The 251,328-nt window shown below is 37.7% G+C and overlaps 9 protein-coding genes, 3 long non-coding RNA genes and 1 other non-coding gene across 15 annotated transcripts; 6 read left to right on the plus strand and 7 right to left on the minus strand.

The window, feature by feature from the left end:
- Positions 1-86,570: 86,570 nt before the first annotated feature.
- Positions 86,571-89,130, minus strand: LOC107823807 (myb-related protein 306-like). The gene is made up of 4 exons (XM_016650517.2): positions 88,882-89,130; positions 88,486-88,757; positions 88,261-88,390; positions 86,571-87,422 (listed from the first exon to the last, which is right to left on the minus strand). The coding sequence occupies exons 2-4, from the start codon at positions 88,616-88,618 to the stop codon at positions 86,768-86,770; spliced, it is 918 nt and encodes a 305-aa protein (XP_016506003.1). The 5' UTR covers positions 88,619-88,757; positions 88,882-89,130; the 3' UTR covers positions 86,571-86,767.
- Positions 89,131-112,478: 23,348 nt separating this feature from the next.
- LOC107768945 (uncharacterized) lies at positions 112,479-117,630 on the plus strand. Of its 2 annotated transcripts, XM_075250471.1 has the most exons (7): positions 112,479-112,713; positions 112,798-113,092; positions 113,193-114,361; positions 115,923-115,985; positions 116,079-116,348; positions 116,893-117,134; positions 117,321-117,630. In XM_075250471.1, the coding sequence occupies exons 2-7, from the start codon at positions 112,974-112,976 to the stop codon at positions 117,573-117,575; spliced, it is 2,118 nt and encodes a 705-aa protein (XP_075106572.1). In that variant the 5' UTR covers positions 112,479-112,713; positions 112,798-112,973; the 3' UTR covers positions 117,576-117,630. The 2 variants fall into 2 exon arrangements, with proteins under 2 accessions (XP_075106572.1, XP_016443610.1); XM_016588124.2 differs by having other exon boundaries at positions 115,923-116,348.
- A 1,431-nt stretch (positions 117,631-119,061) lies between these two features.
- LOC107768920 (uncharacterized) lies at positions 119,062-122,852 on the minus strand. The gene is made up of 7 exons (XM_075250472.1): positions 122,676-122,852; positions 122,231-122,348; positions 121,914-122,075; positions 121,448-121,503; positions 120,054-120,141; positions 119,625-119,725; positions 119,062-119,466 (listed from the first exon to the last, which is right to left on the minus strand). The coding sequence occupies exons 1-6, from the start codon at positions 122,802-122,804 to the stop codon at positions 119,631-119,633; spliced, it is 648 nt and encodes a 215-aa protein (XP_075106573.1). The 5' UTR covers positions 122,805-122,852; the 3' UTR covers positions 119,062-119,466; positions 119,625-119,630.
- A 2,826-nt stretch (positions 122,853-125,678) lies between these two features.
- LOC107768952 (large ribosomal subunit protein eL34-like) lies at positions 125,679-128,254 on the plus strand. Its single transcript, XM_016588133.2, has 4 exons — positions 125,679-125,836; positions 126,149-126,228; positions 127,713-127,822; positions 127,922-128,254. The coding sequence occupies exons 1-4, from the start codon at positions 125,758-125,760 to the stop codon at positions 128,013-128,015; spliced, it is 363 nt and encodes a 120-aa protein (XP_016443619.1). The 5' UTR covers positions 125,679-125,757; the 3' UTR covers positions 128,016-128,254.
- Positions 128,255-129,141: 887 nt separating this feature from the next.
- TRNAL-CAA (transfer RNA leucine (anticodon CAA)) lies at positions 129,142-129,225 on the plus strand. Its single transcript has one exon. It is a non-coding gene; the product is annotated as a tRNA-Leu (tRNA).
- Positions 129,226-129,375: 150 nt separating this feature from the next.
- Positions 129,376-132,206, minus strand: LOC107768929 (putative NAC domain-containing protein 94). The gene is made up of 3 exons (XM_016588103.2): positions 131,756-132,206; positions 130,924-131,228; positions 129,376-130,828 (listed from the first exon to the last, which is right to left on the minus strand). Exons 1-3 carry the CDS (start codon positions 131,934-131,936, stop codon positions 130,163-130,165), a joined length of 1,152 nt encoding a protein of 383 aa, XP_016443589.1. The 5' UTR covers positions 131,937-132,206; the 3' UTR covers positions 129,376-130,162.
- Positions 132,207-137,821: 5,615 nt separating this feature from the next.
- On the minus strand, positions 137,822-138,912 carry LOC107768937 (non-specific lipid-transfer protein A-like). The gene is made up of 2 exons (XM_016588113.2): positions 138,539-138,912; positions 137,822-138,000 (listed from the first exon to the last, which is right to left on the minus strand). The coding sequence occupies exons 1-2, from the start codon at positions 138,865-138,867 to the stop codon at positions 137,991-137,993; spliced, it is 339 nt and encodes a 112-aa protein (XP_016443599.1). The 5' UTR covers positions 138,868-138,912; the 3' UTR covers positions 137,822-137,990.
- A 1,403-nt stretch (positions 138,913-140,315) lies between these two features.
- Positions 140,316-144,935, minus strand: LOC107768960 (cullin-3A-like). 2 transcript variants are annotated; one of them, XM_016588144.2, is made up of 2 exons: positions 144,367-144,935; positions 140,316-142,506 (listed from the first exon to the last, which is right to left on the minus strand). In XM_016588144.2, exons 1-2 carry the CDS (start codon positions 144,525-144,527, stop codon positions 140,466-140,468), a joined length of 2,202 nt encoding a protein of 733 aa, XP_016443630.1. In that variant the 5' UTR covers positions 144,528-144,935; the 3' UTR covers positions 140,316-140,465. The 2 variants fall into 2 exon arrangements, with proteins under 2 accessions (XP_016443630.1, XP_075106574.1); XM_075250473.1 differs by having other exon boundaries at positions 140,316-142,522; positions 144,367-144,895.
- A 13,442-nt stretch (positions 144,936-158,377) lies between these two features.
- Positions 158,378-182,464, plus strand: LOC142179588 (uncharacterized). The gene is made up of 2 exons (XR_012708137.1): positions 158,378-158,987; positions 180,707-182,464. It is a non-coding gene; the product is annotated as an uncharacterized LOC142179588 (long non-coding RNA).
- A 9,573-nt stretch (positions 182,465-192,037) lies between these two features.
- Positions 192,038-192,927, plus strand: LOC107800767 (uncharacterized). Its single transcript, XR_001651484.2, has 2 exons — positions 192,038-192,414; positions 192,580-192,927. It is a non-coding gene; the product is annotated as an uncharacterized LOC107800767 (long non-coding RNA).
- Positions 192,928-193,072: 145 nt separating this feature from the next.
- Positions 193,073-194,997, minus strand: LOC107800766 (tubulin alpha chain-like). Its single transcript, XM_016623993.2, has 4 exons — positions 194,811-194,997; positions 194,441-194,675; positions 193,980-194,350; positions 193,073-193,895 (listed from the first exon to the last, which is right to left on the minus strand). The coding sequence occupies exons 1-4, from the start codon at positions 194,901-194,903 to the stop codon at positions 193,242-193,244; spliced, it is 1,353 nt and encodes a 450-aa protein (XP_016479479.1). The 5' UTR covers positions 194,904-194,997; the 3' UTR covers positions 193,073-193,241.
- A 19,490-nt stretch (positions 194,998-214,487) lies between these two features.
- On the plus strand, positions 214,488-223,950 carry LOC107800765 (ABC transporter B family member 19-like). The gene is made up of 10 exons (XM_075250474.1): positions 214,488-214,997; positions 215,097-215,151; positions 215,586-215,761; positions 216,211-216,411; positions 217,189-217,448; positions 217,548-217,864; positions 217,953-218,176; positions 219,515-220,334; positions 220,431-220,672; positions 222,480-223,950. The coding sequence occupies exons 1-10, from the start codon at positions 214,752-214,754 to the stop codon at positions 223,686-223,688; spliced, it is 3,750 nt and encodes a 1,249-aa protein (XP_075106575.1). The 5' UTR covers positions 214,488-214,751; the 3' UTR covers positions 223,689-223,950.
- Positions 223,951-232,517: 8,567 nt separating this feature from the next.
- On the minus strand, positions 232,518-235,029 carry LOC142175443 (uncharacterized). Its single transcript, XR_012704492.1, has 2 exons — positions 234,199-235,029; positions 232,518-232,613 (listed from the first exon to the last, which is right to left on the minus strand). It is a non-coding gene; the product is annotated as an uncharacterized LOC142175443 (long non-coding RNA).
- Positions 235,030-251,328: the final 16,299 nt, after the last annotated feature.

Below are 251,328 nucleotides of genomic sequence, written 5' to 3' on the forward strand. Positions count from 1 at the left end.
TTGGTCAGACACAATTAATTTCAGATCGCGAAGCTAAGAATAAGGATTACACATGGGATGAAAGAAATATAAATGATCTTCTTAAGATTATAAGTTGTATCTCTCATCAATCGGTGAGGAAGTAGGTTTACACATTTTTCTAGAGGCCATTTCTTCTGTCTCCCTCCTTTTCGAAGAGAGCTTTTCATTCTCTTTAGAGAGGTAGGAGGAGCAGCCCTCCCAGTTGAAAGCTTTCCTTGGCTATATATAATCAACACACCTTTGCCCTTTGCTTGACTTGACATCCTCTTTCCACCAATGTGTCTTGGTTATGATTTTAGGCACCACTCTTACCGACTCGTCGGGTGTCAGAGAAGAGGAATGGAGTGGGATATATTGACTTTCATTGCCCGGTTAATTAGACAGGGCGTCGGTCAACTCGGTCGTGACGGTCAGATTTTGACCAATACAATTAGTCCCTCCGTCTGTCGGGGTCGTCTTATGTCGGGCTCGGCAGATGGATCATGATCGTTACGAATTCGATAGAAATCTGACTTATGACTCTCCGTTCCTTGTCACATTTTGTGGGTTTTTGGTGGAGTGGCGACATTATGTTGATCCCCATGGACCATTGCGGCGGTTTAGGAACCGAAATGTCATTTGGTACTGAAACGTTGCTTTGCGGTTATCACCATTATGACACACGTTTCTGGGATACTGAAACGTTTCGTTCCCTATTAGATTCAATTGGCGGCTCTTGGGTTTCGTGCTCGGGGGGATTTATGTCCCATATAAATAGAGGAAGCTTGTCATGCGATTGACACACTTCTTCATCTTTCACTTGGAAGAATCCTACTGATATATTTTCTTCTCGGTACCTCAAATTTCTACGTGCCCCCTTGTTCACTGAAAACTTTCATCTCTTCTTTCTGTTATTTCTTTGGCGTATTTTTTGACAAGAATGGCTGGTGATTCTTCTCGTGACAATCTCCCTACTATTGCTCCGGTACCGGAAAGTGCTGCTCAGATTACTGGAGGGGCAGATGTGGTGGAGGATGAGGGGGTCCCATCAGTGATTGAGATTACCCCGTCCTGGGAGAGAGCCGACTGACTTCACTACTCCCGCCGAGGTCGAACCGGAACCTGTTCACTCTGTTCTAAGGGAGAGGGATATTGCAGAATTGAAAGAAAAGTGGGGGATCCCCGGTTATGTCGATATGCCCCCGGCAGTGGGAAAAGGCATAGTTCACTTTGACCACCCCGGGTATTGTGTGTTCTATGCCTACCCCTTTATTATAGGGTACACATTTCCTCTTCCCCTGTTGGTGGTGGATTTTTGCCGTTTCTACGAAGTGTGCCCCGCTCAACTTTCGCCATATTTATACAAGGTATTCCTTATGTTGCTCAAGTATGCTGAACTCGCGGTCGCGGGGTCACTTTGGACCATATGCTCAGCATTTTTTCTCCTCAACTTATTCGCGGTTCGATGATTCACATGCATCCTCGGGGGTCGAGGGGGCTGGTGGTGAAGATGGACGGCAGGACCAACCACCATTTCTACGAGAATTACTTTTATGTGCGGACTGAGCATATCGTGGTGGACCCAACGGGATTTCCTGATAAATGGAACTTTGCACGTAAGTTTGTATTTTTAGTCGTCGAAGTGCTCGACCATTTTCTATGGGTACTAAATTTTATCACGTCTTTGCAGCTGAGAGATTGCTCCCTCCGCTCGTCGAAGGTATCCATGAATGGGTGGAGGCTATACTTCCCCATACGGTGGGGATTCACACCTGGTTGACCTTTCATGAGAGGTTCGGACGTAGGCCCCTTACAGGTAGGAGGACGTCTTTGTTTACTGTTCTTTCCCTTTTTATTTAGCTTCTCATGCGTCGTTTGTCGTTGTCAGGGAGAGTGCGGAGAGCAAGGGCCCCTCCATTAGTTTTTCGTTAGCCGGCCACGTCTGCACACCCTATTACAGTACCCATTACTCGACCTTCGTCGAGGGCTGCTTCAGTTGAGTCTGCGGCCTACTCCGGTGAGGGCCATTTCTCAGGATGAGATTCCGACCGATGTCGCTGGCCCAACGGGTGAGTCACCATCTACTGGAGAAGAGGAGGGGCCGTCAAAAATATAGAGGATGGAGTTTGAGACGGCGGCCCCAATAGCAATTTATCTGGATGACTCTCCCCCGACGGGCTCTGGAGAGAGCATTGTTGTGGCTCCCCCTGTAGGGACGGAACAGACCGTTATTGTCGATATTCGTGATCGATAGTCAGAGACTCATGCCGCTGCATTGGCTCAATCAGAGATCCCTGCCGTTGTTGGTGTCCAACAACCTGTCGTGATGGAGAATCAGACTTATGGGGCCGCCGTGATAATTTTAGACGTGCCCTCATCTTCTGCAGTGGGTCATGCTCCACCTTCAACAACAGAAAGGGGAAAAGGCGTGGTGGTTGACGACTATGAATCTGAGTCAGAACTGGACACCGATGATATTAGGATATTTGAGGAGGGCCTTACTCATTCGGTGGTTAATGCGGGGGGCTCGGCCCGTATTCTTCAGATCCCTTCCGGCATCAATCTCTTGGGGGAAGGGTAGGTTTTGGTACCGCAATTTAGCCTGTTATGCTCCCAGGCCGAGAATGAGTCCCTCCAATCTATTCTTGATGCTGATTTGATGGACGAGGTGGCCGCCATGGGCTTAAGGGTACGTTGCATTTTACTTTCGCTTTCTTTTTTCGCCCTTCTCAGAAGTACTAGCCTAACCTCGTCTTTACGTTTTCCAGACATATATGGTAGAAGTGGAAAGCATTAATAGGGCCAACACCCGGGCTAAAATTTTCTTGAAGATGCTGGAAAAGTATCGTCGCTATCGTGATAGATGTCGCGAGATGCATCAGCAGCTGAGGACGGATCCCCGTAATCGGGCTCTTGGTGAGGAGTTGGAAAGAAGGTACCAGGAATTGATGCAAACTATCCGCAACAAGAGCGCACTCGAGGAGCAACTTCGAATTAAGGACGAGGAGCTCGAGTTGGGTAAGTGGGTCGCCGTAGAATGTGAGCATCTACAGGGTAGGTTGAGGTCGATGAAGTCGGAGATGGATCAGAACTTGGTCAAGGTCGAGGCGATGAGTGTGGAGTGGATGAGAAAATTGACTACACTGGAAAGCAAAGTCGCTGGGTTGCAGAGCATTGAGAGTGCCTGGTCCGAGGCTTCGATGAGGGCAACGTCCCTGGAGAACACCATTCGCGTCCTCCAATCCGAACAGGAGTCGGAGAGAGCGACGGCTACCCTCAGGGAAGCGAGGCTCGAGGAGCGTATCGGCATGATTGATCAAGAAGTATCGATTCTCGGAGACCGGGTCGTGGCTTTGGAGGCAGAAAATGGGCGATTGTTGATTCAGGTTGAGTCCTCCTCCGCTGTCGTCCTCCGCCGTATGAACGTGCTCTGGGTTTATGCCGAAACTCAACGGGACATATATAAGAGTTTGTGGGAGGCGGGTACCATGGTTGAGGCTATTTATGAAGAAGCCCGAGCGAAAGCACAGGAGGCTCACATCAACTGTGGATATGACGCAGCGACAACCGAAGCTAATGGGGATGTGGATGATGGTAATGGAGAGCCTCTTGGAGATGGTGATGATGATGGTGCTGGTGATGGCGGTGATGATGTCGAAAGAAGAACATTGTCCTTGCCTGTTTTTATTTTCAATTGTTTGTCGATTGTCGTTCGTTCTTTTTTTTTGGGTTGGCTTGGGCTATATCTAAGCGGCGATAGCCCGCATTGTGATTTTGTATAAAGGAGAGATTTTCTTTTTCTTCGTTATTTATCTTGTACTTCACTTTTATTTCAACTGTTTACGGCTTTGGTGCAAGATAGACACCTGTATAGCGAGTCCCGATTTTCTTTCCTTCTAATGGTCTTTGGCCTTAGGAGTATTTCGATTGAGGTCGACATCTTCTCCTTTTGGAGAAGGCCCTTGGCCTTGAAGGGTGTTGTCGAAATAACAGCCCATCGTCGTTCGATCGAGGTCGAACCTTTCTCTTTGTTGGAGAAGGCCATTGGCCTTAAAGGGTATTGTTTCGAACTTGTCGAAATAATAACCTGTCGTCATTCGATCGAGGTCGAACCCTTCTTTGTTGGCGAAGGCCCTTGGCCTTAAAGGGTATTATTTATAACTTGTCGAAATAACAACATGTCATTATTCAATCGAGGTCGAACCTTTCTTTGTTGGTGAAGGCTCTTGGCCTTAAAGGGTGTTATTTTGATCTTGTCGAAATAACAACCCGTCGTCGTTCGATCATGGTCGAACCCTTCTTCATTGGCGATGCCCCTTGGCCTTAAAGGGTGTTATTTCAAACTTGTCGAAATAATAGCCTGTCGTCGTTCGATCGAGGTCGAACCCTTCTTTGTTGGTGAAGGCCTTTGGCCTTAAAGGGTGTTATTTCGAACTTGTCACAATAACAACCCGTCATCGTTCGATCGAGGTCGAACCCTTCTCTGATGGCAAAGGCCCTTGGCCTTAAAGGAGTTATTTCGAACTTGTCGAAATAACAGCCCATCGTCGTTCGATCGAGGTCGAACCCTTCTTTGTAGGCGAAGGCCCTTGGCCTTAAAGGGTGTTATTTCGAGCTTGTCGAAATAACAGCCCGTCGTCGTTCAATCTAGGTCGAACCCTTCTTTTTTGATGAAGGCCCTTGACCTTAAAGGGTGTTATTTCGAACTTGTCGAAATAACAGCCTATTGTCGTTCGATCTAGGTCTAACCCTTCTCTTTGCTGGCGAAGGCCCTTGGCCTTAAAGGGTGTTATTTCGAACTTGTCGAAATAACAGTCTGTCGTCGTTCGATCGAGGTCGAACCCTTCTCTTTGTTGGCGAAGGCCCTTGGCCTTAAAGGGTGTTATTTCGAACTTGTCAAAATAACAGCCCGTCGTCGTTCGATCGAGGTCGAACCCTTCTCTTTTTTGGTGAAGGCCCTTGGCCTTAAAGGGTGTTATTTCGAACTTATCGAAATAACAGCCCGTCGTCGTTCGATCGAGGTCGAACCCTTCTCTTTTTTGGCGAAGGCCCTTGGCCTTAAAGGGAGTTATTTCGAACTTGTCGAAATAATAGCCCGTCATCGTTCGATCGAGGTCGAACCCTTTTTTATTGGCGAAGGTCCTTGGCCTTAAAGGGTGTTATTCGAGCTTGTCGAAATAACAACCCATCGTCGTTCGATCGAGGTCGAACCCTTCTTTGTTGGCGAATGTCCTTGGACTTAAAGGGTGTTATTCGAGCTTGTCGAAATAACGACATGTCGTCATTTGATCGAGGTCGAACCCTTCTCTTTGCTGGCGAAGGCCCTTAGCCTTAAAGGGTGTTATTTCGAACTTTTCGAAATAACAACCTATCGTCGTTCGATCAAGGTCGAACCCTTCTTTGTTGGCGAAGGTCCTTGGCCTTAAAGGGTGTTATTTCGAACTTGTCGAAATAACAGTCAGTCGTCATTTGATCGAGGTCGAACCCTTCTCTTTGTTGGCGATAATAGCCCGTCGTCGTTCGAGTTTTTGGAGAGTCGGACATCTCCCATGGGAGTCCCAGTCCGTTTGATATTGCTTGCATCAGGAGGTGCAGTGTCGGTGAATATGAGACATTGACGTTTCTCTTAGGTTTGCGTTGTGTACACATTATAGCTTTCTTGTTTGACTCCTGCCATCCGGCCCTGAGATATCATCGGAAGGAAGTATTTCGGCTGTACTGAAGCAATTTTTTGTTCTTCAATTGAGATGTTCCTTTGTGCGTTCACCCGTGCGAGTCTTATGTTCTTGCTTGGACAAAAATTAGGTGAGCATGATATTTTCCTCGCTCTCGTCCGGTGGTCCGGTGGGGGAGAACAGGCTGGTAACACCGTTTGCCTTGTTTGGTATATCGATGGTTGATGGGGCAAGGATTTCTAAGCTTGGTAATTCTACTCGATTCTCCTTCTCCTACCGCGCTGCTCCCGTGTCTCGCGTGGGTTAGTTTTAACCTTCGCGCTTCTTTTTGTGGGTCATTGTGTTTCTTAGATTCGATCTGGGGTAAACTAGGAAATTTCACTAAGAAATCCCCACAAACTGCGCCAAATTGTTTGACTCAAAAGATTTTAAAACCTTTTTGAGCAAATCAATCAATGATAAAGGGGTAAATCTTAGTCAGACACAATTATTTCCAGATCGAGAAGCTAAGAATAAGGATTACACATAGGATGAAAGAAATATAAATGATCTTCTTAAGATTATAGGTTGTATCTCTCATCAATCGGTGAGGAAGTAGGTTTACACATTTTTCTAGAGGCCATTTCTTCTGTCTCCCTCCTTTTCGAAGAGATCTTTTCATTCTCTTTAGAGAGGTAGGAGGAGAAGCCCCCCAGTTGAAAGCTTTCCTTGGCTATATATAATCAAGGCACCTTTGCCCTTTGCTTGACTTGACATCCACTTGCCACCAATGTGTCTTGGTCATGATTTTAGGCACCACTCTTACCGACTCATCGGGTGTCAGAGAAGAGGGGAGTGGGCTCTATTGACTTTCACTGCCCGGGTAATTAGACAGGGCGTCGATCAACTCGGTTGTGACGGTCATATTTTGACCAATACAAGATTACAACTTAGAATTGCAATTCGATTTCAACTCGAATTGCAATTCGATTTCAACTCGAATTGTAATTTCTGTCGTCCTATAATTGATCCCACATTAGCGCTTCTCTTTCAACTATCGCCTTTTGACATCTATAAATACGGTATACTCTTCATTCTATTAGCATCACTTTCAGCATTTGCAAACCACTTTGAGTCTACTTTTGACGACTTGGAAGCATTGACATGAAGGTAATTTCTTCTTCTTTTCTTATGTTTTTTTTCTTTTGTCATTTTTTTCTTTTTTTTTGTAGGTCAAGCGAGAAAGATATGTTCTTGTTCAACAAGATGATCCACGCATGAAGAAGGTAATTTTGGGGTGTGAGGGGATGAGTACTCATCTTTGCCCGAATATCAGAGAGATTACTCTCAATGTGCCCTGACAATCGGAGAGATTACTCTCAATGTGCCCTGACAATCGGAGAGATTACTCTCAATGTGCCCCAACTATTGGAGAATTTACTCTCAATGTGCCCCAACTATTGGAGAGATTATTCTCAATGTGCCTCGACTATCGGAGAGATTACTCTCAATGTGGCCCGACTATCAGAGAGATTACTCTCAATAAGCCCCGACTATTGGAGAGATTACTCTCAATGTGGCCCAACTATCAGAGAGATTACTCTCAATATGCCCGACTATCAGAGAGATTACTCATATGGACTGACTATCGGAGAGATTACTCTCAATGTCCCCCGACTATCAGAGAGATTACTCTCAAATGACCCGACTATCGGAGAGATTACTCTCAAAATGATCTGACTATCGGAGAGATTACTCTCAAAATGACCCATCTATCGGAGAGATTACTCTCAAAGCGACCCAACTATCGGAGAGATTACTCTCAAAATGACCCAACTATCGAAGTGATTACTCTCAAGGCAGCCCGACTATCGGAGAGATTACTCTCAAAATGATCCGACTATCGGAGAGATTACTCTCAAAATGACCCGACTATCGGACAGATTACTCTCAAAATGACCCGACTATCGGAGAGATTACTCTCAAAATGACCCGACTATCGGAGAAGCCAACTTAAGGTACAAAGGGACTCATATGTCCACCTTAATTTTGGAAAGTTATAGTTCCTTTTAAGGACAAACCCACAAATAGGCCAACTTAAGGTGCAAAGGGACTCATATGTCCACCTTAAGATTGGAAAGTTATAGTTCTTTTTAAGGACAAACCCATGAAGATGCCGACCTAAGGTGCAAAGGGACTTATATGCACACCTTAAGATTGAAAAGTTATAAAGCTTCGACTCGAAGACTTCATGGACTTGATGACGTCGACTTGAACACTTGGAAAACTTTGAAGATTCAGCAGACTTTGCAGACTTCAACTTGAAGACCGACAAACCTGAAGATTCGGTGGACTTTGATATTTCAATATGAAAAATTTGAGGGCTCAAATACTTCCACTTGAAGACCGACGAGTTTGAGGACCTCCGCCTGAAGACTTCAGCTTGGAGACATAGAGGGCTTAGATATCTCAACTTGAAGGGTGGCAAACGTGAAGACTTCAACTTGAAGACCAGCGAGCTTGAAGATTTCAACTTGGAGACTTGCTTAAAAGTTTCAGCTTCTCTTTTGCTTTACATTGTCCGACTTTTATCTTATTCGCAAAATTTTCAGCTTTAAGCGCTTAAAATAAAAGATTCATATTTTGTCGTGGGAGAGTCTAAATAATGAACCATTTGATTTCTCGAAAATTAGACTTCAATATCTAAAATAAATCCAAAATTTAGAATCAAACACCTTCAGAATCACCGCAGATAATATTTTGAAACCAACTTTAGATTCCACCACATTGAGAATTTTAGATTTCCGCAGCCTCACCAAAAAATATCTTGGTGTAGAAATATTAAAATTGCAAATAGTTTGATTTATTGAAAACTAGACTTCAAAATCTAGAACATATTCAAAATTCTCAATCTAACAACTTCAGAATCATCCCAATATTTTAAATTCAACTTTATATTGCACCACGCTATCAATTCTGGATTTGCGCAGTCTCACCAAAAAATTCATATCTTGGTGTAGAAATATCGAAATTGCAAACTGTTTGATTTCAAGAAAACTAGACTTAAGATCTAGAACATATCCAAAATATTCTTAATCAAACAACTTTGGAATCGTCCCAGATAATATTTTGAAATCAACTTTACATTGCACCATGCTATCAATTCCAGATTTGCGCAATCTCACCAAAAAATTCATATCTTGGTGTAGGAAGGTCGAAATTATGAACCGTTTGATTTCTTAAAAACTAGACTTCAAGATATAGAACATATCTAGAATTCTCAATCAAACAACTTCAGAATCATCCTAGATAATATTTTGAAATCAACTCTATATTGCACCACGCTATCAATTCCAGATTTGTGCAGTCTCACAAAAAATTCATATCTTGGTATGGAAGCCTCGAGATCGGAAGATGTCTTACTTGACATCAATCGAAATTAAAGAGCTATATTCTCACAAATATCTTGAGTTCAAGTCTCACTGAATATGAACGTTGTGCCAAGCAATCTTTTCCTTATACTTGTGTTTCCTTTTGACGCCTTTCTTCTCTTCCCTTTTTTTTTATGTAGAGGGAGGACTTGGAGACCAACGAACTTGAAGGTTTGGCGAACCTGAAGACATAGAGAATCCCTAGACTTCAATGCAAATATTTAATATCCTCTTAAAATTGGCCTATTGAAGATATCAATTTACCATGGCGGGTTGCCCCCTTTAAATCAAATGAGATCAAAGTTCAGCAGGAGGATGGCATTTCAGCTTGATCTTACATTCCTTCATACTTCATTCGAACAACAATTGGGGCAATATGTATCTTTTGAACTTATGCGACTGAACTTAGAATGAAACTCTAAGCTGCCTACGTATCTCGGTGAAGAAGATCAAGTCATACCGTAGTTCAGACTGGGTGATTTTTTTATTTTTATTTTTATTTTTGTATGTCCTAACCTTTTCCTAGGATGCCTCTTTCGAAGTTTTAAACCTAGTTGGATCCGTTTTTTTGTAGGGGCCGTACACAGTTTAGACTCATACGGGCCAGGAGTGTAGCAACATGCAGTTTAGGCTCATGCGTCAAGGAGCGTGGCAACTTCAAGGATAATACTTCTTTAAAAACTTGCCATTGATAGGGCCGATTCTCATGCCATTTGCATCAACCAACTTGTATAACATTCAAGACTTGAAGGCGAACTCTTTTATTAAAGGCGCGAGATAATCGAGCTTGATAACATTCAAGACTTTGTTGAGCTTCCAACCTCTTCTCATCAAGAGCCTTCAACTCTGCTAATCGTAGTCGAGCATTTTCTTCATCAGTGATCCCTTCTTGAATGGTCAATCGTAACGAAGGTATTTGACGCTCAAGTGGCAAGAAGGTTTCGACTCCATAAACGAGTGAATAAGGAGTCACCTGAGTTGGTGTGCGGTGAGTCATCCTATATGCCCATAGAGATTCTTCTATAAGGTCATTCCCATCTCGTTTGGATTTGGAGACGACTTTCTTTAAAAAGTTGCATAGAGTCTTGTTGAATGCCTCAGCTAGACCATTGGCAGCGACATTGTACATTGAAGAGTTACGTTGCTTGAAGCCAAAGAGATCAAAAATCTTGTTCATCAGCCTATTATCGAATGGCTTTCCATTATCCATTATTATGCAACGAGGAATGCCAAAGCGATAAATAATGTTTACTCGGATGAAACTTGCAACATTTTCCTTCTTTACTTCCTTAAGAGCAATAACTTCAGCTTATTTTGAGAAGTAGTCAGTTGCAGCCAATATGTATAGGTGCCCACCAGAGGACTTTGGCAGTAGTCCAACAACATCCAATCCCCAAGCGTCAGATGGTTAGGATGCAACAGTCGGGTGTAACACTTCAGGAGGTTGATGAATACAATTCGCATGGAATTGACAAGCCTTGCATCTTCGAGCATAGTCCAAGCAATCTTTTACCATCGTTGGCCAATAATATCCCATCCTTTTTATATGGAAGTGGAGCTTTGGTCCATACTGGTGTGACCCACATACCCCAGAATGTGCTTCTTGCAAATCTTGGAGTGCTTCATCTTCCCCTAAGCATCGCAAGAGTACTCCCTCGAATGATCTTCTGTATAGGGTATCTTTGTAGTAAAGGAAGCGAGGTGCACGACGACAGATTTCAGTTCTTCTCCACCGATTTTTTGGAAGTATCCCATAGCACAATAGTCGATAATGGGTTGTCGCCATTCTTTTTTCTCGACTTCAGAAATAGCGACAAGTTGATTGAGTTCATTTTCTTCACCTTCAGCCTCATTTGGCGGCGGTACTACCCATTTTTAGCAGATAGTAACTTGTGCTTGATCAGGCAGGGCTAATGACGAAGCTAGGGCAGCTAACACATCAGCCTTCTTATTTTCTTTCTTTGGCACATGCTGAATAGTCACATCACCGAGCCACCCTATTAACTTTTTAGCGTAATCATAATATGGGCGTAGTTCAGGCTTCTTAACCTCATAACTACCTAAAAGTTGATTGACCACTAACTGGGAGTCACCAAAGACTTGCAATTGCAATTGCTTCATATCAACGGTCATTTCAAGCCCAAGTATTAATGCTTGATACTCAATAACATTGTTGGAACAAAGTTGTGTCAAGGTGAAAGAGTATGGCAAGACTTCACCTTGGGAAGTGACAAATACTACACCAGCACCAGCTCCTCCACGATGTGCAGCACCATCAAAGTACATCTTCTATGGAGGCTTGAACTTCAACAACCATTGCATCCTCATCAGGTAGTTCTTCAGTTAGCTCCCAGTCTATTACGCCCCACAGTATTACGTCGATGTTATGCTCTGCAGTAATATATTACGATGATGTTACACTTCGCAGTAATAAGTTACGACAATGTTGCACCCTACAATATTTTACGTTGAATTTGTCGTAAGGTAATTGACATCAGTCCAAGGAAAAGATTATTTGGATATTATAAGGATTATGCTATTTCAAACAAGTGATGAGTAAATTCGTGAAGGTGATAGAGGAAGCAAGTCAAAGAAAATAAATTTTCGTCCAAATTTAGCTTGTTGGAAAAAATATATGGCCCGAGCTAAAATACATGGTATTTATGGTTTAGTACCATACAAGGTACCCCATGGCCATGATAGTAAGGTGTATAAAGTATATTAAAAGTGGTACTATTTTAAGAAAGTGAGAATAATTCTCAATCATGCGGGAAATTGGTTAATTACCGGGTAACGGGATACTACCTAGTTAACTAATAACTAGTGGTGGATTAATTTAAAATTTTGGATAAGGATCCAAAGCATGAACATGGTGTGAGCACGTAATTTTTTCCCTATATGAATTACTCCCACAAATTCAAAACAAAATAATTTTTTTCCATTGTTTGCAATTTTGTGAAGTTTTGTGGCACTTTCCGTCAATTGTTTGCATTTGTCTATGCACGTTTATTTTATTTAATTAATGAAAAATATAAAAATATGTTGCATTTGCATTTAGGATTTAATTTTACATTTTTTGAATTAAGCAGTAAATTAGTTATTTTATAAGAACTGGAAAAATCACAAAAATAGTTATTTTTGCACTTTTAATTTTAATTGTTAAACTTTGGTAGTTTTTACTTTAATTTGATTAATTGTTGTTAATTGTTAATTAGAGTTAATTAATTTAATGTGATAGCATAATGGGATTAGGAATTTATTTAGTTTTATTTTTAAAATAAAAAAAATATTAAAATTAAATTAATTAGAAAATTGAAAAAAAAGAAAACAAAAGAGGGAAAGCCTGACTTGGGCCAAGTTCTTTCAATTTCCACAAGCCCAAACCATTTGTTCCTCCAATACCCGTCCAAATTACCCCCAAAACCGGCCCAAACCCGCTCCAACCCGGTTTGCCCCGTCCATAACCCAAACGACCCCATCCATAACCCAAACGACCCTGTTTTACTTTGGCTGAATCCCAGCCGTTGATTTACTTCAAATCCAATGGTTGGGAACTGTGGGTATTGACAGTATAAAACTGTCTGAACCCTTGCATCCCCCCCGTCTCATTTCTCTCATCTCCTTTCTTCAGAGACCGAATCTAAAACCCTAAATCGCCGCCCTCAGCTTCCACCGCTCTTAGCCAGCGATGTCGGTCCCAAATCGACCCAAAATAACACCCTACAACCCCCTTCATCCCCTCATTCCAAACCTTCACTCCATTTCCCTTGAAACTTGCTAGAAATTCTCGATTCTTAAATCTAAGGTTCGAGCCCTAGAAGCCAAAGCCAAATCTACACATGCAAGGTCATTTCTCAAGTTTTTATAAGTATTCAGGGCCGGTTTTATCACAAAATAATGTTATTCTCTTGTTCTTGACAAAGAACAAGCGATTGACATTATTTGGAGGTTTAAATCGGAAGTTTAGTCGCAAATTCAAGCCTGAGTCGGTGAGTTCTGCTTTTCCAGTTTTCTTTACCAGGCTTATTCCTTGATTTTTGCTTGGTCTGTTGTCAACGGCTTGATAATTTCTGATTTCACCTCGTTTGTTTAGCATTTAGCTTAACTTATTAGGTTTTAAGTTTTGTGAAATTGTTTAGTTGTTTTCTTATCGTTGTCATAATTTGCTCGATCTGGTTCAATTCATTTTGTTGTCCGGGTTCTGAATCAATTTCAGACTTCACTCCAAGGGTTTGGTTTAGGGTATTAGGTCAGAATTGAACCCATGTTTGGTTTAACCATTGGGCCAATGTGACCCATACCCGTTTGGTTTCAAATGGTAAATAACAGGGTCCTGGGGGATATTTTGGGAATTTAGGTTAAGGGAATCTCTGAATAATTAAATTAGGAAGCTTCTTGGAAGCTGGGGTGGGGACTTAACTGAAGTTCTGAATTTTACACTAAGGATTTCTGAGCAAAAACCAAAATTTCAAAAGGTTCTAAGTGCAAAATTGAATTATTTTAGGCAGCCCTAAATGCCTTGCCTATAAAGGCACTCTACCTTGATATTCAAGGAAAACGAGAGAGGAGAGAGGTAAAAATTCTGAAAAATACCAACGGCTAAAAATCTAAAAAAATTTGTTCCATTGATTTCTCTGCTTTGAGTTTTGAAGTTTTCAATCACTGAAATATTTTCTGATTCTCTCCGAGATTGAAATGGTTTAGATTTGGATTTATGAAAGTTTTGGGTGGAATTCTATTGGGTGGTTACTGTTCCATTAGTTTCACAAGCTGATTTCACTGCTGATTGTTGATTGTTAAGTCTGGGTTAGCTTCTGACTGCTACTGTCCAAGGCTGATTCCCCATTTTCTGTTTGTTTGGCTTTTTAGGTATTTCCTTGGCTTTTTATGTGACATATGGAGTTCAAATCTGAAAACATGTAACCAAAGTGGAAGATCTAAGAATGAATCTCACTTTTACTGAATATCAGTCTTTGTTCAAATAGAGTTTTTCCCTGTCTTTGTGATAATTTAAGCATTTTTTCATGGTTGTCCATTCCACTGTGTTGATACTCTTATGTTTCATCTTCAAAAGTATGTTTTAGGCTTCTAGTTCATCATGTAGTTCTGTAATTAAGTCGAAGGACTTTGTATTTAAACATTTGAAGGACGTGAATGCTTCAAATCAGTTAGGGCATATCATGATGGTTTGGTTTAAATTTGTTTAAGTTAATGTTTGAATTCCATGTTCATGATTAGTATGTAGCAATGTTCAATGTTCATCGCATATTTAAGTTGGTTATGTATTGAGTGTGGCATGATAATGACTAATTAGTAGGTTTGAATCCCAGGTATCTATTTCCGTAGAAACGTTTCAAAAAGATATACAACATGTCATTAGGGTCGAAATTTCAAAATCTTGCATTTACCTTATCATAATGTGCTGATTCATCGTTAGAGCTTTATTCAGGATCCATTGATTCGTTTGTGCCGGGTGTGAGGCAAAGGATTTGATCCTTGGTTCGTAGGTTTGGGGGTATATACCCACCCGTGAAATTTGGGCTTAGCTTGGGCCCATATTCTGGGTTCACTTGGAGACAGGATAATGGTCCATTTGGGCCCTATGCGGTTCTGCTTTAAGAAAATTTGCCGCTGATCTTCATGAGCCCAGATTGTTTTCAAACAATTGGCCTTTCTTTATACGCTGATCCCTTTAAATGTTAGTGTCAACACCCGCTGAAGTAAGCTTGTTTTTTTACGAATTCCCTATGCTTCTAGTTAATTAGCTAATCACTTTAGTTAATGGAAGTGCGCTATATTAGGCGACACAAATAGTTTATGCCCCTCTATGATTTAGTTTGAATTCCCTTTAAAATTGGAATTGAGTGCCATGCCAAACAAAATCTCAAGTGCATGGCCCTCGTGTAATTAATCTTGTTTTGATCCTTAGAAATCGAGGCACGCCACTTAGCAAATTTTCCATGGCCCCCGCAACGCTGCCAATGCGTAGTTGCTTTAGGCGCGTTATTTTATTAATTTACCTTCTTAAACTCGGGTGTGCATTTCATGTGACCCAAATCCAAATCTTAACAATGTTAACTAAAATGTGTCTCAGAGTGCAGGTGCATTTCATGTGGCGTGATCCAAAGATGTGTTTTAGATGACGTTGAAATCTTCCTAAAATATATTAAAGCAGTTATAAAGTTAAAAATTGAACCATAGGTTAAAACATGTATTAAAATTAGATAATAGGCCGATTATAATAGTTGAGCGACCGTGCTAGAACCACGGAACTTGGGAATGCCTAACACCTTCTCACGGGTTAACAGAATTCCTTACCCGAATTTCTGTGTTCGCGGATTGTAATACAGAGTCAATCTTTTCCTCGATTCGGGATTCTAAACCGGTGACTTGGGACACCATAAATTATCCCAAATGGCGACTCTGAATTTTTAATAAAATGATCCTGTTTCGATTGTCACTTTAAATTGGAAAAAACTCCTTTATACACCCTTTTCGGGGGTGTAGGCAAAAAAGGAGGTGTGACAGCTCTGGCGACTCTGCTGGGGATATTGAACCCAGAATCTTTGGTTCAGGTTTCAAGAATTCGAGCTTAGAATAATTGTTATAGTTGGCTTTATCCATTATCTAATTTTGTTAAATGATTTGAGCCTAATGTGCTAATTGATTGCTTTTACCGCTTGGATATTCCGTGAACTGTATATAAACTGTTGCAAAATTCCTCTTCTCTCTGAGTCTTCTAAATCATGAAGAAGTGTGCACTTCGTGTGACTTCTTTTCTGTTAGAGTCATATTCCAAATTTAGAACAAGGTTCGGACAAGTTTCAAAGCCGGTGAAGCTTCTGTATTCCTGGTACGCTGCCCCCCTCGACTCGAGCTGTCCGCTCGAGTAAGCCAGGTCTAGAACAAATAAACCCAGGTTTAAACCTAGTATAACAATACCTCATGTCGGATCCCTAGTAGGAACGTTTGTTTGCATCATGTGCATTTTAACTTTGGAAACTCAACACAGGGGTTGGGTCTGTTTAGGACAGGTGCACCCGAAACAATAAGACCATCCTGATGCATCCTACTTGCTATTTGTGCATTTATTGGCTACAGACTTGCATGCTGACCGGCTTATGAATATTGGAAAAAGTTGAGAAAAGAGAAATAGCAGTATGAGAGTTAATCGCCTGTTCTGAAAAAAACCAATGTCCAAATACTGTCGAAACTCTGCCGAATTTTTGAGAAAAAAAAGGGAAAAAAAGTTTTTGTTTTCAAAAAATAGTTTTATTTGCCAATAAAATAATAATAAAAAAGAGTATTGTTTTCAAAAATAGTTTGTTTTATTCGCCCGAACTACGCCAGTTTGATTCTCACAGGGTGTGAGATACGTAGGCAACCCCCATCGGGTCCAACTTCCTTTTTGCAAAAATAGCCCGAAAGCCCAAAAAATTTTACTTTAATTTGAAAATAATTAGGGTGATGCCATTCTTGTCAGAAATAGACGAATGTCCCTAAAAAGGGTGCCAGAAGGTTGTTTTTGCAGGAATAACCACTTTTGGTCACTTTTAAAGGTTTTGGCTGGTTAGCCAACACAGCCATAAAATCTTCGTTTTCGAAGTACTAAAAGGCCACGTTGGCAAGGCCGGATGTTTTGTGAAAATTTTGAAAAATGGTCATTTCTCTTAAGTCAAAATGAGTCATGGTTTTCTTTCAATTAAAATAGCCTTAATAAATGTGCAGGATGAGCACAAATCGAAATGAACCTTTCTCAGTCCGTGAAGAGATCCCTTTGGAGCTACATATGTGGTGGCATGATTTGGGAGGTGACAGCAGGAAAGTTGTGACAAAAACATTGGGCGATCTTATTGGGCTCTTGAAGTTTTAGCCCAGAAAAGACGTGATTGAGGCCTTGATACCATTTTGGGACCCAGCACATAATGTGTTCCACTTTGCGGATTTCGAGTTAACTCCTACACTAGAAGAGATAGCAGGCTATACCGGTTTTGAGGGGAATCTTAGAAGTCAATACCCGGTAGCACCAAGAAGAGTGACCCCTCACAAATTTTTGGACTTGTAAAGCATCAGTCGGGACCCCACTTTCTGTATCGACGTTATGGGAATCCGTGTGGCTTCGAAATGCCAGATACCGATCTTACTCACGCTGGAAATCAAGACAAATGGGAAGCTCGGAGAGTATTAGCTTTCATAGTGGCGTTCCTGGGTATTTTGGTTTGCCCGAGAAAAGACGGGAACATAGAGATGGGCTAGTAGGGATAGTCGACCTTATGATGAAAAAGGCAAATGTGACTATAGTGTCGCTGATCTTGGCAGAAATTTACCGAGCTCTCACTCTCTATCGAGAAGGAGCAAAATTCTTTGAAGGGTGCAATATGCTGTTACAAATATGGATGGAGGAACACCTTTGCCACCGTCCCGGATACTTGAATTGCGGTATGACTGTCCTCGAGTGCATTGAAAAACATGAAAAGAGAGTAGAGGGTTATGAGTTTCCAGATGGTACGGAAGCATGGCATGCTCATTTGAGATCTTTGACTGCAAATAATATCGAATGGACATTCGGTTGGCTCTCGGTCGACGAAGTAATCTATATTCCGGCTGAGGTGTGTTTTTTGCTATTGATGGGTCTTCGGAGTATCCAGCCTTATGCTCTGCACAGAGTCCTATGTCAGTTAGGTCGATACCAGACCATCCCACACAATGAAGATTTGAGTCGGCAAGTCATTGAGTTGGAGCCAAAAGCTGCCTTCCTAGAAGAAAAAGTGCGTCAGGTTTGGCATCAGTGCAGATTCTTAGGGCCTAATACTCAAGTGCGAGATCTATCCAGAGGCGCGGTAGAGCCTAATTATATTGCCTGGTATGGTAAAAGATCCCGAGTTCAACATGAGCTCTAAAGGCCCGCAAAAAAACTCCATGTCCAACAATTCACCGACAGAGCACAAGTGCAATGAGACTGGCTGACCAAAGAAAATGAGTACAAGGCTACCATAAGCAAACTGAAAAAGCAAGTCAGAGAACTTCAATTCGAGAATAGCTTGCAAGTCGCGGCGGATGAAGGAGAAAATAAAAAGCTAGCCAAAGAAAATGAGGCCCTTCGAGCCCAAATTCAGAGAATGAAAACAGCTGCAGAAAATCCAGCCCGAAGTGACAGAGATGAAAAACTCATAGCTAACCTAAGGCAGAAAGTAAATGACTATAGTTTTGATTTGAAAAACTCATAGCTAACCTAAGGCAGAAAGTAAATGACTATAGTTTTGATTTGAACAAAGTTTTGATTTGAACAAAGGCAGAAAGCGAACTAACCAAGGCTCGAAAGCAATTGGCTAAAAGCGCAGATGAACGAGCATGCCTGGTTAAGCAGTTGAAAGAAATGTTCGACGATGAGGTCACAGGGTTAAAGAAAAGGGTCATCGCCATGGAAAACAAAATGATCAAACAGGTAAAAGACTTCAAGGTTGAAAGGGAACATTGTTATACAACATTGGCACAATTAGAAATAGATTTGCAACAACTTCAGGAGCAAAATCATGCGGCTGAGCAAACTTTGGAAGCCAGGGCCCAACAGATTGGGCTTTTGTTACAAGAAAAAGGGCGCCATAAGATAGAGAATTAGAAGCATCATTGACTACATCGTTATGAAGTGCCAGATATGTGAGGATATGACTCGCACTACCTTCTTTGCAGTAGCAATGATATTTGTTAAACATATAATGAGCGACTTGGATCGACTTCAAAGGGAGCTTGCATATAGGCCCGCAGCAAGATCGAATGATGTCCCGCGGGCACCAGGAGCATTGATGTATTCATGATTTTTCCGTTTGAGTCTGTATTTCCTTTTTTGTTAGCGTTTGTCAGTCATGTTGAGTTTGTATTTTCTTTCTGCTAGAGTCCGTCAAATTGTTTTCGAGCCTGTATTTTCTTTGTTGGAGTATGATAGTCTATTTTCGGAGTCTGTATTTCATCTTTGCATCGAAATCTGTTAGTCTTTTGGAATTTGTCAGTTTTGAGTTTTGTAATGGAAGCATTTGTTTTTTTATGAAAACTGAAAATCCCATAAATATTTTATTTCGCACTTATCTCCAAGAACTACGCTTGGTCTGATTCATGCGGGGTCATGATACGTAGGCAATCTCCATAGGATTCGACCGTAACCAAATGAGAAAGAGAGAAAGAAAATAAGAGGAAAAACAAGAGAGTAAAGAAAAGAAAAAGAGTGGAAAAACAAGAAAGAAAAGAGAAAAAATAAGAAATCAAGAGAGAATAAAAAACAAAGAGAGAACAAAGGTAAGAGTGAAAGGAAGGAAAGAAAAAGAAAGAAAAAGGGGGAAGTTTGAAATTGAAAGTAAGAAAAGGTCGGGATGATGCATGCAACCAATCAAATACATAATAGAGACGGTTAACTGTTTAGGTGCATTCATGCCCAATGTGCGGTTACCAATCTGTTAAAGCCTAATCGCTAACGAGGTTGTTGGTTGATGTATTGAGTCCAGGCAGGTGGTTAGTTGATTGGCATTCTGGCAACCCACTCATACAACACCCGATCAAAAGACAGGCTGAATATGGCCAACCAAGAACCGGAGACAAGTATTGTTGACCCGTCAAAAGAGGTGGAAGAACTAGATGTTAATGCAATGAGGGCAGAGATGTATAAGTTAAAGCAGCAGATGACTGAAATGTACCAATCCTGGGCCAAGGGACATCCACCACCGGTTTATCCCGCCATCCTTGCTTATATCCCACCATCAACCCAACCTCCGGAGCCTCCCACTGTGAACGCATCTCCAGCCTTTCCCCTCTACCAACAATGCCATGGCGCCACTTCCCATACTTCTCAAGCTCCACCACCCAAACAAGTCCCATACCCTCCCCTACCAATTACACCTGTTTTTGTGGCACCTCCACCTGCTACATTACACCAATCTTCCAGTGAACCCCTATTCCAAACTCACGACAATCAGTACTATCCCCCTGAACCCACCTTCAAAGTTCCAGAACCATATTCTTGCACCCCTCATCTTGATCTCCCGGCAGAGACCGAGAAGCCACCCAAAAATCCCGAGCATGAAGAGATGATCAGAAAGGTCAAAAGCTTAGAACAGTCATTCTGAGATATGAGGGGGTTGGGAGGTCAAGTAAGTGTGGCCTATAAGGATTTATGTCTGTTCCCAGATGTTCAATTGCCAACGGGGTTCAAAGTGCCCAAGTTTTATCTGTACGATGGGCATGGTGACCCAGTAGCACACTTAAGAGGATTTTGTAGCAAGATGAGAGGAGCAGGTGGAAAAGATGAATTGCTGATGGCATATTTCAGCCAAAGTCTGAGTGGATTGGACTTAGAATGGTATACCAGACAAGATCACAACAGGTGGTACACATGGGACGATTTGGCCCAAGCCTTTGCCTGCCATTTTCAGTACAACCTCGAAATTATCCCAGACCGTCTGTCGTTGACAAAGATTAAAAAGAAGCCCGGTGAGAGCTTCAGGGAATATGGATTCCGTTGGAGAGAGCAAGCAGCGAGGGTTGACCCTCCGATGAAAGAAAGCGAGATGGTTGATTATTTCTTGCAGGCTTTGGAACCCACTTATTTTGGTCACTTGGTGTCAGCAGTAGGTAAGTCCTTTAATGAAGTTGTAAAAATGGGAGGCATGGTTGAGGAAGGACTCAAGTCCAACAAGATCATGAGTTATTCAACAATCAAGGCGACCACCCAGGGCATTCAAAACGGTACTGGAGGTGTACTCGAGAAGAAGAAGAAAGAGGATGTTGCTACAATTGAGTCGGGAGCTTGGGTTGGATCTTGGAACATTCCACGTTACTACAACCCGCCTCGACCCTACCACCAAACTTACCCCCACACTCCATATAGTCCACCATAACACTACTACCCACCGCCCGATCCCCATTTTTCCATCTATCACGTACAAACCTATACCCAACCTCCCGCTCACGCACAATGGCATGCGCCGGCTCCACAAAGTCCATACCTAGCTCCACAAAATGCCCATCCACCCCCGAAAGCCTATAGAAATCCACCTGGGACAGGTTTCCGGCCAAATCAAGCCTTTAAGAATGAGAGGTTGCAGAAACAGAAGACCTTCACTCCTTTGGGAGAATCATATGCTAGTCTATTCCATCGACTGAGACAGTTGGGTATGTTGAATCCGATCGAGGCTAAACTGCCAAATCCCCCTCCCAAAAATCTTGACCGCTCGGTGAGTTGTAAGTATTGTTCAGGGACCCCAGGTCACGACACAGAGAAGTGCTGGAAATTGAAAATAGCTATTCAAGAGCTCATTGATACTAATCAGATCGAGGTCCAAGCCCCGGAGGCACCCAACATCAACCAGAACCCATTGTCGGCCTATCATGAGACTAATATGATTGAGATAGTGCATAAGGGAGGGGAGCCTAAGAAGCCTTCACAAACCGTCATGATGATTCGGGCTAGTGAAGCCAAGCCATTTGAAAAGTCAACAAGTAAGAAGTCTGTGATCAAGTTGAACGGGGCAAATAACGAACCATCCATAGAGGTCAAGAAGGGGTCCTCAAGTGATGTTGCAGGAAAATATGAAAGAACAAAAGTGGTTTTGCCAGGAGTAACGAACAAGCCTGTGGTAATTGTGAAGGGCGCCCCTACAGATCCTGTCGTTATCAAACCGGTAACTTAATTACCCATAGTTAACAGCAAGGCAGTCCCATGGAATTATGAACAAGTGACGGTGACTTACAAGGGGAAAGATGTTAAAGAAGAAATGTGTGAGACTTATGGTTTGACTCGATTGGGGAGATGCTTCGCCCCCGAAGAATTGAGAAAAGCTAAGACCTCAAAAGATAATCCAGTGTTGGTGAAGAAAGCGGTGACTGAGGAAGAAGCAGAAGAATTTCTGAGAAAGATGAAAGTAAGGACTATTCCATTGTGGAGCAGTTAAGGAAGAAACCGGCTCAGATCTCGCTCTTGTCATTATTGATCCATTCAGACGAGCACCGTCGGGATTTGATGAAAATCTTGAATGAAGCCCACGTTCCTGACAAAATCTCAGTAAACCACTTGGAAAAGATAGCTAGCAAGATATTTGAGGTAAACAGGGTCACTTTTTCTGATGATGAGTTGCCCATGGAGGGTACCGAGCACAATAGAGCCCTCTATCTGACGGTGAAATGTGAAAATTCTGTGGTTACTCGGGTACCTGTTGACAACGGTTCCAGCGCAAATATTTGCCCTCTTTCCACTCTGAACAAGTTGAAGGTGGATGATGAAAGAATTCATAAGAACAGTATCCGCGTTCGGGGATTCGATGGTGGATGGAAAGATTCAGTCGGGGACATAGTGCTGGAGCTTACAATAGGGCCAGTTGAATTTACTATGAAATTCCAGGTACTCGATATGGATGTTTCTTACAATCTGCTGTTAGGACGACCCTGGATTCATGTTGCCAGAGCGGTCCCGTCCACTCTGCACCAAATGGTTAAGTTTGAATGGGATAGACAGGAAATTGTTGTACATGGCGAAGACAATTTGTGTGTTCCCAGTGATGCCATTGTTCCATTCGTAGATTTTGAAGACGACAAGGGGACGTGGGTTTATCATGTTTTTGACACGGTAGCGGTAGAGAAAGTTCCTGAAGGGAATCGCGTGCCAACTCCAAGGGTAGCTGCTGCATCAGTCATGGTAGCCGTTGAAATGTTGAAAGATGGTTTTGTGTCGGGCAAAGGTTTGGGTGCATCTCTGTAGGGTATCGTACAACCGGTTTCTCTTTCTAAAAAACTTGGATACATTTGGTATGGGGTTCAAGCCCACAGTCGCAGACGTGAGGAGAGCTAGAAAAATGAAACACAAAGCATGGGCCTTTCCAAATCCAGTCCCGCGTCTTTCCCGGTCATTTGTCAGGCCTGGTACCAGAAAGCGCCCAGTGACGTCGGTCCCCAGTTCGGTGGTTGATGTGGATGAAGATTTGATGGAGAGGTTCGAAAGGATATTCGCCGATGTGAACGTGTTGGAAGCTGGAGAGGGTTCTACCAAGGCGGATGTGCAATTTGTTGGGCCCAGTGCAAAGATTAACAATTGGGAAGCTACTCCTCTCCCCACCATGAGGGAGCTTCGGTAGTTTACTTTGATTTTCTTTCAATTTATTTGGATTATTCCAGGGTTGTAATTCAGATTCTATGTTCCGTCTGTTTGGATGTATAAACCCAGTTGTCTCTAATTTCAATGAAATGCAATTTCTCTTTTCCTTTCTTCCTGATAGTTTTATTTTGGCTTTTCTTTTCTTCCTTGTACAGTTCTTTTTATGCTGGCTTCAATGATATTACATGCATGCAGAATCTCCGGCCCAGTCTTAAAAGCCAATCTAATCCTGAAATAGTAATTCAAGAAATAGAGTGTGATGTTGAATCGGAATATGACGAGGATGAAGCCTTTGAAGAGATTAGTAAAGAATTAAGCCATTTTGAAGAAAAACCCAAGCCTAACCTGAGTGATACAGAAGCAATCAATTTAGAGGACCAAGATAATGCCCGGAAAACTAAAATAAGTGTCCATCTTGAACCACAACTCAGAGAGGAGATAATTAAAATACTGTTCGAGTATAAAGATGTTTTTGCATGGTCCTATGACGACATGCCAGGTCTAATCACTGGCTTGGTGGTTCACAAATTGCCCATTGATCCGGCATTCCCCCTATCAAGAAGAAGCTGAGGAAATTTAAAACTGATATGAGTGTGAAAATCAAGGAAGAGGTCACCAAACAGTTTGAGGCCAAGGTCATTCGAGTCACTCGGTATCCCACTTGGTTAGCCAATGTAGTGCCTGTGCCAAAGAAGGACGGCAAGACCAGGGTGTGTGTTGATTATCGAGACCTCAACAAGGCGAGTCCCAAGGATAACTTCCCATTGCCGAACATCCATATATTGATCGATAATTGTGCCAAACATGAGATTGGTTCTTTTGTGGATTGTTATGCGGGCTACCACCAGATCTTAATAGATGAAGAAGATGCAGAAAAGACAGCATTCATCACGCCATGGGGAACGTACTGCTATCGGGTCATGCCATTTATTTTGAAAAATGCCGGGGCAACCTACATGAGGGCAATGACGACCATATTCCACGACATGATACACAGGGAGATCGAGGTTTATGTGGATGATGTGATTGTAAAATCTAGAAAGCAGTCTAACCATGTCAGAGATCTGAGAAAGTTCTTCCAAAGGCTTCGCAGGTACAATCTCAAGCTTAATCCTGCAAAATGCGTGTTCGGTGCTCCATCTGGAAAGTTGTTGGGATTCATAGTTAGCCGTCGAGGTATTGAACTGGACCCATCAAGGATCAAGACTATTCAGGAGTTGCCACCCCCAAAGAACAAGACTGAGGTGATGAGTCTATTAGGAAGATTGAATTACATCAGCCGGTTTATTGCTCAGCTCACGACAACTTGTGAGCCTATCTTCAAATTGCTAAAGAAAAATGTTGCGGTCAAGTGGACAGATGAATGTCAGGAAGCATTTGATAAGATAAAGGGGTATTTGTCAAACCTACCTGTGTTGGTCCCACCAGAACCAGGGAGACCTTTGATTCTGTATTTGACAATCTTGGACAATTCATTTGGATGTGTGTTGGGATAGCATGACATTACCGGCAGGAAGGAGCAGGCCATTTATTATCTCAGCAAGAAGTTCACAACTTACGACGTTAAGTACACTCATCTTGAGAGAACATGTTGCGCCCTCACTTGGGTGGCACAGAAGTTGAAGCACTATTTGTCATCTTACACTACTTACCTCATCTCTCGTTTGGATCCGTTAAAGTATATCTTTCAAAAGCCTATGCCCACAGGCAGGCTAGCAAAGTGGCAAATCTTGCTCATAGAATTTGACATCATCTGTGTGACTCGAACTGCAATGAAAGCACAGGCCTTGGCAGACCATTTGGCTGAGAATCTGGTTGATAAAGATTATGAACCTTTGGAAACTTATTTCCCCGATGAATAGGTGATGCACATTGATGGGTTGGAAAAAGTTGAGAAGCCGGGATGGAAACTTTTCTTTGATGGGGCTGCAAACATGAAGGGCGTAGGGATAGGAGCGGTACTTATTTCTAAAACAGGGCAGCACTCCCCTATTACGGCCCAACTTCATTTTTACTGTACCAACAACATGGCTGAGTACGAGGCATGCATTCTGGGTTTGAGGTTAGTGGTGGATATGGGTGTCTAAGAAGTCTTGGTCTTGGGAGACTCGGACCTTCTGGTGCACCAGATTCAGGGAGAATGGGAAACACGGGATTTAAAACTCATATCGTACCAGCAATGCCTACATGATCTTTGTCAACAGTTTCAATCAATAGAGTTCAGGCATATTCCGAGGATCCACAATGAGGTCGCCGATGCGTTGGCTAATCTGGCATCAATTTTACACCATCCAGATAAGGCTTATGTAGACCCGTTGCATATTCAGGTCCGTGATCAGCATGCTTATTGTAACATGGTGGAGGAAGAGCTCGATGGGGAGCCTTGGTTTCACGACATCAACGAATACATCCGAAGGGGAGTATATCTAGTACAATCCACAGGTGATCAAAAGAGAACGATTCGTCGCTTGGCAAGTGGATTTTTCTTCAGTGGAGGAGTTTTGTACAAAAGAACTCTAGATCTTGGGTTATTAAGATGTGTAGATGCCAAACAGGCCACGACTGTCATGACTGAAGTACATTCTAGGGTTTGTGGACCGCACATGAGTAGGTATGTGCTGGCAAAGAAGATTCTCTGGACAGGTTATTATTGGCTCACTATGGAGCGAGATTGTATCAGTTTCGTGCGAAAATGTCATCAGTGCCAAGTGCATGGAGATTTGATTCATTCTCCACCATCTGAATTACATACAATGTCTGTACCATGGCGTTTTGTTGCTTGGGGAATAGATGTCATTGGACCAATCGAGCCAGCAGCATCCAACGAGCACAAGTTTATTCTGGTGGCCATCGATTATTTCACCAAGTGGGTAGAGGCTAAAACGTTCAAGGCTGTAACCAAGAAGGCGGTGGTTGATTTTGTGAATTCAAATATCATTTGCCGGTTTGGGATATCGAAGGTGATCATTACAGACAATGGGGCTAATCTCAATAGTCATCTAATAAAAGAGGTAAGTTAGCAGTTCAAGATTACACATCGCAATTCTACCCCGTACCGCCCTAAGGCGAACAGAGCAGTTGAGGCGGCCAACAAGAATATAAAGAAGATACTTCGAAAAATGGTGGAAGGTTCTAGGCAGTGGCATGAGAAGTTGTCGTTTGCATTGCTTGGTTATCGCACTACTGTGCGTACTTCAGTAGGTTCGACTCCTTATTTGTTGGTGTATGGTGTGAGTATGTGATTTTTGCCCTATATATGATTATTCCCAAAATCCCAAACAAAATAATTTTTCTTTATTTTTACAATTTTTGTGCATTTTGGTGTCATTTTCGGATAATTGTGGCATTTTATTTGCGCATGTTAATTTTTATAAAATACAAAAATATGCATTTTCGCATTTAGGTATTAGTTTTATATTTTAGTATCAATTAAGGGTTAATTTGTTTAGAACAAAACATGAAAAATCACAAAATTAGTTCACTTTTGCATTCTAATGATTTTTATTGTGAATTTGTCATGAAATAGTTTTTAAAACAATTTTAGGAATTAATTAGTCTTTATTTTGAAATAATTAGGATTTCATGTTGATGTTACATCTTTATAAAAATTAGAAAAAATTATAAAAATTTAAAAATGAGAAAAAGGAAATAAAAGAGAAAAGAAAATAAAAGTAGAAAAGTGGTCTTAATAAAGACCCAAATTTGGGCCAATTCATTGATAATTTTCAGGCCCAAACGCCCTTAGACCATTCCAACCGGATCCAGGCCCAATGCTTCAATACCCGGTCTACCCAACAAAGTCCAAACGACGTCGTTTCCTCAGCCTTTAATCACGACCGTTGGATCTCATCAATCCAACGGTCCGGATCTAACTAGGATGTTTGGTATATAAGTGTCCGAACTTCCCCCCTCACCCCCACTCGTACCGTACCCTTCTTTCTTCCTCATGAACCCTAATCCGCGCCGCCCCTAAATCCCTCGCCGGCGGTGAACGTCACTTACACCGTTCAAACCCAAACTAACATCATAGATCCCCCATGAATCCCTCTTGCCATTCCCGTTATTGGTTTCCCTCGAATGTTGCCAGAGTTCGTCGAATCTTAGTTTGAAGTTTTCCGGCCAAGTCGCAAGTTCATCCAGACCAGCCCAAAATCATACCACACAATCCCCGGACTTCCCTCAACCCAAATCCATGATTATTTTCCTTCAAATCTCTGTGAAGCGGCTCGAATTTCAGATTTAAGAATTTCTGGCCAAAACCCTAAACCAAAATCTTTATGATTTCGAACCGTAATATCCTTAACCATGTGTTCTCTTGTAAGAACACATGGTTAGGGATGTTGCGTGTCAAAAATCTAAAAGGATTCGGATGTTAGTGACTGACCGGAGTTTCTCGTGCTTCAGTGAGTTTTCCTGTTTCTTTTTACTTGCATGGTTGAAGTTTTAGTTATAGTCTTGATTTCATTAAGTGTTCTATTAATTTTACGATTTATTTTTGTGTATTAGTATAGTGCTGTCAATTTCTTTTTAGTTCTGAATTTGATGTTTGAATGGTCGATTGTGAGCTTATTGGTTAAGAGTTAGTTTAATTTCATTTAACGTTGATCAGTAGCCTAAGCTTTGCTTTGATTGATCCTGGTCTCTGGTTTTCCTAGTTTGATTGAGTTGGTGTGATTGAACAATTGGGATTGGTTAGTTCGATTAGTTAATTTCTGAGTTCTAATTAATCAGTCCTAGTTAGTTTTGGATTAATTTAGGGGATTGGTTATAACTGTTGAGAATGTGGGTAGAATCAGTAACTTTGAGAAGCTTTCAGGGGTAGTTTGGGCAGGGAAAAGGGTAATTCTGATAGGAATAGTAATTTCAAAGTAATGAAAGGGCAGTATAGGTATTGCATGGGTAGAAGAATACCCTAGGGCCTTCTAGAATAGGATTTTAGTGCACATTTCAGCACAATAGAGGTGCTTACTTGAGTAACAAGTTAGAAATAAAAGGACTAAACTGAAAATAGGGGAGGGACTAAAAAGAAAACCAAAAATCTGATTAACCCTCTTGGATCACCTATAAAAGGGGATGAAGTGCCTTGAGGAAGGGGATTTGAATTTTCAGCCCAAAAATCCCCACCAAAAGCTTTTCTCCTTGCTTTCAATTTCAGTTAGCATTTCAATTCCAATACTTAAGAAGAAACATCAAAAGATGGAAAAATCAAAAACAGTTTTACTAGGTCATCACTAGTGTTGGTGATTCTCAGTCCTTCCTTAGGTATTCTTCATTCCAGCTCGAGGTTCTATTCCTAAAAAGTGTTTGGGAGTGACTAACGACTGATTCAAGTGAGTTTGGGGCCTATTAGTTTGAACTTCAGTGGAGATTTGGGGCCAGCAGGATTTGAGAGCATCTAGACTCAACTGTGAGGGCTAGAAGTGCATTTTAAGTGTGTGTTGGACTGATCTGTTGAGTTTGCTTATATTTCTGATTTTTCAAAAGCAGTTCCTGGCCTGTTCTGTGATGATATATAGTTGAGTTTTGCTGTTGTTGCTGTTCAAAGTAGCTGACTTCTTTCCTTCTCATATTTTCTTTTATCCAGGTACACAATTGTACCCCTGATGACTGTGGGCTAAAGTGTGCAGAAATGAATTATGTGAAGAATGAATTTACTTGCAGAACTGAGTTCTGATTTAGCTAATCTCCAGATCTACGTATTCAGTGTTTGATTCATGGATATTGTTTAAGTTTTGCTTGCTTTTGTGCTAAATGGACTATATAAACTGTTATGTTTAGGATTCATGTGATTACTATGAAGTGAACACTAGTGTTAGTTGATTACATGATAGGTTGATAGTAATGTTGGCGTGAATTAATTCAGAAGTAGTTAGTCTGCTTAATGCTGTTGAGATCGTGTTTACAGCTTGGTTTTCACCTTAATGATGTCTAAGAACTCACCTGAATATCAGTGGATAGATTAGTCTGTGCATAAAACTGGAATTCAATTGACTAATATCCTTCTAATTCGAGTAGATGCGTATTGTTTCCCCTTTGTTATAATTATTGAACACTTAAAATAATTTAGAGGTAATTTCCGGGGGCGTTTGGTTGAACTAAATCAAGGCCTCGCTGGGTTCAGCGATAAGCCATCTTAGGCTATCACACGGACTGCCTTCATGAGTTTGGGCTTCCTAGGGGATTCGATCCCAGGTGTTGTTATCTGTCACCTGGGCTTCCCTTTCTCCTGCCTGACCGAATCTTTGGGCCGTTTCTGAAGCCCATCAGTGGTCCAGCTCATTGTTGAGGTTGGACTACTGAATTTTATTTAGTTTTCATGTAATTAAGTTTTCTTTCTTCTTTTAGGGACATTTGATCAATAGAAAATTGTAGTCACTCTCAAATGGGCCTTTTAATAAATGTTGAGACGAATCTCGCCAAACAAAATCTCGAATGCATGGACCTCATTTAACTAACATGTGACTCCTTAGAATTCGAGGCGTGCCATTCGGTTGAATTTCCATGGCCCTCGCAAATTTAAAAACGCGTAGTTGCTTTAGGCGCGCTATTTAATAATCTACTTTCTTAAACTCGGGTGCGCATTGATGCGACCCAAATCCAAATCTCAACGGAGTCGAAATGTGTCAACGACCACGGGTGCATTGATTGTGACGTGGTTCGAGACCCGTTTTCACGATGTTGCAATTCTCATAATAATAATAAAAGTGGTTTATAAATAAAAAGCACATAGTCTAGCATGTATCAAAATCAGATAAAATTAAATACAACAGTTAAGCGACCGTGCTAGAACCACGGAACTCGGGAATGCCTAACACCTTCTCTCGGGTTAACAGAATTCCTTACTCGGATTTCTAGTTCGCAGACTGTAACAGAGTCATAAATTTCCTCGGTTCGGGATTCAACTGGTGACTTGGGACACCATTAATCTCCCAAGTGGTGACTCTGAATAATTAATAATTAAATCCCATTCTGATTGTCCTTTAATTGGAAAAACTCCTTTACGCCCTTGCGGGGTGTAGGTGAAAAAGGAGGTGTGACAGCTCTGGCGACTCTGCTGGGGACCGAACCCAGAATCTCTGGTTCAGGGTTCAGAATTCGAGCTTAGATAAATTGTTGTATTTAATTGTATCTGATTTTCCTACATGTTTTGTGCTGAATATGCTAAATGTTACCGCTTTGATATTATCCAAACTGTATATAAACTATTCCGACACCCTTCTCTCTTCACCTCCGTGGATGTGCTTACTGGTTGAGACTCTCTATTCTGTTAGTGTCATACCTTGAAATAAGAAAGAGGCTGGACAAGTTACGAAGCCGGATGGCCTTTTGGTTCCCGGTAAGTTGCCCCCTCCTCGACTCGAGTTGCCCGCTCGGGTACACAGTCTAGAACACCGACTCAGGTTTTGAACATAGAATAACGTGACTTCATGCCGGATCCCTAGTAGGAACGCTTATTTGCATCACGTTGCATTTGACTTAGGGGACTCAACACAGGGGTTGGGTCCGTCTAGGACTAGTAACCGGAAATGAAAAGACCATCCTGATGCATCCTACTTGCTCTGTACATATATTTGTTTCGAACCTGCATGTTGATCGGTTTCTGAATCTCGGGAATGTTGGAAGATTGAAAAAAAGAAAGAGAGAAAAGAGGAAAAAAAATAGAAATATCAGTTAGGGAGTTAATTGATTATTTTAGAAATAAAAAATCAATGACCAATTACTGGCGAAACTCTGCTGAGATTTTGAGGAAAAAAAGGGGGGAAATGTTTTATTTTGTTTTACTAAAAAAAAAGCAAAGGAAAAATAGAAAAAAAAGAGTCTTTTATTTTTGGAATGTTGTTTATTGATAAAGAAAAGGATAAGAAAAGTTGTTGTTTTAGTTTGAGAAACATAAGTTGTTTCATTATTTGTTGAGAAAAAGGAAAGGAAAAAAAAGAGAGTCTTTTATTTTTAGTTTGGAAAATAGGTTGTTTTATTATTTGTTGAAAATAAAAGAAAAAAGAGAGTCTTGTTTCTAAAAATAGTTTTTATTCGCTTATGAAGTGCCAAAAATAAAAATGGAAAAAGAGTCATGTATTAAAATAGTTCGGTTAATTTGCCCGAACTACGCCGGTTTGATTCTCACAGGGTGTGGGATACGTAGGCAACCCTCATCGGGTCCAACTTTTTTCCTTTGCAAAAAATAGCCAAAACATGTCAGATTTTTTATCTTTCGTTATAACAAACTGGGTGATGCTGTTTTGTCAAAAATAGCCAAATGTTCCCAAACGGAACGCCGGAAGGCTGACCTTGCATAGAAAGCCACATTTGGTCGTGTTTTCATATTTCTTTCGACCCTCACAGCCTTAAGTTTTCGTCCTCTAGGCGTTGAAAGGCCGTGCTACAATATCGGGTCTTTTATCTTAAATAAAAACAAGTAATTTGGGGACGCTGGAAGGCTGATTTTGCAAAAACGGCCATCTTAGTCAATTTTCGATGTGTGACCGGTTGACTTCCGCGGCCTTAAAATCTTTGTTCCCGAAGTGCTGAAATGCCGCGTTTGAGAATTAAGTTCTTCATTTAAAAATATAGGGGTAATTTTGAGTCGATAATATAGATAGTTTTTTTTTGAGTCAAATAAAAGTTTTTTTTTTGCTTAAACGCTTTAATAAATGTGCAGGATGAACACGATGATAAATGAGCCCTTTTCAATAATGATCAAAATACCTTTTGAGCTGCAATTATGGTGGAATGACTTAGGCAAAGAGGGGCAAGATGAAGTGAAAAAATATTTGAAATACCTTCCGGATTTATTAAACATTCAGCCTCGGGGGGATATTATCAGGGCATTGGTCGCCTATTGGGATTCGGCACATAATGTATTCCATTTCTCAGACTTTGAGCTCACCCCGATATTGGAAGAGATAGCGGGGTACATCGGAAGTGATCAAGCTCCGTTGAGGTTCAAATACTTAATTGCTCCTAGGGCTATTACCATACACCGGTTCTTGGATTCCTTGAAAATACACCGAACAGTTCATCATCCAGATTTTGCAAAGGGTTTCTGCAGTTTCCGCTTCATATATGATAGATATGGCCAAGTGGGCGGGTTCAATAATTCAGACTTTAAGCTATGCAGTAGAAGTAACCGACAAAAATGGGAGGAACACAGACGGGTGGCTTTTATGATAGCCTTTTTGGGCCTCATAATATTCCCAAGGAAAGATGGAAATATTGATTTGAAAGTAGCAGGGGTCGTCAGTACCTTGCAAACCATGGGGAAAAGTACTTTAGCACCTATGATTGTGGCTGACATCTTCCGAGCTCTCACTGCGTGCAAAGCTGGGGGCAAATTTTTTGAGGGATGTAACTTGTTGTTACAAATGTGGATGACTGAGCATTTGTGCCCTCGCTCTCAGCTATTGAGTTATGGTTCGGTTGAGAAAACTTGTATAGGTGAATTTTACACAAGAATCAAAGGGGCTAGTCTACCTGAAGGAGTCACGGCCTGGACATCATTATTTCGGAACCTCACTGCCAGCCAGATACAGTGGGTGCTTGGATGGTTGCCTGTCGAGGAAGTCATATATATGCCAATAGCCCGGCCGCATTTTTTGTTGATGGGACTCAAAAACATTCAGCCCTATGCACCATATCGGGTTCTGAGGCAACTTGGGAGGTATCAAGTAGTACCGAGAAATGAAGATCTGAGTACCCAGGTGATCGAAATTAGTCCTGACGGTCGGTTCCCCGAGGAAGAGGTTCGCCAAATCTGGAGTGAGTGCCAACATTTGATGGCGAACACTTGTGTGTCTGATAGGGTTAAAGGGGAAGTTGCCCCAGGGTATCATGATTGGTTCAGAGGTGACGTGACATGTAGAAGACCGGCTAAACGACCTCATCTCGAAGATTTCGCCAAGTCATCCCAAGAGCAGTGGGACTGGTTAGCAAAGGAAGAAGGCTATCGAGTTGAGATTGGTAAACTGAAGTAGCAAGTTGAGAGTCTGAAATTCGAGAACAGTGTACAGGATGCCGCGGATCAAGGTGAAAAGAATAGACTGGCTCGAGAAAATGAAGCACTTAGGGCCCAAATCCGGCAATTGAAGATAACTATCGATAAGCAGCCGAGGAGCCGATCCGATGAGCAATTGATAAAAAGATTGGAAAACGAAGTCAGGGAACGGCGGGATGAATTAGAAAAATCTGAGAATATCATGGCAGAGCTTAAAGCGCAGTGGGCTACGAGAACAAAGGAGCGTCGCCAGTACTTGAATCAGTTGAAAAAGGACCATGAGAAAATTGTTGTCAATTTAAAGAGAAAAGTGGTTGCCCTTGAGGGTAAAGCGGTTAGGCAGGCTAGAGATTTTGAAATTGAAAGTGGACACTGTTACGACTTGTTGGCCCAAATGGAGGTAGAAGTGCAGTAGTTGCAAGATCAACACCTGCAGGACTCTCGAGCTTTAAAGACGTGCAGCGATCAGATAAGACGCTTGCTTATAGAAAAGAAGCAAACAAAAGACAGGATTAGAGCCATTGCTCATGCCATTTTCAGGAGATGCTGGGTTTGTGAAGACATGACCTATACTACTTTTGTCTCAGCAGTAATGATCTATGTGAAGTGAACCATGAATGAATTAGAGCAGCTTGAAAGGGATTTGGATCCTAGGCCCACGGCGAGGCCGAACGACGCCCCGCGAACACCTAAGTTTGAAGCACTAGAGTATGCATAGTCCGTGTCTGTAATTTTCTACCAAGTTGAGTCAGTCTTTCGTATGTCCGTTATCTTTCCAGGTCAAGTACGTCTGCAGTCTTAGAGTCTGTATTTTCTTTTAATTTGCGTCTGTTAGTTTCATTCCGAAAAGTGTTGAGTTTGTAATAAGTTTGTTTTAGTAATGAAAATTGAAAATTTCAAAAAAAAAAAAAATTCTTATTTCCACCCTTTATTTTTGCATTTATTTTCATGAACTACGCTTGGTCTGATTCGTGCGGGGTCACGATACGTAGGCAATCTCCATAGGATTCGACCGTAATCGTAAGGAAAAAGAAGGATAAGAAAAACCAAAGAGAGAGAGAAAGAAAGAAAAGAGCAGAAAAACAAAAAGAGAAATGAGCGGGAACACAAAAGAGAAAGAAATAAAAGAAAGAGAAGAGCACAAGAGAGGGATGAGGTGATGAAATTTGAAAGAAGGGTAAAAATAAACAAGGAACGAAGTGCCGGGATGACGCATGCAATCGAGCAAATGCATAATACAAATGATTAACTGTATAAGTGCATTCATGCCAACGTGCGGTTGTTAAATCTGTTAAAACTTAATCGCTAACAAAGTGTTTGTCTAAATGTGTGAGTTCAGGCAGGTGGTTAGTTGATTGGCAATTCTGGCAACTCACCCGTACAACACCCGGTCGAAAGATAAAGTAAAAATGACAGGGCAGGATTCAGAAATCAGCATCGTAGACCCTTCAAATGAAGTTGAGGTAACAGATGTGGGTGTTATGAAAGAAGAGATGAGGAAACTAAAAGCACAAATGGCTGAAATGCATCGGTCATGGTCTCAGGGACATCCGACACCACTATATCCCGCTAATCCATCTTACATCCCACCCCTGGCTCAGGCTCAGGAGCCTACCACTCCCCATGCATCTTCAGCTTTCCCCTATCATGCCCAGGGCTATGGTAACACTTCATATGCTCCCCCAGCTCCACCCCCCAAACAGAACCCTCCCCCACCCATGGTTCCAGTCTTTGTGGCACCTCCCCCAGCCCCATTACATAGATCGTCCAGTGAGCCGCTATTCCAAGCTCACGACACCCAATATTACCCTCCCGAACCCACTTTCAAAGCGCCTGAGCCATATACCTATTCTCCCCATTTTGAAATCCCGGGAGAGATTGAGAAACCAGTTAAGAATACAGAACAGGAGGAAGTGATTCGTAAAGTGAAAAGCCTGGAGCAATCCTTCAGGAATATGCATGGCTTAGGTAACCAAGTCAGCGTCGCATACAAAGATTTGTGCCCTTTCCCTGATGTTCAGTTGCCTGCGGGGTTTAAAATGCCGAAGTTTGACTTGTATGAGGGGAACGGTGACCCAGTAGCCCATCTGTGTGGCTTTTGTAGCAAAATGAGAGGTGTTGGGGGGAAGGATGAATTGTTGATAGCATATTTCGGTCAAAGCCTGACCGGATCTGCACTAGAATGGTACACGAGACAGGACCCCGGCCGATGGTATACATGGGATGATTTGGCACAGGCATTCATTGGCCATTTTCAATATAACCTTGAGATAGTCCCCGACCATCTATCATTGTTGAAACTGGAAAAGAAGCCTGGGGAAAGTTTTAGAGAGTTTGGTTTCCGCTGGAGGGAACAAGCAACAAGGGTTGATCCTCCGATGAGGGAGAGTGAGATGGTAGATTACTTCTTGCAAACATTGGAACCTACCTATTTTGGTCATCTAGTGACATATGTCGGAAAGTAGTTTAATGAAGTGGTAAATATGGGAGCCATGATTGAAGAAGGATTGAAATCTAACAAGATCTTGAGCTACTCGACGTTGAAAACAACCACCCAGGTCATCCAAAGCGGTACTGGTGGTGTGCTTGGAAAGAAGAAGAAGGAAGAAGTTGCTACGGTTGAAGCTAGTGCTTGGTCCAGGCCCAACAACCCTCCACTCTACTACAACCAACCCAGACCCCACCACCCAAACTACCAATATACCCCATATGGCCCACCGCAACACTACTATCCACCACCAGAACCACACTTTTCTATCCACCACGCCCAGACCTACACTCAGCCTCTGGTGCACTCGCAATGGCGTGCATCGAATCCCCAAAACACACATCCAACCCCACAAAACACCTATCCACCTCCCAGGGCAAACAGACCGGGAAACAGTTTCCGGCCAAACCAAGCTTTTAGAAGTGAGAAGGCCCCAAACAGAAAAACATTTACTCCGCTGGGAGAATCTTACACTGCTTTCTTCCATAAATTGAAACAGTTGGGAATGTTGACCCCAATTGAGTCCAAAACACCAAACCCCCTTCCCAGAAACCTGGACCATTCTGTTAGCTGCGAGTATTGCTCAGGGATTCCGGGGCATGATACTGAAAAATGTTGGAAGTTGAAAAACACGATACAAGAGCTCATTGATAATCGTCGTATTGAAGTACAGGCTCCAGAGGCCCCAAACATCAATCAAAATCCGTTACCAGCGCATTATGAAGTCAATATGATTGAACTGATACATAAGGGGACAGAGCCTAAAAAACCCTCGCAGGTGGTTATGGTGATCCGTTCTACGGAAGCCCAGGTCAAAGAAAAGACAGTGAGCGCAAGGCCAGTGGTTTAGTTAAAAGCAATAAAAGATAAGCCGGTGTTGGTAATGGGAAAAGGACCATTTGTTGCTGCAAAAAAGCCAGAGCCAGTCAAGTTAGTGGTACCAGGGTCATTATCTGCACCCGTGGTTGTTGTGAAAGGGGCCTACGTAGAACCAGTTGTCATAAAACCAGTAGTCCAGTTACCCGTGGTTGATAGCAAAGTCGTACCGTGGAAATATGACAAGGTAGTGGTGACATACAAAGGAAAGGAAATTGAGGAAGAGAGTTGTGAAGCACAGGGACTAACTCGGTCGGGACGTTGTTTTGCTCCCGAAGAGTTGAGAAAGGCTAAGGGCGCTAAAGACAGTCAAGTGCTAGTCAAAAAAGCTGTGACGGAAGAAGAGGCAGAAGAGTTTCTGAAAAAGATGAAAGTGCAAGATTATTCCATTATTGAACAACTGAGAAAAACACCGGCCCAAATCTCGTTGTTGTCGTTATTGATTCTTCTGACGAGCATTGCCGAGCTTTGATGAAGATATTGAATGAGGCTCATGTGCCCGACAAAATTTCAGTGAACCATCTGGAGACAATTGCCAACAAGATCTTCGAGGTAAACAGGGTAGCATTTTCTGATGATGAATTGCCTGTAGAAGGCACAGAACATAATAAAGCTCTCTATTTGACGGTCAAGTGGGAAGGTTCAATGGTTACTCGGGAACTGATCGATAACGGGTCGAGTGCTAATATTTGCACATTGTCCACATTGAACAAGTTGAAGATTGATGATGACAGAATCCGCAAAAATAGCATTTGTGTTCGAGGGTTCGACGGATGGGGAACAAACACAGTAGGGGATATCGTACTCGAATTGACTATTGGCCCGGTCGAGTTCACTATGTTCAGGTATTGGATGTTGCAGTGTCCTACAATCTTTTGTTGGGTCGACCATGGATCCACGCGGCCAAAGCAGTGCCCTCCACACTGCACCAAATGGTCAAATTCGAGTGGGACAGAAAAGAAATTGTGTTATATGGGGAAGATCCCACATGCGCCATGAGTGATGCCATTGTGCCCTTTTTAGAAACCGAAGATGATAAGGGACCATGGGTTTATCAGGTTTTCAACACGATCCCGATGAGCAGAGTGCCCGAGGGTAAAAGTATTCCATGTCCCAGGATGGCAGTTGCGACCGTCATGGTAGTATTAGAAATGCTGAGTAACGGGTTCGTGCCGGGGAAAGGTCTGGGGGCTGAACTTCAGGGCATTATTCAACCTGTTTCTCTGCCCAAAAATCTGGACACCTTCGGATTGGGGTTCAAACCAACAGCGGCAGATGTTAGAAGGGCCCGTAAATTGAAAAAGAAAGCTTGGGTTCTTCCCAAACCAATTCCATGCTTGTCCAGATCCTTTGTCAGGTCAGGTAGCAAGAAACAGTCATTGACAAAGGTGTCAGGTTCACTGATTGGGGCAGAGGGGAACTTGGATAAGGTGTTCGAGAGGGTATTTGCTGAAGTGAACATGGTTGAGGCCGGGGAAGGGTCAAGCGGAGCAGATATACAGTACATCAAACCACATGCTAACATCAACAATTGGGAAGCTACTCTTCTTCCAATTCGGAGGGAGTCGTGGTAGTGGGTTTTGTTTTCCTTTTATCACCTGGATTATTCCAGGGCTTGTAATCCAGTTGCTATGTTCCGTCCATTTGGATGAGTTAAAACCTTGTTATCTTTACATTCAATGAAATGCAATTTTCTTCGTTCCTAATTTTGTTTCCATTTTTCTTTTCTTTTGTACAGTTCTTTTTATGCTGATATCAATGATATGACATGCATGAGGAATCTTCGGCCCAGTTTTAAAAGCCAATCTAGCTCAGAAGTAATAATACAAAAAATCGAGTGTGATGATGGGGTGGATTGTAACAACCATGAAGCTTATGAGGAAATTAGTAAAGAATTAAGTCATTTTGAAGAAAAACCCAAACCTAACCTAAATGACACAGAAGCAGTTAATCTAGGGGACCAAGACAATGTGCGAGAAACTAAAGTAAGTGTTCATCTGGATCCACAACTCAATGAGGAGATAATTAAAGTATTGCATGAGTACAAAGATATTTTTGCATGGTCATATGATGATATGCCAGGTCTAAGCACCGATTTGGTGGTTCATAAATTACCCACTAATCCGGCACTTCTCCCTGTCAAGCAGAAGTTGAGAAAGTTCAAAACGGACATAAGTGTGAAGATCAAAAAAGAGATTACCAAGCAGTTTGAGGCAAAGGTAATTCAGGTTACACGATACCCCACTTGGTTAGCTAATGTTGTGCCGAAGAAAGATGGCAAGACCAGGGTGTGTGTTGATTATCGAGATCTTAACAAGGCAAGTCCAAAAGACAATTTCCCATTACCCAACATCCATATACTGATTGACAATTGTGCCAAACATGATATTGTCTCTTTTGTGGATTGTTACGCGGGTTATCATCAAATTCTAATGGACGAGGAAGATGCAGAAAAGACGGCATTCATCACGCCGTGAGGAACGTATTGTTATCGGGTCATGCCGTTTGGTTTGAAAAATGCTGGGGCAACTTATATGAGGGCCATGACAACCATATTCCATGATATGATACACAAAGAAATCAAGGTGTATGTGGATGATGTGATCGTGAAATCTAGACAGCAATCCGACCATGTCAGAGATTTGAGAAAGTTCTTTCAAAGGCTTCGTAGGTACAATCTTAAGCTCAATCCTGCAAAATGTGCTTTCGGGGTGCCATCTAGGAAGTTGCTGGGGTTTATAGTCAGCCGGCGGGGTATCGAATTAGACCCGTCGAAGATCAAAGCTATTCAGGAATTGCCACCTCCAAGAAACAAAACCGAGGTGATGAGTTTGTTGGGAAGATTGAACTATATCAGCATGTTCATTGCTCAGCTCACGGCAACTTGTGAGCCAATTTTCAAATTGTTGAAGAAAGAAGCCGCGGTCAAATGGACGGATGAATGTCAGGAGGCTTTTGATAAGATAAAGGGGTATTTGTCGAACCCACCCGTGTTGGTCCCGCCAGAACCAGGGAGGCCTTTGATTCTATATCTGACAGTTTTGGATAGTTCATTCGGCTGTGTACTGGGGCAGCACGATGTTACGGGCAGAAAGGAGTAGGCTATCTACTATCTCAGCAAGAAGTTCACATCTTACGAGGTTAAGTATACTCATCTGGAAAGGACATGTTGCGCCCTAACTTGGGTGGCACAAAAGTTGAAACATTATTTGTCATCTTACACTACTTACCTTATATCTCGCTTGGACCCATTGAAGTATATTTTTTCAGAAACCCATGCCCACAGGGAGGCTTGCAAAGTGGCAGATCCTGCTTACAGAGTTCGACATTATCTATGTGACACGGACTGCAATGAAAGCACAGGCACTAGCCGATCATTTGGCTGAGAACCCCGTCGATGAAGATTATGAACCTTTGAAAACTTATTTCCCCGATGAAGAGGTGATGCACATTGATGAATTGGAACAAGCTAAGAAGCCGGGATGGAAACTTTTGTTTGATGGGGCTGCAAATATGAAAGGCGTGGGAATAAGAGCGGTACTTATTTCTAAAACAGGTCAGCATTGCCCTGTTACAGCTCGACTTTGTTTCTACTGTACGAACAACATGGCAGAATATGAGGCGTGTATATTGGGATTGAGATTAGCTATAGATATGGGTGTACGGGAAGTCTTGGTCATGGGTGACTCGAACCTACTAGTACACCAGATTCAAGGAGAATGGGAAACACGAGATTTGAAGCTTATACCGTATCGGCAGTGTCTGCATGAGCTTTGTCAACGGTTTCAGGCCATAGAATTCAGGAACATTCTAAGGATTCATAATAAGGTTGCCGACGCTTTGGCTACTTTGGCGTCGATGTTGCACCATCCAGATAAGGCTTATGTTGATCCATTGCAGATTCAGGTTCGTGATCAGCATGCTTACTGTAATATGATAGAAGAGGAAATTGACGACGAGCCGTGGTTCCATGATATCAAAGAGTACATTAGGGCGGGAGTATATCCGATACAGGCCACCGGTGATCAGAAAAGAACGATTTGGCGATTGGCAAGTGGGTTTTTCTTTAGTGGAGGAGTGTTGTACAAACGAACTCCGGATCTCGGGTTGTTAAGATGCATCGACGCGAGACAGGCTACATCTATCATGACTGAGGTACATTCTAGAGTTTGTGGACCGCATATGAGTGGGTACGTTCTAGCAAAAAAGATTCTCCGAGCAGGTTATTATTGGCTCACCATGGAGCGGGATTGTATCAGTTTTGTGCGTAAATGTCATCAATGCCAAGTGCATGGAGATTTGATTCATTCTCCACCATCAGAACTACATACGATGTCCACGCCATGGCCTTTTGTTGCGTGGGGCATGGATGTTATTGGGCCAATTGATCCAGCAGCGTCAAATGGGCACAGGTTTATTCTGGTAGCTATAGACTACTTTACCAAATAGGTGGAAGCTAAGACGTTCAAGTCTGTGACTAAGAAAGCTGTAGTCAACTTCGTGCATTCAAATATCATCTGTCGGTTTGGGATTCCGAAGGTAATCATCACGGATAATGGGGATAATCTTAATAGTCATTTGATGAAGGAGACATGCGAGCAGTTTAAGATTACCCATAGGCATTCCACTCCATACCGTCCCAAGGCAAATGGTGCGGTTGAAGCAGCCAATAAGAATATAAAGAAAATACTCCGGAAGATGGTTGAAAGATCTAGATAGTGGCATGAGAAATTACCTTTTGCATTGTTAGGATATCGCACCACCATTCATACCTCGGTTGGGGCGACTCCTTATTCATTGGTGCATGGTACCGAGGCAGTAATACTCGCAGAGGTGGAAATCCCGTCTCTACGAATCGTTGCAGAGGCTGAAATCGACGATGATGAATGGGTGAAAAGCCGTCTTGAGCAGTTGAGTTTGATTGACAAGAAGAGATTGGCATCAGTGTGTCATGGCCAACTGTACCAACGAAGAATGGCAAGAGCATATAATAAGAAAGTGCGTCCAAGGAAATTCGAAGTCGGACAGTTAGTACTGAGGCGGATTTTGCCTCATTGGGCTGAAGCAAAAGGAAAATTTGCCCCAAACTGGCAGGGACCATTTGTAGTAACCAGAGTGTTGTCTAACGGAGCATTGTATTTGACAGATGTGGAAGGAAAATGTATAGAAATGGCCATCAATTCCGATGCGGTCAAGAGATATTATGTATGATTTCTTTAGTTCTGAATGTATCTGCTTGTATTTGGCATATCTTAAAGATTGAAATGATGAAGGCGTTTTGTGCTGCTATCCAAACACTTTTTTCCCTTGTCATCCCCTTTGAGCCTTACTTATTTTTCATACCCCTCTTTCGGAATCAATGGCATTATCAGGGAACACATGTGCCGAACATAAAAGAAAGAAGAGAAAAACAAAGGAAAAAGAAAAGGAGAGAAAAAAAAAGAAGAAGAAAAGGAAAAAAGAGAAAGGAAAAATGAAAGCGAAGGAAAAGAGAAAGAGAAGAAAAGAAAAAGAAAGAAAAGGAAAGAAAGAAAAACACAACAACAAAGTTAATTATGATACAGTGAACTACGTTTGACTTGATCCCGAAAGGGTACGTAGGCAGCCTTACTCCGAGGTTCAGTCATACCAAAATAGAAATCCAAAAATCCCCAAGCAATAAACTGGGGCAGAAGTTGTGATTGTTGTGAAAGGCGGATTCCGAAAGTTGTAATTTGAACCCATTTGAATTGTTTTGAGCCTTTTATACCTTTCTTTCTAACCCAATCCAAAAGCCTATATTACGGTCCAAAGAAAGACCTTCTGATCAATTTTTTATAAATGTCAAGTCGAGCAGGTAGAGGTAATTCGTGGTAGTGGCAACACTCTGGTTCAAGCAAGAAGAACAAAAGATAAGAATGAGAGAGTCTTATGGGTGAAAACCCTCACGGGCACCGTAAGGCGACGGGAGCTGAGAGAAAATAAAATGAGAGAGTCTTAGCGGTGAAAACCTTCACGGGCACCTCAAGGCGAAAAGGAGTTGAGAAATGGCAAACTGAGAAAGGTCTGTTGATGGAAACCGTTTTGTGGTACCGCAGGAAAACAAGGTTAAGGTTTGGGTAATTCAAACAATTGATGGAATTTCTGGGCAATGAGATATGGCAACTGAGAGTTGTTTAGTCGGATTGGTTGGTCCAATTAATCCGAAATGCATGTCATGACCATTGGTGCTAGCTGTTCCGGTCAGATAAGTTTCTTTCTTTACTTCATTTTAGTAATCATCCGGTTCTGGATTCTTCATATCCTTAACCCGTAAAACCATTGCATTTCATCCTCTTTTGGGGGATTTGTTTGTCTAAATGTTCTAATGTCAGTTATGTTCAAAAGCAAGTGGGAAAGGATTTCAAGGCTCACTACCAGCTTCCGGAATTAAAAGCACAACGTGGTCAGAACATGTCAAAAACAACATGATGTAAAATGGAATAGGGGAAGTCGCTGGAAGTTGCATCGGCAGAATATTTGGGAAATGTTATGGGAAATGTGAAGGTTCAGGCAAAAAGGGCCGGGAAGATGAGACAACAGTATGTGTACAAAAGCATTCAGGTGGTCAGAAATTGTGGAATGTGGAAGTCGGTTGGAAAATCAGGTAGTTCAGAGGATGTCAGGCAATACAAAGCAAGGCAATGGAAGGACAATGCAACAAGAATGCCATCAACTAACCACCATTTTTTTAACTAACGAAATTTTCGGTGATTGAAACAAGGGCAGAAAAATTGTTTGTCAGGAGGAATTCGCCATGAGGGAAGAACGGATATTAATCAAGTTTAATCGCAAGTGTGGCATGGTTAAAATACAAGATAATCATGAATAGCATAGGGGAATATAATTTGGTTGCAAAGTTCGCATGTTTAGGATAAATGCAAGTTGTCAGGAGTCCGCCTGGAGAACAAAGACATACTTTTCAAGTTTGAAGTCAGGAGTCCGCCTGGAGAACAGAGACATACTTTTCAAGTTTGAAGTCAGGAGTCCGCCTGGAGAACAGAGACATACTTTTCAAGTTTGAAGTCAAAAGTCCTCCTGAAGAACAGAGACATACAGGTTACATTTTAAAAGTCAGGAGTCCGCCTGGAGAATAAAGGCATTCAATTTCAAATTCAGAAATCAGGAGTCTGCCTGGAGAATAGAGACATACCATTCAAATTTTATACAATCAGGAGTCCGCCTGAAGAACAGAGGTGATACAATTCGAATTTTTGTTTTTCAATCAAATCTCTTTGTCTAATTTGAAAGTAGGAGTCCGCCTGGAGAATAGAGACATATAGTTCAAGTTTCGGAAGTCAGGAGTCTGCCTGAAGAACGGAGACATACAGGTTACATTTTAAAAGTCAGGAGTCCGCCTGAATAACAGAGACACGTATTTTGAATTTTAGCAGTCAGGAGCCTGCCTGGAAAATGGAGGTGTTAAATATTTTAAGCAGTCGAAGTCAGGAGCCTGCCTGAATAATAGAGGAGTAGTTTCAATTTTAAGTTTGGCAGTCAGGAGCTCGCCAGGATAACAGAGGAATACATTCGAGTTCGAGTTTATTTAAGTTCAGCAGTTTGGAGAGAGGGAATAACATCTCAATTCACCAGGGGAATAGCAACAGGGAATTTTGTCGAGAAAGCACAAGACAATGAGGCAACAAGGAAACACAAGACAACAAGGCAACAAGAAAGTACAAGAGCAAGTTTGAAGAATTTAGATAGGATTTTTGTAATTCATAGAGCATAGTTAGTTTAGCTTCTTTTATCTTTGACGTGGTGTAATAAGGGAGGTCAGCAAGCAGTAACAGCAGCAAGCGCAGTGAAATCACAGTTCCTGGTAGTCCCAGCTACCAGACATTCCCGATGATTCCTGTTTAGCCCAGGACAGGATATGTAGGCAACCTCTGAAGTAGGGTGCGGTCAAACTTTTCAAAAATGCTTCACACGGAATTTTCAAACGGGCAAAAATCTCTCGTATTTGCTCACTTATCTTTGCCCAAAAACATTTCATATTTTCGAGCAAAGAGGGGCAGCTGTGAGTACGTGATTTTTGCCCTATATATTATTATTCCCAAAATCCCAAACAAAATAATTTTTCTTTACTTTTACAATTTTTGTGCATTTTGGTGTCATTTTCTGATAATTGTTGCATTTTATTTGCGCATGTTAATTTTTATAAAATACAAAAATATGCATTTTTGCATTTAGGTATTAGTTTTATATTTTAGTATCAATTAAGGGTTAATTTGTTTAGAACAAAACATGAAAAATCACAAAATTAGTTCACTTTTGCATTCTAATGATTTTTATTGTGAATTTGTCATGAAATAATTTTTAAAATAATTTTAGGAATTAATTAGTCTTTATTTTGAAATAATTAGGATTTCATGTTGATGTTACATCTTTATAAAAATTAGAAAAAATTATAAAAATTTTAAAATGAGAAAAAGAAAATAAAAGAGAAAAGAAAATAAGAGTAGAAAAGTGGTCTTAATAAAGACCCGAATTTGGGCCAATTCATTGATAATTTTCAGGCCCAAACGCCCTTATACCATGCCAACCGGATCAAGGCCCAATGCTTCAATACCCGGTCTACCCAACAAAGTCCAAACGACGTCGTTTCCTCAGCCTTTAATCACGACCGTTGGATCTCATCAATCCAACGGTCCGGATCTAACTAGGATGTTTGGTATATAAGTGTCCGAACTTCCCCCCTCACCCCCACTCGTACCGTACCCTTCTTCCTCATGAACCCTAATCCACGCCGCCCCTAAATCCCTCGCCGGCGGTGAACGTCACTTACACCGTTCAAACCCAAACTAACACCATAGATCCCCCATGAATCCCTCTTGCCATTCCCGTTATTGGTTTCCCTCGAATGTTTCCAGAGTTCGTCGAATCTTAGTTTGAAGTTTTCCGGCCAAGTCGCAAGTTCATCCAGACCAGCCCAAAATCATACCACACAATCCCCGGACTTCCCTCAACCCAAATCCATGATTATTTTCCTTCAAATCTCTGTGAAGCGGCTCGAATTTCAGATCTAAGAATTTCAGGCCAAAACCCTAAACCAAAATCTTTATGATTTCGAACTGTAATATCCTTAACCATGTGTTCTCTTGTAATAACACATGGTTAGGGATGTTGCGTGTCAAAAATCTAAAAGGATTCGGACGTCAGTGACTGACCGGAGTTTCTCGTGCTTCAGTGAGTTTTCCTGTTTCTTTTTACTTGCATGGTTGAAGTTTTAGTTATAGTCTTTATTTCATTAAGTGTTCTATTAATTTTACGATTTATTTTTGTGTATTAGTATAGTTCTGTCAATTTCTTTTTAGTTCTGAATTTGATGTTTGAATGGTCGATTGTGAGCTTATTGGTTAAGAGTTAGTTTAATTTCATTTAACGTTGATCAGTAGCCTAAGCTTTGCTTTGATTGATCCTGGTCTCTGGTTTTCCTAGTTTGATTGAGTTGGTGTGATTGAACAATTGGGATTGGTTAGTTCGATTAGTTAATTTCTAAGTTCTAATTAATCAGTCCTAGTTAGTTTTGGATTAATTTAGGGGATTGGTTATAGCTGTTGAGAATGTGGGTAGAATCAGTAACTTTGAGAAGCTTTCAGGGGTAGTTTGGGCAGGGAAAAGGGTAATTCTGATAGGAATAGTAATTTCAAAGTAATGAAAGGGCAGTATAGGTATTGCATGGGTAGAAGAATACCCTAGGGCCTTCTAGAATAGGATTTTAGTGCACATTTCAGCACAATAGAGGTGCTTACTTGAGTAACAAGTTAGAAATAAAAGGACTAAACTGAAAATAGGGGAGGGACTAAAAAGAAAACCAAAAATCTGATTAACCCTCTTGGATCACCTATAAAAGGGGATGAAGTGCCTTGAGGAAGGGGATTTGAATTTTCAGCCCAAAAATCCCCACCAAAAGCTTTTCTCCTTGCTTTCAATTTCAGTTAGCATTTCAATTCCAATACTTAAGAAGAAACATCAAAAGATGGAAAAATCAAAAACAGTTTTACTAGGTCATCACTAGTGTTGGTGATTCTCAGTCCTTCCTTAGGTATTCTTCATTCCAGCTCGAGGTTCTATTCCTAAAAAGTGTTTGGGAGTGACTAACGACTGATTCAAGTGAGTTTGGGGCCTATTAGTTTGAACTTCAGTGGAGATTTGGGGCCAGCAGGATTTGAGAGCATCTAGACTCAGCTGTGAGGGCTAGAAGTGCATTTCAAGTGTGTGTTGGACTGATCTGTTGAGTTTGCTTATATTTCTGATTTTTCAAAAACAGTTCCTGGCCTGTTCTGTGATGATATATTGTTGAGTTTTGCTGCTGTTGCTGTTCAAAGTAGCTGACTTCTTTCCTTCTCATATTTTCCCTTATCCAGGTACACAATTGTACCCCTGATGACTGTGGGCTAAAGTGTGCAGATATGAATTATGTGAAGAATGAATTTACTTGCAGAACTGAGTTCTGATTTAGCTAATCTCTAGATCTACGTATTCAGTGTTTGATTCATGGATATTTTTTAAGTTTTGTTTGCTTTTGAGCTAAATGGACTATATAAACTGTTATGTTTCGGATTCATGTGATTACTATGAAGTGAACACTAGTGTTAGTTGATTACATGATAGGTTGATAGTAATGTTGGCGTGAATTAATTCAGAAGTAGTTAGTTTGCTTTATGCTATTGAGATCGTGTTTACAGCTTGGTTTTCACCTTAATGATGTCTAAGAACTCACCTGAATATCAGTGGATAGATTAGTCTGTGCATAAAACTGGAATTCAATTGACTAATATCCTTCTAATTCGAGTAGATGCGTATTGTTTCCCCTTTGTTATAATTATTGAACACTTAAAATAATTTAGAGGTAATTTCCGGGGGCGTTTGGTTGAACTAAATCAAGGCCTCGCTGGGTTCAGCGATAAGCCATCTTAGGCTATCACACGGACTGCCTTCATGAGTTTGGGCTTCCTAGGGGATTCGATCCCAGGTGCTGTTATCTGTCACCTGGGCTTCCCTTTCTCCTTCCTGACCGAATCTTTGGGCCGTTTCTGAAGCCCATCAGTGGTCCAGCTCATTGTTGAGGTTGGACTACTGAATTTTATTCAGTTTTCATGTAATTAAGTTTTCTTTCTTCTTTTAGGGACATTTGATCAATAGAAAATTGTAGTCACTCTCAAATGGGCCTTTTAATAAATGTTGAGACGAATCTCGCCAAACAAAATCTCGAATGCATGGCCCTCATTTAACTAACATGTGACTACTTAGAATTCGAGGCGTGCCATTCGGTTGAATTTCCATGGCCCTCGCAAATTTGAAAACGCGTAGTTGCTTTAGGCGCGCTATTTAATAATCTACTTTCTTAAACTCGGGTGCGCATTGTTGCGACCCAAATCCAAATCTCAACGGAGTCGAAATGTGTCAACGACCACGGGTGCATTGATTGTGACGTGGTTCGAGACCCATTTTCACGACGTTGCAATTCTCATAATAATAATAAAAGCGGTTTATAAATAAAAAGCACATAGTCTAGCATGTATCAAAATCAGATAAAATTAAATACAACAGTTAAGTGATCGTGCTAGAACCACGAAACTCGGGAATGCCTAACACCTTCTCTCGGGTTAACAGAATTCCTTACTCAGATTTCTGGTTCGCGGACTGTAACAGATCATAAATTTCCTCGGTTCGGGATTCAACTGGTGACTTGGGACACCATTAATCTCCCAAGTGGCGACTCTGAATAAATAATAATTAAATCCCGTTCCGATTGTCCTTTAATTGGAAAAACTCCTTTACGCCCTTGCGAGGTGTAGGTGAAAAAGGAGGTGTGACATATGGCATCGAAGCAGTGATACCCGCAGAAGTGGAAATTCCATCCCTTCGAATTGTCGCAGAGGCTAAGATCGATGATGATGAGTGGGTCAAAACCCGTCTGGAGCAATTAAGTTTGATCAATGAAAAGAGACTGGCAGCAGTGTGTCATGGCCAGTTGTATCAACAGAGAATGGCAAGAGCATACAATAAGAAAGTGCATCCACAGAAGTTTGAAGTGGGTCACTTAGTATTGAAACGCATTCTTCCTCATCAAGTTGAAGCAAAAGGAAAGTTCGCCCCAAATTGGCAGGGGCCATTTGTTGTAACTAGAGTGTTGTTCAATGGCGCGTTATATTTAACAGAAGTAAAAGGGAAATGTGTGGAGATGACTATCAATTCTGATGAAGTCAAGAGATACTATGTATGATTTCTTTGTTTGATTGTACTTGTTTGTATTTGGCATGTCTCAAATATTGGAATGACGAAGGCATTTTGTTCTGCTATCTAAACACTTTATCCCTTGTCACCCCTCTTGAGCCTTATTTGTTTTCTTTCATACCCCTCTTTCGGAATCAGTAGCAAAGATCAGGAACACAAACGTGAAAGATAAGTAAAGGAAAAGAAGAAAAGAAAAGAACAAAAGGGGAGAGAAGAAAAATGAAAATCAAAAAAAAGGAAAGAAAAGAAAAGGAAAAAAAGAAAGAGAAAGAAAAGAATGAAAAGAAAAAAGAAAGAAAGAAGAAAAACAACAAAAAGAGAAAAGAAAGCAAAAAAGAGAAAGAAAAGAAAGAGAAAAAGAAAATCACAACAACAAAGTAATCTCTATGACATGAACTACGTTCGACCTGATTCCTTTTAAGGATACGTAGGCAGCCTCAAGGTTCGGTCTCATCAAAATAAAAATCCAAAAGTCCCCAAAAAAGAAACTGGGGCAGAAGTTGTGGTTGTTGTAAGAAATCTGATTCTGAAAGTTGTAATTTTAAACCCATTCGAATGGTTTTGAGCCTTTTATACCCTTTCTTGCTAATCCCATCCAAAAGCCACATTACGATCCAAAGAAAGACCTTTCGATCAGTCTTCGAGAAATGCCAAGTCGAGCAGGTAGAGGTGATTCATATCAAGGGCAACCCTCTGGTCCGAATAGGGAAAAGAAACCAAAATGAGAGAGTCTTATTGGTGAAAACCCCCACATGCGTCGTAAGGCGACGGGAGCTAAGAGAAATCAAAATGAGATAGTCTTATTGGTGAAAACCCTCACGAGTACCGTAAGGCGAAAGCGAGTTGAGAGATGAACGAATGAAAGAGGTCTGATGGTGAAAACCTTTCAAAGCACCACAGGATGAACAAGGTCGGGATTTGGGTGAAGAAATCAGGTTATGGAAATTCCGGGGCAACAAAGTATGGAAATTGAAAGTTAATTGGTTGGGCGGATTGGGCCAATTAATCCAAATTGCATGTCATGATCATCGGTTCCAGCTGCTCCACTCAGATAAGTCTCTTTTTTTTCCCTTCAGATAGTCTCCCAGTTTTGGATTTTCTTATCCTTAACTCTGAAAGTCATTGCATTTCATTTCTTTCAGGCTTATTGCTCTAAGATGTGCCCAATGTCAGTTTTGTTTAAACAAACAAGAAGGAATTTCAAAGCTCACTACCAGCTTCAAGATTGCAAAGCACAGTGCGGCCAGAGCATACCAAAGATAGCATGATGTAAAGCGGGGTAAAGTGCCAGCAAGAGTCCCATCGGCAAAATGATTTGGTAATTTCATGGGAGATGTAGAGGTTCCGTTAAAGGGGTCAGAGATGTGAAATAACGGTTCAAGTATAGAACACTCGGGTCATTCAGGGTCACAGGGTTTTGAAAGTCAGTCGGAAAGTCAAGTGGTTCAAGGCCAGTTCGGGGAAGCCAGTCAAAACAAAACAATGCCGCGAAGAGACCTGCAGCAAGAGTGCCATCAACTAACTACCACATTTTAAACTGACAAAAATTTTCTTTGATTGAAACAGAGGCAGGAAATTTCGGATGTTTCGGAGAAACCCTCCATGGAAAAGGCAGTCACCAAACAGGTTTGATTTTTGATTTTCAGGACCCTCCTGGAAAATGGGACCTAGGTCAGAAATAGCATAATCTAGCATAAGTGTATCCTAAAGGAATATAAGCTGGTTTAGAAGTTTGCATGATCGAGATAGGATTCAATTAGGAGTTCTCAGGACCGTCCTGAATAATGGGGGTTAGCTTTAAGATTTCGATTAGATAACAACATTTAGCATAAATTCTGCTGTAGGGTAATGCAATTCAGCCATGAAAGTTGTCACTCTTAAGATAAAATTTGACTTTTGAGTTTCAGGACCCTCCTGTATAATGGGATGTAGCTTTAAGACCCGCTTAGATAACAAGATTTAGCGGAAGTCACACCTTTAGAAGATATAACTTAGATTTAAAATTGTTATCTAGGTAAGAGTTGTCAGGACCCCCCTGGATAATGGGACCTAGTTTTCAAATTCTTAGTAATATTTAGTAATATGATTCAGTTTAACACTCACATATGTGCCCAGTTACCAAACTGGGGTAGAAAATTTTCTTTGTTTTGTCTATTTTGTTGAAGTCAGGAGCCCGCCTGGAGAGCAGGGACATACTGTGAGGAGTTTGGAAAGGAGAGCTGAAATACATACAATGTTACAACCCATATCCACATGTGTTAGTTCATGCCATATATTAGTTAACATAAATCTAAGAAGGAATTATCTTTGAGATGATAAGAAGTCAATCCTATTGGTCTTAAGTGATACAAGAGTGTATAAGGGTGATTAACCAGTATTAGAAGTTAAACGAATCAAGGATGTTGTAACTCGAATTTTCAGGTAATCTAGCGGTGCTTAATACACTCAAGAGGTCATTTATGAAGGTATTTTAATCATATAATATCCGTATCATAAGTCTTGAAGTCAAACGAGTTATGAAACAAAAGTCGACAAAAGTTGTCGCAACTTAGGTTCATAATTTTACTTAAACATTAGGTCAAATGTTTCTAATCTTTTCTCATAATTTACAAGGAATTACGGGGTGATCTACCAACCAAATTAAAGATCTATGAGTCTAGTTTCCAACACATTAAACCGTTCATAGATACGATCTCGTAGTAGAGAGATATTCGCGTTTTCACGAGACTGCGCCAAGCACCTCTCTATGGGGCCCACTAAGTCGGTTTAAGATATTTGGACCTATATAGGATGCCTCCAACCCGTTTTAAGTCATTGCTTTTCACTATTTTCAGACTTTAGAACCCTAGGAACATCCTATCAAGGTTCTCTCAAGATTCAAGACCCAAAAAAAGGGCAAACAACACAAATCAAGTGTCAGGAATTCCGTGGCGCTAATAAGTCTCTTGTTCTTCTTGTGGTTGCTCATTTTTGTGTCGTTTCAGCTCGTGTTGGAGGTTGTTTTAAAGGGTTTATGTTCTGTAAATACTCCCTCATGTTCTTAATATCAATCCTAGGTGATTTCAAGCCTTCTAAAGTGATTCTAGTGCCGAAAAACACTAATTGATCGCTAGTTTCACTTTTTTGTTGTTGTGGCAGCATTGGAGGGATATTTCATGGAAATTTAAGGTCAAATTGGAGTTTTTCTTTCTGTATAAAGGTAAGGAACCTCTTACTCTATATGTATTTAAGATTATCCAAGTTGCGGCTAAGCCATTGAAGCTAGAACTTGTGAGATATATATCGAAAGGCTTGGTAGTAATGTTATTGTTTTGTGGACTGTTTTGCGTTGTTGTTGGGCTGCGTATTTTACTACTATATTGTGGAGTTTTGGAGGAGGAAGGGTGTGGAGAAACACCATATATATGTAGGGTTATGGGCTGATAGTTATTCGTAACATTTCCAGGTTGTTTGACACGACTACGGTGGTTGTCGTATGTATGGAGTGATTAGGCTGTGTGTGGACTATTTTGGGAGGCTCAATATGTTTATTATTGATGTTGTTTGGGCTGTTTGGTGACTGTTTTGAATGGTGTGAGGTCATATATATAGGGGAGGTGTTGTCCGTTTCATCGTAAAATAGGTTGTGGTCGATACATAATAGTTATGACGCTTAAATGATAACGATAGTATCATTTCTCTTATTATAGACTAAGGAGTTTTGACAATTGCATAGCTTGAGATTGGGGCAGTATATACAAGGTATGTGAGTCTATCCCTTTCCTTCTTTTGCACGACTCCGATTGTACATAATGTAATGAACGAGCTTCCAAAGATACTCTACTCTTAGAAGCTAGCAGTACTTACATTGTTTTCCCTCTTATGGAACGATTGATGTTAATGTTGCTTCTCTTAGTCTTATGTTATCAATGTTGTTGGTACTTCCTGATTCTTATAAGGTTCATAGTGAAGAGTTAGTCCTAATAACGTGTACAGAGGATACCGACCTTACGTCACTCCGAAAGGTTTAGGATGTGATTCCATGAGTCGAGCATGCATTATATATATGTATCTATTTTACTCTACCGAGCCACGCTATAGTTGGCCGGGTACGGCACCTATTGTGCAACCACTGATCAGTTGGGTTTTACCGAGCTCCACGTGGCCGGGTACGATTCTACCGAGCCTATTATGGCCGGGTACGATATGATGATAATGATGCCCACAGAGGCGAATGCTTTAAAGGTTTATGTATTTATACATATGTATCATGCATTTCATGTAAGTAGCCCTCAGAGGTACTAAGATGTTACAGGTTGTATATTCTCTATCCTTGCTTACATTACTGATCGTATTTATGGTTCCTTGCCTTACATACTCAGTACTTTATTCGTACTGACGTCCTTTTATTTGTGGACGCTGCATGTCGTGCTGCAGGTCCTGATAGACAGGCAGGTGCAGCTCCCCCACCACAGTAGACTGTCCAGTTCAGCGGTGATTGGCGAGATCCCTTCTCCGGACTTGCCTTGGTCTTGGTATGCAATTTTTGTTATAGACATTATGGGTATGTCGGGGCCCTGTTCCGGCTATGTTGCAACACTTATGTTCTTTTAGAGGCTCATAGACAGGTGTCGGCTCATGTATAGTTTGGTATGCCTTGTCGGCTAGTTTTTGTTGTATAGTCTTTCATAGTAGCGTGGTAGCTCATACCTTATACGTAGTTTCTTGATTGTCTGGTCATCCCCTGCTATGTATGTTCATGCCGTCATATTTTATTGCTGGTTGTCCATGATCTAGGTCTACCATTTATATTGATCTCGTCAGCCTTAAAAGATAATAATGAAGGTTAGATGAAATGTACGTTGGTGCTCGGCAAGTGTGGTCGGGTGCTAGTCATGGCCCTTCAGTTTGGGTCGTGACAAACTTGGTATCAGAGCAAGTCTGTCCTAGGGGTTGTCTATGAGCCGTGTCTAGTATAGTCTTGATTATGGATGTGTAGCGCGCCACATTTATAATCAGGAGGCTACATGACATCTAGGGTTGTTACCTTCTTCCTGAATCTAGATCGTGCGTAGAGTTGAGTCGTAAGTGTTAGTCTCTGATATTCACCTTGTTTTTTTTTCAGTGATGCCTTCGACTAGGAAGCAAACGATTAGTAGACGGCTTGATACAGCAGTGGGAGAGGGTACCAGTCAGGTGCCCCAAGTCAGAGCAGGACAAAGTGAGGCTCAAAGTGAGATGCCCTCTCATACCTTATCTACTCCATCTCCTCCAGAGGGTATTAGAAGGCACCCAGCGCCTCCAGTTCCTCCGTCTGGCACTCCAGACCAGGATTTGCAGAGTGCTTTGCAGTTATTGACTAGCTTGGTAGCTGCTCAGGCTCAGAGGCAGAATACAGGTGCTGCTGAGAAACCAGTTAGTACAAGAGTTCGTGATTTTATTAATTTAGACCCTCCAGTGTTTACCGGATCAGACCCCAAGGAGGACCCACAGACTTTTATTGACCAGGTTCATCGTACACTTCGGGTTATGCATGTTAGTGATACAGAGGCAGTAGGGTTGGCTTCTTATCGGCTACGGGATTTAGCGGTTCTCTGGTATGATAGTTGGGAGAGATCCAGGGGTCCGAACCCTCCTCCAGCTGTGTGGAAGGAATTTTCTGAGGCCTTTCTTCGTCACTACTTGCCAGTTGAGATACGACGAGCTAGAGCTGATAAGTTCTTGAACCTTAGACAAGGTAATATGAGTGTGCGAGAGTACAATATGCAGTTTGATTCTTTGGCAAGGTATGCTCCCCATATGGTGGCCGAGATGAGTGATATGGTGCATATGTTCGTGAATGGGTTGGGACCACATCTGATAAATGAGTGTACGAAAGCCTCCTTGGTGGAGGGCATGGATATTTCCCATATTCAAACTTATGCCCAGACCCTAGAGGATCGTAAGCGCCAGCAGAGGGCAGTTAGAAAGCAGGATAGGGGCCAGCATAAGAGGGCGAGATTTGCAGGGTATTCTGATGACTTCAGAGGCCCCATCAGGCCACAGTTTTCGAGGAGTTTGGCGCCACCTGTAGCTAGTGCTCCTCCACAGTTTCAGAGGCCTCGATATGATCGATCCTATTCTGGTCCAGGTTAGAGTTCGCGGGCATCTGGCTCGCAACATCACAGGGATACTAGTCAGATGAGACCCCCAACACCACATTGTGATCAGTGCGGCAAGGCCCACTTTGGACTGTGTCATCGAGGTTCTGATGCATGCTATTCGTGCGGGCAGCCTGGCCATATGATGCGGGATTGTCCTAATAGAGGAGGTGATGGTATGGCTCAGCCGACTGGATCTGTGTCTAGTTCTTCCTCATCAGTTCGACCTCCAACACGGGGTTTTCAGCAGTCGACAGGTCGTGGTAGGGGTAGAGGTGCAGTGCCGAGTTCGAGTGGTGCTCAAAATTGAACCTATGCTCTAGTAGGTCGATAGGATCTCGAGTCGTCTCTAGATGTTGTTACAGGTATTATATCTGTGTTTTCTTATGATGTATATGCGCTGATTGATCCGGGATCTACATTATCATATGTTACACCTTTTGTGGCTAATAAGTTTGGCATTGAACCTGAATTGATAAGTAAACCCCTCGCGGTATCTACTCCGATAGGAGATTCTGTGATTGCTAGAAGGGTATATAGAGGTTGCACTGTGATGATTTGTAGTCGTCAAACCTCGGCAAATTTATTTGAGTTAGAAATGGTTGATTTTGATGTGATAATGGGAATGGACTGGTTGGCCTCATGCTATGCAAATGTTGACTGTCGTACGAAGATGGTTAGGTTCCAATTTCCGGGTGAACCCGTCATTGAATGGAAAGGGAACATTGCTACACCGAAAGGTAGGTTTATTTCCTATCTTAAGGCAAGGAAAATGATCTCAAAAGGTTACATTTATCATCTCGTTCGCGTTAGGGATGCGGAGGCGAAACTGCCTACTTTACAATCAATCCCTGTGGTCAACGAATTCCCAGATGTTTTCCCAGATGAACTCCCAGGCCTTCCTCCTGAAAGGGAGATTGAGTTTAGCATTGATGTGTTGCCTGACACTCAACCGATCTCTATTCCTCCATACAGAATGGCCCCGACAGAGTTGCAAGAGTTGAAGGTGCAGTTGAAGGACTTGCTAGATAAGGGCTTTATTAGGCCTAGCACTTCACCTTGGGGTGCACCAATCCTATTCGTGCGGAAGAAAGACGGGTCGTTACGGATGTGTATCGACTATCGATAGTTGAATAAGTCTACTATAAAGAACAAGTATCCACTTCCAAGAATTGATGACCTGTTTGACCAACTCCAGGGTGCCAAGTATTTCTCCAAGATTGATTTACGTTCAGGGTATCATCAGGTAAGGGTTAGGGAGAAAGATATTCCAAAGACGGCCTTCCGGATAAGATATGGGCACTTTGAGTTCTTGGTGATGTCGTTCGGGCTAACAAATGCCCCAACAGCTTTTATGAATCTCATGAATACTATATTCAGGCCCTATCTTGATGTGTTCGTGATTGTATTCATTGATGACATTCTAGTGTATTCTCGTTCGGAGGCGGAACATGCGGGCCACTTGCGGATAGTATTACAGACGCTTTAGGATCGTAAGTTATATGCTAAGCTCTCCAAATGTGAATTCTGGCTGAACTCAGTAGCATTCCTTGGCCATGTGATATCTGATGAGGGTATTAGTGTCGACACTCAAAAGATCGATGCAGTAAAGAATTGGCCGAGACCTACAACACCATCAGAAGTCCGCAGCTTCCTAGGGCTAGCAGGATATTATAGGCGGTTTGTAGAAGGATTTTCCTCTATATCATCACCATTGACTAAGTTAACACAAAAAGCTACCAAATTCCAGTGGTCTGACACTTGTGAACGTAGTTTTCAGGAGTTGAAGAATCGATTGACATCTGCACCAGTGCTCACTCTTCCTGAAGGAACAGAAGGTTATGTGGTATATTGTGATGCCTCAGGTATAGGTTTGGGGTGTGTATTGATGCAGCGTGGGAATGTGATTGCTTATGCATCAAGACAATTGAAGAAGCATGAAAAGAATTATCCAACCCATGATTTGGAATTGACTGCAGTAATATATGCTTTGAAGATATGGCGGCACTACTTATACGGCGTCCATGTTGACATCTACACAGATCACAAGAGTTTACAATACATCTTCAAGCAGAAAGAGTTGAATTTGAGGCAGCGTAGGTGACTTGAATTATTGAAAGACTACGACGTCGAGATATTGTATCATCCCGGTAAAGCCAATGTTGTGGCAGATGCTCTCAGCCGTAAATCAATGGGAAGCTTAGTACATATTGAGGCAGGTAGATGGGGGTTGATTAAAGAGCTTCATCAGCTAGCCAATATGAGAATCAGATTGTTAGACTCTGATGATGGAGGTGTTACTGTACAGAATACATCAGAATCATTTTTGGTAGCCGAGGTAAAAGCACGACAATATGAAGATCCTATCTTAGTACGATTAAGAGAAAGCATTCAACAGTGTAAAAGTATGGCTTTTGGGATCGGAAAAGATGGGGCACTGAGATACCAGAGCCGATTGTGTGTGCCTAATGTGGCAGGGTTGCGAGAGAAGATTATGAATGAGATTCATCAATCCCGATATTCCATCCATCCCGGCTCGACAAAGATGTATCATGATGTCAAGGAGCAGTATTGGTGGGATAATATGAAGAAGTCTATTGCAGAATTTGTAGCCCAGTGTCCCAATTGTCAACAAGTAAAGATAGAACATCAGAAACCCGGTGGATTGCTTCAAAATATAGAGATTCCGACCTGGAAGTGGGAGGTGATTAATATGGACTTCATTATTGGATTACCTCGCTCTTATCATAAGTTTGACTCCATCTGGGTGATAATTGATCGACTTACAAAATGTGCCCATTTTCTGCCAGTAAAGACAACTTACACGGCTGAAGATTATGTGAAGTTGTATATCAAGGAGATTGTTAGGCTTCATGGTGTGCCTATATCTATTATATCAGACCGAGGAGCTCAATTTACGGCTAACTTTTGGAGGTCTTTCCAGAAGGGTTTAGGCACACAGGTAAATCTCAGCACTGCATTTCATCCGCAAACTGACGGACAGGCTGAACGTACCATTCAGACACTGGAAGATATGCTACGAGCATGTGTTCTAGATTTTAAGGGGAATTGGGATGATCATCTTCCACTCATAGAATTCGCCTATAACAATAGCTACCATTCCAGTATTAAAATGGCCCCATATGAGGCACTATACGGGAGGAGATGTAGATCACCAGTTGGATGGTTCGAAGTCGGTGAAACAGAATTATATGGGCCAGATTTGATTCACCAAGCTATTGAGAAGGTGAAAGTGATACAGGAGCGATTGAGGACGGCACAAAGCAAGCAAAAATCTTATTCTGATGTCCGACGTCGTGATCTAGAGTTTGAGGTTGGTGATTGGGTTTTCCTGAGGATCTCACCAATGAAGGGTATTATGCGTTTTGGGAAGAAAGGTAAGCTGAGTCCAAGGTATATCGGGCCGTATAAAATTCTTCGACGGATTGGACAGGTTGCTTATGAGTTAGAATTGCCATCCGAATTGGAATTTGTTCACCCGGTATTCCATGTATCTATGTTGAGAAAATGTATTGGAGACCCTTCTCGAGTCATCCCTATCAAAGATGTACAAGTTACAGAGGACCTATCATATGAAGAAGTGCCAGTGGCGATATTAGATCGGCAAGTCCGCAAGCTGAGAACAAAAAATGTAGCTTCCGTCAAAGTATTGTGGAAGAACAAAAATATGGAAGAAATGACATGGGAAGCAGAAGAGGAGATGAAGTCTAAATACCCTTACTTTTTCCAGAATAAAGATAACAAGGATGCTGGTGGAAGACAGAATACATTGGAAGGTGAAACGGCTCTATGAGGTAAGCAATAATTTGAGAATACTCCTCCTTAATACAAAATGGTGATATGTAGATAATGTAAATACGCATAATGCTTTGTGTAGACTTGTGAAACCATATGTTGGGATTAATTACTTGCAAGTTTTGCTAGTGACCATTTTATAGGGGAAAATTGATCGGAAATTTCCATTGGAATCCACGATGATTTAAACTCCCCATAAACCCTTACATTCGAGGACGAATGTTCCTAAGGGGGAGGGTGTTACAACCCATATCCACATGTGTTAGTTCATGCCATATATTAGTTAACATAAATCCAAGAAGGAATTATCTTTGAGATGATAAGAAGTCAATCCTATTGGTCTTAAGTGATACAAGAGTGTATAAGGGTGATTAACCAGTATTAGAAGTTAAACGAATCAAGGATGTTGTAACTCGAATTTTCAGGTAATCTAGCGGTGCTTAATACACTCAAGAGATCATTTATTAAGGTATTTTAATCATATAATATCCGTATCATAAGTCTTGAAGTCAAACGAGTTATGAAACAAAAGTCGACAAAAGTTGTCGCAACTTAGGTTCATAATTTTACTTAAACATTAGGTCAAATGTTTCTAATCTTTTCTCATAATTTACAAGGAATTACGGGGTGATCTACCAACTAAATTAAATATCTATGAGTCTAGTTTCCAACTCATTAAACCGTTTATCGATACGATCTCGTAGTAGAGAGATATTTGCGTTTTCGCGAAACTGCGCCAAGCACCTCTCTATGGGGCCCACTAAGGCGGTTTAAGATATTTGGACCTATATAGGATGCCTCCAACCCGTTTAAAGTCATTTCTTTTCACTATTTTCAGACCTTAGAACCCTAAGAACATCCTCTCAAGGTTCTCTCAAGATTCAAGACCCAAAAAAAGGTCAAACAACACAAATCAAGTGTCGGGAATTCCGTGGCGCTAGTAAGTCTCTTGTTCTTCTTGTGGTTGCTCATTTTTGTGTCGTTTCAGCTCGTGTGGGAGGTTGTTTTAAAGGGTTTATGTTATGTAAATACTCCCTCATGTTCTTAATATCAATCCTAGGTGATTTCAAGCCTTCTAAAGTGATTCTAGTGCCGAAAAACACTAATTGATCGCTAGTTTCGCTTTTTTGTTGTTGTGGCAGCATTGGAGGGATATTTCATGGAAATTTAAGGTCAAATTGGAGTTGTTCTTTCTGTATAAAGGTAAGGAACCTCTTACTCTATATGTATTTAAGATTATCCAAGTTGCGGCTAAGTCATTGAAGCTAGAACTTGTGAGATATATATCGAAAGGCTTGGTAGTAATGTTATTGTTTTGTGGACTGTTTTGCGTTGTTGTTGGGCTGCGTATTTTACTACTATCTTGTGGAGTTTTGGAGGAGGAAGGGTGTGGATAAACACCATATATATGTAGGGTTATGGGCTGATAGTTATTCGTAACATTTCCAGGTTGTTTGACACGACTACGGTGGTCGTCGTATGTATGGAGTGATTAGGCTATGTGTGGACTATTTTGGGAGGCTCAATATGTTTATTATTGATGTTGTTTGGGCTGTTTGGTGACTGTTTTGAATGGTGTGAGGTCATATATATAGGGGAGGTGTTGTCCGTTTCATCGTAAAATAGGTTGTGGTCGATACATAATAGTTATGACGCTTAAATGATAACGATAGTATCGTTTCTCTTATTGTAGACTAAGGAGTTTTGACAATTGCATAGCTTGAGATTGGGGCAGTATATACAAGGTATGTGAGGCTATCCCTTTCCTTCTTTTGCACGACTCCGATTGTACATAATGTAATGAACGAGCTTCCAAAGATACTCTACTCTTAAAAGCTAGCAGTACTTACATTGTTTTCCCTCTTATGGAACGATTGATGTTAATGTTGCTTCTCTTAGTCTTATGTTATCAATGTTGTTGGTACTTCCTGATTCTTATAAGGTTCATAGTGAAGAGTTAGTCCTAATAACGTGTACAGAGGATACCGACCTTACGTCACTCCGAAAGGTTTAGGATGTGATTCCATGAGTCGAGCATGCATTATATATATGTATCTATTTTACTCTACCGAGCCACGCTATAGTTGGCCGGGTACGGCACCTATTGTGCAACTACTGATCAGTTGGGTTTTACCGAGCTCCACGTGGCCGGGTACGATTCTACCGAGCCTATTATGGCCGGGTACGATATGATGATAATGATGCCCACAGAGGCGAATGCTTTAAAGGTTTATGTATTTATACATATGTATCATGCATTTCATGTAAGTAGCCCTCAGGAGGTACTAAGATGTTACAGGTTGTATATTCTCTATCCTTGCTTACATTACTGATCGTATTTATGGTTCCTTGCCTTACATACTCAGTACTTTATTCGTACTGACGTCCTTTTATTTGTGGACGCTGCATGTCGTGCTGCAGGTCCTGATAGACAGGTAGGTGCAGCTCCCCCACCACAGTAGACTATCCAGTTCAGCGGTGATTGGCGAGATCCCTTCTCCGGACTTGCCTTGGTCTTGGTATGCAATTTTTGTTATAGACATTATGGGTATGTCGGGGCCCTGTTCCGGCTATGTTGCAACACTTATGTTCTTTTAGAGGCTCATAGACAGGTGTCGGCTCATGTATAGTTTGGTATGCCTTGTCGGCTAGTTTTTGTTGTATAGTCTTTCATAATAGCGTGGTAGCTCATACCTTATACGTAGTTTCTTGATTGTCTGGTCATCCCCTGCTATGTATGTTCATGCCGTCATATTTTATTGCTGGTTGTCCATGATCTAGGTCTACCATTTATATTGATCTCGTCAGCCTTAAAAGATAATAATGAAGGTTAGATGAAATGTACGTTGGTGCTCGGCAAGTGTGGTTGGGTGCTAGTCATGGCCCTTCAGTTTGGGTAGTGACAATACATTTCAAGTTAGCAATCAGGAGCCCGCCTGGAGAGCAGGGACTACATTTCAAGTTAGCAATCAGGAGCCCGCCTGGAGAGCAGGGAATACATTTCAAGTTCGAAGTCAGGAACCCGCCTGGAGAACAGGGAATACATTTCAAGTTATCAATCAGGAGCCCGCCTGGAGAACAGGGAATACATTTCAAGTTAGCAATCAGGAGCCCTCCTGGAGAGCATGAAATACATTTCAAGTTCGAAGTCAGGAACCCGCCTGGAGAACAGGGAATACATTTCAAGTTAGCAATCAGGAGCCCACCTGGAGAGCAGAGAATATATTTCAAGTCAGCAGTCAGGAGCCCTCCTGGAGAGCAGGGAATACATTTCAAGTCAGCAGTCAGGAACCCGCCTGAAAAGCAGGGAATACATTCAAGTTCAGCAATCAGGAGCCCCCCTGGAGAGCAGGGAATACGTTCAAGTTCATGTAGTCGAGCGTCCACCTAGAGAAAAGAAAAATATCTCAAAGTGTAGTTGGCAGTCAAGCATCCGCCTGGAGAAGCGGAAAACATCTCAAATTATAATTCAAGGCGGCAACAAAGAGATTCCATCGGGAGAATACAAGTCAACAAGACAACAAGAACTACAAGATCAAGTTTGAAGATATAGATAGGATTTTTGTAATGCATAGATCATAGTATAGTCTAGCGTCTTGTTTTATTTGGACATGATGTAATAAAGGGGTTCAGTAAGAAGTAGCAGCAGCAACAACAATCACAGTTGTATAGTAGTCCCAGCTTCCAGACATTCCTGAACTACACTGACCTGATTCCTTTTTAGTCAAGGATATGTAGGCAACCTCGAAAGTAGGGTGCGGTCAACTCTTTCAAAAATGCTTCTCACGGAGTGTTCAAACGGGCAAAAATCGCTCGTATATGCTCACTTTATCTTTGCACGAAAACTCTTCGGGTTTCCGAGCAAAGATGGACAGCTGTGAGCACGTGATTTTTGCCCTATATGAATTACTCCCACAAATTCAAAACAAAATATATTTTTTTCATTGTTTGCAATTTTGTGAATTTTTGTGGCATTTTCCGTCAATTGTTTGCATTTGTCTGTGCACGTTTATTTTATTTAATAAATGAAAAATATAAAAATATGTTGCATTTGCATTTAGGATTTAATTTTACATTTTTTGAATTAAGCAGTAAATTAGTTATTTTATAAGAACAGGAAAAATCAGAAAAATAGTTATTTTTGCACTTTTAGTTTTAATTGTTAAACTTTGGTAGTTTTTACTTTAATTTGATTAATTATTGTTAATTTTTAATTAGAGTTAATTAATTTAATGTGATAGCATAATGGGATTAGAAATTAATTTAGGTTTATTTTTAAAATCAAAAAAAATTATTAAAATTAAATTAATTAGAAATTGAAAAAAAAAAGAAAAAAAAGAAGGGAAAGCTTGACTTGGGCCAAGTTCTTTCAATTTCCACAAGCCCAAACCATTTTTTCCTCCAATACCCGCCCAAATTACCCCCAAAACCGGCCCAACCCCGCTCCAACCCGGTTCGCCCCGTCCATAACCCAAACGACCCCATCCATAACCCAAACGACCCCGTTTTACTTTGGCTGAATCGCAGCCGTTGATTTCCTTCAAATCCAATGGTTGGGAACTGTCACGACCCAAACTGAAGGGCCATGACTAGCACCCGACCACACTTGCCGAGCACCAACGTACATTTCATCTAACCTTCATTATTATCTTTTAGGGCTGACGAGATTAATATAAATGGTAGACCTAGATCATGGACAACCAGTAATAAAATATGATGGCATGAACATACATAGAAGGGGATGACCAGACAATCAAGAAACTACATATAAGGTATGAGCTACCACGCTACTATGAAAGACTATACAACAAAAACTAGCCGACAAGGCATACCAAACTATACATGAGCCGACACCTGTCTATGAGCCTCTAAAAGAACATAAGTGTTGCAAAATAGCCGGAATAGGGCCCCGACATACCCATAATGTCTATAACAAAAATTGCATACCAAGACCAAGGCAAGTCCGGAGAAGGGATCTCGCCAATCACCGCTAAACTGGACAGTCTACTGTGGTGGGGGAGCTGCACCTGCCTATCTATCAGGACCTGCAGCACGACATGCAGCGTCCACAAATAAAAGGACGTCAGTACGAATAAAGTACTGAGTATGTAAGGCAAGGAACCATAAATACGATCAGTAATGTAAGCAAGGATAGAGAATATACAACCTGTAACATCTTAGTACCTCTGAGGGCTACTTACATGAAATGCATGATACATATGTATAAATACATAAACCTTTAAAGCATTCGCCTCTGTGGGCATCATCATCATCATATCGTACCCGGCCATAATAGGCTCGGTAAAAAAACGTACCCGGCCATCATAAGGCTCGGTAGAATCGTACCCGGCCACGTGGAGCTCGGTAAAACCCAACTGATCAGTGGTTGCACAATAGGTGCCGTACCCGGCCAACTATAGCGTGGCTCGGTAGAGTAAAATAGATACATATATATAATGCATGCTCGACTCATGGAATAACATTCTAAACCTTTCGGAGTGACGTAAGGTCGGTATCCTCTGTACACGTTATTAGGACTAACTCTTCACTATGAACCTTATAAGAATCAGGAAGTACCAACAACATTGATAACATAAGAATAAGAGAAGCAACATTAACATCAATCGTTCCATAAGAGGGAAAACAATGTAAGTACTGCTAGCTTCTAAGAGTAGAGTATCTTGGAAGCTCGTTCATTACATTATGTACAATCGGAGTCGTGCAAAAGAAGGAAAGGGATAGCCTCACATACCTTGTATATACTGCCCCAATCTCAAGCTATGCAATTGTCAAAACTCCTTAGTCTACAATAAGAGAAACGATACTATCGTTATCATTTAAGCGTCATAACTATTATGTATCGACCACAACCTATTTTACGATGAAACGGACAACACCTCCCCTATATATATGACCTCACACTATTCAAAACAGTCACCAAACAGCCCAAACAACATCAATAATAAACATATTGAGCCTCCCAAAATAGTCCACACACAGCCTAATCACTCCATACATACGACGACCAACGTAGTCGTGTCAAACAACCTGGAAATGTTACGAATAACTATCAGCCCATAACCCTACATATATATGGTGTTTCTCCACACCCTTCTTCCTCCAAAACTCCACAAGATAGTAGTAAAATACGCAGCCCAACAACAACGCAAAACAGTCCACAAAACAATAACATTACTACCAAGCCTTTCGATATATATCTCACAAGTTCTAGCTTCAATGGCTTAGCCGAAACTTGGATAATCTTAAATACATATAGATTAAGAGGTTCCTTAACTTTATACAGAAAGAACAACTCTAATTTGACCTTAAATTTCCATGAAATATCCCTCCAATGCTGCCACAACAACAAAAAGCGAAACTAGCGATCAATTAGTGTTTTTCGGCACTAGAATCACTTTAGAAGGCTTGAAATCACCTAGGATTGATATTAAGAACATGAGGGAGTATTTACAGAACATAAACCCTTTAAAACAACCTCCCACACGAGCTGGAACGACACAAAAATGAGCAACAACAAGAAGAACAAGAGACTTACTAGCGCCACGGAATTCCCGACACTTGATTTGTGTTGTTTGCCCTTTTTTTGGGTCTTTAATCTTGAGAGAACCTTGAGAGGATATTCCTAGGGTTCTAAGGTCTGAAAATAGTGAGAAGGAATGACTTAAAACGGGTTGGAGGCATCCTATATAGGTCCAAATATCTTAAACCGCCTTAGTGGGCCCCATAGAGAGGTACTTGGCGCAGTCTCGTGAAAACGCGAATATCTCTCCACTCCGAGATCGTATCGATGAACAGTTTAATGCGTTGGAAACTAGATTCATATATCTTTAATTTGGTTGGTATATCACCCCGTAATTCCTTGTAAATTATGAGAAAAGATTAGAAACATTTTACCTAATGTTTAAGTAAAATTATGAACCTAAGTTGCGACAACTTTTGTCGACTTTTGTTTCATAACTCGTTTGACTTCAAGACTTATGATACGGATATTATATGATTAAAATACCTTAATAAATGACCTCTTGAGTGTATTAAGCACGTCTAGATTACCTGAAAATATGAGTTACAACATCCTTGATTCGTTTAGCTTCTAATACTGGTTAATCACCCTTATACACTCTTGTATCACTTAAGACCAATAGGATTGACTTCTTATCATCTCAAAGATAATTCCTTCTTGGATTTATGTTAACTAATATATGGCATGAACTAACACATGTGGATATGGGTTGTAACATGAACTGTGGTTATTGACAGTATAAAACTGTCTGAACCCTTGCACCCCCCCCCCCCCATCTCATTTCTCTCGTCTCCTTTCTTCAGAGACTGAATCTAAAACCCTAAATCGCCGCCCTCAGCTTACACCGCTCTTAGCCGGCGACGCCAGTCCCAAATCGACCAAAAATAACACCCTACAACCCCCTTCATCCCCTCATTCCAAACCTTCACTCCATTTCCCTCGAAACTTGCTAGAAATTCTCGAATCTTAAATCTAAGGTTCGAGCCCTAGAAGCCAAAGCCAAGTCTACACATGCAAGGTCATTTCTCCAGTTTTTATGAGTATTCGGGGTCGGTTTTATCCCAAAATAATGTTATTCGCTTGCTATTGACAAAGAACAAGCGATTGACATTATTTGGAGGTTTAAATTGGAAGTTAAGTCGCAAGTTCAAGCCTGAGTCGGTGAGTTCTGCTTTTCCAGTTTTCTTTTCCAGGCTTATTCCTTGATTTTTTCTTGGTCTGTTGTCAATGGCTTGATAATTTCTGATTTCACCTCGTTTGTTTAGGCATTTAACTTAACTTATTAGGTTTTAAGTTTTGTGAAATTGTTTAGTTGTTTTCTTACCGTTGCCATAATTTGCTCGATCTGGTTCAATTCATTTTGTTGTCTGGGTTCTAAATCTATTTCAGACTTCACTCCAAGGGTTTGGTTTAGGGTATTAGGTCAAAATTGAACCCATGTTTGGTTTAACTATTGGGCCAATGTGACCCATACTCGTTTGGTTTCAAATGGTAAATAATAGGGTCCTGGGGGAAAATTGGGGAATTTAGGTTAAGGGAATCTCTGAATAATTGAATTAGGAAGCTTCTTGGAAGTTGTGGTGGGGACTTAACTGATGTTCTGAATTTTACACTAAGGATTTCTGAGCAAAAACTCAAATTTCAAAAGGTTCTAAGTGCAAAATTGAATTCTTTTAGGCAGCCCTAAATGTCTTACCTATAAAGGCACTCTACCTTGATATTCAAGGCATAAGAGAGAGGAGAGAGGTAAAAATTCTGAAAAATACCAACGGCTAAAAATCTAAAAAAAATTTGTTCGATTGATTTCTCTGCTTTGAGTTTTGATGTTTTCAATCACTAAAATATTTTCTGATTCTCTCCGAGATTGAAATGGTTTAGATTTGGATTTCTGAAAGTTTTGGGTTGAATTCTGTTGGGTGGTTACTGTTCCATTGGTTTCACAAGCTGATTTCACTGCTGATTGTTGATTGTTAAGTCTGGGTTAGCTTCTGACTGCTACTGTCCAAGGCTGATTCCCCATTTTCTGTTTGTTTGGATTTTCAGGTATTTCCTTGGCTTTTCAAGTAACATATGGAGTTCAAATTTGAAAACATGTAACCAAAGCGGAAGATCTAAGAATGAATCTCAGCTTTACTGAATATCAGTCTTTGTTTAAATAGAGTTTTTCCCTGTCTTTGTGATAATTTAATCTTTTTTCACGGGTTGTCCATTCCACTGTGTTGATACTCTTATGTTCATCTTCAAAAGTATGTTTTAGGCTTCTAGTTCATCATGTGGTTCTGTAATTAAGTCGAAGGACTTTGTATTTGAACATTTGAAGGATGTGAATGCTTCTGTAGGGTAGGTTTAAATCAGTTAGGGCATATCATGATGGTTTGGTTTAAATTCGTTTAAGTTAGTGTTTGAATTCCATGTTCATGATTAGTATGTAGCAATGTTCAATGTTCATCGCATATTTAAGTTGGTTATGTATTGAGTGTGGCATGATAATGACTAATTAGTAGGTTTGAATCTCAGGTATCTATTTCCTTAGAAACGTTTCAAAAGGATATGCAACATGTCATTAGGGTCGAAATTTCAAAATCTTGCATTTACCTTATCATAATGTGTTGATTCATCGTTAGAGCTTTATTCAGGCTCCATTGATACGTTTGTGCCAGGTGTGAGGCAGGGGATTCGATCCTTGGTTCGTGGATTTGGGGGTATCTACCCACCCGTGAAATTTGGGCTTAGCTTGGGCCCATATTCTGGGTTCACTTGGAGACAGGATAATGGTCCATTTGGGCCCTATGCGGTTCTGCTTTAAGCAAATTCGCCGCTGATCTTCATAAGCCCAGATTGTTTTCGAACAATTGGTCTTTCTTTATACGCTGATCCCTTTACATGTTAGTGTCAACACCCGCTGAAGTAAGCTTGTTTTTTTACGAATTCCCTATGCTTCTAGTTAATTAGCTAATCACTTTAGTTAATGGAAGTGCGTTATATTAGGCGACACAAATAGTTTATGCCCCTCTATGATTTAGTTTGAATTCCCTTTAATATTGGAATTGAGGCATGCCATGCCAAACAAAATCTCAAGTGCATGGCCCTCGTGTAATTAATCTTGTTTTGATCCTTAGAAATCGAGGTGCGCCACTTAGCAAATTTTCCATGGCCCCCGCAAAGCTGCCAATGCGTAGTTGCTTTAGGCGCGTTGATTTATTAATTTACCTTCTTAAACTCGGGTGTGCATTTCATATGACCTAAATTCAAATCTTAACAATGTTAACTAAACTGTGTCTCGGATTGCGGGTACATTTCATGTGGCGTGATCCAAAGACGTGTTTTAGATGACGTTGAAATCCTTCTAAAATAAATTAAAGCGGTTATAAAGTTAAAAATTGAACCATAGGTTAAAACATGTGTTAAAATCAGATAATATGCCGATTATAATAGTTGAACGACCGTGCTAGAACCACGAAACTCGGGAATGCCTAACACCTTCTTCCGGGTTAACAGAATTCCTTACCCCCCCTTTTCTGTGTTCGCGGACTGTAATACAGAGTCAATCTTTTCCTCGATCATGATTCATAACCGTTGACTTGGGACACCATAAATTATCCCAAGTGGTGGCTCTGAATTTTTAATAAAATAATCTCGTTTCGATTGTCACTTTAAATTGAAAAAAAAAACTCCTTTATACACCCTTTCCGGGAGTGTAGGTAAAAAAGGAGGTGTGACACATGGCAGCCCACCAGTTCAACATTGTGACTCATATGTCACTAAGCTATGTGGTAAAAACTCAATAATAGGTTTTATTTCCATATTATCAAAGGAATGACACTAACCAAGCTTAAGGCCAAAAGATTCTGAACAAAAACAAACGTACCCCTCTCAAATTCCAAGAAACCAAAACGTTATTTCTTGATATTTCGTTAATAAGCAGAACATTGAGACTTCTTCTACAAAATGTTCTCGTTGTAGGCGCTTGTGTTTGCATCTGTTCTTGCTAAAGACCAAAGGTGCTATGGTGAGGCTCAATTGTTTCAAGTACACCTGATAATTAATAAATTAGATTTCTCCTTTAATTTTTGGATATGAAATCAAGCTTCCTACTGGGTATCCTCAAAATCTTTCAAAGTGAAGAAAGATTTTGGCATTGTAGAAACGTTACTCGTCCATGAAATTCTAAGAAGCAGGGGCAAATTTCGTTCAACCAACGAAGGTTTTCCAACGGAATATTATACGGAGTTTTTCCTACTCCAGATATATTAAGGCTAATTCCTTCCTTCATTTGGCATGATCTCGTCATTACACAAGTTTGATAACGAGGCATAAAGAAAAATTCATATCCCGAAATTTACGTATATTTTGCTAGTCTTGCAAGTTGCATATATTTCCTAGTTTGTAAGTTATAATATTCTCCTTATAGGGAATTCATATTCAGTTGAGTATTTCCTTCTCCCAGTCAAGAGAGTAGAGAATTTATATATATACAGTATTAAAAGTATTTTCATTACCATCTAGCTACAATAGATGGGCAGGCCCCTATTGGGCAACCTCTGATCAGATGGTAAGTTATATACCGATCCTACTGTGGCCGAGCGCCTATGAGCGAGCCCAGTTGGTCGAGATCGAGATATAGAGCCTAGTATGGCCGAGCACCTATGAGCGAGCCTACTACAGTAGAGCAGTTATATATATATATATATACCGAGCCTTATAGGGCCGGACAACTATTTTACTTACTATATTGAGAGAGTTGAGTCAGTATCAGCAGGTAAGCATATCTTCAGATTATCTTTGACTTCTAGCTACTTGCAGTTATTATATTATCAGTTCAGTTTCAGCTTTCAGTATATTGCCTTACATACTCAGTACATTATTTCGTACTGACTTCCCTTTCCTAGGGGCGCTGCATTTCATGCGTGCAGGTCAGACAGATAGACAGGTAGGTCTCTTCAATAAGTGTTGCCCGAGTTTAGCTTGATCGGTAAGCTCCATGCCTTTCGGAGTTTTCGGGTCTAGAGCCTTATGTACATCTTGTATATATATGTATATATGTTATGAGTAGGTCGGAGAGCCGTTCCGATCATAGTATATCCATCAGTAGAGGCTTGTAAACATATCCTGTCAGTTAGTGCAATATGTTGGGCTTGCGGGCCTTGTATATATATTTGTTTTGTTTGTCAACTATAATAGTTATGACGGCCTTATCGGCCCAGTTTTATATTGACATTTAGTCAGCATTCGCAGTTATCTTGCAATATGGCCCATGACCAAAGTATGACATCATATATTTAGAATCCCTTAGTTGCAAGTTGGTACGCAAGGATAGGTGCGGCACTGGGTGCCGGTCTCGCCCCTAGGTTCAGGGCGTGGCAAAAGTGGTATCAGAGCAGTTCTGTCCTAGAGATTCCACAAGCCGTGTCTTGTAGAGTCTTGTTTATATGTGTGTCGTGCACCACACTTATAAGCGGGCATCTACAGAGCATTTAGGATTGTCATTCTTTCTTCTTACTCTAGATCGTGTGGTAGATCTCACTTATAAGAATTCAAATTCCAAAAAAAATTTCGTAATAAGACGATACCTACATCCAGAATGAAGGTTGGAAAGAGAGATAGTTGTGGATGAGCTGAGTCAGAGGAATTGGATTTTTGTATGATGCCTACGATAAGTAAATGTGAGGTCTTTAGCAGATCATGGGTGTACTGAAAGGTGTAAGCTTCCTGATAAGAACTCTTAAGGCAAGAATGTCTATCCATCTTTATGGTGAAAGACAATGAGAGATTAAGAAGATAAATACAAGTTTCAACAAGCAAACGAAGCAATATGAAGAAGGGTACGAGGCGCCCAGTTAATAAAGGTTAACAGCGTTTATAATTGAGGTAGAGGAACATAAGCTTTTGAATTATATTCAATAGTAACAGAGGTATATAAAATTGGTCGCACCCATTCCAAATATGCCCTATGGGGGTTAACAGAAGTAGTATAAGAAGATATGAGGGATTAATTATTTGAGTTAGTTGACATTTCCGAAGGATATTGCAAATCTGCTAATAGATCTCTTTATGAGATGCCCAGATGGTGCACTCTAAAATAGTACAACTAGATATGAGTACTACAAAAATAGGCACTGGAAGCCTTGAAGGGATAAATATTACCTTAGTATGGCTCCCATACCTAGTAGAACGAGAATGCTTGGCAACCCAAAGAGCCAATGGATGAAGCAAGGAGAGCTAAAAGCAAAAGAATGTCATGTTAAAGTTTTCAAAAGAAAGTGATAGGCAGAATTATTAGCAGGGAAATAAGAAAAGAGATAAGGAAGCATTATGAATAAGGTGTGATACAAGGATAACAACGGTAGGTAAAAAAAATGATGACAGTATTACAGAGTTTAAAGTCAAGTGAAGGAAAAGACAAAAGATGACAGGCCTTGAGACAATAAAAGAATATAGGTCATAAAGTCATATCCTCATTTCAAGAAATAAGTTCGCAACTCTAACGTGATTAACAGAAGGATTGCCGCAAGGCGAGTAAGGATAATTGATGTCGTGAAACGACGCCAAAGATGAAGAGGTAAAACATCTATAGGTAGATCCTCGTGGCTTCAGCTCTTAGTATACCCTTAAAGGGGGAATATGGAGTGATGTGGCATTAAGTCAGAATTAAATGGTTCTAGTGACTATGAAATGGTAAAGGAAGACTGCGATAAATGAAAGAGGAATGAGATGGCATTTATCCAAATCTTATAGATACGCTACAATTCAAGAATATTGTGCAAGCAAGACATCAAGGAGAGAAAGTAAAGGTTCATGCCCGAGTTGTTATTAATAAATAAGGAGCCAGTACGAGACGTAAGTTAAGACAAAGGAAATAACCCAAGAAAGATTATGAGGAATATTGATATGAGAATGGGCCAACGAGTAGTTAGTAATTGGTCAGGAAGATCCCAGTCATGGCTAAACAGGAGGTTACAGATGAGTAATCAGATCGTGTATGATAAACATGGTAGAACCCAATATGGAGAATTCAGCCTCGAAGAATATCATTATAATACTTGATATATATTCAAACAAGATTCGGGGTAGTTAAAGGTACCATATGAGTGTTACAGGGATAAAGAAAGTGCCACTAGGAAGGCAGTTAAAATATCAATTCAGAAGCAACCATACAAGCACAAGGGCATAGAAGTAAGCAACTACGGATGATTATAGGCAAGCAAGGACATCAAAAAGGTCCATAATAAGCTCATAGCTTTACGAGATTCAAGGGTTCTCCCTAAGTACTACTACGAAAGACTATCTGGGGAGATAAGAAAGAAGGCTTCAACCTAAGCACAATGACCTAAAGAGGAAATGGTTGTGTAACAACAATCTCGCAACAATATTGTAAGCATTCCAAAGGAAAATGGCACCTACCGTGGTTAATAAACGGGAAGTAAGAATTTAAAAGTAATATTCGAGATCATATGGGTTGTATGAAAACTCTGGCAAGTGTGGGCACTAAGATAAGCTAAGTATGGATGCAACAAGGGGGCAGAAAGGCCAGGAAAAGTGATAGTTTACGTTGAAAGAAAGCTAAAGTGGAACGAAAGAGTTATTCGATTAATGATCCAGAGTTAGTACGTTATGGATACACTCAAGATTTTGGGACATTATCCAGGCAGCATATTTGTTGACAATCATACAGCCATAAAAGACTTCGATATAAGTTTAAAAAAAAAGAATTAAGACCATGGCATAGACAAAGGATTGAATGGTTAGAGGATTGTATCATGGATATTCCATAACGCCCATAAAAGGCTAAGGTAATAACTGATACCATGAGCTACAGATCGGAAGATAGCTTAAGCCTACGTAATGGCTGATCAGAAAGAAGAGGAAACTAAAGAATTACATCACCCAAGTAAATCAGGAGTCTGATTATTGAACTTAGAAAAATTATAGAAGTTGTGCTTGAGAACATGACAGAATCAATCTTAAATATCAGATGTTCGAGATAAATAATGCAACAACCATAATCTATAATGGCCCTACAAGGAAGCTAGTTAGAAGGAGTGTCAGCCTCATGTGAAGTCAGTAAGAAGCTCCCACCGGATTGTATATGTACCAGAGGTGCGAGTATTATAATAGATCTTCAAGTTATAGACGTGAATTACACCTAGGTAGAAGGGAGGTAATAAAAGAGATAGAAGATACGATGCAAGATTTTAAGGTAAGGAAGGTAAAGGTGAACAATGTACGAGATACTCAAAGGTAGAAGAATGTGAATAGTCCATACTTCGTATAAGAAAGGGTAGTGAGAAGGTGACGAGAATAGATTAGTACTCAGAATTAGGCCCATAAAAATAAGGGAGCTAATGGCTTCTTTATGTTATAGTAAGCTCAGTATAGCCTGAATGGACTCAAAGGAGTTACTCTTCATAAATAGCATTTAGAAGAGATGAAATGATGCCCTAATAGTAGAATAAGGGTGTAATTGTGATAGATAAAGGATGACGTTTGGGCCTTCGATTGAGTAATGATTTGAAAAAAGGGATTCATGAATTGTACTGGATTAAAATACCCGTGTAAGAGAATCACCTTGGGATGATATAGAATACGGTTATTGAAGTACAGTATCGCCGCTAAGTGGATCAGGAAAATTACTTCGAATATTCCTTGATGTAACGTAAGCCCTAGTGGCCAAGTATTACATAAGAAGTTTCAAGTTATCAGTGGTATATTGTAGATTAATATTGAGGTGAATCAACAATGCATGGACAAAAGTCACAAAGTATGAGATGAGATTAGGCTGTCATTCTAAAGATGAGCATTAACAAGGAAGCATTAAAGGACATAAATTTATATATATAGAATAAGCAACGAGAGTAAGTTGAGATTTGGTAGCAAAAAAGACCTCAGCAACGATAAATTAAAGTAAGAGTTATGGCAGTAAATTCATACGGATGACTAAACGAAACTATGCGATAAGATATAGCAATATTCGTGAATTCAACAATGTACCGAGCGAAGAACTTCAGTATACTCATAGATGCCCAAAGGGGCATCCTCACGCTCTACATATGAAGCCTAGAGATTGGGCACCCTTACAAGGTCAAAATCGTACGGGCTGCATGATGAAAGGTAGCAATAATTACGAGATTGGAAGGATTCCGACTACAAGTTGTGGTGTGAGAAGGAGGCCTAGGGGGGAATGCCCTAGACTTTGGACTTATTCACAGAACAGTCGCCTAGATGGAAAGGAAAGTTCTAAAGTATTCGGAAGATATAAGTTATGAAAATAATAAGTGCATCAGTAAACATTCGAGGACGAATGTTCCAAAGGGGGGAATAATGTTACGCCCCGCAGTATTACATCGATGTTATGCTCTGCAGTAATATATTACGATGATGTTACACTTCGCACTAATAAGTTACGACAATGTTGCACCCTGCAGTATTTTACGTTGAATTTGTCGTAAGGTAATTGACATCAGTCCAAGGAAAAGATTATTTGGAGATTATAAGGATTATGCTATTTCAAACAAGTGATAAGTAAATTCGTGAAGGTGATAGGGGAAGCAAGTCAAAGAAAATAAATTTTTGTCCAAATTTAGCTTGTTGGAAAAAATATATGGCCCGAGCTAAAATACACGGTATTTATGATTTAGTGCCATACAAGATACCCCATGGCCATGATAGTAAGGTGTATAAAGTATATTAAAAGTGAGTAGTATTTTAAGAGTGAGAATAATTCTCAATCATGCGGGTAATTGATTAATTAATGAGTAACGAGATACTACCTAGTTAATTAATAACTAGTGGTGGATTAATTTAAAATTTTGGATAAGGATCCAAAGCATGAACATGGCAGCCCACCAGTTCAATATTTGTGACTCATATGTCACTAAGCTATGTGGCAAAAACTCAATAATAGATTTCATTTCCATATTATCAAAGGAATGACACTAACCAAGCTTAAGGCCAAAAGATTCTGAACAAAAAAAACGTACCCCTCTCAAATTCCAAGAAACAAAAACATTATTTCTTGCTATTTCGTTAATAAGCAGAATATTGAGACTTCTTCTACAAAATGTTCTCGTTGTATGCGCTTGTGTTTGCATCTGTTCTTGCTAAAGACCAAAGGTGTTATGGTGAGGCTCAATTGTTTCAGTTACACCTGATAATTAATAAATCAGATTTCTCCTTTAAATTTTGGATATGAAATCGAGCTTCCTGCTGGGTATCCTCAAAATCTGTCAAAGCGAAGAAAGATTTTGGCATTGTAGAAACATTACTCGTCCATGAAATTCTAAGAAGCAGGGGCAAATTTCGTTCAATCAACGAAAGTTTTCCAACGGAATATTATACAGAGTTTTCCCTACTCCAGATATGTTAAGGCTAATCCCTCCTTCATTTGGCATGATCTCGTCTTTACACAAGTTTGATAACGAGGCATAAAAAAAATTCATATCCTAGAATTTACGTATATTTTGCTAGTCTTGCAAGTTGAGTATATTTCCTAGTTTGTAAGTTATAATATTCTCCTTATAGGGAATTCATATTCAGTTGAGTATTCCCTTATCCCAGTCAAGAGAGCATAGAATTTACATATATACAGTATTAAAAGTATTTTCATTACCATCGAGCTACAATCGATGGGCAAACCCCTATTGGGCAACTTCTGATCAGATGGTAAGTTATATACCGATCCTACTGTGGTCGAGCGCCTATGAGCGAGCCCAGTTGGTCGAGATAAAGAGCCTAGTATAGACGAGCGCCTATGAGCGAGCCTACTACGGCTAAGAAGTATATATAGCACCTATGAGCGAGCCTACTACAGTAGAGCAGTTATATATATATATATATACCGAGCCTTATAGGGCCGGACAACTATTTTACTTACTATATTGAGAGAGTTGAGTCAGTATCAGCAGGTAAGCATATCTTTAGATTATCTTTGACTTCCAGCTACTTGCAGTTATTATATTATCAGTTCAGTTTCAGCTTTCAGTATATTGCCTTACATACTCAGTATATTATTTCGTACTGACATCCCTTTTCTAGGGGCGCTGCATTTCAGCGTGTAGGTTAGACAGGTAGACGAGTAGGCCTCTTCAATAAGTATTGCCCGACTTCAGCTTGATCGGTAAGCTCCACGCCTTTCGGAGTTTTCGGGTCTAGAGCCTCATGTACATATTGTATATATATGTGTATATGTTATGAGTAGGTCGGGGAGCTATTCCGATCATAGTATATCCATCAATAGAGGCTTATAGACATATCCTATCAGTTAGTGCAATATGTTGGGCTTGCAGGCCTTGTATGTATATTTGATTGGTTTGTCAACTATAATAGTTATGACGGCCTTGTCGGCCCATTTTTATATTGACATTTAGTCAGCATTCGCAGTTATCTTGCAATATGGCCCATGACCAAAGTATGACATCATATGTTCAGAATCCCTTAGTTGCAAGTTGGTACGCAAGGATAGGTGAGGCACTGGGTGCCGGTCTCGCCCCCCAGGTTCGGGGTGTGACACAGTCATCAGGTATCGTATGATCTGCCAAGAAGTCTGGAAATGCTTGTACTTTTACAGCCTTTTGAGGGAAGTACAAAATTTCGAATTGTTGAAATTAGAGGTACCATCTCGCTAGTCGATCACTAAGAACAGGTTTTGACATCACGAACTTGATGGGATTTGCCTTAAAAACAAGACGAACAATATGAGCTCTAAAGTAGTGCTTAAACTTTTGAATTGAGAAGACTAGCGTCAAACACAACTTTTCAATTGGCGAATAATTTAGTTCGTTCGGTGTCATCATCCTGCTCAAGTAGTAAAGAGAGTTTTCTTTCCCCTCACTATTTTCTTGGGCCAACAGTGCTCCAACAGACCTTTCTTGTGCCGTAATGTATAGTATCAATGGCTTTCCCGGTATAGGGGCTGCTAAAACTAGAGGCTTCATCAAGTAGGATTTAATGCTCTCAAAGGTATTACTGCACAATTGGTCCCATTTGTAAGGGACACCTTTCTTCATAAGGCGACTGAATGGTTGACACCTCCCAGCTAGGTTCGAGATGAATCTTTTAAGGTACGCTAACTTTCCTTGTAGACTTTTCAATTCATGGATATCCCGAGGCTCAGGCATTTTCAAAATGGCATCCACTTTGGCTTGATCAATTTCGATCCCTCGATGTCAGACAATGAAACCAAGGAACTTTCCAGAAGTAACTCCAAAGGTACATTTCCATGATGTATCCTAAGTTGGTACCTCCGGAGCAATTCAAATACCATCCTTAAGTCCTTCAAGTGGTCTCCCTTCTCTCTTGATTTTACCACCAAGTTGTTAACATAGCATTCGACATTCTTGTTGAGAAGATCGTCGAAAATGTTCTGCATAGCCCTTTGGTAAGTAGCATCAGCGTTCTTCAAGCCAAAAGGCATTACCTTGTAGAAATGAATACCCTTTGGGGTACGGAATGCAGTAAGTTCTTCATCTTTTGGTGCCATGCGTATTTGGTTATAGCCCGATGAACTGTCCATAAATGACATTGCCTCGTACCCAGTAGTAGCATCGATCATCAGTTCTGGAATAGGAAGCGGGAACTCATCTTTCGGACACGCATTGTTAAGATCCCTAAAGTCAACGCACACTCGAATCTGGCCATTTTTCTTCCTGACAGGGACAATACTTGAAACCCATGTTGGGTATTTAACTTTACGAATAAAGCCAGCTTCGATGAGTTTGTTAACTTCTGTTTCAATCAAGGGAACCAAGTCCGACCTAAAATGCCTTTGAGCTTTTTTAAAAGGGCGAGCACCATTTTTGACTGCAAGGTGATGGACTGCTACTTTCGGGTCCAAGCCAAGCATCTCTTTGTAACTCCAAGCGAAGACGTCCCTGAACTCCTTGAGTGACTCAATATAAGTGCTCTTTTCATCAGCTTCTAGTAAAGCACTTAGGCAAGTGGGTCTTGGCTCTTCATCGATGCCAAGGTTGACTTCTTTTAAGGCATCAACTGTCGTCTTCACTCCTTCTTCAAGTTCAGGTGGAGCATCTTTCGCATCTTCATCTTCTTGAGGGTCCCCATCATTGAAGGATATGTGATAACACGGTGAAACATGCTCCAATTCTGCATTATCCTCCATTAAAGACGGAACACCATTCTCGCCTTGTATAGTGACATGATACGAAGAACCTACACTTTCTTCATCTTCACCATGTTCCTTAGTGTAAACCATAGTATATGGCTTTACCTTTAGTACTTCTTTACATGAAACCACAAGTTTTGTTTGTCGCCTCATTCTTGAAGGAACCAAACTTTGGAAATCATTAGAGATCTTCTGGATTTTGGGTGGAGCAGGTGTTCTTATGCTTTGAAAATTTCTCTAGAACTTGTTTCCCTTCTTTAATGGACCCAATCTCTCAAATACAGAAGTTCTCACAGTTGATTTTCCAAGTCGGTCAAAGACAGAAGGCCTGATAGAAGCGGCAGATTCGTCTTCTACAGTGATGTAATTGCTACTCACCCTTCTTATTGAGATGTGCACTGGTGACGGTTTCTTGTATCCCAAACCGTCACGTGGTTGTCTCGTTGTAGCTTTTGATGGTAGATTCCCTAACTTTAATGGCTCATTAGGATTGTATCCAGCTTTTGCAAATAGCCTATAAGCGTTAGGATCAAAACCTTCATATGTTCGCTTTGTAGGGAGTGCCACATTCTGCAAACGATTTTGGGCCACAAACCCTGCAAACGACATTGAGGACGATTTTACTGCCTCAATTCGTTTGACTGGTATAGTTAAATCCTTTAGTATGTTAGCTTGGAGATTAGATGATTCACCTTTATCTTTATTCCTTTTAGGGACATATTGGAGTGCATGACTTACTTTCTTGCCATAAGATGCAATACCCCCTTTATTAGATTTATTCACGTTGGCATGTACCTCCTCAGTAACAGCTTTGGCTTTACCAATAGTCACCTTAGCTCTTTTAGTTATGGGCTCGTCATTCTTGCTTTTCATGCCACCACCAACTTTTATCTCCTTCACAATGCGGTTCTTCAAGTAGAACTTTGCATCGGCGAAGTGTGACTCAACATCGGTGAATAGCTCATCATCAGCAACTATCTTCTTCTCGACTTCACCCTCATAGTATTTCAAACATTGATGGTAGGTAGATGGAACCACTTTGTTCTCATCTATCCAAGGCCTTCCAAGCAAGACGTTGTATGAAGTCTTTGCATCGATCACATGTAGCCATGCACTTGATTGCATATCTTCAATGGTGATTTCCAGCCTGATCGTGCCTATGGATCTTTACCCCCCCCCCTTGGTTGAATCCTTGGATCATCACACGACTTTCTGAGAGTTCGTTCATGGGAATACCAAGTTCTTTCATAGTGAGAATTGGTAAAATATTCACTGAGGATCCTCCATCAACCAAAATTCGATTTACCTTTTCATCACACATATAGCCAATCAGGTACAATGGGCAGTTATAAAGAGTGTCACCTAGCAGAAGATCGTCATTTGTGAATGTGACTTTTTCCTCACAGCATTAATTTCTTGAGGAGTGGACTCGATGAGGTTTTCCAAAGATGGAGCCAACGGTAGGACATCACTCTTTTCTTCCCCTTTATCAGTATTGCAACAAGAGGCCTCAATACCCTCATAGGAAATCTTCGTGCGGAACCAACTTGGTAAGAACTCCTCCAAGGTCACTGGATGTCGTGGCTTTTGAGGGTGCACCTCCACTTTTGCTTTCTTCAAATATTTAACTAGATTCAATTTCCTTGGTCTTTTTACCATAATTTTCCTTGTTGGTTGTTCTATTTTCTTTTCGTGGGCTTTTTTTGTGGTGCCTACGATGAGTCACCAATGTCCAACCTTCATCATAATTAGGTTGATTGACTTCGGCTTTGTTGCTCTCCAGTAATTCTTCATCTTTACTTTTTTTAAAACCACATAATTCATCCGGACTGAATGAGCCAAAGGTGATAGAGACTTGGTTTACGCTTGCTTTCTCATCTTCAAGCACGATCTTCTTTTCGCGAGCCAAGTCCATTACTTTGTCCTTGAAGACAAAGCACTTCTCCAGAGGGTGGCTTACAAGTCAGTGATATTTGCAGTAATTTGGGTCATTTTGTTTCCCAGCTTCATTTGGTCGCTTCATCTCCGGAAGCTCAATAAGATTTAACTCGAGGAGTTCTTCGAAAATGGCTGGCACATCAGAATCCAGAAATTGGTACTCCTTCTCTACTTTTTGCTCACCTTCGTCGTTACCTTCACCGGTGATGTGTTGACATTCATAGATTCTTTGCTTTCAGACTTGGGTACGAACTTGCCCCACTTCCTGACTTCTTGCTTGTCATTCCCTTTGCGAGGTTCATAGATGGGCAGCCTTTCATTTCCAGCGGGGCCATGCTCAATTCTATGTCATAGGCACGAGTTGCTAGTCCTTCAAATATGACAGGCTTGATACCTTGCAAGATGTAGCGCAATACTCAATGCATGCCTTGGATGCACATATCTATTCCTGAAGCTTCACTAAGCCTGTCTTTGCAGTTGAGGCTTACATTCCTCGAACGATTGATAAAGTCGATAACTGGTTCCCCCTTTCGTTGACGAGTATTTGTAAGTTCTATTATACTCACAGTACGTCTCGTACTATAAAAGCGATTGAGGAACTCTTGCTCTAGTTGATCCCAGCTATCGATATATCCAGCCTTGAGGTCTGTGTACCAGTCAAAAGCATTTCCTTTTTAGCAAGCGGACAAACTGCTTGATGAGGTAATCTCCATAAGTCCCAGCATTGTTGTACGTCTCCACGAAGTGCGCCACATGTTGCTTTGGGTTACCTTTACCATCAAACTATTGAAACTTTGGAGGTTGATAGCTAGCAGACATCTTCAACATATCGACCCTTGCAGTGTACGGCTTTGCATACGTAAGGGAGGATTTGACAGCAACCTCATATTTGTTCTTAATGGTTCCTTCGATGAACTCCTTCAGTTGATCGATTAGAATCATCCCTTCAGATGAGACAGGGATAGCCTTAGTGGATGCTACTTGTCTTGGGGGAGAGTCACTCTCTAGAACTTTTGGGAGCTTGCCGGGTGCGTGGGTGGATTCTTCTTCAATCAAGATTCTCACCCTGTCTGTTAGCTTATCGATTCTAGCCTCTTGATTTTGCATGCATTTGGTCAAGCCAGTGATTACTTCCGTCAAGTTTGCCAACTGCTCTTCCACAGATGAAGTATTTGTCACCATAGCTTGCATGATTGTCGTGGACGACGGAGACTAGCATGGATTTTCACACAGATTGATCCTTGATCGGCTCACGCTATGTGGTGTAAGTGGGGAGGATCCATCACTTAAAGCATCATCATCTTCCTTCACAGTAGAGTGCTTAGATCCGGAGAGGTCAAGCAGAGCAAGAGTTTTCTTGATCTTTTCAGCAACATCGCTTCCTCCTTCAGGTGCGTTTGTGGAAGATCTTGCTCCTTTTGAGGATGAAGATCCGAAAACAGGGGTTGACGCGGACGGCACTTGGGGTGCTTGTTGTCCTAAAGAGCTTGCTTTGCTCCTCGTAACTGGTCTGAAGCTTCCAAAGGTAACATCGAGGATGCTTTCCACATCAGCATAGAACCTGGAGTTAGCAGCCTTGGTGGAAGTTGAACCGGAGTTGAGTTTCTTTGAAACCATTTCAATGTTCTTGGACTTTGGTGATTGAAAAGTTGAGATGAGAGGTAGAGATTGTCCCATCGGGCGTGCCAGAATTTGTAGACAATAAATTGCGTCAAGAAAATAAAATCAAGACCGTAAATATCGCAACAATCGTAGTATTTTATTTCGAATATTTGAGTGTTACAATCTCTATGAATCCTCTGATTCTACTTTTCGATAATAAATAAATTCAAGGGCCTTTGAGCTTGGTCTTGAATATGTAGTTATTGCCACGAACGATGATCTTGTTCTTGAGCTTGAGCTTGATTGCTTGGACTTGAACTTGATTTGGTCTTCGTTCTTGAGCTTGAACTTGATTTCTTGAACTTGAACTTGATTGCTTGAAGCTTGAAACTTGTAGAGAAATTTGCGGCGTTTGATCCACGAGCTCTCTCTTGCTTCTTGTTATAACTTCTGGTGTTTATTCTGAGTTATGAAGACCCATATTTATAGTTGTGGAAAGGAGGAGTTGTGATAAGAACAAACTCTTTCCGATCAATCAAATTGAAGTGTGACATGGCCGCATTTGATTGGCCAGAACATGTCATTTGCACACGTGGCGCGATTTCATTGGCCTTTCAGTGTGACTGGGCATGCCTTGTCATTTTGACACGTGGCATGGTCCTATTGGCTCTTTCGCTTGACTTGGCGTGCCACGTCATTTGACACGTGGCACCAAACTGGGCCTCTAGGAATATGGCATCTTGGGCTTAATGAAGTGGGCTCATCACTTTTAGCCCAATTAAATGGGCTAGCCCAATGAATTAAGACTTATTTATTTAATCCATATATATTGGACTTATATAATTAATTCAATTATATTAGCCCATAATATTTATTTGGACTAGTATATTTAAAATATAGTCGAAATTATTTATTAAATTTAAATTCAATAAATTTTACATGCCCTACAAATGCACATAAGGATAAAAGAGTAAAAACAAATTGAATTTTTTCTTGATTACCTAATTGGACACTTATTTTGAACCAAAAAAAAAAAATTGATCACTGAATCGCATGGAACAATTGCTAGTGAATATATAATTATTTGATTTTAGGTGGAGCGGATATGGCCTTAAGCGGGTTACATAAGCACCCACAGAAAGAATACCATAGGCTATAGAAAAAGACATGACCATTCCGATGACCAATTGATTCATTTTCATTTAATTTTTATTTTTTAAAATTAATTGTGGAAGAGAATATTCAACCTCCATTTACGACAAAACTTAAGTGCATACCAGATCCTTTTTGTTCTCTTCTGTGTATGTATAAAAGAAAGAGTTTAACTATTATCATGAGCAACAATATATAAAAAAATTATACAATAAGATCATTTATTGGATAATTATAGATTAATATAAATATTAATTTGTAATATGATAAAAATGATAACTAACATAACATACTATCATAAGTTGAAATGTTATGATAATATAATTATAATTTTACTCTGTTATATTGTTTAAACGGAAAAGGGTCATATATGCCAGTAAACTATACGAATTAGGACAAATATGCTCGTCGTTAATAGTTTGGCATAGATATGCCCAATCCGTTCAATACTTGTTCATTTATGCTCTTAGTTTAACGGAACCACTATTTTGTCTTTCTTAAATAATTAATAACCAGACCTAACTAAAATCTTCTGACCCGATCCGTTAGGACCCGACCCACCCTTATTTCAAAGATATTTTTTGATATATTATTTTTGTTTGATTGAGAAACTGTGTGATAATCATATTTATTTATTTGAGTAATTTGATTATCGAATTTTTTATACATCATTTCGGGAAGTAATCCTACTAAAAGTAGTACTATTGATATTTATTTATTATTTTAATAATATAATATTTGAATTAGTTTGTGCTTTCTTCAATCATTTTACCTTCTATTTTTATTTTTCTCAGTAGTGCTTGTTATGAAATAATATTTGTTATGAAATAATTAATTAATAAAAATGGAAAAAAAAAAAGCACCACTGTTTTAACAGTGGTATTTTCTATGAAATAATATTTGTTATGAGATAATTAATTAATAAAAATGGAAAAGAAGCATCACTGTTTTAACAATTTATTAATTATTTCATATCAAATTTGTAATGCAGAAAATAATCCAATAAACTAATAATCAATCATATAATGATCACTTATCTAAACAAAAAAATGGATCCATCAGGTTAAGTTATAGTGAACATGGAGTTATCTGTATTTGTATTGGTAAAAAATATAAATAGATTGTGGGAAAAATAAAAATAGATGGTAAAATGATTGAAGAAAGCACAAACTAATTCGAATATTATATTATTAAAATAATAAATAAATATCAATTCCTACTTTTAGTAGGATTACTTCCTGAAATGATGTTTAACAAAAAAAAATCGATTATCAAATTACTCAAATAAATAAATATGATTATCACACAATTTCTCAATCAAACAAAAATAATATATCAAAAAAATATCTTTGAAATAAGATTGGGTCGGGTCCTAACGGATCGGGTCAGTATATTTTAGTTGAGTCCGGTTATTAATTATTTAAGAAAGACAAAATAATGGTTCCATTAAACTAAGGGCATGAATGAGCAAGTATTGAACGGATTGGGCATATCTGTGCCAAACTATTAATGACGGGCATATCTGTCCTAATTTGCATAGTTCACTGTCATATATGGCCCTTTTCCGTTGTTTAAATCTAAACGAAAAGGATGTATATACTGCTTTAATTGTAAAGCCTAAAAATAAGGTGCTCATTATCTCCAACTTAAAAACCCACATGGAAGAGTTAAATGCAACATGAAGTAGGACTAGCAAAAGTCTTTTATCTAATGGAGCACATGACTCTGTTTCCTATATATATGATCTGCTCTTGACTCTTGTCCATTTCGAATAGGGCCCTACCCCATGTGACTCCATAATCTTAAAATGGTTTCTCATTTATTACTGTGACTCTCATGATTAAAAAATTAGGAGAGCAAAGAGATTACTATTAAAATTGCTCTCTCAATTGAGATTATCAATAGTGTACATGGTGTCAATGGATCGTTAAGCTTATGACTTTGGCATTGACACCCTTTATAAACCCACACTTTGATGGAAATGAACATGAAACAGCCCATACAACTTGATTTTGGTAATCATCAGAGCAAAGCTATAGCTTTATATTAATGTCGAAAATGATCATAATTACAAACTTTGACTTGGGTGGTTACTGTGTTCTCCACCAAATCCAGTAGTTGAAAATTTGCAGAATTAAGCACTTCACATGTGAGCATTTAAGGCTAAAGCATGCAAATTTCCAAAGCAATTGTTGCCCACATACATTGTTAAAGTAGGATAGCTACGCCTGAGGAGTGAACCAAATGTAGCATGTGAAGTTAATAATCATATTGAAACTTTTCTATATTTGGGAGATGGGCGATTCCAGCGTGTCACAGGGTGTATTATCAAATGGAGAGTGTCAAATTTCTCCCCTATATTTCATATTCAAATAGATCTTTCCATTATTCAATGGTTCAATATAACCATTATCAATAATCATTTTAAATGTTAAATTAATTCACTAGATGCACAAATCGTTTGTGAGTAATTTTTCCCCCTCATCAGATAACTAAGATAGAGAAATTCGTCATGATTGTTACAATATTTACGGATAGCTATTACTAGGTCACCTGCCTGATTAGGGTTTCCATCCGAATTTGTACTTGAATGGAAACATATTGAATGAAAAAGATTATTACTTTTAAGCAATTCCTGTGATGATCATAATGATGCGTAAAAAAAAATGCTGAAAGTAAAGAAATATACACGTACGACCTCTAATTTTGAATTTAAATTCAATTTATCCCGTTATTTCTTTATTTATATCATAAATATACATGTGAAATTTTAATCCAAATTTTGAACTCATTAAAGTTAAACTGATATCTGCCTCTGTCTCGTATCGGGTATTGTATCAGAAGATATGCTCGTTGACTTTGATCCTTTCTAGGTATGCTCGAAATTAGTTTCTAGAAGGTCAAAATAATTGTTTGTCCCATATCTAATTGACTTTGATCCTTTCTAAGTATGCTTGTTAGTTTCTAGAAGGTCAAAATAATTGTTTGTCACATATCTAATCCGTCCAAGCTACGAATATCTGTAAAGTTCAGATAATAAACCAAGTAGGGATTAGAGAAAAAGTAATTCTTAACGACTGGAGATAATGTTTTACGCATTATCAACATTCAGAAAGTTTATTGTGTAATATAACTCGAACTTGTTCGCCTGCTCAATATTGGAAAATAAATAACGCCAAGTAATGCTCTGAAATTGCGAGGCCCTATTCGACTTAAGGGAGTACATATTTTTCTTGTCTAGCTAAAAAAAGAAATTATATTTAATTGAATAATATATATATCAGTTTCATAATTAAACTACTCCATATATTAAACTTGACTAAATGAGAGTGTAACGAATATGACAAAAAAACAAGCTAGTCATCTTTCCTAGAATTCAACATACTAATCTTAGTATAATAAATATTTCGATTCTTAGGAAACACGAGGTTAAATGATAGACACTTATCATATTAGAAAAGAACGAAATTCCTCTAAGAATAAGCTAAATATACACTAATGTTAAAACAGTCATACCTGGCCCAAAAAAAAAAAAAAGAATGTGGATGTCACATCCATACCTAGGTAAAATTCTAGTACTTGGGGTAAGAAACAAAAACATAATGCAACAAATAGAATCCCCAAATGGAAAAGCAAAAAAATTCCTTCTAAATTAGCAAATCGTCATTTTCATCAAAAAGCCAACTCTCCAGCATTACTGACAAGGGTACTTGATCATCCACTTCTCTTTTACTAATTTCACAGTGTAATTTACCAGCCTCAAGTGTCAAACTCTGTGAAAATTGATCTGAATTTGACTGTTCAAATGAATCGAAACTGGAAAGTGACTCAAATTCCTCGGTGGTGGCATTGTTATTACTTGAGAGTTGAGTACTTGATGAAGCTTTCGATTGCTCAGAAATGTTTGTTGAATCACTTCTGGTCCATTGTTTAAGCAATTTGGCTATGTTTTCAGCACTTGATGCGTAAGTAGAAGTAGACACTTTTCCTTCTTGTTTTATGTATGAGTAACAGCCAAGATTTATAGGCTTCACATCAGTGGTCGTATATTCAGGAATTGGGCTTGACTTATCCAGTGACAGGGCATTTTGTAAAGCTTGTTTGGCTGTGTTTATATCAGTTTGAAGTGTCCTTTCCCACTGGCCTCTCGAGGTTGAGTTTGATGGTGATAAACAAGATCCATCTTTAGAGTATAAATCACTTGATTCGAGCTTTTTCAACTTTTTCTTTAAATGAGTATTCCAATAGTTTTTGACATCGTTGTCTGTTCTCTCCGGGAGATATGAAGCTATGGCAGCCCATCTGTTACAGGGACACAACAATTAGTTAGTAACATAAATTTATATATTCTTTAATTGAACTTAGTACCAAGGAAAACACGTAATTATTACTCCCTCCGGTCCAAAATAAGTAATTTTTTGATTGTTTTCACACATATTAAGAAATTAACCTTTTAATATTAATTAGCAATGAAATTGATCATATTAACCTTTACTATCTCTTCATATAAACATATGCTCCAAGTTAATTACTTCAACGGCAATGTAGGAAAAAAAAAATTAATTCTTTCTTGAAATCTGAAAAAATTACTTATTTTGGATCAGAAGAAAAAAGCCAAAAATTCACTTATTGTGGACAAGAGGGAGTATTATTTTTGAAACAATTACTCCTAAACTCTTCTAGTAACGAAGAATACATGAGCAGAAATTGGCAACATCTCATTCTGTCAATGGAACAATATTCTTACACCCCATATGTACAGTGCTTGAAATCTAAAGCATGGACAATATAAAATAGGTGTTCAATATTAGGTAAACCAAAAATCAGGATGAGTCTGTTTATGAGATAAGAATTGTGTAAGACCATATAAGAGACAGCAACACGTCTTATTAACCAATATGGGACAATCTTATATCAATCGAACATCTAAACTATAAAAAGACAACTCGGTGCACCAGGTTTCCACTATGTGCGGGGTCCAAGGAAGGACTAGACCGCACGGCTTGAACTAATGACCTCCTTTTCACCTTTTCACGTGACATCAACTTTACCCGTCCCCTAATATTTCAAACCCGGAAAAAAAAAATACTACTACAAATTAAAAAAAAATAAAAATAGGTGTAAGGGAATGAGAGTGTACTTGTTGCCTAAGAGAGCCTGAAGCTGGATAATCATTTTCTCCTCTTGATCAGTGAAACTGCCTCTCTTAATTCCCGGTCTGAGGTAATTAGTCCACCTTAGCCTGCAGCTCTTGCTACATCTGCGCAACCCTACATGAAAACAAACACTTGAGTTAATTAACTCATTACACTTTGAAATATCCAATATTACTAAACTCAGATTATGAGAAACAAAAGAAATTAACCTGTATTAGTGGGAACTGCTCTCCAATTCCCAGGACCATGTTCTTGAACATAAGAGACCAACATAATATCTTCTTCAGGAGTCCATGGTCCTTTCTTCACCCCTATTTTATCACAACAAGGTGGTCTACCCATCTCTCCCCTCTGTTTTCAACTCTTTTTGTAATATTCCTCGTCTTTTTTTATATATACGAAAATGGGTAGTCTTCTAACTTTTTCTTCTCTTCTTGGAAAAAGCAGAGACAAAGGTCTAAGGGGCTAAGGTTTGTTTGATCTGCATATATAGAAAAAAAGAAGACCTGTTAAGTGATGTGAGAGACAATACGCTGACCCGAAATTAAATTAAATAAGTATAGGAATAGTGAAAAGAGTCAAAAGGTGACAGCAAGAGCATTTACTTTTGCCATGGGAGCTGATGAGCTAAAGTCAGCGGCTTCTCTTTCTTTTTCTGCTTCCTCGAAACCGCGTGGGCATTCAATGTTCTCTATATTATTGCTTCTCGCCATTAACAATCCTAATTAAGGCTTTGTATGCTTTTTACTAGCTCTACTGCCTCATCAATTAAAGCTAACTGTGGTAACACTGATCCAAAGCTTTCATAGACTCATTGTAATTTAACAACGTTTTTTTTCCCTATTTCTAAACAAGAGTTGTTTTCAGGGAACAAGGGGTTCCTTCCTTTATATTTTGGACTCTGCTCTACCCTGAAATGAGATTAAGTAATTAAAAAAAAAAGGCACTTCAGTGGCGGAGGCAGGATCTCCACGAAGGGATTAAAAAAAAAAAATTGTACCTAGTGGGAATTAAACTCATGACCTTATGTAGATTTTGAACCTCCTTGACCATTGAACTACACTTTTGGATTGTGTTAAAGGGGTACAAAACTTAATATAAAAAGAGGTAAAAAACAGATTTTGTCTTATATATACAGTGTAATTTTTCGGCGAATGGGGTTCATCCTAAATCCGCCCCTGTATGGAGAAGGGCCATATGCCAAAGGTATAATGTAGTCAGCCTACCCTAATGCAAGCATTAGTGGCTGATTCTATGGCTCGCACCCGTAATCTATAGATCACACGAAGACAACTTTACCATTGTTCTAATGCTTCTCTTCAGATTAAGTAGAACTACTTTGTTAATATTAGCGGGCTAGTTCTGTTGGCCCTTTTTTGTTGTTGTGGCCATATTCAAGTTAGGTTGCCCACATTTGATTATTTTATCAGATATTTCCTACTTTTCACCGGCACATATCAAGTAACTTTATCGTTTAAAGTTTAGTTATATGAAAAAAATCCCTCTATTATTTTTGTCTATGTTAGAATTTGAACCTTGATCTTCAAGATTAGAACTCACTTATTGACCCCTAAACCACACTGTCGTGCGCTTTTGATTTTATTAGCACTTATGATTCGTAAAATCTAATACTGTACAACTACAAGGCCAGAGTTATAAAACTTGATTATCTCATGCATATAGCAAGCCCAATTAAATTACATAATAGAGACACAATGACATTCATATGCGTATTAATCAGCCGGCTCAGCCTCCAATTAACGAGCAACACAGACAGTGAGTACCTTTTAAAATTTAATGGAAAGGCTACCCACCATTATTTGCATTCATTCATAAGCAGGAAGTGATTTGAGTGTATATATCACGAGGCTAGTGCTTCATGGACTTGGATCTAGGCCGGGACCTGAGTAGTTGTTAAACAGTCATTTAACGAGAGGACCCCTCTACCACCTCTGTTTGTAAAAGGTGGACACTAAAATCTAAATTCGTATAAAAAGGACAGTAGAATTTGAAGGGCTACGGCTAGTGAATGACTAATTGATTTTGCAGTTTGAGATCAATACTTTTTTCTAGCTATACAATTCATATGTTTTCACGAAACCCATAACAATTCTCTCCAATCTCCATCGATTATCCTAGAACATATTTTAAAGGGAGATTTCGAACTTTGGAAACTCCTCCTCCTAAGAGACATATACACCTTGAGAATATTGTTTTGTACATATAAATAACGAAAATAGCATGGGCTAGCCGTTTTTCGACTGATTATCGAAAAATAGCTAGCATTTGCAAAGTCATTGAAAAATAGTCACTGTTTTGCTAAAACACGAAAAGTTCCAGTGTAATATGAGGGATTATAGAACTCCTACTTATAAACTTCCAACATTTTTTGTAGGAGCTCCAGCATACGAAAAGTTCCAGCATAATATGCGGGATTATGGAGCTTCTGCGTATAAACTTTCAGCATATTATGTTGGAACTCCAGCACATTACGTTGGAATCTCATATGTAAGAAATTCGAACTCCCGCATATTATGCTGGAATATTTCTGGATTTGTAAGGGTATATTTGTTCAGATTTTACTTTTACATGAAAATGTGGTTAAATTTCGATTACTTTTGAAACTATGACTATTTTTCAACTCCCTGTTGTAAATCGGCTATTTTATACACCCCCCCCCCCCCAAACCCCAAACCCAAAATAAATATACTCCAATTTAAGCCATAGCAAAGTCAGTGTCCATTCTTGGGCCGAATTAGAAATAGTCAAATAATACATGTTATTGATTCTGAAACATACCATGCTTACTTGCATTCCTTCTTTAATTAAAAATGAGAAAATGGCCATCGAGTTGAATCATATACTGGATCATGAAATAGCAAATTATTAGACATTTACAGAAATAGGTCATCCTCCATTACGTCAAAGCACTGTCAACTTCTCTACATTGGATTGATTGCAGACGCCAGAATAAAATTTCGTATCTTCTAGTCTTCTACAATAATACAACATATGAAAACAAATCGAGTTATATGTCTTAAATGCTTCTTTAGTCATCTTACGAACATGCAACCAGTGTTTTGCGATCTTCCTGCGGATTCTCAAGGAAAGTTTGGCAAGTTTAAACGCAGAGCCAAATTCAAAATATTAAATCAATGGGCGTGAATTATCATTACATTCGCAACTTATTTATGATAGGTATAAAATTAAATGAATGTGCGTCAGTCTAGTTGTGGGGAATGTGGAGTCAGCAGCAAGGTCAGGACGTAATAAGGTGTAACCAATTGGAGCTGCAACTACCATCAATCTCATATACTTATGTACCTAGTATATATTCTTGATTTTAGCAACCAGCAAGTAGCAACTATTCCTGCTCATTTATTCTTGCCTGTGTGAATATAGGTGGATTGAATATGACTAATGTTACACGTTGATTATGTGATCATCTTATTCTAAAAGGATAAGTGTTTACCCTAAAAATTTGGATAACAATTAAACTTATAATGGGGTTTTAAGGATATGTGATTTCACCTAATATCAATTGATAAATGTAAAGATAAGTGATGCAAATTGACAACAATATAAAGCAAACCAGCATTTGGACAGATCCCTCGGGCTCGGACACCCTCGAGCTAGTTATACTAGAATAGTTAAAAGCACAATAAGCTGATGAACAAGAAAGTAAGCTGAGAAATATTATATTGCTTTGATATTCGTGAATGTAAGGTGTATTGGTCAAAATCTGACCACTTCGATTAGGGCGGTCACGACCGCATTTTTGCCACCGGGTAAGAAGCCAATAGAGTCAATCCAATCCCTCTTTTAAGACATTCCACACAACAACAACCAGGAGACCTTACGACCCCAAGCACGCCAAGGTCGTGGCAAGGGTAGGAGAGTTTTTCGACTATATATACAAGTGCAAGTAAGCCCCAAAGGGGGGGATTCCGAAAAAAAGAAAAGAGATGAACAGAACTCCACCGGAAAGGGGAAGAAAAGAGGGCTTTCCGTATGAAGAAGAAGGAGTGAGCTCAATCCCTGCACCCCAAAAAGGGCAAAACAATTGTAATTCTTCTTCCCCCTCTACGGAGAGGGAAGACTGCGCTCAATTTTGAATAAGATCTTTTGGTGCTCTACTCATCTAATTTGCAATTGCGGTCATTCAATCTTTCGATCCGGTATTAATTAAGTTTGACTACGATTTACTCCTTCATCTTTGATTGATTTGCTTAAAAAGAGTTAAAAATCTTTTGAGTCAAACAATTTGGCGCCGTCTGTGGGATTTCCTAGTGAAAACTCCTAGTTTTTCCTGGATCGGAGCTAAGAAACACGAGAAGAGAGCTCAACTCACACCAGATTTGGAGGCAGCGCGCTGAGGGAAAAGAAATCAAACAGATTCGCAAGGTCCGGAACTCCCCGCTCTATCAGCTTCGAATATCTCGGACAAGGCGAAAGGTGTTGCATTCCAGTTTATCCCCTTCTCTCAAAGCCGTCGGGAAGAGGCAAGGAACATCTTATCCTCATCCCCCATACTCCGTCAAACCAGGTATACATAACCCATGCGAGTGAACGAACGCAGGGGTACCTAGACTGAGGAACTAGAAATCATTTCGGCACAGCCGAAACCCTCCCGATCGACGGCGTCTTAAAAAACGGCAAAAATCGAATAAGAAACTGTAGCACGCGTGCAACGCAAGCCTTTGCAAAATATTGACACCACGTGTCCGTGGCGTTGAACCATCTGATGCGAGCAATGCTGACCAAACTAGGACTTCTGCGAAAAGTATTCGCCTACAAAGTAAAAGCAGGATTCGACCTCGTTCGAATCACGACGGGTTGTTATTTCGACAAGTTCGGAATAACACCCTTAAGGCTAAGGGCCTTCACCATCAAAGTAAAAGCAGGATTCGACCTCGTTCGAATCACGACGGGTTATTATTTCGATAAGTTCACAATAACACCCTTAAGGCAAAAGACCTTCGCCATCAAAGTAAAAGCAGGATTTGACCTCGTTCGAATCACGACGGGTTGTTATTTCGATAAGTTCAAAATAACACCCTTAAGGCTAAGGGCCTTCGCCTTCAAAGTAAAAGCATGATTCGACCTCGTTCGAATCACGACGGGTTATTATTTCGACAAGTTTGGAATAACACCCTTAAGCCTAAGGGTCTTCGCCATCAAAGTAAAAGCAGGATTCGACCTTGTTCGAATCACGACGGGTTGTTATTTCGATAAGTTCGGAATAACACCCTTAAGGCTAAGGGCCTTCGTCATCAAAGTAAAAGCAGGATTCGACCTCGTTCGAATCACGACGGGTTGTTATTTTGACAAGTTCGGAATAACACCCTTAAGGCTAAGGGCCTTCGCCATCAAAGTAAAAGAAGGATTCGACCTCGTTCGAATCACGGCGGGTTGTTATTTCGATAAGTTCGGAATAACACCCTTAAGGACAAGGGCCTTCGCCATCAAAGTAAAAGCAGGATTCGACCTCGCTCAAATCATGAAGGGTTATTATTTCGATAAGTTTGAAATAACACCCTTAAGGCCAAGGGCCTTTGTCATCAGAAGAGAAAAGACCGGGACTCGTCAAACGAGCTCCCGTCTTGCACCAAAGCCGCATAATTAATAATGAAAATTGAGATACAGGGAAAATGACGAAGAACTCTTTATTATTGAAAGGTCATGAGTGTGGACAATCGCCGCTTACACAGACCCAGGCCAACAAATAAAAAAAATCAACAACAATGGAGCGAACAGTTACTAGCCTACCAGCGAAATGAAAATGAAAACAAAGTACAAATATTTTTCACTCGGCTTCACCACCGCCGTCATCATCACCGTCCCTACAAGTTTCATCATCATCACCATTCGTGCCCCCATTAGCTTCGGGCGTCACCGCGTTATACCCGCAGTTGATGCGAGCCTCACGAGCTTTCGCTTGCGCTTCCTCATATGCAATCTCGGTCATGGTGCCCACTTCTAACAAACTCTTATAAATGTCACGCTGAGCTTCGACATAGACCTAGAGCTCATGGGTCTGGTGGTGAACAACAGCGTGAGACGATTCAGCTTGAGCCTTCAGTCGCTCATTCTCCGCCTTTAGGGTCGCGACTCGATCTGCCAGGACCAAAGCTTCCTGATCAATCGTACCAATCCGCTCATCGAGCCTCGCCTCCATAAGGGTTGTTGTCGCCCTCTCCGATTCCTGCTCAGACTGGAGCATACGAGTGGTTTCTTCTAAATCCACCACCCTTGCCATGGCCTCAGACCAGGCTCCCTCAATATGCTCCACGCTAGCAACCTTATTCTCCAACGTGGTTAGCTTTCCTCTCCATTCCGCGCTCATCGTCTCGACCCGGACCAAGTTCTGGTCCATCTCCGACTGCATGGACCTCAACTTGCCCTGCAAATACACATATTCTACAGCGACACCCTTGCCCAATTTGAGCTCCTAATCCTTGAGGCGGAGTTGCTCCTCGAGCTCGCTCTTACTACGGATCGTCTACAACAGCTCTTGATCCCTCTTCTCCAACTCCTCGCCCAGAGCCCGGTTACGAGGGTCCGTCCTCAACCGTTCGTGCAATTCACGACACCTGTCGCGGTGACGACGATATTTCTCCAACATCTGCAAGAAGATCCTCGACCGGGTGTTGGCCCTACGGATGCTTTCCACCTCCACCATATACGTCTAAAAAAAAGAAAAGCAATTAAACTAATGCTTTCAAATAGGGAAAGTCCAAAACAAGAGTCAAAAATATATCATACCCTCAAACCCATAACGACCACCTCATCCCTCAACTCGGCATCAGGGATACTTCGCAGAGACTCGTTCTCCGCTTTCGAGCACAGCAGGCAAAATTGTGGCATCAAGTTATCCCCCTGCGCCAAAAGATTCACGTCAGAAGGAATTTTGAGAACTCGAGCTGAACCCCCGGCGTGAACCACCGAATGAGTAAGGCCCTCCTCGAACATTCTGACGTCATCAGGATCCAGGTCTGACTCGGATTCATACTCATCAATCACTACACCTTTTCCCTTTTCTTCTGCGGAAGGAGGAGTGCGACTCGCCGCAGACAAAAAGGGCACGTCTGAAGTCACTATAGCGGCACCAGAGGTCTGGTTCTCTGCTCCGGCAAAGCGCTGATCATCAGTAATATCAGGAACTTCTGGCGGAGCCGTTACCACGATTGGAGTTTCCAGGCACCGACCACCGACATTTGCTTCAACGACTCGCTCCGCCTCTATGGAAGATACTGTAATAATACCTTCCCTTGAGCCCGTCGGGGGAGACTCGTCCAGGTTAATCATTGTTGGAGGCGCCACCTCGAACTCTACCTTCCGTCTCTTCGATGGCCCATCCTCCTCCCAAGTTGAAGGTAGCCCTGGCTCTCCGCACTCTCCCTAACAGCTATAAACGAGGTATAAGAGACGAGACAAAAAATGAAAAGAACAATAAATAAGGATGCCATCTCACCTGTAGGGGCTACGTCCAAACCTTTTGTGAAAGGTCGACCAGGTGCAAACCCCCACTGTATGGGGAAGAACAGCCTCCACCCATTCGTGAATCCCTTCAAGAGGCGGCGAAGGCAACTTCTCGGTTGTAGAATAACAAGACAATTCAGTACCCGCAACGTAAAAAAAAGAGAAGAGAGAAAAATAGAAATCTAACATTCTGTTAAACAGCGACGCAGACTTACAGGCAAAAATCCATCTCTTGGGGAACCCAGTCGGGTCTGCCACAATGTGCTGGGTCCGCACGTAGAAAAAATTTTCGTAAAAACGACAATTGGTTCTATCATCCATCTTCATCACTAGACCCTTCGATCCCCGAGGACGGGCATGAATCATCGTGCCTCGAATCAATTGGGGAGCAAAAAGGCTAAGCACATGGACCAGAGTAACCTCATGAGCGGCAAGCTCCGCGTATTTGAGTAGCATGAGAAATAACTTGTATAAATAAGGAGAGAGTTGAGCAGGACACACCTCGTAGTAGCGGTAGAAATCCACCACTAACATAGGAATCAGGAGCGTGTACCCTACAATGAAGGGGTAGGTGTAGAACATACAAAAACCAGGGCGGTCGTATTGAACTCGGTAGTTCCTCCTCGCCGGCTGTATCTCGACGAAGCTAGGGATTCCCCATCGCTCCCTCAAATCCACGATCCCCCTCTCTCTTATAACGGGAGTAATGTTCTCCGGTTTCGTTCCACCGCCGATACTGAAGTCAATCGCCTCCCTCCCAGGGCGGGGTAGGATCTCATCCACCGAAGGAGTCTCCTCATCCTCCACCATGACCGATTCCCCGGTAGCCTGAACAGGGTCCTCAGTTGCAGGAGGGGCGACAGGAAAATTGTCACAGGAAGAAGCACTGGCCATTTTTAGTCAAAAGAAAAAAACTTTCCGAAAAAAGTGAAAAAACTAAAGATTGCAATAAACAAGAAAGTAAGCAAGAACTCGAGATATAAGAACTCGAGATATCAAGGGAACTTCCTTAAAATGAACACTAAAGTGTGAGAAGCAAATAACAAGGTTCACCTATTTATAAGAGACACAAATCCCCCAAGCTCGAAACCCAAGAGTCGTCATTTGAACCTGATGGGACGCGAAATGTTTCAGTTCCTCAGAAACGTGTGTCATAATGGTGGCATGCACAAAGTAATGTTTCTTTTACCTACCAGCGTTTCAATTCTGATACCATCGCGACGATACGTGAATACCGAAAAAATATTCTCACAACCACTCGAACTCATATATCGTCATTTCGATAAGTTCGAAATAATCTCTAAGGCCAAGGGCCTTCGCCAACAATAGAAATAGAAAAGTTTGACCTCGCTCGAACTCAGACGTCGTTATTTCGATAAGTTCGAAATAATCTCTAAGGCCAAGGGCCTTCGCCATCAACAGAAATAGAAAAGTTTGACCTCGCTCGAACTTAGACGTCGTCATTTCGATAAGTTCGAAATAATCTCTAAGGCCAAGGGCCTTCGCCATCAACAAAAATAGAAAAATTGACCTCGCTCGAACTCAGACGCCGTCATTTCGATAAGTTCGAAATAGCCTCTAAGGCCAAGGGCCTTCGCCATCAATATAAATAGAAAAGTTCAGCCTCGCTCGAACTCAGATGGCGTTATTTCTATACGTTCGTAGTACACGACTAAAGAACAGAACGAGGGGTTAGATTCCTCTTGACTATGTTGCATATGTGATCTGTCCGTCGGGCCCGATGAGGCATGACCCCAACGAACGGTGGGACTAACTGTATTGGTCAAAATCTGACCACTTCGATTAGGGCGGTCACGACCGCATTTTTGCCACCGGGTAAGAAGCCAATAGAGTCAATCCAATCCCTCTTTTAAGACATTCCACACAACAACAACCAGGAGACCTTACGACCCCAAGCACGCCAAGGTCGTGGCAAGGGTAAGAGGGTTTTTCGACTATATATACAAGTGCAAGTAAGCCCCAAAGGGGGGGGGGATTCCGAAAAAAAAAAGATGAACAGAACTCCTTCGGAAAAGGGAAGAAAAGAGGGCTTTCCGTATGAAGAAGAATGAGTGAGCTCAACCCCTCTACCCCGAAAAGGGCAAAACAATTGTAATTCTTCTTCCCCCTCTATGGAGAGGGAAGGCTGCGCTCAATTTTGAATAAGATCTTTTGGTGCTCTACTCATCTAATTTGCAATTGCAGTTATTCAATCTTTCGATCCGGTATTAATTAAGTTTGACTACGATTTACCCCTTCATATTTGATTGATTTGCTTAAAAAAAGTTAAAAATCTTTTGACAATGTTGAATTGTGATCCAAGAAAATCACAATTAAATCCGCCTAATTTGGTACAATGTTGAATTGTGTAACCGTCAAATTCAAAAGTTTGAAGGTAATCACAATTTTCAAGTTCATAGTAACCCGGTCACAACATAATGATATCTATTTTCTATATTTGTTGGATGGTCTTTTTTCTTTCTTCAATATGGGCTGTACAGTAGAAACGAGAAGTTAACTAGGTTCACATTCTTAATGGTTAGTGTCAATCATAATCCACGAACCCATTATTTATCTTGAAGAATTAATCCAAATAACCACCCACCTAATTTTTTAAACTGAAAATAACTAGCAGAAATATAACATATAATATGTATATAAATATATATCATCTATGTATATCGGCTAGAAAAAGTAAACAACGAATCTGGCCGGCTATTTGTGTAACAATCCTAACTTCATCCAATCCCTCACTATTCATGGGCTTTTCCCTTTGAGCCCATAATGACAATGCTGATTACCCTCCTCTAATTTATATTGCTTATTATGTTTATTGTGAAATTTGACTTTTGAATCTAATAAAATATTGAGAAACTTTTAGAAACCATTATGTTTTAGTGGTTATTAGCTAGTTGTAACTATCATTTACTATATTACTTCCTATAACTATATTTTCAGACTTTTTAGAGTGTATTCGATGTATTTAAGCTACTGTATTCATGGCGTGAAGCATGAGATTACAGCTGGACAGATTATTGTATTCGACTGTATTCGCAGCGTGAAACAGGAGATTACACCATTTTAACGGAAAGTGAATCAATTAACATAATAGACTACTAATATAACTCAACAAACTCAATTATAACACACAAATTTTGTATTTCCAGTTATAAAAAAGATTCTCAACCGAAAAACATCCTAAAAACATAGCATTCTTCATAGAAATTATATAATATATCTGAATACATAAATTATATTAATTAAAAAAACATATGAATACATTCATGGAATATAGCGAGACAGCGAATACAATAAAATATATAGAATACAGCGAGATACGTTAAAATATATTAACTGGTTCTGAGAACAAAGATTTTTCTCAGGTGTGAATAGCGATGCTATCAACAGTTAATAAAATTGGAGTGGAACTAAACGCAGAAGAGACACAAAGAAAGCTAATGCAGCAACTGTCTGCTAGAATTTTGAAACAGTTAATACCTGCCATTTACTAAGATAGATATGGGGTAGGGAATAGGAGAAATTTGAGGGGATATGAGAGAAAAAAATAATATAAAGCATATTTTATAGCTTAAGGGTAGGAGGTGACCATACATAGATATTTGGCTATAAAAAATCAAAAGGTAGCTATAGAATATAATTTTTTAAAAGGATATTTATTTAAAATAAATAAGGTCTCAACCTTTGCTATAGGATCTCCAATCAATATATATATACACGTAGAATAAAATTTCACCTAAATTTTAATTTTTTTTTAAAAATTTGATCTTTTTACCTTAGAATGTTTTAGAAGTTAGCCCATTCTCATGAGTCATGACTGTTGTGTACTAATGTTTGCCAAAATCGTGAACATTCACAAGGATTACATTCATGTACTAATTCTTTTCCTGGCCGTTTTTTGGTATAGTCTTGAGGCAAAAAAAAAAAGATTTTAAAAAATCAGTTTTGTTTGGTTTTGACAATCAGAGATCATCAATATTACAATTATTCCCTAGACGTTGATAAAATTGAGATCAAATTTACCATTAAAATTAAATAGTAACATCTACAATATTGGTGGGACAGGAGCAATACAAGGCTTTTAAAAATATTTCATACTCAAAAGGATGTGACTATCAGATCTCTTTAGGTAAAGCAATAAAAGAAACAACCAGCACGTACCACCGCCACAAGAAGAAGTTTGCGGTCTTAGTAATACCATATATGTCATTTTGATAGGTTGTTGACATCTTAACCACAATCCACGAATATGCCTCATTTATCTACAATTTTGAACCACAATTGAGCAACTCCAATATTGCCTTGGGATTTCCAAATACTCCAAACTAAATAGGAAAAAAACAGTAAAGGCCCAAATATACCTCTGTATTATCATAAAACGTTTAAATATATTCTTCGTTATATTTTAGGACTAAATATAACCTTACAGTTATACTATTGGTTCAAATATACCCCTCTTTCGATAAGTTTATTCAAGGTGGACATTTAATCCTACATGACACTGATAGTTGATAAGATAGACACCATGTGACATGCCACCTCAGTGCTCTTAACCCATTTTACCCCTCCATTCTATTTCTTTTACATCACTACAATTTTCTTCCCCTCCACCCCATTGCCACCACTACCGCCGCAGTAAAAAAAAATATTATTTTTCAAAGTTTAGTCTTTTATATATGCTTGTTTCTCCACTCATCGCTTGCGTTGGATTCAATACAATTTGAGCCTTCTTAAATTTCAGATAAAGTTCTCGAGGTCTTTTACAAACCTAGGTGCTCAAAGCATTTGCAGATGGGCTGCATTCAGTGTCATACTGTCCAAGTACTCCGATTGATCTGAGTTGACTAACTGAAAATTAATATTGTTCATGGTGGCAGTTATGGTGGCAATGGCGGAGGAGCTGAAGAAAATTTTAGTAGTGGAAAAACAAATATAGATGGAGGGCTAAAATGGGTTATGGGTGCTGAGGTGACATACTACGTGGCATCCATATTATCAAATGTCAGTAACATGCAGGATTAGATGTTCACCTTGGACAAACTTAACGAAGATGGGCATATTTGAACTAATAGTATTATGAAAGGGATATATTTGGACCCAAAGTATAACGAAGGGTATATTTAAACTTTTTCTCATAGTACATGGGTACACTTGGTCCTTTTGAGTCTGTCACAAAGTAATGCTTACTGTTTTAATAGCAGTCACAGATATTTACACAAAAAGCTAATACATGTGCCTTGCATGTTCTTTTCGTGCACGACTTAACATTTCATTATCAACTTTAATATTACTATTAACATAAAATCAAACTAAATCTTTCAGTTCGAAACAGCACAAGGGAAAACATAAGTAGTGGCCCCTTTTTTATGTAACAAAAGCCATGAAATTCGGCCCAAAAGCAAAATTAAATGTCTGAAATTATATACTGCGGTAGTGGGAACATTAATTATTAATAAGATTAAAGGCGCTGGATAATGGATATAATGATATGCAAAAAGGCGTGACCCTTTTCATTTTCCAGTTTCTACCTAATTAAGCAACCAACAAACTAGAGTCATTCTCATAGAGTTTTCGATCTTCGTCTAATTACACTAATATTATGGACCCCATTTATATTAATTGTGAAAATCTTCCTCTTCATTGTCACAATCTGAAGTGATATGTCCATTCATTCATTAGTCTCTGTATCCACGGTCCACTATATATCTAGGAACCTTTTCAGTAACCAATAGAAGTAGCTCAATGGAGGTTTAATAGTTAATTATATGGCCTTAATTAATAAGCCATTGTAAGAAAAGTTCAGCCTAGATCTGAGTCTGAGGGTGAGATCTTAAAAAGGAAAGACATATTAATCAGTGATTGAGTACATACTATAGCGAAAGGAGTTGCAGCGTTTAGAGTATTAAGCGGGAAGGTTTTAGGGTTTCTTTCACTTTTAGTCGGTGCGAGAAACTATTTGTATTTAGTAGCCGAAAAAGTGTATAAATTTACTTAATTTTTAACGACATATATGTTTAACTAAAAATCTGAGTCTTTGGTCAAAACTAAAAAGAAATTCGGGTTACTGATAATCAGGAGACGAAAATAAAATAATTTTGAGAATGATGGTAAAACAGTAAATAGTTTTGTATTTCAGTAAGATCTCAATAGTATTTCGTGTCCTTACAGATGGTGAGTTCTTCTCTTTTTATAGCTAATTCTAGGAGAAGATGTAATGCATTTGTCTTAATGAGGCAATTATGAGCAATAAATGACATTAAAAGAAACGTTACACAATCATTTCTTTTTAAATCAAATATTCTAACGTATTTGATATTCAATGTTGTATTTAGACTCTTTTACGTCATCAGATTCGTATCTTCAATTTCTTCCGATCTTTGGTCTTGGATAGGTACGAGACTCGTACCTATTTTAGTAACGGTCCGCACCTATGTTGCTTTCTTTTTCCCTTATCTGTTGTTGCTCGTGCCTCTTGGCTATTTACTGTGTTTTGACCGTTTGACCAGTCCACGTGTCATGCCACGTCACCTGCAATGTAAATTCAGTTTTTTCCCAATACAGATAGTCCCCCCACTTTCCATTTATTTATCAAGTAAATAATTGGGAAGTGGATTTTCATAAAAAGAGAATTTTTGCCGTAATTAATATTATGACAAATACTGACGCTTCAATTGTCCCTTCCATTTAATGTTTTACATACGTGTCACCTTATGATTGATTCTGCAATTCTACCCCATTTTTTCGAGACTTCTTCATTCACACTATTCACGAAATAATAGGTGCCTTTATTATAGGCTTTTCTTCATTGCACTTCTAAGTTTGACGGTTGTCATTATAAGCATTTTTAATCCTCTTTCGTTTACCTTCTTCTTCATAGATCTTCAACAAGCAATTTCTTACTTACTTGTATTTTCTCTCCCTTTTAGTACATCTTTCTTCAACAATGTCATCTCCAAACCCTAACCCTAGAAAAGTTCCAATTCTTGATCACTTCCCCAATGCCCCTACAAGACATAAGAGAGGCAGAGGAGGTAGGCTTCGGAGCTTGGGCCTAGGGTCCGTTCGTGATGGTTTATCTGGTCCTGCTTCTTCTTCTCCTAGTATCGAGAGTTCTATTCCGAAGACCCCTTCTTCTAAAGGTAAAGAAATCCTTGATTCTTCTCAAGAACCTTTAGTCGATGAAATTGTTCCCAGTGATTTGTCTTTTGGGAGTGATAGAACGTCTGTTCAAAGGCAAATTGCAAATTTAGAAAAAGCTGACACTTATCCTTCATTAGTAACCGAGCTTACAATCCCTACCATCAGAAGGGATTGTAACTGGAGAAATAGTCTACGAATGTCAATTCCTTCCTCAAATCAAAGAATTTCTTCCTTTAGAAATGGTTATTCTTTCGTTTATACTTACCCATTTACTTTGGGTTTTAATCCTCCGGTTGACCCAGTCATTATTAACTTTTGTCATTTCTTTAAAATCTGTTTGGCCCAAGTCGGTCCCCTAGTGTGGAGAGCAGTGGCTTGTCTGAGATACTTATCTGCCAAAGCCAATGTCGACTTCACCATTTCTCACCTTATTCATTTATACCATCCCAATTTAATACGCCATGGGGTTTTAACCTTAACTGCAAGAAGCAAAAAGGTTTTGGTAAACCCTGAAGATGACAGGGATCGTGGATGGTACACTCGTTACGTTGTTGTACGTACGGTGGACTTGCTTGGTGAAACAAATATTCCCTTCCCTGAGAAGTGGAATTTTGCACGTAAGTTTCCTTTTATTTATCGCACCTATTTTTGAGAATTCTGATTCTTTTTCTCACTTCGTCTCTTTTTGGTTTTTTGTAGCAACCATGGGAGATGTGGAACTTATTCCTGACTTCCGTGGTTGGGTAGATTCAATTTTGAAGATTGCTCCTAAGGATCAAAGAACTTGGAAATCGATTTCTTTTTTACATGGCTGGAAGGTGAAAACACATGGTATGTCCCGTTTTACACGTTTTTTTACATGCCAAGCACCTTTTTCTCAACGTTGATTATGTATCCTTCTTTTGATCAGGATTTGGTGTTAGAGGAATGGCAGCTGAAGTAGTTATGGCCATTCGCATGTCTGTTAATGCTGCACTTGATTTGAACAAGGCTCGAGCTTCGCTTCCCAAAAGGAAAGCTATAGGAGAAAGTTCTGAGAATGAAGAAGAGGAAGATACCTCTTTAATTGCCAGGCCAAGAGTTAGGAGACGAGTCATTAATAGTGATGAAATTGAGGATACCCCTGCTCAAACTTTGTCCACCGAGCCTGTTTTGATTCATTCTGACGAGGGCACCGTGCAAAAGATACTAATGAATTAACTCAGCGTCTTTTTGATAGTGGTTTTGAGAGTGGCGAGCTCGGCCCTGTTTTTGATGAAGCTCCTCTCTCCTCATTCGTTCCTATTTCCTCCATTCCTTTGCCAGTTTCAACTGCACCTGCTTCCGTTCCTGTATCGGTTTCTTCATCTTCTCCTTCCATCCCTTCTTTGACTCCTATGGCTCCTACTGCTGTATTTTCCTTTTTTACTACTCCTCCTTCCATGGCTCCTCCTCCCTTCGTTCAGCATACAGAGGCGGGTTCTAGCAGTAGAACCATGGTTATGAGAAGTGTTACTCTTAAAGTTCCTGCCAACCATAACGTTCTTACCAGTGACCTCCCCCCTGCGTGATTTCCATAATGTCCTTCGTGCACTTCTCTCATCATATATTCTGTTTGAGAGGGTCCGAGACACCTTGCTAGTGGTCCACCGAACATCTTTTGATAAAGATTTCCTCGATATAAACAATATCGAGCAGCTTTTTTGCGAAGCGTGTGAGCCTTTCCTTTGTCATTAGGCACGGTACCGTGCTGTAAAAAGTCAACAATTTTGTTTCTCCAATCCCATGTTAAATGATTAAAATTTACCTCGTTTTTATCAGGTTCGAGAACGGAATGAAATAAATGTATGACTGAAGCATTTATATCGTTTGCTATGTCTGCTGCAGATGCGAGATTAGCTAAAACATCTGCCTCTACATTCTCATCTCTTGGTATCTGCACTACTTTCCAAGTTTGGAATTGCTTTATTAACTCTCGTACCTTTGCGGGGTATTCTTGCATTCGCGTCTCCCTGGCTGTATAAGTCCCCAGCATTTGATTAACCACGAGTTGAGAATCACTCTTGATTATAATCTGTGTTATGTCGAGTTCTCGTGCCAATTCTAGACCTGCAATTACAGCCTCATACTCTGCTTCATTGTTAGTTATAGAGTGACATTTTATAGCTGTCTAATAGTCTCACCCGTAGGTGGTACGAGGACTATCCCTAGGCCTACCCCTTTTACATTAGATGAACCATCAGTGAATAAAACCCAAGTCCTCGGGTTTGCACCATTAAAAACTAGTAATTCTTTTTCTGCTTCTAAATGCATCCCCTGACTAAAATCAGCCACGAAATTAGCTAGTACTTGAGAGCGGTCCTGGGTTGATAAATGAATTCGTATTCACTTAGTTCTATAGCCCATTTTGCTAATCTTCCTGAAAGTTCGTGTTTATGCAAAATATTTCGAAGCGGAAAAACAGTAACTACAATAATGGGATGACATTGAAAATAAGGTCTTAATTTTCTAGATGTCATGATCAAAGCTAATGCTAACTTTTCTAGCTGTGGGTATCATGTCTCAGCATCCAATAAGGACTTACTTACATAATAAATAGGAGATTGTTTACCTTGGTCCTCACGGACTAAAACAGCACTCACCGCGACTTCAGATACAACCAGATAGATGAGAAGCTTTTCCCCCACCTTTGGTTTTGCCAATAACGGTGGTTTTGACAAATAAGCTTTCAAATTTCTAAGGGCTGGTTGACAATCTTCATTCCATTCAAAATGATCTTGCTCTTTGAGTGCAGAGAAAAACTTAAAACACTTTTCTCAGGATTTGGAAATAAATCTCCCCAAAGCTGCAATTCTTCCCGTTAATCTTTGGACTTCCTTTTTATTAGTAAGGATATCCGGGATTTGTTCTATTGCTTTGATCTGAGAAGGATTTACTTCAATACCACGGTTAGAAACAAGAAAACCCAAAAACTTACCTGATGCAACTCCAAATGCACATTTTTCTGGGTTGAGTTTCATATTAAATTTTTGCAAAATTTCAAATGTAACAGATAGATGAGAAGAGCAAATCGTCAATATATACCTCCATTGTTTTCCCTAAATGTTCTTGGAACATTTTGGTGACCAACCTTTGATAGGTTGCCCCAGCATTTTTGAGACCAAAGGATATTACTTTATAACAGTAAGTCCCCCTGTCTGTGATGAAAGAAGTTTTTTCTTCATCACCAGGATCCATTTTAATTTGATTATATCCCGAATATGCATCTAAAAAGCTTAAAAGTTCATGACCTGCGGTTGCATCAATTAGTTGGTCTATATGCGGTAAAGGAAAAGAATCTTTTGGATAGGCTTTGTTTAGATCGATATAATCCACACAAACGCGTCACTTACCATTTTTCTTAGGTACGACCACCGTGTTAGCTAGCCAATTAGGATACTTTATCTCACGGATCGATCCGATTTTTAATAATTTTTGGACCTCATCTTGAATCACCTGGTTCTTGAAAGCACCTTGCTTTCTTTTCTTTTGCTTTATTGGTGTGAAAGAAGGGTCCTCATTAAGTTTGTGAGTCATCACATCCAGTGGTATCCCTGTCATATCAGTGTGGGACCAAGCAAAGCAGTTTATGTTAGCTTTTAAAAATTCAATTATCATACCTCGCATGTCTGAGCTTAAATTGGCTCCGACATAAACCTTCCGTTTAGGCCATTGCTCAAATAATATCACTGCCTCGAGCTCTTCAATTGTTGTTTTGATGCTTTCATTTTCTTCAGGTTCCTGAATTGTATCAGGCCTCGAGTCCAAATCTGTCTTTTCTTGTTCAGCTGAAGTTTGATTTTTTGCACCTTCAACTATTTCCTGTAATTGCTATTTTTCTTTATTTACGGTGCTCGTACCTGTTACAGCGTTGACACTTCTAGCCGTCTGTTGATCCCCACGAATTTGGCCAATTCCCCATGGTGATGGGAATTTAATAACTTGATATAGAGTTGATGGGAAAACATCCATATAGTGTATCCATGGTCTCCCCATGATCATATTGTAGGCCATTTCCATATCAACTACCTGAAATTTAGTTTCTTTAACAACACCCGTAGCAAAAGTTGTTAGAATTACCTCTCCTTTTGTTACCACACTTGAATTGTCGAAGCCTGACAAGGTGTGCGCCTTGGGTATCACTTTCTCTTCAGCTTGCATTTCACGTAATACCCTTAGTAGTATAATATTTACGGAACTCCCTGGATCAATCAAAACTCGTTTTACATTAGTATCGTGTACAAGTAAAGATATTACCAGAGCTTTATTATGTGGAGTTATCACTCCTTCGATATCTGCGTCATCGAATGAAATATTTTCATTTTCTAAGACCTGTCGCACCCGTTTCCCGTGTGTAATTGTTACCTTAGAAACCTTGTTGGAGGCTGTGTAGGTAATGCCGTGAATATCTTCTCCCCCACTTATCACATTCATTGTCCTCTTTGGTGAAGGAGGCTTTGGTGGCTCTTGCCTATTTTTCATATAGGCTTGTTTTCCTTTTTCACTAAATAACTCAGTGAGGTACCCTTGCTTCAATAGATGATCCACTTCACTCTGCAAGAATCTACATTCTGAAGTTTTGTGCCCGTGATCGTTGTGAAATTCGCATCAATGATCCGGATTGCATCTATTTGGATTTGACCGCATCTCTTTTGTCCACCGTACCTTATCTCCCATGCTTCTTAAAACAGCCATGAGCTCGGAGGTAGAGACATTAAAATTATATCCATCGAATCGTGCCTTTAAACTTCTGTCATCATCTCGTGATTCTTGTCTGTTCCGATCATTCTTGAATTTCGAAGAAGAACCAGAGTCCCTGTTCCTCGATTTTTGATCATATTGCTGGCTATCTTATTTTGACCGTGGGTCTTTTCCGGCAGGTCCTATATATGGATCGTACCTATTTTTACCTGATCTTTTTTCGGTTTCTGATCTTCGGGGACCACCCCTTTCTTCATGATGAAACTTAGGTACGGTATCTTCTTGAATTCACAGCTTCGTACTATACCTGTTGTAAATATCATTCCACGTGGTTGCAGGAAATTCTCGAAGGCTTTCTTTGAGTCGTCTCGTGGCTTCAGAACTTTTGTCATTTAAATTACTTGCAAAGGCTATTGCAGCCCAGTTGTCAAGCACACGGGGTAGAGTCATTCTTTCATGCTGGAATCTATCAACAAAATTTCTAAACAACTCCGAATCCCCTTGTTTGATTTTGAAAATATCTTCCATTCTTTTTTCAACCTTTTGTGCTCCTGAATGTGCTTTAATAAAAGAATCTGCAAGCTCAGCAAAAGAATTTATAGAATTTTCAGATAAAAGAGAATACCATGTTAATGCATCCTTGGTGAGTGTTTCTCCAAATTTCTTGACCAGTACTGATTCAATTTCTTGTTTGGTCAAGTCGTTGCCTTTCACGCCTGTTGTAAAGGCAATCACGTGGTCACGTGGGTCTGTAGTACCATCATATTTCAGGATGTCAGGCATTTTGAACTTTTTCGGAATTGGAAGGGGAGCAGCACTTAGCTTCCAAGGTTGTTGTGAGTATTTGTCTATGTCTACTCCTTTTATTACAGGCGGAACTCCAGGGATTTGCTCAATACGCTCATTTTGTTCCTTAATCTGTTTCTGCAAGGTTAGTACTAAATTTTGCAAATATGAATTATTTGAATTACCTGGTCCCCCTTCCTGTGGTTCACTGGTGGTTGCTCCATTTCCAGAATTAACAAGACCAGAACGGGGATTCTCCAATGTATTATTATTAGGAGTTGGTGTGGGTGGTGCAGCAGGCAATCGACTAACTAGAGCCTGAAGAGCTTTGCCGACCTGAGCATCAATTAGCTTTTGTAAAGCTTCATTTATTCCTCCTTCAAAGTGTTCAGATTGGTCTTGTTGATCAGCACGGGATTCAGTAAGAGGAGTGCCTTCACGAGATTGACGTGGTGAATCTGGAGGGGAGGGAACCACGTCGCCTTGATTTTGATGGATTTGATTTTCATGGTTTCCCAATGTGTTATTACTGTTATTGTCGGTGTTGTTGTTTGACATAGTGATAACAACGGACAAGATATAGCTTAAAAGAAAAGATTATCAGAATCCCGATAACGGAACCAATTTGTTTAACCAAAACTCTGAGTCTTTGGTCAAAACTAAAAAGACATTCGGGTTACTGATAATCAGGAGACGAAAATAAAATAATTTTGAGAATGATGGTAAAGCAGTAAATAGTTTTGTATTTCAGTAAGATCTCAATAGTATTTCGTGTCCTTACAGATGGTGAGTTCTTCTCCTTTTATAGCTAATTCTAGGAGAAGATGTAATGCATTTGTCTTAATGAAGCAATTATGAGCAATAAATGGCATTAAAAGAAACGTTACACAATCATTTCTTTTTAAATCAAATATTCTAACGTATTTGATATTCAATGTTGTATTTAGACTCTTTTACGTCATCAGATTCGTATCTTCAACTTCTTCCGATCTTTGGTCTTGGATAGGTACGAGACTCGTACCTATTTTAGTAACGGTCCGCACCTATGTTGCTTTCTTTTTCCCTTATCTGTTGTTGCTCGTGCCTCTTGGCTATTTACTGTGTTTTGACCGTTTGACCAGTCCACGTGTCATGCCACGTCACCTGCAATGTAAATTCAGTTTTTTCCCAATACAGATAGTCCCCCCACTTTCCATTAATTATACATTTTTCGGCTATTATTTTGAAATTACATGATCATAAAAACTCATCTTAAGTCATGAATATGATGAGTGCAATATTTAGTAATCTAATACAGTTTAGTGATAATGATCATGTTTGTCGTGCGATACAAACAGGGCCGGCTCTAACAGTGTACGGGGTAAGGCAAGTGCCTCGGGGCCCCATTTTTTAGGAATAATATATATTTTATAGGTTTATAGTTTTTTTAATATATATAAAAAAAGAAAGAAAAACTTTTAGATATATTAACAAAGCAAAGCTTAAAATAGTATAAAAAAAAGGTTTTCAATTTGATTTGATTTCACAATTCTATTTTTTACTCTTCTTCCCAAGTAATCCCAACGTTTCAATTTCATTTCACTCTTCATATTCCAGATATGAGACATACCCTTCTTCCTTCCTCTTTATTCATGCTCATTTTCTTTCTACTAGATTTATTTCTTTCTCCAAGAGACCAAGACTCCAACAAGCCAACAACTAGATATTCGGAATCAAAGTCTTCAAACTTCTTGAATCAGTAATATCATTCTAACTTTCTAATATTATTTTTATTTGTTATTTATTATTTTATTAATTTTACTCCATACATATTGTTTAATTTTTTTAGAATATAAATATGTCAACAAGAAAATATGCATCCGATTATTCAAAAATTCAAAAGAAAAGAAAAGAAAAGTTGAAGAGTTAAAAAAAATTAATAAATTTAATGCCTTACTTTTTATTTTCGCCTTAGCCCCATATAATGTCGAGCCGCCCCAGATATAAAGTAGAATAACAAAAGATGCAAAAAAGTAGCTATAGATAATAGTTAAAACACTGTTAACAGTACTGGATTTAAAATGATTGTATGCTAACAAAGGTTTAAAAGGCAGCAATAAGTTCTGAATAAAATTAGATTAAAGAGGCTAATGGAAAACTAATAATGGAGATGTAGATATTAACAAGAACACGAAATTGAGGGAATTAAAGACAAATAATGTCTAAATGAACCAGATCTCAATGCTGTCACAGCAAAATTACCAAATTTTACCTTCTATCTTTTGCAGCTTTAACTGTGGTTGTTTTTATGGTTGACTGTGTTGGAGAATTTACACAAAACGCAAAACCAATATTGCCGTTTGTTGTACGTCTTAAATATGCTATTACCATCGTTAGGTACGCGCGGGCTTGGTTCACAATTAGCAATATAAAAACGTAGTTATTTCCTATAACTATATGTTGATAATTTCCACACATTTGTTCAATGAGAATGTGGTTCCCGAGTTCTATGTTTACTCCTCGACCTTTCAGTCAAAGTAGCAAAAAACCGACATCTTGTGAATTCACAAATACATAATCTTGCCAAAAAAAAAGGTCATTGAGAAATATAACTACCAGTCCAAAGGTTTGTCACTTTTCGCTTTTCAAATTTTAAAACAAAAAATTTCACTAGAACTAAAATGGGGTCAAATGGTTTTGTGGGTCTTTACAAACTCGTTTTTAGTTAAAATGAAAGATGTTTTTTAATTTTATCTTTAGTAGGAATATTCTTACAATGTAGTAGTTAGGTGATGATAACTTGCTTGAAAATAAAATCCACAAACATTAAATTAAAGTGCAGGAGTAGAGTGATATAGAGATAAAGTAGCAATACAATTATTTATGAGTTGGTTAATTTTAGCGATGATGAATTAATAGTTTGGTAAGTAGGTAAGAAGAATTTATTGGTAGGGGATAGATTACTCATTTATTTTGTTTAATTAGAGATTAGATTACGCGTAGGCCAAAGCTGCCTAAGAACTTTCACTGTCATTAATTACCTTGGTTTTATCTTTCTTCTTTTGGGAGCATGTAATTATGAATAGTACCGTTTTACCATTTGAATCAACGCGGTGTGAACAAAAGTAGAGAAACTTCCTTCTCAGCACAATTGCAGACGCAGACACGCTATAACTCAATTCCAAAACCTGGCACATAAGTCCATTCAGAATATTTGATAAAATTGAATCGTTACAAGAAAGATTGACAGAGTCTACTGCATAATATGTATACAAATTACTAGAAAACAAATTGGAAATATAAGCAAATTTAAAACGTATAGGAAAATAATATTTTATGTGCAGACTGCAAAGACCACACGCACAATTTTAAAAATGATCTAAATTTGCATATAACGTGATCTAAAACTTTTTTCACAAATTAATTATACTATACAACTACTAAATTGGCCAGTTGATCGTAAAAGTTACATGACTCAAATTTACGGAGAGATCCTCAATTTATATGGATAATTAGAAATACAACACGATATGTGTGTGTAAGACAAAATTCTTACTTGGAAAAGGTTATACAACAAATACTAATATTAGAGGCGGATCCAGAATTTTTACGTGTCGGGGGCACATTATTTTGCTCAACCAGTGCTTCCTAAAGATTTTTAGTGTTCAGGGTGCCGATTACTTTAAATTAATCAATTACAAGGTATATATATATATACAGGATTTCAGTCGAAATTTACGGGGTCCGGTGACCCTCACCCATACGCATGGGTCCGCCTTGACTAATATGCAATAACATTAGCAAATGCTAAACTTGTACACAAATGAGTATTCATGCCATTTTGAAGAGAATTCACATTAATTTACACGTAACAAGCTCTAAAATTTTAGTACTAAAAGTAATTGATTTAGTATGTAGAGATTTTCCAACATTATTATATTCGAATATGGACTTAAAGCAACAAGAGGAAAAGATTATGTGGGGTGAAATAGAATTTGCAAATATTGTGGCGTGAAATGGAATTTGCAACTTAAGTCCCTAATGCAACTGAAAAAGGAAAAAAAAAACGAGAAGATGCAAATTCTCAAATTTAACCCCAATTTACCCCTCCAACCCCCCCTCCCCCACTCTCCAAACATTCTCGTCTGCAAAGAATAAGCAGCAAGAACCGGACTTCTCAACTGATAATTCCGATTCTGTAGTCGACCTTTTATAACAAACCCAATTACTAATTAGAATTTGACCAGAGTTAGGCCAAGATGATGACTGGTTGCTATCATTCTCTCAAGTGTTCTGTGAAATTCTCCAGTTAGGTCAGGTTTCAATTTCTCGACCCAGAATGAACTTTTTCTTGCGAATTTTTCAACTTTTGACATGAGTTCGTGTATTTTTTACAGGTACTGAGTCGGTTTCTCGCTTTGCATAATTCAAACGTGCTATGATTTTTCCTTCAAACTGCTCTGAATTTCTCTGTTTTGTTCCTTCAAACTGAATTTTCCATAGTGGTGTTAAATAAATCCATGGCCAATTCCCAAACTTCTTTTCTCTCACCACCCTTTTCATTTCTCTGAATATGGATTTCTACTCTCGGATTTTCTATCAAAATCTGTTTTTGTTACTTGCTACCCTTTTGGTCTCTGTTTCCATCTATCTGTTTCCTCTGTTCAGCTTCATCCCTACATTGTTCCTCAGGTATCAAGTTTCATTCTTTTCAGTAACGTTATTTTGTTTGTGATTAAAACATCCTCCATTTATTTTTTAAAAGTTTCATTTTTTTTTTTGGGAATTACAGATTAAGAAGGGGTCACGCTCCTTTAAACGACAATTCAGATTTTTTTGACGTTCTGCCTGAAGAAGAAGACCAAAAAGAATCCGACAATGTTACGTCTGAGAAAGAATTAGAACCCAAGTTCGAAGCTTTTGAGGAAGTTGTTGAGTATGCGTATTCAGACAAGAATGACAATTTGCAGAAAACTGAGTTTTGTTTTAACTTTAAATTCCCAACCTATGAGGAATTTAGTAAGAGCAAAAATGAAACTGGTGAACTTGTCACCTCTGAGTTTGTATCTGTCAAGAATTTTAGCAGCTTAATACAAGAACCAGAAGTTGTGAACCTGAATGTTAAAGAAACAGTTTCTATTCCACATGTTCCTAGTAAAAAAGAAGGCATTCAGGAGGAAGATGAAATTAAGGAAATTGAGGGAATGAAATTCGTGGAAGGAGAATCAGATACTGTATGCAAACAATTTTTGGGTGATTCAGATTTTACTGATGACTTTCTGTTTCAATCAGAAAAAGATTCGTTGAGTACAGATTCAGATTCTGTATCAGTTGGTTTTGAGCATATGCGTTCTCTTATGAGCAGATTAGTAAATTCCTACAGTGATGGATTTTTATCAGATGATGATTTTGGAGGTGAATTTGAGCTTGATTCTTTGAATGATATTAATGCTGATTATTCAGAAGCAAAAAATCTTGAATTGTCTGAAGAAAATCTTGAACCTGAGGATTTTGAGGAGAGTGATAATGATACAATGGAGGACTCAGAATTTTTATCACAGAATGATTTTGATGAAGATTTGGACAAGGCTAAAATTGTAGAATTTGTTACAGAAGATGACAAGTTAATAATAAATGGTTCGATAAAGTCTGAAAATCTCAAGTCAAACAATGCAGCGGTTGTTGATTCAACTGGGGATGCAAACAAATTAGAGTCATTGTGGGAACATCAAGAATTGATTGAACAATTAAAGATGGAAATTAGAAAAGTCCGAGCCACGGGTCTGCCTACTATTTTGGAAGAATCTGAGTCTCCAACAATGGACGAATTACAACCATGGAAGATTGATGAAATGCTTCATCGCGAAGATTGCATGAGCGAACTTCACAAATTCTACAAGAGTTACAGAGAAAGAATGCGCAAATTTGACATTTTGACGTATCAGAAGATGTATGCAATAGGTCAGTCACAACTCTAAACTACATAATTTCTTTTTATACTAGGTCGGCGTATAAAAGCTAAACTCTTTTTTAGATAGGCTATTTTTCTGCTAAATAATCATGGAAAGTATCATTATGTTAGTCATTACCTAACGGGTGCACCAGGATTAATGTCCATGTTCACCATCATATTTCATTGTTCTGTACAAAAAAGTAATCTACTGAAAAGAATAAAGTGGTTCACCTTTAATTATTTCAAAAGTTTAATATTGGACCCACAAGATCTAGTTTTGCTGGGGCTCCTGAAATTCATAATAGTAAACATGAAAGCAATGCATTGGATTCATGATGTAAGGAACAGAGGTCGGCCCTAGTGAAAAGGCTTACACTTTCGACCTTTCTCCTATTTTATGTTTTTGTCCATGTGAAAAACAAAAGGTTAGATAATAATACACAATTTCGACATTTTTTTTAAGTTTATTCAATTTAAATTGGATAATGTTGTCATGTGAATAGGAGGATACGGATTCGAGCCCTGGAAACAACCTCTTGCAGAAATGCAAGGTAAGGTTGCGTAGAATAGACTCTTGTAGTCGGTGGCGGATGTAGAGTATAGTTACTGGGTTCCCGGGAACCCAGTAACTTTTGCAGAGACCCTATTTTTATTAAAAAATCCATTAAATATCCATAATTATTTAATTGTGAACCCAGTTATTATTGTATATTAATTTAATATTACAATAGGAACCCATAAACTTCAAATTCTGAATCCATATCTTGTGGTCTGGCCCTTCCCCGGACCCGCGCATAACGGGAACTTAGTGCACTGGGCTGCCCTTTATACAATTTGAGTAGGTCAAAATGTTGTTTAAACACACACTAGTTAAGGACCATTCACACGAAGAGGAAGATTACACAACAAGATGTCCTTATTATATACTACTGCACTTGCTAGAAGTATGTACATGTTTCTTTCTAGTGAAGCTGTGTGCACAGAATACACAAGTAAAAGAATAATTTTAAAAAGCCTATGCTGACCTTTTGTGTATGACCATATCTGGATAGTTGTACCTTTTATACTTTCATAGCTTATACACATACGTTTGTTGGCCAACGACAAACAATTTGCTTAAGATGATCTTGACTTTGAAATTTATTGGATTTGTTATTGACTGCATATGTATAGTGGCAGAGCCAGAATTTTACTTAGGGGTGTCAAATTATAAATAAATAAACACGTGAAGAAAAAGGGCAGTCAACATATAGTATATATACATAAAAATAAACTTTTGACCTAGCTAAACAGTGTAATTTTCCGGCAAAGAGATGTCAATTTTGACACCCCTTTGCATAAGGTGGCTCCGCCACTGCTTACATAGCAGATCATAGTTTTCTTCCCCAAAAATGTTCATCTAGTTGCTTCGCAAAATTCCTTGTTGTTTCTTAGAAAAGTCACGAGCTTTGAATTTGGTTCCTCACAAAGTATATGGTAGCTAATTTGCTTTAAACGCTGATAGTTTAAAAGGATCTTATAACTTAAACCTTTTAAACATTTTGTGGCTCTAATCCAAAATGTTTACAGGTTATTTGCAGAAAGATCCGCAAAAAGATCCACTGCAATTACTCTTCAACCAGAAATCTTCAGGTCCAACACTAAAATCCCTTGTCTCACAAAATATTAGGCTATTCAAACATAAAAGTCATGACGACATTGACCCAATGGTAAAGTTTATCAAAGAATTGCAGAGTGATTTGGAAGTGGTATACGTTGGACAGATGTGCCTTTCCTGGGAATTTCTGCACTGGCAATATATGAAGGCTTTAAATTTGTGGGATTCTGACCCACGTGGGATCCGAAAATACAATGAAGTTGCTGGAGATTTTCAACAGTTTCAAGTGCTCATGCAAAGATTTATAGAAAATGAGCCTTTTCAAGGGCATAGAGTTCAATATTATATCAAGGGCCGATATGATCTTCGTAATCTTCTTCAAGTTCCTGTTATAAGAGGTTAGTATCTGAAAAGACATCTCTCCTTTTTGCTCTTGTTACTTGATTGTTGGTGGATAAAATTAGATGTGGCAAATGAGCAGGTTCTTCACATTTGGGCGGGTCAAAATTGGTCAAATCAAATAATGGGTCATGATCCAATTTACCAAAAGTTTATTTGGCTCAAGACGAGTCAAAAGAAGAGTAACGAGTCATAACCCAGCTCATCCAACATGACCCGACCTCTCCTCCTTTTTATTCTTCTTTTGGAAAAGGAACGAAGTGAAAAAAAACTTAATTTTTTTAAAATTATTAGCTTTTACTTAATTCTAGGTTTCCAAACTTCATTTTGTATGTTTGGATTGTATTTGATTAGTTGAGTTACTATTTTGATCCGTTTTGACCCAATAGCTTGATGGTGGTAATTTTGGGTTCAACTTGGATAAAGTTAACAAATATGTCATAACTCAATCCCTGTAAACTTGGACGGGTTGAGAGAATTACTAAAAATGGATTAATTGACACCTCTAGATATAGTGTATTAAATTTACAAAGTGATATGCAGATGACAGAGTGAAAGATAGAAACAAGGCAAGAACAAGAGAGAAAGATGACTATTCAATTAAAAATGACATGCTAGTGGAGATACTGGAAGAATCAATACGAATATTTTGGCGCTTTGTCAGAGCTGATAAAGATTGCTATAGTGTGATGGCAAAAGCGAAAGGTCAAAAGGGAATTCATCCAGAGGTTCAAGAAGAGGACGATCTAGAGCTTTTACTGGAGATCAGAAAAAATCTTGAAAAGGTTAGTTTCTAAGTTTGTCACAGACATTTGCTTTCTCTAGTTATTATATCATATGAAAGCTTAAGATGGTAGAGATAAGAATATTTTTATTTACTTATTTATGTTAAGTCTCAAAATATCTGTTTTTATAATTGGAATCTACAATGACATGGACTGCTTAATCTCAATTTTTATGGAAAAATGCAGAAAGAGAAGAAGCTGCAGGATGTTTTGAGAAGTGGAAATTGCATATTGAGGAAGTTCAGGAAGCAAAGAGAAGAGGATTCAGATCATGTACTTTACTTTTTCTGTCAAGTAGACATGAAATTAGTGGCTAGGGTCCTGAACATGTCAAGGCTAACAAAAGATCAACTAGTCTGGTGTCACAACAAATTAAGTAGGATTAGTTTTGCACAAAGGAAAATACATGTAGAACCCTCTTTTTTGCTCTTCCCTTGTTAATATAATAGTCAAATTTTAGTATCAATTATGCCAACAAATTTCTTTGTTTATTAAATCTTTTGGCCGTGAAAGGAGGTAGCTTCATCCTCGTCTATTTATCTTTTACAGTAGGAAGTTTCCCCAACTCCAAAGAGTGAATTGCGAACTAAAGGTAACTTCTGATGAACATGAAGTGACATGTTGGGAAAGTCAGTCTCTTGCACGAAGAAACGTGCACTGAACTAACTGCATCACTTGCTGTAATATAAAGGTGAAAAGAAAAGAAAAGAAAAGAGAGAAGGAACTCGCACACTCATACATTAATATATTTTAAGGACTGAATCCGATTTCTGACAGTAAGTCCACCAATTGTACTGTGTAAACAAGTAGTAGTACAATAGTGGTTTTGTGGGGTTCTCGCATAATTAAGTAACACACCTTACAAACTTTAGCCTATTTGGCCAAGCTTTTTGTGGGCCAAAAGTGTTTTTTTCCAAAAATTGAAGTGTTTTGCCAAATTTTTAGAAAAAAAAAAAGTGTTTGTGAAGAGAAGCAAATGTAGTTTTTGAGAAGCAGCAAAAAATAGGTTCTCTTCGAAAATACTTTTTTGAGAAGCACTTTCGAGAAAAATACACCTAGAAGCAGTTTTTAAAAGCTTGGTCAAATACTAATACTTGTTTTTCAAATTAATTAGTCAAACACAAACTGCTTATCAACAAAAGCACTTTCTTGAAAAGTACTTTTGAGAAAATCACTTCTCAAAATAAGCTGATTTTAAAAGCTTGGCCAAACATGCTATTAGATTAAATGCAATCCAGCATGCACTGGCTCCTGGTTACATAAAACCATCCGTTGATTGAGTAAAATAGTGATAGATGGAATATAAGGAGTGAATCCACTGTTAAATTTATCTACTGGGATATCAAACAACGAACTCTACTCATGGTTCAATTCATTAATCATAGGTATTCTCTCCACACATATGGTTGAAAAACTGTGGGAAACAATTAGAAGAATAATACCTAATCCCGATAACCTTTCGTTCGAGCTTGAGTTGAAAGCTATCCAAATATTTAGAAGACTACGAAGTCGAATGTCATACTACGACATCCATGTGAAGCAAAGCTGCTCTTATGCAATAATGCAAATGAAATGGGTATCAATGCCAGAATAACGCAAGATGAGGGCACATACCGTACCACTTCAAATCTTTTTTCTCCCCTGTTTCATGTGCTGCTTTCTAGTTACTTTTTGAAGAAAGCACCAGGAGGATGGTTTTAGTATGACCTCCCTGCTGAAAGTTTGTTCATTTCTTTCTGCACGTCCAACTTTGTAATAAAGTTAAGAGTACAGGAAAGCTTCCAAAACAGAAAGTAGCGAATGGATTGTCATAAGATCGAATGGTAATATTTGGCATCTTAGTACAGTAAGTATGCTGCTTAGATGACATCTCAAAACGGAATTTTTAAACATTCCATCACAATAAAATTCTTTCTAGATATCAATACTTAACATAGTAAGACTTGATTCATTTAGTTAACCATAGCTCATAAGTTTCGAGTTAATTGCACAAATTAAATCCCTGCACTGTGGAAAAAGCCATACGAAATGTGCAAGAGCTGTACACCAGAGAATCTTACAGCTAAGCAGAAATACACGCTTGCGGAAAGGACAGCAGGCATGAAGAAACTTGTTCTAAAAATAGATCAGTTCAGATAATGCATCATCTCTCTGGTTCACCAATGCCACCATCTCCAGACCTTTGAGTCTGTTCCTCATCTTTCTTTTTCTCCTTTTTGTTTTTCTTATTTAGGTGGGACCCTTTTTGCATTTATTCGATTTAATCCCCTCTGGCGAAGAATGCAGGCTACTGAGCAAGGTCGGAAGGAGGCGAGGTCTCCAGACAGGGCTTCTGGTAAAGGCACATAAGAAAACATGTTATCTTACAAAAATACAACAAGAATAAGGTGTACTTGAACTTAATGTGCACTCATTACTGATTATTTTTCAGAACCCCAAAAAGAAAAGAAAACAAACACCCACGGATTAAGGAACCAAGAGAAGTATTACCTTTGGTCATTTGGTGGTGCTCTCCATCTTTTCTCGCACCTGGTCATAAGCATTAAGCAGGTCTGCCCGTTTATTTGCTACTTCTACGAGAGTTTCCAGAGCTGCAAAAGATAAAGGCACTCATGTTACCAAGATGAGGCAAAGAAGGATTGCATACATAGATAAGCCACAAAGTTAATGCCAGATTTCAGTGAGTCCTGTAGATGGTTAGAAACACCCGCTCTAGAGTTCACACAGTATATTTGGCTAGAGAAGAGAGAGACATACACCACCCTGTCTCTCACGCACACGTCATTTCTATTTAATATTCTAAACTCTCAAAAGGTTAACTTCGCCCGGGATTTTTTGGCACTCCAAGTCACTTTGATCTCCAGTAGACCTAGGTAAAAAGGTACTTCTGATGGTTCTGGAGGTATGAAAGCAATTTACCTGTCTCAAATGACAATTGGGCAGCTCGAAGCTTGGGAGAGACCAGCATCCCAAACATGGATAATGACTTGAGCCGCTCTTTTCGAGCCTAGTAAAGAAATACAATAACATTAAATTTGATGTATGCAATAATGTTCAAAGCCAAATAAATAAAAAGAGAGGTAACCAGGAAAATAGATTAGTAAGATTGATCTGAGTCCAAAAAACATCTGTAAATGGGAAAGTTAAAAGGTATTGCCAAAAAAGTATGAAATCCACTTAGGTATCTTTGATTATATATCTAAGCTGAACTCTGAAAATCCAACTTTTGCAGATTTATTAATCTTGATCTTAACCAAAAGGTTGAGAAACGTAAAACTCAAACCTTGTAGATTTGCACTTCACTTATCCAATTTTGGCTACTAGCTCGGATATCAAAACAAAGGAGAGTTGATGGACAATTTCATTAGAGTTAGTGAATGATGGTTTGAAAAGCTGATAGACAACTTGACATGTAGAAGAGAAATAGTCTCTTCAAAACATGTCACTTCAAGGGTCAAATAATAAACACAATGTTTATTGACTTGGAATCTTAATTATGGGATATTCTGTCATTTTGGAATATTGTGAACTAAGCTGAGACAAAGAATATACATTTTGCATGTCCACAAACTAAATTAGACTAGTGGTACTTGTAATTAGTAGAAGAGGCAATGTGGAACGATTGTAGGAACATAATTAAGCTGAAATCCATGTATAGAAAGCAAAAAGTAAACTAGCTATGGCTTTCATAGTGCTTGATAGAATACGGAAGAAGAAGAAGAAGATATTTCTTCATTTCAGTTTTATGAATTCACACAGAGGAAAATTGCAGGAAACTTTGAATGAAGAGAGGGGATAATACAATTGGGAAGATATGTCAGCTAAAAACAAGTTTACAAAAGTTTAAAAAATGTTTGGTTATCGATATTCATTTCCAAATCACATCACAGAAATAAAATTTGATAATCCTTATCAGAAGAAAAGAAAGGACTCAATCCAAATCACGTCACTGAATATTTTTTTTTTTCAGATGGTACTCAATATTCTGAACAGAATTATATAAATATTAAATAAACTTATCGGGCACGGAGCATTCAGATATGGTGTCAGTACCTGCAGAGTCTTTTGCATTGAAAGGTGACTCTGGCAAGCTACATTTTCAGAACTATTCATGCATTCGATCAACTAACTCAATTAGAGGTTGAATATCCTAGCTTACCCGTTTCATAGATGGGGATTTCTGTTTCTTTTTTCCTGGGAGGGGGGGGGGGGGGTAGGTACTGCATGGATTGGGAGAGTAATTGAAAAATGCACTATAAGTTCCAGAGGCAAGCATCGCCTAATAAAATCATACCACCTACTAAGCCACTTACTTGATCATCAACCGTACGTGGTGATTCAGTAGCTTCTGGCATTTCTTCCTGGACTTCTTTAAAAATGTAAAAAGAAAGAAAGTTAGAATCTTTGTTGTGATAGATGCTTAATTCAGGTAAAGGAATAGAAGATGCCTCCTTTATTCAGTTATATATTACATTATCTTTTGCTGTAAGTGTCGAAGAAGCATTCCTTAAACTGGACTTCCATGGCACTAACAAATCAGGTGCTGAAGGAACAAAGTCAGAAATATTGTCATGTAGTCTGTACTACAAACACTGAGAGAGAAACATTTCCATGCTTATACCTCAGTAAGAGTAGCTGAAAATTCAGGTCTAGTACGTATTAGAACCTAGTAGGTGCTTTACTTTATATTATGTTAACTGCCTAGTATCTGTTCTCCTTTAAACTACTTTTTAAGAAACATTATGAGTGCTAAAAGAGCCAGAAACATGCATTCTGTACCAGAATTTGAGGAACCGTCCTGCTTCAGAACCTTTGGGCTACTGGATTTCCTCTGTAATAGTTTATCCTCCTCAAATTTTGCTTCCTCAGAAGAGCTTTTTGGACTCTCAGACGATGCCCACTTACACAAACTGAAATGCAATTTCTCCAATTCAGGCCCAGCTACATATCAAAAACATTACAATACAATTACTAATTTCAATGCGGTTATGTAAACTAGCAGAAGAGAAGTTCCACTACAGAATGAACATGATACAGATAATTTTGTGTGCCGTCAAGTAAAATGCACAAATGCTGCAAAAAAGGTATGGATTTACCATCCAAATTGTTTAACTGCAACGTAGTGGCAGCAGAATGATACTTGAGGTCAAACAAAGCACTATTGATACGTGAAGCACCCATGGAATGCCTAGCACTCGCCAACTCAAACCATCCCTGCCATGTAAGCAAATGCAAAGTAAATACTATAGCAACTTTATTGGATCGACAGCTGTTATTGCACAAATTTGAATATTCTTCCACTTGCAATCAGCTTAATCAAACTTAAATATTCATTATGAGTAACATATTATATGTACACACACAAAGCATAGCTGCAAATCGATTTACACCAAATTCTGGATCCGTACTAAATTAGGGATAGAGAGGATTATAGCGGAATATATACATATCTAATCGAGCACTCGGATTTTCTCGTTTGGAGAAAAAAAAAATCAAATCACAATAGAGGGGTAAACTATAAGGAAAGGAAGAAATTGTAACCTGGCGAAGTGATGAAGAGAGAGAATTCATCAGAACTAGATAGCTGTCAGTTGAATCCATAAACTCCAAAACATTCTTATCTTTTTCGTGGACGGAGCTCTGCATTTCTGCAACTTCCACCTTCGCCATATTGAAATCGCAAATCTGTTAAGCTAGGTGTCCTTAATTTAATTCTAGTTTCATCTCAACGATGAGTTTTTGGCAAATATTGTACCTTATCTTTGAGACTAGTTTTATTTTGGTCCCTCAAATATATTCCTGAGTATATTTAGTCTTTTAAGTATGCTAAAGTGAGCAACTTTAGTCTTACTGACGCAATATTCAAAAACTAACAGTGTTACCGAACTCTAATTCATGAAGCAAATATTCTGCTCTGAAGCAAAACGTTTCCCCTCATTTTATTGGATAACACAAATTATCACTTTAATTCCTCATTTTTAGATAATGTCTTCTAAAATTTTAACCTTGAAATATCCCTTTCGATGCTAGTTTTCAATGAGAAAATGACGTTGTATAGTCGCTGTAAAAATAATAGCCGAAAAAATATATAAAATTTGCATATTCTTTTTTGTAATATATATACATTTTGTATGTTAATATACAAAAATTATACAAATTTTATATACTTTTTCGGCTACTAGATATAAATAGTTTCTGGTACGGATTAAAATGATAATACAACCTGGTTATTCATTTGCTTCAATAATATGCCTAGAATCATGGCAACTCTATTTTTTTTCAAATTTTAATTTTTCTTTTTGGAAAAATTTAAATGTATATATATATACAAAAAATATACAAATTTTATATCTTTTTTCGGTTATTATTTTACAGGCGCTATACAATGTCATTTTCTCATTGAAAACTGGCACAAAAGGAATTTTTTTTTAAGGTCAAAATTTTAGAAGACATTATATAAAAATGAGGAATTCAAGTGATAATTTGCATTCAATAAAAGGAGAGGAAACGCTTTGCTTCAGAGCAGAAGATTTGCTTCATCAATCAGAGTTAGATAATACCGTTAATTTTTTAACATATTGTGTCAGTGAGACTAAAGGTGCTTCACTTTAGCATGCTTAAGGGACTAAACATGCTCAGAGTTATATTTGAAGGACCAGAATAGACCTACCCTTAAAGATAAGGGACAATATTGGTCAAAACTCTGTCAATGTTAATACACCTCGATCCGACCCTACTGCTCAACTCGTGACAGTTGTATAAATTGACCAGCTTACCCTTTCCTAAAAAATCTTGTAAAGACAGAGATTTTTGGAACCACAAGGCAGAATGGCCTCATGGCCACTTAAAATTGTCGAGTTTTTAAAAGCTGATGCATAAACTTTCTACTTTCTCATTTGAACACTCAAACTCATTTTTCCATAACTAATAAACATATTTGACAAGAGACCATGTGCGCATGTATTACATATACACATACGTCTCCATCCAGTCAACAAATGACTAATGGATGTCTTGCACGTCAAGGGCACGAAAATCCTAACCCCACAGATTGGGGTCTCCTCTTTCATTCCATAGATCGGCCCCTCCCCTCATTTTAACCTCTCTCTGACCAAACCCTCCCCTGTTCATTCGCGATTCTCTATGTTCCTCTGTTCACGCAAACTCTACAAATTATCCGACCTAAACTATAGCTCCAAATGCTATAGACTAGTGTAATTCACAAAAAAGAAAAGAAGAAAAAAGATCCTATAAATCTATTCAAATTATAGCTTTTGTCAACATTTTCGGTGACATTTCAAATCAATCGGCTTCAAAGTACCCATTTCAGAATCAATTTCTAGGGTTTTGAAATTGTTTATTTCATGTTACAAGAATTACCAAAAATATGATACTTTCATGTACTGGCCGCTCGCTCTCTAAGTCTTCTCGCTCCAACACTCCAAAAGGACTTGTTTACGGTGGTAGATACGGGGTGAGATTAGCCGTGCTGGATGAACTTCCAAAATCGATCATAATCACTCATCCCCTTCCAAAATCGATCATAATCACTCACCTATTTTTTTTTTCGTTTATTATCTGTTAATCTTATTCTGGTCGAGCTTCGTTTGGTAGTGATGCAAAACTTAGCTTCAACTCCACAATTACAAAATATACGATTTTCCATCATTTTCACTATCTGAGAAAGAAAAATAAAATAAAACTGGAGCTTCAGATTTTAAAAAATGGAGGAAGATGGTATTTTAGAAGGAATGAATAAGAAGGCACTTAAATACAATCCATTTTGTACTGTTGGGTGTTGGGAAGGGGGATTTCACGCTCCTGTGCATCGTGTTCTTCACGTTGCTTGCTCATTAGGACCAACTGATGCCACATGGGCATGATCAATGATCAAATGTGTTTATTAGTTAGGGGAAAAATGAGTTCGAGTGTTCAAATGGAAGAATTGAAAGTTTATGTATTGACTTTTAAAATTCCATCAAGTTTAAGTGGCCAGAAAGCCATTTCGGTTAATTACAATATTGGTTAAGAATTAACAAGAAAGGGCTAAGTTGCTACCACCAAATACAAGTTTAAATTATTTTATCGAAGAGAAAAAGGATTTTATTTCTTTATATTTCTTTCTTGCAAAGATTTTGAAAAATGCAAAACTATTTTCTTTTCTACCAAACAATTTTCGTAAACAAGAAATGAGAGCAACCACATGAAGATGTGCTTAAACTTTGCTTAATTGAGTCGGTCTCGTTTACATATGAGAATCTTAGTAGTTCAACTGATTGACTATTAAATTGACTATTAAATTTTTCTTGTTGATAAGAGTTCAATTCTTCACTTTATAATTATTATTTTTTTTTTCTTCCGTGTTCCCTTTAGGCCATATCTATTTTTTTTTTTTTTTTGTTTAAGAAAAAAGGGGGTCAGCCAAATTTACGTGAACAGAGAGGCTATTTTGTAATATTCTCAAAATTAGATGGCTTTTGTAAAACATGGCCAGCTGATTTAGGGTTTGCAAACAATACATAATCCGCTATATAAATGCATATCGTCACTTCGCACTAAGTCTTTTGGTCCATTCTTATCTTACCATTGTAGAGAAGCGGAAAAACTCCATCTACTTGAAAAGATGGTTCAGAGACTTACATATCGAAAGCGGCACAGCTATGCCACCAAATCCAATCAACATAGGGTTGTCAAAACTCCTGGTATTGCTTCATACCATAATCTAGTTTGTAAAAGTTTTTTCATTTGATTTCAATTTGCCTCAACACTGTGCTTGTTGTCTGTACAAGGCAGATCCAGTATTTTAATTCAGCGTGTAGAATTGTTATAAATATAGAGTACTTGTCATGAAATTATAAACACTGTCTATGAATTTTGAGCGGAAGTGAGTAGAGCGCCTAGTACTCTATACATACATTTAACAGTGTTACTTGTTTGTTATAGAGTGGGTTGAATGTGCTCAGTGAAATGTGATAACTGATGTAGCGTGATGTTTTCTTTTTTGGGAAAACTAGGAGGAAAGCTAATTTATCAGAGCACCAAGAAGAGAGCTAGCGGCCCAAAATGTCCAGTTACTGGGAAGAGAATCCAAGGGGTTAGTTTCATTATTCCCTTTATGGTTTTATTTGTGATTCGTTTCCAAGTTCCACCATGCTGTGATCCAGGTTTCAGTTTCTCCTGTCCGTGAGAATTGTGTTAGCCATGTCCTATTTGTATCTGTCAAATTGTGAACTCAGAATGAACGGTTTCAAGCCATATTGATGCGTTAAGGGAATGATTCATAGTAATGACGTGATACTAAATAAGCAAAAGTACTTGTTATGTGGCACCCCATGCTTTGGTTCAATGGCAAAGGTAGTACACACGGAGTGTGTGGTAGGCTCACATCAGTAGTTATAATTTGAATACTTATTGGTGAACCAAATCTGTTATACACATGGTGAAATAGAGAAAGGAGGGGGGGGGGTCATACACCAAGTTTTGAAGCTTGAAACATCGATGTCGTATAATAGGGAAAAGGAAAAAACTACTTGTTCTGTGGAAGAACCAAAAACTAATTGGAATTACCCATAAGTACATTCGAAGAAAAATCCAAAAGTACTCGAGTGGGATAGCTAGCAATCCCGAAGGCTAAGCATTTAACTCTTTTCTCTGTTTCTCCTTTCAATCTTGATTAATAGACGAAGTGAAGATGCATAAACGAAGTAGAGCTGAATATCGTCTATAATTGTTTTAGAAGAATTGTCCATGGACAAGATAAGATTTACGTTTTTTCCCTGATAAAGCACATAGTTCCAAGTCTTTGGAGTTTAGTTTGCTGCATAGGCAAACGTTTCTTGCCCCCTTTCTTTACATCTACTCACTTGTCTTTAAAATTTATGACATTTAGCGAACAAAAGAGTGGTGCTTGATATCTTCTGTTACAATGATGGAAGACTGCTAGGGAGCTTATAGATTAAAAATTTCCTGTTCATAGTGGATGTACTGCTGGCCTACTCGGTGTATGGATAGTTTCTTCTTTTTTTGTGAGTTGTGACAAGAATATCTTAAGTTCTTATATATCGGATAATTTTAAAATTGTTTACATGTATCTGCATGAACAATTAATAGAAAAGGTATGAAATCATAGACAAACTAGAATTATCATGCACGAAGCTAGAAAACCTAAACAAAAAGACTTGCAATCCTAAGCAAGAAACCTAGCTAAAAAAGGAAGTTATATGTGGTGGATGCTGGACATTTTGCTGATGGAAGGGTTGAAATTAAGTGATTAGAAAACCTGTTAAATCATCTTGTTCGGTTGTCCCTCCTCCATGATTAGGTAAGTCATGTTTGTGGGATTAGTGTCCTGGTTTTACTCTACTCCATCGGGGTAGGGGTAAGGTTTGCGTACACACTACCCTTCCCAGGCTCCTCACCTGTGAGATTTTACGTTGTTGTTGTTGTCCTAATTTTACTGCAGTCCGCTTACAATTACCAAAGATAAGCTAATTTTCCCTCATCTTTTTCTGTCTTGAGGCTAAAAAAGGGCCTTTAAGCAGAAACATATTTATTGACGAATTTCTTTCTGTCGTTTAGATTCCACACCTGAGACCTACTGAATACAAGAGATCCAGATTGTCCAGGAACCGCAGGACTGTGAATCGTGCTTATGGAGGTGTGCTGTCTGGAAGTGCTGTGAGGGAGAGGTATGCCTTTTTTGTCAGTGGAAACTGCATATTTGCTTTTGAATTTACTGGGGTTTCTCTGCGCAAGTACTTAATCTGTCAATGAATTTACCTATGTAGAATCATCCGGGCTTTCTTGGTTGAAGAACAAAAAATTGTGAAAAAGGTGTTGAAGATCCAGAAGGCAAAGGAAAAGCTTGCCTCAAAGAGCTGAAGATAAAGACACTGAAGTCTCTTGCAATTCTATTATGTTTTCAGTTAACTTGGGCTGTGATGACGATTAAGATGTGTGAAAGAACATGTTGAAATGCTAGTACTCGATATCTAGTAGAATCTGAGGCTCTAGTATGGTTTTGTAGACTCACTTGTTGACATTATTGCCACCTGACTGGAGAGGTTGTTTCCTCTTTCCAGTTCAGTGATACTTTAATGCATGGTAACTTTTGAATTTAATTTAGGATTATAACTACTTTTTAAATGAAACGATGCATGCTTGAGCTCTTCAAACCCTTGGAAAGTGTAAGAGAAAATGAATGATCACTTTCAGTTACAATCAGCTGCAACCCTTAAATCTGATATTGATGAGTTTGTGAGATTTGAAACATATACTGGAGCAAACACAAGGAAGTAGAGTAGATCCAAACCCAAAGAGCAACGACCCAAGACCTGTTTGTGGTGAGTTTTGGTGTTAGAGGTACAACTTTTCCATGTTAATTGAAGCATGGGGATATCAGTCATGTTTTGTTCATGGAGTTTGTTCGGCTCATAAGTGCCGTAAGACATTCAAATCTACGATTGCTTACACTTACCTCGGTGGAGAATTAGCTGGTCCGCTAATTTTCCCTTTTTCTTTTCTCAGAATAAAAGGTAAAAAGATCCTAGCACTAAAACGTAACAAAGCCCTTGCCAATTCAAGGAGTAAATTCCTCTACCTACGAATATTGTATACTAATAAGTAATTTGAGGGGAGATGCAAAATTGGTTGTGTAAAAAATGGGATTCGAACCTCTTGTTAAGAGACCGTTTGGATGGGCTTGTTTGTAAGTGACTTTTAAGTTAAAAGTCGAATTCTAGCTTTTGGCTTATTTTTGTCATTTTAGCTTAAAAACAAGTGTTTAAAAGTATTTTTTTACTTTATCCAAACACTACAAAATGGTTTAAAATTTATTTTGGCTTAAAAGAATTTAAAATAAGTCAATCCAAACAGGTTCTAGGTCTATATGTTCTCCTTCCGAAAACAAGTCGCTAACATTATTTTGTTTTGTTTTTGTCGATTGTTTTAGACTTTTAGTTGTTTGATTTACGTTTAGAAATATTTTGGCAAACTCATCTGTATGCTTTTCAGGGTGGCCGAGTGGTCTAAGGCGCCAGACTCAAGTTCTGGTCCTCGTGAGAGGGCGTGGGTTCAAATCCCACTTCTGACATTTTCTTTTCACCTTTAACAATTTTTTTTTATTAAAAAAAAGAAAGCAATTCCTTTAGGTCAAAAGTAAGGTCTAATGAAATGGAAGAAGCAGGGAAGAAAGCAGGACGATCAGCGAAGAAACACGCCGGGGCAAATCGCTCAGGTGAAAGTGTAGTTTAAGCGTCATTAATTCAACTAATTGCTTTTCTGCATATGCCCTTAGGGATGGTGTTGCTCCCTGGACTGAACCATAAAAAGCACCTCTAAATCTTTTTAGATGCTCACATAATTAAGAAATATTATTTACATCTTGGTAATTTTAAGGATAAAGTTTGATCCAGTCTTATTATAGTTTGAAGTTGATCTAACTTGCTATTTATCCAATTTGCACGCGCCCTTTCTTAGGTAACAGCTTCTCAAATTAGTAAAAGAAAACTTCTTTTTCCTTGAGAACAAACTAGAACAGATCTTAAAAATCAATGTAGAATTCAAGTTTTAGAGAGTTCCCAAACCATCATTATGTCAACAAGTAGTACATGGTGTATGTATGCCAAAGTAGTGTTGGCCTGTTAGGTCTCAAACAGCGTCTAATCTGATAAAATTTTGAGGGAAAAAAAAAATGAAAGAGAAAAATCCAACTTGAGAAAGGAAAAACATGCAACAAAACATACTCTCAGGACCTAATAAAGACTGAGGAAACAGGAAAAAATATCCAAACATATTATGTTTAAATTCGAAGAAAGCCAAAAGAGTGAAAATACAACATAAAGCTGTACAATAACTTTTAACAGGATATCACTGTTTTTTGAGTGCTATGACTAGGTTTTCTTCTTCCATTTTTTTCTTTTGGCATCCTGTAACTGAAACAGACTAATTCGGATACTGGATGCCGAAAGAGAAAATAAAGAAGAACTAGCTGTACATAAAGCCAGGAGGTTCTCTGTTTGGGTGTAGAACTAGGAGTAGCATTTGTTTGTTGAGTCGTAAGTGGTGGATATCTCACTAGGACATGAAGGAGAATCCCAACTCAAACTAGGCTTCCATTCATCAGCCAAACTAGTTGTCAAACTGAAAGGAAATCCAATTGATCTGATGTTTTCCCATTGTGTAGTATTATCATTTGTTGAATCTTGATTACTCCTTAACCCTGTCTCATCATCTTCTATTCCTATACTTCTTTGGATCTCTTGTGGTGAACTAATTGAGAAGCTATTCATCTGTTGATTTGAACCTTCAAAATCAATAGTCTCAGAGGTCTTTATGTCATCAGTGATTAAGGAGGGGTGTGTGTTGAAAAACATGGAAACCTCAGGGGACGAAAACATGAAGTTACAAGGAACTTCAGTACTAGGACTTGAAAGAAAAGATGGTCTTGAAACCATAGTATTAAGGGTCTTATATGAAGGAACATTTGAGGCTAAGTCATTAGTACTGGATAAGTGGAGAAGTGATCCAGTTTCAGTTAAAGAAGAGAGATTCTCCGGGCTGAAATGAACAGTTGTACTTTGATTGAACACCTCTGGAGATGCTACTTCAGATAATGGATTTACCCAAGAGTAAGAAAGAGCTCTATTTGCCATTGAGTTGGTTTTCTTGAATATTCTGCAGATAGCCCACGAATCCTGCAGGAACCAAGTTGAACATAGCGATTTAAACTAAGATAACAAAATCTAAAATGGAATATAAGGAGGATAATTAAGCTGTAATATGGACCTACATTTGGTGGAAAATTTCTATCCAAGAATTTCTTGGGTTGTGCTGACTCAATATTACTTGTAGGAAGGCGAAACTCGTGCATCATCCAGTCAGTTTTTATGCCTCTAGCGGCTCTACCTCTGTAGAAGACTAAGGACTTCTTCAAACCAATGCATTTGGTGCTATCAGAGGAATATATTGGTCTATCAGTTCCAGTGGCCTTCCAAAAACCAGCTCCTGTAACTCGGTTTGGACGGGCGCTGTTTCTGTACTTACGGTCCCTTGGACAGTAAAAATACCACTCTTTTTCCCCTGTAGATGCTAGCTCTGGACAAAAACTGGGAAGTCAAAGAAATAATAGAGTCTGGTTCATAATATGCAAGAATGACATGCAAACAAAAATAGTGTGCCATCTTCTCCAAGTCTAAGATTTATATTGATTTTCTGAAAGGAAACAATCATATAGTTTAAAACATTCTTCTTTTTTTCAAAACCAGACAAATTAATGCTCCAAATATGCATAAACAGAGACCAACCCTGATGCATATTATGTGATTGCAGAAGATAGCTACTGCATGTTTAAAAAATGGTCAAGAAGTTTCCTTGGTTCTTTTTTAGTTTAACTTCTATACACCATCAGGCGACCTAAAGATAACTATAAATAACCATTCACAAAAATTGGATTAGTAGCCTGAAAATAAGGACATTTACTTCCTACAATACGTCAGTGTGCACAAGTTAATCTTTTTTTACTATTACGAAAGCAAGGACGGTTTCCCATTCGTGAAGAAATTAGAAATGGAAAAAGAACCTAAAGAGACTGGAAATTAGATGCAGAGGAATTATTTTCTTACTTGGAAGATCCCATGGATCAAATTTATATATATCCACTTGTTTGATGAGCTCAATAGGAAGTGATCTCTGCTGAATCTTTCTCTTAAGATAGAATCCAACTAACTCTTCATCTGTCGGATGAAATCGAAAACCAGGTAGCATCACTTCATCAAGCTTTTCCACATCACTTTTGTTATCCATAGTTTCTCTAGTAAAAGTGTCACTGCAAATCAAGAATATAATTCTCTAGTAAACAGGGCAAAGTTTTGATTGGGATAGCAACTTAAAGCGTAGTAACATAGTTTGAGGCCAAATTGTCCCGTAAAAACTGGAACTTAAGGACCAAAGTGAAGGCTATAGAGTTGTTTAAATCCAAATTTATGATCTCAAAGAGACTAAAGAGTTAGTGTGTATGGAGATATGTTTTTCACGCCTCCCATGATGTGCTATTGTTGGCTACCTCTTATATATTATTTTGAATTATGGCAATCAAAACAAAATGCCAAGGCAATCTTCTAATGAAATTAGTGTATAATTAATATATTAATATGTTGGAGTTTGAATAGTTTTTTGTTTAGGGTGCGGTCTGATTACTGTTTGACAACGTTTGTGTACATCCTCTGGAAGTTCCTCTATTAAAATATGACTTTTAGGTCATTGGATCTAAAAATGGCAGTTTCTATTCTCTGATGAAAGCTTCTATACTTCCATAATTTTATTCTTTCAAGTTTCAGCGACCTACGACCACGTGACCTGCCTCATTTAATATTTTGGATTCGTAGACATTCATTAAACAAAGTTTTGAAAATAATTACAGTAAATAACCACTTGCCCCCTTTCAATTAGGAACTACTCTCTCGTCACATATTAGTTGTCATGTTTCACTTTTCGAGAGTCAATTTGATTAATTTTAGAAGCTCAACTCAATATTTCAAAATTAAAATTTGAATATTCAAAAACTATACAAAAATTACAAGAAGTTGCAATTTTTCTCATGTCTTTTTTTTGCTAAATATTTTTCTCACGTCAATATAATGAAAAATATATTTTAAAATATTAGTCCATGACAATTAATTGGCACGGCGGGAGTTATAAAGTGGCTAGTTGGATACGGAAATACTCATAAACTGTTGTCTTAAGTGTTTGTCTTGTCACCTTTGTCTTTTAATTGATCCATTTATTTGGTCAAATTCTCATTACAACCGTATTCCCACTTGGTTACAAGACCATTGAATTCATGTGCAATGCGAGACATGAATAGAGTATGACGATATATTTTCCGACAAACCTGAATTTTTCTTAGCATAAGTTACAGAGAATACTACGTAATTCTTCAATAAGAAAATCTCAATGAGACTTTGGCTTAATTTACCATAAAGTATCTTACTTTTGATCAGTAAAAGAGGTTAAGATGGTAAAAAGAAAGGAGGAAATTATGTTGAAGCATCAGAAGATTGATGGATCTGGAAATTTACGTCAGTGCATTGATTTAGGTTGGAATTTGGAGAAGATTGAGCATAATGCAAGACTAGGTTAACCACATTGTTTTACCAGCATCTAAGTGGCGAGCATGTGCACCCAAATACAATGAAGCTAATTAATGGGTAAATATTGCAGTTCACCAAACATAAGCCACGAGCAGCTCACCTACTACAGTTGACTCGCTGTTTGACTGCTTCTGTAATCTTTTGATCATTTATTATTACTTTCTTTGAAATGTCGTCAAATATTTCGAATTCAATATTTATCAAAATGACTAATATTAGGACCAAAGAAAGTAATAATTATTTTGTGTAACGTAGAGTAATATAGAGGAATAACACTTTTATATGATATTACAGAAAAGAGTTCAAAATGTTCCTAAACTGTTGGAAAAAGTTTAAAAATACCCTTCATTCACCTATTGGGCTAAAAATACTCATCCATCCACCTTTTTGGTTCACTTATGCCCTTTGACCGTTAGGTCAATGATGAATTAAAAATAATTATTATTCTTTTTGTAAAACTTAAAAAAAAATGACAAAATATTTTCGTTTTGTAAACTAATTCACCAGTAATCCACTAATCTAGTAAAGTCTTCTTCTTCTTTTTTTCAGAAAACAATTCAGTTTTTACAAAAAAAAAAGTATTTTTTCCAGTTTTTTTAAAGCATTTTTTTGTAAAAACTGAAAATATTTTGTAAAAAAACAAAGAAAAAAATGTTTTTAATAAAATATTTTTGTATTTTAAAAACTGAAAAAAAATATTTTCAACAAAATATTTTCGTTTTTGAACAATATTTTTTTCATTTTATTTAAAAAAACAAAATATTTTTTCTTTAAAAAAAACTGAAAAACGAAATGCTTTAAAAAAACTGGAAAAAAAAATATTTTTCAAAAACGAAAATAATTTTTTGAAAATATTTTTTTTAATTTTTAAAAAACCAAAATATTTTATTAAAAGCATTATTTTCTTCTGTTTTTACAATTTTTTCCAGTTTTTACAAAAAAAAAATGCTTTAAAAAAACTGGATTTTTTTTTGTTGTAAAACTGAAAAAAAGACTTTACTAAATTAGTGGACTATTGGTGCATTAGTTTAAGAAAACGAAAATATTTTCAATTTTTTTTTAAAGTTTTAAAAAAAGAATAATAATTATTTTTAATTTAGCATTGACCTAATGGTCAAAGGGCATAAGTGAACCAAAAAAGTAGATTGAGGGATATTTTTAGCCCAATAGGTGAATGAAGGGTATTTGTAAACCTTTTCCAACAGTTTAGGGGCATTTTGAACCCTTTTCCGTAAAATATAAGGTGGAAATTGCTCCTTTTTTTACCCATAAGAGGTTGTAGTACGTAGTATATAAAAAGTTGGGAATTTCTTTTATTTTACTCATCTGCAATGATGAAAATGTCACATAAATCTTTCAAAGAATTACATCACATCTTCAAAATGTATGCACGCTTTGGTAAAATAATATTTACGACTGAAAATGACTTTCTCATAGTCGCATATGCAAAATGATGACGATTGTATTTTTGTGTAAGGAATCAATCATTTGTCGATATACATAAGCCTTATAACATAACATTTGTGTGGCACTTTAATTTGCTGATTTATCAAGGGGTAAGGAAAAAAGTTTAGCTTAATATAGACAATGTTTGGTGGAGCTTTTGCATTAGATTGCTAACCAAATGTCTGCTGGCTGGACAGCAGATAATTAATAAATAAGCAATCCATAGTAATTATTGCTCATTCTTCAATGCAACCCTTTCACGTTTACGGCTCTCGTTAATTTCAATTTCCAATTAAGGAATAGGTCAAAGCTCTTGTAACCAAAGCTAAAGGGCCTCTTTCTGTGTGTAATTAATTATAAACACACGTGTTTTCGTATTTTAAAATACAATTACTTTCTCCGGTACATAATAAATGACCAATTTATTTTTTTATTTTGGTCCAAAATAAGTGTCCATTTATATAATCAAGAAAGAATTCAATTTATTTTTACAAAATTACCCTGATGTACATATCCCTAAAAAAATTTCTTACTCCTCACATTAAATATTTAGTTAAGGGTAGTTTAGTCATACTAGGTATTTTTGTATAGAATTTATTATTTTTCTTAATGGGCGTGCCAAAAACAAATTGAAATAATAAAAAATTATATGTACACAACAACAAGACCAAAAAGTTTGGGAAATATTGCTTGGCCCTCGTGAAAATTTGATAACAGTGTGTCCAGTACATGCGTCGTTTATTGCAGCACTACTAAATATTCACGTAATGTGACTAGTGACATTCACATTTGACAGCTAAATAATTAATGAATAGTGATCAGTAATCTATCAAAGCTAATCGCAAGTCACGTTAAGAACGCCTGGTTTAAAGTATTTTAAGTATAGATTAGGGATGGTCAGTTTTATTTACTCTAGATTGAAATGGCCTATACCAGGACTACTTGATTGGCTTTGTTATTAAACAACGTTAACAACAGCAGAAAGAAGAGATTGAACACTGATGGGATCTTGGAGAGACAAATTATTTGGATTCTAAAGTTAGAGACAGTTTTCACGAATAAATTAGTGTTCTCTTTAATTAGACATTACTTAAATAGGAAGGCTGATTTCCAAATTGTACTTGGTTCTACACATACAGAGTATCTGTCACTATAGGAAATAAGGTTTTCCGTGATGATATTTCATAGTGACTTCTTTAATCGCCATCAAAAGTAAGTGGCGAGTCGCCAAAATAATATTATTTCCTCTAGTGTTTATATCTTTTCCACATTATTAATTTTTCAAAAATAGGAAATAAGAAGAGTAAATAAATTTGTGTTGCTATGTTCTACTGAATATATATCCAGAAAAATATTTTAGGTAAACACTCCTATATGCTTTGTTGAAGGTGATATTTGGAGATGGAACAATTACTTTTGTTGTGTGCCTTTAATTAAAACAATGTCATATGCTATACTTCAATTCTACTACTTTAGGGAGTATTAATTAGTGAAAGTTTATACTTAGAAACTTCGTATTACGAATCAATCCTACTCTGCTAGCACTAATAGGATCCTTTTTAATTTGTCGGAGAAAAATAAAAACAGCAAATGGTGATTCTGACTCCATGTCTGAATTTGTAGAGCAAAAAGAACGTAAGACATTTTGTCCCTTTTGAAGTATTCGTTGTCTTATGGTTGGATCATCGAGTAGGATTCAAGTGACAAGATATATTTTAGACCTAATAATTAACTGAATTATAGTAGCAAGTTTTGGCTTGGTCAATGGCGGCTATCTTGTCACATAATAGTACAAAATTACAGTTTCTAGAGGACCCATGTTTATTAGATTTATGGTTTGATTAGTGAAAAGAACAGAATGTAACACACAAATTATTGTAGAAAGAACCATGTCTTGATGTTAACATGAACAGCATCACCAAGATTATAACCTCTATTCACATTCATCTATACCTGAAGATATAACTAGCCGCAACATTATCATGTTGCGTCACAGGTATTTAACTTCCTTTTTGGCGTTTGCATTAGGATTTAAGTCGTTCTATGTTATTATAATACCAATGTAGTTTAATATGCGACAGCAAGGAGTACTAGTTATTAATTAATACTAATCATAGATATATATATTTGTAATTACCTTACAAATGATCTGATTATGTACATATCTTCTATGTAGTCTTTTGAAGGATTGTGATAGAATAATTAGCACTTTGAAATTAGTAGATCCCTAAACAATTGGAGTGTTTGGCCAACATGTACACCCAATATATTAATCTTTGTTTTTTTCTTTTTTTCTTTTCTCAAATGCCTAATAATCCAAACAGCCAATCATTTTCAAAAAATAAGCTATTAGTTCTTAATTGATGGTTTTTTTTTTCTTGTTAATATATTGCAATGATTGTGAGCATTGAGCTTGAGTCAATTGACAGGAACTCCAGCTCGTTACGCGATGGAAAACTTTATACACTATAGTTCAGCAAGCCTCCAAAAGAGTGCGCATGCAAAAGCGTATCTAGAATTTAAACTTTATAGGTTCGACTTTGAAATTGTAATCCAACTTAAATTTTTTAGTATTATTAATTAGTAAAATTTGTAATGCTAATATAACTGAAGACTACTCTAGTGACATAGTTTTCTAAGTACATCCTCCATGAGGCCAAAGAAGAAGAAGAGAGAAAAGATTGATCTTTGTGATGTATCCTATAGTCCAGACTATCCCCTTCTTCTCAATTAGCTTATTATATTTTATTCACTGATCCTCAATGTTTATCCAAAAATAAAATTTGGAAATAGTAATATTATTGTCTATTTCCTAGCTAGCCCAAAGGGCAAAAGAATCACTTGGATATATCTTACATGCCATTTGGAAACTTTCGGTATTAAAAATAAAACTATGTACATGTGGATCAATATGAAGGCAATCTGGACAAGAGCTTCGCTTTAGATGATAAGGTAAAAATTTGAAAATGGTAATCGTATATTTAGTAATATCGGTTAGCAATTAATTAGTAAAACAATAAAGGGGGAAATGCGAAAAGAACAATGATAATAACAGTAGTAAAACTAATCGCACGATGGGGAAAGAGTAAGAGATAACAAAGAGCATAGATCATATTTACTTTTGTAATATTAATACATGCATACACAAATAGGAGAGAAACTTTGAGTACAACTATTGCACTCATTATTTTCAACTTAAATTGCATTGATAACAGCTTCCTCTCATACTATTTCTGTTGCATAATTAGATCCTTGCATGATCTCAAGGAATGCTGCAAGAAGTTAGAAATAAAGAGAGCGTAGTCAGAAACCAGCTGAAATGGCCAAAACCAATGAAACGTAAACAATAATAGCGATAGATAAAAACTCTAGACAAAGAACAAAATTCAAAAATAGGACATAACGGAAGATATATATTTTAAGTTTTGGTCATGTTAATTAGGTTTATTTTCCATCTAATGTTTTCTTAGAGTGTTTGTCATATCTGAGATTTATATGCTCAAGAAAAGCTAGTATCTTTTATTTATTTATTCTTATTTTGTACATAATATTATACTGAGATGAGCTTGAATGAAACGAAGCGATATGGTCAGTGAGGATTCATCGAGCAGACTCCAACTCGTTTGTCGATATTGATGAGTTATTATTGTCCTTGTTGTAGTACATTGGCATTATATATTCTTTTAAATTATCAGGTGTAGTTTAATACACGTAATTACTTTACAAATGATATAATACTATCAACATATAAAATTTAAACTCATGCAATCACAAAAATATAATCATCGTATATAAACGTGAATTGCGTACCTTTTGCAGTTAGTAGTAGGAGAGATGGGGATATTGGTTGTAACACCACAGCGTGATGGTAAGTTGGTTGCAGCATCTGGTTTAAGATTAGTATAGCGAGCAGCAGCAGTCTTCATACATTCACAAGCATCTTGCCTATCTTGTTGAGTTGGAGTCATTGCAATTAGTCTTTTCACTCCATCACAACATGGCCCTGTTGGATTTCCACCTTGTGTTAAGTAAGGTACACAAGGCACTAATGTTGCATCAACTTGGCCACAATTAATGGCTTCCCCTAACTTCACCAAAGCTAGCACCATTAACAAAGTTACCACTGCAACACCCTTCATCTTTTTTTGTCTGCTTAATTCTTGTTTTTTATTTGCTTTTAACTTCAAGGTTATGATGTAGAAGTGGAAATGGAGTTGAGTATTTATAGTAGTTTGTGGGTGCTTGTGGACAAGATTATACTTGGAACATGAATAGCGTGTTGGACATAACTTTTTGCGGAAATTTGGTCTTTTAATTCCTCATTTCCTCCTTTAGGATGTCGTTTTGTTACTAAATTTAGTAAAATAATGGACACAAGTTTTTCATTCCTTTCCTCATTTTGGAACTTTGCTGGTTGAAGGAAGGAATTCAGGAAGAGAACGAGCTTTTTATTGTGAAGAACTGTTCACGTGAATACTAACTCAATTAGTAGCAGGTTTAACAGTTATTACTTAAGATTAAGAGTTTCGTAATGAATCCCGATGCCAAAATATTATTGATGTATGCCTCTTAATTCTTCTCAGAAACTCTTTGTATTATGTTTACTCGAATGTGTTTGATATGATGTAAATTTTTTTCCTGATTATATTGGTTTCTATTATTTGGTTATATATGTTAAATGTTGCACCAAAAATAAAAAAATAAAAAACTTGACTTCCGTCACTGATTGGCGTAAGTCATATTTCTCTTGCATTATTATTTACTTCAAGTTCAACCAACAATAAATATATTATTCAATCTTTAACATTCAAAACTATCACAAATATATCACTAACACGGGAAGAAATTGAACCCAGAAACTAATTCTCAAAGTAAAACATTTTACGTCATCCCAAACGCACCAAATGAAAATCTTAGCTTATATGTGAAAAGCTTGTCTCAGCCGCTTGACTTTTAACTACTACTATCACCACGTAAAGTTCTTTTCTCACACCTTAATTAAATTTATCAACCAAAGCTTCATATAATTGTTCTCCAAGATACATCAATATATTATAGTATTTGAACTATACAATAAACACCTAATGTTTGGAAGTCTTATTTTGTTCTTTGTTTTCAATAAAAGACGTATCATAAGATTATTTACGTGTTTTCCCCATCTCAACTTTTATTCTTTGAGGTTGAGGTCCAGGCCAAGTTTTATACTTTAATTTCTTCAGTAGAACAACTCAGCGAGAAGATTATTACTCCCTAGTCCCTACTGAGGTTCCCTTCTGTCTGCGTTTATCCTCTGTACAAAAAAATGCAGGATAGCTCATAAAGGGCTAAAAAATTCTGGACCTTTTTGACATAAAAAACACCATAATTAACTTCTTAACTGAGCATGTATAGCATCTATTAACATTAAACCATTTCAGTTAGCCACTATTATCTCCTAGAATCAGCCATTCATAGCAGAATAATGCATGGGACAAAGTGAAAATTTCAAATATAGATTCTGTCAAGCTTTGAAAGGCCTAGGCTCGCAGCTGGGCTATAAGGTTCAGAAGTCTCTTTGGATCTCGTATTGAAAACAAGGAGGAAAAAGTAGAAATAAAGTGGATGCATTGAACCAACAAACTGTCAATAAAGCCCATCTGGGCATCAAGTGACTTGACAAAACATTCAAACTTACATTTTCACCAGTTAAGGCCTAACAAGCCCCGATAAAATCACGGGTTCAGTGCCTGTGGTTTCTTCAAGCCAGGTAACGATATAACTTCCTGTCTGTTTTATCTCTCTCCAAGAACTCCCGCTCAATCAAAGACTCAATTCGTTTCTTTATGACAACTGGGTTTGGCAGGAAGCGAGAATTTAGCTGCTTCGTGACCTCAGCAACTATATTGTTGTGATCGAGCACCCTCCGAGATTTCATGATTCTGACTATTGCTGCCTCAATCTGTGGTTTCCGGTCCTCCTCCACTCTCTGTCTAGTCTCCTGTTTTTCAGGCTCCGACTCCTTTTGTGCAACAACAGTACCTATCTTTACCTTGTAGAACTTGCTAGAGAATTTATCATTGAAGTAAAAAGCATCATCCTCAGCAATATCCTTGCTCATTGGTTCCTTCCTCAAAACATTCTTCCCCTTAACGCATGCAAGAGATTGTAAGCACCTCTTTAAATCTGAAGCTGGTATTTCTGTAGCCTGCTCAATTTCTTTGTAACTCAACCGATCAGCATTGTTGAACAGCATAAGGATGCACATCTGGTAAGTGGAAACGTTAAGTTCATGCTTCTGTCCCTTTCCAAATGTAGCTTTCAAATCAGCAGTCCCCATATTTGTCTGCCATGACAACCTCCTACCTGTATGAGTGCCGAGATAGTATGTCTTGAACTTATCACAGACCCCCAAAATTTCAGGAGGAAGATTGCAAGTAGTGACGGACTGTGTTGGCCAGGACCCAGTAGTAAGGACCTGGACTGTGAGTGAAGGACCATCTGCGATCTCAGCACCCACAGCAGCATGAAAACCCTGCATTGTATCTTGTGAGGTCTTCATGTCAGTAAACATGCCTTCCAGTTTTGATGTGAACTGGTACCCGCATTCTGTTTTAAGCTTAACTATCAAACTTCTCTCCGCGTCATCAGATACTGTCTTGCCTGAGAGAAGTCTCTTTGCTAAGTGCTGCTTGTAGTACTTCTCAAACACATCTTTCTCCTGAAGGTAGCGGAAAAGCATCATCACTTTATCCAATACAATCTCTACATCCTCCTCAGTAACCCCTTTCAGCCCTTTCCGAAGTTTGTCATCCACAAATAAGGAAATGAACTCTGGTGATCGTGGATTCAGATTAATAAAGTACTCAAATGAGGAATTGAGGGCATTCTGGAATGTTTTGTCATTGTTAAATGCTGAACTTATGATCTTATCATGCTTATCCTTTTCATCCAAAAGCCTCTGCACAAAGTCTACAGGATCCTTTAACCTTTCTGGATCAGTGACAAGCTGCTTACCAATTTCTCTAATATGAGATGTCATGACATCTCTAATCAGTGCAAGTCCAGTTGGCACTCTACGGAACAAGTTGTACATCCTTCCTAAATCTTCATACTTGTCATCTACGATCATATTCACTAAGCCTGAGTTCTCCATATGAACCAACCTGTGCATGTGGCTTTCGATCATCTCTTTCTCCACCACATTAGTAATTTTGGATTCACTTTTTGCATCCAAATAGTGGGACACTCTTTCAATCTCTTCATTGAGACGTTTCTCAGCTTTCTTCAGATAATCCCCACAATCACAGCACTCAATGAATTGCTGAGACTCAAGCCGATAAAAATCTGCTGAGACTTCAAGGAAAGGCTTTTCAAAGTCTTCTTGGTATACTGAAGAACCTAAATCCATTAGCATTTTTATTACATTCCTCATCAAACCCCTGTTTATCACTTCACCAGTCCTCTCATGCTGAACAAGTTCAAGAAGTGTGTCCTGAAGCCTTTTCTGGATTTTGCTAGAGTGGATGATATGGTCTCTCCATAAATTCAAACCAAGCTCATGAACAGGTGTTTTATGTGTACTGGGAATGAAAGTTCTATCCATATACATTAAAATATCTCGAATCATTTGCAATGCCTTGTTATGCTCTGCCCATTTTCGATTCAGTTCTTCCAGAAACAAACCTCCCTGAGCAGCTTCAATAGATTTTGCAATTTCCTTCAAATGTGATGTCATAGTTGATACAAGTCCTGAATAGAGCTTCTCCCCAAATTTGTGTAGGACCATGTTATATGCATTTCTGCAGATGCCAGATACTAAGAACATCAAAGTAATATAGCTGGCTATGCAAAGTAAAGCTAGGTTTAGATTGAAGAAAGTAATAGGTTATACATGGTCACGTTGTTAAGCAAGAGCTTTATTAAATAAAGGTGGCGGATCTTCTCCTTTAAGAGTTATAAGAAATAAAGCTTGTCACTAGAGATCAATTATGGAAGAGAATGATTAAGGGCAGTAATTCTATAAACATCTAAACCCTCATTCCCAAGAAATGGTATGTGATGTGATATCTAGGAAATTATGTGTTCATGCCAACTGGAAAGCTTTATGGTTTATGCACCAAAACAGTTGGCAAACAAGCTAACATGTTTTAGCTTTGCCATCAACAACAATAATGACACAATCAGACTAAATCAAGTATACAATAGACATATCTACTGTATCTGTTCCTAAACCACTGGCATATTATTTTTCTTTTTATGATAAGTTCTAAGCTACCTACGCCATACCTACCTGAATAAACTGGACAGATAACACTTAGGACTTAAAGTACATGGACACATCTAACACTTTGCACTAAAAGAACATGGACAATTCTAATAGTGTGCACTTAAAAGAGAAGAATATTTCTGTATAAAATATCAGTTTATCACATTGCTATTTAGAAGTATAACTGAGAGAGAGAGGCCTTTAACAAAACTACAAAAGATATACATTCCACTTATTAAAATCTAAGTTTACGTTCAAGGGTAGAGGGGCGGGCCCATTATCCACCGAGTTTCGAAGGCTGCGGTTGGTCCAAAGGATCGGCCCCAGACGGATTTCTCGGTCATCAAAAAAAAAAAAATCTAAGTTCAAGCTTCAAGAATTGGGTTATGCTTCTTAGCTCTATCCCTCTTATGACATAAGTGTCTGTGTGAATCTACTATAGGCTGTGCATGTATCCACCTAAACGACAGAATAGTATCTCTATATCAAATTGCATTTGCTTCCCCTCATACAAATATAGTCACGCAAAATAACTACATCGATTAAACTCGAGGAAATTTCTTTTCCTCTCAACAAATAAAAGAACATCCTCATTGACCCAACCAGCCTGGCGTATCAGCTTTTATGTTGCATCAATGCCAATCTAACCTTGAGTGTATGCTAATAAAATTATGGTCAAAATTGTGACCACAAATCCTTCACTACCGTCAGCAGAGAAAGGAGCCTGATTGGGTGGAAGGAAGAAGTAATAAAGAGAAAAGCATATACCAACATTCAATAATCTAGAGTTCTGTAACAGTAAAGTTTCCCTAATTTTCAACTGACCTACAAACAGATTAAAAGGACTCCTAGCAATGAACTTGTAAAACTCTATATATTAGTACTGCCCAAGTCTTGGTGAGCAAAGTTACCTAGTATTTGAGCTGGTGGAATAGTCGAGGTACCTGGTGGAATAGTCGAGGTGCACGTAAGTTTGCCTTGACACCACCGTCATCAAAAAAGAATCTATATACTAGCTTTGATGCTATAGTTTTGAGTCCTTGACACAATTATGGGAACAAAAGTTATCCTCCATGGCCAAGCATTATTGGGTAAGGGAGGCCAGGACAAACAAGAAATAGCAAGTGAATTTGCTCAAATTGAAACTATGCAACACGACAGATAGCAGTTATATCTACAATAGCTAATCACTTTTCTAGTTTGTAACTTTGTATAATACTTAGTTGTAGTCATAACATAAGCCACGGTACAAGACACGAAGCTTCTATGTTACTTACTCCTCAAACACAGGCAATTACTTCTGCGCTAAATCAAACAGCTTAAAAAGACAGCAAATTCACAAATGAAAATCTTATGAAATAAAATAAAACGAAGGAAGAGGAAGCAAGCAAACCTATAGAGCTCTTCGAAACTAAGACCACTGGCGTTGTGATTGTAAATCTCATGAATCGCATGCTCTAGGATCTTCCATGTTTTTTCAGCATATTTCGGATCCACAACGACCCGATGCTTAAACGCCTCTATCTGGAAATTTCTCTTCTTCTGTGCACTCATTTTCTCTCTCAATTCCCTAAACTCACCCGCCGCCGACAGAATATTCTAACTTCCTAAACCCGATTAAAATCCGAAATCGAACGATCAGCTCTTTAATCACCGATCTAAAGGAATTGGGGATTTAGGGTTTCTCTGCAAATGAAATTGTAAGAATTAGGGGAAAGCAACTTAGAGATTGAGAAACTAGAAATAGAATTAAGGTTTGAAATTAACGAAGCAGATTTTGTGAATTAGAAAATTAACATCATGGATTAACAAGTAAAAATAGCGAAGCAGAAAGCCATTTTGGTTGGTTGAAACTTTGAGACTTTGAGAGTTTTCTTCTTTTATGACACTGGCACCTATCTATGTGTTTCTTATTTTTACTTTTTTTTTTTTCAATTATTCTTCCTTTACCACCTCTCGAGTCTCGCTTTTTCTCTTTTTTTTTTTTTTTATAAATAAATGGAGCCTCACTTCTATTTTATTGGGTTTTGAGCCAATATTTGTGACTTTTAAGCCCAGCAAACTGGCCTACAAAATTAACTGAAACATGTACAGTCATAATCAACGGTATAAATAAATTTTTCGACTGAGTGTTGTGGTGCGTTTCTCGACAATAATGTCCATTTGGTGATGCATTTCTTGGGAATGTTTGAGAAAATATTACTACATAATTTTTTTTGAATATATGTGCATACATCTAAAGTTTTTCCTTCACTGATTTGACAGATACCAAGATTCAGATGAAAAATATATAATTAATTTAATAATTCAAACTTAAGACATAAGAGCTTTACTGAATAGATAGAGCAAAAAATGAAATTTTTATATTCCTATATCATATAAGAAACTATATTATCCTCAATATTTAAGGTTTGATTTAATTACATTTAGTATACCTAATTATCAATTCTATATCATAAGGTGTTTTAACTCTACATTAATTGTACCTTATATCTCTCCTAAATTAATGGTACCGTATATTCCTCCATATCCCCCCCCCACCCCCCACGTTTCTTTCTCCTGAACCCACAACCTCATTCACGTATCATGATACACACACGATTCTAGCCATTATTCCCTCTGCTAAAACCAGGAAAACAAAGGTAATCATCTACCATTAACGTCCAATTCAAGGTTTTTCTTCTACAAAATCAGTCAAAATTGAAGTCAAATCTTCAATTTCGTTCATACACACATTTACCTTCAGCTTCAAAATTTCTCAATGAAGAAGAACAAAGCTTCAAAACACAACCCTAAAAAAGATATAGAATCTGATGTACCTTCTTTCGATTTGGGTGTATTATCACCACATTCACCCCAAAAGCAAGGGAAATCTGCACATGCAATTGTAGATATGAAGCATAGTGTTTCTCCGCGTCAAATCAGGGTTGAAGCTAGAACTAAACAAAAATATGATTTCGATGTTGGAGAATATTCGATGACAATCAAACAAGCGGATAGGAAACGAAAAGGGATAGTTCTACATGATGATTTTGTAGAAGATGTGTCTATCAGTAAACCTGGAAAGAAAGCTAAGGTGGATCCCAGTTCAAAAACTCCCAAAAAGAAGAAAAATTCAAAAAAAGCCCTTAGTGTTAAAACTCCAAAAAATGTTCGAAAACACTCACTGGTGAAGGTAAGAATTTTTTAATTTTTTCACTACTTATTGCACCTGTTTTAGTTGTTAAAAATCTACATAATCTGTGATTTTTTTGATTTGTAGATTTTTGTAGAAATATTGTATATAAATTGCATATGTATCTATGTTTTTAAGCACTGAAATTATGTGAGATTATTTGTCTTAATTTTGTTGTTTAATTGTAGATTTGTTGATCTATTTTAATATTGTTGTTATATTGTATAATTTTGAAATTATTTTGTAGAAACATACAAATGTATCAGTGCTTTTTAATTACTGTATTAATGTTAGATTACATTTGTTGAATTTTGCAGAATGGACATTCTTTTGCATCCCATAATGTTGATTATGGGGTGCTTAGATTCGAGACATTATGTGACACTAGCATTCCTAGCCAAATTAAAGCGCTTTTGTCTCCAAATGGTTTGAAGCTGTTCAAGAAGACATGCTTTGGTTATTTACTGTCATTTTCCAATTTATGCATGCAAAATCAAGTTATTCATCTTCTTATGAAGTATGAATTGAAATCATCTGATGCTTCCTATTTTTCAGCTGAGTTAAAAGGTGATAGGTTAAATTTTGGATTGAGAGAGTTTGCAGTAATAACTGGTCTTAGATGTCATACTGAGGTGACAGACTTTGGTTACACTCCTAGTTATGTCAGTAAGTTAATGAGTAGTTACTTTCCAAACAAAGTAAAAGTGGAGAAGACATACCTAAAACAGATAGTAACAACCAAAAGTTGGGTCAATGATGAGGATGCAGTCAAGTTATGTATTCTATATCTCATAGAATACTTCATTTGTCCTTCAGAGAGAGACCATATTGGGTTGGTAGATCATTTTAGGTTTTATTTGATTGAATCCGGTCAGTACGAGTCATTTCCATGGGGTGTTCAGTCTTACAGACAATTGATTGAATCTGTCAGGCACAGGCTAAATCCTTTCGTTCATTCTTATCTCATTCGAGGATTTCCACTAGCCATGCAAGTATGGTTGTATGAGTGTTGTTCCTCCGTCAACATTGATATAGCTACAAAGATTTCTAATTCAATCCCTCACATACTAAACTGGTCAGCTGCTAAGGGTCAGATTTGGTTAGCTGCAATTGAAGACAAAATGATCAAGCCTGAACGGATGAAGGTAAATGGTCTTTATTTATCATAATACAATGTATCTACAAAATATCTATATTTTGTATACATATTCTGCCTTAAACAAGCTAATTTTTTTTTATTATTCAGTTCACCACATAAATGAATCACCTGAAGAGCTTTCAGTGATGTATTTGCCTGATAAAGTTGAGTACACAATTGAAGAGGTTGAACATGTTTCTGAGAATCCAAAAGTTGATGCTCCTCCATTGGTACCCAAAGAATCAATTGGAAAAGAGGAAAAGGAGTCTATTCTTCATAAAATAAAAAAGTTAAAAAGAGGTGTTGAGAAGGTAACATGTAGTTCCAATAAAGCATTCTGATTTTTATATAATAGTGTATCTGTATTTTAATACATATTTTTGAAGGTAACTATGTATTTTTCTTATTATGTAGGTCGATGAAAAGCTTGAAAAATTAAGAAAAAATGTATTTGAAGAATTAGGTAGCCTTCGAGACCTAATAAAGGATTCAGTCAAGACTGTTTTGCAGGTGATAAACAATCCAAATGATCAAGTTGATTCAAAGGTAACATTTGAATCTTAATCATATTAACAAAACTATTTATGTCGCCTCTAAAATATATATCCTAACTAATATAAAATTACAGTTTGTTGGGAGTTTAACAAAAAATACTGACCAACCAAAAGACAAGAACAATCAAGCAATTTCAGTTCAATAGTGGTGAAACAGTGCAGGTCAGCCCCAGCAAAACAGGTATCTATAATATATCTCTGGTATATCTACAATTATATACAAAATATCTATGAAATATCTACAAATTATCTACAACATAACTACAATTTGAATACATTATATATACACAATAATACAATTAAATCCAGCTTGCTTACCTACGCAGCAATACAGATTTATGTAGATACTTCATATCTTCATAAGTTTTCAAGCTAATACTATCCAGTATTACTTAACATTTTTAATTAAAAATTTTTTTTAAAAAAGAGCATGTTGAATGTGCATATGGTGAAGAAAATCATCCAGCACGTGTTGATTTATATACACATTTTGAAGGGGCTGTGATGAAGAGAATACAGGTTTGAAATTGTATTCAGAGATATTTTCTTTTTGTTTCAATATTTTTACCATTCTATGAAGTTATATATACATGGTGTTTCAGAGAGGGAAGATATGTATGCACAATCTCCAATTCACGGAGTGACAGTAGCAGCTCAAACAGAACAACAGAATCCGAAAGATGACAATGTAGGTGAAGAGGCAGAGTATGTGAATGTAGGTGATTCAGAAGAATCTGGAGGTGAGAAGAAGGAGGTTATGCTTGATGATTTCGAGCTGCCTGATAACTTCTCCCAGTTGGTTAAGTTCGGCAAGCCTATACAAGATGAAACAACACCCATGCATCAAGGTAGAACAAGGTAGCCAGGAAAGCATGCCTGATCACCATTTCTCCCATTATACAGTTCTGGTGGCAGAACCTCGGTTGGACCTCAAATATTTCACCTCAAGCACCCGTTTACTAGTGTTATTGGTCAAAATGTAGACCGTGAGTTGTTGGATCAATTCCACAAGTGGTTATACAACGGTACCGACACAGGTCTAAAGAGGTTAGGTTGCACAATTTGACACTTTTAATTAGGTATTCATCTTTTACACATCAACTTCATTCAACAATTTTATTTTAATTTCTATTTGTTTATATAGGAGGAAGGCTCCGTATTCTATAAAGGACAACCAAATTAAGCCATGGTTGGATCTTGGAGTTAAAAAGGTTGACAAAAAGGAGTGGTTCTTTTCCCTTGCACACCCAGGACAAGTCCTTAATGACTCGGTAAGATTCAATGTATTTAATTTGTAGATATTTTGTAGATAAATTGTAAATATTTTTTATTCTGAATGAGTAGATGCTTTGTATTCTGATTGTAGATGTATTGTAGTTATTTGTAGTTTTGTGTAGAATATTTTGAGATAACATGTAGAATAAATGGAATCTATTTTTGCTGCAGCACATTAATGTTATAATGTATTACTTGAGAAAAAGAGGCAAGTATGGCCCCCACAACAACACCAGATTAACTACAACAGATTGTGTGTTCAAGACTAAGATTGATCAGATTTATGAAAAGTTCAAAAATTCTCCTCAAGAAAAGAAGTTTTCTGTTGTCAAACCCCAGGATGTTGTAGCAGAATATATATTGGGGTATAAAACTACTCGCAAATGTTGCATGAGATGAAGTTGATTATGTCATCATGCCCATCAACATTGTAGAAAAATTTCACTGGGTGTTGGTTGTTTTTGACATTGCAGAAAGGTGTCTTTATGCGTATGATTCCATGGTCTCTTCACACAATTACCCTATTGTTTAATCTTGTGTCAACAAGTTTTCTATTATTATCCCTTTGTATTTGTCATGCACCGGGTTTTATGGGAAGCGTAAAGACATCAACTTCAAGAATACAAAAGCATACATTGAGAAACCTATTACCGACTCTCTTAACATTCAGTGGATCGTCGGAGAGATACCACATCAAAAAGAAGGATCACTGTAACAAAAAACTTCTTTCTTTCTTTACATTTAATCTTTTTTTATCTGATGGTTTGGTAAATATTGACATTTTTTAATCTTTTGCAGCGATTGTGGTGTATTTGTTGCTGCCTTTGCAGAGTATGTTAGTATTGGAGAATTATCCATTCCTTCAGAAGACCTTTCTGATATTGACCAACACTGTAGATGTTATGGAGCACTACTTTGAGACTATGCTAGAAAGAAGCAGGAGCTTGGGGCAATTAATGATAGTGAGGTGACAGACAAATTGGCAAGGAGGAAAGGTGCACCAGCTTTGAATGAGAAAACAAGAGTCTAGAGGAAGAAGAAGTAGTTGTAATGTTTGGAATGAATCATGTATTATAATTGTGTAGTTGATGCTAGTTTATAAGATAAATGGTAGACAAGTTTTTGAACAATTTATTATGTTTTAATTGTAGCAGACTTGTGCCACAATTATAGTAGCCTTTGTTTCCTTTTTCTTATCCAATATAGTAGTACAAATGGAAACAGTTTGTTGGGTTTATATTCACTTGTTGAATATGTACAGTACTTGATCTTCATTATTTAAAGCATTTAAATCCTTTGCAACTAATCTATATTTATTCTGATCTACATTATTTTCACCATAAAACTTCTTTCTACCTGAAATTTAATCTACATATTATGTCATCCACATATATTGTAGTTTTTTTGTAGTTGTATTTGTAGATAATTTGTAGATTATTTTAGTTATTATGTTATGTTTCTTTTATATTTATTTTTTCAATGTAAACAATTCTTCATCTACAATATTTTAAGTTTTTAACTAATTTCCTGCAGATTTATAATGTATATACTCTGTAAATTCCAGATAATGTATTTTTTTGTAGTTTTATTATAGATAAACTGCAAAAACACATTAACAACTTTGTAAAAGATTCCATATATAGTAAAAAAGTAATAGATTATATATGTAGAAAATATTCATAAACAAATCACTGAATGAAAGTATTATCTCAGTATAGAAACATTCTAACTAACTACATTATGATCTTAAAAAAACAACAACGATTACACATCAAAATCTGTTATCCAGAACTAACCAACAAATTTTATGAAGTATTCTGTTAACTACATAAAATTTTATTTCATTTGGGTGCATTCTTGCAAGATCTTTTGTTATGCCCTTCTTCTCCGCAGTTGCCGCATGAAACCTTGTACTTCTTTGAATTTATTTCATCATATGTTTTGTATCTGTCTTTTTGAGGTCTTCCTGGCTGCCTTTTCCCTCCTTTAGGTGGATTTACTACTTCTTCAGTTATATGTTGTGGCACAATCCATTTGCTCTCATCAGGCAGCGGATTTACTGGTATTTCATACGTACACAAGAGGTTCGCCCTTGTGTAATAAAGAGAATAATATTCTTCAAAAGACTTATCCCTTTGTCTTAAAATAGCCAAAGCATGTTGACAAGGTAGTTCATCGAGCTGGAATTGCCCACAACTACATTTCTTGTTTTTAAGACAAACAATATAGCGCCGCACACCATCTATTACTGTATAGATGTAGTCTGTTGAAGCCCTCACCTACGAGTACATTACAAACAAAAAAACTAATCATGTATGGTTAAAATCAAGCTATATACAAAATATTTACATTATGCTGTTTATGAATTTTATTCAATAAATAATCAGATCTTACTCTAAGTTTGTGCGACAATGTTCTGTTGTCATCCAACTCTTTGTTGAATTTGTATTCAAGGTATGTGAATGTACCCTTTGCTTTCAATAATTTTTATTTCGTTCAACGTTCAAGAAGGGTTCTCATATACTCTAATAGTTCTACTATCGACAACTCTCTTGCATATTTTGTTACAACATTCAACGACTCTACAATGTTTGATGTCATAGTCCAAGTTCTGTTTACCGTAGCATGTACTCGAGACCATCTATAATATCCAATATCGTATAAGTATGCTTTAACACGGGAGTCAATCTCCTCAATTTTTGACATCCTTTCATTAAATTCATCATGTGTGTATGACCGCACCGTGGCAAAGTATAATTCACTTAACTTAAGATGTACCTTCTTGAATTTTGCCCGTATATTTGTCCAAATATACCACATGCAAGAATAATGTGGCATGCCGGGATAAACAATAGATGTTGCCTTCAAGATACTCTCATTCTAATCCGAAACAACACACATATTTGGTCTTTCACCATGCGCGAGCTTGAATTGCTCAAAAAACCACTTCCATGATGCGTCATTCTCTGAATCAACTATAGCATATGCCAATGGTAATATGGTACCTATATTATGTGGCAAGAAGCAATTAATTGACTGCAGTAAAAATGCAGAAGAAGACATATATATACAAACTACAATTATTTTACAATATATCTACAATTAATCTGCAAGTACTACAAAAAAACATACAAGCTACAATATTTTTACAAATAAAACTTCAGTACCTGCTGCATCCATTGTACTGGCTGTTAGCATTATTCCCTTGTATGCTGACTTTAAAAAGGTCCCATCAACTACTACAACTGACCTACAATATTCCAAACCACTGATTGACGTACAAATCGTAACAAATACATATAAGAAGCAGTCATCGTCTGTCTTCTTCAATTTAACTACAGACCTCGGATAAGTCTTCTCTAGAATATACAAATAACTAGGCAATTTGCTGTAGGAGTCAGCAGGATGACCTCTTAAAAACTGTAAAGCATTTTCCTTTGCTCTCTAGGCTTGCATGTAGGTTAGACTCATGCCATGTTCAGACAACATGTCAAATTGAATGTCTTTTGGGGTGTAAATTGTCTTAGGATCAGAATATTTTGAAATAATCATGCTACCAACTACCATGGTAGTAGGTTTGCGTTGTATGAATGTATTGTCCATTAAAGAGCATGTGTGCTGGTTGTCGAAATTTCTGACCTTGAACATTGCAGAATCATTTATGCTAGTTGCCTTGAAGTGCCATGTACAGTTTTCACCAACACATATCAGCCAATAGCTACAAAATAAATACATTTTAAACAATGAGTTAAAATTTAGATTAAAAAAAAACTTGTTTTAGCTTAAACAATCACATTATTCAATATAAATACAATATAACTACAATTCTGCTAAACATTATCACAAGGAAAACTGAAGAAGTAAAAAATTACAAATAAACTACAAAATTTAAAAAATAATAATATTTGACTATTCATATGTTCATACCTTCTAGCACTAGATCTTTTAACCCTGAATTGGAACTTGTGCATGACAGAATAATGCTTCATTGCAGTTGCAATTGTTTCCTTGTCTTGGTATACTTGTCCTACTTCAATAGAACTTGGTGTACTATCTGTTATTATTATACTTTCATATTCCTCTATAACCAGAGATGTTGGCATAACAAGTAACTTTAGTATTCCAGACGAACCTGCATGAAAATAAATATAAATATTGTTATTACCAGTTTGTAGAAAATTTGTAGAAAGGTTGAAATTCAGTATTTCATATTAATTTTTCAATTTTTTTGTAGTTTTAATGTAGAATAAATGTAGAAATTTTGTAGATATTACAGAAATCCATACTGATATATATATGTAGTTTATTTGTAGATAAAATGTAAATAATTTGTAGTTCATTTACAAATTACCAGAATTTCATAGAAAAATAACATCACACACCTGCAGCTGTGTTCTCATTGGTGATACTCAATTCCATATTGAAATCGCGAACAGTTATACATAGCGGATATGATCCTAAGTTTTTGTTTTCCTTTTTCGTCTCCATGTATACACGAACACCCATATCGTTCCTAATTTCCATTGGAGGACAATGCTCGTTGACAATGTATTTGATTTCTATAATTTTTTCGGATGTATCAATCATTAATTGCTGTGCTATTGTAGAAATCAATAGACTATAAGTCGCATCGTCATCGACTACAATGCCATCGACCTCGAATTCTCTAAATCTCACATAGCTATCCCAATTCCTATTCGATTGTAGCATAATTGGTATTTTCTCCATAATTGCTTTTGTTGCAGAAGAATTGTAGAAGATTTTGTCGATTTTGATTTGTGAAATCAGAGAAAATGTTGAAACAGAGTTTAGCGCAAAAAACAGAGTACTAGAATTTTGTAACGAAGTCGACGATAGTGATTACTATGCGTGATTTGCGTTGGAAGATCTGGAAAATATTTAGTTCCCTTTTTTTTAGCTCACCTAAATAAGGAATCCTACAGCTATAATGATTTCTTATTTAATGCATTGTATATATTATGTATGAATACTATTAGCATGAAGGGTAATATGCAAACTATGGACATATTTGGTAATATAGTTTCCTATATGGTATAAGAACGAAAATTTCCTGTAAAAAAATACTTGGCTTGGTTTTTTAGGTAACAACGAACGACAGGAGACAGATGGGTTGTTCCCTCTGAGACATTAGGATGAAGTGCAACTATAGCCATTTTTAAGTTCGCTATTTAAAATATATCCATAATTTATAATGTATTTAAAGATTAGCCAATTTACCAAACTTCAGGACTAAGTATCGTGAATTTGAAAATTCAGGACTTAGTGGTCTTGAATTTTAAGCTACTAATTTAAAATTCAGGACATAAGATTCGAACTTCTAGACATAATTTTCGAACTTTAGGACACGATGTTCTGAAGTATGAACTTTGAGGTTTAAACTCTAGGATATCGAGTCCTTAAATTCGAATAAAATTGGCTAATTTTTAAATATATCGTAAACTGTAGATATATTTTAAACAATGTGCTTAAAAATGGCTACCTAGTATCAATCCACGAGATATTATGGGCTAAGTTCGAACCTTATCTTGTAGTAGGTCCACACCAGTTTTTGGGCTGCTACAATCTTATGTGGCTTTATAATGAATGGACTTATCTAAAGGTAAAAATTATGCTAATCCATTTTCAGATTATTGAGAAATGTGATTAAAGAAACTGTAAGGGGCCGGGACTATAGCTATTATGTCTTGGATCTCAAAATCTTAAGAATTTTACTTTTATGTACTACTTTCCTAATTTCGGATCCTCTGTTTTTCAATTCTTGGGAGTTTCCTGAACTGTTCGTAATAATTCATTAGAGGTGAACTTGCTTTAAGCTCAAAGGTGATATTGTTTGGATGGTTGTTCAACAATTAGCATTAGAATCCTTATTACTACTTGTTTTCCTAGCTAATATGAACATTTTGTATCATTCATATTCACCTAGTTATTTCCTAGCTAATATGCACGTTTTCTACGCTAATAGGATGCGTAGAAAAAGGGATCTAGAGCCTAACTAAATCTTTTAATTTAGTTCATGAGTTGAGAAGACACTTAACACTCCCAATCCCCTTGATGGACTGAATATACTGCAACAACAACAACAACAACCCAGTAAAATTTCACAAGTGGGGTCTAGGGAGGGTAGTATGTACGCAAACTTTACCCCTACCCCGAAGGGATAGATATGTTGTTTCCGAAAGACCCTCGGCTCAAAATAATAAAAAGACAAAAGGAGAGAATATTAGATTCACCACGGAGATCATAGGGAAAAAAGAACATAAAATGCAGAATAAAAATGCAAAGCAAAAACGATGGCTATTAAATGGATCCTGCGTCGAAAATAGAAAATAGTAAGACACGACATTGCCCCTAGCTTTCTTAGACAAAATCCCACCGGACTAGGCTCACAAAGGTACAAAGTAACGCAAGACTCAACTACTTCCTAGCCTACAACCGTAATACTCGACCTCCACAACTTCCTATCAAGTGTCATGTCCTTGGAAATCTGAAGTCTCGTCATATCCTGCCTGATCCCCTCTCCTCAATACTTCTTAGGTCGCCCTCTACCCCTTCTCTTGCCTTCCACAACCAGCCGCTAAATATTTAGAGCGTAAATACTATAACACAGGATGAAGACCTAACATTCGAGAAACCAAATTAAAATTGAGATGGATATGAATTTGATACCATGTGAAGAAAATATATCTTGGGCGCAACTCAATCTAAAAGTTAGCGCATGAGCTGAAGATATCGTAAAATCATACAAAAGGACAATTAAATAGATAACAAATCTGAAAACCTTAGTTCGTAATTTATTTTATAAAGGTCTATATAAATGCTCTCCACTTGTTTTCACAATACTGGATTGGTGATTTTGGAGAGTATGTACGCAATTCTTACCCACTACAGAACTTGGTGTTAGAATCGAAATAATCAGGTGTCATGCGGAAGCTAGCAAAGCAAACTTTGAGTGACGACAAATCCAACAACAAAAGAGAAATATACCAAAAGAGGCACAAATATATAATGTGGTTCGGTCAACTGACCTGCATCCACGGCGGAGATGAGCAATTCACTATATAAAAGAGAGTATAAAATATCGAGAGAACAACCCCACGAAGAGGCAAACACAAGTGACACACACACTTATCCCGTAAAGTTCTCCCCCTAAATACGACTCTCAAACTCCATATGGCTACATTGTGGATGCTACTAAATGAGAAGGACAGATCCTCAATTTATATAACTCCAAACCGTTTCCTGCAAGAAAAGGGATTAGCCAAATATGGAAGAATTATATTTTTCTTCTAGGAAAAGAAAAACCCAATTATTGTAAATATGTTATCATTTCTTTCATGAGATAGGAAAACCGATTATGGTAAGAAAATATGGACAATTACTTAACACCTGGAACGTGTGCGATCTAACTGAGCAGTACCTAAGGCTTGACACAAGAAGGCTCAAGATCTTTCCCAATATATTCCATTGAAAGATCTTAAGCCTTCGTGTGTCAAGCCTTAAGTACTGCGCGCTAAGTTAAATCGCACACAGTCCAGGTTCTGCACTGGGTAGGAATTGCATACATACTTTCCAAAATATCCAGTATTCATTTTTAACGGTAAATAGTCTAGTGCTAGACGCAAAAGTCTTTTATCTTACCTTTTTATGAAGTTGAACTCATGTGGCAATCTCTTAACCATGATATTATTTATGGCTTGAATTATTTCCTTGTATTTTTAGGAAATCCATAGTCCCTATAGATTTAGGAAAACCCATTGTCCTAATATATGTGGGAAAGGAAAATCTATAGTCCTTGTCAAATTGGGAAACCTTTCTCATATATGTTTGGGACCTTTTGGGATCTATATTTAGGGGTTGTAGTTGGAGATTCTATAGATTGTATTGTGCTTTTCTTCTCATTCATAGTGGAAAACTCTATCTATTTTTCATCCTGAGGATAAGGCTTAGCTGAACCTCGTTAAATCCTTGTGTTGATTTTTCTTCTCTATTTGCTTTGTATATAATTGTGTACTAGTTAACTCACGATATTCCACAACAATTGATATCAGAGCAAGGTTCAGGATTCTACATATAATCTAGGGTTAATATGTCTTCATCATCTTCAACAAAGTACGAAGTAGAGAAATTTAACGGAGGTTATAGTTTCACTCTATGGAAGATTAGGATGAAATCGTCCCTGGTGTTACAAGGATTATGGAAAGCAATTGATGAGGATTTTCCTGAAGATATGAAAGAGACAAAGAAGGAAGACCTGAAGGAGAGGGTTTTGAGTGCGATCTTCATGAGCGTTATAGATAGCGTTCTTCGGGAAATTGCTGAAGAAACTTCTGCAGCAACGACATGGAAGAAGCTGGAAGATCTGTATTCTAAGAAATCACTGACAAACGGCCTCTACCTGAAAAAAAGGTTATACAATCTCCGTATGAACGAAGGTACACCTGTTAAAACTCACCTTGATGAGTTTAATTCAATTATAATGGACCTGAAGAATGTAGATATCAAAATTGAGAGTGAGGATCAGACCTTGATTGTGTTATGTTCTTTATCACAGTCTTATGATACTTTTGCTGATACACTGCTATATGGGAAAGACAACATTTCACTAGAAGATGTTAGTAATGCACTAAAATCTAAAGAGTTGAAAAAGAGCTTTCCACACAGCAGAATTGTGGGCGAGGGTCTTGTGATTAGAGGAAGAACACAACAAAAGAACTTTAACAGAAAAAAGTCTGGAACAAGGAAGCAACACTGATATGAGTGTGGGGAGCAAGGTCGCTGTAGACATGTAATTTTTGATCCGCCACGTCTTCAAGCTATATTAGCAGTTTCGCATATTTTATATATTTATTTGAGTTATTTGAATTTTTCTAGGATTCTAATATACTAATTTTATTGTTATTTAGTATTTTTAAAAAACACAAAAATAGTTTCAAGTCTATTTAATTTAAGATTAATTAGTACTTAATGTAGTAATACTATTTTTATCTATTTTTATATAATCTTGAAAAAATACCAAAAATTGTTTCACAATATAATATTATCTATTTTAATTAATTAGAGTTAGTTAGGTATTTTATAGTATAGATTTTACATTAATTATAGAAAAAAATTAAGATTTGGGTTGGAAAGGCCCAATTTCGGATAGCCCAAAACATTGAGCCCATACTCATTCCCCATTTGGCCTAACCTAATTCATATTCCCTATAAAATAATTCCTAATTCCTAAAAATTACCTAAGCGAGGACGACATATCTGCGGCTGCTCCCTTCCCTAAAAAGACCTAGTTTTCATCTTCTCCAAAAAGACCCAGTAATGACAGCACCCCATCCTTTCTAGATAAAAATTCCAGCCAAAATCCCATCTCCTAAGCAAAGAACAGAAGCCACACCCCCAACAAAAAGACCTTCTTCTTCCTCCATGAAAGTCTAGCTATGAACCCCCTGAAAATATCTCAAATTCCAGCTCCAAAATACCTTTAAACCAGTCAAAAAATGGCTCCAAAATCATTCCAAAAATGCAATAGCTGAAATCACCCAAAAACAACCCCCTAAAATCCAAAAACTCAGTGAAAACAACATCAAAGGCTACTCCATATCCGCCAAAAACCAGCTAAAGAAACCTATTTAAAAATACTTCAAAACTGCCTTCATTTTTTGAGTCGAGTTTGTCACATGATTATGCTTCGAGTCGAGGTCCTCCGATGAGTTTTTTCCGTCTAGGTTGCTGATCGAGTTTCCGGCAAGGCCTAGTTGAATCGTTGAAATACATAAGCTCAAGAACAGAGTGTTGTCTTAGGAGGAGAATGGTTGTAAAAGCTGATGCCTTTGCGATACTCTTCTAATGGCAAATATGTAAGTCTTTCTTCTTCTTATTTTTCATAATTTTCTGGCGTGTATCTTTAAAAGCTTTATTTTTTTTAAATAATTTTTGTTCTTCTTTAAAGTTTGGATCCTTTTCACTTAATTCTTGGCTAAAGTTTGTACTTGTTCCAGAAGTTCTTGTAAAGTCTTGTTAACCGTAAATGTTTCAATCTAGCTGCAAGATCTAATGTTGAACTTGGTATTTTTACAAGTCTGATTGTACTATTCTTTACCTAATTGCTCCATTTTCCTTTTCTTTCTTTTATCATTTGGTTTCCATAAATATGCAAATTGTGTGTCCAAAGAGAAATTTTTGGTGGTGGGTTTTGGACGAAAATTTTGGGGAAAATGAATTTTTTATGTTAGAAAATTTAATTCGCCAAAGTATAATTACAAAAGATAAATCACATTATCTCTACCACGTTAATCAGCCATAATTCATGGCTTCACTCTCATCTCAAATCTTAGGAATAATTGAAATATGAATATTCGTAGTTTGCTTTAGGCGCGATTAAATAAATCATCGTGACTATGAGTACGATTGTTGTGGCATGGTCACGATACGTAATCCCCAATTCGGGTGTGCATTTCATGTGACCCGATCGTAACAACTTTGAACATTAATAAAATAAACATATCACGAACCGCGAGTCCATTTCATGTAGCGTGATTTGCGGTGTGTTCCAAAACGGCAAGTGTACGACCATCGTAACTTGTTCAAGAAATAATTCCATAAATTCTAAAAGCGGTTTAAAATAATTAAATGCGGTTATAAAGTTAAAAATGCATAATAGGTTTAAAACATGTAATTTTACAGATAATTAGGCCAATTATTAATAGTTAAGAGACCATGCTAAAACCACGGAACCTAGGAAGGCCTAACACCTTCTCCCGGGTTAACAGAATTCCTTACCCAGATTTCTGTGTTCGCAAACCATAAATAAGAGTTAATTTCCTCGATTTGGGATTTTACAATAAACCGATGACTTAGGACACCATAAATATCCTAAGTGGCGAATCTGAAAATAAAATATTCTCATTTCTATTAATGTCACTTAAATTGGATAAACTCCCCTATATACCCTTTTCCGGGTATAAAAAGGAGGTGTGACAGCTCTAGCGACTTCACTAGGTATTGACAACCCAGAATCTCTGGTTCAAGGTTCAGAATTCGAGTTTAGAATAGCTGTTATGATTGACTTTTATTTGTTATCTGATTTTTACATGTTTGAGCCTAATGTGTTAAATGCCGCTTTTTAGCGCTTTGATTTTGCTTGAACTGTATATAAATTGTTACGAAACTCTTCTTCTCTCTGAGTCTTCTAAATCATCTGGGAAGTGTGCACTTCGTGTGACTTCTTTTCTGTTAGAGTCATATCCCAATTTTAGAACGAGGTTCGTACAAGTTGCAAAGCCGGTGAAGCTTATGTATTCCCGGTACGCTGCCCCCCCCCCCTCAACTTGAGATGTCCGCTCGGGTAAGCCAGGTCTAGAACAATACCCCTAGGTTTTAAACCTAGAATAACATAGCCTCATGCCGGATCCCTAGTAGGAACACTTGTTTGCATCACGTGCAATTGACTTTGGGGACTCAACACAGGGGTTGGGTCCGTCTAGGACAGGTGTACCCAAATTAAAAGACCGTCCTGATGCATCTTACGTGCTACTTGCGTATCTGTCTGTTTCAGCTTGCATGTTGACTGGCTTCTAGAATAGGGAAAGAAAATGCAAAAAAAAAGAAAAAAAAAATTAAAAAAAATCAAGAGTGAGAGGTAGGTATTTGAAATTTCTGAAACTCTCCCGAAATTCCAAAAAAAAAAGAAGAAAAAAACCAATGTTTTCAAAAGTCATATTTCCCTGTTCCGTCAAATATGGACGAACTACGCGGGTCTGATTCTCACCGGATGTGAGATACATAGGCAAACCTCATTGGTTCCGGCCCACAATTTTCAAAAAATCCAAAAATATTTTCATTTACTTCCTTTTTTAGAAAAGTCTTTCTTTAAGACCCCAATTTTTAAAAATTTAAAAATATTTTCCTTTAATTCCTTTTTAGTAATGTCTTTCTTTGAGACCCCAATTTTAAAAAAATCCAAAATATTTTCTCTAGAAGTTTTTCTTTCGAAAATTAAAAAGAAAATTCAAGATTCAAAAATATTATTTTTAGAAGTCTTTTTTTTTATTTATAATTTTAACATAAAAGTCCAAAAATTCAAAAATATTCTCTTTCTTCTTTAGAAGTTTTTCTTTCGAAATTCCCAAAAAAAGTCGAAATCAAAAAATATTTTCTTTCTTCTTTATAAGTCTTTCTTCCAGAAATTAAAAAAAAAAATTAAAATCCAAAAAAAAATAGTTTATTTACTCTATTCATGATCTTCCCGAACTATGCAAGATTTGATTCATGTTCCCCACATGATACATAGGCAACCCACATCAGGTTCGATCAAATGATTTTGAGAAAAAAAGGAAAACAGAAGGTGAAAAAAAAGGAAAAAAAGAAGGAAGAATGATAATAATAAGGACCGACTGAGCCCACTCTAACATGTCTTTTGTTTCAAATTGTGAAGAAAGTTTGAGGTGATCGGTTTGTGGTAAGCTGACAACACAAAATCCAAAGTGAAAATGACAACTGACATCGAAGCTGTTGCAAGCAGTCAGAGACTCAAGGTCAGAGGGTTCAACAATAGTCTATTGTGGTTGAGGAAAATAGAGTACTGAAACAAAAAATGACTAAATTGTGTCAAGCATGGGCCAACGGCTAAGGACCGCCCTTTTCTTCTCATGGTTTTCCAGAGTTCACACCCATCTCGACTAATGCCATTCCGGTCTCATTGTCTGATCAATCCTATCCACCTAGGTTCAGTCATTATCCCAACTGTACGACTACAACTGGAACTTCTGTTTCATGCTCTCAAAGTTTGTCATTGACAACCAATCAGACAACCTCTACTGTTATGCCCGTCTTCACCATCCCACAGCCGACGGTGGTGTAGAGGAAAACTCATAAGTCACAATTTGCTACCCAACAAGAGCAGTACCACTCGTACTTATTTAATCTTCCTGCAAACATTGAGAATCCCGCCCGAAAGATGGCACAGGAAGAAATGACCCAAAAAGTGAAAAGCTTAGAATAACAGTTGAAAAACATGCAAGGGTTGGCTGGTCAGAAGAGCATTGCCTTCAAGGATTTATGTTTGTTCCCCGATGTCCACTTGCCACCTGGTTTCAAGACTCCCAAATTTGAAAAGTACGATGGACACGGAGATCCCATAGTCCACCTGAAAAGCTATTGCAATCAGCTAAGAGCTGTGGGAAGAAATGAAGAATTACTAATAGCTTATTTTGGGGAAAGCCTTACGGGAACAACATCCGAATGGTTTTTGGATCAAGACACATCTCGTTGGTACGTCTGGGATGACATGGCACAAGCCTTCGTCAAACAGTTCCAATACAACATTGACATTGCCCCAGACCGTAATTTCTTTTCCAATTTGAAGAAGAAACCAAGTGAAAGTTTCAGGGAATATGCCATTAAATGGAGAGAGCAAGCAGCTAGAGTTAAGCCACCCATGGATGACCACGAGCTAATCACTGTCTTCCTTCAGGCACAAAAGCCAGATTACTTTCAAAACATGATGTCTGTAGTTGGCAAATCCTTCTCGGAAGTAATCAAAATGGGAGAAATGGTAGAGAATGGCCTTAAGACAGGCAGAATTATAAGTCAAGCAGCTCTCAAAGCTGCAACTCAGGCTGTCCAAATTGAATCTAGTGACACGAATGAGAAGGTTGAAGAAATCATGATGACATCAGGGTCGAGAACAGGTCCTAGGAGAACATCTCGAAGGTATGAGCAACCTCCTCAGGTTTTCCATGACTCCCCTGAGCACTATTATCCACCTCAGAACCCTCAATACTCTATTACTGCATCTTAGTATATTGCCCGACCACCAAGACACCCCAGAAGGCGAGCACTAGCATCGCAAAATCTCCACCAGCCTCCACAAAATTTTTAGGCGCCCTATAATCCACATCCAAGCCAGAGGTATAAAGGGGAACAAAGGTTGAAAGATAATTTTACACCAATAGGAGAGTCCTATGCAAGTTTATTTGAGAAGTTAAAGCATTATGACATGATTGCACTCATTCCTCCAAATCACATGGACCCACGTGCAAGAAACTTCGACCCTTCTAAAAGGTGTGAATACCATTCTAATGCTCAAAAGCACAATGTTGAAAGCTATCGGGATTTGAAAAGAGAAATAGAAAGGATGATCCAGGAAAAACTGATTGTGATCCAAGACAGTGACACCCAGAATATCGTGCAGAATCCTTTACCTGCACATGATGATGCACACTTTATGGGGATGATACCTGGTGACATGGAGTATGAGAATCCTCTCGGAAACTTGCTGACTTAAATTGGAGAAGGCCATGGTGATTCTGATGAGCAGATCTATGACTAAATGTCAAGCTTAGCAATTGAAAAGTCATTTTCTCCTCACTAGGAAGGAGTCTTGGTAGTTTGTTTTGATATTTTTTCTATTATGTGGGTTATTTCAGGGTCGTGACCCAGATTCTATTTGTTTTATTGAGTCAAACCCTTCTATCCCTCCATTCTATTTATGTTAGTTTTGTCTATCTGTTCTGTTGCTATTTTCATTCGCCGAGTTGTTTTAGGGCTATAACTCGGATTTTAGGTTGTTTCTCTTATTTTCAAACCCTTTCATCATTTACTCAATGAAATACAGTTTGTCCTTTTGTGCATTATGTTCTTAGTTTTTTTCTCGCTAGTTCTAGTGACATTACATGCATGCGGAATTTTTGTCCAGATCATAGAAAATTGATTTAGTCTTGAATTGGATAAGTAAGAAGGAGGCACTTTTGAAGATGAATAGAGACATAAAACAGTTGAAAAATAAGCATAAGCCAATTTTATATGGAACAAAAACAGTTATGCTCATGGAAGTGAAGGATCTCTACCTTTTGAATTATTGAGAAGATCGGGTTTAAGGATAATCGGACGAGTTAAAATCTGTTTAGCACTAATAGATAGAAAGTGTTTTTCAATAGAAGGTGTATTCCAGACAACGTGAAATGGATTAGTTAGTGGCAAAATACATCTTCTACATCAAGAAAAAATTTAAGAAAATTCAACCAAATTGACAAGGGTCATTCACAGCGAGGAAAGTATTGCTCATACAGCTTTATACTGAAAAGACCCAAGAAAACAGGCATGTTCATCAATGATGTGATTGCGAAAGGATATTAATTGGCGTTCTCGAGGCTGAGAGGCCCTTTTTATGTTATCCAAACACTTTATATCCTTTGTTACCCCTTTTGAGTTTGTGTTATTTTCTTTGACCACCCTCTTTTGGAATCAAGTTTAAAGTCAAGAGTCAAAAAAAAAAGTTAATGTTCCAAGAGTACAAACTGGGGTAATTCTTAGAAAGTTCAAAAACAATGAAGAAAAAAAGAACTGTCAAAGGTCCATGCTCCCAGAAAATGGAAGCTGGGGCAACTTGTTTTGAAAACAAAAAGAAAAAAGAAAGGAAAAATAAAAAGAAAAAGAAAGAAAGATGAAAAAAAGTAGTTAGGTCAGATGTTTGAACTATATTAGACCTGATTCCTTTAAAATAAAGATACGTAGGTAGCCTCACGGTTCGGTCCAACCAAATAAGAATTTAGGAGAAAAAGAAAAAAAAATAGAAAAATTCAAAAATCCCCAGTATTTGAAACTGGGGCAACGATTTTATTTTATTTTTGAAAGAGTCGATTCCAAGAGTTGTAAGTCTACAATTCCTCATTTTGAGTTTATTTTGAGCCTTCATGTCAACCCTTCAATTCAACCCTATCCAAAAATCTTCCAAATAAAGGTCTCCCGAAATTCTTTCAAGAATGCCAAGAGAAGCGTGTAATGAGCAATGGTTGTCACGCGACATAGAACACTGTCAAGTTGCTCACAAAAGAAAAAGAAAAAGAACAAGAAAACTGAGAGAGCCTTACTAGTGAAAACCTTCACGGGCACTGTAAGGCGATGGTAAGTAGAGATAAATAAATAAGAGAGACTTGTATGTGAAAATTCCTCGGGACACCACTAGTCGAAAGTGAGTCGTGAAGCTGATGCAAAGGATTGGCACGAGCAAGCCCGACTTCAAAGGTCATAAGAATGGTAAAAGGGAAGATTGGATTAGTTTGATAGATTAGGTCGTTGAGTCCAAAATGCATGTCATGATCATTAAGACTAGTAATGGAAAAAAAATAAAAAGTGAAACAAAAAAAAGGAAAAAAAAACTCTTCCTTCTATCCTTCTGACGGAGGCATTTCTTGTTAATACTTGTTTCGTTTTATCATTGTGTCCTTCAATCTGAGTCAGTTCTTGTCAAAACAAGCAAGAAAAGATTTCAAAATCTGCTACCAGCTTTTCAGTTGCACAAAGTAAATTTTGCCAGCACACTCAGTTGTTACTGTCAACATGCCTTGAGGATTCATGCAAAGGCCCCCCCAAAAGACTCTTGTCAGTCTACTTGGCGCAGGAAAAGATAACTGGTGATTTTCTCTTACAGACAAATTGCTCAAAAAGCAGGAAGTCATTCAAGATATCAGAAAAGGTCACCTAAGAAGAGATCTCCAGTTGGGATAAGGCTGATTGAGCCACAAATACAAATGGTACTGGGTGTGAAATAATTAGGGTTGATGTAGAGCAAAAATCTGTTGAAACCGACTCAAGCTGATTGAGTGGAAGCCGAGCTGCCCAAGACTCAAGGCCACAAACCGACCACCATTTTTAAAACTGACCAATTTTTCTTTGTGTGAAATAGGAACAAAGCAGTGCAAGTAAAGTGGTTCAAAAAAAAAGAAAAGAAAAAGAAAAAAGAGAAGAAAAAGAAAAGAAAAGAAGACATGACAAAGGGAAGTTTCTCAAATTTTTGACTTTATTTGTCGTGCTATATTGCATAAAATCTTGCCATTGATCTTCATATTTTTTCCTACTAGGATAAAAAGTCCTAGTATTATGGATTTTCCTCCCAATAAAAATCTTAGTCTGATGAATCTTTCTCCTAAGATAAGGAATCCTAGTCTGATGAACTGTCACGACCCAGATTTTCCACCCTCGGAAGTCGTGATGGCGCCTACTAGTGTGAGCTAGGCAAGCCGACTGTTTGAACAAATTATCTTTTTTCCCATTTTAATACTTTACAAGATATTATGGGCAATAACTTAAAGAAAACGAAATTTATATCAAGCGGAAGAAGAATAATAAAATTACTGAGTATATCCAATACAACTATTTAAATAAGACTACCCAAAACTAGAGTCACAACTTCACAGACGGTCTAAGAGTACTACAGATAAAGGTTTGAAAGAAATAAATACAACATTGTCTCTGGAAATTCATGAAAGAAACAGGAATAGTAGATAAAAGGAGACGTCAAGGCCTGTCGTCGTCTGCAGGACTACCTCGGGTCGCTTGATGAACCAGAAACAACAATCTCACTATGGTCCGAAGTCTGCTCCTGGATCTAAATACAGTGCAGAGTGTAGTATCAGCACAACCGACCCCATGTGTTGGTAAGTGTCTAGCCTAACCTCGGCGAAGTAATGACGAGGCTTAACCTCGGCGAAGTAGTGACAAGGCTAGGATCAGACTCCAAATAAACCTGTGCAATTCATATATATATACATCGAAAAAGAAATACAGAAATAACCAGTCAATGTGGGAAGGGAAGACATCAAATAAATATGAGGATCACCATAGTTCAATTGAAAATAGGAAGGGGAAATCATGCTGCGGAGTACAACAAGTATCAACAGGAAACCATCAATTAAATGTGGAGAAACTGTAACTCAGTTATCAATAAAAATCAGGAAATCAAAGACAAGTGCACGGCATCACCCTTCGTGCTTTAACACTCTCTCACCAAAACAATACACGACATTACCCTTTCGTGCTTTAACACCCTCTCACCAAAACAATACATGGCATCACCCTTCGTACTTTACACTCTTCCTCACCCAAGCATCAATCATAAGGCAAATAGGGTAAGAGAATCTATAACATCAAATAAAATCAAGTAACAACAGAAAATCCGTAAACGTAAAGGACAGCATAACTCTATTATCAGCAAGAATCAGAAAAATCAAGGACAAGTGCACGGCATCACCCTTCGTGCTTTTACTCTCGTCCTCACCATAAGAATCAATAAAAACTGCACGGCATCACCCTTCGTGCTTTTACTCTCATCCTCACCAAGAATCAATATAATCGGCACGGAATTGTACATCGTGCGGTACGGCATCACCCTTCGTGCTTTACACTCTCCCTCACAAAATCATACACGGCATCACCCTTCGTGCTTTAGCACTCTTCCTCACCCAAACAACAACCACAAACAATAGGGCAAAGGAATAAATAAAATTACAATAAGAATCCCGGCAAGAGAACAATAGTTTAACAATCAAGTCCCGGCAAGGGAACAACATCAAAGAAACATCAACATCCCGGCAAGGGAGATAACATCAAAAGCAACAATATCCCGGCAAGGGTGATAATATAATAATTCTCTTCTTTTTTTACTTTTACTTCACAACTCACTTCACAACTTGAGCCAATGCTCTAAAAGATTCGATTACCGCTTATACTTTCACGTTTCATTGTACAACTTGAGCCAATGCTCCTCAATGTTCAAATGTCACAATTACTTTCACAACATTGCCCAACAATAGAAATCATCATCAAAGCATGAATAATACAACGAAGTCATAATAATCACAATATAAGACTCACCGGCATGCTTGACACCAACATATAGATACTCCTCGCCATGCCTGTACGTCGTACTCGACAAATACCACATAGCAAATAGGACTCGACTCTTAATCTCTCAAGCTAAGGTTAGGCCAAACACTTACCTCGATGCCACGAATACAATTCAAGTCTCTACTATCGCTTTACCTCTTGATTCCACCACCAATTCGCTCGTATCTAGCCACAAGTTACTTAATTACATCAATAAATGCTAAATGAATCAATTCTAATGCATGAAAATAGGTTTTTCAAAGTTTTACCCAAAAAGTCAAAAATTGCCCCCGGGCCCACATGGTCAAACCTGAGGTTCGAACCAAAACCCGACTACCCATTCCCCCACGAACTCAAATATATAATTTATTTTGAAATCGGGCCCCAAATCGAGGTCCAAATCCCCAATTTTTGAAAACCCTAGGTTTTACCTAAAACACCCTAATTTCCCCATAAAAATCATTGATTTTGAGTTGAAATCATGTGAAAAGATGTTAAAGATTGAAGAAAAATAGTTAGAAATCACTTACAATCGATTTGGAAGAGAAGTTGCCTTTGAAAAATCGTCCTAGAGAGTTTATGTTTTGAGAAGATGTGAAAAACTGTTGAAAATGCGTCTAAGTTATGAACTTACAGTTCTCTGATGTCGCAATTGGATTGCGAACCCTTCAGAATTCTGATACCTTCGCATTTGCGAACAAAATGTTGCATTTGCGACCCAGTCTATTTTTCGGTCTTCTTCGCATTTGCGATAGACCTCTCGCAAATGCGAAGTCGCATTTGCGATACAGGAGTCGCATTTGCGACTAAGGCAGCAACTGGGTGGTCATCGCATTTGCAATGGAAAACTCGCATTTGCGAGGGAAGGATGGCCTGGGCTAGTTCGCATTTGCGACATAGCCTTCGAATTTGCGAGCCTGCAGGCCTGCAATGCAACAACTGAAATCTGCAATTCCTCAAGTCCAAAATTCACCCCGTGACCTATTCAAAACTCACTCGAGCACTCGGGGCTCCATACCAAATATGCACACCATCCTAAAAATATCATACAGACTCGCTCGTGCATTCAAATCACTAAAATAACATCAACAACTATGAATTTAGCATCAAAATCATGAAATTTCTTAAGAACTTCAAATTTTCCAATTTTCTCAAATATGATCCGATTCACGTCATCTCAAGTCCATTTATTACCAAATTTCACAGGCTTATCTTAAATCATATATAAGACCTGTACCGGGCACCGGAACAAAAATACGGGCCCGATACCATCAAGTTCTAAGCACGTATCATTTCCAAAAATTCAATAATATTCCAGAAAATAATTTTCTTCAAAAATTCATTTCTCGGGCTTGGGAGCTCGGAATTCGATTCCGGACATACTCTCAAGTCCCATATTTTCCTACGGACCCTTGGGGACTGTCAAATCACGGGTTTGGGTACGTTTACCTAAAATATTGGCCGAAGTCAAATTAATTCATTTTAAAGTCAAAATTCATCATTTTTTATAGTTTTCACATAATGGCTTTTCGGCTATGCGCCCCCACTGCGCACGCAAATTGAGGTGATACTGAAAGAGGTTTTTGAGGCCTCGAAACGCAGAATTCTCTTTTAAAACAAGTGATAACCTTTTGGGTCATCACATCCTCCACCTCTAAAACAATCGTTCGTCCTTGAACGGACAGAAGAAGGAAGTACCTGAGTCGGGAAAAAGATGGGGATAACGGCTCCGCATATCGGACTCGGACTGCCAGGTCGATGACCTAGCGGGCTGACCTCTCCACTGAACACGAACATAAGGAAAACTCTTTGTTCTCAATTGATGAACTTGTTGGTCTAGAATAGCTATCGGGTCCTCCTCATAAGACAAGTCCTTGTCCAACTGGACAGTGCTGAAATCTAACACGTAGGATGGATCGCCATGATATTTCCGAAGCATGGACACATGAAACACTGGATGCATGGCTGATAAGCTCGGCGGCAATGCAAGTCTGTAAGCCACCTCTCCCACTCGATCAAGAATCTCAAACGGGCCAATGAACCTAGGGCTAAGCTTGCCCTTCTTACCAAATCTCACCATGCCCTTCATAGGCGACACTCGAAGCAATACTCACTCACCGACCATGAATGCCAAATTTTAAACCTTACGGTCGGCATAACTCTTTTGCCTGGACTGAGCCGTACGAAGCCTATCCTGAATAATTCTGACCTTGTCCAAGGCATCCTGAACCAGATCCGTACCCAACAACCGAGCTTCCCCCGGCTCAAACCATCCAACCGGCAACCGACACTGCCTACCATACAAATCCTCATAAGGAGCTATCTGGATACTCGACTGGTATTTGTTGCTATAGGCAAACTATGCTAAAGGCAAAAACTGATCCCATGAGCCTCCAAAGTCAATGACACAAGCTTGGAGCATATCCTCCAAAATCTGAATGGTTTCGGACTGCCCGTCTGTCTGAGGATGAAATGTTGTGCTCAACTCAACCCATGTGCCCAACTCTCGCTGGACCGTTCTCCAAAAATGTGAGGTAAACTACGTACCTCACTCCGAAATGATAGACTCGGGCACACCATGAAGACGAACAATCTCCCGGATATAGATCTCAGCTAACCTCTCAGAAGAATAGGAGAATGCTACAAGAATAAAATGTCCTAACTTGGTCAGCCTGTCAAAAATAACCCACACTGCATCAAATTTCCTCTGAGTCCGTGGGAATCCAACAATGAAGTCCATAATGATACGCTCCTACTTCCACTTAGGAATCTCAATCTTTTGGAACAAACCACCAGGTCTCTGATGCTCATACTTAACCTGCTGACAATTCAAACACCGAGACACATATGCAACAATATCCTTCTTCATTCTTCTCCACTAATAATGTTGCCGCAAATCCTGATACATCTTAGTGGAGCCCGAATGAATAGAGTACCGGGAACTGTGGGCCTTCTCTAAAATCAACTCTCGAAGCTCATCTACATGAGGCACCTCCGTGCTGCACCGTGTCTCTAAGGACACACAAATAAGGATCATCATACTGTCAATCTCGGATACGCTCCAATAAACAAGAACGAGCGACTATGCAAGCTAACCCACGGCTGGGCTCAGAAACATCCAACCTCATGAACTGATTGGCCAAATCCTGAACATCCAAATCAAGCGGTCTCTCACCGACTGGAATATAAGCAAGAATGCCCATACTGGTTGACTTCCTACTCAAAGCATCGGTCACCCATTGGCCTTTCCCGGATGATATAAGATGGTGATATCATAGTCCTTTAATAGCTCCAACCACCTTCTCTGCCTCAAATTTATCTCCTTCTACTTGAACAAATACTGCAAACTCTTGTGATCCGTGAACACCTCGCATGCCATGCCATACAGATAATGCCTCTAGATCTTCAATGCGTAAACAGTGGCTGCTAACTCCAAGTCATGAACCAGATAGTTCTTCCTATGAATCTTCAACTGCTGCGAAGCATAGGCAATGACCTTGCCATCCTGCATCAACACCGCACCAAGTCCATTACGAGATGCAACGCAATAAACTGTATAAGGCCCTGAACTTGTGGGCAAAACCAACACATGTGCCGTAGTCAGAGCTGTCTTGAGCTTCTGAAAGCTCGCCTCACACTCATCCAACCATCTGAACTAGGCACCCTTCTGGGTCAACATGGTCATCGGGGCTGCGATAGATGAAAACCCCTCCACAAACCGACGATAGTAGCCTGCCAATCCCAAGAAACTTCGGATCTCTGTGGCTGATGCTGGTCTAAGCCAATTCTTGACTGCCTCAATCTTCTTCGGATCAACCTGAATAACCTCTGCTGATACAATATGACCCAGGAATGCAACTGAACTCAACCAGAATTCGCACTTCGAAAACTTAGCATACAACTGACTATCCCTCAAAGTTTGAAGACCCACTCTAAGATGTTGTTCATGCTCCTCCCGGCTGCAGGAGTAGATCAAAATATCATCAATGAAGACTATCACAAACGAATCTAAGTAAGGCCTGAACACTCGGTTCATCAAATCCATAAAAGCTGCTGGGGATTTGTCAACCCGAATGACATCACCAGGAACTCATAATGCCCGTACCGAGTGCGAAAAGCGGTCTTAGGGACATCGGATGCCCTAATCCTCAACTGATGGTAACTAGATCTCAAGTCAATCTTCGAAAATACCTTGGCACCCTAAAGCTGATCAAACAAATTATCAATCCTCGGCAATGGATAATTATTCTTAATTGTAACCTTGTTCAACTGCCGGTAATCAATACACATTCTCATCGATCCATCCTTCTTCTTAACAAACAACACCAGCGCACACCAAGGCGAAACACTAGATCTAATGAAACCTTTCTCAAGCAAGTCTTGCAACTGCTCCTTCAACTCTTTCAACTTAGGCGGGCCATAGGTTTTCCCATGACTTGTAAGACCTACGTAAACCTAGTGCTCTGATGCCATGTTGTCACGACCCATTTTCATAACAGGTCGTGATGGCGCCCAACACCATTGTCAGGCATGCCAACGTGGAAGTATTAGTAAATTCTTATTTTACTTACCCAAAACAGTTACAACATTTTCTTAATTTACAACTAAAAACAGGTGTTAATATGCAACATTCGATAATAATTATACAATCCAAAATAAACGTCTACTAATGTGTGTGCCAAGACCTGGTGTCACAAGTTGTGAGCAACTAGTAAAATATACAAAAGAATAAATCCATCCTACTATCTGAAATAGAATAGACAGCAAAAATAAATAAAGAGAGACTCCATCAAGCTGCTGAACGACACAAGAAGGGGTAGCTCACCGTGGAAGTCTCGGACTATGAATTAGGGGCGCGCACCAGACTGATAGCCAGATGTAACTGCCTCAGATCCTGTACAATTAAGTACAGAAGTGTAGTATGAGTACATAAACAATATGTACTCTTAAGTATCCCGTCTAATCTCGAAGAAGTAGAGATGAGAGGTTGACTTGATACTTACTAAGGTCAAATAATATAATAAAGTGTTGCGGTAAGCACGGGAGTCACAAATAATCAACAGTTTGTAGCAAGAGGTAATAAGTCATGTTCTTAACAATTTTACAATTAGTCATTTACGTTTCAAATACTTAGCAGATCAAGTCATAGATAAGATTTCACACAGATATCATGCACACATTATACCGAGGTCGACGGCCCGATCCAACAGAAAATAAACTGTGAACTGCTAGAGGGTCGAATGGAGAGCCACCATAGATGCATATATCTCTACCAAGGCGATTGGCCCGATCCACAAATATCAATTAATATCAAAAAACACATGAATGCACATTTATTTCCAAGCAAATTCATACAAGTGTCGAACAAGTGTATACATTCGTTTATATTTCTTTCCAAGTCTCTAGCATATCTAAGTGATCACATTAGCAAGAAAATATAGAGACATTCACAAATATAGCATGATACGGGTCCTAGACTACCCGGACAATTAACATAATAGTAGCTACGCACGGACTCTCGTTACCTGGTACGTACGTAGCCCCCACATTTAGTAGCAAATTACTCAATTATTACACCTATGGGTACAATTCCCTTTTACAAGGTTAAAGGAGACTCACCTCGCTCCAAAGTGCACTTCCAATACCAAGAATGAGCCCGCACTCTCAATTTGGAGCCGAACGATCCAAAACTAGTTAGATGAGGTAGGAACTAGTCAATATAAGCTCACAAGATCATATTCTAGCTATTTAAGCAATTTCTCAACCCTTAACACAAGTTTTCTAAAATCCGACCCCGGGCCCACGTGCCCGGATTCCGAAATTTTTCGAAGGAATTTGTCCTCTCTAACCTAAGGGTAAATAAAATGTTGCTGCCAATGGTCTAGCCGAGGCATTCAACAAGACACTATGCAACTTGTTAAAGAATGTCATCTCCAAATCCAAACGAGATTGAAATGACAGTATGGAAGAAGCTCTATGGGCATATAGGACGACTCATCGCACGGCAACACAAGCGACTCCTTATTCACTCGTTTATGGAGTCAAAGTCGTCTTACCACTTGAGCGTCAAATACCTTCATTACGACTGGCTATTCAAGAAGGCATCACTGATGAAGAAAATGCTCGACTTCAATTAGCAGGGTTGGAGGCTCTCGATGAGAAGAGGTTGGAAGCTCAACAGAGTCTTGAATGTTATCAAGCTCGATTGTCTCGTGCCTTCAATAAAAAAGTTCGCCCGAGATCCTTTCAAGTAGGAGATCAAGTCCTTGCCGTATGAAGACCCATAATTACTTCTCATAAACCTATAGGGAAGTTCACTTCAAAATGGGATGGGCCATATGTCGTACAAGAAGCTTACTCAAGTGGGGCTTACAAGTTGGTTGATGCAGATGGCATGAGAATCGGCCCTATCAATGGCAAGTTTTTAAAGAAGTATCATCCTTGAAGTTGCTATGCTCCTTGACGCACGAGCCTATACTGCATGTTGCTACGCTCCTTGACGCACGAGCCTAAATTGCATGTTGCTACACTCCTAGCCCGCATGAGTCTAAACTATGTATGGACCCTGCAAAAACAAAGAGTCTACTAGGTTGAAAACTTCGAAAGAGGCGGCATAGGCAAAAGTTAGGACATAAAAAAATAAGAATAATAAAAAAAATCACCCAGTTTGAACTGCGGTATGACTTGATCCTCTTCACCGAGGTACGCAAGCAGCTTAGATTTTCATTCTAAGTCCAGTCGAATAAGTTCAAAAGATACATATTGCCCTAATTATTGTTCGAATGAAGTATGAAGAAATGTAAGATCAAGCTGAAATGACATCCTCATGTTAAACTTTGATCTCATTTGATTTAAAGGGGTAAACCCTCCATGGTAAAGTGATATCTTCAAGGTGCCCATTTTAGGAGGATGTCAAGTATTTGCATTGAAGTCCAGGGATTCTTTGTGCCTTCAGGTTCGCCAAACCTTCAAGTTTGTTGGTCTCCAAGTCCGCCCTCTGCCTTAAAAAAAAGGAGATGTATGTGTCGGACTTCTTTTAACGGTTTGTTGCGAACTTTTAAATATGTTCGTCTCGAACTTTTAAAGGCATCCAAGTTTTTAACGGTTTTCGTTGCACACTTTTAAAGGTGTTCATCTCAAACTTTTAAAGGCATCCGAATTTTTAACGGTTTTCGTGGCGAACTTTTAAAGGTGTTCGTCTCGAACTTTTAAAGTCATCCAAATTTTTAACAGTTTTTGTTGCGAACTTTTAAAGGTGTTCATCTCAAACTTTTAAAGGTGTTCATCTCGAACTTTTAAAGGCATCCGAATTTTTAAAGGTGTTCATCTCGAATTTTAAAAACATTCTAATTTTTATGGTTTTCGTTCTGAACTTTTAAAAGACGCGTGTTTTGAACTTTTAAAGGTGCTCATGGCAAATTTTAAAGGGTCCCCGCTGCCGACTTATAAGGATTTCTACCACAAGCTTTAAGGATCTTTGCACGGACTTTTATGGGTCTTTGCTGCAAATTTTAAAGGTATTCATTGTGAACTTTTAAAGGTCATCACCACGAACTTTTAAAGGTCTTGACCACGAGCTTTTAGACCTTCGCACGAACTTTTATGGGTCTTCCCCGTAAATTTTAAAGGTATTCGTCGCGAACTTTTAAAGATCTTTACTGAGAGCTTTTAAAGGTCTCCATCGCGAGCTTTTAAAGGTCTTCACCGCGAACTTTTAAAGGTCTTGACCACGAGGTTTTAAGGATCATTGCGCGAACTTTTAAAGGTCTTCACCATAAACTTTAAAGATCTTCATCACAAACTTTTAAAGGCCTTCATCTCAAACTTTTTGAGTGTTATAGGCATAGTTAAGTGATTTTGTTGTTACAAACGAAAAAATATATAATTTTAGTACGTAATTTTGGATAGTTGAGTGACCATTTGAGTAATGGACTCATGTAATGTAGGGGAAGTTGCAACCAGTATACTACAACTCAAATGTGTACGTAGTAGTATTACCCTCGTGTAGGCATATAAATTTTATTTAAATTAAATCCATACAATAATTTGGACTATATTTTAAATTCAAGATATATTGATCCAAATAAATATTATGGGCTAATATATAAATTAATTAATTATATAGGTCCAACATATCTTAATCCGTTGGGCTAGCCTATTTAATTGGACTAAAGTGATGAGCCCACTTCATTAGGTCCAAAATGACATCTTCCTAGAAGCCTAGTTTGGTGACACGTGTCAAATGACGTGGCGCGCCAAGTCAAATGGAAGAGCCAATAGGATCGTGTCACATGTGAAAATGACAAGGCATGCCAAGTCACACTAAAAGGCCAATACAAATTTCGTGGTTAAATCTAAATTTTGTTCTAACCCCATGATTTTGCCTTAATCCTAGTGTTTAATCTACCTATGACGCTAGTATTAGACTAGGAATATGTGGGAGAAACTTACCTCAAGATGCTAGGTGGAAGTCTTCTCTCAAAAGCTCCCAAAATCGCCAATGGAGGAATAAAAAGTGGCAAAAATGACTTAGAACCCGTATTAAATGAAGCTCACTACTTCAGCAATTTCCGCATCTGATGGGTCCCGCTTCTACGAGAAATCGAATGCACCTGCGGAATCGGCCAAGCGGGCTGCGACCGCTTCTGCGGTCTCGAAGTCGCTTCTGCAATTTTGGCCTGGCCTACCCTAGGCTGCATCTACGATAGGTGGACCGCTTCTGCGGTCTCGCACCTGCAGTCGACCAACCGCAAGTGCGGTTATGACAGAAGCAGATGCTTCAGCACTTCTCAAAATTTCCAACTTCACTCGAGCCTCGTCTAATTGACGCTCGGGTCTTCCGGGCCCCGCCCGAACATACCGACAAGTCTAAAATCATGAAACGGACCTGCTCGAACCTTCGAAATGCCCAAAAAACCGGTAGATCTAAGAATCACCCCCTAAAACCAATTGAATCAAACTTATGAACTTCAAGTTCTTAATTTTCCTCTAACGAGCCGAAATGCCCTTAAACTACTCGGATTGACACCAAATTTTGCGGGAAAGTCTTAAATGTTATATTAGACTTGTATCGGGCTACGGAACCAACATACGAGCTCGATACCCATATGATCAATCATTATTTAGTTTCTTTAAATCCTTAGAAATTCAGTTTAACAATTTCTAATAAAAATTCATTACTCGGGCCAGGGACCTTGGAATTTGATTCCGGGCATATGCCCAGGTACCATATTTTCCTACGTACCCTCTAGGATCGTCAAAACATGAGTCTGGGTCCGTTTGCTAAAAATGTTGACTAAAGTCAAACTTAGCCTTTTTAAAAAATCTTAAGGAGTCAAATGAGCGTATTTCAACCCAAATCCTTTCAAGTTCCCGAACCAACCATCACCGCGGCTCGTAAATGAGTTAAAGAAAGTGCGGAAAGTTTTATTTAGGGGGACGGGGTTCTAAAAGGCAAAACGACCAGTCGGGTCATTACTGAATTCCCTATCAAACGGGAGTCTCAGTAGTCAGTCTTGCTATCCTTTCTGCGTCTGGATTATCTCAGGGTGTGATTCGGATATTTTAATTTATTGTCTTACTGTCTGGAGTAAACCCTTCTATCTTTAAAATTCAAGAAAAAAATTCAAAAAAAATCACCCAAAAAAATCAAATAAAATTAATATTTCATCGTTCGGGAATTTCTCTTTTCTTAATCTTGGCACTTTTCTTATTCTCTTTTCAGTTCTATTAAATGCAGATTTTAATAACATGACAAGTTTGCGAACTTCAAGCCCAGATCTCAAAACGTTGTCAGACCTCGAAATAATGAATCAAGAATTAGATCGTAATGAAGATAAGTTTAAGGAAATAAAACAAAGAGTTAGAACAGCTGAAGGAAAATTGGCTCCAGATTGGAAAGGCCATACATTGCAACAAGAGTACTACCAAAAGAGTGTGTTGTACTTGGGACACATCGAAGGAAATGTTCCTGAAATAACTGTCAATACAAATGCAGTCAAAAGGTACTATGTCGGATCCTCTATATAGCATTATTGTTCTCCATTTGGAATAAAAAAAGGCTTTCTTTCTCACTATCCAAACACTATTAACCCTTTGCAAACCCTTTGAGCCGGTTACTTTTCTTTAATTACCCTCTTTGGAACCTGAAAGTGTTATTGAAAAAATAAAAATTGAAAAAAATGAAATGAAGAATGAAAAAAAAATAAAAAATGAGAAGAAAAAGAAAGATACAAATAAAAAAAGGGGAAGAAAAACAAAGAAACTGAAATGAAAAAAAAGGAGAGGAAAAAGAAAGAGAAAACAAAACAGAAGAAAAATAAAGTTCCCTGAACTACGTTCGACTTATTCCGAAAAGATACGTAGTCAACCTCTCTCAGGGGTTCAGTGACACCAAAATAAAAATCCAAATTTCCCCAAAAGTGAAACTGGGGCAGATGTTATAATGGTTCGGCGATGATCCCGCCTGAATAGTTCCAAAGTTGATTTTCAGTCCAAATCATCTTTTACCTAAATCCTTTCAAGTCCTTTCGATCAATCGGTGAGAATGTTCAAGGATCAGAGAATACAACTATTTGGATCCTATGCAATCAAAATGAGATAAATAAAATGAGAGAATCTTATTGGTGAAAATCCATACGGGCACCGTGAGGCGATAGTAAGCAGAGAAATAAAATGAGAGAGTTTTATTGGTGAAAATTCACACGGGCACCATGGGGCGATGGTAAGCAGAGAAATGAAAAATGAGAGATTTTTGTTAGTAAAAACTCTCAAAGAGCACTATAAGGCGATGGTGAAAAGTGAAATGAGAGAGGTTAGCTGTTGAAAACCCGCAAAGGGCACCCCTGATCAAAAAGAGGATCTTCAGTCATTGACATTGACACAGTCCTGGGCAAGGTTTCTCAGTTTCGAGGCAAAAGTTGTGATAAATTTCTGAGAGTCAGATGGTTTGCACGAATCAGGCATCCTGTCCAAAAGGCATGTCATATTCATTGAAGTCCGCATGTACTCTAGATAAGTCCTTCTTTCCTTTTCTCGAAAGGGATACCTCTTGTCTAAATTCATTTGTGCATTCCATTATGTGCTTTTCTTTGAATCCCTTTTAGTCTAACTCTGTTTCGTAACTAAGACAAAGAAGGGATAGAAAGATTGATTTACAGGTTTCTCATTTGATACAAGCTAATATGCAAAAAGGGCACCCAACATCATGAGAGTCATTCAAGTCGACCTCGACTGGCCATGTTGGCCGATGCTTCGAAATCAAAACGCTTGGAAGGAGAAAATCAAATTGAAGTGCCTATAAAGGCAAATGAAGCTGAAAAGGTTGAGTACCATATGGCTAACCGTCTCGGCAAAAGTTTAAAAAGCCAAGGTACCCCAAATGCTCTGAAATTGAAGTTGGAAGAAAGAAGCCAGAAATGAAAGGCTTATGAAGGTGGGAAAAAAGTTGGAAAAGGTTAAATCCCACGCGACTAGCCGTTGCGACAAAGTTTGAGGAGCCAAAAGTTCCTCAATGCTCTGAAGTTAAAAAAAAAAAGAGAGAGAAAAGAAAAACAACAAGTCAGAAGGGAAGGGACTATAGAGGCAAAATAAAGTCAAAAAGTTAAGTCCTATCGACCAATCGTCATGGCAAAGTCTAGAAAGCCAGAGTTTCTCCAGGGTCAGAAATGCGATTGGTATTCAGGAAACAACCAGTTGTAGATGAAAGGGGACGAGATCAAGTGGTTGAAATAATCAAGGCCACAAAATCAACCACCGTTTTAAACTAACAAATTGTTCTTTGTTTGAAAATGTTAAAAGTGAAATGAAAAAAAAAAAAGAAAAATTCAAAACCATGGTAGCATATGGTCTTCAGTCTCTAGCTACGTATTTCCCAATATAGGGTCTCATTCCCTAGTCGATGTCAGCATAACTTGGTAATCTTTCCAACATAGGGTCTCACCCCTAGTTGATCCCGGCATAACCCGAGGACTTTTTTGGCATAACCCGATGGCTTTCCCGGCATAATCCGAGGACCTTTCTGGCATAACCCGATGACTTCCCCGGCATAACCCGAGGATCTTTCCGGCATAACCCGATAACTTCCCCGGCATAACCCGATGACTTCCCCGGCATAACCCGAGGACCTTTCCGGCATAACCCGATGACTTTTCCATCATAACTTGAGGACCATTCCGGCATAATCCAATGGCTTCCCCGGCATAACCCGAGGACCTTTTCGGCATAACCTGATGACTTTTCCGGCATAACCCGATAACTTTCCCGACATAACCCGAGGACCTTTCTGGCATAACCCGATGACTTCCCCGGCATAACCCTAGGACCTTTCCTGCATAACTCGATAACTTCTCCGGCATAACCCGAGGACCTTCCCGACATAATTCGATGACTTCCCCGGCATAACCCGAGGACCTTTTCAGAATAACCCGATGACTTTTTCGGCATAACCCGAGGACATTTCCGGCATAATCCGATGACTTCCCCGGCATAACCCGAGGACTTTTTCGACATTACCCGATTATTTTTCCAGCATAATCTGGTAATCTTTTCCAACATAGGGTCTCACTCCCTAGCTGATGCCAGCATAACCTGGTAATCCTTTCCAATATAGGGTCCCACTCCCTAGGTGATGCCAGCATAACCTGGTAATCTTTTCCAAAATAGGGTCACATTCGTTAGTTGATGCCAGCATAACCTGGTAATCTTTCCAACTTAGGGCCTCTAAGCCCTAGTTGATTTCATTTTAGATATAGGATCTCTACTCCCTAATCTCTTTTTTTCAAGGATATATAATCCTGATTTTTATTTTTTTTTCAATAAAAAAGTAGTTTAGATTTTGTTATAATAACTCACAAAAAATTCTAGTGAAAACTGGGGCAGAAAAATTTCGTTTATTTTTTGTATGCCTGAACAGGTTTTTACCGTAAGGCACGAGGTTTGAGATGACCAAAAGAAGAAGTCTCAATCCAAATAAAAGAAAAGAAAAGCAAGAAAAGAAGTTTAACTCTAAGTGTAGAAGTGGAGAAAAGATGCGGACTGCTCAAGATATGATTGAAGTCACAAGATTTGCATATCTCGCTTTGATCCGAAAAGCTGAAGAAGAATAAATTAGCGCTTGCAAAATAACGAGCATCAAGATTCGGATCAGAGACTGCAGGAAGAACCAACCAAGCTCAAGGTCAAGCTTTAGAAGGTTTATAGATAGGAATCTTGTAACTCGTAGTTGATAGGCTTAGCAAGTTTAGCTTTTCATCTTTCATTTTGATGTAATAAGGAATTCAGCAAGCAGAAACAACAATAACAACAGTGAAATCACAGCTTTTCGGTAGTCCCAACTACCAAAACTTCCAGAACTATACCGACCTAATTCCTTTAAAGCCAAGGATATGTGGGTAACCTCCGAAGCAAGGTTTGGTCAAACTTTTTCAAAAATGCTTTCAAATGGAGTATCAAACGGGCAAAAATTGCTCGTAATTGCTCATTTTATCTTTGCCCAAAAACTCTTCATGTTCCCGAGCAAAGAGGGGCAGCTGTGAGCACCTAATTCTTTATTTAATCGTTTTTCATGCATTTTTAATATTTTAAAATCATAAAAATTGTCACTTTTTAATTTATGTCATCTTAGGTTCAATTTGCATGTAGGAATTAATTTTATTAAGCAAAAATCACAAAAAATAATCATTTTTACATATTTAGATTTTAGCCTTTAAAATTAGCATTTTTTTCTTTAGTTTTAAGTTAATTAGTTGTTTTAATGTTAAAAATAGATAAAGAATTTTAATTTCTATAAAAATAGATTGACTTAGGATTTTAATTAATTAAAAAAAGGAAAAAATAAAGAAAAGGAAAATAGGAAGAATATATTTTGGTCTTGTTTCTTTTAAAATTGGGTCAATTCTTAAAATAGCCCAAATTAATTTTAAACCCCAGCCCAATTCCCTTTCTTACCCGCGTAGGCCCAACATTCCCCTCACCCATTAAAAACCTATATTCCCTTAACCTAGAGAACTTAGACCAAGAAAAGATCAGATTCTCATCCCTTCTCTTTCACAGAGAACAACGGCGCAAACCTCTTAGACACCTCTAAAAAAATGGCAGACCTTCCCCTTCAGAGAAGCTAGAAATGACGCACTTCCCCCTTCTCTCTTTCTTCAGCCTTCCCTCATCTTCAAGAGACGGAAACGGCAGGCGGTGGTGCCGGAATCTGGCCACTCTCCACCTCACCGATACTCCCCCCAATTTTCACTCATTTCTCACCTACTTCTTCCCTTCACTCATACGAAAAACAAAAAAAATTCTAGATCCGAAATAGCATCTCAAATCTAGAAACCAAAGCTTCATGAGAAATTAAAAACAAAAAAAAAATAGAAGAATTCCTGTATATTCAACTTCGATTTTCAGAAAGAAAAAGAAAAAAAACTAGAAGAGTTTCATTAGCTGGTTACACTCTCGGATATCTGGGCTTCAGTTTTCTGAATGTGAAGTTTGAGTTTAACTTCAATTTCTATTGCTCGCTGCTGTGTTATCAAGCTATGGCTGGGTCTTGTTTTAGAGGCTTATTTTCTTCTTCTTTATTCTGTTGTTGTGTCGCTATTTAGGTATGTACCTAGTCGTAATTGTAACTGTGTTGTATTTTTGAATGAAATATAAATCATTGGGTTTTGTTTATTGATTCGTGGCATTTTTGTCATTCGTGGCATTTTTTCATTCGTGAATCAGTGTATGTAAGGCCTGATACGTTCCTTTCAGAATATCCCGTCATAGTTTATGTCATTTCGATTTCGGGGTTGATGTTATTTGTAGAAGTGCTCTATTACAACCCATTGCTGAAATCAACATATTGTATCTCCCTGACCCATTCATTTCTAGAATTGTGAACCACTCATCTCCTCCCTTATTAGTGTAATGCATAATCCTTTCAAATAGACATAGACTTTAAATACTGTAATTGATAATAGATTGTGTAACTACTTAGCATATGAAATAAATTTTTCTTAGCAGTTTTCGAATTGACATTCATCTCACATTATTCCATAATTTAGGACTTTTCCCAAACAATCTCAAATAGCCTTAGAAAAATAATTAATTCATAAACATCATAGTGTTGCTTTAGGCGCGATATAATAAACCATCGTGATTATGGGTACGGTTCCCTTGACATAGTTATGATGACTAATTTCCAAATTTAGGTGTGCATTTCATGTGACCCGATCACAATAACTTTGAATAATAATAATAATAAAATAATATGTCACGAATCGCGGGTGCATTTCATGTAACGTGGTTTGCGGTGTGTTCCAAAAACGGCAAGTGTACGACAATCGTAACTTGTTAAAGAAATAATTCCATAAATCCTAAAAGCGGTCAAAATAGTTAAAAGCTATCAAAGGTTAAAAAATACACATTAGGTTTAAAACATGTAATAAATCAGATAATTAGGCCAATTATTAATAGTTAAGCAACCCTGCTAGAACCACGAAATCCGAAAATGCCTAACACCTTCTCCCGGGTTAACAGAATTTCTTACCTAGATTTTCTGATTTCACAGGCTTTTAAATGAAGTCAAACTCTCCTCGATTTGGGATTTAAAATAAACTGATGACTTGGGACACCATAAAATTATCCCAAGTGGCGATTCTGAATCTGAATTAAATAAAATAATTTCATTTCGATTTATGTCACTTTAATTGGAAAAACTCCTTTATATCCCCCCTCGGGTGGTAAAAAGGAGGTTCAAGAAGGTCGAGCACAAGACCAGAGACAAGTTAGATTATATACACTCTAACTTGTGGGGTTCAAATAGAGTTCCCTCCAAGAGTGGTGCCATGTATTTTTATGATTTTGATTGATGATTACTCAAGGATGGTGTGGGTGTATTTTCTGAAAACCAAAGATGAGGCATTTTCAACATTTGTTAAATGGAAGATGATGGTTGAGAGGTAGACGGAAAGAAAAGTTAAGCGTCTTCGAACTGACAATGGGTTGGAATTTTGCAATTCTGAGTTCGATAATTTCTGCAACAGGCAGGGTATAGTGAGACATCACACTTGTGTCGGAACACCACAACAAAATAGTGTTGCAGAACGTATGAATAGAACGCTTTGTGATAGGGCACGAAGCATGCTTTCACACGCATGTGTTAGCAAAGATTTTTGGCTAAAGCAATCAATATAGCTTGTTATTTGGTCAATAGATCTCCATCTACAGCTATTGAATTCAAAACTCCTTTTGAGGTATGATCCGGTTCGCCTGCTGATTATTTAAATTTAAGAATATTTGGTTGTCTTGCTTATGCTCATGTGAGGGATGAAAAACTTGAGCTGAGGGCAAAGAAGTGCATATTTCTAGGATATGTAACTGGAGTGAAATGTTATAAGTTGTGGTGCACTAATCAAAAGATTCCAGGGCTAATTATTAGTAGGGATGTAACATTCAATGAATCTGCCTCATTGGACAGTCAGGGGGAGAAGGCAATAGCAGAAACAGATCGTGGTGTTAGTGACCGCATAGAGCTAGAAATTGAATCTCCACTAGCTCAGTCTAGTAGTTCTAAAGCAGAGGAAGTGGAGGAGGTGCAAAATATTGATCAAGATGATAATGTTGGTGCACCTGCGCAACAACCCTATAGCATTGCAACAGGCAGAGAAAAAAGAGTGATCAATCCACCACAAAGGTTTGCAAACGTAGCTGGTGGTAATTTTCTTGGATATGCTAATTTTATGGAGTTTGCTTTGTCTATTGTAGAGACCATTGATGTGCTTGATCCTAATAGCTATAAAGAAGCTATTTATAGTCCAGAAGCAGATCAGTGGGTTGGTGTTATGAGTGAAGAGATTGAGTTTCTTCATAAGAATCAGACATAGAAACTTGTTCCATTCCAAAAGGACAGAAGATACTAGGCTGCAAATGGATTTTCAAAAGAAAAGAGGGCAATCCAGGGGTTGAAGCATCAAGGATAAGGCAAGATTAGTAGCTAAAGGTTTTACACATAGGGAGGGGATAAATTACAATGAAGTGTTCTCTCTAGTGGTAAAGCATAGCTCTACTAGGGTCTTACTAGCTTTGGTGGCTCTTCATGACTCAGAACTTGAGCAGTTAGATGTAAAAACTGCATTTTTGCATGGAGAGTTGGATGAGTAGATTTATATAAGTCAACCCGAGGGATTCATTACTTAGGATAAGAAAAATCATGTTTGCTTGCTTAAGAAATTTTTATATGGTCTGAAACAGTAGCCTAGGCAGTGGTATAAAAGATTTGATACATTCATGATTCAAAATGCATTTTCTCGAAGTGCATATGATAGTTGTGTGTATTACAAAAAGCTTGAAGACGGTTCTAGTGTATATTTGTTATTATATGTGGATGACATGCTTATTGTTGCTAAAAGCATGTCATATATTACCCGATTGAAGAAGCAACTAGGTAAGGAGTTTGAGATGAAGGATTTAGGTGCTACAAAGAAGATATTGGGGATGGAGATTGCTCGAGATAGAAGGGTTGGAAAGTTGATGTTGTCCCAACGGTTCTATATTGAGAAGGTCCTCAAGAGATTTAATATGATAGGTGCTAAATCTGTGTCTATTCCTTTTTGTTAGGTGTTTGCCATAATTTTCTTATCATATTTGGTTTTCCTATTTGTTGAAGAAAAGGGCAACATGTTTACCTTAATTGGGTTTTCCTTTTTGTAGAAGAAAATTACAAATCTCCCATATTTGGCTAGTCCTTTTTCTTGTAGGAAAAGGTTTGGACTTCTATAAATTGAGGATCCTTTCTTCTCATTCAGTAGCATCAACAATGTAGCCATAGGGGGCTTGAGAGTCGTGTTTAGGGGGAGAACTTTACGGGACAAGTGTTAGTGTGTCACTTGTGTTTGCCTCGTTGTTCTCTCGATATTTTGTACTCTCTTTATTATAGTGGATTACTCATCTCCGCGGTGGACGTAGGTCAGTTGATCGAATCACATTATATGTTTGTGTCTATTTTGGTATATTTCTCTTTTGTTGTATGATTTATCGTCGTTCAAGTTTTGTTTTGCTAACTTCCGCATGACACCTGATTTTTTTGGTCCTAACAAGTGGTATCAGAGTGAGGTTCAAGACAGGTTTATCTTGGCGAATTCATATCTAGTCGCAACATATTTGACGATAATTGTGATTTTTGTCTGAGAAATTTCACTGGTGTGTTATGCACGTTGAGACAAATTTCGTGGTGGAGATTTGGAAATGCGACCTGTTGAAGGTTATGTGAAGAAGGTGGATCGAGTTTATTTTGTCAGAAAATTTAAGCCAAGGGGGAGAATTGTTAGGTGTTTGCCATAATTTTCTTATCATATTTGATTTTCCTATTTGTTGAAGGAAAGGGCAACATATTTACCTTAATTGGGTTTTCCTTCTTGTAGAAGGAAATTACAAATCTCCCATATTTGGCTAGTCCTTTTTCTTGTAGGAAAAGGTTTGGACTTCTATAAATTGAGGATTTTTCCTTCTCATTCAGTAGCATCCACAATGTAGCCATAGGGGCTTGAGAGTCGTGTTTAGGGGGAGAACTTTACGGGATAAGTGTTAGTGTGTCACTTGTGTTTGCCTCTTCGTGAGATTGTTCTCTCGATATTTTGTACTCTCTTTTATTATAGTGGATTGTTCATCTCCGCGATCGACGTAGATCAGTTGACCGAACCACGTTATATGTTTGTGTCTCTTTTGGTATATTTTTCTGTTGTTGTAAGATTTATCGTCGTTCCAGATTTGATTTGCTAGCTTCCGCATAACACCTAATTTTTCCGGTCCAAACACATGATTCGATTTAGAAAGTTCATTGCATATTATGACTTATGAGGTGGATAAGGGTGACTGATTCTCTCTGTCCTGAAATAATTCTACTTAGTGTTTAACTTTAATATACCCTAGGATATCTGCAGTATACCTTGAAAGAGACATAAAATTGTGAGCCATACGTGTATTGGTAATTCACTTCTGCAACTGCAACATTTGTCTTCAACATAACGTTGTACTAATCTCAATAAAGAAAATACATTCATCAAAAAGGTGAATCCACTTTAAAGGTGAACATTTTTTAGTTATACGCGCAAAGTCATTTTATGGTTATCAGATTGGGTTTGGACTGTTTTCATGTGCTTCGTTAAGGATTTAAATTGTATATCTCGATAGTGCAAATATGTATTATCAGTGTAATTAATATGTTAGTATTCATTTAGTCTTACGTTATCACTCAGTTTTTTTTTGTTTTTGTTTTTTGTAAATAAATTTACTTTCAAAATTATCTTTGAACTATTTGTATCTCTTTAGATGCAGTCATATTTCTGGTTTTGCTTTGATTGATTCTGTAAGTAAGCTTAATAATCGTGTATTTGTGTGAGACCAGAAGTTTTAGCACTTTCCAATAATTCCACGTGTCTGGTAATTTCAATATCTTGAATATTATAGATAGTGATTGTAAACATTTAGGCTTAATTCTGAAATATCTGTCACGAAGGAGGAGAAGCGGATCACCAGCCACAACATCTGTAAGATTCCGCCAAATCATTAAATTTAGCAGTTGTTCGCTCTTTGATCAGAGCGGATTCTCTTGCAGCGGATACAGGGCATGCCCCTGAGCCTATTGATTCAATTCCTAGCAAGTTCTGTCTCTCTCCTTCACTTAAAACACAGCCTATAATGATACTCAATTCCTTTTCTTGAAACTTCACAGTAGGCTCCCCCTTCTTCTTCATTAATTGCTAAAAAAAGATGCCACTTGTTTTCCAATTACCTCATGCAGAAATCCTAGTATGACCATTTGACTCACCCATAATTGTAATTCACCTGCCATTTGGACACCACCTGTAGTTGCATTATTGCTAAAAATTTTGTCTTTATCAGTTTTTGAACATTTGGCTACGGTAATGGGACTGTGCAGATTTGACAGAGACCTATGATCCAATCTTTGCAATCCACTTAGGCCATTTTGAAGATTCTTAAATGTTTTTATACACGAATGTATCGTCTAGCTTGCTGAATAGGCGTTCCATTAATTAAATAAGATTGAGAATATATATATCTGAAAGTAAAATTGTCTCTTCATTCCAATCAATATCTGCTTCAACCTTGGTCAAATATATTTAGAATAACGGTCCAAGGTCTGATTTGTCCTTCTATTATCATAAATAGCCTTCATTTATCCCATTTAAATTTTCTATCAAAAATATTCCTATAATTATATATTAAGTGCATATTTATCTCTTACACATTAAAAATATTGTCCCTGCAACTTTTAAAATCCATGTGGCATCCCCTTATTGGATCAACTGACCCACCCTATTTTCTAATTCAAACCCACCCGATCCAACGTCTTAAACTGCACCCATCAGTTAAAATACTCAATTATCATCTAATATCTCCCTCTCTCAAATGAAAAAGACCTTGGGTTCACTTAGAGAAAAACAAATCGCCCATTGTAAAGTCTCTCTCCCACATGCTTTATTCTTAACTTCATACATTGGGTTGTGAAGGTTTTTCACCATAGGGATTTTTGTTATCAAGATCTTTATTATGATTTTATGGGCAATATTTATTGAATTTGTTGCCACAATGTTAATGAACTAGATTTTGGTCTCTTTATGTTAGAGAGATAGAGAGAGGAGATAGTGAGATGGAAAAAAGGTTTTTAAATGGATGGGTGTAGTTTTGTTGCTGCGATCGAGCAGATTTTGAATTTAAAAATAAAAAAGAAGGCCGGGTCAGTTTGTCCAATAAAGGAACATCATGTGGATGTTAAAAGTTGGGAGGGTATTTTTAACGTGTAAAGGATACATATAAACCTAATGTATAACAGTGGGGGTGTTTTTGATAGAAAACTGAGACGGGAAAATAAAGCATATTTATGATAGCAGAGGGGAAAATCAGATACTTAATCATTAGAATAATAGTTTGAAATAATAATTATTTCCTAAATTAATCAATCAAGTTTAAAACTATAATGAAGTAGCATTAGTTTATATTAATACAAATTGTTGGAGAAAGAAATAATTTTAGAATAATTTAATTTTCTTATAACGAATTTAAAAAGTCAACGACATCAATAGCTTGGGCTAGTTTTTTAGATAACATTTATTTGCGTGCCTATATTAATTGATATTTGTACAAAATATGACACGTTTTATACGATTTATCTTTTTATCGTAATATATTTACATGTTTTCCTGATTTACTCGATCTAAAATCTTGATCACTAACTCAACAATGACATATGACTTGTCAACATATGAAGTACATCTCTAATTAAAAGTTCAGCAACCTTACACATGCGACCAGGCAAAAGTCTTCCTCTATATACCTAAAATGCATATGCACCAGCTAAATCAGGTTGAAATATATCTCCACTGATCACGTAATTTACTTTTAACAAACTTCTCGCCACTAACAATTTAGATTAGCTTTTTAATAGATAGTACAACTTATTTTCATCGGTGCATTCCTATAATTTGTCTTTGTGTAATTTATAGGTGGGTTTGAGTCGTAGAATCAGCCATCGAAAGTGACTACCTACATCACACTCCCTCGAGGTACGGCCTTTTTACGAATCTTGCATAGACGCGGAATGCTTCGTGCACTAGATTGCCGTTGCCTTTTTTTATTTAACTAGTATCTATCAACGTGCATTGCACGCTAATAATGACACGTGATGATTTAAATATTTATTTATACGAATGAACAATAAAATTTATTTAATTAAAAAAAAATTATGTATAATAATACAATAATCATCTAAATGATGATCAAACGGTTCATTAATATCCAATATATCTCTAGAACTCCGGGCATTTTTTTCGATCGTTTGACACTTAGCCATAAGTGTTTCATCCCATATTATCAATTTTGCTTTCCTTATAAATTTAGCATCATTGCCTGCTTTGATATATTTGTGATGGTTATTTAAATTGTTTGAAGAGGTATATCAAATCTAAAGTGGGTGGTCTCACAATAAAATAGTTGTTGGCACACCACTTGCTATTATTGCTAACAGCTTCATGCCTCTTGATATGATATTTGCAAGTAACGCATTACATAGAAATATTATTTCGATTCCGCCAGAAGCATCTACAAAGAATAGTCTCGTTATAGCAGAGTCAACTCTTTATAATATAGTCTTGAAAGCTTGTTCGTTTTTAGGATTTAGCTTTGATTGTGCTTCTTCAGACACTTGTATATCATTTTGATTCTTAATAATATACTAACATTTTTATTTTGTGTTCTAACGCTCTTTTTATGGAATAAATATATGTTCCCTAAGATTTTTTTTAACTTGAATAATAATTTTACTCATATGATGAATTTAAAAAATAATTGAATTGAATTCTCTTGCTAAATAAAATTAAAAGATTTAATTATTTGGTTTTAACATAAAAAATAATTTATTCTATGTTGATCAGATCTTAATATTAGTTCATCTCTTGTTTTGAATATTTAATATTAATTATAATTTTATCCACCATAAATTTTATTTTCAAAGAATAAAATATTGATATGACATTTCACTTTTAGATCGTTACGTCTGTAGAATCATTAGTGGTATTTACTCTTACCAACGATTTTTTTTCTTTCTCACACATTTATATTCTTAAATATTTTCTTAGTTGTTATTTAATAATTGGGATTTAAATATTACACAAAAAATTAATAAAAAATATATTATTTGAGTAGGAAAATAGTTCAAATATAATATTAAAATATATTAGCATGGGAGTATTTTCTTTACCCCTCAGTTTCGACTCTTTATGCGGTCCATTTAATATTAATTTTATTTTTTTTGTATTGGATATTATGGAGTGATAATGTATTGCCAATACGGAGGATTCTTATGAAATTAATTTTATTAAACCTTCCTACATATTTTTAGTAAGTATTTAATAGACCAAAATTTATTAATTTTAAAATCTTAAATATTAAAAATTAGCGTAGAATGTATTGTAGTCCAAAAAATAAGTTATTGCAGTTATATAATCCCTATGAGTTCTTCCGTTTAATATTTTAAGGCTACTTTGGTATATTAATATTGTATTTATGCTTTTATAATAATATAGGCTCTCTTTTTTCTAAATGAATTTGGACAATATAATACATTCTCAAGTTAAATTAGTAATAGGACATTATAATATGTTTTAAAATTAAATTATTAATAGAAATTTTTAAGAAGTATATTCTAAAAGTAATAAGATTACATGACTAAATACATTTACTTGTTCAATTTTATATGAATTAGACAGCCCGAAAGTAATTATACTAATAGAATTCCTAACGTATAGTATTATGTTCCTAAAACTGATAGGATTATGAGGCTAATATCTAGAATTTTGGTTATGTCCTTTTAATATGAGTTATTATACTTAATATTATAAGGTATGTTGAAAACTCACGTAAATTTTACATTAAACAACATGTTTGATTTATGATATGAAAAGTAAATAAATGTTTTTGTAAATGTTAAATGTTGATTCTATTTAAATAATTAAAGATAGAAAAAATCATGAAGATCAAACAACAAATAAAATAAAATAATCTTAAAACTAATTTTAATTAAAATCGACATAAAATGCAACTACAACTTTTATGAAGGAACTGTATTTTGTTCAAAGTAAAAAAAAAAACATTCCTTCAATTTCTAATATAAATAAAGAAAATAATATATATATATATATATATATATATATATATATATATATATATATATATATATATATATATATATATATATATATACTATTATTAGTTTTTAAAACGTTGAGTCAAAGTGGACTCTTGAATTTATAATCTTTCGATTTTTTTAAATCCAAATTTTTTCAAAGCCTTTTCATACGTATTTAGACTATTCTCTCTTTAAGTTCTTCCAATACAAGGTTAAATTTAATGTTTTTATTTATGAATTCTTACCTAGTTCAATAAGTAAAGATTTAATAACCAAAAATTAGTTAAGATTTAAAAAATTCTTACCTAGTCATACGCAACAACAGCATATGACTTGTCAACACGTGAAGTTCACCTCTAATTAAAAAATTTGGCAGCCCCTATATACGTGTCAACCAGGTAAAAGCCTTTGCCTAGCTCCACCTAAAATGCGTAACTCAGCAGGTAAGTCAGCTCCCCACCGGCCCACCGTAGACGCACACACATATATCACTACCGTGTATTTGTAATTAACAAGGACACATGTAACAACTATAAATACTTTCCAATGTAAAATGACAACCATATAGCGGCATACTTTTGTTTTCTTTATCATCACTTTGCTTGCCTCAAAACTTCATCTGAATATATAGTTGAATCTATCATTTCCACAATGATATATTCCTCTAAAAACTGTGAGATGGAGAGTCAACAAGAGAAAGACATGGAGTTTCCTTCTAGGAAGTGGAGTGAAAAGACTATGAATGCGTATATTCATAGTCAAATTATGCGAATTAGAGCAGAGGATTTGCAACTTGGGGAAGATATAGCCAAGAAGCTTAGGCAGAGAGTTGTTGATCAAGATGTTGCCTCGTCTGTTATGCTATTGTCAAGGCCTATGTTGCCTGCTTCACCTCTTAGTGGAAAAACGGCCATAAAATCTGCTAATTGATCACAAACTAGGTGTGTATATACCACGGTCCTATTTTCTCAACCTTTTTGTCTAATTATTTTCCATTCTTTATAGAATAGAGTTGGATTCAGTGAGAATGTTTGCTTTGTAATCAGTTGATCAATCGTCTAAAATTCAAACTGATTATTGAAGTTTTCATCTGTTTAATTGGGCAGGAAGATTTACTGTACGACTGAGGAATATGGGAGACGACCGTCCACAGGGAAGAGGGATAATGAAGATGATGTAAATAGAGATGGAGATGAAGTTCCTTTTCTTATCAGTTCCGTTTTGTATGTTTTGCTGTACAGTAATACGTATAAAGTAGGCAGAATACAGACGAAAACTCCTCACTATGTACCTTTAAAAAAGAAAATACGTAGCACGATAATCAAAGTTAGTGAATACTAGTGACTACTTACCTGTCAATTAAAAAAAAAAGGTTAATGAACACGTCTCTGTATGTTCGACCTAAGATATGAAAAGCAGACGATAGGAATGTAATTTACTACTCAAACCAAGAACTTGTGGCGTTTGACACAAAATTTCAATTTCCGTGTTCTTTCGGCAAAGTTATGGCACTAAACGATGTGATAGATACAAAACTTATCGAACTTTATAACACGCCATTACTTTGTAGGAATTGATTACAAAGTAGATAGCAAAAGCTGGAAATAATAAAACCACTAGAATTTGTTAAGGTTGAAAATAGCAAAACTACATATCCAGAAATCAACACATCATCCTACTGAATATGGATTAATTCCAAATTTTAGGTACACCAATGAGACCATTGGCTACATAATCATCCAAACTAAACATACAGAAATTAACCTAATTAATACTCCTCAACATCGTCATCTTCGCCATCACCAGATTCACAACCAACTTCCTCATAGTCCTTCTCAAGAGCAGCCAAATCTTCCCTAGCCTCAGAGAACTCTCCTTCCTCCATACCCTCACCCACATACCAATGCACAAACGCCCTCTTCGCGTACATCAAATCAAACTTGTGGTCAATTCTCGAGAAGACCTCAGCAACACTTGTGGAGTTCGAAATCATACAAACAGCCCTCTGAACCTTGGCCAAGTCTCCGCCAGGAACAACAGTCGGTGGCTGGTAATTAATACCACACTTGAACCCAGTTGGGCACCAATCCACAAACTGGATGGTCCTCTTTGTCTTTATTGTGGCAACAGCAGCATTCACATCCTTAGGCACAACATCACCTCTGTACATCAAACAACAGGCCATGTACTTCCCATGACGCGGGTCACACTTGACCATCATAGAGGATGGCTCAAAAGCAGTATTAGTAATTTCCGCAACAGAAAGTTGCTCGTGATAGGCCTTCTCAGCTGAAATCACAGGCGCATATGAAGAAAGCATGAAATGAATCCTTGGGTATGGAACCAAGTTAGTTTGGAATTCATTCACATCCACATTCAGAGCACCATCAAATCGCAGAGATGCTGTCAGCGATGAGATAACCTATAAATCAAACAGATTCACCCAAATCAATAACTCTATTATTCAGTCTAAGCAATCCTTTATTAACTATTTAAAGTTTAATACCTGAGAGATGAGCCTGTTGAGATTGGTGTAAGTAGGCCTTTCAATGTCCAAAGATTTACGGCAGATGTCATATATGGCTTCATTATCCAAAAGGATAGCAACATCAGTGTGCTCAAGAAGGGAGTGAGTGGAGAGCACGGAGTTGTAAGGCTCAACAACAGCAGTAGAGACTTGAGGTGAAGGGTAAATGGTAAATCCAAGCTTGGATTTCTTTCCGTAGTCAACAGAAAGTCTCTCCAGAAGCAGAGAACCAAGCCCTGAGCCAGTCCCACCACCAACAGCATGGAACACCAAAAATCCTTGTAGCCCAGTGCAGTTGTCCGCTAATTTCCTGATCCTATCAAGACACAGATCCACTATCTCCTTACCAACTGTCACCGTATAAAACCACAAAATCGTTAGAAAATGAAACTCGCCCTTTCTTTATGTTAAGAATTCCAGTTGAAAGTTTTTGTTCTTACTTGTATAATGGCCTCTAGCAAAGTTGTTAGCAGCATCTTCTTTGCCGCTAATGAGTTGTTCAGGATGGAACAACTGTCGATAAGTTCCAGTTCTCACTTCATCAATGACAGTGGGTTCCAGATCTACGAAAACAGCACGAGGTACGTGCTTTCCAGCACCAGTTTCGCTGAAGAAAGTATTGAAGGCGTCGTCTCCTCCGCCAACAGTTACGTCTCCAGGCATTTGTCCATCCGGCTAGAGAAATTATCAAACACCAGACGGTCAATATCCAAAAAATAAAAAAATTGAACAGATTTCCGCCATAAACAAATAATCATAAATTTTTTAAAATAGAACTAAAATGATTGAATAGAGAGATTAGGGATTGACCTTAATGCCATGTTCGAGGCAGTAAAGCTCCCAACAAGCGTTTCCGACTTGGATTCCTGCCTGACCAATGTGGATCGAGATGCACTCTCTCATTTTTGTTTTTCAAAGAAATTGCAGAGACCGTTGTAGAATAGTGATTATGATAGATGAAAATTTATGACAGGAGTGAATTGAATAAAGAGGAGTAGGGTTTGAAAGGAGGAAGTGTTTATATAGGAGGGGGAAGAGGAGTCGGCAGAATGCAGATGGTATTTTGAAATTTGAAATGGTTTACAGCTGTGTTTGTGACCGTTGCCGCTCCTTTTTCGTTTTCCGAAAATTTTGAATTCCTTTGGGCCTCATGATACTGGACTGAGCTCCATTTCCTAGTTTCCTATTTCAAATGGGCTTTTTGGTTTCTCTTTTGGACCCATTTTGAGAGTTCCCAGCCTGAACCTTCTAAACTGGCCCTTTGAATGGATAATGTTTAATTTTTGTCCCTTTTTTTAAAGTTATATAAAATAGGCTTATTTTTGTTGAAGAATTAAACATTGAAGTTAACATTTTTATCCTTCTATTCTTCCGCTTCCTCTCCAAATCTTCTTCTTATGTTGCTTCTTTTCAATTTTGGTACTACACATCTAATCAAAGGGAGAAATTCAAAAATAGTCAGATTTATAACTGGTCGTTCAAAAATAGCGCAATTTCAAAAATAATTGAAATTTAGCTATTTTTCATGTAAAAATAAATCTGAGCGAAAACACTTTTCAAAACCCGAAAAATACGCCGGTATATTATACTGGAGTTCCAAGATAAGTATGCTGGAACTCCAGCATAATATGATGGAGTTCCAGCATAAGTACACTAGAACTCCAGCATAATATATTGGAGTTCCAGCAAGTATAATTGTCCAGTATAATATACTGGAGTTTGGAGCACCCGTGCTCCAGTCTCCAGTATATTATATTGGAGTCAGTAAAGTATATCGGTCCAGCATAATATGCTGGAGTTCATACACAGGTATACCCAACTCCAATATATTATGCTGGACTGGTCTCTGTTGCAGTAAAATAGTGGCTATTTTTCATTGACTTCGTAAACGCTGACTATTTTTGAATGACCAGTCCGAAAACTGGCTATACCGTGCTATTTTTACTCACTAACTTGATCTGCAAATTCCTTGATTCCCTTAGGCCTCACGACTGGACCGCAGTCATCAACACGATAAGGATCCCTTTTCTAGTGTAAAAATTAGGGGAGAAATTCAAAAATAGTCAGATTTACCGGTGGTTATTAAAAAATAGCCACAGTTTTAAAAGTAATCGAAATTTAGCCACTTTTCATGTAAAGATAAATCTGAAGGAAAAAACTGTTCAAAATCCGAAAAAATACTCCAGCATAATATACTGGAGTTCCAGTATATTATACTGGAAATATACTGGAGTTTCATTATAATATACCGGTTCAGCATAATATACTGGAGATTGAAGAACCAATGCTACATTCTCTAGTATATTATACTAGAGCCAGCAAAGTATAGCGGTACAGCATAATATGCTGGAAGTTCATACACAGGTGCACCGAACTCCAGTATATTATGTTGGACAGGTCTCTATTGTACCAAAATAGTGGCTATTTTTTAATGACTCGGCAAACGCTGGCTATTTTTGAATGACCAATCTGAAAACTGACTACTCTGTGCTATTTTAACAAAAATTAGATGGATGTCCTATTTGATCGCCCCTATTTAATCTGTACCCACTTTTAAAAAAAAATAACTAGTGCCCAAAGTTTATATAACTTCAAGCATTTTTTTTTTTTGTAAATAAAATTTATTATTAATCATTAGTAGCAACATTACAAAGCATAGCAAGCCACTCCCAGCTAGATAGATCAGAAGAACAGAATACGCAAATACCACTCTTTCTTCTTCTTCTTCGTCTTCGTCTTCTTCTTCTCATTCGTTGTGAAAATAAAGGTGACGGTAAATTTACATGGTGCTTATGGGCATATTTTAAGGTAGTTTATGGTGTTTTATAGTGGTGATATATTATGCCACTTCATTTTTTACTACTCCTTAGGGGTTTCTTCTTCTTTTTCTTCTTAATTGCAAAATGGGTTTGTTAGATCTATTGTTGTTTTGACAAATTAATGATTGAGATTTATTTTTTAAAATGATATTTGGAGGTTATGTTTCACATTTGAGCTTATTTGGAGTATATTGAGGTGATAAATCACACATTGGATTGATAAAATTCGAAAAACAAATTTATGACAAGAATCCTAGAGAAGTTCTCTCGAGATGCTTGGAGGCAAAAGGTGTGTCGGTTCCCTATATTATGGCGATTAAGGATATGTATGATAGGGCTAAGAGTCAGGTTAAGACAGTAGAAGGTGAATCTAAGCATTTTCCAGTTGTGATGGGGTTACAACAAGGTTCTGCGCTCAGTCCGTTCTTATTCGCCCTAGTGATGGACGCATTAATACACCATATTCAATGAGAGGTGCCATGGTGCATGTTATTAGCCGATAAAATAGTTTTGATTGATGAGTCGCGAGCCGGTATTAACGAGAGGCTGGAGGTTTGGAGACAGGCTCTTGAGTCTAAAGGATTCAAGCTGAACAGGACGAAGACAGAATGTTTGGAGTGAAAGTTCAGCGCTGAGCCGGGAAAAGTAGACGTGGATGTGAGGTTTGAATCACAGGTCATCCCAAGTAGAGGTAGCTTCAAGTACCTTGAGTTAGCTATCCAGGGGGAAGGGGAGATCGACAAGGATGTCATACTGTATTGGGGTAAGATAGATGAAGTGGAGGTTAGCCTTTGGAGTCATGTGTGACAAGAGAGTGTCACCATTACTCAAAGGTAAGTTCTATAAAGCGGTAGTTAGACCAGCCATGATGTATTTGGATGAGTTGGCCTGTTAAGAACTCACATATCCAAAAGATGAAAGTAGCAAACGAGGATGTTGTGGTGGATGTGCGAGCATACTATAATGGATAAGATTATGAATGATGATATTCGGTAGAAGGTGCACATGGCTCAAATTGATGACAAGATGCTGGAAGCGAGGCTCAGACGGTTCAGGTATGTTCAGATGAGAAGCCCTTATACTCCTGTAAGGAGGTGTGAGCGGCTGGTTGTGGAGGGCACGAGAGGAGGAAGAGGGTGATCTAAGAAGTACTGGGGAAAGGTGATCAGGCAGGATATGGCGAGGCTTCAGATTTCCGAAGATATGATACTTGATAGGAAGATGTGGAGTTCGAGTATTAGAGTTGTAGGTTAGGAGGCAGTTGAGTCTTGCCTTACTTCGTACCTTTGTGAGACTAGTCTGGTAGGGTTTTGTCTTAGATAGCTAGTGACAATATTGTATCTTACTATTTTGCTTTTCAGTACATGACCTATTTACTAGTTATCGTTTTTGCTTTGCATCTTTCTTCTGGATTTCATGTTGTTCCTATTTTTCCTATGATTTTTGTGGTGATACTCATATTATGTCCTTTTGTCTTTTTGTTTTCTTAAGCGGAGCGTCTTTCAGAAACAGTCTCTTTACTCCTTCGGGGTAGGGGTAAGGTCTCCGTACACACTACCCTCCTTAGACCCAACTAGTAAAATTTTACGAGGTTGTTGTTGTTTCACTTCAAACTTACGTGTCTTGAGTGCATGAAAATATTCGTTGCACTTCAAACCTACGCGGCCTTAAGTGTATGAAAATATTAGTTGCACTTCAGGCCTATTTGGCCTTAAGTGCATCTGAAGTGCATTTTATTCCACTTTAGACCTATTTGACCTTAAACGTATGAAAATATTGGTTGCACTTCAAATCTATTTGACTTTAAAGGTATCTGAAATGGATTTTTTTTAACTTCAGACCTATTTGACATTAAGTGTATTAAAATATTTGTTGCACTTTAGACCTATTTGGCCTTAAGTGTGTCTGAAGTTTAATTTTTTTGACTTTACACCTATTTGAACTTAAAGTGCACGAAAATATTTATTGCATTTTAGACCTATTTGGCCTTAAGTGCAATTTTTACACTTTAGACTTAATTGTAGGGCTATGCATAATTTAGTAAATACCGAATACCGTATCGAAACCGAAAATTCTAGTATTTGGTATTCGATATTTTGGTATCCGGCATGGTTTTAGTTTAGTTTTAAAAAAAAAATTGGTATTAGATATAGTATTTGGTATTTTAAAATGAAATACTGATACCGTACCGAAATATATATTATATTACACAATACACATATTGTTATCTATAACATAAATATAAAAATCTAAAATTTTACTTTCTTTTATTCTCTAAGTTCATCAATTAACTCTAAGTAAGTAACAAGACATTTCTAATGATCAAATTTATTCTTTTATGTACAGTTTTCTCTCTCTAAGTTGATATTTGCTAGTTTTGGACAAAACTTTTGTCAACAAATATTTTTAGTTTTGTAATTTTGAGTAATTTAATTTAGAATATTACATTCCATGACTCTATGCACTAGTTAGTATTCAAATCAAATAAACTGAAGTTACCAAGCAGAAAAAATCGAAATCGAAAGGAGAAAAATCGAACCATACCAAATTTAATTAGGTACGGTATTGGTATTGCATTTTAAGAAACCGAATAGCGAAAATACCGAACCGAAATATCTTGGTACCATACTGTACCGACCGACGAACACCCCTACTTAATTGACCTTAAGTGCATAGCACTTCAGATTATTTTTTTTTAAACTTCAAACTCGGTAAGTCTGAAATTGATCCTAAAGTGGGTAGGCTTACAAAGTTTTGTGCAAAGTGGATATAAGTTCAATTGTGAACTTAAATCGGGTATATATGCAAGTGCCTCCTTTTCTAGTTTATTATTTCAAATTCAAATGTGCTCGTTGGTTTTCTCTATTGGGCCGATTTTGTGCATCAGTCACTTAGGGAGATTTCATGTGGTGAAATACCCCAGCCCAAACCTTCTAAAGTGGCCCAAACCAATAACAAGGTAGACATCTCTCTCTTCCTTGTTTGACAATTTATTTCTCTCTTTATTTATTAGTAGCAAAAAGTGAACAAACATGAGATTTACATGCTAAAAGTTTATGGTACACTTGATGCGTCAGCATTTTTTGTTTACTCAATTTAAATATGAACCGTTCACATTTAATTTTTTAAACTTCATAAAAGAATATCAATTAAAAGTAACAAGAGAACAAATTAACTGAAAAAAGGGACTTGGAACAAGAGCTTGATACAACAATAACATAACCATTAGAATCTTATAAGTGGGGTTTGGGGAGAATAGAGTGTACGCAGACTTACCTCTACCTTTAAAAAGATAGAAAGACTGTTTCCGGAAAACTCTCGGCTGAGAAAGAGGGGAGGAAAGGAGCAATGACAACCAGCAAAATACAAAACTAACAAGAGGAAGATGTGGTGGAGAAACTAATTTAGCCCTATGAGAATTGAAATTTAATTGTAGCTTCGGTTTAAAACTAAAACTAATTTTATTTTTTGTTTTGAGCTATAGCTTCATGTTGAACTTAGTTCTGACTTTCATTTAAAATATATCATCCTTGCCGTGGTAATGAAATACAATACACTTAATAGTAAATCAAGCGGACCTTCAACAAGAAATTGATTACTCTAAAAAGAAACAACATGTAGGGCTCCTAACCACTCATTAATAAAAATAAAAATAATGCCTAAAGTAGCCTAAGCTATAGACATGATTCCATTTCCATGTTAGCTTTTGACATGTTTTCCAGGGATTTCAAAATCCACTGACCATCAAATTCATTATGTGGATTAGGTTGGAAAGTTTACCACAATTAATATAATACATTTGTTAATTGTCTGGATTATTAATTTAATCTACACATATAAACCATAGTCCTCATTTAAACAAAAGCCTTACTAGCTAGAACCATTTTCTAATGTGGTCCAAGACATAACGAACTAAGCTTCACTGTCAATGTATGTGGTCCAGTGCCTTTCTTTCTGTCTTTGATGATCCTATCTCTCCCCATTTCAAACTCAGTTGTTATCATCATTATATTGTTCTTATTACTCTCTGCTTCTTATTTTCATTGTTATTATCATTGATATGATTACTATATATATTAAAACCCGGCCCTATTTAAATTTTTTTTCTCCATTAATGGTTGTCCCCCTTATTTCCCAGCTTCATTATTTGCCTAGATTTCAGCAGGGAGTAAAAAGTTGAATGAATGGTCAACCATTATTACAGGTGATATAGAAAAAGCTGTTAGTCTAGATAAGATTGCATGCGAAAATTAAGAAGTGATCCGAATATAATTTTTACACTATCCATATAGTTTAACTCGTCATAATATATTAATTACCTATTTTTTACCAACCCACACTCACTTTAAACAATTACATCTAATATCATTTTTACTAACGTGATAATGAGATAAGTACTCCTTCCGGTCAACAATAAGTGACCAATTTACTTTTTTATTTTGATCCAAAATAAGTTTCCATTTATATAATCAAGAAAAAATTCAATTTATTTTTTCAAAATTACCCTTATGTACGTATCCCTAAAAAGTCATTTATTCCTCACGTTCGAGAAGAGAAGTAAATGCTACTATAACTATGGTGCAATATTTAGTGAAGATTAGTTTAGCTACACTAACTATTTTCGTCTAGAATTTAGTATTTTCTTAATGGGTGAGCCCAAAGTAAATTGATCACTTATTGTGGACCGGAGGGAGTAATGTATAAAAATCAGCTGCGTATACTGCTAGCTTTCATGCTATGTCTTCGGCAAAATCAATATTTTTACCACGAAAAAAATATATGTGTGAAATATCATAAAATTTTAACAAATATAAGAGCCCGTTTGGACATAAATTTTTTCTACTTTTTATTTTTCGAATTTTTTTACTTTTTTTTCAAATCAGTGTTTGACGATAAAATTTTATATTTTCACTTGAAGATGAATTTTGTAATTTTTTGAAAATTTGAAAAACTTCAAAAAGATATTTTTTCAAAATTTTCACTCAGATCACTCACAAAACTTCTAAAACAACCCAAAATTATATTATGTCCAAAAACAATTCTAATTTTCAAATAACATTTTCACTTGAAATTTTTTACTTTTTTTTTTGGAATTTTACAATTCTTATTTCCAAACACCCACTAAAACTTATATCTCCATTATTTAAAACCAAAGTGAATTCAATACTAAAAAAAATTAAAGTTTAAATTCATCAAATTAGAATTCTAAATGCTATAAAACTCTCCAAATAAAGGAATTTTTCAAAGAATGAATTAAGGATAAGTGGGAAATCTTTGCATGGGGAAGGGAGGATGATATCCAGAAGAATAGCACATGGCTAGAAAGTAGTAGTCTAGTGGGGATGCTATTAGGAGAAGCTTAAACTAGGTCTAAATTATTTCACCAAAACAAATCTTATGTCCCCAAAAGTGGCTACAACACAGCCAAAGCCACTTTCATTTGGTTAATAAATCCTTTTGCTCCAATACAAAATGGGTTTTTGTTCCTTATAATAAATTATATGCTTATTTATCATTCTAGTCTTGACCCTTTTAGTCAATAACTAGATCTTTTCTGGAGCACCCAAGCTATTGAAGCCTAAGTTGAGGGGGCCATAAAATAACTAAACAAGTACACTTAACAAAGGATTAGCATACCACTTTTTTCCTTCTCTGTTATTTCCATCTTCTACTTTTTTAAATTTAATTTAACCGTTAATTTAATTAATTACTAGTATAAATAATTGCTTGAACGGCTACCATTTGTCGGCGCCCTACTAGTCTTTCTTTTCACACTAATTGTTAATGAGTTATGATATCAAAGAACAGATCATTCTCATGATTTGATAGTTTAACCATAGTTTAAATCATAAGAATATTACTCCCATAAAATATTAACCCTTGTAACAGTGTTTTCAATTCCTTAAGAATTACAACTAAGTTTTAGATTTAAAAATCTACGTGGCAATTTTCATAAAGAGTTTAAGTTTCGGGCACTAATTGTGTAAAATATATTTACATAATCAGATAACTTATAAGTAATAAGTTTTATGATGAGCATTGATTGGGATAGTGATAAAACTAAACCTACCATTACAGGTTAAATTACATCACTGGTGTCAGACGCAGATTTGGAATTTGAAGTTTATGTTGAAAAAAAGATTCCTATAGTGCCCTTAGGTTAATACTAATAAAAATTGAGTTCAGAATCGAATATTTATAAACTATTAGTAGACTTTTTTAATATATATACACGGTATAAGCAAGAGTTATTAGGTTCACATGAACCCTTACCGCTAGATCCGCGTGATTAATATATATATATCTTAAATTCATTCTTAAATAACATAATAAAGCGGTAGCCAGGTCGTAAAGGACAGAGTTTCGCGCTTGAGTAATTTGTAAAGGTGATACAGATGACCTAAAGGGTCGTATTTGGTCATGCAACAGTGATGCAATTGGGGCTGGACAGTGGCCACCCTCATTCCTTGTTCCAATTGGGGCATGGGGCAATGCCTTTTTGGAGAAAATTGTAATCATTAATCAAGAACAGAAGAGGAAAGGTGACATCTTTTTTTCAGTGGGCTGAGGTTGGTTTGCGACATCAAAAACTTTTGAAACGTGTGATGGATATAAAAAAATACTAGTGTTTTCTTAAAGATGATAATCTTAGTATCTAAATAGAAAAAACCTTTTGTGGGGTTTGGAATTAAGGATTTTAGTGAAGTTTTGTCCGGCACGGCTCAGAATTATTTATATAGAATAAGAATAGATGTTAGAATTGTAGAAGCATTGTGTTACACAAACAACAACCTAGTAAAATCTCACAAGTGGAATCTGGAGAAGGTAGAATATACGCATACCTTACCTCTACTCCGGAAGGATAACGAGACTGTTTTCGAGAGACACTCAGCTCAAGAAGTCGAAAATAGACAATAGAATTTGTGACAACAATAAAGATCAGAAAAGTAATATAAGCATTTTAGAAAACAAAAAATAGATAGGAAAGCAACAACAATCAGTAATAATACCACACTACTATAAAAAAATAATAATAGTGTGGACACAACATACACCACTAATAATCTAAGACAATACCCTAACAAACTAGCCCCACCCCCGGTACGAAGGAAGAAAAATACTCGATTCCCTCCTAACCTTCAATCGTAATGCTCGACCTTCACACCTTCCTATCAAAAGCCATGTTTTCGGAAATCTGAAGTCGCACAATGTTCTGCCCAATCACCTCACCCCAATACTTTTTAGGTCGCCCTCCTCCTCTTCTTCTTCTTCTTCTTCTTCTTCTTCTTCTTCTTCTTCTTCTTCTTCTCATACCCGTCAAAGTCAAACGCTCACACCTCCTAGCCGGAACATCTTGTCTTCCCTGCAGCACGTGTCTGAACCATCTAAGTCTCGCTTCCCGAATCTTATCGTCTATGGAAGTCACGCCAACCTTCTTCCGAATATCTTCATTCATAATCTTATCCAGCTTAGTGTGCCCACACATCCATTTTAGCATCCTTATCTCTGCTATTTTCATCTTCTGGATATGAGAATTCTTAACTGGCCAACATTCAGCCCTATATGACATGGTCGGTCTAACCAATGATGTATATAACTTGCCCTTAAGTTTCGGTGGTATATTCTTGTCACACATGACTACAGACGCTAGCCTCCATTTCATCCACCCCACCCCTATACGTTGTGTGACATCCTCGTCTATCTCCCCACCCCTTGGATAATTGATCCAAGATACTTGAAACTTCCTCTCTTGGAGATGACTTGTGAGTCAAGCCTCACATCCAAATCTGCTTCCCCCCGTCACGTCGCTGAACTTGCACTCCAGATATTTTGTCTTAGTCCTACTCAACCTGAAACCTTTAGACTCAAGGGCATATCTCCAAACCTCCAGCCCCTCGTTAACGCCACCTCGCGTCTCATTAATCAGAAGTATATCATCAGCGAACAACATACACTATAACACCTCCCCTCGAATATAATGAGTGCATCCATCGCCAAGGCAAATAAGAACGGGCCGAGCGCAGATCCTTAGTGCAACCCCAAAACAATCGAAAAATGCTCTGAGTTACCACCCACAGTTCTAACCCGAGTCTTAGCTCCATCATACATGTCCTTTAACACCTTAATGTAAGCTACCGTCACACCTTTCACCTCCAAGCACCTCCCTAGGAACCTTGTCATACGCTTTCTCAAGGTCAATAAGCACTATGTGTAAATCCTTCTTGCTAACCCTGTACTGTTCCACCAACCTTCTGATAAGGTGGATAGCTTTCGTAGTCGAACGACCCGACATGAATCCAAATTGGTTGTTTGATATAAACATTGCCCTCCTCACCCTTCCTTCCATCACCCTCTCTCAAACTTTCATAGTATGACACTCTGCTACCAGGAGCGGATTTAGGGGGAAGAAGGGAGTTCACCTGAATCCCCTTCGCCGAAAAATTACACTGTGTATATAAGGCAAAATCTGTTTTTTACCTCTGTATATTAGGTTTTGACCTCCTTGACCACTAAACTTTACTTTTTGGTTGTGTTAAGTGGGTTCAAAACCTTCATAAGGTCATAGGTTCAATTCCCACTAGTTATATTTTTTTTTGAACCCCCTTCGTGGAGATCCTGGCTCCGCCACTGTCTGTTACACAAGACGAAATAAAGAAACAGTCGCTGGTCTAAAAATTTCCTTGTTGAAATTTTTATTATTAATAATAAAATAAATCATGAACATTAGCTGGGAAAAAAAATCTTGATCCTTCCCTCAAATTCATCACTTAGTTTGATAGAACTTATTGATTCCAAAACTATACTCGCTTTAATTCAAAAACCTTCTTTTACAAATTTCTTTTATTACAATATAGTGGGAATGGCAGGAATCATCAGCACTCGAGTATTTTGGTCCAAGTACATGTAACCAGCTCAATCTTTTATTTATTTATTTATTTATTATAACATGCTCCTTTGCAGCTACTAAATTTGATTAATTAAGCTAATTTATGTGTTCTTCTTATGTAATAATCCCAACAATACCATTCATGCGTGGAAGTAATTTCACAAATAAATTCAGGGGAAGTTTAGCAAATACCCGCGAAAAGTATTTACCCGCTCCTACCCATATTTTTTTCCCTCTATCTATTTTTTTAATACTCAGCCAAATAAAGTCAAACTATGTTACTACTCCCTTCGATCACTTTTACTTGCCATGTATACTAAAAATAGATGTTCACTTTTACTTGGCACTTTACGCATATCAAGAGAAGACAATAAATTTTCTCCTGTTTTACCCGTAGTATTTATTACCATTTCAAATTATTTTCTCAAATCCAATAAAATATGCATTAATTAATATGTGTGATATGATAAATTATGCACTTCATTTATTATTTCTTAAGGGGCGTGAAAAGTCAAAACTGTATGGGTCCAAATTTGGATGACCACGGCTATTGACGAATACGATAAACGACGAGATCTTCATAGCTCGACGTCTTGTGGAGGATGATAGACAGCGAACAAAGGACGTACGACTTTTACAGTAGTGTAGGCCCAATATGGGGCACTAGGAATATACTTTCGAATATTTCCTATGATATGTCCTTTAGGATTCAGAAGGGATTTGCCCCTTATATATAGCGGGAAAACAACCTTGTTGAGGGGGCTTTTTGAGCTTTTTTTGGCTAAGAACACTAACTGTAATACCTTTCTACATAAATATTGGCATTCATAACGTTTGAGCGCTCATTTTCGCAAGATCAAGAAATATTATCCATTGTGTTCATCTTTTATACCTTTTGTTCTAGAGTTTATTATGTTTAGCTAAGATTTACTCCTTCATTCTCTTTAATTGATTTATTTAAAAAGGTTCCAATATATTTTGAGTCAAATAATTTGGCGCCGTCTATAGGGATTTCTTTAGCTGAGATTTTAGTTTTGTCTAGATCCTTGAAAGGGATAATCACCTCTTCCTAGCCTCGCAAAGACCAACAATGACAGGAAAGGGGGAAGCAAAATTAAAGGCAATAGTAGGTATCACGAACAACCTTCTAGATTCCATCAATAAAGCCGGTAGGGAAGACAATGAAAATGCAACGCCAAGCGCTACACCTGAGGGAGATACCTCACCCCCACCCACCCTGCACGAAAGCGTGACTGTCTCGCGCGAGAGGGAAACCTCAACATCCACAGCAGGAGAAGCACTACCGGCTGTGAAAAGGCTATTAGAAGAGTGGTTGAAAAACACCTTAAGCAACATACTCGACAAACCCGTTCAAAGGAATATCGGAGGCACAATACATGCAGAAACCGCAACTGTTGCCGATGAGCCAGAAACTCCACGCACAGGTAACACTCATACTGTCATTGATGCAGGTAATGATGCACTTGCAACCATCTTAAAGAAAATGGAAGAAATGGAAAATGAGAACAAAACGCTCCGTGATCAGATGAAGGAGCATCAAAAAAGGGTCGATAAAATACCAGGCGCTCCGAAACTGCTACCAAAACGTGACATAGGTCGATTCATCGAGCAACCATATAGTGAAGGGGAAGCACCCCATTCTATTCCAAAAACCTTCAAAATGCTGCCATACTTGAAAATATATGATGGCACCACGGACCCGAAGATCACATAATCCACTACGTTACGGTAGTAAAAGGCAACGATCTGTCAAAAGAATAGGTGTCATCGGTGCTGCTGAAAAAGTTCAGCGAAACCTTGACAGGGGGATCGCTGACATGGTATTCCCAACTACCGGTACTGTTAGTATCAACGTTCGAAGAAATGACAGATAAATTCGTCACCGCTCACGTAGGAGCAAAAAAGGCAGAAGCCAGGGTAAACGACATCTTCGCCGTTAGGCAGACGACAGGCGAAGGACTTCGGGATTTCCTAGCCCGATTCAACAGGGTAAGAATGAGCCTACCCAACCTATCAGAGGGAATGTAGGTAGCAACCTTCCAAAATGGGTTAAATAGAAACTGGTCGAAAGCAACCAAAAAACTGCTAAGTAGACTCATGAAATACCCTTCCACCATGTGGGAAGAAATACATAATGCCTATTGTGCCGAAGTAAGGGCAGATGAGGACGACTTAAATGGTCCGATCCAACGACTAACATCGGTCCAAACCGAAACAAGGAGAGATCGCCACAACGATGGTTGAAGGGATCAACTATCCCATTTCAATCGAGAAAGGCATCAACCCCACATTCGGACATCCATCCCACCTCCTCCACGACATGTAGACGTCACGCCTCGTCACAACATGCCACACGAAACAAAAGAGGTATGCCTCTACTATTATCTGCTCATAACTTTTGTGTTTCTCCTTCATAAATAGTGTATGCACTAGAAAAGCTCGGCACAAAGGTGCAGGGGCCACAAAAGATGAAGTCAGATCCGAGCACCCGGAGATCGAACGTTCTGTGTGAATTCCATCAGGAAAGAGGACATAAGACCGATGACTGCATAGGTCTGCGATAGGAAGTAGTAAGAATGCTAAACCAGGGACACCTGAAAGAACCGCTGAACGATCGAGGGCGGGTTAACTTCGCTCGTGGACGCGATCAATCTCAAGGACCCCCAAAACCATCTTCACTAGCTCGTACCATATAAATGATCATTGGCGGCGGCGATGATATGGTAATAAACCATGTGAAATTCACCACTACACACAAACTCAAGCGGACAGTTGCTCATGAACGGTACGATGACCTCGAAGATAGTATCGTCTTCGATAAGTCAGATACTAACGATTTGTCTTTCCCTCACTATAATGCTTTGGTTATAACTTTATGTAGTACGGATACCGATGTAAAAAGAATAATGGTGGATGATGGAAGCGGCGCGTGTATTATTCACCCACGAGTCCTCACACAAATGAGACTCGAGGATAAGATGGTATCGCGCTGCGTAACACTAACGGGTTTTAATAATGTAGTAGAACAAACCTCAGGAGAGATAGTACTGCCCGTTCTGGCAGGAGGAGTCACTCTAGAAATGACGTTTCACGTCATGAACCAAGAAACATCCTACAACACCATCATAGGGCGTCTATGGATATATGTCATGCGAGCCGTCCCGTCAAGTTTCTATCAAATAATCAAATTTCCCACCCCATGGGAATAATTAGCATCCGGGGCAAGCAACGCACCGCCCAAGAATGCTACCGAATCTCCTAAGATTGCACACACACCCAACAACTAAAAACTCGCGAACATCCTCCGGGTCGACATCCGAACCCGAGCCTTCGCCCTCGACGCATAGGCCACCTCTAACGTTAGACGATGCCCCACCCTCAGCGGAGCACACAGAGTCGCCTCATGGGTAAACCCCTTCCGTTTAGGGAGACCTCTCCGCTAAGATGGCGTCAGCCATAAACGTGGGCACAGGTGCCGTCTGCGATGCACCCGTCCTACTTTTACCAGTGTCTACGACCACATCTTTCCCAAGCTCCACCCTCCTCCTTTTCCTCAGTAACGACTCGTCCTCATTAGGGATTCGTCCACAAGGTTATGGATCGGTACGGAGGAGGCCTCTTCCCTCCCGAACATATCGCGAGAAGGATCTCCCATTTGTATCAGTTGAGCATGACCCTCGGGGACGGATTCACTTAAAGTAAATTGCATTCCTGCAGCAGCGACCGCCTGTCGAAATGCAGGGACTGGGGCCCTTCACCTAGAAATTCCTCGACCTGTCATCGTGAAGAGTCGTATCAATAGACAACGGTATATAATCAACAGAGTGATACAAGGTAAAACACTTACCAGATGAAACTTTTGGCTCAAAACATTACACGAAAGCGAGCCAATCTCGAGTCTTCGCTGCATGGGGCAACAGATAGGCTACCCAATCCCTTATACCTGCAATAGGGTGGGGTGGACGCCCTATAGCTGCAAACGAGAAGCAAATGAATACTAAGGCGAATGAAGAAGAAAAGAAAGAGTAAAACAAGTGGCGACACTTACGATTCTCGTTCCACTATTCCGGGAACCTAGCGGGGTCAGACAAGATGTGTTCAGTTCTAACGAACAAGTACTTGTGCCAAAATTTGCGACCCGCTCGGTCGTTAGTCCCAACAACCAGTCCTTTCGTCCCACAGTGCCTCAAATGCACCATAGTACCCCTATGAAAGTTGGGTGAAAACAGGTGCAGAAGGAGGTGAACGGTAACCTCGCACCTCGCCAACTCCGTGTATTTTGTCATCAACATGAGTATTTTAAGCGTGTACGGGGAAAGTGCACCGGACAAACCTGACAAAATTGATAGAATTCTACCGCTAACGGGAGAAGGGGGAAGGAATGACCGATCACGAAAGGGTACTCATAAAAGGCACAATACCCAGGCCTATGGACTTCCACGAAGTCTCTTCCCGCTAGAACCATATCAACATGAGCGGGAATGTTATATTTTGCACGAAGAGCATCGATATGAACTTGTTCAGTTTTAGAGAACACATGGACAGGAGTAGGAGGAGGATCCTTAAGAAAGTCATTCCGATACATAGGGTGTCTCGGCAATAACTCCTCCACGGTGGGAAAGTTGTCCCCCTCCTCCACCGTCATGTCCTCACCGCCAGGAGGGAGCGCCATGGAAAACGGAGTGACGTCAGAAACCCCTTTACGAGATCGATGTGTTCTAGGCATCTTTTCGACTGAAAGGGTGGTAAAGCAGCAAAGGAAGCTAAAAACAAAGAATGGGAGAAAAAGAAGCAGAGAACTCGTTAGAACAAACACGGGGGAGATAAGAAAGAATAACAAGAAACGAAATGGCCAAGAGTTTTTGAAAAAACAAACCCTCCACCTATTTATAGGATTGGGTGGCGCCAGAATCGAAGCGAAAGGCTGCAAAATGGCATTGAAATCGAAGCGACAAACCCTCAACCCCTGTCTCGAAAACACGCATAATGATGACGCACGTGGAGATGACGTCATTCCCGATAAGATACACTATCCAGGGTTTTGTTGAGCACGCTAACTTTCTATTGTTGGCCAAGCCATAACGCTTCGTAAAACCAAATTTCTCCACAAGAGTGGGTGGTGTCCGCTCATCGAGGACGCACCAAGTTACAACCTCAACAAGTGGAGGGACTAACTGTATAAGTCCAAATTTGGATGACCATGGCTATTGACGAATACGACAAACGACGAGATCTTCATAGCTCAACGTCTCGTGGAGGATGATAGACAACGAACATAGGACGTATGACTTTTACAGTAGTGTAGGCCCAACAGGGAGCACTAGGAATATACTTTCGAATATTTACTATGATATGTCCTTTAGGGTTCAGAAGGGGTTTGTCCCTTATAGCGAGAAAACAACCTTGTTGAGGGGGCTTTTCGGGCTTTTTGTCTAAGAACACTAACTGTAAACCTTTCTACATAAAAGATTGGCATTCATAACGTTTGAGCACTCATTTTCGTAAGATCAAAAAATATTATCTATTGTGTTCATCTTTTATACCTTTTGTTCTAGAGTTTATTATACTTAGTTAGGATTTATCCCTTCATTTTTTTTAATTGATTAATTCAAAAAGATTTCAATATCTTTTGAGTCAAACAAAAACGTGCCAAGTAAAAGTGACTGGAGGGAATATAAACCAAGCCAATACAAGCCAAAATAAAGCCAAGCCAAACCAAATCAAGTTGAGCCAAGCCAAGTCAATTCAAGCGTAGCCAAACAAAAGTCAAGCCAAATCAAGCTAACCCAAGCCAAATGGGTAAAAAAAAAAGTTGGGATAGATGGATAGGTAAGGGTAATTAGTTTTAATTGGGTAGGTATATATATATTGTAAATAGTTTTCAAATGGGTAAGAAAGGGTAATTATTTTAAGTTCAATGGGTATTTTGCATAAATTGCTCATAAGTCTATGTGGGAGTCAATTTTTAAAGGAATAAGCAGTTGGGCTATTTGGGCTGGATCTGAGCAGGCTGGAGTCTTTTTATCTGAATAGTAGCCCAGAAAGAGACGTTTGTGACCCAGCACAAAAATGAAGAAGGAAAAGGGGATAACATGACTGATTCCTTTTCGCAGCTACAATTGGATGTGACAAAGCCTTAGTAGAATGTCCTTGGAAGCACATGCATTTGTTAATCTTATGATTGGAATATAGTGAATGAGGAAAGAAGCCTGAAGATTTTAATTGATTTGATATGAAAAGTAAAATAGACACTATTAGATTTCGAAAATAATACTATCATGAAGTTGATTGAATGAATAAGTTGCTTTTTTTCTTGAATAAGAGGTTTCCTGTTCGAGTCCTTGAGAGAAGAAACTCCTTGTTTGGAGTGATTCGTCTTTAATGGATTGGACGTAATGTGAATTCAGATTAGTCTGGGTCAAATGTTTAAGATGCAGAATGATTAAGAAAATATTTCGAAAAGAATAGCATGATTCATATGTTAATACTTTAATTTTAAATAAACTTCATATATTTAGAAATTAAATAAAAGTACTATACAATTATTGATGTAAGTGCTTTATTTTTTGGATATGGTAGAAAAAATTCAATAGTTAAATGAAAGATATTGAGTAATAATAGTATCACATAATAGTATCATGTCACATGAGTAACAAAACTGCCTTGTTTGGTTTGATTGAAAATGGTCCCTCACCTATTCCGCATGGTAAAGTTGTATCATCAAATTCGCAGCATGTCTCTCTGAGTGACTTTACTAGGAATTAGCTTTTTCTTACTTCTCCGCATCAAACACTAATATTATATTTCCCTAGTTGGATATCTGATGTTGAATTTCTTATATACTTTCCAAATATTACTTCCTAAAACTAATTTCGTAAAATACTAATCCTGGATTATGAAAGACTACTACTAGGATGTCAATGGTTCGATTCGACCGGTTATTTAATAAAATTTGTACCATATCAATTTTTCGGTTATTCTGTTATATATAATTAAAATTAGACTTTTAGAAGCCGTACCAATTATGTCTGTTTTTCTTCGGTATCGTTACTGTTCGGTTAATTTTCGGTATTTTTTAAATGCCATTTAAAAGCCACTAGTAGAAGCAGAATGCAATAACATATGTAATTTTATAGGAGTTAGCAAAACTCTCTAGACATTTTTACTATTTAAAGGGTGATGAATTGAGAAAACATGAAAGATGATTAGAGCATAGATCCATCAACTATTTTGCAGCAACGCAAAAGAAACTACGCAAACACAAAAGAAATATAAATTACACGAGTGGAAAGATATTAAGCAAGTTGGGACTCAAGAATAAAGTCTATAGAAAATTAAACATTTGAAAATATAAATTTAAATCATACAAAAGGAAACATATTCAATGCATTGTAGTTTGCCACTCATAATCGCTAGAATATATTGTGTCTTGCTAGTGAATATGTCGGAGATAATTTAGTTTCAATAAATGTAGTATAATAGGTTTGAGAATTAGAATTTTGAGTTTAATTACTTGTTGGCTTGTAACTGTTTTCATAATTCCAAGGCATAAGAAAAAATGTAATGCTTTATTATTTTTAAACTTCAATATATAAATATATATTTTCTATGTAAATTTATTCGGTATGGTTCGATATTTTTTCGGTTTATTTTCATAAAATAAAAAACCTATCCTAATCATCGGTACGGTTATAAATTTATATAAAATCTACGGTTTTACTAAAAGAAACTAAAAAACCGATTTGATGCGGTGCGATTCGATTGGTTTAGTCTGATTTTAAATATTCGTTGATACCCCTAACCACTGCCACTGATTTAAAAAAGAAAAGGATAATAATCCTAGGTTTATGAATTATTAGCTTTAAGTTAAAACTTGTAGTGTTGTTTAATATTTTCTTGTGTTTTTATTGTTATTTAGGACCTTACTGCATTTTAGTCACAAATGTCTGTTTTTCTTATGATATTAGAAAACTTTCAAATTTTACACCTCAAAAAGTGGAAATGAAAAAACCATGACACTGTTACTTTTTTTAATAATTACACTGTCTGAACTAGTTTTTTAACGAATATTTGGTACTTTCCACCAATATTTGTACTATTCTAAGAGATAAAAGAGCTGTTTCCTTTGATAATTAAAGTAAATTCATCACGACTTTTTATTAGTTGAGCTAAACATTGGGCATGAGTATTTTTAGTCGGAGCTGTGGTTCCTTTGGTGACTAAAATCTCAAGACCAAAAACCCACGATAGGTTGTAAGTAAAGGACGCTGACTATATGAGAAACCCCTCATGTTGGGTATGCGTATTTTCAATTTTCAATTAAGAGGATACTGATATTACATAATTTTTTTTTTATAAATAATGAGATCACTGACGTTATTTTTTTAATTTAGAAAAGCATTTTTTTCCAGCTTCTCTTTAAAGATTTCAATGAAGTTTATTTAAAATATGGGAAATAAACAACGGAAATTAATGGCTCAGTGTCGCAGTATGCCATAAGGAAGCGCAGATATCGAAGCCGCAGGGCAGAGTGAAAAAGAGAAAAAGATCACTAGATTCCGTTGAACTCAGTAAAAAAGTATGAAAAGAACTTGCAAAAAAAAAAAAAAAAAACGGTACAGTATATTTTTGTGATTTTAAAACATGAAAAATAAATTTACTAATAAGACCTCAAAAACACCCCACCCCCCAGCAATCAATATAAGTCCCACTCTCTGAATCTCTGCTGCTATATATAAGTATAGTTTTGGTGGAGTGAACGACGTCTCACTCTCACTTGCGCACACTTTTACGTTATTTTTTCCCCATTCCCTTTGACTACTGGTCTTACACCTTTCTCTCCTTTTCTGTGAGCTAAAAACCACTCACTCACTCAGTTACTTAATTACTCTTCCAATTTCTCTTCTTCAATCTCTAAATTCTCTGCTTTATAGCACAGATCTCTGAATGATGTCAATATAATTTGTTGTTTATTTCTGTTGTCAGTTCTTTTTTTGAGCTAAGAGAGTTTTTTTTAAAAGTTCAATGGCGGAGACTACAGAAGGAAAACCAATGCCAGAGGCAGAGAAAAAGAAAGAGCAAAGTCTTCCATTTTATCAGTTGTTTTCTTTTGCTGATAAGTATGATTATCTTCTAATGATTTCTGGAAGTATTGGAGCTATTATTCATGGCTCTTCTATGCCTGTTTTCTTTCTCCTTTTTGGTGAAATGGTTAATGGTTTTGGCAAAAATCAAATGGATTTGCACAAAATGGTTCATGAAGTATCAAAGGTTAGTTTATCAAATTAATTTTTATTATTAATATAAGTATTTCTTTTAACCATTAACAATTAATCGATCTGATTTTGTTTTTTTGGTTACAAATTGCAGTATGCTCTGTATTTCGTGTATCTTGGGTTGATAGTTTGTGCATCATCCTACGCAGGTGAGCTCAGTGATCTACTTTTTTTTCCCTTCATTTTTTACATATTTTAAGTTTAAAAAGTTTATGGGTATTCTGAAACAAACTTTGCCTCGAATGAACACAGATTGTTTGTATACAAATAGTATTGATATTAAAAAGTTACAAGTGTTTGTATTTATGCTAAGTTATAGCCAGTTCACACTGGATCAGTAGGAGCGAAGATTAGGTCTCATGCTTGCACGTGGTCCGTGGACCGTCTCTCTGTCTTTTATCTCTTTTAATTGTCAATTTCCCCATGTATTTTCTTTATTCTATATTATCCCTATCACATGTCTCTATCATGGATCTGTTACATCTGTGTTACAGTTAAAAAAAATTCACACCCCCTTTTTCTTTTTCCTCTTTTTTATTTGTTTGTGTTTTTAAGCAAAGAATATTTTTAATTTTCTATACAGAGATTGGTTGTTGGATGTATACTGGAGAAAGGCAAGTAAGTGCACTAAGGAAGAAATATTTAGAAGCAGTGTTGAAACAGGACGTTGGGTTTTTTGACACAGATGCTAGAACAGGAGATATTGTTTTCAGCGTCTCAACGGATACTCTACTGGTCCAAGATGCCATTAGTGAGAAGGTCCTCTTCTCATTATTAATTTTTTCTGTGTTAATATTAATGTTTTTCATACCCCACATTTTTTTTCATTCAATGCCAACACTGTAGCACTAGTATTTAAGTAAAATTTCAGAAGGGGCAACGGTGAAATCTAGTAGCATTCATAACTGTAAGGCTAAACAAGGAAATTTATGTACATATGAATTATGATATGTGTTCAGTCTTCATTCAAAGTGGGTCCCAGAAAACTATTCTTACATTTCCTTGGCACATGTTAGCAAAAACTTACTAGCATACGCCATTATTTTCTTGGTTTTTTTTGTTTTGTTTCGGAATGCTCGTCTTTTTCTTCAGCTTTTCCTTATATTTTGGTGATAATGCCAAATTAGTTTAACTGTATCTTTTTTACTTTAATGATGGTTATGAATAATAATTGATGTGAAACAACATTTGTTACGTTAAAACTTTAGGTGGGCAATTTCATCCACTACCTTTCGACGTTCTTGGCCGGGTTGGTAGTTGGTTTCGTGTCAGCATGGAGGTTGGCTCTCCTTAGTGTGGCAGTAATTCCTGGAATTGCTTTTGCTGGGGGTCTTTATGCTTATACTCTCACTGGTCTCACCTCCAAAAGCAGAGAATCCTATGCCAATGCTGGTATCATTGCCGAGCAGGTAATCAATGATCAACCTGTTAGTGTATAGCAGTTAAACTCTTACCCGTTTTAGTGAAAATAGTGGCTATTTTTCTTCAACTCTAATTTTAGTGAAAACAAAAATGGTCACTGAACTTTAATTTTAGTGAAAACCATAAGATGAAATAATCCTTCTACATGTGACAGTGCAGCCATGATAAAGTTTCACCATCTCTTTTTCGGTTTTTGAGTACCTTTGGCCACTGGATGTCCTTTTTTAGCATGCTGTTCTAATTATCAAAGCAAAATCTTTCTAAAGTGACTTTATGAAAGTTATCTTTCTGGTGTGATTTAATTATGAAAGTTATCTTTATACTTTTACTTACCAAAATGTGTTTGTAAAACTACAAGTCTGATTTTTGGTTGCAGAAGTTTTAATTAAAAATGTATAATATTGGTTTGTGTTTTTTGACAGGAGTTTTTGCACGAGAACTCGACAATTGATTTAGATTGCTTTATCAAAATTTAAATAAGATGACTTAGATTTGTTCTAGAAATAAAATAAACTTAAACAGCCAAATCTTCTCGACTGCAAATTTTCGCATGTCACACAAAACAGATATACTTTTGATATCCTTTTCTATATCACTATCTTGAAAGTTTTTGATGTCTAATCCATTGCTAAAAACAGACATACCTTTGATATCCTCTTGGGCCTGCTATGATTGTTTGTTCTATAACCTGCACAAAATGCAAAGGCTCTTTTTCTTCAGATTTTTAGTTCTTCTGGTTTATGACGTTTACACTGTCATTTCAGGCAATTGCACAAGTTAGAACAGTTTACTCATACGTGGGCGAGAGCAAAGCCCTCAATTCATATTCAGATGCAATTCAGAACACATTAAAGCTCGGATACAAGGCTGGCATGGCCAAAGGCTTGGGTTTGGGATGTACCTATGGAATAGCATGCATGTCGTGGGCCCTTGTTTTCTGGTACGCCGGGGTTTTCATCAGGAATGGACAATCTGATGGCGGGAAGGCATTTACTGCTATTTTCTCAGCCATTGTTGGTGGGATGTAAGACCTTGTACATTGTTTATAGTTATCACTTCCATTTTCATGTTAACTCAGTGCATGTAACCCATTATTGGTTTGTTCAAACCTTGGCTTTTACAGGAGTTTGGGTCAGTCATTTTCCAATCTTGGTGCATTTAGTAAAGGAAAAGCAGCTGGATACAAGTTAATGGAAATCATCAAGCAGAAACCTACCATTGTTCAGGATCTTGCAGATGGAAAGTGCCTGTCTGAGGTCAATGGGAATATTGAATTCAAAAATGTGACCTTCAGCTATCCTTCAAGACCGGATGTAATTATCTTCAGAGATTTCTGCATTTTCTTCCCTGCTGGAAAGACAGTAGCAGTCGTTGGTGGCAGTGGCTCAGGGAAAAGCACTGTTGTTTCGCTCATAGAAAGATTTTATGATCCTAATGAGGGTAATCTAAGACTTCTGCCACATTAATATTTGAACTTTTGTAGTTGTTTACCAGTTATTCCATCTAAAATATGGTTTTGATCGTGCAGGCCAAGTTTTGCTGGACAATGTGGACATAAAGACATTACAGCTCAGATGGTTGCGAGATCAGATTGGCCTTGTGAATCAAGAACCTGCATTATTTGCTACTACCATACTTGAGAACATACTGTATGGAAAGCCTGATGCAACTATGGCTGAAGTTGAGGCTGCTACCTCTGCTGCCAATGCACATAGCTTTATTACCTTGCTTCCTAATGGATACAACACCCAGGTTAGTTGGTGTAAGCCTTATCGTTCAATTTCCGAGAGCAACAACAACAACAACAACAACAACTACCCAGTATAATCCCACAAGTGGGGTCTGGAGAGGTTAATATGTACGCAAACCTTACCCTACCTCGAAGGGTAGAGAGGCCGTTTCCAGGAGACCCTCGGCTCAAAAAAAGCAACAAGAGACGATATATTAGTACCATAAAAATGCATAATAAAATAACAGCTTTATAAGAGATATGAAATACAGAATACGAAATACGAAATAGATGGCTGGTATAGTAAAAACTAGCAGGTAAAGCCCTGCATCAATAGACGACCAATGACATTCTTAGTCTAACTCCTAACTGGCTAGTCTCACTCTATTGTGCTGTAGAAATATTCACAACTTTCCCCTAACCTACAACCTTAATGCTCGACCTCCATAATTCCCTGTCAAGGGCCATGTCCTCAGTAATCCTAAGTCGCGCCATGTCCTGTCTGATCACCTCTCCCCAATACTTTCTTAGGTCGTCCTCTACCTCTCCGCGTGCCCACTACAGCCAGTCGCTCACACCTCCTCACCGGTGCATCAGTGCTCTTCCTCTGAATGTGCCCGAACCATATGAGTCTTACTTCCCGCATCTTGTCCTCCATGGGGGCCACGCCCACCTTCTCTCGAATATCTTCATTCCTAATCTTATCCATCCTTGTATGCCCGCACATCCACCTCAACATCCTCATCTCTGCTACTTTCATCTTCTGGATGTGTAAGTTCTTTAACGGCCAACATTCAGTTCCATATAACATGGCAGGCCTAACCACTGCTCTATAAAACTTACCTTTTAGTAACGGTGACACTTTCTTGTCACACAAGACTCCCGACGCTAACCTCCACTTCATCCACCCCACCCCTATACGGTGTGTGACATCCTCGTCAATCTCCCCGATTCCCTGAATAACCGATCCAAAGTACTTGAAACTACCCTTCTTGGGAATGACTTGAGAGTCAAGCCTCACTTCAACTCCCGCTTCCGTCGGCTCAACCCCAAATTTGCACTCGAGGTATTCCGTCTTCGTCCTGCTCAACTTGAAACCTTTAGACTCAAGAGCATGTCTCCAAATCTCTAGCCTCTCGTTGACGCCGCCTCGTGTCTCGTCAATTAGAATAATGTCATCAACAAATAGCATGCGCTATGGCATTGAATTTCCTAGAGCATTGAACTTAATTGGGTCGTCGACTAAGATGGTTCGCACTTTCTCATAGCCCCAAAAAAAAAGAATTTTTTTTATTGAAGTACTAGTTCCACCTGCACTGCCTAGCACTTATACTGATGAAATTCTGTGATACCAAATCCAGGTGGGAGAGCGTGGTGTCCAACTATCTGGTGGACAGAAACAGAGAATTGCAATTGCAAGAGCTATGTTAAAGAACCCAAAGATCCTCCTGCTTGATGAGGCCACTAGTGCTCTTGACGCTGGTTCAGAGAGCATTGTCCAGGAAGCTCTGGACCGCCTCATGGTTGGCCGGACTACTGTAGTTGTTGCTCACCGTCTCTCCACAATTAGAAATGTCGATTCAATTGCAGTTATACAGCAAGGGCAGGTAGTTGAGACTGGAACACATGAAGAGCTGATTGCCAAAGGTGGGGCTTATTCTTCTTTAATCAGATTCCAAGAAATGGTTGGGAACCGAGACTTCTCAAATCCATCTACTCGTCGTACACGTTCATCTCGTTTAAGCAGTTCACTATCAACAAAATCTCTAAGCCTTCGCTCTGGCAGTTTAAGGAATTTGAGCTATTCATACAGTACCGGTGCAGATGGACGTATCGAAATGATTTCTAATGCTGAAACAGAGAGGAAAAATCCTGCACCACAGGGCTATTTCTGCCGCCTTCTCAAACTAAATGCTCCCGAGTGGCCTTATTCAATCATGGGAGCCGTAGGGTCTGTTCTCTCTGGTTTTATTGGTCCAACTTTTGCTATTGTGATGAGTAACATGATTGAGGTATTCTACTATAGAAATCCTGCAAGCATGGAAAGAAAGACAAAGGAATATGTCTTCATTTACATTGGGGCAGGCCTTTATGCTGTTGTAGCATATTTAATACAGCATTACTTCTTTAGTATTATGGGAGAAAATCTCACTACCAGGGTGCGGAGGATGATGTTGGCAGGTATTTTCTCTAGTCATCCCGTTCAAAAATATTTATTTTAAAGTAGTTTATAATGACAAGATTTTAAGCAAAGTTTATTACTTTCAACTTGTTCAGCAATTTTGAGGAATGAAGTGGGGTGGTTCGATGAGGAGGAGAACAATTCAAGTCTACTTGCAGCTCGCTTAGCTACAGATGCTGCAGATGTTAAATCTGCCATAGCGGAGAGGATCTCCGTTATACTACAGAATATGACATCTCTTCTCACTTCATTTATAGTTGCATTTATAGTCGAATGGCGAGTCTCACTTCTCATCCTTGCCACATTTCCGCTTCTAGTCTTGGCCAATTTTGCTCAGGTAAAAAAAATACTTAATCCCTTATTTCATTCAAAGCATTGCACCTAATTAGAAGTATTTTTTTCCCATTTTCAAATACCATGTTGGCCTTTTCAAGAAATTATTAAAGCAAGCATGTCCGATTCTATTAGTAGCATTTTAAAGAAAATCTAAAAATGGAAAAGGAAAAATAAAATGATTTTACAAGATTATATTTTGGACTCTGAGCTGCTGAATCTTCATCAATGGTAAATTATTTAAGATTCTCTACTAACAAAAGTTACAACAACAACAATAAAAACCCAGCCACAGGTGCGAGTGCGGGGTCTAGGAAGGGTAGTGTGTATGCAAACCTTAACCCTATCCAAATGGAGTAGAGATGCTGTTTTCGATAGACCCTCGGCTCAAGAAAACGAAAAAGAGGCCAATAACAAAAGTTTGACGTTGTAAAAAAAAAATCACATTGTTAAGTCACCTAGATAACTAACTGTCAAAAAAAAAAAGAGATTAATAGTCTGGTAGTATAAAAATTCATTACATTAATGTAAATTTAAATTAATAAAAATTTGAAGTGGTTGTTGCTTGGAATCTCGCTTCCGTGTACTTTCTAAGTAGCATAGGACAAGAGGAGTAAGTAGAATATGGTACCATTCTGGTGCATTGCATGTGCTTCCTCCGATTCTGCTGCTTCAGTTCTTCGAGACTCGCTTAAAAAGTACCCCATAATTAAAAGCTCACCTATTACTAGCAATTCCAGTAAAAACTGTAAAGATTCTATTACTCCCCATCACCCATCAATACCAATGTCACTGAGCAACACTTTCTCTCTCTCTTTTTTTTTTTTTTTAAATTCGACTTATTTCTTTTGGTTGTCCACTTCTCGAATTACTAAAAAAGGCAGCTTGACACATTAATCTCCCGCTATGCGCGGAGTTCGGGAAGGGCCGGACCACAAGAGTCTATTGTACTCAGTCTTACCCTGCATTTATGCAAAGAGGTCGTTTTCATGGTTCGAACCCCTGACCTCCTGGTTACATGACAACAACTTTACTAGTTACGCCAGGGCTCCAATTCTATTCTCGAATTACTATTATTTTTGGTTTTTGCTGTCTAGGTAAAAATAAAATAAAACTACGTCCAAAGAGTGAATGGCAGAGAAAAAATTGACAGGAGTGGGAATGGGTTAGACTGAATAATTGACTTTCTAGTCTCTTGGGCTACTAGATATTCATGCCAGAGTCTCAGAAGTAGCAGAGATTCTTTTACCCGTGATCATCTTGTATATTGACAAACTGGAGCCACCTTTTATCGTTTTACTGCTCATATATGCATTTTTTATGGGAGAACTGTCAGAAATGCCAGTCATGTGCTAGCTAGCTGAGTTTTGAGTCACAGATCTTATGCAGCTCAATAACTTAAATAGTGAGTAGCATGTAGAAGGGATAAACAATTATTTTTGTCCGTATGCTTGGCTTTCATTTCCTTTTCTTTTAACGATTCCCTAATTTCAGAAGCTTCCAAACATAAATATGTCCCCTATCAACCAAATGCTTCACCCTAACTGAGAAAATAACAGTACTACTTCTAGAGGTGGTTGTGTGTGATTTACCACTTGAGACACCTAGAAAAAAATTGACTTTACTAGTTTGAAACAGACTTTCTAAACGTGGGCCCATTAGCATGTGAGATGAGAGCATAGTTTGTATTTGCATGGATATAAAGTTTTTTCTTGCCACCATTCTTCTTTCAGTATTACGTACTAGATTGCAGTTCATGTATATAAAAAGTGTTCTAACTGTTAATTCCATTATTTTCATGCATGATATAGCAACTATCACTGAAAGGCTTTGCGGGAGACACAGCCAAAGCGCATGCGAAGACAAGCATGATTGCTGGAGAAGGAGTAAGCAATATTAGAACTGTAGCAGCTTTCAATGCTCAAGAAAAGATCATCTCTTTGTTCTCCCAAGAGCTTAGAGTTCCACAAATGCAAAGTCTTCGACGCAGCCAAATGTCAGGACTCTTATTTGGTATATCACAACTTGCTCTTTATGCTTCTGAGGCTCTGATTCTGTGGTATGGCGCGCACCTTGTTAGCAAAGGGGTCTCGACTTTCTCTAAGGTGATTAAGGTCTTTGTAGTCCTTGTGATCACGGCCAATTCAGTTGCTGAAACCGTCAGTTTAGCACCCGAGATTGTTAGGGGTGGTGAAGCTGTTGGTTCTGTATTTTCCATTCTTGATCGCTCAACCAGGGTTGATCCTGATGACACTGAAGCTGATCCAGTTGAATCAATTAGAGGGGATATTGAATTGCGCCATGTTGATTTTGCATATCCTTCACGACCGGATGTTTCAGTGTTCAAGGACTTCAATCTTAGGATTCGTGCAGGCCAAAGCCAAGCTCTTGTGGGGGCAAGTGGCTCGGGAAAGAGCTCCGTTATAGCCTTAATTGAAAGGTTCTATGATCCAACCGGTGGAAAAGTTATGATTGATGGGAAAGACATAAGGAGATTAAACTTGAAATCCCTTAGGCTTAAAATTGGGTTGGTGCAACAAGAGCCAGCTCTGTTTGCAGCTAGCATTTTTGAGAATATTGCCTATGGTAAAGAGGGTGCAACAGAAGCAGAAGTTGTTGAAGCGGCCCGAGCAGCAAATGTGCACACATTTGTTAGTGGTTTGCCTGAAGGTTACAAGACCCCAGTTGGTGAGAGAGGTGTTCAACTCTCGGGAGGACAGAAACAACGGATTGCAATTGCTAGGGCCGTTCTTAAAGATCCATCAATTCTCCTACTCGACGAGGCTACAAGTGCACTTGATGCTGAATCCGAATGTGTGTTACAAGAAGCACTCGAAAGGTTGATGAGAGGTCGAACCACTGTACTTGTGGCTCACCGATTATCAACAATTCGTCATGTGGACAGCATCGGGGTGGTGCAAGATGGTCGCATTGTTGAACAAGGTAGCCATTCTGAGTTAATCAGCAGGCCAGAAGGTGCATATTCTAGACTATTGCAATTACAACACCACCGGATATGATAACTTGAAGAATTTAATTTCTTTTTTTCTTTCCTTTTTTATTTTTATGGAAGCAAGTAACATGGCCTAGTGTTTTGGGGGAGTGACAATGTTTGGGTCCTAGTCTGTTGCTTTTATTGATTATGATGATGATGCTGATAGTTGTAGATATGGGAATGTCACGGTCAATATTATATCATCGGAAAAGTCTCCAACTCTATTCCCTATGGAGAATATTATATGTTAAAATATTGTTATCCACGGAGTATTGAGCTTTTCTATATCTGGCTGGATTATTCATTAGCTTGCTTTCCCTTTCTTTCATCTTCTCAAGTTTTTCTAACACTGAAAAAGCAAAAGACCCACCACTTTTTTTTTTAACTTTCCAGCTCAACTTAACTTTTATTGCCTTCCAACTTTTTCTCCAGCATGTGTTTGCTCTGGTGTTATTTGTTGTTTTAGATAAGCACCTTTTCTTCAAGAAAAACAATTGAAAAGAATTTGAAATTGAAATTGTATTTGGACATGCTTTACTTGAAAAGAATTTGAAGTGTTGTGAGGGTAAAACTTTAAAAATTACTCTAGAGCTATATTTTGAGATTTTAAGATTTTATTATCAAAATCTGCCAGAAATGGTTAAAATTTATAAACAAACAGATATTTGAAAACAAAATTTGAAAAAAAAAACTCCCACCAATTTTATGGCCAAACGGGAGCTTAGTCTTAGAACCCAAGTTGCGCCCAAGCTCTCAGCCTGAGGTCATGTCACGTCTGTCCGGACGTCATGCATCTAGTCGCCCTTGCACCAGGGGCGGCCAGACGAATTTTGTGGCCTAAAGCCAAACTTTACGAGGGGCCTTAACTTTTAATTTTTTTATTATCTATTTGCAGTCTATTTTTTTAGCTTTTCTTAGATACAAAGTTATTAATAATTTTCTTATAATCAATAACTTCTAATAAGTATTTCTCAATTGACAATATAGCTAATCCATTTAACTTTTCTTGTGATATTATTGTTCTTAAGTAAGATTTTATCAATTTTAATTTTAAAAACTTCTTTCCCCTAAAGCATCGATAACATGAGTTATGAACATTATTCCATAAGATATTTATGCATTTGGAAAAAAATTTAATCTTTTATTTTATTAAATGTATCAATTAAATTGTTTTCTTCTAATTGTACTATTTTTCTTAATACTTTTAGTTCAGAAAATAAATCTAAACAGTCAATATCGAATTGATTATTATGCTTTAAGGAACATTCAAGATTGAAGAAATATTTTTTAAAAATTTTCAACATCTCGTGATCTTAATTTTTACTGCCAAATAGAAAACCAAAAAATATTTCCATATACTTCGAATTGTTCAAATCTATTTTGAAGTGAAAAGATAGCCTTGTCTATTGTGTATAAAAGTAATTAACACTAAAGGACTCTTTGAATGATTTTGAGATTTTATTATCAACATTCGCATCAAATTGTTACTTCTTATATATCACATGTTTCTTACGAAATTTAGGTTCAAAATTCATTTCAAGTGCAATTTCCTTGGTAGAAATCATAACAGTTGCAAATTCTTCTTGTCTATATTTGTTAAAGAAAGAAATCAAACTTTTTCACCTTACAGAACTCTTTTTTTAAACTTATACATAGTATATTAGGTGTAAAAAAAATGGACCCCCACAAATGTGGGGCCTAAAGCGGTTGCTTTACTTGCTTTACGGAAGCGCCACACTCAAGCATGCATGTGGTTACTTTAATCTAAGGAAGGTCTAATCACTAATGGATCAGGTCGGTAGTAATGCTGACGTGCAAATCGTTCGTCCAACTTGGTTATCTGAGAGAAAATTAAGCTATTCGAGCTGTCCCAACAGCCCGAGGATAAATGAAAATGCAGTGATAATTACCACTAATCTACTAAGCGTAACCCGACCAACATCTTCTTGTACGTTCCTTAATTCTCTACTCGGACTTGTCTATTTCCATTTTGTCAAGAATCTAGTTAGATATACAAAGTAGAAGTTGAGACATATTCATTGGGTCCAGATGGATTGAATTATTGTTAAAAAAATACAAGTAGGGGGAGAAGAACATGAAATGCCAACATCAAATGAAAGTATATGAAGTTAAAGAAGAAGTATAAAAGAAGGCTGTTTGCTCACTCTGTGTTTCAAAGTAGTGACCCTACCATGTTTAAATCTACAGTGTCAGCAATAAGGACTCTGGCTAAGTGGCTTCTCTCTGTGGCTAAAGTGAAAAGAGTCAGTTTTATGAAAGTGATAATTGCATTCACTAAAAAAACTTTATAAGGACAACCCATATGCGTCCGTGAATCTGTTGTAAGGAAACTCAAAAAGGCTTCCAATCAGTGAATTTCTGTAGCTTCTAAATTGTGAGTCTGTGTGTTTACAGTTCACTAGATTTTTAGACACCAAAGAAGAAAGCAAAGACTTATGGGTTGATGGCAGTAAAACCAGAGAGCAGTAATGTGTAGCACTGTAGAGGTTTAAATAATTTGGACCCACCCCCTTTCAGCATCGATTATTAGCTGCAACAAGTGAAGTTATTTGTGCCTTGGCACATTTGACTCGTCTTATGTATCATTTTCCGCATGATCCCTAACCTAATAATGTCTTCCAACCTCCATGATTTGGAAGCTTTTACCCTTTCCTGATTGCAATGGCAAGATCAAAATCACAAGTATCAGGGTTAGTTTCAGTCTTTAATCTTAAGGTATATTAACATTTTTCAATTCAAGTGAAAGATCCTCGTTACAGGTGGACAGGAAATAAATATGGTAGAGAGTCAAGTCACGACGATGAATCACTATATTTATACATAGATGCTCTACTCTCCAACTTGACAGTAAAATATAGATAATTAATTAAGGTATATTTATGTACATATCCTTAATTTAGAGCTGTCAAAATGGGTTGACCCAATCTAGGCTAGTCCTATCGAGCTATAGAATGGAATAGCCCGACCAAGCAAAATCCTTCACTTGAAGGGGCTTGCAAAATTCTAGCCCAACAAAGTTCTAACCGACCCACGAGCTAGCTTGGGGACTAACACTTCAATTGTTGTTGTTTTCAAAAGCAATTTACTCAAAATTATTAACTGAGGCTAGCAGCTGAATATGGCTCGGTTGAAAAGCTTCATATTTTAATAAGCTGAAAAAAATCCAACCTTACCCTATTCAACTCGCAGGATGGATTGGGCTGGCCTCTTGAGAAGATACATTTTGACGGAGCTAGCTCTAATTACTATATATAGTCAAAGAAAAAATAAAATTTTTTGGAATTTGTGGCCCTAAACAAGTCAAAATGGAGCCCAGAGTATTTGTGTGATTATAAAAGCTTTTCATTAAGGACAAAATTGAAAATCTAAGCTAAATTATTTTCAAATTTAGAAAGAGATCATTCTTTTTGGAACAGACCAAAAAGGAAATAGGTTTGTTTAACCAAAAAATAGAATTTTAGTCAAAGCTAGAATTTAGAAGAACGCGGGTTACTGATAATCAAAAGAATATGTAGAAGAGAATAATTTGGGGTAACCAGAATATAATCAGGAGAAAAACAAGTGAATCAGAGTATATTTCAATTGTGTCTGTCCTTACAAGTGATTAGATACCTCCCTTTTATAGGTGTCTTGAAGGTATGCGTTTCCTTCAAATCATAATGAGGCTATTATGAATAATTAAAGACATTAAATGTTACGTTACACAATCATTGTAATCAATACAAATTCTCTAACGTATCCGGTATTTAATGCCTATCGAATTCTGTATCTGCACTCTTTATTATGGTCAGATCCGTTCCTTTTGATAAATGATCTAAATAGGTACAGGCGCTGAATCCTTTAAATGTCCTCCCGTGCCTCTTCCTTTGCCTTTGCTCGTTTCTATTGCTGCCCGTGACTCTTTATAATTCTTTGACTATTTGACCATTCCACGTGTTTCAACATATAAAAATTCAATTTTTCCCAATACAGATAGTCCCCCACTTTCCATTTATTCATCAATTGAATATTTGGGAAGTGGGTTTCATTAAAACGAGAATTTTTGTCACCATTAATGCTATGACAAAACTGACGCTTCAATTGTCACTTCTATTTAATACTTCATGCACGTGTAGATTTTCCATTGGCTCTGCAGTTTTTGCAGCCCTTTTTCAAGGTTTTTACGGTGCCACTATTAACGAAGTGCCAGTTATCATAATTATGGTATTTTCACCTCTGCACTTTTACCTTTGGCGGTTGCTTATCGGTATAAATATAATTTTTCCTTTGTCTTTATCACATAAAGCTTATTGAACACTTATTTCTCCAAATCTTTGTTGACTTCTTCCTTAGACCATTCCTCTTCGATATGTCTTCTCCAAGCCCTAACCCTGAGAGAGTTTCCATTACTGACTCCTTCCCTAATGCCCCTGTTAGGCATAGAAGGGGATGTAGACTTCGTAGTTTAGGATCTACTCGAGGAGGTGGTTCATCTATGCCTTCTTCTAGTTTTGGTCCTTCCTCTAGAACTAGAGGTTCCCTTTCTCAAAAATCTTCTTCTAGGGGTAAAAGCCATTCTGAACCTTTACGCGAACCGTTAGTAGATGAGATAGTTCCTTCAGAATTGTCTTTTTACCATGACAGAGAATCTCTTAGAAACCAAGTTTCCGCATTAGATCGTGTCGATACTTACCCTACTCAAATTACAGAGGTTTTGACTCCTGTGGTTCGTAAGGACTGCCATTAGAGTAATGATTTTCCCATTATTATCCCTAATCCGAATCAGAGAATTACTTCCTATTTAATGGGGTTCTCTTTTATTTACACTTACCCTTTTACTTTAGGGTTTAGACCAGCAATTGACCCAGTCATTCTCGAATTTTGCCGTTTCTTCAATGTCTGCTTGGGTCAAATTGGCCCAATCATAGTGAGGGCAGTTACATGTTTAAGGCATTTAACCACTAGAGCTGAAGCTCTTACTTTCCCTCACTTGATTCATCTTTACTCACCTAGGCTTTTTCGTAATGGTGTTTTTACACTAGTGGCCAGGAGTAAGAGGGTTTTGGTGAGCCCTGAAGATAACAAGGATCATGACTGGTATGCCCGATTTGTTGCTGCCCCCACTGTTGGTTAATGGGTGAAGATAATGTCCCCTTTCCTGAGAAGTGGAATTTTGCACGTAGGTCTTTTATCCCTCTCGTACCCTCTTCTTTCAAATTTATCAACTTTACTAATTTTACCCCTCCCCCTTTGTTTTTCTTTTTAGCAACCATGGGAGTAGTGGGGGATGTTCCCAATTTTCGTGGTTGGGTAGATAAATTGCTGAAGATCGCGCCAATGGACGGTAGATCTTGGAAAACACTTTCTAATCGCTTTGGTTGGAAGGTTAAGACTCACGGTTAGAGTTCACATTTTGTTTTTTTATGCCTATATTCTCCTTTATTGTTTTAACTTTTATCCTTCTTTTTGTCAGGATTTGCTATTCGAGGGGTTACTGCGGAAGCAGTTGCAGCCTCTCGTGTCACTTCGGGGACCCGTACTCCTTCGAGAACCCGTATCTCTCTAGAGAGAGCCCGAGAAATAGTCTTGGGTTCCTCTTCTGCGAAAAGGAAGGCTGCTGAAGAGGAAAATTCTGAAGATGAGGAAAATGAGAGCCCGTTGGTAACGAGGCCACGAGTTAGGAGACGTATTGTTTCCGATGACAAAGCTGAAGTCTCGGTTTTTTTTACCGAACCTGTTGAAACCCCAATAATAATTCCCGATGATGATGTCACTCCCTACGACACTCGTGAGTCTATCGACCAACTTTTTGTCAGTGGATTTGGTCGTGAAGATGTTGGGCTTATTTTAGACGAAGTACCTTTATCATCTTTCTCATTACCCGTGCCTGTGATTCCTTCTTTACCGGCCCCAACTATTTCCGTTCCTTCTTCTACTGCTCTTACCTCTTCTCCTGCTCCTCCTTTGGCTATTCCCCCTATAGTTCATCATACTGAAACGGGCTCTTCAAGTAAGAGTGCCGCTATGAGGCGGGTAACTATTGAAATTCCTGCTGAGAATAGTCTTTTGAGAAAATTAGGTCAGGCGGATATATGGCTAGAGCCTCTTATTGGCCCAATTGAAAAAGCAAAGCTGGAAAGCCATAGTTCTCTGACTTTAATGAATGACATCGTGAATGCCACTCTGAAGGTATTTTCCTTCTCTCCCACTTTGCAAAATTTTTCATCTTTGAGATTCTTATTTCTTCTCTTTTCTTTTTAGGCTAATCTCATCGGTACAAAGTTGATGAAAAGAATTGCTCATTTGGAGAAGACAACACGTGACTCTTAATTGGAAGCAACCAATTGGAAGGGGCAATTTGAGAGTGCTCAGCTTGACATAGAGAGTTTGCAAGAGAACAAGAATACCTTAGAGCAGCGAGTACGGGCCTTAACCTCAGAATTGGCGGTTATAAAAGCTTCTTCACACCAAGTAGAGAAAGACAAAGAGCGTCTCGAGTCCTCCTTTTTAGAGCAGCTATCTAAAGCTAGTGAAGAGATCAGAGAGTTAAAGGCTCTTTTAAATCAAAAGGAAGTTTACTCTGGGGAGCTTGTGTAGAATTTGACTCAAGCACAAGAAGACCTCAAAATATCTGCTGATAAGGTGCGTGCTTTAGAATGCTCCCACGCCTCTCTTCAAGCTTCCCACAGCTCTGCCTTAGCTGAAAATGAAGAGCTAAAAAATGAGATCACTACTTGGGAAAAGGATTATGAGATCCTTGAAGAAAAATCTGCTGTTGAGGCAAGTTGGGCTTTTTTGAATTCCCGTCGTGATACCCTACTTGAAGCTAGCCAAGAAAACTTCAACCTGGAGTTAGAGTTAGCTAAAATCAACGAAACTATTGAAAAGGCTCAACAGACTCAGGACTTCCCTTCTCCTGTGGATGAAGTTCCCGTGGCTGAAGCTTTTATGAATGTTGAAGATGATACAGGTGTCATGACTGTTTCAAACCCGATCGAGCCCGTTGCTGCAAGTCAAGTTGAAGTCGCGCCTGCTGATGCACCTGCCCAAATTGATCCTGCTGCTATCGATGTTCCTGCCTCAGTACCACAAACTTCTCAGTGACCAGTTTTAATCATTCAAATGATTTTATTTTTGTTTTGACTTTGGAAGATAGTAATCAAACCCTTAACTTCATTTGAGGGTTGATTTTAGGAACGTCAGTCCCCAAGTCTTTTAATGGGGTAATCTAAACAATTTCGTAGTTTGATGACTAAGTTGGAACTTAGTATTAGATGTTTTTTTACATATTAAGAAGTTTTTTATCTTAAACTTCTGCTTGCTTTATTCTCGCCTTTATTTTTAAGGACTTACAGAATAATTTGCATTTTTGTTTTCTGAAAAATGCTTATGTTAACCTCATGATTAATTTAAACATGAGTTTTATAAAAGAGGACCCTTTTATATTCCAATACTTAATGAAGAAGACGTCTCAACTTCATAATGGTATTATCATACAACAAAAGAAACACGAATACACATGTTTTTCTGAAATAACTTGGACAAGTTTTTATTTTTGAACCTTGTCTAGTTCCTGTCACGCCTCCTTTTTCCGACCCCGCGAAGGGCGTATGGAGTTTTTTCCAATTAAAGGACAGTCGAAACGAGATTTATTTCTTTATTTCAGAGTCGCCACTTGGGAGATTTAGGGTGTCCCAAGTCACCTATTTTAATCCCGAACCGAGGAAAAATGACTCTGTATTACAGTCCGCGAACCAAAAATCCGGATAAGGAATTCTGTTAACCCGGGAGAAGGTGTTAGGCATTCCCGAGTTCCGTGGTTCTAGCACGGTCGCTCAACTGTTATATTTGGATTGATTATCTGATTTTATACAAATATGGACTCATGTGCAAGTTTTATCTTTTTACCGCTTTCATTATTATATTTTTTAAAGAATGTGAACATCGTTTAAAAAAACATGTCTTTGGATTGGGTCACATAAAATGCATCCACGATCCGAAACATATTTTTATTCAATGTTTTGGGATTTGGATTTGGGTCGCATAAATGCATACCCGTGTTTAAGAATGTATTATTATTATATCGCGCCTAAAGCAATTAGCGATTTATTACTTTGGGGTAGGGCCGTGAAATTTGCTAAAACGACTCCTCCTTAATTCTAAGCAATTAAATGTACATTTATTGAGGGCCCCGCAATCTATACATTTTATTAAGCGAGGCTCATCTCATTTATTTTTCTAAATGGATAAATCTTAAAGCGACTACATTTTGCTATTTAAAATTAGTCTCTAAAATGAATAAAGAAAATCCTAATTAATTACGTTTTTTTTATTATTATTTAAGAAAACATGACACGCTAATTGCTTGATTCATACAAATATTGATGAAAAAGGGATTTTATTCTTAATTTCGAAAATTATAAATTAAATAAAAATTCAACAACTAATATTCAAAATAAACAAATATAGCTAGATGAAAACTTAGCATTGTTATTTTTTTTTAAAAAATATTATTGAGATTAATTATTCAAAATCATTTGAAACTAAATTTAACCATAATTACTAAAGCTTATTAGAAAGAAAGTTTATTAGACTTAAACGTTCTTCTAATCTTGCTTAAGCTCAAGACATGCCTTAATGCCTAATTTACGATGTTTAATTTAAATTCGTGTCTTAGCTAAATTTAGCTACTTGTTCATGATCAACCCATAATCTTGAAGCCTTCATAACTAGTGAATTAACCTATTTTGTCGAACCGATTTATTACAGACTAACTTATGATATTATTTTCTTATTCCAATTATTATTTAGTAATTCATGAAATAGCTTAAATACAATCAACAAAAGGAACAAATAAAAAAAAACGAAATTAAAACTTCAAATTTTCATTCTTCATATGTATTCACGCTTCATATTTCGGATTACAATAACCAGCTTTTCAGTTGTGTACCTGATATTGGAAGCAAAAGAAAATGAATATGAGAATCAGCAGCAGTAGTAAAATCAGTACAACACAGCAACAATAGCCCAACAACAGTAACAACCCAGTAACGGACCGGTGGAGTAGTAATCCAAAAAACAAAAGCTTCCAGCTTTGATGAAACAATAATTAATTCTGATTTCAAACAACAAAAGAAAGCAGAATATTTTTTTTAGTTTTTTTTTATTTGAAAGCTTAAATATTTTTCGGAATTTTCTATCTCTTAAATGTTCAGCCCTTTTCTCTCTCTTATTTTCAGATTTGTTTCTCTCTCTCTCGTATCTGTGTATTTTTCTCTATCTCCCCTGTGTTTCTGATTTCAAGACTTCTTATAACCCATCTCATAAAATCTTTCCATTAATTAAAATCAACCCATTTTCTCTACCAAACTCATTATCTTCCCACTCATTCCCATTACATTAAATAAACATATCACACCACCCCATTTCATTTTGTCCCCCATGCTTTATTTAAAATAATACAAGATTCCCCTTTAATTTAAATCTTGTCCCCCTTTATATTAAATAATCATATCACAACCCACCCCATTTCATTTTGTCCCCCATGCTTCAAATAAACAATTACAAAATGTACAATTCCTAAACTACCCCTTCCGACCTTACTGAAATTACCAAACTACCCCTGAACATATTACAAATTTACCAAACTACCCATCAGCTATAACACATCAATTAATCAAACTTAACCAAAATATAGACAATATGATCAATTTCTAACAATGTTCAAACAACAATATGAACACGGATGAACATCATAACAACAATATCACATGAACACGATTTTAACAACATTTCAACAACAAATCACATGAACACAAATTGAACAACAAAGAACAACTAAAATTTGATTGAACAATATTTTAGCAACAAACAATCCTATTTTCGGATTCAACAACTACAACAAACAAGTATTTTTAGATTTCTAACTTCAATCATATTGAACTTAAAATCAATTCTAACAATATTACAACCAACAATTCTTATATTAAACTTTATGAGAAAAATTCACGAAATAATCACAAATGGTAAACAAGAAATCAAGCTATACAAATTTCGGATTCAAGAACAATCAAACAAAGTATGAACATGAATTAAATCTATTTTAAACAACAAACATGATGGATTTAAACGATTAAACCAACATATTTCTCTAACACAACTAAATTCTTTAAACAAATAACAAGATCGACGAAGAAACAATTATGAACTTAAACTTGAACTTAACAATATTAACAATTTCTAACAATACATAAACACATGAAACAAATTGAAGAAATATTTAATTAACTTTCAATTTGTATCTAACAAACATCAAACTAACAAATATTCACTTAAACAATAATACAAACATGAAATAAATATGAAAACAATTAATTAAACTTCTATTTTGAAATCTGAAAATTAATTTTAACAAACAACACATGAACATGAACTAAAATTAATTCAAACGATAAACAAAACAAACATTTGCCGATTTTAGATTCGAAAATATCAAAACAAAATACGGACAAAAATAAAACTCAAAATATACTAACCGGATCGAAACGACGAACAACGACCAAACAAACAACGAACTTGACGAGCCTCGACCAAAGCTCGAACCAACGATGACGAACACGAGCAGACGACCAAAGAAGATGGTCGTTTGGCATCGTTTAAAAACGAACCCAGTGGCAGCAGCAACTCGGAGGAACTGGGAGATGGAGAAGGTCGACGCACTGGCATCCATGGCTGCCTGTGTCGATGAGGCAGCAGCTAGGGTGCGTTCGGCAGAAGCAGTACTCGTCGAGCCATGGACGTCGAGGGTCATCCATGGACGTCGAGCTCGACTTTGAGCTTGACGTTGAATGACGACGATGCTTCCATGGCCAGCAGCTGAAACTCCCAAAAATGTGAGCAACAACAGTCCGTTGAGTAAGAAGACGGAGTGAAATAGCAGCAGCTCGGAGCAAACGACGCAGTGGGGCAGCAGCTCGCGAAATAAGCCGTGGTTGTTCGAGCTGTTCGCAGTTGAAGACGAAGCAGTAATGGAGGTCGTTCGGATGGGGAAGATGAAGCAGAAGCAATAAGAAGCAGAAGGGTCGCAGCTGCTCGTCGAGGAAGGAGATGAAACAAGCAGCGATTGGGTTTTCCTTCCATTTTGGCCGAGGGTTTTCCGGCGACGCAGCGGCGAAGTAGATGGGGAGGTCGACGTGGATGGTGGTCGTTTGGAGACGAAGCAGCAACAAAAGGGTCAGCCATGGATGGGGTCTTTGAGCTTTTGGAGAAGAAAGAGCAAAATGGGTGTTGGGCGGATGCTTTCTTAGTTTTAGGGTTTTTGGCTTTGTTTTTTTTATTTTTTTTTGTTTTGTGTTGTAAAATGTAAGACAAAGGGGTTTGAGTCTTTTGGGTTATGGACTGGGTCGACCCAGTTCGAAATGGACTGGGTCGTAGGGAAGATTGGGCCAATTTTTGGGCCTGTGGCTTGAAATTGAAGAAGAGGCCTAATTCCGACTTTCTTTATATTTTTGCTTTCTTTTCTTCTTTTATTTCTCTAAAACTAAATTATAAAAATACTTAAACTATTATTAAGAATTAAATTAAGTTATAAAAGCGCAAATTAACTCCCAATAATAATTAACGCACAATTAAGTATTAATTAAGCGTAAAATTGTATATTTGGACATTAAATGCTAAAAATACAAACGATGCCTATTTTTGTAATTTTTAATTTTTGTAAAACAAATTTAATTACTAACAACTATAGAATTAAATCTTACATGCAAAATGCGACATATTTTTGTATTTTTTATTAATTTATCAAATAAACACGCACAGACAAATACAAATAATTATTCAAAATATCACAAAATATCACAAAATTGCACACCAAAGAAAAATCATTTTATTTTTGGATTTTTTGGGAGTAATTCTCATATAGGGCAAAAATAACGTGCTTACAGCTAAAAAAAATATTCTGCTTTCTTTTGTCTAATTTTACAGCTAAAAATGCACTAGTCAGATCTCATTTTACCACCAAAAATCATTTTATTTGATGAACTCTCTCACTGAGAAGTCTTGAAATCAGAAACACAAGGGGGAGGAGAAATACAGAGAGAGAAAAAAAAAAGGGGGAGAGAGAAACAAATCTGAAAATAAGAGAGAAAAGGGCTGAACATTTAAGAGATAGAAAATTCCGAAAAATATTTAAGCTTTCAAATAAATAAAAAAAACTAAAAAAAATATTCTGCTTTCTTTTGTTGTTTGAAATCAGAATTGATTGTTGTTTCATAAAAGCTGAAGCTTTTGTTTTTTTTGGATTACTACTCCACCGGTCTGTTACTGGGTTGTTACTGTTGTTGGGCTATTGTTGCTGTGTTGTACTGATTTTACTGCTGCTGCTGATTCTCATCTTTATTTTCTTTTGCTTCAAATATCAGGTACACAACTGACACGCTGGTTATTGTAATCCGAAATATGAAGCATGAATACGAAAAAATAAAGAGTTGAAATTCTGAATTATATTTAATTATATTCTGAATTTTATTCGTATGTATAAATTATGTAGTTTGCAAAAAATCAGAATCATGTAGATATTTAATACATATAGTGGAACATTCGACGATAGCTTAACAAATGAACTATCTACATCTATTGCCTAAAAATAAATAAATGGTGTAGTAATTCCGTTGAATCAAAAATCAAACGAATAGGCCATCTAGTAGGAAGTTGATAGAAATTTATTTAGTTAAATAATATTGGTTAATTTCATCATGTAAATGGTCTAGGATTAAAATTAGAATTGCTATATTTTTTTTAATTTGACAAACTGAGAACATGCCTAGTATAATGTAACTAGGTAATAACATGTAAATAAGTTAAGATATTTCTCCTTTATTTTGTAGAGACAAATTTCAATAAAAAATGTAGGCGTTTTAGGACTGTCCTTTTAAAAATAAATGAGATGAGCCTCGCCCAATAAAATGCGCTAATTGCGGGGCCCTCAATAAATATTTAATTGAGTATTTAGAATTCGGGATGGACTGTTTAGTGAATTCCACAGTCTTACCCATAAATAATAATATGTTAATCGCTTTAGGCACGATTTAATAATAATACATTCTTAAACATGGGTGCGCATTTATGCGACCCAAATCCAAATCCTAAAACATTGAATAAAAATACGTTCCGGATCGCGGGTGCATTTTATGTGACGCAATCCAAAGACATGTTTTTAAACGATGTTCACATTCTTGTAAAAATAATAATAACAATTATGGAAGCTGATGACATATTTTGAAGTCAATTCACACTTGTTATGACCAGACAGACTCTATTGGGGAGTTTTTCTATGAAAGGAGAAAGATAAAAGAAACAAAATAAAAGACAAAGGAAACGATGACTCTTTTACAAAAGAAACTATAAATAAAAACCTATCAAACGAAAACAACGACTCTAATGGTCATGACATGCACATGTGGCCTATCCTCTGCCGTCAATCGTCTTTCAAGACCTTCAATTGGCAATTCTCCATCTGATTCCTAATCTTATTCGACTTGTAGTGCCCGAAGGGTTTTCACTATCAAGCCTCTCTCATTTTGGTTTTTCTCTCAGCTTTCATCGCCTTATGGTGTCCGTGAAGATTTTCACCGATAAGACTCTCTCATTTGTATCATTTTCCCGCTGGGGATTTTGGAGTGTTGCCGGTATGACTCTCTCTGCTGGAGATTAGAGTCCTTTCTGTTGTGGAACAGAGTGTTATATTCGCCGGTAAGACTCTCATTTGTCTGACTTGGCATCTTTTGCAGACTGATCAGAAGGTCTTTCTTTGGACGGTAATGTGGGTTTTTGGATAGGCTTAGAAAGAAAGGGTATTAAAGACTCAAAACAAAATAAACTGGAGGTTTAAAATTACAACATTCGGAACCAATTTTGCTTACCACAAGCGCAACGCTTGCCCCAGTTTCTTGCTTGGGGATTATTTATTAAATTTTTTTTTATTTATTACACCATGCATACCATGCACATTATGCACACTATGCACCCTATGACCGAGCTGTGAAACGCCTACGTATCCTCTTTGAGGAATCAGGTCAAACGTAGTTCCCAATTCCTCTGTTTTCATTTGACTTTTTTTTTTGTTATCACTTTTCTTTTCTTTTCTTTTTCGTTTTGTTGTTTTCTTTTCTTCTTTTTTTCTTCATGTTTTCATGCCATGCTCGCGTTTTCTAGTCGTTTTTACTGATTCCGAATGAGGGGTATGAAAGAAAAATAAGTAAGGCTCAAAAGGGGTAACGAAGGATAAAGTGTTTAGGTAGCAGAACAAAATGTCTTCGTCATTCCAGTCTTCAAAACATGCCAAATGCAAACAACACAACAAACAATAGATTTATAGTCTCTTCCGACGGTGCTGAGCTTGACAATTATGTTAAACATTTGCTTTTCCCTTTGTTATTTCTAAAACATCGTTGGGCGACACTCTCATTTCATGAATGACCCTCACGCCAATTTGGCAAATCTTGATTTTAACGGTTTTCTTTGTGTTTAACTTGCCCCAGTTCCACATGACTCGGGCTTCAAATAATCCCAAACCGTTCTTATTTCCTTTAAATGGTCTGATCGCCTTTCCAGGGTTTTACGATTAACTTTTAAAGTTAGGCCCAAACTGTGTGCGCATGTCATGTCACTAGAATCGGCACTGAACAAAAATGATAAAAGGACTAAACAAAGAGATGACTGGAAATAAAGAAAGACCGGATTTTGTATTAGACTACTGGTGAAATGGTTTAAATAACAAAACAAACAAAATAGTCCAGAACAAAATCCTAAAACAAACTGGACAAGACAATATCCGACTTATAACCCTAATAATCCGAACAACATAAATGTCAACAAAATAAGCCACCACAAGCTTCTTTCTTGTTAAACAAGTAACAGAGCGTCCTTCCACTTTATCAAGACTGACATCTTAGCCATCGAGCTTTGCATCGATACTGCCAAGACCATTACCAGCTTCAATATCATCAACATCCGTCGGCAAGTTCGAGGGGGCTGGAGTGCACCATGTCACTGTTATTAATCACAACCCGCGCTTCTTGGATCATTTTCTCTACTTCCCTTCACCAACTATGACAGCTCTCAATGTTGTGCCCTATGACATTGGAGTGGTAGGCGCATCGCGCTGCCGGATCAAAGCTCCTTGCAAGTGGATTTGGAGTACATGCAGGGAGTGGTTCAATCGAGCCAGCATGCCTTAGCCTTTCAAACAGACTGGCATAAGATACCCCGATAGGGGTGAGAGCCTTTTCTCGTTTCAGCAACCTCTTCATTCTTGCATGTTGACAGGGCCAGAAACCTGATCCAGATGGCTTTTGGTAGGCTTGTATGGGTGGGTAAGCATTTCGTGGAGTCGGGTACCTGGGAAGTGAGGTATGGCTTTTGAGGTCACGGGGAAAGAAGTGGTGTTGGGGAGCGGAGAAGCATTGAAGAGTGATGGAGCTACTCGGATAGCTGGGAAAGCTGCCATAAATGGGTTGGGATGGAGAGTATGGAGAATCTTCCATTATGGTGTTGGGTGCTTGGGAAATGACCGAGTTCAAGAGGCTTGGCGGTGGAGGGGGTGGTGCTTTTCCCGTTATCCATGCCTGATACATGTCTGCCACATGCTGTCTCAACATTTTCACTTCTTCTACCAACCTGTTGTTCTGTTCGACCAATTGTTGTCAGTCATCAGTACCGATCCACTCGGTTCTGCGGTTCTGAGCCATTATCCTTTGATTTTGCTTTGCACGGAGGAGTTACCACAACCAACCACTTTCTATACATGGACACATCAAAGGGAAGCCATCACGTTAGTGTTAGGGCATTGGACAGACAATCATGTATCAGAGATACAATGTACCTAAGCAGTTAGACAATTGTGCCCCCCGAAAATCTTCCACACTCTCTTTTATTTATTTTTTATTATATTTTTTATTTTATTTTAGTGGTGGTCGAATCTTATGGAGATTGCCTACGTATCATGACCCCGCATGAATCAGACCGAGCGTAGTTCGGACCCAATAAAAGATAAACAATGCTAAACATTTTTTTCAATTTTCATGTTAAAACAAACTGAGTTTCAAAGGTTTGAAGATGACCTACAAGCTAGAAAATCAAACAACCCACATATTCTAATTAAAAGATTTACAAACGGCCAATTTCTTTCCCCGTTTGACAAATGCAACCAAACGGTTATTTTTGCAAATGTGGCCCCTTCCAAATTTCACATGAATTTGAGGCCGGGGAGGATTATTTTATGACACTTTACACACTTGTCCATTCTTTCACGAAAATAACCTTTCGACATCTGACAGATACTCTAAGGTTATTTCGGCAAGAACGGTTCAAGACGCGGCCGAAGTTGGCTCGGCTTATTTTGACTGAAAAATCCAAACGGTATTCACCTGACCGTTGACTTTTTTTTTTCTTTTCAAATTATACTAAAAACCTGATGTTGCAAACACGGCCCTTCAGCGCCTCGGGGACGAAGATTTATAGGGTTGTGTGGGTCAACTAGACCAAAATCCTAAACATGACCCAAAAAGGTGGTTGTTTATGCAAAGTCAGTCTTCCGACGTCCCTCTCGGGAACATTCGGCTATTTTTGACAAAACAGCATCACCCGACTTATTTATGACTCTTTTTATCATTTTTCGAATTAGAAAAGTCAATATTGCAAACACGGCCTTTCAACGCCTCGGGGACGAAGATTTTTAAGGCTGTGTGGGTCAACTGGACAAAATCTTAAAAATGACCCGAAGGTGGCTGTTTATGCAAAGTCAGCCTCCCGATGTCCCTTTCGGGAACATTCGGCTATGCCTTCATAAAACAACGTCATCCGACTTCTCTATGACAAAATTAAAATTTTGACATGTTTTTTTTTTTTGGCTATTTTAGCGAAAGGGGAGGTTGGATACCACCCGACTTATTCATGACAAGATTAAAATTTTTGATCTTTGGCTATTTTAGCAAAAGGTGAGGTTGGACCCGATGAGGGTTGCCTACGTATCTCACATCCGGTGAGAATCAAACCCGCGTAGTTCGAGCCTCGCGAATAAGTAAATGAACTAATATTTTTTTTAATTGGAACTGTGAAAGAACTGCTTCAAAAGAAGAAAGGAAGTATATATATATATTTTTTTTGATTGATTTCTTTTTGAAAGAAAGACTTGTAAAAATTCCTTTTCTTTTGATTTGAACTTTGAGAATTTCAAAAGTAAAAGGAAGTATTTTTTTTTCTCTTATTCTAAAGAAAAAAAAATATTTTTGGAATTTTACCTTTGATAAAAGAAATGCTTCTAAAAAATATTTTTTGAATTTTGAATTTTCTTTTCAATTTTGAAAGAAGTATCAAAATATTTTCGGTTTTTTTTTTTAAAAAAAAACATTTTTATTATTTTTGTTTTATCAACAATGGAAAATAAAGATATTTATATTATTTTTTGCAAGACATATTTTTTTTTGGAATTTTATTTTGAATTTTCTTGGCAAGACAAATATTCTTTGCAACAAATAAAGATATATATATCTTTTGGAAATAAAAAAAAAACTTTTCGGATTTATATATATATATTTGCGACAAATAATGAAAGACTTTTTTTTTTTTGCATTTTCATAAGCAAATAAATAATAAAAAAACCATTTTAAAAATAAGACTCTTTTTTATTTTCATTTTCATGGCAAGAAAAACTATATATTTTTTCTATTTTTTATTTTTGAAAAACAAAAACAGAACAACGACTTTTTTTTTCTTTTCTTATCTTTTAATAAAACAAACTAATAAGACATTTTTTGTTTCATTTTCTTAAAATTTCGGCAGAGTTTTGACAGTATTTGGGCATTTGTTTTCTTTTCAAAAATAAACAATCAATTCCCTAACCGCTATTTCGTTTTTTTTTCAATTTCAAAATATTATTCCTGATATTCACAAGTCAGTCAGCACACAAGTCCGAATCAAATAAATGCGCAAGTAGTAGCAAGTAAGATGCATCAGGATGGTCATTTTCATTTTTGGTACACCTATCCTAGAAAGACCCAACCCCTGTGTTGGGCCTCCAAAGTCAAATGCACGTGACTCAAACAAACGTTCCTACTAGGGATCCGGCATGTGGCTTTGTTATACTAGGTTCAGAACCTGGGTGTTTGTTCTAGACCTGGCTTACCCGAGCGGACAGCTCGAGCCGAGGAGGAGGCGGCAGTCCGGGAATACAGAAGCTTCACCGGCTTTGAGACTTATCCAAACCTCGTTCTAAATTGGGACTTGACACTATACAGAAAAGAAGTCGTACGAAGTACACCCTTCTTCATGATTCAGAAGACTCAGAGAGAAGATGGGTTTCAGCACAATTTATATACAGTTCACATAATATCAAAACGGTAAAAGCATCATTTAGCACATTAGGCTCAAACACATGTAAAAATCAGATAAAGCCAAATATAACAATTTATCTAAGCTCGAATTTCTAACCCTGAACCAGTGGTTCTGGGTGTTAATCCCCAGCAGAGTCGCCAGAGCTGTCACACCTCCTTTTTCCGACCCCGCGAAGGGCGTAGGGAGTTTTTTCCAATTAAAGGACAGTCGAAACGGGATTTATTTCTTTATTTCAGAGTCGCCACTTGGGAGATTTAGGGTGTCCCAAGTCACCTATTTTAATCCCGAACCGAGGAAAAATGACTCTGTATTACAGTTCGCGAACCAGAAATCCGGATAAGGAATTCTGTTAACCCGGGAGAAAGTGTTAGGCATTCACGAGTTCCGTGGTTCTAGCACGGTCGCTCAACTGTTATATTTGGATTGATTATCTGATTTTATACAAATATGGACTCATGTGCAAGTTTTATCTTTTTACCGCTTTCATTATTATATTTTTTAAAGAATGTGAACATCGTTTAAAAAAACATGTCTTTGGATTGGGTCACATAAAATGCATCCACGATCCGAAACGTATTTTTATTCAATGTTTTGGGATTTGGATTTGGGTCGCATAAATGCATACCCGTGTTTAAGAATGTATTATTATTATATCGCGCCTAAAGCAATTAGCGATTTATTACTTTGGGGTAGGGCCGTGAAATTTGCTAAAACGACTCCTCCTTAATTCTAAGCAATTAAATGTACATTTATTGAGGGCCCCACAATCTATACATTTTATTAAGCGAGGCTCATCTCATTTATTTTCCTAAATGGATAAATCTTAAAGCGACTACATTTTGCTATTTAAAATTAGTCTCTAAAATGAATAAAGAAAATCCTAATTAATTACGTTTTTTTATTATTATTTAAGAAAACATGACACGCTAATTGCTTGATTCATACAAATATTGATGAAAAAGGGATTTTATTCTTAATTTTGAAAATTATAAATTAAATAAAAATTCAACAACTAATATTCAAAATAAACAAATATAGCTAGATTAAAACTTAGCATTGTTATTTTTAAAAAAAAATATTATTGAGATTAATTATTCACAATCATTTGAAACTACATTTAACCATAATTACTAAAGCTTATTAGAAAGTTTATTAGACTTGAACGTTCTTCTAATCTTGCTTAAGCTCAAGTCATGCCTTAATGCCTAATTTACGATGTTTAATTTAAATTCGTGTCTTAGCTAAATTTAGCTACTTGTTCATGATCAACCTATAATCTTGAAGCCTTCATAACTAGTGAATTAACCTATTTTGCCGAACCGATTTATTACAGACTAACTTATGATATTATTTTCTTATTCCAATTATTATTTAGTAATTCATGAAATAGCTTAAATACAATCAACAAAAGGAACAAAGAAAAAAAACGAAATTAAAACTTCAAATTTTCATTCTTCATATGTATTCACGCTTCATATTTCGGATTACAATAACCAGTTTTTCAGTTGTGTACCTGATATTGGAAGCAAAAGAAAATGAATATGAGAATCAGCAGCAGCAGTAAAATCAGTACAACACAGCAACAATAGCCCAGCAACAGTAACAACCCAGTAACGGACCGGTGGAGTAGTAATCCAAAAAAAGAAAAGCTTCCAGCTTTGATGAAACAACAATTAATTCTGATTTCAAACAACAAAAGAAAGCAGAATATTTTTTTTTTATTTGAAAGCTTAAATATTTTTCGGAATTTTCTATCTCTTAAATGTTCAGCCCTTTTCTCTCTCTTATTTTCAGATTTGTTTCTCTCTCTCTCGTATCTGTGTATTTTTCTCTATCTCCCTTGTGTTTCTGATTTCAAGACTTCTTATAACCCATCTCATAAAATCTTTCCATTAATTAAAATCAACCCATTTTCTCTACCAAACCCATTATCTTCCCACTCATTCCCATTACATTAAATAAATATATCACACCACCCCATTTCATTTTGTCCCCCATGCTTTATTTAAAATAATACAAGATTCCGCTTTAATTTAAATCTTGTCCCCCCTTTATATTAAATAATCATATCACAACCCACCCCATTTCATTTTGTCCCCCATGCTTCAAATAAACAATTACAAAATGTACAATTCCTAAACTACCCCTTCCGACCTTACTGAAATTACCAAACTACCCCTGAACATATTACAAATTTACCAAACTACCCATCAGCTATAACACATCAATTAATCAAACTTAACCAAAATATAGACAATATGATCAATTTCTAACAATGTTCAAACAACAATATGAACACGGATGAACATCATAACAACAATATCACATGAACACGATTTTAACAACATTTCAACAACAAATCACATGAACACAAATTGAACAACAAAGAACAACTAAAATTTGATTGAACAATATTTTAGCAACAAACAATCCTATTTTCGGATTCAACAACTACAACAAACAAGTATTTTTAGATTTCTAACTTCAATCATATTGAACTTAAAATCAATTCTAACAATATTACAACCAACAATTCTTATATTAAACTTTATGAGAAAAATTCACGAAATAATCACAAATGGTAAACAAGAAATCAAGCTATACAAATTTCGGATTCAAGAACAATCAAACAAAGTATGAACATGAATTAAATCTATTTTAAACAACAAACATGATGGATTTAAACGATTAAACCAACATATTTCTCTAATACAACTAAATTCTTTAAACAAATAACAAGATCGACAAAGAAATAATTATGAACTTAAACTTGAACTTAACAATATTAACAATTTCTAACAATACATAAACACATGAAACAAATTGAAGAAATATTTAATTAACTTTCAATTTGTATCTAACAAACATCAAACTAACAAATATTCACTTAAACAATAATACAAACATGAAATGAATATGAAAACAATTAATTAAACTTCTATTTTGAAATCTGAAAATTAATTTTAACAAACAAACATGAACATGAACTAAAATTAATTCAAACGATAAACAAAACAAATATTTGCCGATTTTAGATTCGAAAATATCAAAACAAAATACGGACAAAAATAAAACTCAAAATATACTAACCGGATCGAAACGACGAACAACGACCAAACAAACAACGAACTTGACGAGCCTCGACCAAAGCTCGAACCAACGATGACGAACACGAGCAGACGACCAAAGAAGATGGTCGTTTGGCATCGTTTAAAAACGAACCCAGTGGCAACAGCAACTCGGAGGAACTGGGAGATGGAGAAGGTCGACGCACTGGCATCCATGGCTGCCTGTGTCGATGAGGCAGCAGCTAGGGTGCGTTCGGCAGAAGCAGTACTCGTCGAGCCATGGACGTCGAGGGTCATCCATGGACGTCGAGCTCGACTTTGAGCTTGACGTTGAATGACGACGATGCTTCCATGGCCAGCAGCTGAAACTCCCAAAAATGTGAGCAACAACAGTCCGTTGAGTAAGAAGACGGAGTGAAATAGCAGCAGCTCGGAGCAAACGACGCAGTGGGGCAGCAGCTCGCGAAATAAGCCGTGGTTGTTCGAGCTGTTCGCAGTTGAAGACGAAGCAGTAATGGAGGTCGTTCGGATGGGGAAGATGAAGTAGAAGCAATAAGAAGCAGAAGGGTCGCAGCTGCTCGTCGAGGAAGGAGATGAAACAAGCAGCGATTGGGTTTTCCTTCCATTTTGGCCGAGGGTTTTCCGGCGACGCAGCGGCGAAGTAGATGGGGAGGTCGACGTGGATGGTGGTCGTTTGGAGACGAAGCAGCAACAAAAGGGTTAGCCATGGATGGGGTCTTTGAGCTTTTGGAGAAGAAAGAGCAAAATGGGTGTTGGGCGGATGCTTTCTTAGTTTTAGGGTTTTTGGCTTTGTTTTTTTTTATTTTTTTTTGTTTTGTGTTGTAAAATGTAAGACAAAGGGGTTTGAGTCTTTTGGGTTATGGACTGGGTCGACCCAGTTCGAAATGGACTGGGTCGTAGGGAAGATTGGGCCAATTTTTGGGCCTGTGGCTTGAAATTGAAGAAGAGGCCTAATTCCGACTTTCTTTATATTTTTGCTTTCTTTTCTTCTTTTATTTCTCTAAAACTAAATTATAAAAATACTTAAACTATTATTAAGAATTAAATTAAGTTATAAAAGCGCAAATTAACTCCCAATAATAATTAACGCACAATTAAGTATTAATTAAGCGTAAAATTGTATATTTGGACATTAAATGCTAAAAATACAAACGATGCCTATTTTTGTAATTTTTAATTTTTGTAAAACAAATTTAATTACTAACAACTATAGAATTAAATCTTACATGCAAAATGCGACATATTTTTGTATGTTTTATTAATTTATCAAATAAACACGCACAGACAAATACAAATAATTATTCAAAATATCACAAAATATCACAAAATTGCACACCAAAGAAAAATTATTTTATTTTTGGATTTTTTGGGAGTAATTCTCATATAGGGCAAAAATCACGTGCTTACAGTTCCGAATAAAACTTTACATGTATTTGAATTACATCCGTAACTTTCTCGTAACTGTTTTTCTTGTAACAGATTTAAAAAACAATAAATAATAGACACGGGGTTTTTCTTTATAACCCGTTTTAGTACAAAGCCTTTATCCCTAGTGAGGTTTTTCTTTTGCCTTAGCTCGTGGCTTTATGAGTTTTACTCTACACTTGACTGGCTTTAGCTCGTGGCTTTATGACTTTTACTCTGCACTTGACTTGACTCTTTCAGGCTTGATTTTTCCTTAATCTTCTTTGCCTTCTTTATACACATGTCCGTGTATATTATGTAGTCCTCCAAGTGTTTGAGTGTTGAAGTATGAAGCCTCGAGCACTTGATAGTTTCTCACATTTGGTCCTTTCCCTGAAAAGGAAAAACATACGAGACTCGGAGGGACGATTATAGATGAAGACTGCATAACCCGTTTGTATTTCTATCAGAATAATTGTAACCCTAGGCCAGAAATTTTAGGTTACTCCATGTGCCTTGCAGGTCGTGACTCATCATTTAGTACAGGTTAGCGTTTTGCCTATCATCTAAAATCGTTAGTAAAATCTTTACAATTCAAAAATGAGATTTAAAATGGTTATACCTGACCGTGGATTTTCTTTAGAAATAGTATCTCTTTAAATGAACAGCATTCCAATGCGAAGGTAGTATCTTGTCATCCATTGTCTCCAGTTCATATGCTCTTTTTCCTGCAACATCACGCACTCTTTGGGTCCTTCCTGTAAGCACGTGATTTTTGCCCTATGAAAGAATTACTCTCAAAAAATTTAAAATAAAATAATTTTCCTTGGTGTGCAATTTGGGAATTTTTGTGACATTTTTGGATAATTATTTGTATTTGTCTGTGCATGTTTATTTGTTAAATTAATAAAGAATACAAAAATATGTCGCATTTTGCATGTAGGATTTAATTCTACGATTGTTAGTAATTAAGTTTGTTTTACAAAAATTGAAAATTATAAAAATAGGCATCTTTTGCATTTTTAGCATTTAATGTCCAATTGTACAATTTTATGCTTAATTATTACTTAATTGTGCGTTAATTGTTATTGGGAGTTAACTTGTACTTTTATAACTTAATTTAGTTCTATATAATAATTTAAGGATTTTTAGAATTTAGTTTTAGAAAATAAAAGAAGAAAAAAGAGCAAAAATATAATGAAAATCGGAATTGGGTCTCTTCTTCAATTTCAAACCACAAGCCCAAAAATTGCCCAACCTTCCCCATGATCCGGTCCATTTCAAACCGGGTCGACCCGGTCCACAACCCCAAAGACCCAACACCCCCCATATTTTGCATTTCAAAAAACAAAACAAAACAAAAAACCCTAAAAAACCCTAAAGAGATCCGCCCCCCCTCTTTCTCTTTTCTTCTTCTCCAACTCCCCGAGCTCCCCAACCATGGCAGCTACCCTGTCCCCCTCTGCCTCACCTTCGCACACACGTACAGCCCCTCCGTCGACCAACCACAGCACCCATCGACGACCTCACATCCAAAATAACCAACGACCATGGCTGCCATGGCTAGCGCTGCCACTGTCGCGTCTTCGTTTTCTCCATGGCGGGCTCAGGCTCGTCCATGGCTTCCCTCAACCCCGCGTCTGTATCTGCTCTGTCGAGCTCCACCATACCACCATGAACGATCCTTCTGCTTCATCTTGTCCATCCGAACGACCAGCCATGAACGACCCTTCCGCTTCATCTTCTCCATAGCAGCTAACGAGCCAGTCCACTGTTCCATAGCGTTTTCACGAGCCAGTCCACTGTTGAGCTCCCAAGGCCGAAAATCTCCTGTTTCTGCTTCTTGCTGCTTCCGCTGTGTCCAACCATGCCCATCTCGTCGAACATCGTTGCTTTCTTCATCATAGTAGCTCGTTGCTACTTCGCTTTGGTCGGGGTTTGTCAAAACAGTCCATACGAGTTCGTCGTTGGTCAATCATTGCTCGTCGCTTCGATCCGGTTAGTGGTTTTTGAGTTTTATTTTTGTCCGTATTTCGTTTTGATATTCTCGAATCTAAAATCGGTAAATGTTTGATTTTTGTTTTGTTCGTGTTCATTGTTTTGTTAATTTTTCAGTTTGTTCATGTGAAATTGTTAGTTTAATGTTTGTTAGAATCAAATTGAAGTTTAATTAATTATTTCTTCAGTTTGTTTCATGTGTTATGTATTTTTTCAGAAATTGTTAATGTTGGTTAAATCATTTGAATCTGTCATGTTTGTTATTGAATATGGATTTAATGCATGTTTATTCTTTGTTTGAAATTCATCCAGTAATTTAATTTGAGTTTGTTTTGGTTTTTGATTTGTTGATTTAGTTTGAATCATGTATTGTGTTGTTAATATTGTTGTTTCCTTGCTCATTCATTTTTGGTCTAAGTTAACTAGGATTGGTTCCCAATATGGTTAATTTATTCCCATTAATTTGATGTTCATCTGTGTTCATATGATTTATTGTTGAATTTGTTTAGAAATCGTGTTCATGTGATTTGTTGTTTGAATTTGTTTAGAAACTGGTCATATTTGCTATATTTTGGTTGGATTTGATTAGGTGAATTGGTTATAGCTGATGGGGTAGTTTGGTAAATTGCAGTACGTTCAGGGGTAAAATGGTAATTGCAATAAAGTCGGAGGGGTAGTTTGTAATTGAACATTTTGAATAATTCTTTATGTTAAGCATGAAGGACAAAATGTAATGGGGTGGGGTTTGATACAATTGTTTAATATAATGGGGGACAAGACATAATGTAGTGGAAGGGAATATTGTAATTGTTTATGTTAGGCATGGGGGACAAGATGTAATGAGGTGAGGTTGATACAATTATTTAATATAATGGGGGACAAGACACAAAATAGTGGGGAATAATTCATTTGTTTAAGAAAGTGGGAAACAAAGCATGCTTTGAGGGAAATATTTCGGGTTGGGGATTCAAGACAAGAGTCTTGTTATGTATAGGGTCATTTGACACATTATACAGGGAGAGACTTTTACACTTAGGAGTTTTGGGATTGAAAAAAAAACGGGCAGTTTAAAAAGAAAGAGAGTTTTAGATTAAAACTTGGGACGAAAAAAAAGGGAAATACTTGAGAGCTTTTAGTTTGAGGAGAGTTTTTTTAGAAGAGGACTTTGACACTTGAAACATTTTGAGAGTAAAAGAGAAAGACAATTTGAACTTTCACTTGAATAATTTCCGTTTGCCTTTCCTCGAGTGTGATTCAAAATCAGTAAACTAATGCATCTTGTATCCGTCTCTCTTCTGCTTTGACTGCGATTGCACTTTGGTATTGCTGATTTTTCAATCTGTTGCTGGGTTATTCTACTGGTTGTTACTGATTTTGCGGTGTTGCTGAACCTGCTGTTGCTGTGTTATTACTGTTGCTGACTCCTACTTCTTTTCTTCTTGTACTGCCATTTCCAGGTACACATTTGTACACTCTCGGCTTGAAGCGAAATGAAATATTAATCAGGCTTTGTTCCTGTTGAATTCCTCCTGTTTAGATTTGTGTTTGAATATAATTTTCCTTTCTTTGTATAAAAATGTAGTTGATTGATTAATGAGTAATGATGTTGCATATGTATAACTTCTTCATCTAATAATGTTAGTTTAAATTAATCGAAGAATAGTTAATCTGTTTTGATATTATTGTGCGTCAATCTCATGTTCCAGTGTTATTAAATAATAGAATATAGAACGGAAGCAATCTCTCTTTGTACAAACTTGATTGCAATTTTCCATTTGCATTAGCCGTAAACTAATAACTAATAAGTTCGACTTTTTCAGCATGTAATTAATTGAGGGATTTTCTTTTATTTTAGAGACAAACTTATAGAAAATGTAGTCACTGTAGGTTTGTTCTTTTAAATAAAAATGAGACGAGCCTCGCCAAATAAATCACACATCGCTGGGGCCCTCAATAAATGTACATTTAATCACTTAGACTTCGGGAGGAGCCGTTTAGCAAACTTCACGGCTGTCCCCAAATAATAAATACGCTAATTGCTTTAGGCGCGATTTAATTAATCTTACCTTCTTACACTCGGGTGCGCATTTCATGCGACCCAAATCCAAATCCCAAAATATTGAATAAAACTGTGTTCCGGATTGCGGGTGCATTTCATGTGACGTAATCCAAAGACATGTTTTTAAACGATGTTCACATTCTTTTAAAAATATAATAATAAAAGCGGTAAAGAGTTAAAACTTGCACATAAGTTCATATTTATATAAAAATCAGATAATCAAGCCGAATATGACAGTTGAGCGACCGTGCTAGAACCACGGAATTCGAGAATGCCTAACACCTTCTCCCGGGTTAACAGAATTCCTTATCCGGATTTTTGGTACGCAGACTGTAATATGGAGTCATTCTTTTCCTCGATTCGGGATTAAAATTGGTGACTTGGGACACCCTAAATCTCCCAAGTGGCGACTCTGAAATAAATAAATAAATCCCTTTTCGATTGTCCTTTAATTGGAAAAAACTCCTTCACCCCTCGCGGGGCGGAAAAAGGAGGTGTGACACTTCCCATGTTGGACTTAATTTCCTTGTGTTTGCTACCTTTGTATACTAAAAAACCCTTTTAAGCACGAAGTCCCCAATTTTGAAGAACCTGAGGCGTGCTTTTCTATTGTAGTATCGTTCTATGACTTGCTTCTGTGCTGCCATTCTTATTAAAGCAGCTTCTCTCCGCCCCTCGAGTAAATCTAGATTGACCCGCATCTCCTCGTCATTAGACTCTTGTCT

The sequence above is a fragment of the Nicotiana tabacum genome, chromosome 3, assembly GCF_000715075.1.
Source record: "Nicotiana tabacum cultivar K326 chromosome 3, ASM71507v2, whole genome shotgun sequence".
Lineage (NCBI taxonomy): Eukaryota > Viridiplantae > Streptophyta > Magnoliopsida > Solanales > Solanaceae > Nicotiana > Nicotiana tabacum.

Coding starts and splice junctions, on each gene's coding strand:
- LOC107823807 (XM_016650517.2), bottom strand. CDS start 88,618: ATGGGTAGACCACCTTGTTGTGATAAAATAGGGGTGAAGAAAGGACCA. Junction 88,391..88,485: donor AGCAGTTCCCACTAATACAG/GTTAATTTCTTT, acceptor GTTTTCATGTAG/GGTTGCGCAGATGTAGCAAG. Junction 87,423..88,260: donor CAGGCTCTCTTAGGCAACAA/GTACACTCTCAT, acceptor TCCCTGTAACAG/ATGGGCTGCCATAGCTTCAT.
- LOC107768945 (XM_016588124.2), top strand. CDS start 112,974: ATGGATTTCTACTCTCGGATTTTCTATCAAAATCTGTTTTTGTTACTT. Junction 114,362..115,922: donor TCAGAAGATGTATGCAATAG/GTCAGTCACAAC, acceptor AAATGTTTACAG/GTTATTTGCAGAAAGATCCG. Junction 116,349..116,892: donor TCAAGTTCCTGTTATAAGAG/GTTAGTATCTGA, acceptor AGTGATATGCAG/ATGACAGAGTGAAAGATAGA.
- LOC107768920 (XM_075250472.1), bottom strand. CDS start 122,804: ATGGCGAAGGTGGAAGTTGCAGAAATGCAGAGCTCCGTCCACGAAAAA. Junction 121,504..121,913: donor GGACGGTTCCTCAAATTCTG/GTACAGAATGCA, acceptor ACATTTTTAAAG/AAGTCCAGGAAGAAATGCCA. Junction 119,726..120,053: donor CCAATTGTCATTTGAGACAG/GTAAATTGCTTT, acceptor TATCTTTTGCAG/CTCTGGAAACTCTCGTAGAA.
- LOC107768952 (XM_016588133.2), top strand. CDS start 125,758: ATGGTTCAGAGACTTACATATCGAAAGCGGCACAGCTATGCCACCAAA. Junction 126,229..127,712: donor CTGGGAAGAGAATCCAAGGG/GTTAGTTTCATT, acceptor TCTGTCGTTTAG/ATTCCACACCTGAGACCTAC. Junction 127,823..127,921: donor GGAAGTGCTGTGAGGGAGAG/GTATGCCTTTTT, acceptor TTACCTATGTAG/AATCATCCGGGCTTTCTTGG.
- LOC107768929 (XM_016588103.2), bottom strand. CDS start 131,936: ATGGATAACAAAAGTGATGTGGAAAAGCTTGATGAAGTGATGCTACCT. Junction 131,229..131,755: donor TGATCCATGGGATCTTCCAA/GTAAGAAAATAA, acceptor GTTTTTGTCCAG/AGCTAGCATCTACAGGGGAA. Junction 130,829..130,923: donor ATAGAAATTTTCCACCAAAT/GTAGGTCCATAT, acceptor TGGTTCCTGCAG/GATTCGTGGGCTATCTGCAG.
- LOC107768937 (XM_016588113.2), bottom strand. CDS start 138,867: ATGAAGGGTGTTGCAGTGGTAACTTTGTTAATGGTGCTAGCTTTGGTG.
- LOC107768960 (XM_016588144.2), bottom strand. CDS start 144,527: ATGAGTGCACAGAAGAAGAGAAATTTCCAGATAGAGGCGTTTAAGCAT. Junction 142,507..144,366: donor AGTTTCGAAGAGCTCTATAG/GTTTGCTTGCTT, acceptor TGGCATCTGCAG/AAATGCATATAACATGGTCC.
- LOC107800766 (XM_016623993.2), bottom strand. CDS start 194,903: ATGAGAGAGTGCATCTCGATCCACATTGGTCAGGCAGGAATCCAAGTC. Junction 194,676..194,810: donor GCCTCGAACATGGCATTAAG/GTCAATCCCTAA, acceptor TAATTTCTCTAG/CCGGATGGACAAATGCCTGG. Junction 193,896..193,979: donor TCAACAGGCTCATCTCTCAG/GTATTAAACTTT, acceptor TTTGATTTATAG/GTTATCTCATCGCTGACAGC.
- LOC107800765 (XM_075250474.1), top strand. CDS start 214,752: ATGGCGGAGACTACAGAAGGAAAACCAATGCCAGAGGCAGAGAAAAAG. Junction 216,412..217,188: donor CTGGTATCATTGCCGAGCAG/GTAATCAATGAT, acceptor CTGTCATTTCAG/GCAATTGCACAAGTTAGAAC. Junction 217,449..217,547: donor TCAGCCATTGTTGGTGGGAT/GTAAGACCTTGT, acceptor TGGCTTTTACAG/GAGTTTGGGTCAGTCATTTT.